A 288,358-nucleotide genomic window follows, 5' to 3' on the forward strand; every position below is an offset into this window, starting at 1 on the left:
AGAATCTCTTTCAAAATGCTGAAAATTTTGATCAGAAATTGTGATAAAAGTGCAATCTTAAAACTGTAGTAACATTGATTGAAGGAGACAAAGTTAGGCTGTCATCATGTGAGAAATTAGAGGAAAAGCATTTTCCAATGAAAGACAGTACCTCGAAGGAGCCTGCAAGCAAAAGTACACTCACCGACCACTTTATTAGGTACACCATGCTAGTAACGGGTTGGACCCCCTTTTGCCTTCAGAACTGCCTCAATTCTTCGTGGCATAGATTCAACAAGGTGCTGGAAGCATTCCTCAGAGATTTTATTTTATTTTAAATTTGATTTTTATTGAGAAAAAAGGATTTTACATTATATAAAACAAACAGAACAAGAAACACCAGAGCGCCATATATTCACATTTCAGCCTATAAGATCAATACGCCATTCAAGTCTCAGGGCATAAGAACAAAATACCAGTAACTACGGTGTAACTAGAAAAACAAATAAGTACAGGAACAGTAGACGAGAGGAAAAAAGGGAACCACAAGAAGAGAACAAACAAAGAGAAGAAAGAACAGGGGAAACACAAGAAAACAAGAGAAACAAAACAAAACACGCTCAAGAACAGTATACCTGGATATAATGCTGATTATACAAAGGAAATACAGCAGAAACGAAAATGAAGCCACCCGTAGTCAGGGAGTAAATAAGAGATCTCAACGGGGCCTACCTAAGACTGTAAGGGAGGAGGTGCATTCCTAGTGTCCATATAAGAGGACCAAAGGGACCACTTAAGACGGAAGCTAGCATATGTATGATTTTTGTTGGCCAGCATACGTTCCATAGTAAATGCTAAGTCGACATGATGGATTAACTCAGCTACGGTTAGGCAAAGAGCAGACTTCCACTGACGAGCGATCATAGCCCGAGCTGCCAGCACTATCTGCCCCAGTACAACCTGTGACCCCAAGGGGAAAAGATCAGTGTCCAAAAAACAAAGAGCCAGACCAGGGGAGGGCTGTATAATGAGGCCAGCTACATTAGACATAAATTGAAATACTGCCGTCCAAAACGCTAGGATTGGAGGGCACTCCCACCATAAATGTATGAAGGAGCCTATGTGACCGCATCCCCGCCAGCAAAGACTCGAGCAAGAGGGATCTATGTGCGCTAATTGGCTTGGAGTCCTATACCAGCGTAACGCTATTTTCAGAGCCATTTCCCAGTGGGCTGCACCCTTAGAAACACGTTTGACAAACCCACTTGCAGCATACCAATCCGACAAAGAAATGGATCTGGCAAGGTCTGATTCCCAACGAAGCAGATGGAGAGGTTTGACCTGCTCAGCAGGGACAGAGAGGAAAGTATAAAATGTGGACAACCCACCCTTAGCAGGCGAGGATCGGCTCCACATTCTCAAAGCTAGTCTGGGAAAGGTCAGCCGCGAGGGGTCATAAGTATGAAAAAAGTGACGTAATTGCAAATATTTAAAAAAGTCGGTTTTGGGAAGATGAAACTCGTCCTGTAGCATAGAAAACGGTTTCAACCCCTCGTCAGAAAACAGATGAGCGATCTTATAGAGGCCTCTAGAGCTCCACCCTCGAAGGCTCAGCTGAGGAAGGAAAGCGGTCACATATAGTAAGGGCAATTTCGACAAAGGAACCAAATCTTCCCTGGAGGTGTGTGACAAGTAATAACGCCAGGCAGTCACGGATGCTCTAAGACTTAATAAAGGGGGGTGTACCTTGATGGGGGCCAGGTCTTTAGGACGCAGAATACTCATAAGTGGGGCATCTAACAGGCATTCCTCGACCTCAGCCCAACGCCACTTAGAAGTTTCGTCCTAACCAACTTTGAGTTGTTCAAGGATGGATGCCATGTAGTATTTCCTAATATCTGGGACACCCGCACCCCCATGAGACCAAGGCCTAGTCATCACTTTGAATCGAACCCTGGACCTCTTACCCTCCCAGATAAATTTAGAAAGAATAGACTGTAATTTGGGAAAATACGAGTCCGGGAGGGGAATGGCAACTGTACGAAACGTATACAGAATGAGGGGTAGCGCCATCATTTTAACAATGGCTATTCTACTAGCCCAGGACAACATCGGTTGAGAAAAGGAAGAAAGGAGGGAGGAGATCTTAGCCAGAAGGGGGACATAATTGGCAGCAAACAAATCAGAGCTAGGCGCTGTCAGGGAGATGCCAAGGTACGTAATACGGGAATCAGCCCATTGATAGGGAAATTTGACACCAAGATCATGTTTCAGTGAGGGTGTAACAACAATAGGTAAGATCTGGGACTTAGAAGAATTAACTTTATAGTAAGAAACCCTACCAAATCTTGCAAGGGCAGCAGTAGCAGCACTCAAAGAAGAGTCGGGGGAGGTCAGGGCCAGAATAACATCATCAGCATATAGACCAATTTTGTGGTGCCGGCGGCCCACAGTAATGCCCTCAATGTCCTCAGCCACCCGAATGGACTCCGCCAGGGGTTCCATCACTAGCGCAAAAATAATGGGAGATAAAGGGCAGCCCTGACGGGTTCCATTCGAGATCCAAAAAGGTTCAGACAAAAAGCCCGAAGACAGCACACGAGCCGACGGCCGAGAGTAAAGAGCCAAAATAGCAGACTTAAAAACAGGGCCCATACCAAACTTATCTAAGAGACTATCAAGCTAATTCCAGTGGACCCTATCGAAGGCCTTTTCGGCATCCAGAGCTAAAAGCAAAGAAGGTGCACCATCTTTTTCAGCTTTCTGGATGAGGTCTATGAACCTCCGTGTGCCATCCGGGGCCTGCCTACCAAACACAAATCCCACCTGGTCAGGTTTAATCAGCTGGGGGATAAGACGGAGTAATCTCTCGGCAAGAATTTTAGCATACAGCTTGACATCAATATTAAGAAGTGAAATGGGTCTAAAATTAGCCGGAACAGTAGGAGATTTGCCAGGTTTCGGGAGGGTCACAATAGTAGCGGACAACATCTCCTCTGGGAAACATTGTTCCTCCGCCGCCTTTCTAAACACTGCCAGGAGATGAGGGGATAGAATATCCACAAATTTCTTGTAATAGATCCCTGAAAAACCGTCAGGACCAGGAGACTTTAGTGGTTTCAGCAAGGCTATAGCTGCCGTAACCTCAAGCAAGGAGATAGGAGAGGCCAAGGAGGCAGATTGCTCCGGGGAAAGGCGTCTAAAAACTCATCTATGTCCTCCTTGGATGGCTGATACGTCTGGGGATCATCTCTAAGATTGTATAGAGACCTATAATACAAGCGAAACTGATCCGCAATGAGGCGGGGGTCAATAACTTTAGTACCTGAGTCATCCACCAGGTAGGCAATACGAGATTTAGGGCGCGACTGTTTAATCTTTTTAGCCAAAAAAGCACTAGCCCTACTATTATGCACTATTAGTCCTGACACTGAAAACGCTTAAAAGCTAAGTCCTGTTGGCAAGCCAGAAGGCCCTGCAGTCGGAGTTGACACTGCCTAATCTCCGCAGAGACCATGGGGGTGGGATTAAGCTTATTAATTGCGGATAGGGAGGATAGGGAGTGAAGTGCAGCATCTATGTCCTTAGACCTTTCTTTTTTAGCTCTCACGCAGGCCTGAATAAGTATCCCTCGCATATATGCCTTATGGGCATTCCAGAGCACATGAGGGTCTGACATGGAAGGGGAATTGAGGGAAAAATATTCTTTCAGGGCTACACAGAGGTGCTCACTATAGGAAGGGTGATCTAAAATATATTCATTTAAACGCCATTGGGTAGGCATAGCAGTGGAGAACTTCTCATGCAGAGAGAGGGACACCGGAGCGTGATCAGTCCAGGTGATCAGCCCAATGTCCGTAGATTCCGCTTGCATCAGCCCAATTTTATCAGTTAGAAAAAAATCAATACGGGAATAGGAGGAGGACGAAGAGGAGAAATAGCTATAATCTCGTTCCCCGCCATGTTGGCAACGACAGACATCATAAAGGCCCTGGTCAATCAAAGAGGAGGATAATATAGGGGAGCGCCTCTTAGGGTTGGAAGAGTCTAGGGAATTATCTACTAAACAATTAAAATCCCCACCAATGATTAACATACCAGTAGCAAAAGTTCGGATCTTGGAAAGCACAGACTTTCAATATTGAGCCTGGGAACGATTCGGGAGATAAACAGTAACCAAAGTATATCTAACATTATTAATAAGGCAATTAATCCCCAAAAATCGGCCTTTAGGATCAGTCAAAGTGGATTCAAGGGAAAAAGCTACCGAGTCCCGCACAGCAATAAGAACACCTTTACGCTTAGCATCACAAGAAGCCTGATATATATGAGGAAAAGAGGGATTAGAAAACTTAGGGCTCTTGCCAGCCTGAAAGTGAGTCTCCTGGAGAAAAAGCACATCGCAGCGGAGGTGACGGGCCTCCCTCCAGACAGAACTCCGTTTACAGGGGCTATTTAGACCCCTAACATTAAGTGAGGATATGCAGAGTACCATAATAACAACCTAGAGAGAAATGGCAGAAGACTCAGGTGGCTATACAAATAAACAAGGGTGCATAAAGTATACATGAACAGGTATAAAAAACAAACGACATTCCAGGTATAAAACAAGAGCAGAGAATGCAAACAAAATAGCATAGTGTCAAAAAACACCGAATAACCAAAAGTAATCAGCTGGGGGGGGGGGGAGAAAAACAAGTCAGTAACACTCATTGAGAGTGAGTATTAGAAAGGCACACAGGTCACCTAAATCAAACAGGAAAGTCAAATCAACGTTAGACAAAGCGAATCAATCCGCCTAAGCGGGCAAAGAAGTCACTTATGGCCGCCCACCACAGTCCATTCCTTAGAGAGCTGGGAAGGTGGCACTGAGGATTCTGGACCAGATGAGAGAGATTCAGCAGGGGCAAGTTTCCATTTACGGAGGAGGGCCAGTCCCGCCTCCACGTCAGGAATGGAATGGAAAACCCCATTACGGGGTATCAGCAATTTGGTAGGAAAACCCCAGCGGTACCGTATACCCCGTTCCCTGAGGATCCTGGTAATGGGAGCCAGATCACGTCTGGCCTGCATAGTGGCCGCGGATAAGTCAGGGAACAGAGATATTGATGCAAACGGGGCCGGTAAAGTACCACATTTTCTGGCTTCCGCGAGGATTGAGTCCTTAATCTGAGAGAAATGGACCCGTGTCAAAACATCCCTCGGGACATCTACTGGAGCAGAGTTCGCTTTTGGAATACGATGGGTCCGATCCAGGGTGAGCTCCAGTTCAGTAAGATGTGGTAGAATCTTCTTAAAGAGACGCTGAACATAAGCCACTAAGTCCTCCGATGCCACATCCTCAGGGACCCCACGGATCTTGATGTTATTGCGTCTAGACCGATCCTCAGCGTCAGCAGCCTTAATTTTGAGCCATCTGACCTCCGCTTTAAGGGTATTATGAGCATCAACCAGTTCATTATGGGCAGATGAAAATTCCTCCATTTTATTTTCAAGATGGTCAGTCCGCTCTCCCAAAGCGTCAATGTCCTGTCGCAGTTTGCCCACTGCAGAGGAGACAGATTTATTAATCCCCGCCTGTAGGAGAATGAGCATCATCACACGTTACAGGGTCTGAGGAGGCTGGAAAATCAGAGATGTCCAAGTGAGCAAAATCAGAGAGAGTACCAGAGGCCGGTAGGACATCAACGACTCGTTTACACAACGGCTCCTTACCCTTTGGAGAACCCTGAGGGGACGCAACAAAACTTCTCTTACCACCATCGACCAGCGGGGGAGGATGCTCAGTTGAGAGGGAGTCTTCTGCAGGTAGAGAGCCTACCAATTCAGACCGCGGAGGCAACTTCGCTGGGGAGCGGGAACCTGACGGTGAGGAAGGCAAAGAGTGCGACATGTTGCTCGAAAAAAGTCAGAAAGCTTCCTGGGAGTTTTGGAGGAGGATGGTTTCTTTCGAGGCATAGTAGCAACAGCAGGAAAGGTCAGGGATGCAACTTAGGCTGATAGGACAGGAGAGCAGATCAATGCGACAGGTACAAAATTTGCGGAGCAGCGCAGCAGGTCAGACAGCAGCAAATTCCGGCAGGACCATGGGGGTCGTACGGCAGGAAGTCCAACAAACAGCTGAGAGCCGCCAGAGGTGACACTGTTGACGATTTAATCAAGCATGGTGTAAGAAGTGGCCTGCAGAGAAGACACACAGGTAATTACAGTCCCATGGGAGCCCAGTGTGAGGAGCCCCCCCTGATGTTGGAGTAGGGGCTCGGCACTCACAAAGGGCTCAACCAAAAAAAAAGGCAGGGTGCACGCCAGGTAATAAGCAAAGTCCAGCCCGGGAGAAAGGTGAGGAGCCCCCCCTGATGGTGGTGTAGGGGCTCAGCACTCACCTAAACTCCCCAGTTATTATCAGTAAAGTCACTGCCAGGAAAGATTGTCAAGGGAACAGAGGAACATAGTAAATGGCGGCCTCCAGGGAAAGACACAGGCTCTAGGTGGGGCAGATGATCACTCACTGGCAATGCAGAGATGGAAGTCAGCAGCTCCAGGCAGCAGGAAAATGTGTAGCAAGCACCAGGGACCGCAGGGGCACAGGCAGCAGAGCTTCTCCAGCAGGACACTGGCAGGCAACACAGCAGGCAGGTCGGGCAGGAGGAGAAGCAGCGTCGCGTGTCTCTTCACAAGATGGCCGCCGCCGTATGCGTAGTAGCAGGCCGCACCTCCACAGCCACCCGACAGGAGACCGGAGCAGCGCACCGGAGGTAGCGCACGGAGATCTCAGGTTCGTCACTCACCCCACCAGGGAGGAGAGCGCCCGTTCCGGGTACCAGCCGCAGCCGACCACAGGGAAGAGGAAGGCCCTTCAGGTAAGATGGCGGAGCGTCCCGATGTGCAGGTAGGCCTCAGAGAACGAGGAGTCCGTCCGGCCGGTAGACAGCAGATATAGCACCCCAAATCAGTCCACCGAGATCTAGGGTGAAGCCCCAGGAGCTTGGGAAAGGATTCGGGCAGGAAAAACCACTGATGCCGAGGAGATTGAACGTGAGAAGCCAGGAGCTCTGGTAGACACGTCTCCTCTCCTTGCCGGCTAGCCACGCCCCATTCCTCAGAGATTTTGGTCCATATTGACATGATGGCATCACACAGTTGCCGCAGATTTGTCGGCTGCACATTCATGATGCGAATCTCCCGTTCCACCACATCCCAAAGATGCTCTATTGGATTGAGATCTGGTGACTGTGGAGGCCATTGGAGTACAGTGAACTCATAGTCATGTTCAAGAAACCAGTCTGAGATGATTCCAGCTTTATGACATGGCGCATTATCCTGCTGAAAGTAGCCATCAGATGTTGGGTACATTGTGGTCATAAAGGGATGGACATGGTCAGCAACAATACACAGGTAGGCTTTGGCGTTGCAACGATGCTCAATTGGTACCAAGGGGCCCAAAGAGTGCCAAGAAAATATTCCCCACACCATGACACCACCACCACCAGCCTGAACCGTTGATACAAGGCAGGATGGATCCATGCTTTCATGTTGTTGACGCCAAATTCTGACCCTACCATCCGAATGTCGCAGCAGAATTCGAGACTCATCAGACCAGGCAACGTTTTTCCAATCTTCAATTGTCCAATTTCGATGAGCTTGTGCAAATTGTAGCCTCAGTTTCCTGTTCTTAGCTGAAAGGAGTGGCACCCGGTGTGGTCTTCTGCTGCTGTAGCCCATCTGCCTCAAAGTTCGACGTACTGTGCGTTCAGAGATGCTCTTCTGGCTACCTTGGTTGTAACGGGTGGCTATTTGAGTCACTGTTGCCTTTCTATCAGCTCGAACCAGTCTGGGCATTCTTCTCTGACCTCTGGCATCAACAACACATTTCCGCCCACAGAACTGCCGCTCACTGGATGTTTTTTCTTTTTCGGACCATTCTCTGTAAACCCTAGAGATGGTTGTGCGTGAAAATCCCAGTAGATCAGCAGTTTCTGAAATACTCAGACCAGCCCTTCTTGCACCAACAACCATGCCACGTTCAAAGGCACTCAAATCACCTTTCTTCCCCATACTGATGCTCAGTTTGAACTGCAGGAGATTGTCTTGACCATGTCTACGTGCCTAAATGCACTGAGTTGCCGCCATGTGATTGGCTGATTAGAAATTAAGTGTTAACGAGCAGTTGGACAGGTGTACCTAATAAAGTGGCCGGTGAGTGTATTTTACGGCAGTTACGTTACAAATCTATCAAAAAATGAAAAGTCCAGAGTGACCTTACTTTTGGGTTAACAAAACCAACTGCTGCCCAAAAAGAAAATATTCTGCAACTACTTCAAAATCCTGACCAAGATATCATGGAGGTTCATGCTGAAAATGATCCTTATTTATATGCAGAAGAGTAATTTTGAAGTTGACTACTTCAAAGTTTTACACTGTTGTTTTATTAAATAAAAATGAGATTTTTTTAACACTCTAGCATATACAAATGTAAAAGCTCCATTACAAGCAATCCTACTTGTTAGGCCTCTTAGGTTGTGATTGATTTTTGATATGTTGAAGCCCCTCACTTCTTGCTGACTGTTTCTTGTACAGGTCGTGTTTACTTACCGTATATACTCGATGGGGGGGGGGGGGGGTCTATGACCAGCCACAATATCAATGTATAGAATCTCCCATAAAATAGTGGGGGGAAAAAGAAGCTTTAAAAAAAAGATGTAAATCACCCCTTTCCCTAGAATACATACAAAAGTAGAAAATTACTATGAAACACATACACATTAGGTATCCCTGTGTCTGAAAGTGCCTGGTCTACTGAATATAGGGTATATATAGAATATAGGCTCCTGTTCCGTCGGGAAGGGGTTAATAGGAGCACTGCATATACCCTATATTCAGCCAGGCTGAATTCCAAGTGGGGGAAAAAAAAACAAAAAAACAACACAGTCCTCTAGCTCAGGGAAGGGGCAGACAGACAACCAAAACACCACCTCCCCTGACCACGGAGAGCATTAATTTCAAACTGCAGAAGTACTTACAGTACTTCTGCTAGTAGTCCAAGGACACAGATACACACAGGGTGCGTGCCTGAGATTACGTGGCCATGTCACCTGTCGTGTGATGGTGGGGCGGGGTCTGGAGAGCAAGAGAGCGAAGGCTGCGTGCCGGGCCTGCTAGCAGAAGTACCGTAAGTACTTGTGCAGTTTGAAATTCAAGCAGCTGCCCAACTTGACTCAAGTATAAGCCGAGGCGGACTTTTTCAGCACAAAAACTGTGCTGAAAAACTCGGCTTATACTCGAGTCTATACGGTATATTAAATTTCTACTTGCCTAGTGGGTCTAATGATTCATAAAAAATAGCACCAAAAACCGAAAAAAGGAAGGGGGTAAGTATGACACTCAACATAATAACCACATACAATTATGAAGAATTTACAAAAAATAATTTTATTAGATCATACAAAATTGATTAACATACATATATACAGTCATGGCCAAAAGTTTTGAGAATGACACAAATATTATATTTTCACATGATCTGCTGGCCTCTGATTTTTATGTGTGTTTGTCAGATGTTTTTATCACATACAGAAATATAATTGCAATCATATTATGAGTAACAAAAGCTTATATTGACAGTTAGAATGAGTTAATGCAGCAAGTCAATATTTGCAGTGTTGACTCTTCTTCTTCAGGACCTCTGCAATTCTCCCTGGCATGCTCTCAATCAACTTCTGGACCAAATCCTGACTGATAGCAGTCCATTCTTGCACAATCAATTCTTGCATTTTGTCAGAGTTTGTAGGTTTTTGTTTGTCCACCCGTCTCTTGATGATTGACCACAAGTTCTCAATGGGATTAAGATCTGTGGAGTTTCCAGGCCATGGACCCAAAATCTCTATGTTTTGTTCCCTGAGCCATTTAGTTATCACCTTTGCTTTGTGGCAAGGTTCTCCATCATGCTGGAAAAGGCATTGTTGATTGCCAAACTGCTCTTGGACGGTTGGGAGAAGTTGATGTTGGAGGACATTCTGGTACCATTCTTTATTCATGGCTGTGTTTTTAGGCAAGACTGTGAGAGAGCCGATTCCCTTAGCTGAGAAGCAACCCCACACATGAATGGTTTCTGGATGCTTTACAGTTGGCATGAGACAAGACTGGTGGTAGCGCTCACCTCGTCTTCTCCGAATAAGCTGTTTTCCAGATGTCCCAAACAATCGAAAAGGGGATTCATCAGAGAAAATGACTTTACCCCAGTCCTCAGCAGTCCACTCCCTGTACCTTTTGTAGAATATTAGTCTGTCCCTGATGTTTTTTCTGGAGAGAAGTGGCTTCTTCGCTGCCCTCCTTGAGACCAGGCCTTGCTCCAAGAGCTTCCGCCTCACAGTGAGTGCAGATGCACTCACACCTGCCTGCTGCCATTCCTGAGCAAGCTCTGCACTGCTGGTAGCCCGATCCCGCAGCTGAAACACTTTTAAGAGACGGTCCTGGCGCTTGCTGGTCTTTCTTGGGCGCCCTGGAGCCTTTTTGCCAACAATGGAACCTCTCTCCTTGAAGTTCTTGATGATGCGATAGATTGTTGACTGAGGTGCAATCTTTCTAGCTGCGATACTCTTCCCTGTTAGGCCATTTTTGTGCAGTGCAATGATGACTGCACGTGTTTCTTTAGAGATAACCATGGTTAACAGAGGAGAAACAATGATGCCAAGCACCAACCTCCTTTTAAAGTGTCCAGTGCTGTCATTCTTACTTAATCATGACAGATTGATCTCCAGCCCTGTCCTCATCAACACCCACACCTGTGTTAATGGAGCAATCACTGAAACGATGTTAGCTGGTCGTTTAAGGCAGGGCTGCAATGATGTTGAAATGTGTTTTGGGGGATAACGTTCATTTTCTAGGCAAATATTGACTTTGCAAGTAATTGCTGTTAAGCTGATCACTCTTTATAACATTCTGGAGTATATGCAAATTGCCATTAGAAAAACTGAAGCAGTAGACTTTGTAAAAATTAATATTTGTATCATTCTCAAAACTTTTGGCCATGACTGTATGCAAGGACATACACAAAACTGTACAGGATTCTGTACTAAATACGGCAGAGTGCACAACCAATTGATCCTATTCACACCAATGCTTCTGTATGATATATGAATCAAATAGTAAAATGTAGATGAACCTAGTTGTTAACCACATCAAAGAATTCCTAAAATATCAGACAGAAGAAATAAATAAAGTATCACGGGGTAATTCCTAACAATGCTGACAAGATGAAGGTAGCAACAAGTGCAAAAGAGAAATTGAAATAGGTAACCAAATCAATCCTATCCAGACTGTGATACTAATGATGACCATAAGCTCATTGCTAGTAGTGGAACAAACCTTTATAAACATCACAGAAAAGAAGTGTATAGAGGACCTTTCATCAGTTTGGGCACAGTCAGTTCTATATACTGCTGGATAGCCGACAGTACGCTATTCCCTGGCCCCCCCTATTTGTGCCTAACATGGTTAAGTGAGTTAAGTACCATTTAGATATGGGCTTATATACTGTATAATTTTCGTCAGTTTGGGCACAGGCAGTTCTATATACTGCTGGAAAGCCGACAGTGCGCTGTCTGCTTTCCCGATCTGTGCCCCGGGTAAAGAGCTATCGGTACCGGTCCTCCCCGCTCACACTGTACAGCGCGATAAGAACGCCCTTCTGACTGTACCGATAGCTCTTTACCCTGGGCACAGATCGGGAAAGCCGACAGCGCACTGTCGGCTTTCCAGCAGTATATAGAACTGCTTGTGCCCAAACTGACGAAAATTATACAGTATATAAGCCCATCACTAAATAGTACTTAACTCACTTAACCAGGGCCAAGGAATAGTAGTGTAAGATGCCGAACACAGAGGATTAGATAAAAGGGAGGCAGTTTTGCAGGTGGATTTTGAGGAGGGTTCTGCGTCAAAATCCGCCTGTCAAAAAAAAAAAAATCTGAATATACCCAAAAGTCCCAATTTTGCAAGAACCTTGGGACTTCATAGTTTTTTTTCCAGTGCTCTCCGAATGAAAATGTCCACTTCTCTTGCAAGCATAATAATAACGTAGGCAGTCTGAGGATCCAGGAACTCTAATGTGCTTTACTCCAGTGGTTTGCAGAAACACAGATTTTAGCTCCTTCTCTTTCTGGCCAAAAAAAAAATCTGTGAAAAAAGAATAAAATGCATGAAATAGGATAACTGAATGTCAAATATCTCCCTGTATAAAAATTAGTTTCTGTCTGTGGTTTATGCGCGACCAAACGACAAGACCGTTCTTTACCAAATTTGGCACACAGATCTGGTAAGGATTCCCAAAACAATGACACCCCCCCCTTCACATTAGCCAATACAAACCTGCAAGTCTTTTACTCATATTCCAACTGCCAGACCACCTGTACAATCCAACACTGATATCCAAACCGAGATACACTTCAATTGTAACTTCTTACAATTGAAGTTAGAGATGAGCGAATACTATCGAATAGCACGCTCCCATTGCAATGTATGGAAGCGTGCCATTGAAATGAATAGAAGCGGCTGGCACGCGGGGGGTTAAGCGGCCGCCGGCAAAGTCTGCGTGCCGCCGCTTTCAATCACATATAAGGCGCACCGGACAGCGCTGCACCTTATAGTCCGGTGCGCCTTATATATGAACCTAGACAGGATTTTAAGGCGCTCATGGGTAATGCGACTTATAGTCCAGTGCGCCTTATAGTCCGCAAAATACGGTATGTGATTTTTTTCCTGTACCAAGCTATGTTTGCAGACAGGAATAGGTGGCATAATGACAGAAACTCCCATTAAATGACCCAATTTGTAATACTAGACCCCTTCAGGTATTCTTTGAGGGGTATAGTGAGCATTTTGATCAAACAAATATTGTTTTGCAAGAATTATTACAAATGATGAAAAAAATTACATTTTCATTTTCTTCAAATATGTGTCATTTTAAAGCCAGTTTTTTTGCACACAACACATCAAAAAGAAGAAACATACCCCAAAATATATCACCCCACTTCTCCCGTGTAAAAGGGGCTCTATCAGCAAAATCATGCTGATAGAGACCCACATATGCGTGAATAGCCTTTAAAAAGGCTATTCAGGCACCGCTAAAGTTATATTAAACTACCCCCCCCCCCCCGTTTAAAAATAAAACCCTTAAAAAAGAATGTGATCTACTTACGCATCGTGCATGCTGGGCGGGCATTCAGGGTGCGCCATCTTCTTCATCCACGCCTCCTCTTCCTCCGATGTCCTCGGGTCCCGTCCTCCTCCGGCGCTCGCGAACTGACATTGATATAAAAAAATGGCCTGGGCGCATGCGCAGTAGCATGCGGTTTCTACAACGGCTACTGCGCATGCGCCCAGGCCAGATTTTTATATCAATATCAGTTCGCGAGCGCCGGAGGAGGACGGGACCCGAGGACATCGGAGGAAGAGGAGGCGTGGATGAAGAAGACGGCGCACCCTGAATGCCCGCCCAGCGTGCACGATGCGTAAGTAGATCACATTGTTTTTTAGGGTTTTATTTTAAAACGGGGGTGTAGTTTAATATAACTTTAGCGGTGCCTGAATAGCCTTTATAAAGGCTATTCACACATATGTGAATTTTGCTGATAGAGCCCCTTTAAAAAATGTACACTGTGTGGCCTTAGTCCTATGTACGCACGTACAGTAGGGTCCAAGAGGTAGGTAGGCCAAATGGATTTCAAAACACAAATTTTAGGCCCATTGCACATTTGAACAAGATTTCAGTTACCAAAGCAATTGAAAAACCCCATAAATGACACCATTTTATAAACTAGACCCCTTAAGGTATTCATTGAGGCTTATAGTGAGTACTTTGACCCCATAAGTTTTTAGAAAATTTGCGTCAAACAAAAAAAATTCATATTTTTTTTACACAAAAGTGTCATTTTAAAGGCAGGGTTTTTTTTGCACATAACACAGGAAAATGAAGAAAAACACCCTTAAATACATGACCCCATTTCTCCTGTGTTCAAAAATGTACACTTTGTGGTCTTAATTCTATGTACGGACGCATGGTAGGGCCCAAAAAGAAAGGAGCACCAACTGGATTTCAAGACACAATTTTTGCTTCTAAATGTTTCAGGCCCTTTGCGCATTCAAACAAAATTTGAGTTACCTAAGCAATTTAAAACCCCAATAAATGACCCCATTTTATAAACTAGACCCCTTGAGGTATTCATTGAGGGGTATAGTGAGTATTTTGACCCCATAGGTTTTAAAAGAATTTGTATCAAACAAAAAATTCTCATATTTTTTCACACAAAAGAGTCATTTTAAAGGCAGGTTTTTTTTGCACACAAGGGATGAAAATAAAGAAAAACACCCCAAAATAGATGACACCATTTCTCCTGTATTCAAAAATGTACACTTTGTGGCCTTAATCCTATGTACGGACGCATGGTAGGGCCCAAAAAGATGGGAGCACCAACTGGATTTCAAGAATTTTGCTTGCAGATATTTTAGGCCCATTGCACATTCAAACAAGATTTGAGTTACCAAAACAATTGAAAACCCCCATAAATGATCCCATTTTATAAACTAGACCCCTTAAGGTATTCATTGAGGGGTATAGTGAGTATTTTGACCCTATAGCCTTTTCACAGATTTTACTAACCTTGGGATGTGTAGGTTAAAAGTTACTAAAATGTCCCTTTATCCCCAAAGTTTTCATTTTCACAAGGGGTTAAAAGAGAAAAAGCCCCCCACAGTTTGTTACACAATTTCTCCTGAACATGGCATATGGGAATATGTGGCCATAATCTGCTGTATGGGTACATGGTGAGGCTCAGAATGGAAACAGCGCTATTTGGCTTTTGGAGGGGAGATGTGGCTGGAATAGTTTTCAGGTGCCATGTCGCATTTGCTGAGCCTCTAAAGTATCAATACAATGGAAACCCCTCAAATGTGACCCCATTTTAAAAACTACACTCATCAAAGAATGTATCAAGGCGTATTATCTTGGTTTTTGGACATCACTTTTGCAAAAACCCTGAATTGCCAATAAAGTGGAATCCGCAGACATGTCACCCCATTTTGGACACTAGCCCACTGATGGGATTTATCAAGTGGCGTAGAGAGCGTTTTTAACCCTTGAGTGTTGCATTTATTTAGTTTTCAGAAATGAAATCGCAACTGGTAATGAGAAGTTAAAAATGAAATTTTTCCAGAGATTCGCCATTTTAGTGCCAGATATGTTGTGCCCAACTTATGTCAGCAGAGATACACACTCCAAAAACTGGTAAGCGGGTAACCTGGGCACAACAGCTTTTAGAGCATTCATCTCTGATATAAGTCGAGCACAACATATTATACACAGAAATGATGTATTCCTGGAAAAATGGTCATTTTCACCTCTCACAATCAGCTTCGTATTCATTTATGGATAATAAGTTATAGCAACACTTGGGGGTTAAAAATGCTCTCTGTACCCCTGGAGAAATCCTTCAGGGGTGTAGTTTCCAAAATAAGGTCACATATCAGGGGATTCCACTTTATTGGCGTTTCAGCTTTGCAAAAGTGTTATGGCATCCAAAAACCAAACCGTCTGTGCTCCAAAAACCCAATAACCCTTCTGTGTCCAGCTGTGCCCTAATATTAGTTAATACTCACATATAACATTATGTCCGTTATCCTGGGTACATCAGTGTCATACATGTGTCATAAACTGCAGTTTGAGCGCACAGCAGAGCGCAGAAGGGAAGGAGTGCTATGCGGCTTTTGGAGTACAGATTTTGATGTTTGGTATCTGGACGACATGTCATGTTTGTAGAGCCTGTAAGGTACCAGAAAAGTGGATTCCCCAAAGGAGTGACCCCATTTTGAAAACTGCACCCCTCAAAGAATTTATCAGGGGGTGTAGTGAGTATTCGTATCCCAGACGTGACTGCACAGTGGATGGCGAAGAGGGAATATACAGTCCTATGAAAAAGTTTGGGCACCCCTATTAATCTTAATAATTTTTAGTTCTAAATATTTTGGTATTTGCAACAGCCATTTCAGTTTGATATATCTAATAACTGATGGACACAGTAATATTTCAGGATTGAAATGAGGTTTATTGTATTAACAGAAAATGTGCAATATGCATTAAACCAAAATTTGACCGGTGCAAAAGTATGGGCACCTCAACAGAAAAGTGACATTAATATTTAGTAGATCCTCCTTTTGCAAAGATAACAGCCTCTAGTCGCTTCCTGTAGCTTTTAATCAGTTCCTGGATCCTGGATAAAGGTATTTTGGACAAACAATTCAAGTTCAGTTAAGTTAGATGGTCGCCGAGCATGGACAGCCCGCTTCAAATCATCCCACAGATGTTCAATGATATTCAGGTCTGGGGACTGGGATGACCATTCCAGAACATTGTAATTGTTCCTCTGCATGAATGCCTGAGTTGATTTGGAGCAGTGTTTTGGATCATTGTCTTGCTGAAATCTCCATCCCCGGCGTAACTTCAACTTCGTCACTGATTCTTGAACATTATTCTCAAGAATCTGCTGATACTGAGTGGAATCCATGCGACCCTCAACTTTAACAAGATTCCCGGTGCCGGCATTGGCCACACAGTCCCAAAGCATGATGGAACCTCCACCAAATTTTACAGTGGGTAGCAAGTGTTTTTCTTGGAATGCTGTTTCTTTTTGGACGCCATGCATAACGCCTTTTTTTATAACCAAACAACTCAATCTTTGTTTCCAAAATGAAGTTGGCTTCTCCAAATGTGCTTTTGCATACCTCAGGCAACTCTATTTGTGGCGTACGTGCAGAAACGGCTTCTTTCTCATCACTCTCCCTGACAGCTTCTCCTTGTGCAAAGTGCGCTGTATAGTTGACCGATGCACAGTGACACCATCTGCAGCAAGATGATGCTGAAGCTCTTTGGAGGTGTCTGTGGATTGTCCTTGACTGTTCTCACCATTCTTCTTCTCTGCCTTTCTGATATTTTTCTTGGCCTGCCACTTCTGGGCTTAACAAGAACTGTCCCTGTGGTCTTCCATTTCCTTACTATGTCCCTCACAGTGGAAACTGACAGGTTAAATCTCTGAGACAACGTTTTGTATCCTTCCCCTAAACAACTATGTTGAACAATCTTTGTTTTCAGATCATTTGAGAGCGGGCTGTCCGTGCTCGGCGACCATCAAACTTAACTGAACTTGAATTGTTTTGTAGAAAGAAATGGTCCAAAATACCTTCATCCAGGATCCAGGAACTGATTAAAAGCTACAGGAAGCAACTAGAGGCTGTTATCTTTGCAAAAGGAGGATCTACTAAATATTAATGTCACTTTTCTGTTGAGGTGCCCATATTTTTGCACCGGTCAAATTTTGGTTTAATGCATATTGCGCATTTTCTGTTAGTACAATAAACCTCATTTCAATCCTGAAATATTACTGTGTCCATCAGTTATTAGATATATCAAACTGAAATGGCTGCTGCAAACACCAAAATATTTAGAACTAAAAATGATTAAGATTAATAGGGGTGCCCAAACTTTTTCATAGGACTGTATAAGCTGTGCGGAGGACATTGCAGACACCAAATTCCCTACTATGTTCCAGTAGCTCCTATGATTGGGGGAGTCACTCTGGGGGTCATTTCTGGTGTCAGTTCCCTCATAAGCTGTAAATCTGGGGTGTCCCCTGATATACGCTCGCACAGCTTATATATTCCCTTCCTGCCATACCCAGTTGTATTCTAATGATTTGGTGATTTTTGCGGGTTTTTGTCTTCACATTGTTAGATGCTATATTTTCTTTATTTTTCTGGTGACGCGGCCATATAAGGGCTTGTTGTTTGCGGTATAAGATGCATTTTGTAATGACCCCATTTTTGGGTGTCTACAATCCAGTGAATACATTTTATTAACTCTTTTTTTGCTGGATTTTAAAAAAAATCAATTCTGGCATTGCATTTTCCCTTTTAAATTTTGCGCCATGCAGCGTACAGTATAAGTAACATGTGGCCTTTATTCTGCGGGTCGGTACGGTTACGGCGATACCTCATTTATAGTATATTTTATGCGATACTAAGTCTGCAGAACAAAAACACATTTGGGGACATAAATCAGTGATTTTTGCATCGCCATCTTCTGAGAGGCGTAACATTTTTATTTTTTGGTTGACAGTGTTGGTTGGGGGTTTATTTTTTGCGGGACAACCTGCGCTTTTTTTTTGGTACTGTTGTCAGGTGCATATGACTTTTTGATCACTTTTTATAGCATATTTTCTAAGGTGAGATGGCGAAAAATCACTACTTTCGGCGTTTTTTTTCTGGGGGGGTTTTCCGACGTTTATCGTATACATTAAATATTGTTTCAGTTTTATTGTACAGATTGTTACGGACGCAGCGATACCAAATATGCATTGTTTTTATAAATTTTTAAGTTTGATAACTCATTTTCTATAGAAAAAGGGATTTTTGGGGCTTTATAACTTTATTCATTTTTTTTTTTTTTCAAAAGCTTTATTTATTTTTCATTTTTTATTTCACTTTTTCATGTGTCCCATTTAGGACATTTGATTCAGCAATGATGTCATTGCTGAATCAATGTTACAGGCTGGAGACAGAATGCACGTGTCTCCAGTCTGTAACAGGAAGCCAAGCGATGTAGACGCATCGCTTGGCTTCCTGAGTATATGGGCAGGATCAACCAGGTAACGGGGGCTCAGGCAGTCTGGGGTCACTGGCCAGACCGCATGTTTTTCATATCGGCACCCCCTGATCTCGCCGCGGGGGGTGCCGATCTGACCGGCACCATCACGGAATCCCCCCCCCCCCCCGAGACCCCTCCATTGGGGGGTTATGGAGCAGGTCTTAGCTGTAAGATACAGCTACGATCTGCTCCAAGTACGTTGGCACTGACAGGGAATCCTTCCCTGACTGCGCGACGTAGTTTTCCTATAGGGTAGTCAGGAAGGACCTGTCAGTGCCGATGTAGATTTCCTATGGGCCGGTCATTAAGGGGTTAACATCATGCCGACCTTCTCAGAGGCCTTTGTCTGCAATCATGTTGGGATACAGACAGATACAGACTCTCAGCCAGCGCTGCTAGTATTACTTACATTAGAACGCCAGTCACATGCCACAAGCTGCCAAACAACAACTTTCCTTGCACAAAAACGAAAATGGAAAGGGTGGGGAGGAAGCCAATCTCACAGCACTGACGCCAGCCAATGAGAGAGCGCATTGAAGCCAGCCAATCAAAGAGCATGTATGACAACCAATCCGAGCGCATTGAGTGCAGTAAGGAGAAGCCAATCCATGACGGCCACGTCATCGTTCATTCCTGACGCTAATGCTTCGTGGAGCTGAGCACAGGTACAGTACGGTTGCGTCTAGAATGGAGTTGCTCCTGGTAGGTCCTCCCTCCAGCAACTCCAATCTAGTCACCTCACTAGTGAACCGTCTAGATTGGAGTTGCTGGAGGGAGGACCTACCAGGAGCAACTCCATTCTAGCCAATTCAGTAGTGAGGTGACTAGAATGGAGTTGCTGGAGGGAGGACCTGCTAGAATAAGCTGCAATGTAGACTGTTCAGTACTGAAGTGACTAGAATGGAGTTGCTTAGAGGAGCTGCCGCCAGAAACTCCAATCTAGTCACCTCACTACAGGAGCAGCTGGAGTGGAGTGTCTATAGGGAGGATCCATAACTGGCCAAGAGAGACATTGTATGTATATATAATATATATATATATATATATATATATATATATATATATATATATATATATATAATTATCGATAAAAATATAGGAAATACACATTCCTGGACATATATACATATAAAACTCATATATATATATATATATATATATATATATATATATATATATATACATATATATATAGGGGATATGTACCATATGGTCTGAACAGGGCACTGATTCCGCAGCCTGATGTATTTACTATAACTTGCGTCACTTTCTTATTGTAAGGGAGCGTTCACACTACCGTCGGTGTCTGACATGTAGTGTCCGCTCCTAGTGTCCGCTCAAAATCTGTCACGGACACTAGGAGCGGACACTAGATGTGTCCGTGACACCTGTCATTCAAATGAATGGGCATCGGGTGCGTTCTTTTGCACTCCGTGCCCGTCCTTCCCTGTCCGCAAGAGAAGATGTCCGACTTCTCAAGCGGACAGAAAAGCCCTGCATGCAGGGTTCCTCTGTCCGCTTGAGAAGTCGGACATCTTCTCTTGCGGACAGGGAAGGACGGGCACGGAGTGCAAAACAACGCACCCGATGCCCATTCATTTGAATGACAGGTGTCACGGACACATCTAGTGTCCGCTCCTAGTGTCCGTGACAGATTTTGAGCGGACACTACATGTCGGACACCGACGGTAGTGTGAACGCCCCCTAAGTGATGATGGAAATATATGGCAATTAATAACTGATATACAGTTAAATTCTGACGTATCGCTGTGCGCCTGATTTATCAGTATATAGTGACTGCAGGTAGGCTCATGATGGTCTGGGTATATTCTGTAGTTGCTGCTGGTAGGTCCTCCTTACAGCAACTCCATTCTAGCTGTCTCACTACAGAACTGACTAGAATGGAGTTGCTGCAGGTAGGTTCATGGTCTCAGGGCATTCTGTAATTGCTATAGGTAGGTCCTCCTTACAGCAACTCCATTCTAGCTGTCTCACTACAGAATTGGCTAGAATGGAGTTGCTGCAGGTAGGTTCATGGTCTCAGGGTATATTCTGTAGTTGCTATAGGCAGGTCCTCCTTGCAGCAACTCCATTCTAGCTGTCTCACTACAGAACTGGCTAGAATGGAGTTGCTGCCGGTAGGTTCATGGTCTCAGTATATTCTGTAGTTGCTATAGGTAGGTTCTCCCTACAGCAACTCCATTCTAGCTGTCTCACTGCAGAACTGACTAGAATGGAGTTGCTGCAGGTAGGCTCATGGTCTGGGTATATTCTGTAGTTGCTATAGGTAGGTCCTCCTTACAGCAACTGCATTCTAGCTATCTCACTACAGAACTGGCTAGAATGGAGTTGCTGCAGGTAGGTTCATGGTCTCAGGGTATTCTGTAGTTGCTATAGGTAGGTCCTCCTTGCAGCAACTCCATTCTAGCAGTCTCACTACAGAACTGGCTAGAATGGAGTTGCTGCCGGTAGGCTCATGGTCTGGGTATATTCTCCATAGGTTAGTCAGTATAGGACCTATATCTTAGGATAAGCTCCACCTACAGTAATAATAAAACAAACATACATTTTAAAAAATATATATTTTATTGAAATAAAACCATCTGCGCAATCCTCATCCATTTTAAAAAACAAAACAATAAACAAACAAAAAAAACACCTCCACTAGTTACCAACGTAGTCTATCAACACCCCCCCACCCCCCCACTTACCTGTCCTGGTCTAGTATTACCTGCTCTCATGGAAAAAAACAGCCACTGTCGTCTCATGTGATGGGGTTACTAGAGGAAAGATAGGATCACATGTGCGCCAGGTTCTACGTTGTTTAAAGAGGACCTTTCACCTCCTGGGGCACATTCGGTGTAATACAACCGCTAGAAAGCCGACAGAACGCTGAATTTAGCGCTCTATCGGCTTTCCCGTTCTGTGTCACTGGTGAAGAGCTATCAGTGCCGGTACCATAGCTCTTCACTGTCAGAAGGGCATTTATGACAGTCAGGAACGCCCTTCCTCCCATCAGCGCCTATAGCGCTGGACTGCGAGCAGGAACGCCCCCACCCCCCACTACTAGTCTATGGACGAGTATTATCCCCAGGAACCTTCTCCACCATCACATAGATGACAACCCATCAGGGATCTGACCCCATGCAGACAGGTGGCAGCCTGCCCAGGGACGCCCACAGCCTCCCCTCACATCAGTGCCTATAGTGCTGTACTGTGAGAGCGGGGAGGAACGCCCCCCAGTACTAGTCTATGGATGAATACTATTAGGAGAGGGAGGAGGCGTTCCTTCCCGCTCTCACAGTTCAGCGCTATAGACGCTGCTGTGAGGAAGGGCGTTCCTGACAGAGTATCAGAAACGCCCTTCTGACTATGAAGAGCTACGGTACCGGCACTGATAGCTCTTCACCGGGGGCACAGATCGGGAAAGCCGATAGAGCGCTGAATTCAGCACACTGTTGGCTTTCTAGCAGTATATAAAACCGCATGTGCCCCAAGTGATGAAAGGTCCTCTTTAAACACAGTGGAGAGTGAGCAGTGCAGAATGTTTATGCATACAGCTCACACCCTGGATATAAAGGGTGGGACAGTAGGATGTGGGGGCCATTCTATGTATAATGCAGGAGGAGTGAGAATATATAACACAGGGGCACTACTGTATGTGATAACTTCAGCGTCCCTGCGCTATGTAACCAGAGATACGTGATTTACTCTGCTTACACCCAAGCAGCCCCCTTCTCCAACAACCTACTTCACACATGCAGAAACACCCCAGGGACTCCACACACACTAGAAAAGCGGCACTCCCCAGGAACCCCCTCCACCAACACACAGATGACAACCCACCAGGGACCTGACCCCATGCACACAGGTGGCAGCCTGCCCAGGGACACCCACAGCCTCCCCTCACACAGAGGGAGCACCCCCCACTTACATGAAGATAGCACCCCACACCAGACAACAACCTCTAAGGGATCCCCCTTCCCAAGGCACAGACGGCAGCCCCTAGGGACTGGAACCCGTATCATACAGGCAGCCCCCCAGGGTCCAGATCACAACAGCTCACAGACAGCAGTCTCCCAAGTACCGGAGATCCTAGTACACAGATGCAGGCCCCCAGCATACAGGTGGCAGCCCCCCAAGGACCGGACCACCACCCTCCCCTAGCATACAGGCAGCAGCCGCCCATGGACCGGACCCTACCCCCAACACACAAGTGGTAGCCTCCCAGTGTCTGGATCACCAAGCACACAGGCAGCAGCCCCCCAGGGTCCAGATCAAAACAGCACACAGGAGGCAACCCCCAGGTCCTGGATCCCCCTAGCATACAGATGGCAGCCCCTGCGCCCCTCTCAGGATACAGATGGTAGCTCCCCAGGGACTGAAGCCCCCATCCCCCTTAGCATACAGCAGAAGCACCCCAACACATAGGTGGCAACACCTCAGGTGCCGGACCCCTCCAACACACAGGTAGCATCCCCACACGTACACCGTTGGTAGCATCTCAGAGCCCATCAACAACCCCCACCTACATACAGGCAGCAGCTGTCCATGGACCGGACCCTCCCCCAACACACAAGTGGTAGCCCCCCAGTGACTGGATCACCCAGCACACAGGAGGCAGCCCCCAGGTCCTGGATCCCCCTAGCATACAGACGGCAGCCCCTGGGCCCCTCTCAGGATACAGATGGTAGCCCCCCAGGGACTGAAGCCCCCATCCCTCTCAGCATACAGCAGAAGCACCCTAACACATAGGTGGCAACACCTCAGGTGCCGGACCCCTCCAACTCACAGGTAGCATCCCCACATGCACACAGGTGGTAGCATCTCAGAGCCCATCAACAACCCCCGCCCACATACAGGCAGCATTGCAGGAATCTCCCATTTACATGAAGGCAGCACCCACATGACCTAAACACTACAAAGCAGTACCTCGGAACCTCCGCCACATGCCCACAGGTGGAAGTACACAAGGGGCCAGCACCCCCTCACACACACAGGTAGCATCCCAGGGACCTCCAAACAAGGACACAGGTCGCAGCACCCTGGGACCACCTCAAGAACTCCCTCTCACACACAAGCAGTGCCCCAGGAACCCAACACACAAATTCAATACCCCTGGGATCCCATACAAACACATGCAGCAGGTCCTCTGCCCACCATTACATGCAAGCAGCACCCCAGGAATGTTTACTCCCCCTTTAGATGCCAGCAGCACCCCAAGGGCCCCGCCCCTCCTTCAGATGCAAGCCTTACCCCAAAGACCCCCTGCCCCCCTTAGATTCCAGCAGTACCTCAAAGACCCACTGCCAGGGGCGTAACTATCGTGACCAGCTAGAGATAGCCGGGGTCCAGTACCACTATGACAGTGGTGGAGGAAAGCCTGGTTCCCCGACCACTATATATATTGTAAATAACAAGGGGCACCGGCATGTTGCCAGGCCCTTTTTCTTTTTTTCTATGTAGATTGTGAGCCCCCCTTATAGCCCCATATAGAGATCACAATGTACATTTTTATTCCCTATCAGTATGGCTTTGGAATATGGGATGGAAATCCATGCACACACGGGGAGAACATACAAACTCCTTGCAGATGTTTTTTTTTGCCTTTGGCAGGATTTGAACACCAGGACTCCAGCGCTGGAAGGCTGCAGTGCTACCGGTAATCGCTGAGCCACCGTGTGGCCCCCCCCCCCCCGTCAGGCCCTTTTTCAATAGATACTAACCCAGGGGAGGTGACTTAAAATAATAAATAGATATACTCACCTCTAATGGGCTCTGCGTCCTCTCCGGCTCTTCCATCATGTGCATGAGAATAGGCCCCAGCAGTCAGATGGAGCGCAGCGGTGTAATGACGTCAGTGTCCCCCCACATGACTGCTGAGGACCAATCACAGGCCTCAACAGAGACGTCGGGAAGATGCTGAAGGCAGCCAGAGACAGGATGCCAGGAAAGGCGAGGATTAGTGATTGTTATTTTTATTCACCTTCCCTGGGCCTCCGATTATTATACTCTGGGGTCTGAGGAGATCACAGTGTAGAATAATATCACCAGAGCGGAGGGGGGCTGTTGGGAGCATATAATATTGGGGGGGGGGGGGGGGAGAGAGAGAGAGAGGCACTGCTGGAGATATAATAGTGTGTGTGTGTGGGGGAACACACTGCTGGGCATGTAATACTGTGTGTGTGTGTGGGGGGGGGACACACTGCTGGGCATGTAATACTGTGGAGGGGGGGAAGGGCTGGGCACTGCTGGGCATGCTATACTGTGGGGGGGGCACTGCTGGGCATGTAATACTGTATGGGGGGGACACTGCTGGGCATATAATACTGTTTGGGGGGCGCACTGCTGGGCATATAATACTGGGGGGGGCACTAATGGGCATGTAATACTGTATGGGGGAGGACACTGCTGGGCATGTAATACTGTGGGGGGGGGCACTGCTGGGCATGTAATACTGTATGGGGGGACACTGTGGGGCATGTAATACTGTATGGGGGAGGACACTGCTGGGCATGTAATACTGTGGGGGGAGGGCACTGCTGGGCATGCAATACTGTATGGGGGGACACTGCTGTGCATGTAATACTGTGGGGGGGCACTGCTAGGTATGTAATACTGTATGGGGGGACACTGCTGTGCATGTAATACTGTGGGGGGGCACTGTTGGACATGTAATACAGTATGGGGGGGGACACTGTGGGGCATGTAATACTGTATGGGGGAGGACACTGCTGGGCATGTAATACTGTGGGGGGAGGGCACTACTGGGCATGCAATACTGTATGGGGGGACACTGCTGTGCATGTAATACTGTGGGGGGGCACTGCTGGGCATGTAATACTGTATGGGGGGACACTGCTGGGCATGTAATACTGTATGGGGGGACACTGCTGTGCATGTAATACTGTATGGGGGGGACACTGTGGGGCATATAATACTGTGTGTGGGGGGGGCACTGCTGGGCATGTAATACTGTGGGGGGAGGGCACTACTGGGCATGCAATACTGTATGGGGGGACACTGCTGTGCATGTAATACTGTGGGGGGGGGGGCACTGTTGGACATGTAATACTGTATGGGGGGGGGACACTGTGGGGCATATAATACTGTGTGTGTGGGGCACTGCTGGGCATATAATACTGCGGGGGGCACTGCTGGGCATATAATACTGTGGGGGGGGGCACTAATGGGCATGTAATACTGTATGGGGGGACACTGTGGGGCATGTAATACTGTATGGGGGAGGACACTGCTGGGCATGTAATACTGTGGGGGGGGGGGGCGCACTGCTGGGCATGTAATACTGTATGGGGGACACTGTGGGGCATGTAATACTGTGGGGGGGGCACTGTTGGACATGTAATACTGTATGGGGGGGGACACTGTGGGGCATATAATACTGTATGGGGGGGGGCACTGCTGGGCATATAATACTGTGGGTGGTGGGAACTTCTGGGCATATAATACTGTGGGGGGGGGGACACTGCTGGGCATATAATAAATACTGTGTGTGTGTTTGTGTGGGGGGGACACTGCTGGGCAAGTAATACTGTGGGGGGGGGGGGCACCGCTGGGCATGTAATACTGTGTGTGGGGAGGGACACTGCTGGGCATATAATACTGTTTGGGGGTGGGGGACACTGCTGGACAGTGTGGGGGGGGGGGGCACTGCTGGAGATATAATACTGTGTGTGTGTGTGTTTGTGTGGGGGAACACACTGCTGGGCATGTAATACTGTGGGGGGGGGACACTGCTAGGCATGTAATACTGTAGGGGGGGGGAACACTGCTGGGCATGTAATACTGTGGGGGGGGGGGGGGACACTGCTGGGCATATAATACTGTGGAGGGGGGGGGGGAAGGGCTGGGCACTGCTAGGCATGTAATACTGTGGGGATGTCTTATGGAGCGGCTGGAGCGGGTTGTAGGTGGTGCAAGAGGTGGTGGCATCTGAAGGAGGGTATAAGTCCCTTGGATGCTGCTACCATCTAAGTGGGCAGGGGTCCTTGGGATGCTGCTGGTATCTGAAGACAGGTCGGGGTCCTCGAGGTGCTGCTGGCATAAATAGCCAGGTCCCTGGGGTGCTATTAGCATCTAAGGTGGATGCTGCTGGCATGGATAGGCGGAAGGTGTACCTGGTGTGCTTCTGGCAACTAAAAGGTGTGGAGACATGGGTCCCTTGGGTGCCATTTACATCTCGCTATGTGGGAATGCATCCCACATAGTGTGCTCGAGCATCTACGGGGGAAGGGGGGGGGGGTCCTTGGGGTGCTGCTGGCATATAAAGGGGAGCAAACGTCCCTGGGGTACTGCTTGCATGTGAGGGGGGCAGGGTCCCTGGGGGGACCTGCTGCATGCGTTTGTGTGGGATCCCAGGGGTATTGAATTTGTGTGTTGGGTTCCTGGGGTACTGCTTGTGTGTGAGAGGGAGTTCTGGAGGTGGTCCCAGGGTGATGCCACCTTGGGTACTTCCACCCGTAGGCATGTGGCTTTGTAGTGTTTAGGTCACTTGAGCTACCTTCATGTAAATGGGGGATTCCTGCAGTGCTGCCTGTATGTGGGCAGAGGTTGTTAATGGGCCCTGAGATGCTACCACCTGTGTGCGTTTGGAGATGCTGCCTGTATGTTAGAGAGGTCTGGCACCTGGGGTGTTGTCACCTATGTGTTAGGGTGCTCCTGAGGGGGATGGGGAGCTTCAGTCCCTTGGGGACTGCCATCTGTAACCTGAGAGGGGCATGGAGGCTGCCGTCTGTATGCTAGGGGAGATCCAGGATCTGGGGGCTGCCTCCTGCAGTGATCACTAGCACCAAACTGATGGTCATTGCTGTATAAAGAGGTTACCCACAATGCAGGGACTCCTTCAGAGCAGGAAGAGTCCCTGCACTAGATGGGGGCGAATCTTAAGACATTACTTTTCTATGTGTCATAACCGTATGTAACCCCTTGACTGTGACTCCTGCACTTAGGTTTAGTTGTAGTCAGGTTATCACTGCAATTAACCCTTTCTAGTGCATGAGTTAGCAATTCTAACAAATGTTAAGGTCACTTTACTCTCCCTGTATAACAGGTTATGGGGATAACGTCTATCCTTAGGAAGAGACCACCTTCTCAGGTGTGTGGAGACTTACAGCCATAGTTGCTCCACTGCAAAGGAACATGGGAAGAATATGCAAATCTGTCTCCCAAAATGTAAACAGGGAGACAGTGCCTCTGTTATGCTGCCCTCTATAGCAAGCACCCTGAACAACATGCCCGACTTCCCAGAAGTCTTCACTGCATGATGCGAGGTTATAACCAAATCAGTTTCTCAGCTACGGACAGCACCGTTTCTGTCTCTTTAGACTTCATCAGCGCAGCCTAGAGAGAATTGATTTGGTTTAAGTGAGAGGCTGAGAGACCAGATTATGGGGATAATGTCTATCCTTAGGGAGAGACCACCTTCTCAGGTGTGTGGAGACTTATACAGCCATAGTTTCTCCACTGCAAAGGAACATGGGAAGAATATGCAAATCTGTCTCCCAAGATGTAAACAGGGAGACAATGTATAGCAGGTGTAACCCTAAGGAAGATTAGGGCTGCTATACTTTATTTCAGGGGTCAGCAACCTTTGGCACTCCAGCTGCTGTGAAACTACAACTCCCAACATGCTCCATTCACTTCCATGGGAGTTCCAAGAACAGCAGAGGAAGTATGCATGCTGGGAGTTGTAGTTTTATAACAGCTAGTGTGCCAAAGTTTGCCTACTCCTGCTTTAATTGTATAGCAGGCTGTCTGTGTTCTCCCCCATATTCATTAACCCTTTCACTGCCAATCACGTAGCTCTACGTCCTCCCAGGGTGTCACTTGCCTAGCTGCTACGTCCTTACTTCTAATGCCCATATCTCAGGACTCGTTTGGCCTATGAAGATGATTTTAGATTCATTTTAAAGATAATAATATCATCTTTAAAATGATATCAAGTTCTTCACGTTAACCCTTACTGTGCCAAAGCGATTCACTGTTGAAAACGCTATTGGGGATTTAGATCTCATTGAAGATCTCAATTCCCGACAGAGTTTTTAACAAATTCCCTAAAAAGCACTATCGGCTTTCACATTCTGTGCCCCCGATGAAGAGCTATTGGTGCCGGTACCATAGGCCTTCACCGTCAGAGGGGCGTTTCTGACAGTCAGTCAGGAACGCCCTTCTTCACAGCAGCGCCTATAGCGCTGTACTGTGAGAGCGGGGAGGAACGCTCCCTACCCTCCTGATAGTGCTTGTCCATAGACGTCATCACTGGGCGGTAAGCAATGCTCCCTGTCGCAGTACAGCGCAATAGACGTTGCTGTGAGGAAGGGTATTCCTGACTGACTGTCGACTGACAGTGAAGAGCTACGGTACCGACACTGATAGCTCTTCACCAGGGGAACAGAACGTGAATGCCGATAGTGCGCTGAATTCACCACACTGTTGGCTTTCTAGAAGTGTATTACACTGCAAGTGCCCCAGGAGGTGAAAGGTCCTCTTTAAGCAACGTAGAACCTGGCACACATGTGATCATCTCTTCACTCTAGTAACCCCATCATATGAAACGACAGTGGCTGGTTTATTCCATGAAAGCAAGTAATACTAGACCAGGACAGGTAAGTTGGGGGGGGGGGGGGGTAATTGATAGACTATGTTGGTAACTAACTAGTGGAGGTGTTTTTTGTTTAAATGGATAATGAGGATTGTGCAGATGGTTTTATTTCATCAATATTTTTTTTTTTTTTTAAGTGTATGTTTGTTTTAGTAATATTACTGTATCATAACCTATAGAGAATATACCCAGACCATGAACCTACCTGCAGCAACTCCAATCTAGTCATTTCAGCAGTGAGACAGCTAGAAGGGAGTTGCTGCAAGGTGGACCTACCTATAGCAACTACAGAATAGACCAAGACCATGAACCTACCTGCAGCAACTCCATTCTAGTCAGTTCTGTAGTGAGACAGCTAGAATGGAGTTGCTGCAAGAGAAACTATACAGTGAATTATTCTGTGTCCGTGATACCAGCGCACACTCTTAATTTGAAAGACACCGATCAGAGGTAGAAGGGCTGAAACAGGTCCTTGACGGGAGGACCTGCCTATAGCAACTACAGAATACACCCAGACCATGAACCTACCAGCATCAACTCCATTCTAGTCAGCTCTGTAGTGAGACAGCTAGAATGGAGTTGCTACAAGGAGGACCTACCTATAGCAACTGCAGAATATACCGAGACCATGAACCTACCTGCAGCAACTCCATTCTAGTCAGTTCTATAGTGAAACAGCTAGAATGGAGTTGCTGCAGGGAGGACCTACCTATAGTAACTACAGAATATACCGAGATCATCATGAGCCTACCTGCAGTAACTATATACTGATAAATCAGGAGCACAGTGATAAATTAGCTCTATATCAGTTATTAATTGCCATATATTTCCATTATCACTTACCGTATTTTACGGACTATAAGGCGCACTGGACTATAAGGCGCATTGCCCATGAGCGCCTTATAGTCCGTCTCGGTTCATATATAAGGCGCACCGGACTATAAGGCGCAGGCGCATTATATGTTATTGAAAGCGGTGGCACGCAGACTTTGCCAGCCGCTTCTATTGGAAGCGCTCGGCAGGCGAGGAGTTAAAGGGGCTCTATCAGCAAAATCATGCTGATAGAGCCCAACTGTAAAAGTTATATTAAACTACCCCCCCGTTTTAAAATAAAACCCTGAAACAGAATGTGAAACTTACCGAACGGTGCAGGGTGGGCGGGCATTCAGGCCTCCTCTTCCTCCGATGTTCCGTCCTCCTCCTCCGGCGCTCGCGAACTGATAATGGCCTGGGCGCATGCGCAGTAGCCGTAGTAGAAGCATTATGATATTGCGCATGCGCCCAGGCCATTATCAGCTCGCGAGCGCCGGAGGAAGTGGTCAGGACATCGGAGGAAGAGGAGGCCTGAATGCCCGCCCGCCCACCCACCCTGCACCGGTCGGTAAGTTTCACATTCTGTTTCAGGGTTTTATTTTAAAACGGGGGGGTAGTTTAATATAACTTTTAAGGGTGCATTCACACTACGGAACGCAGGCGTGTATCACAGCCGTACACGCCGGCGTTACAGCAGGGCTGCCGGACACTTCCCATTCATTTCTATGGGAGCCGGCATGCGAGCGCTCCCCATAGAAATGAATGGACTGCTTTTTTCCACTCATTTCTATAGGGAGCGCTCGCATGCCGGCTCCCATAGAAATGAATGGGAAGTGTCTGGCAGCCCTGCTGTAACGCCGGCGTGTACGGCTGTGATACACGCCGGCGTTCCGTAGTGTGAATGCACCCTTACGGTGCCTTTTATGTATGTATGTAAGCGGCACGCAGACTTTGCCGCCGCTTCCATCCATATATAAGGCGCACCGGACTATAAGGCGCACTTACGATTTCTGAGGAAATCGTAGGTTTTTATGTGTGCCTTATAGTCCGGAAAATACGGTACAACAAGAAAGTGGCCATTTATAATAAACACGTAAGGCTGCGGCTTCACCGCCCTGTTCAGACCATATGGCAAATATATATATTTATAAACTATATATGTAATATATATAGGTATATCTATATATGTAAATATTATATATATATATATATATATATACATACACACAGTGTTGGACAAAAGTATTGGCACCCCTGCAATTCTGTCAGATAATACCCATTTTCTTCCAGAAAATGATTGCAATCACAAATTCTTTGGTATTATTATCTTCATTTAATTTGACTTCAATGGAAAACCACAAAAAGAATTGTCAAAAAGCCAAATTGGATATAATTCCACAGCCAACATAAAAAAGGGGGTGGACAAAAGTATTGGCACTGTTTGAAAAATCATGTTATGCTTCTCTAATTTGTGTAATTAACAGCACCTGTTACTTACCTGAGGCACCTAACAGGTGGTGGCAATAAGTAAATCACACTTGCAGCCAGTTGAAATGGATTAAAGTTGACTCAACCTCTGTCCTGTGTCCTTGTGTGTACCACATTGATCATGGAGAAAAGAAAGAAGACCAAAGAACTGTCTGAGGACTTGAGAAGCAAAATTGTGAGGAAGCATGAGCAATCTCAAGGCTACAAGTCCATCTCCAAAGACCTGAATGTTCCTGTGTCTACTGTGCGCAGTGTCATCAAGAAGTGTAAAGCCTATGGCACTGTGCCTAACCTCCCTAGATGTGGACGCAAAAGAAAAATTGACGAGACATTTCAATGCAAGATTGTGCGGATGGTGGATAAAGAACCTTGACTAACATCCAAACAAGTTCAAGCTGCCCTACTTGTTGGACTAATAAAATGACTAAGAGACAGGAGTTATCCTAGCTGGCTGCTAAATAGGGCCATTAATACAGTGAGTTTGAAGAATAGAATTGATTTATTGAAAGATCACAGAAAAAGAAAAGAAAAAAATAGTTTTTTCTACGGCATACAGTCTAGAGTTCAAAAAGATTACAAACATTATCAAAAAAATGTAGGTAAATGATAGACAGAACAAACAGGTGTAATCTAAATAGTTCATTACATGCAGACTGGCAGTCTGCAGATGTGTGGAAAGAGCTACGGAGGTTAAAAGTTATATTTCAGATTTTACACTCAAACTAAGGGAGTATATAGATTGTAATAGTGATTATGTCATTCATTGCATCAGATATATAGAATGCATAAAAGAATATATAAGATGCACATCTAGATAACGAAAAACACAAAGACAGTAATGAACCTACAACTAAAAATATTGCAGGTGCCGCACAGCATTTTGCCTGAGTTCACAAGGGATAAATAAATACCTTGCGTTTCCTTGGTATAGAAACAGTTAATGAGTGTAAAATCTGAAATATAACTTAACCTCCGTAGCTCTTTCCACACATCTGCAGACTGCCAGTCTGCATGTAATGAACTATTTAGATTACACCTGTTTGTTTTGTCTATCATTTACCTCCTCCTTATTCATGTCCCCCCTTCTCTGCCCCCAGTTCATTTGATGTGCCCCCAGTGTCTTGCCCCCCAGTCTCATGTTCCCCTGCCCCCACCCCCTACATCGTTCCCCCGTGTAATAGCTCTCACCTTTGTATCTCTCCTCTGCTCCTGTGTCTGCCTGCACACACTTCTCGTGCTGCTCCCTGTGGCATTTATGTAGCAGAGCAGGCCCGGCGTCATAGCAACCTGACACCGGAGCTCGCTGTGTTTCATACAGGACACAGACAGCAGCATGAGAAGTGTGTGGAGCAGAGAAGAGAGCCAAAGGTGAGAGCTACTACACGGGGGCCAATGTAGGGGGGGATCTGAAGCTGGGGACACCTCCTCCTCCCCCTGGAACACCCCACAAACATTCACCTTTATAATATTAATAGGATATATTGTATATATCACTATCACCTGCGTGTGATTTATTGTGGTATTGACTGTCCATTTACACTGTGGTTTTGTAGTTCATGTGGAGTCTGAGGAAGGTCTTTTGACTGAAAACGTTCGCTCATACTTTACAAATAAATGGTGACTGATTTATACTAATCAGTGTGAAGTTCATCCATATTATCTACAATACAGGGTGGGACAGTAACTTCACTTGCCTGGAATGACGACTGTATCCCTACAAATATTGTGAGTACCCTTTACAGTGTGTAATCCCTACAGCCATGGAACAACTAGTATTCTCCTACAACCGGGAAGAGACAGCGACATCCTGGCTGGGATAACCTACAACAGGGACTTCCTCAATTCAGTTCCCATGGAAATTAAGACAAGAGACCTAGAGCGTGATTCTAAGAAACTTATAAGCATGGAACTCCATTGCGTAACTCTCGCTGACCATATCAAAACCCTGAGAATCCCTAGAGGAAGAAGTTCTTAAGGGATCAGGAGGACTACCGCTGCAACAGGGTCTGTAAATGGAAAGAGTGCTATCCCAGCAACAGGACCAACTTTCGCCAAAGACACACATCTCCTGAATCATCTGACTCAAGTATGGCTAGTAAGAAATCATACAGAGCCCAGGTCAGCAAACCGTTTCCCTAAGGCAGTGATGGCGAACCTTTTGAGACAGTGTGCCCAAACTGCAACCCAAAACCCAATAAATTATCGCGGAGTGCCAACACGGCAATTTAACCTTAAAACTCTGTGGATCCACAATTGCGGACAATTTATGGACCCACAAATTACAGTCGTGTGAATGGGGCTTTACAGAGCTTGTACTGAAAGGTAAAGGTCTCTGCATTTTTTTACTTTTGAACAATTAATGTTCACTACTTACATCGCATAGGATTTGTTTTGTAGTGACCGTGGAATGTTTTTACAACCTGGATTAATATCACGTCAGCTATAAAACAGATACTGTGTTGATATAAATAGTGAAGGGACCCCACACAGTATAGTCTGCCCCACAGTGCCCCTTCCACACAGTACAATCTGCCCCACAGTGGACCCCACACAGTATAATCTGTCCCACTGTGGTCCCCACCCAGTACAATCTGGCCCGCTGTGGCCTTCACACACAGTACAATGTGGCCCCCACACACATTACAATCTGCAGTGGCCCCCCACACACAGTACAATCTGCCCAGCAGTGCCCCCCCCCCCCCACAGTACAATCTGACCCGGCATGGCCCCCACACAGGATTAGACCTGTATACTCCACAGTAGCCCCCTCCCACACAGCATCAAATGGTCCACAGTAGCCCCCTCCCCAGACAGTACACAAACATAAATATACTTACCTGAAGAGCTGCCGGGCGTCCTCTCTTCTGTTTACTGCGCGCGCTGATGACTTGCGTTATCACATCCACGCCAGTGCAGAGGTCAGAGACTAGTCAGTGTAGGCCACGTGGTACGTGGATTGCTCACTAATGGATTCCCTGTTAGTGAGCGATCAGGGTGACCACACGTGTGCAGGCATAGAGGGCTCTGCATACCCTCTCTGGCACGCGTGCCATAAGTTCGCCATCACTGCCCTAGGGAAACGAATAAACAATGCAGAAGACAGAACGCCACACCGATTACCTCTACCATGGCGACTAGAACCCAGGTAGGAAATGATAACCTAGTGGTTAATACCTCTTCACAGATCCTGAGTCCAGCTCAACTCGAGCTTTTACAACGCGGAATGTCTTTGTCCTACCTATATGCAGAGATTCTACCGTTTACTTAGATTGAAAGTTCATTTCTCTAGTGTATCTACACTCACCGGCCACTTTATTAGGTACACCTGTCCAACTGCTCGTTAACACTTAATTTCTAATCAGCCAATCACATGGCGGCAACTCAGTGCATTTAGGCATGTAGACATGGTCAAGACAATCTCCTGCAGTTCAAACCGAGCATCAGTATGGGGAAGAAAGGTGATTTGAGTGCCTTTGAACGTGGCATGGTTGTTGGTGCCAGAAGGGCTGGTCTGAGTATTTCAGAAACTGCTGATCTACTGGGATTTTCACGCACAACCATCTCTAGGGTTTACAGAGAATGGTCCGAAAAAGAAAAAAACATCCAGTGAGCGGCAGTTCTGTGGGCGGAAATGCGTTGTTGATGCCAGAGGTCAGAGGAGAATGGCCAGACTGGTTCGAGCTGATAGAAAGGCAACAGTGACTCAAATAGCCACCCGTTACAACCAAGGTAGCCAGAAGAGCATCTCTGAACGCACAGTACGTCGAACTTTGAGGCAGATGGGCTACAGCAGCAGAAGACCACACCGGGTGCCACTCCTTTCAGCTAAGAACAGGAAACTGAGGCTACAATTTGAACAAGCTCATCGAAATTGGACAATTGAAGATTGGAAAAACGTTGCCTAGTCTCGATTTCTGCTGCGACATTCGGATGGTAGGGTCAGAATTTGGCGTCAACAACATGAAAGCATGGATCCATCCTGCCTTGTATCAACGGTTCAGGCTGGTGGTGGTGGTGTCATGGTGTGGGGAATATTTTCTTGGCACTCTTTGGGCCCCTTGGTACCAATTGAGCATCGTTGCAACGCCAAAGCCTACCTGAGTATTGTTGCTGACCATGTCCATCCCTTTATGACCACAATGTACCCAACATCTGATGGCTACTTTCAGCAGGATAATGCGCCATGTCATAAAGCTGGAATCATCTCAGACTGGTTTCTTGAACATGACAATGAGTTCACTGTACTCCAATGGCCTCCACAGTCACCAGATCTCAATCCAATAGAGCATCTTTGGGATGTGGTGGAACGGGAGATTCGCATCATGGATGTGCAGCCGACAAATCTGCGGCAACTGTGTGATGCCATCATGTCAATATGGACCAAAATCTCTGAGGAATGCTTCCAGCACCTTGTTGAATCTATGCCACGAAGAATTGAGGCAGTTCTGAAGGCAAAAGGGGGTCCAACCCGTTACTAGCATGGTGTACCTAATAAAGTGGCCAGTGAGTGTACATCTGACCGACCAAGTCTCATGTCCTGTAGGGACTGTTAAAAGCACCTTTAATCCACCTGAAAACTCCCCAGCTGTAGAAACGGTCATATCTTTGACATTGATGCTTTTAGAAGTACAATTGAGAGGAACGAATCCACTTGTACCTCTAACTTATTCAACAGCGATAAAATAGCACTTGAACAGCTGATTAAAAATGATACCCTTATTGTTAAACCAGCAGATAAGGGGGGGGTGCCATAGTTGTTATGGACAAGTCTTATGTTAAGGAAATCCAACGTCAATTGGCTCATACTAATGTCTATACACCATTGACTAAGAATCCTGTTTACAAAATTACTACTAGGATCAAGGGATTTCTGGATAAACGCCTCAAAAATAACACCATTGACACCTACACGGCCAATTATTTAAAGAAACAAGACCCAATCACACTGGTAATTTTCATTTTACCTAAAATCCACAAGCACCTAATAGAACCACCTGGATGACCAATCGTGGCATCCAGTGACTCAGTATTGTCACCTTTATCCATTTTTGGTGAGAGGCTGCTAACCCTTCTCATAAAGAACACACGTTCTTTTTTAGGGAGCGTTCACACTACCGTCTGTGTCCGACAGGTAGTGTCCGCTCAAAATCTGGCACGGACATTAGGAGCGGACACTAGCTGTGTCCGTGACACTTGTCATTTATTTAAATGGACATCGGATGCGTTCTTTTGCACTCCGTGCCCTTCCTTCACTGTCCGTATGTAAAGATGTCCGACTTTTCAAGCAGACAGAAAAACATGTTGGGTTTTTCTGTCCGCTTGAAAAGTCGGACATCTTTACATGCGGACAGTGAAGGAAGGGCACGGAGTGCAAAAGAACGCACCCCATGTCCATTTCAATAAATGACAAGTGTCACGGACACAGCTAGTGTCCGCTCTTAATGTCCGTGCCAGATTTTGAGCGGACACTACCTGTCGGACAAAGACGGTAGTGTGAACGCCCCCTTACTTGACACCTCCGCGTTTCTAAAATTCATATTTGAGACTGATGCCTTTCCATCTGACAGATTACTTGTTACGTTTGACGTAGTAAGTCTACATGTCTCTATTGAACATGCAAAAGGTATATTGGCCACTAGGAGTTTGTTGGAAACCAATAATGTCTCACGAATCATTGATTTATCTATTGATCTCCTCAATATTATACTTGAGGAGAATGAAAGATTATGAATGATGATCTGTTTTCCCTTAGCCCAAACAGCAGCACAACTGGGGTATTCCTGTCCCTATGAGCTGTTAGGACAGGTGGAATTTTTAATTACCTAACAGCTTTGAACCCTATAAGAGGCCGGAAGATCAACTCCCCCTTGTGTTTGTAGCAAATATAAAGTACCACGTATATTTCACAGAAATTATACAAAGTAATACAACCTAGTACAAAATACAGCATAGGGAGGGAGCCTTGTGCTGCTGTTTGGGCTAAGGGAAAACAGATTATCATTCATAATCTTTCGTTCCCCCTATGCCAAAGAGCAGCACAACTGGGGATTTAGCAAGTATAGCTTTTACCCTAGGGTGGGTAATCCTGGCAGGCTGATGCTAACACAGAGTGTTCAAACGCTGTAGACTCTGTCGTCCGCCAATCCAGTCTATAATGCTTGGCGAATGTTCGATGCGAACTCCAGGAAGCCGCGGCACATATCTGCTTCAAGGAAAGAGATCGCCTTTCGGCCCAAGATGTTGCCACTGCATTGACACAGTGCAAAGAAAAAAAGTTGAAAATGGCAAACTAGATCAATCAATGTTATGACGTTTCGGTCGTTAGACCTTCATCGGAATAGATCTAGTGCATAGCATGGCAGAAGACACTTCTCCCTGCCATGCTATGCACTAGATCTATTCCGATGAAGGTCTAACGACCGAAACGTCAAAACATTGATTGATCTAGTTTGCCTTTTTCAATTTTTTCTTTGCACTGTGTTAATGGTGTTTGTTCTATTGTAAAATAAATCATTGCACTTTCCCAATGCAAATATAGTGTGTGCAGCAAAATGTATTTCTACTTGATTACGTAGGTCGAAAGACCCCTTTTTTTTTTTTGCTAGCACCACAACTCTGCTATAAGAGTGTGCAGTACCACCCGTTATTTTGTATGGCAAATTAATGTCAGCCCTTTATAAGAAAGAAACAAATAAGAATATTCTTTTACATTTCACTAGTTGTCATCCTGAGTCCACCACAAAATCACTACCTAAATCTCAGTTTTGCAGGGTAAAAAGAATTGTCCAAGACAGTGAGACTATGGAAATTAGGTATGGAGAGTAGATTCAAAGCTAGGGGCTACCCTGACAGACTTCTTAAAAACGCATTATCTCAAACAAGATAGGACATACATGACAGAACACTGTCAAATCAACAAAGCAACGCGGGTGACAATAGGATCACTTTTGTCCACACATACCATCTTTTTCTCTCTATATTCTAAAAGTGAATTCTTGTCTGTCTATCTATCTGTCTGTTCTCTATGTGCAACCAAACGACTAGACCGATCTTCACCAAATTTGGTACAGAGAAACTTCAGGTATCCGGGAAGGTTTAAGATGAGACTCCAACTCGCTCGGACGTATCGTTGCCGAGATACAGCATTCCCAACACAATGCCTCCCCCCTTAGCCAATACAAACCTGCAAGTCTTTCACTCATATTCCAACTGCAATACACACGGTCACTCCAACTGCACAATCCAACACTGATATCCAAACTGAGATACACGCATCAGAGGATTACATACAAAGATCAGCACACTATCACACGCCAGTGGATTAGATACACGCATTTGCACACAGTCCCACTCACTAAAGGATTAGATACGTGCGTCTGAAGACAGTTCCACATGCCAAAGTATTAGATACGCGCCTCTTCACACAATACCACACAGGGGAGGATTAGATACGTGCGTCTGCACACAGTAGCACACGCCAGAGGATTAGATACGTGCATCTGCACACAGTACCACACGGGGGAGGATTAGATATGCGCAGCTGCACACAGTTCTACACGCCAGAGGATTAGATACACGCGTGTACACACAGTTCCACACGCCGTAGGATTAGATACGTGTCTCTTCATACAATACCACACAGGGGAGGATTAGATATGTGCGTCTGCATGCAGTTCCACATGCTGAAGGATTAGATACATGTGTCCGTACAAAGTACCACATGGAGGAGGAGGATTAGATACGCATGTCTTCACATAGTACCACCATCAGAGGATTAGTTACGGGCATCTACAAACAGTACCACCCGGGGAGAATTAGATACGCGCATCTGCACACAGTACCACACGCCAGAGGATTGTATACGCACATCTGCACACAATTCCACACGCCAGAGGATTGTATACGCACATCTGCACACAATTCCACATGCCAGAGGATTAGATACGCGCGTCTGCACACAGAACCACACGCCAGGGGATTGGATACGTGCATCTGCACACAGTTCCAAACACCTAAAGATTAGATACGCACGTCTGCACACAGTACCACACGCCGTAAGATTAGATATGCATCTCCACACACAATACCACACAGGGGAGGATTAGATACGTGCGTCTGCAAACAGTACCACACGACCGAGGATTAGATACGTGTGTCTGTATAAAGTACCAGACGTGGGAGGAATAGATACGCAACTCTTCACACATTTCAACACACCGGAGGAATAGATATGCATGTCTTCCACATAGTACCACCGCCAGAGGATTAGATACACACAGTACCACACAGGGGAGGATTAGATACATGCGTCTGCAAACAGTACCACACGACCAAGCATTAGATATGCACGTCTGCACACAGTTCCACATGCTGAAGGATTAGATACGCATGTCTTCAACATAGTACCCCGCCAGAGGATTAGATTCGCGTGTCTACACACAGTACCACACGACAGAGGATTGCATACGCACATCTGCACATAGTTCCACACGCCAGAGGATTAGAAACGCGCATTTGCACACAGTACCACATGCCGTAGTATTAGATATGCGCGTCTGCATACAGTTTCACACGGTGGAGGATTAAATACGCGCATGTGCACACAGTACCACATGCCAGAGGATTGCATACGCACATCTGCACACAGTTCCACACGCCAGAGGATTAGAAACGCACATGTGCACACAGTACCACATGCCCTAGTATTAGATACGCGCGTCTGCACACAGTTTCACGCACTGGAGGATTAGATACACGCGTCTGCACACAGTACCACACGCCGTAGGATTGGATACATGCGTCTGCACACAGTAACACATGCCAGAGGATTGGATACGTGCATCTGCACACAGTTCCAAACACCAGAAGATTAGATACGCACGTTTGCACACAGTACCACATGCCGTAGGATTAGATTACACAGTTCTACACGCCAGAGGATTAGATATACGCATCTGCACACAGTACTACATGCCATAGGATTAGATACGCGCGTCTACACACAGTTCCACATGCCGTAAGATTAGATATGCACCTCCACACACAATACCACACAGGGGAGGATTAGATACGTGCATCTGTAAACAGTACCACACGACCGAGGATTAGATACATGTGTCTGCATAAAGTACCAGACGTGGGAGGATTAGATACGCACCTCTTCACACATTTCAACACACCGGAGGAATAGATATGCATGTCTTCCTCATAGTACCACCGCCAGAGGATTAGATACGCGTGTCTACAGACAGTACCACACAGGGGAGGATTAGATACATGCGTCTGCAAACAGTACCACACGACCGAGCATTAGATATGCACGTCTGCACACAGTTCCACACGCTGAAGGATTAGATGTGTGTCTGCACAAAGTACCACACAGGGGAGGTTTAGATACGAACATCTGCACACAGTTCAACACGCCGGAGGGTTAGATACGCATGTCTTCAACATAGTACCACCACCAGAGGATTAGATTTGCGTGTCTACACACAGTACCACACGCCAGAGGATTGCATATGCACATCTGCACATAGTTCCACACGTCAGAGGATTAGAAACACGCATCTACACACAGTACCACATGCCGTAGTATTAGATACGCGCGTCTGCATACAGTTTCACACGGTGGAGGATTAAATACGCGCATGTGCACACAGTACCACGCCAGAGGATTGCATACGCACATCTGCACACAGTTCCACACGGCAGAGGATTGCATAGGCACATCTGCACATAGTTCCACACGCCAGAGGATTAGAAACACGCATCTGCACACAGTACCACATGCCATAGTATTAGATACGCGCGTCTGCACACAGTTTCACACGCTGGAGGATTAGATATGTTCATCTGCACACAGTACCACACGCCGGGGAATTGGATACATGCATCTGCACACAGTACCACACACCAGAGGATTAGATGCACGCATCTGCACACAGTATACATGCCGTAGGACTAGTTACGTGCATCTACTGTACACACAGTTCCACACGCCGTAGGATTAGATACGCGCCTCTTCACACAGTACCACACGGGAGGATTAGATACGTGCGCCTGCACACAGTACCACATGACAGAGAGCTAGATAAGCGCCTCAGCACAGTACCACACGGAGGAGGATTAGATACGCATGTCTGCACACAGTTCTAGTTTGGTGTAGGGATACAGACATAGTCCCAGTAGGCGAAGTTAGGGTCCCAACCCGTTCTTAGATAGGTAAAAGCTGAACTTCACACTTGTATGATGCAGAGCCAATCACCATGTGTTTTATTGGTGGAGTACAAGTTAACGTTTTCGGTCCACTGACCTTCCTTAGACTCTACATAGGACACAGATAAAGCCACAATATGAACACTAAATTAAATCATGTGTACAATTATATATACAGGTAGCAGTGATGCATACTTATTTACATATGTACAGAAAGCCATGCATAAAGTGGTGGGGTATCATCAAACAAGTTCTTTTCTGGAGAAAAGTCTGATTATGAAAAAGTCAAGGAATAAACATGAACAAATATGAATCTGAATGCACTATGCCTATAAATATGAAAATCAGAATGGATCGAGTGTCGAAATAACAAGAGAGGGTAAATGAAAGAGTAAGAAAAATATTAAAGAATATTCACCTGTTGTCTCTAATCAATAGGAGTAAAGCAATGGGAAATAGACCCCCGGATAGGGGCAGTCAAACCAATCTATGGGCAGAATATATGAGATTGAAATATAGTAGATGTAAAAAAAAAAAAAAATTCAATTAAATATTTTTTCAAAATTTTTTTTTTTTTTTATTTTCAAAAAAAAATTTTTTTTGCATGTTTGTTTCTTTTCTGTCTCACAATTTATCTTTCACTTTTTCGTTATTGTTAGTGCCCTCTACTTCCTCTCCCATTCTCTTTTGTTTAGCTTTTTTTATTTTTCATTTTCTCTATTTTGTCACTTTTTAGTTTTTCCTCAACTATGGTGCCTCCTGGTTCTAACTTGATCTATGTATGAAGAAAATGGGTCCGCACTCCTGTGTTTCTTAAAAGCTTCTTCTTTATTTTATCCTTTAAAAGCTATCATTTTACAGGTACAAATGTGCAAGTGAAAAACTCTCCCCAAAAGTGACTAAAACATAACTGACTGATCCGCAGCTGAATCCGTGGCGCGACACCCCCTCCCGACTAGGCCCTTTGAAGGAATCCATTGAATTCATTGGGAAGCAGTTTCTTGAGCCAGATTTTGACGCGGATTCTATGTGACCAAAAAAAAAAACCTTCACAAACCCCAGCCTTAGGGAGTGTGTCTAGTCCCTCCAGGAACAAGCACCCATGGGAAAATGACTCTTAAATGGGCTGCCCAATACCTACACTACATAATGTTATGGAAATTTTACAGTCAACTATTCTGATCATCTGACAGCTCAAAACAGCAGTCAATAAAATGGTAGTGTATCCTTATTTCTACTTTGTGCTTACATTTGCAAATAGCTAAACATAGTAACTTGACATAAGCTTTCATATCTATGTGCAACACTGTTAGAATAAAAAAAAAAATTTAAAAACAAAAACTTCTGTGTGAAGTCAGGTGTTTATTGAAAATAAGAAAATCAGCTCCATATTCGAGTTTCATAATGCCATTTAATTTCTGAGCAACTTTAACACAATTTTAAATTAACATTTGCCTTCATTCCAATTCTTAGTTTAATGATGCATGTCTTAAAGGAGAAGGTCGGGGAAGACAAAATAAATAAATCCATGCTCTCCTGTCCTCAGTGCTCCAATGTCTCCCACTGTGGTCAAGTCCTGCTGCTCCCTAGTCTTGTTTTGGCAGAAGTCCCCACCATAAGTGACCGTTGAGGCCAATCGGCTGCCTCAGGTAAGGATACTACATGTGTCACAGGTGACGTATGCAAGTGATGTCACGGTTAATTGGCCTCATCGGTCACATGAGGCGGGGACTTCCACCACAAGAGTACTCCGGAGGAACAGGACTGGACTGTGGTGGGAGACACTGGGAACAAAGTGAGTATGAGGAATATCTACCTTCCCGACCTTCTTGCAAAAATAAACGTTATCCTTGACAACCGTTTTAAAGGGATTCTACCACTAAAACACAGTTTTTTCTGCTTTAGACGTCGGAATAGCCTTTAGAAAGGCTATTCGTCTCTTATCTTTAGACGTGGTCTCTGCCGCAGCTCTGTTGCCTGCCCAGTCTTGTCTTGCGGCCTCGAAAATATGGCCGCCGGATGGCATGCGCAGTCGGCTCTACCAGTGTCTCGCTGGCAGAGCCGACTGCGCAGGAGTCAGAGCTGACGACCATCGCCGTTTGAGTACTGGGGCACAGCGGAGACCACGTCTAAAGGTAAGAGATGAATAGCCTTTCTAAAGGCTATTCCGACGTCTAAAGCAGAAAAAAACGTGTTTTAGTGGTAGAATCCCTTTAAAGCTAAAGGGTTAGTTCCACAATAAAGACTTATTCTTTGTCCACTGGATAAGGATAAGTGTCTAATCACTGGGGCTCAGCCTTTGGGACCTACAGCAATCACAAGATGGGGGACTTGCAAATTCCAGAGTGCTTCATGTGAATGAAGATGCAGTGATGCTTCACTTTCCCATTCACAAGTTAAGTAAATGGAGATGTGGTCATGTCTGCACACCACTGCCCCAATAACGTACAGTACATAGGGGAAAGTTATTCTGATCATTTGGTGATCAGCAAGAAATTTAGCAAATTGACATAAAAGAATTATAACAAAGTATTTCATGTAAGACGGCAGCAACTATTGGATATCACTTCTGTTCATCTACTATCTGGACATATTTACTGAAGAAAACAAAACTCTACTTTTAACAATATAAACAATTTTTACATAAAATTAGGCAACAGTCAATTTCTTAGCATATAACACTCTCCACAAGGTAGAAGGAAAACAATAAGGACTCTTCAACAAGCTTATGTTCTTGTGGCTGTCCATGTCAATTTATATGCTGTCAAATAAAAAAAAAAAAACACAGTTTAAAACCGTAATATAACTAAACCTTCCATTTTTGTCACATATTGTAAGCGATGACCAAGTCATAAATAAAACAGAACTGAACTACAGTCTTGGCAATAGTTGCAATAAATTCTATTTCCATCTCCAGGGTACTGTGTCTATGGTACAAGTAGTTTCCATAAAGCATAGCAGCACAAGCGAGATGGGCACCTGAATAAACATGTACAAAAACAACAACAATCAGAAAATATACAGGCAATTGAGTCCCCTTAATTTGTGTGCGTAGACAAGGTATTGTCTCTTTCACCAGTACGTTGCGATTGGTGATATACATTTGCTTAAAATGCACTACACAGTGACAGAGTATTTCTGTCATCAGAGTGGTGGGGTCAAATCAACTTTCCTTTTAAAAACATCAAATTTCCTTTTAAAAACATCAATGTGCATTGTAGCAAGTCTTTTCTCTTGTTACACTTACCTCATTTTCCAGAATTTTTTTCAGAATACTCGCTGATAATGGCTGAGGCAGTGAATAAATCCTTTCCTTTAATCCTCTTCAAGAGCTCCTCAGGCATGCCAGCTGTATTTATGCCAAGAAACTCAAGTGACTGATCTGATTTATCTGATCTGGTACTCATGTCCAGTCTGGCTCGCTTAGTATAGCGCATGTTTCCTTCGTGATCATCCCAATCAGATGAACTGTAAGATCTTAAGCTAGGTCGGTTTCTCATGGCTTGCATTCCAGTTTCTTCCCTCATATTATCATTATAATCATCATAATAATTTTGTGGAGAACTTGGTGAAAGACAAATTCTAGTGTATGGGGCTTTTTCTTCTGTATGGTCAATATATCTAGGTTCTTGTGTTGTTGGGTGGTCATAGCAAAAATTATCCCATTTTTTGTCATAGACACTAGGCTCATAATCCTTATCAGTATATGGATTAAGTGTTTGTTCATTTTGCCTTGTGGACAGAGGGTTAATACCACCATCATGATGACTAATGTAGGAGTCTCCTTCTGATAAATATTTTCCCTCCACAGAATTTCCATATCCAAAATTGTCATAGTTTTGTGATGTACTAGGATAATTTTGCATTGCCACCTGTGGGGCTTGATACATTTTCTGATTCATTCGAGTCATTTCATCCCCATACTCTTGACTTCTGAAATTCTGGTTAAAAGACATCAATGAATTCATATTTTCCTGCATAGTTCCTGAACTCTGAATTCCTGGAACTAAACCAGCTCCACTCATTACAGGGTTTCCATGCGGTTGCATATTACCTGGGGCCATTAGATTATTTGCATGGGAGGCTGTTTGCATGACCATAGTGCTATTCTGAGAGTTCACTAACATCATTAGTTGTTGACTTAGCGAGGCATTCTGTGCACTTATAGTATCCTGTACCATAGAGGCAATCTGCGTCATCAGTTTTTGATTCTCTTGTTCATGTTCTGTGTTCTTTTGGTTTACTAACAACGACTTTAACATCAACAATTTGGAGTTCATTTGTGTACTGTCAGAAGGTGAAGCATTTTGTGGAAGAGCTTCAAGCAATACCATTAATTTCTTAAGAAACTGAGTGTCTTCTTGGCTTATGGTTTTTAGAAATGAATCATCAGACTGAGTATTCTTAGCTACTTGGCGGTTTTCTTTCAATGTGGGCATTGAAGGTCCTTGCATTACTGGTGTTTTATTGAAAGGAACAGCTGGATTTTGTCTTGCTTGTGGAAATAGAGGTCCCTTAGGCATATTTTGCTTTGCATTAATGTGAACATTTTGACCAGGATAACCACTCTGCATGCCAACTGTATTTTTCAAAATGGCATTTTCTGGAAGGGCTGTGAACACAAAATTAATCACCATAAAATATAAACTGTTAAGAAAATTTGAGATTTTTTTTTAATCACATCAGAAGTTTTTCCTTTGTGCATAATTTAAGCTGTATGGTCAATTAAGGGCAGACCACACAATGCTCAAAAAAATGCTTGTACAAGACTCTCTTCCCCTGAATCATTGTGTATTCTCAGGAGTGGCTCCCTTCTTTACCAGAACTGCCCTATTTGCATGTCAAAATCAAGGACAAAGCTAACAGCATGCTGCACTCTCTCGTCTAATAAAATGCCTGGCTCATTATACTGAACCCCTCTTTATTTTACATAGGACTGCACCACATAGAATAACACTCCTCTTATTGGCCCCCGACACAGTCTTTATTTGGCTGGTACCTATTGTATTATTCAAACAACAGCTTATACATAAATATTTATCTATCTATCTATCTATCTATCTATCTCATACATACACACAAATTCTTTATTTATAACCAATAAAAACACAAAGAAAAACATTACAAACAAGTAACGGGACAGGGTCTGAAAAGTCCATAAAAGGAACAAACCTCAACAAAGACAATGTAATACAATTCAAATGCAGCTAGTAAGGGAAAGGAAGGAGAAAAAAAAAAAAAAAAAAAAGAAAAGGGAAAAAAAAAAAAGTGTGTGTGTGTGTGTGTGTGTGTGTGTGTGTGTGTGTGTGTGTGTGTGTGTGTGTGTGTGTGTGTGTGTAGGGGGTGGGGGAAGATGGGATAAAGGGGAAGAAAGGTGAGCGTCCCCTGGCACCGGAAACGGGAGCAAGGCCGGCAGTATTGTTTCAGCCCATCAGATGTCCAAGCATCCATGAAGGACCCATGGGAATCCCGAAGGGACTCCATAAGGTCCTCCATGCTCTGGATATCCTTCATCTTACAGATCCAATGGCGAAGGGGGGTAGGGCGACTTCCAAAGTGCCGGGATACAAGCCCTGGCAGCGTTGACAAAGTTCCGCAGAGAAGACTTGCGATAATCGCAGAACAAGAAATACGAAAGGTGAAGGAGGAAAAAGGCCGGCGTAGAAGGGAGGGGGGGGGTCTGAAAAATCCCAAAAATCCCTCAGCAGCGGTAAACTTCAGAAGATATGCAAAAGTGTCCCCTCCTCTGAGCCACATAGTAGTAAAATAGTTATGTGATGCGTAAACAATTTATTTTTAAAAGAGTTTATGTTGAATACATTTAGCCAAACTATATAAACTACCGAATATACTCAAGTATAAGCTGACCCAAATATAAGCCGAGGCCTCTAATTTTACCACAAAAAACTGGGAAAACTTATTGACTCAAGTATAAGCCTAGGGGGGGAAATGCAGCAGCTACTGGAAAATTTCAAAAATTAAAATAGATACCAATAAAATTACATTAACTGATCACTGGTCTTTGCATTTTCAGCCATATCAATTCATTTTTTATGTAGACACATAGGACAGGTATAGAACACACATAGGATCTGCTCTATAAGTTGCAGCTCTTCAATTTGGCCCGGACACACAGCCACAAAAGCAACGGCATCTAAGTGTACGGGCCCATTGAAATGTAATAGTCCATAATTTTATCCACCATTGCAGATAAAAAGTCTGGTCATGTGTATTACAGTTTAGTAACTCCATGTGCCTCAGGTTAACATCATGTCCCTCACATTAACCCCCTGTGTGCGTCACATAAGGGTTACTAATATGTGAGACATGGAGGTAATAATTATTACATTAAACATTATTAAGGCACTTTATTATTACCTTCATATGTCTCAAATATTAGTAACCCTTATATGAGGCACAGGGGTTAATGTGAGGTACATGATGGGGTTAACTGCTATTAATGTGAGGCACATGGAGTTACTAAAACTAAATTAATAACACCAAATGTCTTACATTAAAGGGATTCTACCACTAAAGCAACATTTTTTCTAATTACCACGTCGGAATAGCCTTAAGAAAGGCTAATCGTCTCTTACCTTTAGACGTGGTCTCTGCGGTGCCGTTCCTTAGAAATACCGTTTTTAACCGGTATGCAAATGAGTTCTCCGCAGCAATGAGGGCGGGCCCCAGCACTCAGACAGCGATGGGGGCGACCCACTGCTGGCCGAGAGCTCACTCCAGCGCCGCCTCTATCTTCAGCTGCAACCCCGCCTCTTCTGTCTCGGTTCAACTTCAGACGCCTGCGCAGTATGCTCCTGTATTGAACTACAAGAGCAAGAGCGGCTTCCCAAAAATGGCCACTGGCCGGCCGCTCTTGCTCTTGTAGTTCAATACAGGAGCGTACTGCGCAGGCGTCGGAAGTTGGACCGACAGAAGAAGACAGAAGAGGCGGGGTTGCAGCTGAAGATGGAGGCGAAGCTGGAGTGAGCTCTCGGGCAGCAGTGGGGATTCCCCCATCGCCGTTTGAGCCCTGAGGCTCGCCCTCATTGCTGCGGAGAACTCATTTGCATACCAGTTAAAACCGGTATTTCTAAGGAACAGCGCCGCGGAGACCACATCTAAAGGTAAGTGACGAATAGCCTTTCTTAAGGCTATTCCGACGTGGTAATTAGAAAAAATGTTGCTTTAGAGGTAGAATCCCTTTAAAGGGGTCCTATCATACAAACACTTTTTTTTCTTAGTAACACGTTGGAATAGCCTTAAGAAAGGCTATTCTTCTCCTATCTTTCGTTGTCTTCTCCGCGCCGCCGTTCCATAGGGATCCCGGTTCTTGTCGACGGGCCCCAGCACTCAAACAGCACTGGGGGCGTCCCCAATGCTGCCAGAGAACTCTCTCCAGCGCCGCCTCCATCGTCGTCAGCAACGTCCTCTTCATCCTCTTCTTCAGGAGCAGGTTTCAGACTTCTAGGCCTCAGGCAGAGCAGACTGCGCATGCCCACAGGCCACGAGAAAATCAATGGGAAAATTAAGTACCATATATACTCGAGTATAAGCCGACTTTTTCAGCACATTTTTCATGCTGAAAAAGCCCCCCTCAGCTTATACTTGAGTCAGGGTCCACGGAGCACAGAAAACTGGAAGGACCTGGAAGGGGGAAGTCCTTTAGTGCTACTGCTCTGTGATTGGCTTGTCATTAGGTCACGTGACTGTGATGTCATCAAAGGTCCTGTAGCCCCTGGTATTTAACATCTGCAGATAAGTTAGTGGCCAGGATTCATTGTGTCTTATAGAAAGTGTCTGTCATATGGAGGAGAGGAAGCTACAATAAAGTGAAACACATAGGTACCTTACTTTAGTTACTATTCCTTGTAATGTCAGGCATTTGGGGTTATTAATTTAGTTTCAGTAACTCCATGTGCCTCACATTAATAGCAGTTAACCCCATCATGTCCCTGTGTGCCCCATATAAGGATTACTAAAGGTTAATAAAGGACCTTAATTATGAAGATACCTAATTATTACCTCCATATGTCCCACATATCAGTAACTCTTATGTAAGGCACACAGGGGGTTAATGTGAGGGACATGATGGGGTTAACTGCTATTACTATGAGGCACATGGAGTTATGCTGTAATGCACATACCAGACTTTTTATCTGCAATGATGGATTTCTCCCTCCCCCTCGGCTTTTCCCAGTTTTTTGTGGTAAAATTAGGGGCCTCGGCTTATACTCTGGTCGGCTTATGCTCGAGTATATACAGTAGTTATAGCTTTCAGAATGTGACAATGAAAATTACTAAAAAAAATTCCTGTGTCCTGAAGGTTCAAAGTTGTTAGGGGCTAGAGTATCATGGCAAGCATGATATAGGTAATCTAGAAACAAACAAAAAGTCAAACCAGACAAACCTTAATCAGTCTGCAGGATTTACGGATTCTTAGATGATTTAGAATATTAAGTTTTTGCATTTTCAACTAAATGTTAAGAAAAAAATAACATACTTGGTGTTCTTTTGTCAAATTTTGGAGGTACTTGAGGATTTGGGTTTGGATTCTGCAAAGGTATACTTTGTCTAGCAACATTCTTCATCAGGGACATAGCCACATCCTGTGCTCTGGCAACTCTAGCAGGAAAAAGCTTAAAGATAAGCAGCAACGTTTTAATAAAAAGAAAAAAAAAACAAAAAAAACATGACTGAAAAATGATTGAATTGAAGGAGAACATGTCTCCAGGATTTCCACCACTAAAACCCTTAACACTGCCAGGTCACTTGCACTTTTGCTGCACTCTGTCATTTGGCAATCACCCTGTGAAGAGTTCTTCCAGATTGATGTCTTTGCTAATGACAGTAGCATTTAAGAAGGTAACGCAAGTGCCATTTAAAGGAGTTTCTTAGAAAAAAACAATGTCTCTTACTGCTATTGATGGATTAATAAATGCACCCATATAACTTTAACAGTGTTTTGAGTGAGTTGTGTGCGTCTCTGGGAGCTCCTGGCATCTTCTGCATTTGTTCATTTGGTTCAGCTTCCTGCTATGCAACTTCCACCCCAGCTATCACTCACCTCCCCCTCCATTCTGCTCTCCCTCCCATACACCCTTCTCCCTGTCTCTCTAGCTACTCCACTCACAACTACTAGCCGCACGTGACTGTTGAGGCCAACCAGCAGCCTAAGGAAAGGAACAGGTGACGTCCCTCGCATACATCACCTGTGATGTCCAATGACCAAAACTTAGGCTGCTGAATGGCCTCAGTGGTCACTTGGGGACTTTCACCAAAACAAGATCCCACATCAGCAGGACTGGGTTGCTCTGAATGTGAATTTTTTTTGTTATTTTTTAATTTTCGCCTTCTGCGGCCTAATATATATATATATATATATAAAATTATCCCAGATAACTTTTTTAAGGGTTTAAAATGTCATGTGTGCAGTAAAAAAATAAAAAAATTACCGCTTCTTCCTTTGCCTTGGTATTATAGAATTTCACATTAGCAGTCAGTTTCTCACAGAGTCTTGCTACAGTAGTTGCTTCAATTTCACTTTCAATCTCAAATGTTTCCTGCAGCAGGAATCAGAACAGCTTGTTAGACATCTTGACACACAAGATGACCACTGGCAAGTCATTGTGCACACTTTTAAGAAAAAGCTGTAACCTATCTGGAATGACCACTTATAGACATAGCATAGTGCAAGTTTAGGTGCAACCACTACTGAATGTACACATTTACAGACAGAAAACAGCAACATTACTGCTGCTAACCACTCTGTATAATATTCTTCAAAAAGCTTTTATGCTTGTCACCTAAAGAAGGATGGTAAACAGAACAAAGCCACTTAAAAACTGCAAACCAGATATGTTTATGGAAAAATAAAGCTGTGTTCATATGAGAACTTCTTACCAGAAAGATTAGAGCTTTCTTCATTCTTGTTTCATCCTGTTGAAATATATACTAGTGAACATATATATCTAAGATACTAGAAGTCACTGCCTTCCCATTGGGACTACCCATTGGAGTCCAGGTCTCTGCTTTGCGCCCTAAGAAATATTGTCTATGTCCCTTCCTATTGACATTAATGCAAACAACATGATTCCATTACAAAAGTAAAGAAATATGATGGATAATAGTGTCCCTCATGTTATTATTTATTTATATAGCATTATTAATTCCATGGCGCTTTACATTTGAGGGTTTACATACAGTATACAAAATAAACAAAAAATATAACACTAAGGGCTCGTTCACATCTGCGCCTGGTTTCCGTTTATACAGGTTTCCGTTTCCTGCCCGAAACTGGGCAGGAAACGAAAACCTGCAGGCATTTTTCAAACCCATTCATTTGAATGGGTTTGAAAAAAGTGTTCAGCCGTGAGCGCCGGTGACTGTTTTATGCTCTCTGCGGCGAAACTGTTTTTTTTATAACCGGACACAAAGTCGGACATGCAGTACTCTGTGTCCGGATTTAAAAAAAAACAAAACGGTTTTGCCGCAGAGAGTATAAAACGCTCACTGGTGCTCACGGCCGGGCCCGGTCTAACAGGTTTCTGTCTACAGCCGGCAGAAGACGGAAACCTGAGTACGGACACCGAACGCTGGTGTGAACCCAGAGTAACAATGACAGACTGGCAAAGTGGGATAGAGGGTCCTGCCTGCAAGGGCTACCAGTCTATGAGGGAAGATGGATAGAGACAGAAGATGAGGGTAGAGACTGTTTGGATGGTGATGTGGTGACAGTAGTGTTTTTGGAGGTCGTAGGCCTTCCTGAATAGGTGAATCTTCAGGGCCTTCTTGAAGCTAGGGATGGTGGGGGTCAGTCTTATGTGTCTTCATAAGGAATTCCAGAGTATGGGGGATGCACGGGAGAAATCTTTAAAGATGGTGGTAGTGTGAAGAGCAGATAAGACCAGAGTGGAGTTGGAGGTCTCTGGAGGATCTCAGGTTATGTGTGGGCAAATAGCGGGAGATTAGGTCAGAGATATATGGAGGGTTAGTGTATAGAGGGTTATATGCTGTTTACTTTGGTGTCCGCTCAGGAACTGTATTATACACCTGTAACCCGCACTGCTAACCTGCCAGACTATAGCAGGTTTACCACAGAGGTTGAAAACTGCAATCTTGGGTAGAGAAACTATCACAGCAATCCATATGAGAGTGAAATCCTGGCATAAACAGTCTATAAAGAAAAAGAACTGTATTTACAAAATGTTCACTTTGAATAAACTAGCAGAGGAAGGAAGTAAGTGGAGCTTGGCAGGAGGGAGAAGGAAGTTCTCCCAGGGAGTTGGGTATAAAGACTGAGGAATCCTCTATCTGATCTTGCAGCAGATTCTGTAAGACTGTTTCATCATATCTGAGAGGTATGAGAAAAGACCCCTCCTTTTCACTTGAAGCAGAGAGAAAGAGGAAAAGAGCAAGTAAGGTCCCAACAGATCCATCTGAGGTACAGTGAGAAAGCAGTCAACATTTTACCAAAAGTACCCCCCAGAGATAGAGCCTCCTCCATTTTTTTTTTTTTTTTTTTGGGGGGGGACACTTGCTATTACTGGTAAGCCACATAGATCTCTCCTGTGCTTAATAGCAAAAGGACATGTCCTAAGAGGACATTTTTGCCCTCTCTCTCCTGAATCCTGCAGGATTTCTAAAAAATCACTCCTGGCCAGTGATGGGTGCTTGTGAAAAGTGTTATTTTGTACTGCCATTCTGAGAGTTAGCATAGGTTTTAGTGTGAAAGGGTGCCTGTGTGTAAGTTGAAGCCTCTAAACTTTGCGTTTAGCAAATTGTTTCTTGCATACCTAGTCTCCTATGGTTTAACATTGCCCTTATAGAGTCTAAACAAATGTAAGTGCTAAACCTGTAACAAGGCCATTCCATGATTGCTTACTGTGTGCCAAGTTAAAAGTCATTCCTTATAGGGCCTTGTTGACTAGCATAGTAATATTTGTCAGGCAATTAATACTGTTTCTGCCATAAGTGCTGCATGTTTTTGTACACTGTTCAGTGCAGTATTATATGCATTGCATCCTTAGGTCCATTTATTTATACATAACTTAAGTAAAGGTTATATCTTATAGGTGTGGTTTGTTTTGACTTACTATAGTCATTAATAAAAGTGAAACTACAGGTAGGCTATAGGGATTCTCCTGAATTGACCCCTGGTGGAGGAGTCTAGCCAACACAGTGTTCACAAGCCTGGTGAAGATTCGGGTGAAGGCACCGTGTGATCAAGTGGGTGAAGAGGCTACAACTGTAACCATTTCTGTAAATGCTTAAATCCCCCCTCCCCCCCAGTGAATGCCCTCAGGGAGGACATTTCCCTTTATGGAAAAATAAAAAAGAAGTTATGGGGTTAGAAGTTAGAAGGCAGAAAGTCCAAAACTAAATAGCCTTAGACACACTGGAACAATAACTAAAAATAAACAATATTTTATTTTATTCTATTGTGTCAACAGTGCGGTGCTGCTGCAAAAAAGGCTAATAAAATTCTGGGATGTATTAAGACAAGCATTGAATCTAGATCAAGAGAGGTCATTATTCCGCTGTACTCTTCCCTGGTCAGACCACACCTGGAATACTGTGTACAGTTCTGGGCGCCTCAATTCAAGAAAGACATCGATATATTGGAGCAAGTCCAGAGAAGAGCAACCAAAATGGTGGAAGGTCTGCAAACCATGTCCTATGAGGAGTGGCTAAAAGAACTGGGATTGTTTAGTTTGCAGAAGAGAAGGCTGAGGGGAGATTTAATAGCAGTCTACAAATATCTGAAAGGTAGTCACAGTGCAGAGGGATCTACCCTATTCTCATTAGCACAAGGAAGTACAAGAAGCAATGGGATGAAACTAAAGGGAAAGAGATACAGATTAGACATTAGGAAAAACTTTCTGACAGTGAGGGTAGTGAGAGAGTGGAATAGGCTGCCACGGGAGGTGGTGGGCGCTCCATCAATGGAAATCTTCAAGCGGAATCTGGATAAACATATAGCTGGGATGATTTAGGAAGACCTGCACTCGCAGGGGGTTGGACCCGATGGCCCTTGAGGTCCCTTCCAACTCTACCAAAAAGTAAAAAAAGTAAATCGAAAAATGCCTCAGGTGTGAAGCGGTTAACAATGGTAGTGTGAAACCAGCCTAAATAAACTGAATATTTAGAAACAACTTACATTCTTGTCGTCATTCCATCTGAAAAGAGAAAACAAAACACAGTGAAGCTTCTTGTAGTATCTTTAACCCCTTCCCAACATCCACCGTAAGGGCTAGTTCACACGTAAAAACCTCCTGGCTTATTTTGGTCCTGAAAAAAAAGGCTTCCTAATTAGGAAGCGGTTTTTTGACCTTGAGGCATTTTTTGGAGCTTTTTCTGGAGCAGCTTTTGGTAAAAACTGCTTCAGAAAACGCCAGGCGGTTTTCCCTTCCCCTAAAGTGAATGGACTGCAAATAAACGCTAGGCTTTTTTTTTTTTTGCAAAAAAACAAAACAAAAAACACTAGGCGTTTCCTGCCTCCCATTCAGTTCTATTGCTTTCCTCAGGCGGAATCCGCCCGAAGAAAGGTCATGTCACTTCTTTTCTCTGCTAGCAGAAAAAAAAAAGCTAGCAGTCTCCATAGACCACCATTGTATGGAGCCAGGTGGCTGCCATAGCCGCCAGGTGTCTGCTGTTTCAGAAAGCAGAGACTCAGCGCTAATGCCTGCACCAATCGTGGGCATTAACTCCTCTGGCGGCTTGGTCAAAGCTGACCAAAGCGCAACTTTTCTGTCGGCACCGCCATTTTCTCAGCAAGCTCCGGGATCCCATTGGCATGACAGAGAGGAGTCTTGTGAAGGATCTCCGGTCTGTCAATCATTGGATTCTATTGCAGGCTACTCTATGTAGCCTGCAAAAGAATTGCTGTTTTTTCACAAAGCATTGCAATACATTAGCATTATTGATCAGACCCCCTGGGGTTCAAGAACTCTAGGAGGTCTAATAAATGCATAGAAAAAAAAAAAAAAAAAAAAAAAAAAAAGTAAAAACCAAACAAACATATATAAAACAAATAAAGATAATAAATGTTCAAATAACCCCCCTTTGACTGGAATACATACAAAAGTACTTAAAGAGGACCTTTCAACACTTTTGGGCACAAGCAGTGTTATATACTGCTGGAAAGCTGACAGTGCGCTGAATTCAGCGCACTGTCGGCTTTCCCGATCTGTGCCCGGTGTGAAGAGCTTACGGTCCGGTACCGTAGCTCTTCTATGGTCAGAAGGGCGTTTCTGACCATTAGCCAGAGACGTCCTTCTGCCTCGTGGCGCCAATCACGCTGTGCTGTGGAGCGGGGAGGAACTCCCCCCTCCCGCTCCTGATAATACTCGTCTATGGACGAGCTGTGTGAGCAGAGGGAGGGGGCGTTCCTCCCGGCTCCACAGCACAGCGCGATAGGCGCCGCGAGGCAGAAGGACGTCTCTGGCTAATGGTCAGAAACGCCCTTCTGACCATAGAAGAGCTACGGTACCGGACCGTAAGCTCTTCACACCGGGCACAGATCGGGAAAGCCGACAGTGCGCTGAATTCAGCGCACTGTCAGCTTTCCAGCAGTATATAACACTGCATGTGCCCAAAAGTGGTGAAAGGTCCTCTTTAAATACTGTGAAACACCTACACATTAGTTATCACAGTGTCTGAAAATGCCCGGCCTACAAATCTATAAAAATATTTTTCCTGTACGGTAAACACCATAGCGGGGGAAATAAATAAAATTGTCAACTTTTGTTTTTTCACTGTTTTACTTCTGCTAAAAATTTGAATTAAAAAAATGATCAAAGCAATTGCAATTACCCAAACTGGTATAACTAAAAAATACACCTGGTCCCGCAAATGCATCTCCATACACAGAAGAATAAAAAAAAGTTACGGGTGTCAGAATATGGCGACTTTTAGAAAAAAATAATTTTGGCACAGTTTTGGATTTTTGTTAAGGGGTTAAAATGTAAATAAAATTATATAAAATTGGTATCCCCTGAATCGTACTGAAACATAGAATACAGGTGACATGTCATTTTGGCTGCAAAGTGAACACCGTAAAAACGAAGCCTGTAAAATGTCGCACAAATGCACTTTTTCTACAAATCCACCCCATTCTGATTTTTTTTTTCCGAGCTTCCAAGTACATTGTACAAAATAATTAATGTTAACATCATGAAAAACAATTTGACCAGCAAACATTAATACCTCATATGGCACAAAAATAAACAAGTTATGGGGTTTGGGAGAGTCAAAGACAAAAAATGAATATCGAAAAAAAGCCTGTAATGGGAAGAGGTTAAAAGGGGAATTGCAAGCTGCAGTCATGAAAATACTTCCCATTAAATGATAACTCAGTAATGTGCTATTCCTCTTATTGTTACTGAAAATGTTGAATTATTAAATTATTAGAACGAGTTGTCAATTCAAACATACATATCTAGGAGCATTAAGAGAGGAAATGGCACAACCCAGACTTGTAGAAAAAAAAAAAAAAAGATTCAAGAAGGACCGATTTGAAGTATTGGGAAAATGATCACCCAGACCAATTCTAGAAGATTTCCTTATTCCTTACCAAAGCTCATAAGCTCCTTCATCAAGTGTACCACTATTTTAATAGCATAACTTGTAACTTTTCAAACCTCAACACTTTGGGGGGATTTAGCAAGAGGGGAGGGGCCTCTGCAATGTATCATTGCTTACACTAGAAACAGGCACAAATGATATGAGCAAGTTTAAATTGGCATTATCAAGAGTAAATTTCTATTTTCCACAGAATTTCAGCAAATATTAAAACTCATACACCACTTGCATGCTGTACTTCAGAGCACTTTAGTTTAAGACTGGCATATGAAATTCCAGTCCAAATAAATTTTTGAAAGTTTTGAGGGGGCGTGGCTTGGCATGCATGCGAGCGGACGTCTGCTGTGAGAGCTCCGCTCCATGCTCCGACATATCGCGGTGTATACAGTGCTGCAATGGGCAAGACGAGGTCCCGGCGACACCTGGGGGACCCACTTACCTCCCTGCCGACCGAGGGCTCCATTTCGGCCTTCTTCACCCCGCTTGGGAAGCAGCGCTTGGCATTGGAACTTTGGAGAGAAGCGCAGCAACGGCTCTTCTTCACTGCCGGATACTTCATCTCCGGATCCTCCAGCTGTGGCCCCAGGGCCTCTCCAGGTACCTCAGACTCTCTCTGGCTCCCCTGGCCCAATCAAGGCCCCGGCTACTGCCATTTCCCCAAATGCATCCTCACAGAGATCAGCAGCATCAGAGGCGCGCCTCTCTTCTCTGCTGCCTCTCAGCCAGCCGCCATTAATGGCACTCCTAAGTCTCTTCAAATGACTCCTCCACTGCTGAGGCAAGAAATCCCACAGCCTACTGCCCCTGATAGAGCTGCTGATTAGGGTACTAGCCCGCCATATAAAAAATCCCTTTTCCAGTCCCCCAGCTCTGCTCAGCAGGACCCCCTGCAGGAATTGGATTCCTCTTCTGATGATGATTTATGGCCTCCTGAAAGGCCTAACTCTGCCACTACAGCCCTGCATGCAGAAGCTCCTTCCTTTGCATCTCGACCTGAAGTGAGCATCCATCCATCAGTTTTGCCTCTGACCTGAAGTGAGCATGGCGCCATGATCTGCGTGTCTGACATCTCTGATCCGCATCAACGGGTGCAAGCCCTGGAGGACTTTCAAACTGCGGCGTCTGCATCCCTGGAAACATTGCAACAAAGCTCTATTGTTCACTCCTCACAAGTGTGCAACCTTATCTTCCACATGTACGATATTGAAAACCGCAAACGCCGCAATATACGCATACGCGGCCTCCCTGAGTCTGTTCATACGGTGGATCTGGTTTCTACTGTCACTGGTACTGCGGCTTCTGCATTCCTTGAAACATTGCAACAAAGCTCTACTGTTCACTCCTCACAAGTGTGCAACCTTATCTTCCACATGGACGATATTGAAAACCGCAAACGCCGCAATATACGCATACGCGGCCTCCCTGAGTCTGTTCATACGGTGGATCTGGTTTCTACTGTCACTGAAATAATAACTCTCTCCTGGGACGTCCTGACTCCTGCATTGAAATGGACCGTGCCCAACGGGCACTCCGCCCTCGCAGTGCCATCCAGGCCCAGGGATGTCATCTGCAGGATTCACTTCTATGCTGTTAAGGAAGAGATCATGCAGAAAGTCAGGGATAGCCGTTCTGTGGACTTCGAGGTCTCTGCCCTATCCATCTTTCCACAATCTATGACATGACATGACATCTATCACATGACATGAACCCATGTGAGACATAGAAATCACTGAACTAAGACAGCCACAAAGATAAGAACCTGGGAGCTGTGAATTGTTTACATGTATATATGAATAAGCCTCTTCTCCTCATCCCCCTCCCTCCTGAAATCCTATCCCTATGTGTCCTGTTCTACATAAATATGCAGCCTTCAGAAATTGTTCTTAGTTATACCTGAAGAAGAAGCCATTAAAAAAGGCATCATCTACTGAAGACTCAAGTTTTTTGTTCTTTATATTCCTGATATGTGAAATTTTTGGAGTGGTCTATACTATAGCCAATTTATACACCCCTAATTCCGACAAGGTTCCATTTTTCCTATCAGCTCTGACTGCCCTCCAAGCCTTCGCCAGAGGCCATTTAATTGTGTGCAGGGATTTCAATCTCCCCCTTAATCCTCTACTAGACACTTCTATGGGAAGGTCTCAGGTTTCTTACGGTGCTATTAATAAAGTGAGGAGACTTCTGAACACTCTGCTCCTGCGTGACGCCTGGCGGATCCTTCATCCCTTTGATAGGGACTACTCCTTTTTCTCTCGTCCACACAACTCTTATAGTAGGATCGACTATATTCTTTTCTCACACGACCTCCTCTCTCTTGTAACTGTGATTAAAATTGATCTGGCCTTCTTGTCTGACTATTCCCCTGTTTACTGTGCTTTTCGCCCTTCATCCTCCAGTCCCGGCGCTAATACCTGGAGACTTAATGAATCTCTGCTCCTTGATGTTCAATGCTTGGAAGACTTGCGACTCTCCACCTCTCACTTTCTTCAGGACCACTTTGGTCATTATACCTCTCCTCCTATTCAGTGGGAGGCTCTGAAATGTGTACTCCGTGGTGTCCTGATGAATCACGATGCGCGCCTGAAGAGAGACAGTGCCTCTGTTATGCTGCCCTCTATGGGAAGCACCCTGAACATCATGCCTGACTTTACCAGAAGTCTTTACTGCATAATGCGGGGTTATAACTAGAGATGAGCGAACACTGTTCGGATCAGCCGTTCCGAACAGCACGCTCCCATAGAAATGAATGGAAGCACCTGGCATAGCGACCGGCCGCCGGCACAGTGTACGTGCCAGGTGCTTCTATTCATTTCTATGGGAGCGTGCTATTCGGAACAGCTGATCCGAACAGTGTTCGCTCATCTCTAGTTATAACCAAATCAATTTCTCAGCTACGTACGGCACCGTTTCTGTCCGGTTGGACTTCATCAGCGCAGCCTAGGGAGAACTGATTAGGTAGAAGTGAGAGGCGGAGACCAGATTATGGGGATAATATCACTCCTTAAAGAGAGACCACCTTTTCAGGTGTGTGGAGACTTATACAGCCATAGTTGCTCCACTGCAAGGGAACATGGGAAGAATATGCAAATCTGTCTCCCAAGATGTAAACAGGGAGACAGTGCCTCTGTTATACTGCCCTCTATGGGAAGCACCCTGAACATCATCTTGCATCTTGGGAGACAGATTTGCATATTCTTCCCATGTTCCCTTGCAGTGGAGCAACTATGGCTGTATAAGTCTGCACACACCTGAAAAGGTGGTCTCTCCTTAAGGAGTGACATTATCCCCACAATCTGAAGAGAGAGGCAGGTTTGAGATTTCGCTCCCTCTTGCACGCTGGCATCCTTGGAGGCCCAGTACATGCAAACGCTCCAACAGTCGACGCTGGTAGCTTTGACGGCCACGTGACAGCAGATCAAAACCTTGCTTGAACATAGGCAGCAGCGATTGCGACAACTGGGTCAGCGATCCTTCTACGAGTGGGGGAATAAGGCGGGTCGTCTTCTGGCGCAGACGGTGCGGGACCGTCGAGCGGTCTCACACATTCTAGCTATTAAGAAACCCTGACTCACTGACCATCACTCACATTACTGCTGATATTGCCTCTGCCTTTCAGGAATACTATAGTTCCCTTTACCATCTTCCCCCCGCCAAGTTCGACTCGTCTGTCACCCTCTCCCATCCTTTCCCTTCCCCAATAATTGCAGCTACTGCCCTTCCTTCCCTCCCGCTGGAAGATGTGGCCCTTCTTGAGGCTCCTTTCTCAGAGCGGGAGCTGGAAGCTGGTATCTCCTCCCTCCCAGGAGGCAAGAGCCCCAGCCTAGACAGCTACACAGCTCAGAGCGGGAGCTGGAAGCTGGTATCTCCTCCCTCCCGGGAGGCAAGAGCCCTGGCCCAGACAACTACACAGCTCAGCATTTCAAGGTCTTGAAGACTGAGCTGACCCCGCCACTTCTGAGGGCCTTTAATTCTATCTCCCCTGATGTAGCCTTCCCTCCCTCCAAGCCCGTATTACAGTCCTTCCTAAGGAAGGCAAAGACATATGCTTTGCTCTAGTTACAGACCAATCTCACTACTCAATATGGACGCTAAATTGTATGCCAAACTGATAGCTAACCGGCTTGGCCCACACATGGGGGACCTTGTTCACCCTGATCAGGTGGGTTTCATCCCCTGTAGGGAAGCCCGAGACAACACCCTGAAGGCTTTCTCCACTATCCACCACGCCCAACGTTCGCGTACCCCGATGTTATTGCTCTCACTGGACGCGGAGAAGGCCTTCGATCGGGTGGATTGAAGGTTTTTGGAGGCGACTCGGTCTCAGATCGACCTCGGCCCGGCTATGCTCACCCATAACCAGGCCCTCTACAACTCCCCCATGGCACGGGGTCAGAGTTAACGGTTCGCTCTCCTCTCCCTTCACTATACATAACGGTACCCGTCAAAGCTGCCCCCTGTCCCCTCTGTTATACGCTCTGGTCATGGAGCACCTCCTGGTGGTGATTAGGAACAACCTTGATTTGAAAAGCCTGAAGGTCCGCCACCTGCACCTCAAAGTCTCTGCGTTTGCGGACGACGTCCTCCTTTTTGTTAAACTCACTTCCCTCCCTTCTATTCTCAAAGAAATTGCCACTTACAGCTCCCATAGCAACTACAAAATTAATTTGTCTAAAAGTACCGCGCTTGAAGCCTCCTTATCTGTGACGGTCCTCGGCACCCTGCGCTCCTCTTTTCCATTCAATTGGTCTCACAAATCTATCAAATATTTGGGGGTACAGCTTCACAATAACCTCGCGGATTCTTAAGCCCCTAAATTTCCTCCTGATCTTACGCACTTTACAATCTGATCTTGAGCACTGGGATGCTAGGGGTCTCTTGTGGTTGGGACGCATCAATCTCCTGAAAATGAACGGTCTTCCTCGTTTACTGTATCTTTTTCAGACAGTCCCCTGCATTCTCCTGATGTCCTCTTTCTCCACTGTTAGACAGGCCTTCAACAAATTCATTTGGTCGTCCAAGCCCTCGTGTATTGCGTGCAACACCCTATCCGGACCCAAGTGGAGTAGGGGCCTGGCGGTCCCGGAATGCTCTAGGTAATTTCTCGCTGCGGTCAACTCGCGTATTCTTGATTGGCACCACTCCACCCGCTCTAAGCTTTGGGTTGCTCTGGAGGAGTCATTGAGCCCCATTCCTCTCACTGCCCTTCCTTGGCTCCACAGGAAACTTTGGGCTGATAGAAAACTCTTCCTTTTGTTGCACGTCAGACTTTGGGTGTGTGCCGCATTTTTGGTGAAGTGCGGAGACTCTTCAGAGATGATAGTCCTCTGACCCAAATCTCGGGTAACCCAGATTTTCCAGCGGCATTTGATTCTCCTTTCTTAGGTCACCCTCCTGCCAACCCTATTCTTCGTTTCAGACATGTTACGTCTGCCCTTCTTCCTTGCATTGAACTGCTGGTCTCTGCGCATTGGCACTACTCTCAGCTTTCCCATTTGTACTCCTCTCTGAAACACACTCACGATCATCATAGACCCCTTCTCCCACTGGAATACCTATGTCTCTCATTGATCCCTCCTGCACACACTGTTTCCCACTTGTACAGCTTTTTGATGGAGGATCTGAGAGCACTCTGCCAGCCTTTATTGGGGGGTGGGAAAGGGAACTGGGGGTGTCTTTCCCCCCCAGGTGTCTAGTCATCTGCCTTCGACATGTGCCATAGATTCTCCATTTCCTGTAAAGCTCAGGAGACTAATTACAAAATTCTCTCCAGATAGTACAGAGTCCCGACTCTGCTTCATGAAATTTACCCCTCCACGTCTGATAGGTGTTGGAGTTGTCTTCCACTGAACGTGGCGCGATGGCCCACATCTGGTGGGGATATCCCCTTCTGTGTCCCTTTTGGACTGGGGTGCGAGGGGTTATTACACAGGTTACTGGAGTGGTTCTGGGGGATGATCCTGCTCCTCTGCTTCTTTCCTTATTTTCTTGTAAGTTTAGGAAACCGCAAGCTCCTGGGATTCATGCTAGTGGCAGCGAGGTTGGTCATTCCAAAGCTATGGAAATCTCAATCCCCTCCCACGTTCCTTTCCTGGCTGAAGTAGTTCCTCTATCTTCATACAATGGAGGATATGCTGGCTGCACTTCATCCCGGCGAAGGGCTTCACCAACGGACCTGGCTCCTTTGCAACCTTTTCTACTACTCTTCTGATTTCCGCACCCTCTTCCCCTCTGTACCCTTGTAATGCTGTATGTTCTTCTGGTTTTCCGTGTTCCTCACTACAATATTCCCACATTTAATGTTTTTGACACTTGATGCTCTTATTTCACGTTAACTGTTGTTTTGGCTCTACTGCGTCAGAGTTTGCCCTTCGCCCCCTTTCACTTCCCCTCCCTCCCCCATACCCTTTATTCTGCCGCTCCCTCGCCCCTTTCCCCCCCCCCCTCCCTCCCCTATTGTAAAATATTTTGAAAAAAATCAACAAACTTTAATGTTAAAATTGAAAGTTTTGCCATTAGGAAACAATTAACTTACCTTGTTTTCTTTCTTTCTGTTAAAAAAAAAACAACAAAAAAACGCAATTCTTTAATGTGCTGAAATAGTTGTAACACAAAACATGCTAGTGCTTTTTTTTTTTTTGTTTAACTGCTTCAAGTATTATATCCACATTATTCATATTTATCCTCTTTTGAACTTATCATTTATATAAAAAAAATATAGTACAAATACACACGTTAACAAAATTGTTAATACCCCTCATTTAATGAAAGAAAAACCCACAATGGTCACAGAAATAACTTGAATCTGACAAAAGTAATACCGTGTTTCCCCGAAAATAGGTCATCCCCCCTCCCCCCACAAGTAAGGCATGGGACGGGGGAGGGCTGACACAAAAGGTTTGTGCAACAAAATATTAAGTTAAGGGCACCATCATTTCTGTCCAGGCCTCTTTCATGAGTTTTATTTATTTATTTTTAGAATTCTGTCGAAGCATGGTTGAAAAGCAATGTCTGACTTTCATTTATTCATTTTCATATAATTTTTATGTGTTGTTACTTTGGTCAGATTCAAGTTATTTCTGTGACCATTGTTTTTTTTTAATTTTATTAAATGAGGGGTACTAACAATTTTGTCCTCATCTGTATATGGTGTGGGCAGATGTACCATACAATTTGGACACTCAACAGATTAGCTTTATAAATACTCTTCATAATAAAAATGGTATTATTGTACGAAACATAAAAATCCTTTTCTCGTTGTATTCACTGGAAGACAGCACCATGGGTATACATTTAGCCACTAGGAGGCTAACACTAGGAGAATGAAAAGCTGTCAGCTCTGCCTCTGGGCTATACCTTCTTACAGACACTGTCCTTAGTTAGTTTATACCACAGCAGTAGGAGAAAGACACCAAACAGCAAACAAGAACACGGAATCATCAACCACCAACATGTCCGGAAAAGAAGCAAAACATCTTGGGCAGGAACAATAGGAAAAGGGCGGGATCTATAGCCCTCAGTGAATACAACAAGAAAAGAATTTTACTGCGAGTACAAAAATCCCATTTTCTTTTTTTGTTATTTCTCTGGGGGACACAGCCCCATGAGATATCCAAAAACGGTCCCTGAAGGCAGGCATTACTTGGCCATGTGAGCAGCCTAGCACACAACTGCAGCAGAACCTTATGACCCAACCAGGTATAACCAGAGGCCACAGAATGGATATGGGAAAACTTAGAAAAAGTGTGGACCAAGGCTTAGGTGGCAGCCTTCAGACTTGGACGGCTGAACCCTGATGCCGAACAGTCCAGGAGGCTCAGACAACTCTTGAGAAGAGAGCCATCGCATGGAAGGGCAAAGCCCCACCCATGAGTTGATAGGCCTCCTTGAGTATGCCACTCCCTGTAGCAAAGTCTTCATCTGAGGCCGGAAGGCCAGAGTCCTCAGAAGAAGAATAGAGAAGGCATAGACCTGTCTTTTAAGAGAAGAAAGTAGAGGACCTTGATCCAGACTGTACTGGAGAAAACGAGGATCCTGGGAAGAGAAAAGGAGAGCAGAAGACAAATGGTATTCTCACACAACCAGCCACAAGACTTCCACATGCAATGGTTGATCTTGGCTGATTGGGGTTTCTGGTCATTAAGCATGGTCTAAATAACAAGCTCGGTAAGCCCACAGTGTCTCAGAACCTCGGCTTCAAAAGCAAGACTTTTAAATGCAGCTGAGGTAAGGTGTAGTGGAACAGGATTCCTATATACAGATAGTCGACCTTCAGCAAAAGAGGTCAAGGAGCGTCTGCCAACAGGAACATGAAATCTGGATACCAGGCCCGGTGGGGCTAATCCAAAGTTACAGGATGGCTGGAACCCCTCGGTCTAGAGCTTCTAGAGAATCTGAGGAAGAAGAGGAGGGAAAAGGTACAGAAGGCATAAGTCCGACAAGGGAATCACAAGAGCGGTGACAGCAAAAGACTGAGGGAAACTTGTGGTTCAGGCGGTAGTTCTGAACAAGATTACCGGGCTACTCATGAATCCCAGGAGGAATGACCTCTGCAACAAAAATGAGCCACAAAAGAAGCAGAGAAACAGAAAGTGAAAAGAGGAGGGAGGTTGGTGCTAGGACGCATCAGAGAATTGCAGAGGGAGACAGAGTCCTCTTCTAAAGGAAGCATAGTAGCCTGGAAAAACCCACACTATCATGGGGTCCACCTCGAGGGGCTCTGACAACACAGAGACATGCTTGTCTGGAAAAAAAGGACGTCCGACTTCCAGAGGAAGGAAGGGGAAGGTGTGGGTGAAGCCATTATTCCATCAAGATATGGTCCACGCCCCAAGATTGGGGGAGGCCAGAGAAGAGCGGTGACTGAGGTGGAAAGAGATGTCCTCTTGAGAAGCAGGATTCGGGTCCTCAGATCTGTAGAGTTTCTCTCACCGCATTGTTGAGCATCTGCATAGCAGCAGATATAAATGTACCTAGTTGATACTCTTGGTTGAAGTCAGGGGAGTACCCAGCAGAAACAGACTATACAGTTGGAGACAGGGTTCCGGCTGTCAGATTGGAGCCATGATCTGGGTGCCCAGAGGAAGGGAAGGAGGACCGTTGCTTATGCAAGGACAGCTCCTGGAAATAGAAGGAAGAGGGTGCCAGGGAGAGGCATAGAAGTTGCCAACTGAGTAGTGATCTGGGAAGGCAGCTGTTCCAAAGTTTCCACTTCAGACTTATTAAAAGGGGTGTTCCCATATCAGTCTTTCAGCTGGGCTGCGCGCAGGATCTGCTTCTCACTTCCTGTATTTCTCTGCCCCTTCCTCCCTCTTATTGAAAGTACACAGAATGCTTCTGCAGGTCAGATAATATGTAGATTCTTGTACAGAACAAACAATTACCTGTGTGTTTACATGGAGAGATAACTGACTTGGATTTATCAGATAACTCAATTATCTGAACAGATTGCCCTAACAGTTAGGGTGAAGTCACTTGTTCTATAGGTCCCTGGGTATGGTAATGCAGTGTAAACAATTGGGGGAATAAATTCACATACCAGTCAAACAAAGCAGAATATATTTAGGAAAAGCCTTCAATTCACATAAGCTACCAGTATAGATAGGATCATTGAGATGGTACAACTGCTTTAAGTCTGGCAAGAGTGCATATGGCCCATGTAATGCCAGGGAATTAAAAAGGGGGTTAGTAAGGTGTCCCCCATATAAAAAAAAAAAAAAAAAAAAGAAAAAGAAAGAAAGACCACTACGGCCCTAGGGGGGAAGGGTGGAGTAAGGCTGTGGACATGGGAGCCCTTTAGTAGGCCCAAAAGGAAGCCTGGGTGAAGGTGTTGGCGATCGTCATACAGGGCTACCTTCTAATACTTACCTGTCTGGCGTATTCATGCGCCACAGGGTCACACTAGCGGTGTACCTCGTACATGGGAGTGGGGTCACCGGGGACTGGGTGACCAGCAAGGTGCTCTCTTGCAGAGTGCTGCACCCACAGGGGGTGTGACTAGTGTGGTGAATGTAAGACAGAAAGACATCAGTCAGGTCATGTCTGACTCCTATGGACTAACTAAGCACATTGCTCGTGAGAAAGGTATAGCCCAGACGAGGAGCTGACAGCTTTTCATTCTCCTAGTGTCAACTTTCTAGTGACCAGGTCTATAGCCATGGTGCTGTGTCCCCCAGTGAAATAAATGAGAAATTGGATTTTTGTACTCACATGAAATGTTTTTTCCCCTCTTTTAAATGTAGATTGGGAGCCCCATATAGGGATCACAATGTACATTTTTTTTTTTCTCCTATCAGCATGTCATGGGAGAACATACAAACTCCTTGGAGGTGTTGTTCCTGGCGGGATTTGAACCCAGGACTCCAGCACTGCAAGGTTGCAGTGCTCACTACTGAGCCACCGTGTTGCCCCATGGAAATCCCTTTCTTGTATTTACTGGGGGCACCATGGGTTATAAGCTAGAACAAACGAAGGCGAACACTAGGGTATATGAAAAGACGTCAGCTCTGTCCCTGAACTATACCCTTCTCCTCAAACACTAGCCAGTTTGTAATGCAGAAGTAGGTGCTTGAAGAATCTTACAACCCAAACTGGCATCAGCAGAGGTCACAGAATGGACCTGATACAATTTAGTAAATGTATAGACAGGCACAGGTGTTTGGCAACAGTCTTCCACAACCCAGGTCTGCAGACTGCCCAGGTGGCTCCAACAGATTGCACTCACCTGAAGAGATGTTGCCCTACCCTTAGCCATCTATGCCTCCCTGACTGCAAACCAAACATTTTTTTTTTTTTTTTTTTTTTTTTTAAATATGGAAGCCTTGGAGGCAGCTAGGCCCTTGCAAGGGCGCTCAGTGACAACAAACAAGGTGTCCAAATAACGGGATGGTCTCAGAGTCAAATAGACCTGAATTGCCCAGACCACGTTGAGGCGGCAAAGAGATCATTCACAGGTAAGTTTGAGATCTGGACAAAAAGATAGCAAAGTTATGTCCGCATTGATGTGGCTATGTCCGCATTGCTTAAGAAAGAGGAGGTGGACGGAGAACAATCTTGTCCTTATCGAACACGCAAAAGGAAAGCTTCCGAGACAGGACAAACCAACTAAGAGACAGTGCTGGTGGATATGATGGCCACCAGAAAGGCAATTTCCAAGACAAAAGGAAATGAGATATCTCACAAAGGCTCAAAGGGAGAAGCCTTAAGCAGCTTTAAGTCAAACATGGTTTTCTAGAATAGTAAAGAGAAATACAGTGGGCCACTTCCTACAGAAGGCCAGAGTCTTCTGAAACAGAATAGAAAAAAAAAACCCCAAAACAAAACATACCCCTTAAAAGAAAGACCAGACCAAGACCAAGACTCCACACCAGATTGTAGGAAATACAGGATTCTTGGGAAATGGAAAGCGGATGGAATTCATGACTTTCACACCACTGTATGAGTGCTTTACAGGTGTAATGATAGATTTTAGTGGACTGAGGTTTGTGGGCTTTGAGCATAGTCTGGATGACAAAGCTTCAGAACCTCAGATTCAACTGTCACACCATTATACACAGCCGAGGTAAGGTGGGGGTTGAATAGCGAACCCTAGGAAAGGAGATTGTGCTGGAGAGAAGCAGGAACATGAGGTCTGTGCACCAGGGTCTGTGAGGACAAATTCAAAGGACCAGGAGGCTTCCTGCATTATGGTTAAGTTTCTGGTGCTGCCATGATAGTTCAAGTAGGCAATTGCCGTGGAGTTATTGGTCTGGATTTTAACTGGAAGGCCTTAGAGAGTGGTCCAATGGGAAATAAAACCAAGGGGAGGAGTCAGGCCTAGTCACAGTAGAAGCTGGGGAATGAGTTATAAGGCTATGGCTGGGGTGTCAATACAACTTGAGGTAGAGAACAGGTTCAGGGGACATGGCCATGGAGGAGAAAAGGGGCCGAAGAGCTCACAAAGGCCGTAATTGTGGCGAATGAGAATCAGCTGCTGAAGGGGAAGGCAGGAGCTTGGAAACCAGGAACCAGGGAAAAGAGAAACCCCTGTGGGCCAAGACCTGGAGAGCAACAGGTCAGAATGAGAAAGAGAAGGGCAGGGAGAGCCTGGCCCTGAAGAAGAGGGTGCAGGATAAACTCACCTAAATACAAAGTCTGTGTATGTATGCGGATGAAACTTGCTAACTAGTGAGGTGGTCAACAGAGTGCAGTGCCTGCGAGGGGGTACAACAAATTTGGTGTACATATCAACAACTCCTCTACACCTGTAAGTGAACATAAATTTAAATATGACAAAGCAGAAGATCTGCAAACAGGTCATGTCTGCCTCCTGCAGACACTAGGCTAAAACAGGCTATCATCGTGTCTGAGGAGGTTTAGCTTAGCGGAGGAACACCTTTTGATATTTCCTCGTAATCAGCCTCCTAGTGACCATACCTATGGTGCTGTGTCCCCCATTGATAAAAACAAGAAATTCCCCAGTGAGTACCGCTAGTCCAAGAAATTGTGTTACAGTGTATTTGACCAAAATTTGGTGAAACGTTAACTTTACTAACAGAAGTTATAAAGACGGTAAAGTAAAAGGCACACCCACTTTTGTCTGCTGTCCTTAGAGTGATCATAGTATCCATCCATATAGATGGATCCATCTGAAAAGCATACAAAAAAATACAAAATTCTCAGCACTAAATTTTTTTTTACAGTTGATAGCTGTGTTTAATAACCTGACAAAGCCCTGTTGTCTTGATGTATTTGAATCCTTCTTAAGTTATTGAAAAAGTAAATTCAAATTTGCATCAATATTTGATTTGAGAAGACCTGTGCAGATCAACTACGACCATAGATTTAACTCCACATTACCAAAAGTCATATTTTATATATATATATATATATATATATATATATATATATATATATATATATATATATATATATATATATATATATATATATATATACACACACACACACACACATATACATACACAGAGGCGAATATATATATATATATATATATATATATATATATATATATTTTAATTCAAGTTGTATACGACATATGTTGTGATCATGGTTATGTCGAGCTTTTTTTGCGTTGGTTACGTTTTGGGATGAACCTCGCGAGATTCATTTAATGGGGTATGTCCTTTGGTTTCATTTGAATGGAACATAGCCCAGAGAAGGTGATCAAACATAAAACAAGATGATATTCAACTCTACTGGGCTCCTGTGCAACTCCCTGCTGTCTTCTGCGCTTCCATCTGATGTCAGGGACTGCGATTGGCGTCATGTGGCATCATTATGCCTAGATGCAAATGTTGCACTGACACAATGCCGCATTATCCATGTGATCGCTGAAGCTCAATCACAGGGCTCAGCAGTTCCCGAGGACAGGCTGAAGCGCCGAAGACATCAGGGACTCGCACTGGGGAGGTGAGTAACACTTTGCATTTGTTTTTTTTATTTGCTCACTTTCCCTATGGCTCCGCTTATTATACTCAGGGGTCTGAAGAAACGCCCAGAGTATAATAGCAGTTTGGTTCGGAAGTGAAAATGAATGTTTTCCATCACTACTGTAGGTAAATTAGTTTCAGACATGGGACAAGAAAAAACTATAGCTGACAGAGACTCTGTGTGGGGCATCTTCAAAAACTCTGTGGGTATGGGTAGAATGAATGGCAGATGTTTTGGGAAATGGGAAAGAAGCTGAGAAGAACCAATACAAAGTCAATAAGTAAAATAATGTAACTGAAATTGTAGCCTGAACAGAATACATGATGCAATCTCAAAAAAGAGAAGAGGAACACACTTATCTGTTAAAATGGTTGCCTGTGACACAGCCATAGTCTGCAACTATATGATTGAATACTGTAATAACCAATAAGTGCTCCTTTACACTGACTTAAAGTACTCCTGGTTTATGGAACAGCATCACAGTGACTGCCCAAGCTATCTTGACACAGAAAAACAGATTACTCACCTATTACAACAGGGCCAGTCAGTCACACACCACCACTTTGTATGTAGGGTTCAAATTACATTTTTACCCTTTTCATAAATACCTCTATAGATATTTATTCTCAGAAAACTTCAAAATGTTTTTTAAAACTCAATTAAAGATACCATGTACATCTTTGTTCCCTCCTCTCGTTCTATCTCCAAAGCCATTCTTCTTATGAAAAGAGATTGATCTTCTTTGCTGCTAGACTGAGCTTTTAGAACATAAGGATATTCTTTTGCCTGCATTGTAAATGGAAATTTAGACAAAATCAAAAATATGCAACACTAAGTGAACACTAAGGCTGGGCTCACACAAACGTAAGCTAAATCCGCAAATGGTCTGCAATTGTGGGTTTTCAATTGTGGACACCTTGTATTCAGTGCGGCCTCTTACACCACCAGATATTTTATCCGTGGTGTGTCGTGCCGTGACAGAGGTCCACACTGAATACCACAGGTCCGCAAAGTCACGAACACCATGGCACGGACTGTCCCATAGAACTCTATGGGCGTGTGCTGTGATGAGGATATACACTGAAGATACATCAGTGTATATCCACAACTGCGGATGTCACCATTGCGACGCTGAAGCCGGAAGTTATGGCAACACTAAACACAGCAATAATAGACTTAAGATGGCCACCATCCAACCATTTGACTTTAACCAGGGGTTTGGGAGTATGTGGTGACATCAGTTTTTTTTGTGGTGTGTGTTGTTTTTTGCGGATCTGCAAAAAACAGAGCCTTGCGGATGCACTTTGCGGATGGACACAGTTGTTTGCGGAATGACTTTTTAGAGTGAAATTAGTGTTGCTGATCGGCAACATAGGCTCCGCAGATGTCCGTGTCCTGCCGCACTCGCCCATAGAGTTCAATGGGCGAGTCTGTGCAGTGCCACAATTCACGGCCATTACGGACATGTCCTATAAATTGCGGACCACGGTTGCGGCCCAGCCACACCACGGATAAAATATCCGGTGGTGCAAGAGGCCACATTGAATATAATGTGTCCGCAATTGAAAACCCTCAATTGTGGACCATTTGCGGACTTACGTTACGGTCGTGTAAGACCAGCAGGCTGGTAATTACGGTACACACTAATACAAAATACTATTACAACATGAAAAGACTAATAGAATAGTAACCAAACAATGGTAGGATATAAATAAATGTATATGCCTATGTTGTAAATAGGAAACCAAAAGTCAGCATACCCAGATTAAGTAACACAAACAGTCATATTGCAGCTGCAGAAAAATGGAACAAAACTGGACAAAACCAAGTCCATACAATAAGTCATGAATATGTGACAAGAGGATAGAATACATAACCATGAACCATAATGGCTAAATGTATAAACACGTACCCATAGTGTACTACTGCGTCCGCAACGCCATCAGATGGCGCATCCCAATGCTCGTTTTGGCGACAGTGTCTTTTTCCAGGGGTCTGCAGCCAAAAACATTTAGCACAATCCGGGGCAGCCAAGCCGCCTGTCCGTTTGGACCTGGCGATCCGTGGTGGCCCAGCAGCCCAGATGAACTTGCTGAAAGCCTGCCCCACCACTGAGAAAAACCGAGATGGTAGAATCACAGGGCCAGTATGTCTATACAACAGTCGGGGGAGGACATTCATTTTTAATAAGTTAATGCGGCCCAGCTAGAAAAGTCCCTTGGTGTCCCATTGCGCTAGGTCAGACTGCAACATGTGGAGGATCGGGAGAAAATTTAACGAGTAGGTATCCGTCAGATTATTGCACCCCCAAGTAATTAATAGACTTAGAGGACCACGAGAATGGAAAGGAGGAGCGCAGGGCACCAAGGACCATCTCCGGCAGGGAAACATTAAGGGCAGTACTTTTTGTTAGGCTAATCTTATAGTTACTGTAAAACTTATAGACACCGATTTCCCGCAGGATTGAGGGAAGGGAGGTGAGCGGATGAGTAACAAAAAGGAGGACATCGTCCGCGAATGCTGATACTTTTAAATGGAGACCAGAGACCTGGAGGCCCTTGATGTCAGGGTTGTTCCTGATGGCCACCAAAAGGTGCTCCTTAACTAGTGAATACAGCAGCGGGGAGAGGGCATCCCTGCCGAATGCCATTATGGATAGTGAAAGGGGAAGAAAGTGAGCCGTTCACCCAAACCCAAGCGAGGGAAGAGTTGTAAAGTGAGCAAATGCGAGCGAGAATGGCAGGGCCGAGGCCTATCTGAATCAGAGTCGCCTCCAGGAATTAACTCTATCAAAGGCCTTCTCCATGTCTAACAAGAGAAACATAATAGGAGTCTGCGAATGCAGAGAAGGCCTTCAGAGTATTGTCTGGAGCCTCCCTACAGGGGATAAATCCCACTTGATCGGGGTGCACAAGGTCTCCCATGTACAGGCTCAGGCGGGTCGCAATCAATTTGGCGTACAACTTGGCATCAGTATTAGGCAGGGAAATCGGTATAAAACTAGGGCAGAGCAAGGGATCCTCTCCCTCCTTAGGGATGACTGTGATGTGGGCCTGGAAAAAGGACAGAGGAAAGGGTGTGCCAGGGGAAATGGAATTAAAGGCCTTCAAAAACGGCGGGGCTAACTCGACATTTAAGACCTTAAAAAAAAAACGGGCCGTGAAGCCGTCTGGGCCTGGGCTTTTACCACTCAGGAGAGAAGAGATACCCGATTCTAGTTCCTGAATAGAGAACGGAGCCTCTAGGAGGGTCACGTCTTCACGCTGAAGGGACGGGAGGGCCGTGGCAGCTACATATTGAGATAGAGAGAGGTTAGGGGTAGGGACTGGGTGGACAAATCCCGGCGGGCGCAGGTGGTAGAGCGAACTATAATAGTCCTGGAAGGCAGATGTAATATCATCTGTAACATGAGAGATGGCACTGGAAGGCCTCTTAATGGCCTTAACATTAGAGGCCACTTGGCGTTCCCGGACCGCCCGTGCCAAAAGGCGACCCGCCTTGTTGCCCCACTCATAGAAAGAACGTCGGCCCAATTGCCAGAGGCACTGCTGCCTACGCTCAAGGAGAGATTTGATCTCCTGACGCTTGGTCGTCAGGGAAGTGAGGGTAGACTGTTGGAGGGATTGCTTGTGTTGAGGCTCCAGAGTTGCCACATCACCCAAGAGGGCGGGGTGCTTCTGACCAGCCTCCCTCTTAAGGCGCGCACCATGTTTCATCAGCACCCCGTGAAGCACACATCAGGGCTTCCCATTGTACCGTCGGTGCGGTGAAGGCACAAGTGTGGTCCTGAATAAAGTGAGAGGAGGTGAGCTTCAGATCCTCTAAAGGTATAGAGCATCGAGCAGGAGTGACTCATTCAGCCTCCAAGTATTTGAGCGGGGGCAGGAAGACGGAGGACAAAATACACAGAAGATAAGGGGAGTGATCAGAAACAAATGCTAAGTCAATCCTAGTGACAGTCACGAAAGAAAGGAGAGCATTAGAGAGGAAGATATAGTCAATTCTACTGCAAGAGTTGTATGGGTGGGAGAAGGAGTCGTCCGTGTCTGTCAGATAGAGGATCCGCAAGGCGTCGCACAGGAGCATGGCATTCAGGAGCTTCCTGACCTTATTGAGACCTGCGACCTACCCGCTGAGGTGTCAAGAAGGGGATTTGGAGGGAGATTAAAGTCCCCATACACAATGAGGTGGTCCTTAAAGGATTGGAGATCGGTCAATGTGGACAAAAGGAATGGGACCTGGTCAGAGTTGGGAGCGTATATGTTAGCAATCATGTAGACAGAACCCGAAATTTCACAGGCCAGGAACAGGTATCTAGCATCCCAGGCAGAAATGGAGTCCGTGACTTTAACTGGGCCATTGTTGTGAAAAAAAATGGCAAACCCTCCAGTCTTCTGTGGGCTACTACTATGAAACCATCATGGGAAGTAACGGTTCTTAATCAGGGGAACCCTTTCAGATAAAAAGTGGGTCTCCTGCAGGCACAGTATTTGCACTCTACGTTTGTGGGCGTCATAAAACCTGGGAACGCTTCTGAAGGATGTTCAGGCCTTTGACATTAAAAGAGGAGATAGAAATATCCGCCATGGAGGGTGGAGGGGGGTGTAGAAGCTCCAAATAGAGAAGAGCACAAAGCAGAGAGGGTGAGAGAAAAAAATAAATAAAAAAAGACAGAAGAAAAAGGACACAACACGAAGACAGGGGCCTGAGAGAGGGCAAGTGGACAGACCAGAAAGCCCAGGCGCTACAAACAAACTGGCAAGGCAAGACACCACAGTACAAAACACAGGTAGACAACAGGCAAGAACACATGACACAGTCGAGAAGTATAAGGACAGACCGGTCAGAACAACACAAGATGAAACACAGGCAAACAATACTAAAGAAAGAGGGTAAGGGGCGTACCCTCAAGGGTGCTAAGAAACAGGAGCCAAGATCTCCAGGCGATCCTGCACTGCAGGGTCCAAACTATGTGGGAGCGAAGAAGGCAGGCCGCAAGCCAGAGGAGAGTGGAGAAGAAAAAGAAAAACACATTTCAGAGCTGCTCCAGCTCTGATAAACAGAAAAAATGACAAACCATAATATATGCGGGTGCATCACAACAACTGTAAACTTATGTGTACGGGCAAGTAAAAACACAGCGTTTAGAAACAACATAAAACGAACTCAAAGTCCAACCGGAAACGTCCAACAGATGGAAAGCAAATCACATGGTAGGTTCCCGGAACGGGGCAGGAATAAGCCTACGTTGAAGCGCGGTAGAACGGGATCACGAGTGTCCGCAGAGTCCCACTGAAAATGGAAGGGTCCAGAACGACTCAAGGAGCGGAGAAAATTCAGGAGGTCCTCCGGGTGAGCCAGTGAGAGCATACGATCCCGCAAGTGGACCTGAAGGGAGAACGGGAAGCCCCAGCAATAGGAGATCTTGCGTTCCTGGAGAAGCGACAGAAGAGGCTTCAGGGCTGCTCGCTGGCTGAGAGTGTATCTGGAGAGATCCGGGAAGATGGAGAGCGGGGAGCCCTCAAAGATTTACTATCCCTGACCTTGAACATGATCTCCTCTTTAATGGCATAAAAATGGCCTATAACATCACAAGGCTTAGACGGATCAGCACTGCGGGGTCTGAGGGCACGGTGTGCAAGGTCCATTTCTATGTGAGACTCAGGGGGACGGCCAAGGAGTGATTTAAAAATACTTCTGAGGGTAGAGACTAGGTCAACCATTTGGACGGATTCTGGGAGGCCGCAAAAACATATGGTTTGAGACGGTTACGGTTTTCAATATCGTCCGTATGGGAGATGAGGTTGCGGAATTGAGAGGTGTGGACTTCTGGTCCAAGGTATCAAGAGAAGCAGAAGCGGAGTCCTGGAAACTCTCGAGAGCCGCCACCCGTCTCTGCAGGTCAGAAATGTCAGATTTCACTAGTTGCAGGTCCTGGCGCCACGCACAGTTCAGATCAATTGCAAGACTGTCCATGTCCTTTCTACTCAGGGCGAGGAGGGCCTGTAGTTCTGGATGCTTCTGTAAAGTGAGCGTAGCTTCCTCTGGTGGTGGAAGTAGAGATACAAAAGAAGGTGCCTCAGTACGGAGGCAGTGTTGGGCCTCTGAGTTTTCTTGCAGGTGACAGGAGATACAATCTGAGCCAGGTAGAGGGCGCTGCTGGGCAGGCCTAGAGGAGTTAAACAAGGATCTCTCGGAAGGTGGGCTAATGCCCCAGTCAGGGCCTGAGCCATGGACAGATGGTTGTCAGCCACTCTGTCTAAGTAATGGAGGGGTCATCTGTAGCGACTGTTGAGAGTCTGAGTACACCAGCCTGAGAAGCGCCAATGGAGAGCAGTGGTTCCACTGCCGCCGGTGATCTCTGCTGTGCTATGTCCAGGGGACGAATGGGAGCCAGGGCAGGGTCAGGGGCTGGAGCAGACGGTGGGATAGCAGGTACCTGTGGAATGCCCAAGTCATCAGCAGGAGCTCCAGGAGACATGGTCCCTCTGCCTCAGATCTGGCAGGGAGGTTGAAGTGCTGCCACACTTATTCCCTAATAGCACATGGGAGGGGAAGGAAGATTGAGCCTGTGGATCCCTGCAGGTCTCAGACATAATCTATCCATGCTGTCACAACTGTCGTTTTCCTCTCAGTATAGGGCCTAAATTTAGGAGCCCCAATCTCATGATGGGGGATGCTAGCGAGGTGTAACGTGCGCAGTATTCTGCTACTGTGCATGCAGAGGGGGCGTGCCAAATTTCACCCAAATCGGGCAAGAACTGTAGATTTGTATAGAGAAATCCCATTTTTTTTTTGTTGGTATGCAAATGAGATCTCTTGCAGCACTGGGGGCGTCCATCTTCGTCAGCCTCTTCTTCTGGCGCGTGGTGGGTCAACGAATGCGCATGTCGGTTCTGCCAGCGGGCCTCGGGCAGAGCCAACTTCACATGTGGGCGGACATTTTTTTGTGACCGCTTACACGAGCAGGCGCAGTACGCCCCTGTAGTTCTATGGAGTACAGAGCATACTGCGCCTGCTCGCGCAAGCGGCCACAAAAAAATGGCCACCCGCATGTGAAGTCGGCTCTGCCCGAGGCCCACTGGCAGAGCAGACTTGCACATGCGTTGAATTTTGACCCACAGCGCGCCGGAAGAAGAGGCCGTTGCTCATGAAGATAGAGGCGGTACTGAAGAGAGTTCTCCCGCAGCATTGGGGAAGCTCCCAGTGCAGTTTCAGCGGTGGAGCTAGCCCCCAGTGCTGCGAGAGAATTTATTTGCATACCGTCAAAAACCGAGATTTCAGGTGAACGGTGGCATGGAGAAGACATCTAAAAGGTAGGCCCCAAGATCATCTCAAGGTTATTCTGACATGTTAGTCAGAAAAAAATTGTGTTTGAATGATGGGATCCCTTTAAATTACTGGTTATGCTAAAGTAAAATTTTCAGTGTCAAACTGAAATTGACATTTTCAGAGCGCTGCAGTAAATTTTTTTTCCACTTTAAATTTTTATTATTTTGGCGTTTTACTAAATTTGTCATAACATTAATGTGAACAACAACTTTTTTTTCATTTCAACATTTTTATTGATTTTACATATTCAATACATATTATGTAGTATAAACTATTTCAACTATTTTTTTTTTTTTTTATCAAAAATTAAAATTTACCTTACACAAATATATAAAACAATTACATCAGGGACGTAACTACTGGAGTAGCAGCGGTAGTGGCTGCCACAGGGCCTGGGACATTAGGGGGCCCGGCGACAGCAGCTACCCGGTAGCTGCGTTTTTTTTTTTTTTTTTTTTAATAGGCTGTTACCGCCAGGAATTACTCCAGACGGTAACGGGCCCTATTTACCTACCAATCCTGGCAGCGGTAAGTGACGCCGCAGGCCCTACAAACAGTATTATTATACTTGAGGGTCTGAAAAGAACCCCCCCCCCCCCCCCCCCCCCCGAATATAATGACCGGAGGCCCAGGAGAGGTAAGGGAACATAGGAGCCAGAAATAGGTAAGTAACAGTGTTTTTTATGGTTGTTTTGCTCCTGGATCTCCGATTATTATACTCTGGGGTCTCAAAAGCCCCCAGAGTATAATAATTGTTCATGGGTGTCCACAATGGGGCATAATGCTGGGTGAAGGGGCCACAAAGGGGCATAATGCTGGGTGAAGGGGACTCTATAAAGTATAATGCTGTGTGCAGGAGGGGCCACTATGGGGTATAATACTGTGTGCAGGGGCCACTATGGGGGGGCATGTCAAAAGTTCACCACGGGGCCCCACCATTCCTAGTTATGCCACTGATTTACTTCCCATAGTGCAACCCTTCCCGCTCCCTCCAGTGTAATTTATAAGTAGTACACAGTTGTGTAACTGTAAACCAATTTTACTCTATCTATTGTCATGCTTCAGTGATGAAAGCTCCCTGTATAGTAAGCAATAATGACAATCTTACTATCAGGCAGTTTTCGCCTGACCAATATTGCTGCTCAGTAAGGCTGCTTGCATACTACAGTAACACTACAGTCTCCGGGTCGTGGATTGTATAGCTCCAAAGACTTCTATGGAGCCTGCCAAATTCACAGCTTTGTGAACAAAGAAATCAATGGAACCGCTAAATCCTTGGCCCGGGAGCCTGTGAAAAATACTCCAGTGCGCAAGCAGCCACTAAAGAATCCAGACATGTTTTGTCAGTGCATGCATGTGTGTAAAGGTGTTTGATCCATGCGTATGTATGCGTGTGTGTGTGCATGTGTGTATGGTCCGTGCTTATGAACCAAATAATTTGAATTGAGGCTTGAACAATACTGTCAAGAAATATGCAGTTGTGTTAGAAGTCATGTTAACGAATGCTATATTGGTTCCTTAAGGTTAGTAATACATTTTCTAAAATATGCAGCAAGGCCCTGTTATGTTGGTTCAAGGAAAATGGGTTGCTGGTACTACTGGGGTGTGCGAGTATAGCTGCTGGACAGCCCAATTTATCTAATAGTCTGAGTATCACTAATAGGCTGTAAGCCAGCATTGTGCACCTCTTGATAATTATTATAATTGAATGAGAGAATACTTCAATAAAGATAGCAAAAAATGTCCCTAAAATCTTGGGAAATCCATCTATAGGCATGTCTGCATTTTACATGCTTTTTTCTATACATATTCTGATACTCAAAATGTATTCGTAAAAGGTTGTAAATACTCACTAGATAATGTTTTCGGTGTCCAAATCCAGCCAGATGCTCCACCATTGGGTCTAAATCTGTGTCACATTCACATAGCTCACAAAAATATCTGATTTCAATTTGATTTGCTTTTGTTTTATAACAATATTCTAGCACATATTCCAAACCTGCATAAATGAAAAAAAAAAAAAAAAGCTCTATGAAAAAAACGGTGACATTAAAAGGCATTTGTCTGTACCCTTTTATGGTAGCACAGTTACAGCATATGTAAGGATGGGGCCAAATCACAGACAGACGGCAGGGAGACTAGTAAAAGACAATCAACATGGCTGTATTTCCTGTTCATTTCACCACTGTAAACATGCTCAACCAAAACTAAAACATTTTTTTTCTGTTGCTCCAATTCTTATTTATTAATATATGTCAGGTTTATGATAGGAGTAACCTTTAAGGACACTGCACGTTCCTGCACAATTTTCTTTTTGTGCAGTTTTTATTCAGAAAAGAGATTTTACATAGTAGCATTTATGATATCCAAAACCTACTATAAAAAGGAACAAAAAATCCTAAGGGCTAGTTCACACGTGAGTATAAGGGGAGGTTTTTGACAGCGGATTTCGCGTCCAAAACCTCCCCTTATAATGGTGGTCTATGGAGACCGCCGGGCTTCTGTTCTCCGCTAGCGGCGAGCTGCTGCTAGCGGAGAAAAGAAAGGACATGCCCTTTCTTCAGGCGGAAGCCGCGCAGGCTCAGCCGCGCGGCTTCCGCCCCCGGCAGCTCCCTCCTATGTCGGCTCATTCATTTGAGCCGACAGCAGAGGGTTAAGCCGCGACAGCGATGGTCGCGGCGGGCGGGTTTTCACAAGAGAGAGACGCGGCTCGCCGCGTCTCTCTCTGTGTCAAAACCCGCGCGGGCAGTTCACGTGTGAACTAGCCCTAAACAGTTATGTACCTAAAATACATGCAATTGCTAATACATTTAAGACCTTTTTTTTTTTTTTTTTTTTTTTTTTTTTTTTTTAGAAAACAGGCAAAGAGCATGGAAGTGTCATTCACAGGCTAACTACATGCTAGAGTAAAATGGAAACATTTAACCTTGGTATAAAGGGTAGCAGACCACTTACTAATCACTGCTTGTTCTTGTTATACAACAGGCGCTGCTAAGCCAATTCAACTACTGTATAGCATTATGGGAAATGGCTCAGCATCACTTTGTTATTAAATAACATGTTAGATGGTAGGTTTGGATACCTTGTTGGCATCCATTACAATCTTTACAGCACAGATGCTCATAGAGGGAGAGTCATGATGAAGAATAAGCAATTGCCTAGGGTCCTATGAATCTCAAATTTGGCACAATTTTATGTAAACAACAAAAAAAAATTATTATTTGATGCACATGTAAATTTATTGCATATTATAGTAATACTTCAACAAAACCGCAATATGCAAAAGTGCCTGAAAGCGCAAAATGTGTGCAAGACCAAAATATGCGGTACCTAAATCCAAAAGAAAAAAAAAAAAATAGCTGTGAATGGGCGTTCACACTACTGTTGGAAGTCCGTTACGATAGGTTCTGTTCATATAACAAAACAAAAATCTTAGGGTGGGTTCACACCAGCGCCCGATGTCCGTTATGCAGGTTTCCGTTTCCTGCCCAAGAAACTGGGCAGGAGACAGAAACCGGAAGACAGTTTTCAAACCCATTAATTTGAATGGGTTTGAAAAGTGTCCGCCGGTGAACTTTTTTTTTTTTTTTTTTTTTTTTTTAACTGGGCACAAAGTTGGACATGCAGGACTTTGTGTCAAGTAGAAAAAAAAACAAAAAAAAAACAAACAAAAAACACGTTTTGCCACGGGTTTCCATCTTCTGCCGACAGAAGACAGAAATCTGCATAACGGACATCGGGCGCTGGTGTGAACCCGCCCTAACATAACAGACACTAACTGATTTTAAAAGGATTCTATCATTAAAAAAAACAAATTTTAAACTAATAGCATGTAGGAATAGCCTTTATAAAGGCTATTCATCTCTTACCCTTTTCTTGAAGGTCCATCCGCGCTGGCGTTTTTAAATTTCTCTTCTTTATGCCCTCCTCTTCTTACACGAGACCACGGCAAATTGGCCAAGAGACACGCACAGTCGGCTGTTCCGTCGGCCATTTTGCAGGAGTCTCCCATAAGAGAAGAAGTGAAGAGGAGGAGAATGTCCAACGGAGCAGAAGAAAGGCGGCACTGGAATGCTGTGCTCATAGCATAGAGGGCACGCCACCTGTGCTTTCTGAGTTCAATTAGCATAAAGAAGAAAAGAAAAGAAATTCAAAACCGGCGGTGGCGACCTTCAAGATATAGGTAAGAGCCTTTATAAAGGCTATTCCTATGTGCTAATAGATTAAAACCGATTTTTTAATGATAGAATCCCTTTAACCACTTCCGGACCACCATTAGAGTATTTAAAGTCCGGATAGTGGTTGCCTTGTGTCTGGTCCTGGACCACAAATTGGCCCAGTACTGAAGTGGTTAAAGGGATTCTATCATTCAGAAAACCCTTTTTCAGCTAAACATATGCCTGAATAGGGGGTTGCTCGCGGCATATGGAATACAAGCAATGGAGGGGCGTTTCTGAGGTATGACATGGGGGGTGCTCGGAGGTCTTAGGGAACGCCCAGGGTGCTTGGTGAGCCTCATTTACATATACTATTTTCTTTGTTTTTCCAAGAAACCTGGGGGTCATTCGCAGGGCTAGAGGTAGCACCTTCAGGCATATATTTAGCTGAAAAAGGGTTTTCTGAATGATAGCATCCCTGTAACATGTTAATTTTTTTTAACTGAACCATTAACATTAGTTAGTGTCCGTTAATGTCTGTTATGTCCATTTTTTTGTTCTGCTTTCTGAGCACATGCAGAACCCCCCCCCAAAAAAAAACAGTAATAACGGATGATTACCATTCACCATACATCCTTTGGCCATAGACATTAATCCTATCCTATCCTACAAATATTATCCTTCCTACTTAATAATAAATAATAATAATAATAATAATAATAATAATATATATTATATATAATATAAATAATAATAATAAATAATTTTATAATAATATAATATCACGCAAAAACAGCTGAACGGATTTCAATGAAATTTTCCACACAGATAGTTTATAACCCCGATTAACACGAAGGCATGTCATTTATCCCGGTAAATGTCATGGCTTCTTTGCAGCATCCTGATAAAGCCGTTCTGTTATCGCTCTATATAAACTGTAAACACAGATAAGACAGAAGCTGCTCAGACACTGATGTAAGAAGACCCCTTTCATCCAAACTGTCAGATGCAGCAGTGCTGGATATTCTCTTATATTTAACTGCTCTTGGTGCCAGCAGAATATGCTAATACTAGCTTGCTGATAAAGCCAGGTCTCATATCTCTCTATGTTAAACACACACATAGCTCAGTCCATTGTGTCCAAGCATCTGCATATTATCTGATTATTATGGTAGAGCGATCGTGTTCGGAAAAGATCAGATTCCGATCGGTGATCGAGAAAATTTCACAATCGCGATCGGAATTCTGAACACGATCTTTTTACGTGGGATCGAGATCGATGATTATTTCCCACAATGCTTTGCTACTGGCCAAGCATTGTGGGAAAAGCTAACAAAGTTAGCCTTCACAATGAGTATACGCTCTGCTCATTCTGAACGTAATCTCGTACAGAATGAGCGTTGTTAAAACAGATCCCATTGATTTCTATGGGAGGCTTTTTAACCTATTGCTTTCCATGGGAGACTAGCTAACATCTTTAGTAGGAACTTACCTGCAGAGATGGCTGGTCCGGTGCCCGGTGTTCTCGGTCTTCTTCGCCTTGCTGCCCCCGCCTCCCAGGTTAGTGTTAAAGACCTAGGAAAAAGGCGGGGCTTGTGGCTTAGGAGAGTGTGGGCGGGTACAGGGCGGGGAGACATGACGTCTCCCCTCCCAGTACCCGGCCACACTCTCCTAACCTGGGAGGCGGGGGCAGCGAGGCGAAGAAGAACGAGAACACCAGGCAGCGGACCAGCCATCTCTGCAAGTAAGTGGACACCAGGGGGGACTAAAGTAGCCAGAGGATTTAAAAAAAAAAAAAAAAAAAAAAAATCACTACACAGCGTGGATTCTAACAATTAAAGCGTTCAATTGTTAGATTCCATGCTGTATAGTGAATAGGAACGTTTTAAAAATCCGATCTCCGATTAGTAAAATAAATCCTATTGACTTGCATTGGGATCGGAATTGGGATCGAGATCGGTTCGAATGAAAAATGATTGGAAATCGGATTTCAAAATCGATCCTGAAAAGTCAAGATTGGCTCAACCCCACCGATTATCTAAGTCTTCTGTTGAGCCAGAGGGAGGAGGGGAGGCACAAATACACAAACTCAGAAGTAATTGTGGAGGCAGCGTCTTCAGACACTCACCTGGGAAAACCACACATTCATACAAATTGAGAGTTTCCCGATTTTTTAAACATGCTGAAGAAACGAAAATCGAATTTGTTGCAACATTCAAAAAGAAACAGAGCTATGAAGGTAGCCAGAAGTCAACAAAGTTCTGCTCAAGCTGAGCTGAGGAGGATTCAGCAAGCTAGGCATCAAGCCGCTCATAGAGCAGTTGAAACACCGGAGCAGGCAGATCATCGATGCCAACAACATGCTCATTATATATCGTCGCAGCGAGCTGCTGAGATGCCGGAACAATCACAGGCAAGGCGCAACGAACAAGTTGAGCGGAAGGCCAGGTTCAGAGCTGCCGAAACGCTGGAGCAGGCGGATCATCGACACCAAGAACACGCTCATTATATAATGTCCCAGCAAGCTGCTGAGATGCCCAAACAATTACAAGCACGGCGCAAGGAACAAGTTGAGCGCCAGGCCACCTTGACAGCTGCCGAAACGTCGGAGCAGGCAGATCATCGACGCCAAAAAAGGCGTCCCAAGTGAAAATTCAATCAAAACACTTGGAGTGTTTTTGAACCCACTGGATTGGAATATGATGCCAGTCTTGACTATGCCAGCCACAGGCTAATTAAAAAGGACACAATGAATAAAGCCTGTAGATTTTGTGATGCACAGAAATGAAAAGAAGAGACGGCTGGGATGTGTTGTTCTGGGGGAAAAGTAGTTATCCCCCAGTTAGAAGAGCCAGCGGAACCATTGAAACAATTATTTGCAGGCAGCACTGACGAATCTCGCCATTTTTTAAATAAATATTAGAAAGTACAATGCCTGCTTCCACATGACATCTTTTGGGGCGGACACAGTTATCTCCATGCTGGGCCTCTGTCCAACATTTACTGTACAAGGGCAGGTTTATCATAGAATTGGATCCCTGTTTACCGTCTCAAAAGAATAGGCACAATTTTTAAAAATTTATTTTTCAGGCGATGAGGAACCGCAAGTACAGAGACGTTTTGACATTGTTCAAGGAGTTCAGAGACAAATAGTTAAAAAAATACAAATGTTCTGAACGATAACAATATTTTGGTCAAAGAATTCAAAACCGCTCTGGAGAACATGCCCGATGAAAGCTTCAAAGTGGTGATCCACCCTGACCGTGTGCCACGTGCCAGAAGGGCAGCACCCAATCATTTTTTGGAAAGGCCAGGAAGGATATCATTTTGAAATACCACACATGAATCCACAGACTCGGTGTCCAGTGCCTACCAAAAAAGTTTCTTGCATGGACTTCTATGCTTACCATCTGATGGTGCGTAACAATTTTAATCTGCTGCCGCGCTGCAAGCAACTTCTGCACCAGTTCTTAGTGGATATGTATGTTAAAATAGAAGGTGAGCGGATGAGGTTCATCTCTTTAAATCAAAGACAGTTGCGAGCAGAAAACTATATTCATTTGCAGGACGCCGTAAGGAATGACGCGCAAGTTAACACCACTGATGTAGGACAAATGGTTATACTCCCCTCGTCTGTCGTCAACAGCATAAGATACCTCCATGAGTACTCGCAAGATGCATTCGCATACGTTCACAACTATGGCCGCCCTGATCTATTCATCACGTTTATGTGCAATTCCGCATGGCCAGAGATTACCATTGAACTTATGCCTGGCCAAAAAGCCACTGACAGGCATGACGTCATTGCTAGAGTTTTTAAAATAAAAGTCCAGAAGTTAGTCGCTCTGCTCACCAAAGGGCAAATATTTGGAGAGACACAGTGCTTCATGTACTCCATAGAGTGGCAAAAGCAAGGCTTGCCCCATGTGCATCTTTTATTGTGGCTAAAAGAGAAATTGCGTCCCAGCCAAATCAACGACATCATTAGTGCCGAAATCCCTGATGCCAACATTGACAAAAAAAAAAACTACACGACACCATTGTCAAAAATATGATCCATGGGCCATATGGTGCACTCAATATATGTCATCTCCGTGTACGAAGGATGTACCAAAAAATACCCCCAACCGTTACTGAAGGACACAAAATCAAGCCAAAATGGATACCCACAGTACCGGCGAAGACCAACTCACATTGGAGGACGCACAGCTACTATTAGAATTCGCGGTGATCAGGAAGACGTCATAGTAGATAACAAGTGGGTTGTGCCCTATTCTCCCTTTCTTACCAAAATCTTCGATGCCCATATCAATGTTGAGTTCTGCAGTTCAGTGCAGGCCATTAAATATATATGCAAGTACATTAAAAAAAAAGGGAGCGATCAAGCAGTTTTCCATGTGAGACATGCAAGCGATGTGAATATTGACCCCAGAGATGAAGTGCAAACCTTCATGGCGGCCCGATACGTGAGCAGCAATGAGGCTGCGTGGTGAATCTTTGGCTTACCACTTCATGAAAGACACCCCACTGTCACCAACCAAGCGGTGCACCTCCCCAATGGCGAGCGCGTTTACTTCACTGATCACAATTTCCGCAATAGAGTGGCGATGCCTCCCAAGACAAAATTGACTGAATTTAAACTCTGTCAAAGTGACAACTTTGCAAAAACCCTTTTATACGCTGAAGTGCCAAAGTACTACACGTAGAATGCATCAAAGAAGGAATGGAAGCGCCGTGTACAGGGCACAGCTGTACAGGGCTAGCAAGGTGTGGAGGCTGGAGATGCACTGGGTCGTATGTATACTGTGCACGTTACCAACTTTGAATGCTACTGTTTACGCATGTTGCTGAATCAAGTGCGAGGGACCCACGAACTTCGAGGCACTGAAAAAAAATTGATGGGCTAGAGCGAGCGACATTCAGGGAAGCATGTGAGGCACGTGGGCTATTGGAAGATGACAACCACTGGGACTTAGCCATGGAAGAAGCCGTACTGTATCGCTCAGCCAAAAAACTCAGAACTGTTTGCAATTTTAGGCAAAACAAAAGAGAAAATAGGAGGGGCACTCACCCATTGATGATTTTCTTCTAAAAAAAACAAAAAAAAAATTCTTTAGTAAGGTAAACATAAAATTAAAAACAACCTTCTAGGAGGGAAGAAACAGCATGTATGGCGACAAAAAAAGGCCTTTTTTTGTCGCCATACATGCTGTTTCTTCCCTCCCAGAAGGTGGTTTTTAATTTTATGTTTACCTTAATAAAGGATGTTTTTTTTAGAAGAACTTTCTAATATTTATTTAAAAAATGGCGAGATTCGTCAGTGCTGCCTGCAAATAATTGTTTCAATGGTTCCGCTGGCTCTTCTAACTGGGGGATAACTACTTTTCCCCCAGAACAACACATCCCAGCTGAACGGTGGACGAACTGCACATTCGACTTTTAAATTGCCACTAAATCTTGCAAGTGAAGAAGCCCCTACATGCAACATCAGCAAAAGTAGCAACCGCAGCACTCGTTTGCAACAGCGCAAGTTAATTGTGTGGGATGAGTGCACTATGTCACACAAGCGTGCGGTAGAAGCGTTGAACCGCAGTCTGCAAGATATCCATGCAAACCAGTCTCTGATGAGAGGTGTTGTAGTTCTGCTCGCTGGTGATTTCAGGCAGACACTGCCCATCATTGAGAGAGGTACACCAGCGGATGAGATGAATGCGTGTCTGAAGGCATCACCACTGTGGTCCAAAGTACAAAAGCTCCACCTTACATGCAACACACGTGTGGAACTTTTCAATGATTTTGAATCAGGTGCCTATGCCTCCAAGTTGCTGCAAATCGGAGAGGGACGAATGGAAACAGACTTAGATGGTAAAATTCAATTCACCAATGATTTTTGCCATCCATGATTTTTACCAATGATTTTTGCCAACACGTTTTTCCACATTTACAAGACAATATCAGCAATGAAGAGTGGTTATGTGAGAGGGCAGTGCCATCGCCAAAAAATGACTCCGTCAATAAGATTAACCAGAAATTATTGGAAGGGTTAGTCGGTGAAAGCAAAGTATACACATCAATAGACACGGTGATAAGCAGTGACGACAGCACAACTTACCCTGTAAAATTTCTTAACACCCTGGAATTAACAGGTGTGTCTTCCCATAAACTGGAGCTAAAAGTTGGCGTCCCAGTTCTGCTCATGTGCAATCTTGATGGACTGACATTGTGTAATGGCACCAGGCTACGGTGTCACAGAGCTGGGGAGGAATATCATCAAGGCCACTACTCTTACAGGAGCAGCTAAAGGAGAGAGCGTGTTGATTCCCCGAATCCCAATGATCCCAAATAATTTTCCATTTCAATTTAAGAGGCTGCAATTTCCCCTTAAGTTGGCATTTACAATGATCATTAAAAAGTCCCAGGGCCAAATGCTGAAAGTGGCAGGAATTCATTTGCTCACTCCATGCTTCTCACATGGCCAGCTTTATGTCGCTTGCTCAAGAATATCCAGCGCCCAAAACTTACACGTACGCGGAAAATAACAAATCATACAATGTCGTTTATAGAAGTATATTAACTTAACATCCCTATGTGGAAAAAAAAATAAAAAAAATAATATATATATATATATATATATATATATATATATATATATATATATATATATATATACATATATACACACACACACACACACACACACACTCACCGGCCACTTTATTAGGTACACCTGTCCAACTGCTCGTTAACACTTAATTTCTAATCAGCCAATCACATGGCGGCAACTCAGTGCATTTAGGCATGTAGACATGGTCAAGACAATCTCCTGCAGTTCAAACCGAGCATCAGTATGGGGAAGAAAGGTGATTTGAGTGCCTTTGAACGTGGCATGGTTGTTGGTGCCAGAAGGGCTGGTCTGAGTATTTCAGAAACTGCTGATCTACTGGGATTTTCACGCACAACCATCTCTAGGGTTTACAGAGAATGGTCCGAAAAAGAAAAAACATCCAGTGAGCGGCAGTTCTGTGGGCGGAAATGCGTTGTTGATGCCAGAGGTCAGAGGAGAATGGCCAAACTGGTTCGAGCTGATAGAAAGGCAACAGTGACTCAAATAGCCACCCGTTACAACCAAGGTAGCCAGAAGAGCATCTCTGAACGCACAGTACGTCGAACTTTGAGGCAGATGGGCTACAGCAGCAGAAGACCACACCGGGTGCCACTCCTTTCAGCTAAGAACAGGAAACTGAGGCTACAATTTGCACAAGCTCATCGAAATTGGACAATTGAAGATTGGAAAAACGTTGCCTGGTCTGATGAGTCTCGATTTCTGCTGCGACATTCGGATGGTAGGGTCAGAATTTGGACTCAACAACATGAAAGCATGGATCCATCCTGCCTTGTATCAACGTAGAAACAAAAGAAGCATGGCAAGGGAGAGTAAAAAAACGTATATATCAAGTAAACATATTTAACTCTCACAACTCCACCCGATATCAAAAGGCATATCTCAACCTATATGCAGAAATACAAACGGAAAAAGAAGGGTTCAAGACCCAACAAGAGGCCGAAATATTCAACATAGACAAAGAATGTAAAATATTATACTTTATTCTTGAAACTCAATTAAAAGTAATAAATAGAGTATGAAATATTTTTGACACATAGAACACTACAATACAAACAGAAAGACAACCCACAGAGACAGAAGCCAGCACTGTCAACTTATCATAGCACAGCTGATGTAGGTAAACATTTCAAAATTACTAATTGCTCAAAAGAAATACACATTATATATATATATATATATATATATATATATATATATATATGTATAGCCCAGGTCTGGCCATACAATATATTCCCACCTACAAAGTGTGGGTTTCACTCAAGAGCAAAGACACATATCTCAGTACACAAAGCATATAAGAGAAATGTGCCAAGGTATGTTAAGGCCGTGCTTATATGTGTAAAGAGGAAGTAAAGTGTAGACCAGCCATAGACCTATAACTGATGTCTGATAGTAAGTATATCTATAAAGGAGGGGTATACATCTTACCCATCTCCAGGGTGGTCTACTGCGGTCCGTGACTGTGGGAGTCCCAACCCGATGCGCGTTTCGGCACGTGTAAAACGGCCTTCTTCCGGGGGTGGAGTTGGGTATACATGCATGACGAATTAAATACGTCCCGGAGCTCAAGCAGGAGCCAATCATATATTCCTACACGCCCCCTTCCACTAGACCGTCTTGTCTCCTAATCCCCATATATGGTAATACCAATGAAAATGCCGTGCCGTCCATGATGACGCATGTCAACTGCATAAACATCATCTGGTCCGGTCACGTGATCGGCAGGACGAAACCGAGGCATGGCTAAAAAAAAACCAAGCCTCGATTTGACCCACCGCACGCAACAGGCACCGTTAGCAGAGGCATGCGTACTGGGCAGAACTGCCTACAATTCATTGGTAAGTTTGTCCCCATTAACCAAAACAGTGCATAATGGTAGTGAGATAGAAAAGTGAAAATGGAAGAAGAAAGCTGGAATTATCTCAGACTGGTTTCTTGAACATGACAATGCGTTCACTGTACTCCAATGGCCTCCACAGTCACCAGATCTCAATCCAATAGAGCATCTTTGGGATGTGGTGGAACGGGAGATTCGCATCATGGATGTGCAGCCGACAAATCTGCGGCAACTGTGTGATGCCATCATGTCAATATGGACCAAAATCTCTGAGGAATGCTTCCAGCACCTTGTTGAATCTATGCCACGAAGAATTGAGGCAGTTCTGAAGGGAAAAGGGGGTCCAACCCGTTACTAGCATGGTGTACCTAATAAAGTGGCCGGTGAGTATATATCTCATATATATATATATATATATATATATACACACACACACACACACACACACACACACACACACACACTAGCTTTTACCCGCGACTTCGTCTGCGGTGATTTTGAACGGGGTGAATGCAGACATGAGTAAGTTGTTATTACTGTCCAAGAGGTATCGGATAGGAAATGTAACTTCTGAGGTTGTTTCTGCTGTAATCCAAAGAATAGGGTGCACTGTTGTTGTTTTGTTGTATTGCAGGTTAGATATGGTGATGTGAAACAGAGATGCAATCTTTGCTGCAGAGGTCTTTTAAGATAATAGACTTCGATACACGACATTGTATGATTTGTTATTTTCTGCCAGTACATGTAAGTTTTCGGCACAGGATACTCTGGAGCAAGCCACATAAAGTTGGCCATGTGAAAAGCATGGTGTGATCAAGTGTATTCCTGCAACTTTGAGCATTTGTCCTTGGGATTTATTAATGGTCATTGTGAAAGCCAACTTAAGGGGAAATTGTAGTCGTTTGAATTATGTCGGCCAGGCTAAGTGGCCAAGTCTATTGAAATGTTGTAGTGTGGGGTTAGGGGATAGGCGTGAGAGGGCAATAGGGAGTGTGTGGCTTGTGTGTGTGTGGTAAAAACTGTGTGAGATTGTATAGCTGATGGTATGAGTTGGGGGTTTGTGGGTGTCCTGGCCAAAACGTGTATGCGTGAGTGGGAAGAAAAGTAGCCTATCGTTCGATCCTGCCTATGAACTGTTTTGTGAAAATTTCACGCAAATCGGTTGAGCCATTTTTGCGTGATTGAGGAACAAACATCCAAACACACAATATATATATATATTTTTTTTTTCTAGAAGTACCAAATCAAATACCTATTGACTTTAACACAAAACTGCAGCTATTTGTCTCTACTACAGTGCAAGCAATATAATGGTTGACATTTTTTATCCCATTCATTTTTTTATTACTCACACACTTTTCATTTCTATCTGGACCCCAATCTGAAATACACGCAGACGAAGTCGCAGGCAGAAGCTAACGTTAAATATAACGGACACTTAACATCCATTATAAGTCCATTATTTTCAACGGACCCAAAAGTAAGGCACCTTGCTTTAAGACCACGAAAATCATGGACCTGTGACAGATTTAAGGAAAACAGACTAACAGATAATTGAAATCAATGTGATTTTTAAAGGATGTTTGACAGATCTGTTAGTGGTGTTAGTGGCTGCGGTTAACATTATCTGACGGATGCTAGCAACGGATACTAACATCAGTAATGTGAACGCCGCCTAAGACTTCACAGAGGAGGGTAGCAAGACTTGTAAGACACTAGAGATGGACAAATTAGTTTGTAACCAACCAGATTTGATCAGAATATCCTAAATTGTTAAACTTGTTATGAAACTGAACAAACTGAGATTTTTGTGAGAACTAAAATGGCCACTGCAGTACACTCTGAGGTCTTTTCAGACCCCAGAATATAAAAAAAATGGAGAGCCGAAGGGAGGGGAATTAAAACAAACAAAATACCCCTAAACATTCATATTCACCATCCATTACCTCTTTCGGGCTTCCTTGCTGCGCCTGGGGTCACCACTAAGCAATGTGTTTTGGTCTCCACAGTGACATGGGCACACCAAGCATCATGACGTTCGGAAAGCTCATGTGACTGCTGGTGGCCACGAACCCCAGCCCATGATGTCACAGAAGAGCACCAGATGTGAGTAAGAGCGTAAAAGACGCCAGAAGAGGTAAGGGAAGGAGAGTATGCCTTAGAGAGCTATAAATTAGAGAAATAGGTTTTTAGTAGCCCTGAGAGTGTTATTCACTACATTTTAAGCCAAGTTAAGGTGAACTTCGATCTGAAATAGCTGAACTCGAAATAAAAAAAACAAATCCTGTGGGGTTTGCCCATCTCTTTAAGCCACTAGAAAGGATGTATAGCACAGCCAGAATATCATGGAAAATCTTGGGAATGCTTTATTTTTTTTAAACATTTGCTTATTGAGTTTTATTAAAGGAACTAGTCAAATAAAATGTGTTCTTGGGAGCGACAAAAAGTACAATGAAGGGCTGCACAGAAGTTCAGGGCAGCAGGCTAAGGCCAGAGGCTAATTTCACCTCTTGAATGGTACGGAATGGATTGTGATAATAGATGACCTTAGGTGACCTTTAATTTTAGCATAAATACACACTATGTACCTGCATACAGGTATTTCTGACAATTCTTGGGCTACTGGTCCAGTCACTCATAAGTGAAATTGTGATTAAGGTTGTAGTCACACAGTGCAATTTTGCACAAAACAATGCACAAATTTTTATCTTAAAAAAACAAATGTGGTTTTAATATAGAAAAACGTTTTTTTTCTGAAAAAATGCACCATGTGATTACAGTCTAGTTCCAACTTCTCATGACTGAGAAATCAGTCACAAGAAATATCACGCAATCAGTGTTTAATTTACTTAAAAAGGAAAGCACCTGAGGCCCAAGAGTTGATTGCTGTGATAACTGCATCTAAGTACATAGTGTGTCTTTTAACCAAAAAATGATAAAAATGAAATGTACCTGACAATAAAGAGCGATTTCTCATAGGAAAAGTAATGTGTGGTCACTGGAGACCCCAACCAATCACTAGAAGGGATGTCCTCAGCTACCCTTTTCTCTTCATGGTGTGACTATAGTGAGGATTTAGAATGGAGTTGCAGTTGAGCATGCATGGTATGCTCAGATGTATTGAAGTTAAAGCAAAAATGCAGTCAGTTTAAATTGCACAAGTCACCAGAGTTGTATCTTAGTAATTTGGTACAACATGGCTCCATTGATCCAATAATAACTTTTGGACTATAGTTTTAACTTTTTGATCATTTAAAAATGCTGTACATAAGCAGCTTAATACAAAGATGGACAATAAACTATTTTAATGCCTATGTTTCAAAGAGGACCTTTTGCCACCTCCAATAAGTCCAGCTCAATTACATCAATAAATAGTCGCTGCACCACTGACTCTTGTTTTAAGAGAATGCCCACCAATTCACATTGTTAGAATTTGTTAATAGAGCTTGTTCCACTGATTCCGGCACAGTTGGAACTTCTTCTTTAGCCTCCACTGTTCCCGAGCAATCAGAGCTGTTAGTTTTGTGGTCCGAAATACTATTTGTATTGTCAGGAGGGCGATGACAGGCAGGATCAGACACAGGGTGTGATTCTGAGCTGAGACACTGTCTGCATTTGATTGGAGCTCCGATTCAAACCCCCTTGCTAAAATTAGAAGTGATCAATGTTAGGTGTACCTAATTAACTATATATCCAAAACAACATAAACTAGTACACTAAAATATAACTTTTATTTATAATATCTAAAAAGTCAATAATATGCTGAAAATTTACCCGCTTAATTTGTAGGGCTCAAAGGTCAGTGACTAATTAGTATATTGATGTGTAAAAGAGTATGGGAGGTCAATTGTGTGCTTAACCCCTTCCCGCCGATGGCACTTTTTGACTTCCTGACCAAGCTCGATTTTTCAAAACTGACGTGTCATGTGGCAATAACTTTGGAATGCTTTAACTTACCAAAGTGATTTTGAGATTGTTTTTTCGTAACACATTGTACTTCATGTTAGTGGTAAATTTTGGTTGATATGTTTTGTGTTTAATTATGAAAAAATAGGAAATTTGGTGGAAATTTTGAAAAATATGCATTTTATAAAGTTTGAAATGATGTGCATTGCATACAGATAGTCAGACCGCCAAAATTATATCTTAAATCTCATGTCCCAGATCTCTGCTTTATGTCGGCAAACTTTAGTCACCCTTTTATATTTTATGGACATTATAAGATTTACAAGTGAAAAAACAATATTCAAAATGTTCAAGAAATGTCTTAAAGGAATGTTTTAAAGGTACTAATCCAGTTATGAAATGGTTTTGAAAGACCCTTGTATTAAAACCCCCAATAAATCACCCCATTTTCAAAACTGCACCCCTCAAATAAGCCAAAACAACATATACCAAGTATTTCAACCCTTTAAGTGCTTAACAGGAATTAATACAAAATTGAGGTGAAATTTTCAAATTTGATTTTACTAATATTTTCGTTTAGCCCTAGAATTTGCACATTCACAAGGGGTTAAAGAAGAAAACGCATCCCACAATTTGTTATGCAAGTTCTCCCGACTACCATAGTACCTCACTTGTGGGTGTAAACTAATATATGGACGCACAGCGAGACGCAGAAGGGAAGGCGCGCCAAGGAGCTTTCAGAGGGCAGATCTGGCTATGATCAGTTTCAGGAACCATGTCGTATTTACAAAGCCCTTGTGGTGTCAAAACAGTGGAAACCTCTAGAAAGTGACCCCATTTTGAAAACCGCACCCCTCAAAGAATTTATCAAGTGATGTATTGAGCATTAGTAACCCCAAAGTGAATATGTAAGCTGTGCCGAGTAAATTGGGTACACCAAATTCCATTCTATTTTCCCACTAGCTCCTATGACACGGATGGGGAAGAGGAGCATTCTGGGAGGATCAGCGCTGGTATATTATCTCTCATAAGCTCTAAATATGGGGTGTCCCCAGAAAACGCTCACACAGCTTATACATTTCGTTCTAGTCGCAGCCACTTATGTCCTAATGATTTGGTGACTTTGGGGGTTTTGTCTTCACATTGTACAAGCTAGATTTTTATTTTTATTTTCTGGCAATGTGGCCATATGAGGGCTTGGTGTTTGCAGTATTAGATGTGCTTTTCAATGCCACCATTTTGGGGTGCCTGTAACTTATTGACTACATTTTATTAACTCTTTCTGGGTGGGATGTAAAAGGAAACATCAATTCCAGCATTGCTTTTAGCATTTTTTTCCCCCATGCAGTGTACAGCATAAGTAACAAGTTACCTTTATTCTGTGGGTCGGTACGGTTACGGCTTGGATACCTCATTTATATTATTTTTTTAATGCGTTGCTATTTGTGCAGAATAAAATTCAATTTAGGGGGAAAAAAACAATTATTTTTGCATCGCCATCTTCTGAAAGGCATAACATTTTTAATTTTCGGTAGACAGAGCTGGTTGAGGGCATATTTTTTGTGGGATGACCTCTGTTTTTTTATTGGTACCATTTTGGTTTTCATCTGACCATTTGATTACTTTTTATTGAACATTTTGTAAGGCAAAGGTGGTGAATAATCATTAATTTCTGCGGTTTTGTACTTTTTTTTTTTTTTTATGATGTTCGCCATTCGGGTTAAATAATGTTTTAATTTTATTGTTCAGGTTATTACGGACGCGGTGATACAAAATGTAATGTTTTTTCTATTTTTCTTTATTTTACATAAAGAAACATTTTATATGGGAAAACAGGATTTTTGGGGCTTTATTTATTTCTAATTTATTTGAAACTTTTTTATTTTTACTTTATCACTTTTTTTAGTGTCCCCATGGGGGATTGAAGCAGTGATCTACTGATCACTGCTTCACTAGATGTAGCTGCAATACATGTGTTACACGTGTATTGCAAAGCACAGGAAGCAGTCATCCTGTGCAGACGCACGGGATGACAGCTTCCATTCCTGGCAGGATCAACCAGGTACATGGAGGGGATGGCATGTGGCAAATCCGGGGTCACTGATCAGACCCCGGGCTGCCCACTACAGACACCCCCCGAAACCGTTGCGGGGGGGTGCCGATCGGCACCATTATGTCCCGATCCGCGGAGATGCCAGCGGTCATATTTGACTGCCGGCATCTCAGGGATTGTTACAGGGCATTGTCAGCCATATGTTACGGCTGACACCCGCAGGGCATGGTGCGCACACAGTTTCTGTGTGCGCACCATGCAGCCGCTGTAGTACTACGGCGGTTTGCGGGATGTGACGACCTTAAGAAAAATATCAATGGCCCCATCATCTCCGATGGGGGGAAATTTTTTGGATTGTAATTTACGAGTAGTGAAAGGTCCCTCCCCAGGCCTCTTTGGCATTCCTCCCATAGGTCACCCAGAATCTCAAGAGATCTTAAATCATCCTCATCCACCCCTAACTCCTGACACCTACATGTATCAGTGAGTTTAAAGAAACTTTTTCACTTAAGTTTCCTGCAGAAAAGATTCAAATCTTTTACCCAAACAAAAGGATCAAATTGGAGAGTGGGTACAAATGATAAACTTCTCTGGAAGAGACTGATCTCTTTATCTGTGAGTGTTCTAGATGACAAATTAATAATTTGCATATCATCTGATTTAGTTGTCCGGGCCATATCGATCATTTGCGATTTCTCAAAAGATAGTCCGAGATGGGGGATCCCTGGGATAAAAAAAAAAAAAAAAAAAAAAAAAAAAAAACACCCCTTCCTTGTGACCTTCTGTCCAGTTTATTTTTTGGACCACCACGCTAAGAATTTCCCCGGGGAGATAGGTGATCTACCGCTCACACCCCCCTCAGTTCTATCTTTGAAGTTGTTCCTTTTCCTGATGTCACTGTCAGACCCCTCACACTCAGATGAGGAGATGTCTGTATCCAGATTCTGTCTGCTCCCAGTTGTTTTAGTATTGAAATCAAAGACCCGCCCTTCTTTAAAATCGGCCAAGTCCCTCTTAAATTGAAAGTGTTTAGGCTCCTTTGTGAATCCCACAAATTTTCCCACAGTCTGTTGTAATATTCCTTTCGCTCAAATTCAGTTATTTTCAAAGTTCTTAACGACTTCTACATGTTCTTTCAACAATTGAGAAGAGGAAGATATTTTTCTTTTCCTCCAATAATAGTTTCATAAACCGCAGTGACGATTCTATCGATTCCTGTTCCCACTTTTTTTTTACTAGTTCAGGAGTTCTAACCCTTGCTGAGGGGACTAAATTAATCCTCAGACCCCTAGGAACTATATTATATCTAAGGTAAGTTTCTATTGTTTGGATCTCCCAGAAGGAGTGCAAATTTTCTTTGTAAGTACGAGTCAATTGCCTGAAGGCGGCTGAAATGCTGAGGGATTGTGCCTGTATTGGAAGATCTGCCTCAGAAAAAGACTTTCGCATCAGTGAGCCATTTATCACAATCGATCTCCCCTGACAGAAAACCTGCCATATCAGTGTAAAAAATCTACTTTAGAAATATCACAAAAATTAGAAGTGATCAATGGTAGGTGTACCTAATAGTTAGAGTTAAGTCCTCCATCTTGTATTCTGTCAGCCATTTTGTAACCTTTTTCTTATATAAGCTTTATGAGAATGTCTGTTTAAAGTTCAAGAGGCCCTTTTGGGTGGTTAAGGAATGCTGTGTGGATGAATCCTTATCTTTGTCTATCTCAAGGGTCTCATCTTTTGAAGATGCAGCTGACTATTTGTATATCTCTTATCTCTTTTACTCCATGTATACACTTAGAGAGTGTGTAGAGTGTATATACTTAGAGTTTATGTAGTCTATTCGTTATCTTCAAGGTTGGAATTGATTGGCACCAGCATGTAATCTTCTCTATCTTGCCATGATATATACATTTAGACATAGTGTGAGATGTTTGTCCTTAAACACAAAGTTTCAAAATACTTATGTGTGAACTAAGTCCATCCTAGTCTGGAAAGCTATAATGAGATGCAAATTACATTAGGCCTTTAGCCAATAGTCATGTGCCAGGCTTATGTTAAAACTCTACAATGTTATGTCATTAGAATAGTCCAACCTGCTTTTGTCTGTATTGTATTTAAACTGCCTTTTTGCACTATTAAAATTAGAACTCACTTGATACACTATCAGCTGTGTGTGTGTGGCTTCTCCAGGCTAACGGATGGGTGAGCTCATCCAGGCCTGTTATTTAATTTGGAGCTCTGCAACATACTCTTATTATGGGGACCGCTTGATGTCTCTAACACTAATTAACAATATATCCATTGGACCAGCCATGTTCTCCTCTGGGTCCATTTCATAGACGACATACTGTTGCTGTGGGACGGGCCCAGGGGCGATCTGGTGGCTTTTATACAGGCTCTCAACCGGAATGACCTCGGTTTGTATCTAACATATGAAATTGATAAACATATGACATTTCTGGACCTGTCCATCACTAAAGAGGAGTCGGGCCAACTTAGTACCATCTTACATAGAAAATCTACTGCCACCAATTCTCTTCTATCATGGGAGAATTGGCATCCACCCTCGTTGAGAGCAGGCATACCTAAGGGCCAGTACCGGAGGGTCTGAAGAAATTGTTCAAGACTCTCGGACTTCAGAGTGATGGCCAGGGATCTACAGGGGAGGTTTCAACGTAGGGGATAACCTGAGGCAGTCCTTAAACGGGCTTATCATCATGCCCTTATAACTGCTAGGGCTGAATTATTGAATCCTCGTGTAAAGGATCAACGTGACAATAAAATTAGGATTGTGGCTACCTATGATAGCGCTGCCAAACACATGAGACTCATTATCACAGAGTCCTGGGATATCCTAAAAAGTGACCCCCTGGTGAAGCCTATGGTGGGGGACAGGCCAGGTTTGTCATTCAGAAGAGGTCCAAATTTGAGAGACGAGCTGGTGCATAGCCATCTGAGCCCAGTGAGGTCAGACAGAACCTGGCTGGACCAGGTTTCTAGCAGAACCACTGGCTGTTTTGCCTGTGGTTCCTGTAAGGCATGTTGTTCTATTCAGAAGGGTGGCCACTTTAAGAGCACTAGCACGGGTTGGCAATATAAGATCAATCAGTTTATTAACTACAAAACCAGTGAGGTTATCTATTTGATTACGTGCTCCTGTGGGCTACAATATGTAGGCAAGACCACGAGGGAGCTTCGTAGGAGAGTCAGAGAACACATTAACAACATCTTGAGACATGAGGATACGTCTGTGTCTAATCATGCATGGTATTCACATGGTGGGGATGAAAAAAATCAGAGTTTCAAGGTATCGAAGCGGTCTCCGGATCCCCTGGGGGGGGGGATTTTGACTGTAAGGTGTTGCAGAGGGAATCTAGGTGGATTTATGTTCTGAATACTGTAGCACCTGAGGGTCTAAATGACCATATTTCTTTTGCCCCTTTTTTTTTTTAATAGTGTTTAGAAGGGGTCCTATGTCCCCCTGATTAGCGAGTGGTGTATTTATACTTAAAGAGGACCTTTCATCAAATCAGGCACATGCAGTTTTATATACTGCTGGAAAGCTGACAGTGCGCTGAATTCAGCGTAGCGCTTTAGTGTCAGAAGGGCGTTTCTGACTGTTAGCTAGGAACGTCCTTCTGCCTCGCGGCGCCTATCGCGCTGTACAGTGGTGCGGGGAGGAACGCCCCCTCCCTCTCCTTATAATACTCGTCTATGGAAGAGCTGTGTGAGCAGAGGGAGGGGGCGTTCCTCCCCGCTCACTCTGTACAGCGCGATAGGCGCCGCGAGGCAGAAGGACGTTCCTGGCTAACAGTCAGAAACGCCCTTCTGACACTAAAGAGCTACGGTCCCGGGACCGATAGCGCTTTACACCGGGCACAGATCGGGAAAGCAGACAGTGCGCTGAATTCAGCGCACTGTCAGCTTTCCAGCAGTATATAAAACTGCTTGTGCCCAATTTGATGAAAGGTCCTCTTTAAAGGTGAGACCGTGGTGATGAAGGGGTTTCTTGTTTATTATCCCTCCACCGGTTGTCAACATTTGATTGACCCCCATTAGGTATCATCATGGATAGGGTTTTCTATTTTTGTTAGTATACAGTTTATATGTGATTAACGTAATCAGTAGCTTTACCCCACGGCAATCGCATCACATTCATGCATTAGGATTAATGACTGACAGACTGTTTTACATGGCTGTGCCCATTCTTGTGTTGGATGATCTGCTTTTGATGAAGCCGCAGTTGTAGATCAGAGGTTACTAGGGACGCATCGCCGTATCCACAATACGGCGGTAGACGCCCTAAGGGGGTGTATGATATGGTACGTCATCAGGAGGGCGTTGGCACTTTCATTGGGCGCTCCCCCGATGACGTAGGTTAGTCAGGGCAATAGCTCGCTTTTTTGCAGACTATAGACCATCATTATAGTCTGCATTTAACTACATTTTGGCCTCTAATGAACTGGTTTATCCAGTTGAAACGCGTCAGGCTCTTAGAACTTTTGTGTGTATCTGCTACATATGTGTGTTAGGTCACTGGTGACCGATATTGTGTGGTTGGTGACTAGGGTTAGTTATGGGGGTGCAATCCATCTTCCCTCAAGCTTCCAAACTATGGGTTCCAGTTGACTTTTTGTATGTGTGTATGGGACTATGATGGTTATGATAGTGATATGTGTGCACGGACTCCTAATGCCACAAGTTGGGTTGTCTGTTCATTAAGCACACAATTGACCTCCCATACTCTTTTACACATCAATATACTAATTAGTCACTGACCTTTGAGCCCTGCAAATTAGGCGGGTAAATTTTCAGCCTATTATTGACATTAGCATAGTAATGCATTGCATTAGTGATCAGACCCCTAGGGGGTCTAATAAATGCAAAAAAAAAAAAAAAAAAGTAAAAGAAATATAAATTTTTTTTAAAAAAAAGTATTAAAAATTCAAATCACCCCCCTTTCCCCAGAACACATAACACAGGTTTTAGAGGAGGAAAATAGGGGAAAAAAAATTGGTGAAATATTTAATAACCTAATAATATAATATTTCACCAATGTAAATAGAACCGGGGGCTTTCGGACACAGGGATACCAAATGTGTTTCACAGTAATGTTTTTGTTTTATATGTATTCTAGGGATATGGGGGTGATTTGAACATTATCTATCTAATCTGTCTGTCTGTCTGTCTGTCTATCTAATCTCATCCATGGATGGAAAGAGACACCCTGCAGTGAAGCTATGCAAGAAGAGAAAAAAGGGGCGGGCCAGACGGGTGAAGGAGGTGTGGTTTTCTAAGCAAACTTGAAAACACACCTCTTTCACAGGTCTGGCTCGTCCCTCCTTCACTGCCTCTCAGATCTTACTCCTGCAATGAAGCCACACAGGCAGGGAAGTAGGGGTGGGCCAGACGGGTGAAGGAGGCGTGGTTTCAAGCTTGCCGAGAAAACCACGCCTCCTCCTCCCGTTTGGCCCACCCCTTCCCTGTCTGTGTGGCTTCATTGCAGGAGCGAGATAAGAGAGGCAGTGAAGGAGGGGCGGGCCAGACGGGAGAAGGAGGCGTGGTTTTCTCGGCAAGCTTGAAACCACGCTTCCTTCACCTGTCTGGCCCGCCCCTACTTCCCTGCCTCTCATATCTCGTTCCTGCAAACACGCGACACAGACAGGAAAGGAGGGGCAGAGCAGGCAGGCACCGTGCTGCTCTCCTTTTGATTCTCAGACAGGACACAGACGCTGCACACGCTGCATTCGGACTATAAGACGCACACACATTTTCCTCCCATATTGGGAGGAAAAAAAGTGCGTCTTATAGTCCGAAAAATACGGTAGTTAAATACTGTGCAACACATACAGGTTAGGTATCCCTGTGTCCGCAATCACCAAATCTGCAAATCTATAAAAATATTTTTCCTGTACGGTAAACGCCATAGCGGGAGAAATAGTCAAAACTGCCAAACCGCCACTGTTTTGATTCTGATAAAAATTTGAATAAAAAGTGATCAAAGCAATAGCATTTCCCGAAAATGGTAGAACTAAAAAGTACACCCGGTCCCGCAAAAAAAAGACACCCTATACATCCCCGAACACAGACTTATAAAAAAGTTACGGCTGTCAGAATATGGCAACTTTTTTGGATTTTTTTTTAAGGGGTTAAAATGTAAATAAAACCATATAAATTTGGTATCCCCGGAATCGTACTGAAACACAGAATACACGGGACATGTCATTTTGGCTGCACAGTGAACGCCCTAAAACCGAAGTCCGTAAAAGTCGCAGAAATGCACTTTTTCTTCAAATTCACCCCATTCTGAATTTTTTTTCCAGCTTCCCAGTACATTATACAGAATAATTAATGGCAGCATCATAAAGAAAAAGTTGTCCCGCAAAGATTAAGACCTCATATGGCTCTGGGGGAAGAGAAATAAAAAAAAAAGTTATGGGGTTTAGAAGGGAGTTAAAAACGAAAATCAAAAATTGCCATCGGTGGGAAGGGGTTAACAAAGGCTAATAATGTGAATTGGTGGAGGTCTTCTTCAAGCAAATAATTTCCTAATAGTCGAGTTGAATTATCACAATCTGATCAGTGGTACATGCACAATACAGACATGCTCTAAAGTTGACTTTTACACTTGGTTTTCTGATGACATACCAATGAGAGGTTCCCGGTCTACCCTGGATATGTAATCTTTTAACTTTGCAATGTTTCCTCCACTGCTGCCCAGGATGGTTCCTGTAATATCAGCTGTAACCAGATAGATGAAAATAGTCACTAACAAGTTGTTGCCATAATCAACATTGGTCTATACCATTTTTCAAAAGGCCTTAAAGAATCATTGCTGTTTATGAATATCTAGAGAAAAACAATTTTCATATATTTCTAATATACTTTTACCAATTATTAGCTCAATTTCTTAAAACAAACAGGCTCTGAAGCTATCTACTTTTAGTGTGTACAGCAACGAGCTCTATATAGATTCTCCTTAGTGACACTCAGTTAGCATTGCTAAAGGCGAAACTTTAGAGCTAATTTTTTTTTAAATTAAGTAAATTAGTAAAAAAGTATAAAAGTCATTCTCATACCATTTTTAAAAAAATTTAACTTTATTTTTTTTATATATACAATATTTCCACCCAAAGTCCTTTTACACAGTATGTTGTTCCACAAATTGACAACATTTTTGCAACCAAAATAACAAAAAGCTCAATTATGAGATACCCAAAGTCCTGAAGGCATATTTTCAAGTCAAGTTTCATTTTATTGATACTATGTTCTGCTGGGTGGGGTTGGCAAGCTCAGGACAGTATAAATCATGTTCTCCCCCAGGTAGCTGGCAACATACGTTAGTTTCTTCTTACACTATGCTCACACTAGCTTCATCTTTCCGTCGTTCAGGCCCGCTTGTGGACCCATAAGACTGAGAACCTGTCTGCTAAAAAATGTTTGTTTTTTTCGTATTCGCCATAAAATACTTTTCTCGTTGGGACACCGCACCATGGGGGGGTAGACCTGGCCATTAGGAGGCTGACACTAACATCAAAAGATGTCAGCTCCGCCACCAGGATATACCATCACAACAGAATCTGTGCTAGTAAGTGTGTACTGCAGCACTAGGACAGGGGAAAAAAAAAAAAAGACTGGGGCAAGAATAAAAAGAAAAAACAAAGGTGGTAGATGGGAGGACATGGCAGCAAGTTGGGAGACCCTGCGGAGGGAAACAATGGCCACCAGGAAGGCAACCTTCCAGGACAGAAGGCGAAGGGAGATTTCATGTGACGGCTCAAGAAGGAAGGGGGGAGAGTGAAGCACATCAAGGATGAGATTAAGACCCCATGGGAAAACAAACGGAAGGAGCACAGTGTGCCCTCCTTACAGGAAGGTCTTCACCTGAAGTTGGAAGGCCAGAATCTTTGGAAAAAGAATAGAAAGGGAAGAAACCTGCCCCTTAAATGTAGAAAGACCAAGTCCTTGAAAAAAATCCAGGATCCTAGGAAGAGAAAAGAAGAGGGGGAGAAAGACATTACTCTCACACTCGTTTGTAGGCCTACCATGTGCAATGATTCGTTGGTTATGTAGATAACCTGTTTTCCCTTAGTCCAAACAGCAGCACAACACGTGGGGTAATCCTGCCCCTGTGTGCTGTTCTAGGACAGGTGGAATATTTAATTAACATAATAATTAACCTCCCCTATAAGAGGTAAAAGGAACCTCCTCCCCCTTGTATTAGTTATAAAGTAAAAGAAAAAATAGGGAGGGAAGTCTTGTGCTGCTGTTTGGACTAAGGGAAAACAGGTTATCTATATAAACTATTGCCCCACGCACAACACGTGGGGATGTAGCGAGATATCCCCTAGGGAGGGCCCCCTCGGCATACAGAAGATAAGATGGATTGGCCGAAGGCAGTAGCCTTTGACCTTTGAAGGTCTAAGCGATAGTGTTTGACAAAAGTGGACTGGCACTGTCAGGTAGCAGCAGAACATATATGTTCCAGAGAAACCAAGTGCTTTTCCGCCCAGGAGGTAGACATTGCCCTAGTAGAGTGGGCCTTAACAAAATCTGGGGGAGTAAGCCCCTGATAAATGAATGAAAGCCGTATTGCCTCCTTAATCCACCTGGCTAGTGTGGGTTTTGAGGCTTTAAGCCCCTTGGATCGTTCCAAAAAATAAACTAAAAGGTTCTCCTCTTTCCTAAACCCTCTGGTACGCTCTAAGTAGATGCGTAAGCATCTAACCACATCCAGGGTGTGCCACTTCTCCTCCTCGGGAGAGGGAAAAAACAATGGTAAGGAGATAACCTGATTTAGATTGGCGTAGAAAGGGACCTTAGGCAAAAATCCAGGCAAAAATCTTAATTGCACGCGATCAGAAAAAAAGGCTGTGCAGGGTTCATGGGCTGAGAGAGCCTGTAATTCACCCACACGTTTGGCTGATGTAGTTGCTAAAAGGGAAGCCACTTTCAAAGACACAAACTTCAAGTCTACTTCAAACCACTAAAACAGTAGAAAGGTCCCATTGTGGAACTGGAGATCTTATGGACGGTCTTAACCTACTTGCTCCCTTGAGGAACCGAGATATAAAAATATCCTGAGCTAGGCGCCTGTTTAGACAGGCGGACAAGGCAGCCACATGGACTTTTAAGTGTGGCAGGTGTGAGAACTCTATCCAAGCCATCTTGCAAGAACTCCAACAAAGACTGTATGGAGGGGTTGTCATGGGACACCTGTTTGTCCACACACCAGGACTTGAAGATATTGAAGACCCTGAGATAAGCCTGGTTGGTAGTAGGAGCTTTGGAATGAGCTCTGGACAGCTGAGGAAAATTCTTCTAGTCCAGGTATGGACCGGTCAACTTCCAGGCTGTCAAGTTGAACCTCGAGACCTTGGCATACTCTGGTGCCTTGAGTGACCAGGTTGTGCTGTGGCGGTAGCCTCCAATATATCCCTTGACTCATCTGAATGAGTTGGGTAAACCAAGCCCCCTTTGGCCAAAACAGTATGATTGCCATCACCGACACTTGCTCCTGTCAGACTTTCATCAATACCCTTGGTATCATGGAAAGCGGAGGGAATATGTATGCCAGCATTAACCTCCATGGAATCAACAAGGCGTCCACAGCCAAGGGTTCATCCGCCTGAGGGAACAAAATTTCTCCACCTTGGCATTGTACTTGGTGGCCATCAGGTCCACCTCTGGAACTCCCCACATCTCGGTGATCAGATGAAAAATCTTGTTCAGGGTCCATTCACCTGAGACAGTCAGGCTTCGACTTAACGGGTCCGCCAGCACATTCAAGGACCCCTTGATGTGAACCGCCATGAGATGTGAGAGATTTCTTTCTGCCCAGGAGAAAAGTACAGAGAAAAAAAAATCTATAGATTGAATGTCCAAAATAAACTCTGATATAGATAAAACTCAACTTTTATTGATTATTTTCTAAAAACTACCCTATATTATAAGTGATAAAGAAGAGTTAAAAAATTGGAAAAAGTGCACTCCAGAAATTCCGTCCTCTCTTAACTAAACATTGGTATTGTGCAGAGAGAGATCTTATAAGGGATGCACTAATCCTCAGTACATTGAACTACACCAATTGCCACATATTCTATTCCTTCCTGTGGTCTCCCTGGTATATGATGTATCAAAAATAAATAAATTTTATTCCTGTGCAAAAAATAAACAGGGTTAATTTCTAACAGGGAAGCCTGCACGAAAGTCCAGCAAGCTACTGTGTAACAATGTAACCCAATGATTAACCATCTATTAAGCTGAGACTATTAGTTACTCCACCGTGATATGTTGGGATTGCTATGTCAGGCCTGGGGTATAAATCCCATCCCCATATATTTTATACTCCGACAGGCTAGGATCTACAGACAGTTATAAAGTTATGCAAAAGCATGATGATCCACAATGAGCTGCTCACTGACACATGTGTTACATAAACCCACCCAGTGCTACCGGCACTATGCGGTTGGGATGGGTATAGCATAACCGTCTATATGAGGCAATTGGTGTAAGGCGCTGAAGTAATAACGAATGGCAGGGCTGCAAACTGGAGATGGAAAAGTCGACCTTCTAATAGAACAGCTATTCTCAGATATTTCCTGTGGGAAGGAAATATTGGAATATGGAGGTAAGCGTCCTTGAGATCCAAGGTGGCGAGAACATTGCCACGCATGGAGTCTGTTACAAATTCCTTCACTCATGCTACCATGTCACACATAGAGGGTTCTTCTGGTAGAGAAGCCCGACACTGACTGCATCTGTCATAATCACAACCGTCAGGAAGAGGGATGTCACAATCTTTGCAGGCGAGATGCCTGTGCTTAGAGAAACTCTTCCTTCTGGGAGCTCCATCCCCTTTGGAGGAAGAAGAAGACATTTGAAAAATAAAATAGAATACTGAGCATCAAGAAATAAATACCATAGCCTTGCTAGGGTGCAGATAGTACCGTGGTGGAGATATCGCAAAACGTAGCCTATATTTCAAAGTGAAATGAATGCTACAAGGCAACGGAGCTTTGAAGCAGCAGATCTTGGTCCTAATGCAGAGCAAGCACTGGAGCTCTGATTTTGCAGAGTTTAAATACCCAGGGGAAAAGGAAAGGGAGGGGCAAATTGTCCCCTCCCTAGAAACTGAAACTATGTTTCCATCATTCATTTTTGTTTTTGTGTGTGTGTCCGCAGGGAGGAAAGTAACACCCCCACCCCCCAGAGTTATCGGAAGAGGGGGAAGGGGGACCCGCAATACCCTAGCCGGATGCCGGTGCAGTAACAGCTAGCATTCCAGCCCCACTGCGCACGCGCAAAGTATGGCCCGACGTGCGCGCACCCAGAGGACGTACAGGACACGGCAGGCCGCAGGCTATACTATGAGGCGGCCAGCCATCTGGAGGGGACACGCAGGAGTGGAGCCGGTCTGGCAGCGGAGGAAAAAAAGAAAAAGGTAAGCAAACAAAAAGAGTAAGGAGGTAAGAGCAACCTCCTTCCACCCGTCCTGCACACAGGACAGAAAAAAAAAAAAAAGGGGAGGAGATTCCTCTTACCTCTTATAGGGTGGGGTTAATGAATATGTTAATTAAATATTCCACCTGTCTTAAAACAGCACACAGAGGCAGGATTACCCCACGTGTTGTGCTGCTTTTGGACGTGGCGGAAAGATCTTTGCCGAATGGTGTTCCGGGCCTGGAGAATGGTCAAGATAACAGTCTCCTAAATCTGCGACGCCTCAGAAATTAGGCTTCAACAGCCACACGGTTAAACACAGTTAAGGTAAGGTGGGTTCAAACAGCAGTCCTTGATACAGAAGGTCGACTTGCAGAGGGAAAGGAGCGTCCACCAGCAAGAACATGAGATCCGTGTTTCAGACCCGACAGGGCCAATATGAAGCCACCAGGATGGCTGAAACACTCTTGATCTTCAGTTTGCTGAGAATTTGAAGTAGAAGAAAAAGAGGAAGGCACAAATGCAGAAGGCGGAACTCCGACCAAGGAATCACAGCTCGAAAGACTGGTGTCGGAGATCATCTCCCAGCAGAGGAGAAGAAAGGACTTCCCCTAGAAGATTCCTGGGGAGAAGAGCCACCAAAGAAGCTCTAGGTGAACCCAAAGATGCAGGAGAATCAGGCAGTTGAGGTTGGATGCAGAGGATAGAAGTGGAACCGAGCAAAAGTGCACAGCCCACATGAAGAACTGAAGAGCGCACAGAGCATTTTTCCAAAGGCAGGAAACACCGGATCGGAGGGACAGGATCTTGGACATCTGGTGGAGAATCTTGCCATGGTGTGTGACAAGGACCATGCCCAGGAACTCCATGCTGATGAAGTACAAGACAGGCCATTTCCTTGTCGACGAGCCAGCTGGACTAGGGAAGGAGATCCAAGGTGATCCGTAAGCTTGTCCATCTTGGATTGAGCTTTTACCAGGTGGTTGTCCAATTATGAAACCATGGCAACTCCTCTGGAGAGGAGGATGGTCATGAGGGATGCCATAAGCTTTGAAAGTATTTGGAAGGGCGGGGGGTGGGGTGGGGTGGAGGCCAGCCCGACAAACTAGAAATGACGTACACCCATCACATAACAAAGGAAGCGCTGTCGGTACAGCACAATGAGGATGTGGAGGTAAGCATCAAGGATGTTGATGGACAATAGGAATTCGCAGGTCTCCGGGGATGCCACCACTGAGTGCAAGGAACCCATATTGAGCCCCTTCAGGTCCAGGATGGGGTGAAGAGAGCCCTCTTTCTTGGAAACTGAACAGGTTGGAATGAAAACCCTGGAAACATTCTAAAGTGGGGATTTGAAAAATTACGCCCTGCCACTAAAGTGTAGAGACAGCCCGAAGAAAGGTAGCCACTTGAGCAGAGGAAGAAGGCAAGGTGGCCAGAAGAAACTGTCTGTTTGAAAGAGAGGAGAACCCCATGGAGTAGCTGGTCAACACCACCGCTCAGACACAGGCTTTGACGACGCTGGCAAGCTAGATCTCCTGGAAGACAAGTAGCCGTCACCACACCCGAGGAGCTCAGTGGAGAGAAATGCAGATGTGAACCTAGCCTTACTTCCTTTGCACAAGGAGACTTTTCAGCTACTGTCATGTTACTGCAAAAGCATGGTTCCTCCCTAACAAGCAGGGCAAAAAGGTATTTCTACTGGCTGCTCAGTAGTTACCAGAGCAAAAACCTAGCTACAGGGAGAGTGAAAAAGCATGAACGCTTACACCAGCATTCAACTAAGTAGGTGGACATGCACACTGCAGTATATTTAAAACACCAGTTGGAAACATGTAATGTATTTAACCCCTTCCCGCTGATGGCATTTTTTGATTTTCGTTTTTCGTTTTTGACTCCCCTCCTTCTAAACCCCATAACTTTTTTATTTCTCCGCTCCCAGAGTCATATGAGGTCTTAATTTTTGCGGGACAATTTTTTCTTCATGATGCCACCATTAATTATTCTATATAATGTACTGGGAAGCAGGAAAAAAATTCAGAATGGGGTGGATTTGAAGAAAAAATGCATTTCTGCGACTTTCTTACGGGCTTTGGTTTTACGGCGTTCACTGTGCAGCCAAAATAACATGTCCCCTATATTCTGTGTTTCGGTACGGTTCCAGGGATACCAAATTTATATGGTTTTATTTACATTTTGACCCCTAAAATAAATTCCAAAACGGTGTTAAATTTTTTTTCTAAAAGTCGCCATATTCCGACGGCCGTAACTTTTTTATACATAGGTGTACGGGGATGCATAGGGCGTCTTTTTTTGCGGGGCCGGGTGTACTTTTTAGTTCTACCATTTTCGGGAAATGTTATTGCTTTGATCACTTTTTATTCAAATTTTTATCAGAATTAAAACAGTGAAAAAACGGCGGTTTGGCACTTTTGACTATTTTTCCTGCTACGGCGTTTACCGAACAGGAAAAATATTTTTATAGATTTGTAGAGCGGGCGATTTCGGACGCGGGGATACCTAACATGTATATGTTTCACAGTTTTTAACTACTTTTATATGTGTTCTAGGGAAAGGGGGGTGATTTGAACTTTTAATACTTTTTATATTTTTTTTTACTTTTTTTTTTTATTTTTTTTTTGCATTTATTAGACCCCCTAGGGGTGTTGAACCCCAGGGGGTCTGATCACTAATGCATTGCAATGCATTGCAAAAAATCATCATCTCTTTTGCAGGCTGTATACACCAGCCTGCAAAAGAGAGAATTTGCAGACTGGCTGGGAGCCCTTAACAAGGCTCCCGGCTGTCATGGCAACGGGGGGGGTCGGCCCTGGAGCATGCTCCAGGAGCCGGCGATCCTTGCCAAAATGGCGGCGCCCATGCGCCGCCGGGAAGATGGCGCCTCCGGCGCCTTTGACAGCAGCGCCGGAGGGGTTAATGCCTCCGAACGGTCCCCGGACCGATCGGAGGCATTAGAGCCGGTTGTCTACTGCTTAAAGCAGTAGACACCCAGCGGCTATGACGGCCGCCCGGCTCCCGGGCGGTCGCCATAGTTACAGACCCGACACGCGCCGTACTATTACGGCGCATGTCGGGAAGGGGTTAAGCTTATTAGTTTATTTTAATCTTATCTTTATCTTAATTTTTAGCTTATAAGTTTTTTCAACAGCAACATTGGGCATTTGTTCTATAAATCATAAGAAAAATGAACAGAGTTCCAGATTGTTTAGCAGCTGTAGCCTCCTTCCTCTCCTCCAGCTTTTTCAAACTCAACATGGAGAAAACGGAGTTCATCATCTTCACTCCATCCCGTATGGCCCTTCCACCTGACCCATCTATCAAAGTTAACGGAACCACACTTACCCCTGTCCCACGGGCTGGATGCCTTGGGATAACACTGGACCCCGAACTATCCTTCAAGGCACACGTTGAAACCCTCAACACTTCCTGCCACCTCCAACTCAAGAACATCCATCGAACCTGCTCCTTCCTCACCCCTGAAACTACGAAGATGCTCGGCCAGGCCCTCAATCTCCCGCTTAGATTACTGCAACACCCTTCTCCATGGACTCCCAGCAAACACCCTCGCCCCCCTCCAGTCCACCTTAAACTGCACTGCTCGCTTAATTCACCTCACACTCCGATCTTCATCAGCTGCTCCCCTCTGCCAGTCCCTCCACTGGCTACCCATAGCCCAGCAAATTGAGTTCAAGCTACTAACTATACAAAGCGATCCACAACCTGTCCCCTCCATATATCTCCAAACTAATCTCCTGCTACCTGCCTACACGTAACCTCAGATCCTCCAATGATCTCCTACTCCACTCTGCTCTCATCCGCACCTCAAACAATCGTCTCCAAGATTTCTCCCGTGCCTCCCCCATACTCTGGAACTCCTTACCAAGACACATAACACTGACCCCCACAATCACAGGCTTCAAGAAGGCCCTGAAGACTCACCTATTCAGGAAGGCATACAACCTCCAATAACACTACGGTCACCACACTGCCACAGTCTCTCCCCTCACCTTCTGTCTCTATCCCCCTTCCCTCATAGATTGTAAGCCCTTGCGGGCAGGGCCCTCTACCCCACTGTGCCAGTCGGCCTTTGTTAGTATTATATCTACGTGTATATTTTGTGTACTGTATGTAAACCCCAAATGTAAAGCACCATGGAATTAATGGCGCTATATAAACAATAATAATAAATAATAAATAATAATAACTACTTAACAAATGATAACCGGTCACCATCAAAATATAGTGTAATTTGCAGGCATCATTTTATAAAGCAGGAGGAGCTGAGCAAATTGAGATCTATAAATATAATTTGTGGGAGTCGATTCAGTATAACTTTTCATTTAACCGTTGAAATCTCTGCTCTTTCTTCACTATGAAGTCTAGAAAGTTGTAATGTTACTGTTTCATAATAAATCAAGGCTGACAGAACACTCACTATAATACATTTCAGACATATAACTAGATCAGGACACCCTGCTTTGAAAACAAATATTTTTGTTAAGGGAGAAAATATGAAAAGACATACCTGGTTGAATATTCATGGCTTTTCCTTTTTGCTTATCTTAGACATAAAAGGACGAAAATAAAACAGAAGAAAAATTATCTACATAGGTAGAGATTCTACTAGAGAATTTTGACTACAAGCACTTTTCTTAGGCCCGGTTCACATCTGCGTATGGATTTCAGTTTGGGGAGTCCACCTGGGGATTTGTGCAGCACTTTTCTCTATGCATGTTTCGTGCAGAAACCATACGGACACCATTATAGTATGGGGGGGCGGGGGTCAGCAGGTTTCCTTAGGTAACTTTTTTTTTTTTTATGCGTATAGGTTTCCATTAGGAAGGGGGGGGGTTCCCAAGTGGACTCCCCAAACGCAGATGTGAACTGGGCCCTTACATGTAGTGTACAACACGCTTGGTTACTAAATTAAATGTCAAGTCTCTCTTTACCATTGTTCTGAGTGTTGCTAAGGAAAGTCTGTAGTTGCCAGACTTACTAATACTGTAAGGTTTAGATAGTGTAAGCTTAAGACTAGACAGTCTTAAACTGTGCCAGTTTTATCAAAGTGTCTGATGTTGTTTGATAAATTTGTCAAATCTCTCTTTACACCTAACAGCTTAGCTGAAATTTTGGTGCATGAAGTCCCAACACATCAGAATAGCCTTAAAGAGGACCTTTCATCAGATTGGGCACAGGCAGTTCTATGTACTGCTGGAAAGCTGACAGTGCGCTGAATTCAGCGCACTATCGGCTTTCCCGATCTGTGCCCCGGGTAAAGCGCTATCGGTCCGGGTACCGTAGCGCTTTATAGTCAGAAGGGCGTTTCTGACAATACTCGTCTATGGACGAGCTGTGTGAGCAGAGGGAGGTTCCTCCCCGCTCCACAGTACAGCGCGATAGGCGCTGCTGGGCAGAAGGGCGTCCCTGGCTAAATGTCAGAAACGCCCTTCTGACTGTAAAGCGCTACGGTACCGGGACCCATAGCGCTTTACACAGGGCACAGATCGGGAAAGCCGACAGTGTGCTGAATTCAGTGCACTGTCAGCTTTCCAGCAGTATTTAGAACTGCCTGTGCCCAATCAGATGAAAGGTCCTCTTTAAGAAAGGCTATTTGTCCCCTACTTTTAGACGTCTTATCTTCTTCCTGTGTCTTCTTCCGGCGCTGGCTTTGAAACTTGTAGGTCTTGGGCACAGCCTACTGCGGATGTGTAAGCGGCCATTTTCTTGTGGCCTGTAAAGTACCCTGTGTCTCAAAGTGCCCGGTATCTATAATGCTCCTATGCCATCGGGAAGGGATTAATAGGAGCACTTGAGATATGCTATATTCAGCCAGGCTGAGTACCGAGTAGAACCCAAAAATTCCGGCCATTTTAATTTTTGAAATTTTCCAGTAGCTGCTGCATTTCCCCCCTTGGCTTATACTCGAGTCAATAAGTTTTCCCAGTTTTTTTGTGGTAAAATTAGGGGCCTCAGCTTATATTCAGGTCAGCTTATACGCTAGTACATACGGTAATACATTTGAGACATAACTAGATCGGCAGGTCAGCAGATCCAGCCTTTAAAAGAAAACATTTTTTCACCAAAGGAGAAAATTCATACCTAGCTGAATATTCACTGCTGCTTATCTTGAACATAAAGACCAAAATACGGAAAAGAACAGAGAGAAAATAATCAACACAGAGATATTACTAGAGAATTTTAACTGCACACACTTTTCTTATATGTAGTGTACAGCAATGCATTGTGGAGTATGCTACCAGTCTCCCTTAGGAGACGCAGACATTTTTCATTTTCGTGTTTTTGGTTTTTACTTCTAAGGGTGCGTTCACACGATGTAACGTGCCGCGTTATCTGGCACGTATACGGCGTGTGAGAGTTTGCACGCCGTAAAAGCTCCCATTGATTTCAATGGGCGTTATGATCGTATACGCCGTGTTATTTTGCGATCGCAAAATGCAACCTAAGGCAGAGTAATGTGGTACTGATTCTGCCACGATAACTCGCGGCAGAATCAGCGCTGATAAAAAGACTCGCATTCACTTCAATGGGTTCCATTTTCAATGTGTTATGCGCATTAAATGGAACCCATTGAAGTGAATGCGAGTCTTTTTTATCAGCGCTGATTCTGCCTTGCATTATCCTGGCAAAATCAGCACCACATTGCTCTGTGTGAATGCCCCCTAAATATCGAAGCCAGCCGCACGCAGGTTTCAGTAGAAACAATACTATGGCAGCGCTGAAAACCTTCAGAAGGCTTGAGGCTGCTATAGTAACAGGACGTCTCCCACGAATGCGCTGTGGGGGAAGCCGTCCCATTACCGGGAAGAAAGAGAAAGTGAAAGTGACCACTCAGATGCCATGGTCACATTTGACCACGGCATCTGAGTGGCTAAATGCCCGTGATCAGAGTCCTCTCTGATAAAAGGTGATGCTGTATGAAGCATGGCAGACCTGGCAGTTTGTGCAAGCAGAGGCATTGTTTTCCTAATTACATCCTGGAAAACAGATTTGTATATTTCCCATAATCTCCCAGTGCAGCAAAAATGACTTTGTAAGTCTCCATATGCCTGCAAAGATTCTCTATCCTCAAGGAGTGATGATATTCCCAGAACCTGGTTTATAAGTCTCTCATCTCAGCCAAACTAGTTTTCCCTACGCTGTGCTGATGAGATCCAACCAGATCGAAACAGCGCTGTCCACAGCTGAGATTCTGTTCTTTTTGGAATAGATTTACTTGTTTGGCTAAATCTTGCATCATAGCATTAGGGAGGGTTCACACGGAGTAACGTGCCACGTGATGTGGCACGTAGACGCAGCGTGAGCTTTTGCGGGCCGTATACGCTCCCAATGATTTCAATGGGAGCGTGGATCGTATATGCGGCGCTATTTTGCGGCCGCAAAATAACTCCGCATATACGGCCCACAAAAGCTCACGTGGCATGTTACTCCGTGTGAACCCTCCCTTAGGCTTGTTGAAAAAGTCATGCATGATTTTTAAGGGGGCTGTCCCTAGAGGGCAGCAAGCAGAGGCATTGTTTTCCTAATTACATCCTGGAAAACAGATTTGCATATTTCCCATGTTATACTAAGTCAGCAACCATGACATGATACTCACAAAAGACACACAAGACATAACTAGATCATCAGGTCTGCAAATCCAGCAATCCCTGAGCTAATCCCGTTACTACACTACTCCACTAGCTTCACAGGAGCATGCGCACTTTGCACATAAACAATGTGTTACTAGCACGCCACCATTTTGCGCCTCCACCTTAGGCCGCAGCACACAAAATCCTGCCTCCAGCCCGCAACAGTACCCGACGCCGCTATCACCTCCCTGCTTGTTTCCTCTGCACGATCCATCCACCAGCCCGACACTGGTAAGTTCACGTACCACTCTAACACTGCCAGGACCTTTGCCCTCTCTACTCTGCTGTGCCAACACCTTACGCTCTATCATAACCTTACCCCTCTCCCTCAGTGCCCTATCCTTCCACTTCTCCTCCGCAAACACACCTCACAGTCACTTGCGCCTCACTTCACCCCCCCCTTGCTATGGCCCATACCACTGATGTTCCTACGGCAACCGGCCGCCATAGCCGACGCTTCCTTGCACACTACCGCTCAACACTGCCTCTGCTCTCGGCTGCCATACCCCCTTGTACTACGGCGCATGCCGGCACTTTCCATCTGCCAGGTGGCCGGTAGCCGTACACCCGCCATAGCCCTTCCCTTACACAATCGTGCATACACTGCGCTACCCCCGTCATGTCTTCGGTTCCTGCCAACTTTGTGTCCTCCATCGCCTTCTCTTACCTGTCCCGCGGCTCCCGTCTGTCCCTTGCTGCGCGGAGGCATCCTCCTGCTCATCTTCACCGCCTACACTGGCCGAGGCTGCCGCCGCAAAGGTTCCTATAGCAGCCGCTAGCTCTCCCACGCCTCACACACAGCTCAGTGTGTCCAGGTTGCTGCAGGCTATGCTACGTAGCCTGCAATAGCACTGGCATGATTATGCAATACATACCAATACATTACGATTGCAATGCATTGCATTGTTTAGGGCACCCCCTGCTGGTGTACAACAGTATTGTTTTGTAAGCTGCTGGATGCAGCCTGAAACCTCATTAGCATTAAAATAAAAAAAAATAATAAAAAAACACAATACTGTGAAACACACACATTACCTATCCCCGCCTCCGAAATCCCCCACTCTACTAACTGAACTAAACATTACGCCTGCATACACTCACACTATTAGGCAATGCATTGCAATACATTACTATTGCAATGCATTGCATTATTCAGCGCACCCCCTGCTCTCCTTCACACCCACTAAACGCCCATGTATTTGCTGAAAATACACGTCTACAAAAACACGTGTAAGAGTCCATTCACACAGCGTAACGCGGTGCTCATTTGGTGCTTATTTTTACGCCACGTTAACGCCACGTAAACCCGATCGTAAATTTCACCCACGACTCAATTTACACACTTCTACAATCACCGCAGACGAAGTCGCGGGTATATATTATAGATATACTGCATAATACCAAGAGTGCAAAGCAGTAATCAAAGCAAAAGGTGGCTACTTTGAAGAATCTAGAATATAAGACATATTTTCAGTTGTTTCAAACTTTTTTGTTATGTATTAATTCATAGTTTTGATGCCTTCAGTGTGAATCTACAATTTTCAGTCATGAAAATACAGAAAAATTCTTTGAATGAGGTGTGTCTCAATTTTGGTCTGTACTGTAAATATAAATAATAGAGATGAGCGAACAGTAAAATATTCGATATTCATTATTTGTTACGAATAGCCGCTCAATATTCGACTATTCGATCGAATATCGAACCCCATTATAGTCTATGGGGAAAAATACTTAGTTTCAGGGGAAGCCACCATTCGACTCAGGAGGGTCACCAAGTCCACTATGACACCCCAGGAAATGATGCCAACACCTCTGCAATGCATCTGGGAAAGCATGCCTGGGGGCATCTAACAAGCCCAAGTCACAGTTTTACCCCACCATCACAGCCTATCAACTGCACACTTTCCACTCCAAAAAACCTGGCCGGCGGCCATTTTGGGGTAGCTGCTCTTGCAGTTCAATACAGGAGCCGGCTGGCAGCCATTTTGGGGTGGCCTCTCTATGCTCCTGTTTCGAACTACAAGAGCAAGAGAAGCCAGAAGAGGCGGAGTTACTGCAGAAGAAGGAGGCGGCGCAGGAAAGAGCTCATGGGCAGCAATGGGGATGCGCTCATCGGCCTTTCAGCGCTGGGGCCCGCCCTCATTGCTGCGGAGAGCTCATTTGCATACCGGTTAAAACCGGTATTTCTACGGAACGGCGTGGCGGAGACCACGTCTAAAGACAGGAGACGAATAGTCTTTCTTAAGGCTATTCCGACGTGGTAATTAGAAAAAAAAGTAGTTTAATGGTAGAATCCCTTTAAGCTGAGCTACCAGCAGAGATTGATTGATTGATTGATTGTACAGGTGGTACAGTTGTCTTCTGATGGCGTAGAAGGTTCTGCAGGCTTTTGCTTTCAGGGTTTCTATTGCTGCTTTGAAGCTTCCTGATTGGCTGAGCTCCAGCCCCAGGTAGGTGTAGCTGTTGTTTTTCTCCAGTGTGGAACCGTTCAGTGTGAATTGTGGGGTGGGGGCTTTGTTGTGACCCTTCTTCTGAAATACCATGACTTTGGTCTTCTTCTGGTTGATGGGAAGGGCCCATGTGGTACTGAATTTTTCCAGCACTGACAGGCTTTCTTGGAGGTCTCTCGGTGGAGGTCAGGAGTAGGAGGTTGTCGGCGTATAGCAGGAACTTCACCTCCCAATTGTTCAGGGTGAGGCCTGGGGTTCGTGAGACCTCTAGGGCTGTAGCCAATTCATTGATGTAGATGTTGAAGAGCGTTGGGCTCAGGCTACAGCCTTGTCTAACCCCTCGGGCCTGTTGGAAGTATGCTGTCCTTTTCCCATTCACCTTCACACTGCACTGGTTTCCGGTGTAGGAACTCTTGATGACGTCATACGTTCTTAAAAGAGAAGAAAAGAGACCACACCGAGCGGATCCTCGTGTAATAAGTTTCAATAATGGGCTATTTTCATAGGGACAAATGCCCCCTCACCTGGGGAGGTTGTGTAATAACACAACACTCAAGAAGCTCGTAATACCCAATGCTTTAGGGTCCAAGGCAGCTGCTGTAGGCGTCACTCAGACGTCACTCAGTCATACGTTTACTCCTATTCCACTCTCTAGGAGTTTTAGGAGCAGGCCTGGGTGCCATACTGAATCAAACGCCTTCTCAAAGTCCACGAAGCAGGCAAATATCTTGCCTCTTCTGGTGTTGTGGATGTGCGTCTTGATGAGGCTGTGCAGGGTGTAGATATGGTCTGTGGTGCGGTGGTTTGGCATGAACCCTGCTTGGCTCTTGCTGAGGACCCGGTGTTGTGTGAGGAAGGTGAGGATTCTGTTATTGATGATGCTGTTGAACAGTTTCCCCAGCGTGCTGCTGACGCAGATACCTCTGTAGTTGTTGGGGTCGTATTGGTCCCCATTCTTGTAGATGGGGGTTATGAGGCCTTTGTTCCAGTCTTGGGGGAGAAGTGTCCTACATTGAGCACGAGGGTGAATAGCTTTGCCAGTGCCACGTGTATTGCTGAAGTGCTGAATTTGATCATCTCTGCTAGGATGCCGTCAGGGCCACTGGCCTTTTTGCCTTTCAGCAGCGCAATTCTTTCCTGCATGTCTTTTATGGTGATTGGTGAGTCCAGAGGGTTCTGGAAGTCTTTGATGACTTTCTCCATGTCCCTCAGTTTGGTGATTATCTGATGCTGTTCTGGGGTTAAGTTCTTCTTCTGGGATGTTTTTGTAGAGACCTCTGAAGTAGTTGAGCCAGATATTGCCATTTTGGATGTGGAGGGAGTTTTTCTTGGGATTTGTGCCCATATGGTGCCAGGTCTCCCAGAATGAGCTGTCCTGGAGGGAGTCCTCGAGTTGCTCTATTTTGTAGGAGAGGTACTCTGTTTCTTCTCTCTGAGGGTGCCTTTGTATTGCTTGCATAGATTGTTGTAGGCTTCCCTCGTCTCTCTGTTGTTGGGGTCTCTGTGTTTCTGGTTGGAGACTGCCCTTAGAGAACGGCGTAGAGCCTTGCAGTCGTTGTCAAACCATTTGTGAGACTGTTTGTTAGTCGGTCTCTTGGGCTTTGTCTGTTTCAGGCCTGCTAGTTCTGCTGTGGTGTACAGGATGTTAGTGAAGTCCTTCACTGCTCGGGTGACCCCTTGTTGGTCTGGCTGGTAGGAGCTCATATAGAAGTTTGAGAGCAGTTCCTTGATTTCGGGTCGGTTAGCCGCGTTGGTGTATTCGGTGGCCCGGTGACTGGCCCATTTAAAGGATGGTGGCAGGTTCTAGAGACCAATCTGGCGGGGCTGCTGTGTGAGGGGCTTGTCAGTGGATCTCATGTACAGCAGAATCTGGTTGTGGCCTGACAGATGCTCTCATAGTCACCCCTGAGACACACCTATGTCTGCTGGGTCTGCGTCTGTGATGACATAGTCCACCACGCTGTTGCCCACGTGGGAGATTAGTGTGAAGCGTCCCTGAGAGTCCCCTCTGGTACGCCTGTTCATTATGTACAGTCCCAGACTCCGGCACAGGTTCAGCCAGGCCACTTCCCCGTGGGTCTTTGTCTTATATGTTGAGGGGAGCATGGTGTTTGGGTCTTTCTCCTGGCAGGTGACTTCTCCACAGGTTTTTGTCTTGTGTGGGGTATGAGCCAGAGGTCTCTGTTGAGTACTATGTCTAAGTTCTTTGGCCAGGAGACTGACTCCCTGTTTGTTGAGGTGTTTGTGATCATATAGGTGACACTTGACTATAGAGGGGTGTTGTGCCAGGGTGATGCCTGATGTTGATCTGATTTTGGATGCCAGCTCTGAATTGATATCTCTAATGATGTGTTCAGAGATGTCTTTTCGTGGGAGAAGAGATGATTTTACAGTCTGAGAACTTTTGTTGCGCTTTCTCTGCTAGCTGGGTCAGCTGTCCCGCTATCTGTTGGTGTTGGTCCTGAGCCTCAAGGTTTTTTGTCCCTGTGTGTATGATGACGTGGTTGGGTTTGGTGAAATATGGATTGTTGATGACAGTGTTTGCTTTTTCGATTGTTAAACAGCGGATTTTGGTGACTCTTTTCCCTGGGAACAGTCTATTTGTGCCCAGGTATTTGCCATTGGAGTCTGTGATCAGGACAATATCTACACACATACAAAGACCACACACATGCATGGACACACACATACATACACATGGAACACACACGTGCACACATACACTCACACACGCATACATATACATGGACCATACACACTTGCATGCAGTGGCGTAACTAGGAATGGCAGAGCCCCGTGGCGAACTTTTGACATGTCTCCCCCCCCACACACTCCTTCCTGACTGACACCGAAGACCTCGACCGACCCCCTCCCCCCGCCGCATTTCTGCATGATCTATTATGTCCCACAGTGGCCCCTGCACACAGTATTATGCCGATAGTGGCCCTAGTAAACAGTAATATGCCCCATAGTGCCCCTGTACACAGTAGTATGCCCTATAGTGGCCCCTGTACACAGTAGTATGCCCTATAGTGGCCCCTGCACACAGTAGTATGCCCCATAGTGGCCTCTGCACACAGTATTATGCCCCATAATGAACAATTATTATACTCTGTGGTCTTTTCAGACCCCAGTATAATAAATCGGAAACCGAGGGGGAAATACAGGCATAAAAAAAAAAAAAAAAACACAAAAAAAAAAAAACTGTCACTTACCTGTCTCCCGCTCCGCTCCAGTCCTCTGTGGTGTAGGCCTTCTTTAATGACGTACTCACTCACGTCATGTGACTTCAGGGACGTCACACAACTAGGCCCGAGGCCCCCCCCCCCTCCGGAGCGTGGAAAGGTAAGTAACACAATTATTATGTTCCATTACCTTTCCGGGGCCTCCGATTATACTCGCAAGTCTGAAAAGACCCCTGAATATAATGATATAGTGCTTGGGTGGCCCGCAGTGTCACTTACCGATCCTAGCTCTTGTCAGGATCGGTAAGTAAATAGGGCCCGGTACCGGCTGGCGTAACTCCAGCCGGTAACAGTCTATTAAAAAAAGAAAGAAAACGCAGAGGTAGCAGCTGTCGCCATGCCCCTAATGTCCCAGGCCCTGTGGCAGCCACTACCCCTGTTACTCCAGTAGTTACGCCACTGTGTGCATGCACACACTCATACATATACATGGACCACACATGTGCATGCACACACGCATACATACACGTGGATCATACACATATAAAACATGTCTGATATCCTTAGTGGCTGCTTGCGCAACATAGTATTTTTCACGGGCCTCCAGGCCATGGATTTGGTGGTTCCGTAGACGACTTTGTGCACAAAGCTGTGAATTTTGCAGGCTCCATAGAAATCTATGGAGATATAGAATCCACGGCCCGGAGACTGTAGTGTTACTGTAGTGTGCAAGCAGCCTTACTGAGCAGCAATATTGGTCAGGCGAAAACTGCCTCATAGTAAGACTGTCATTATTGCTTTAAAGGGAGCTTTCATCACTGAAGCCCTACAATAGATAGTTGTTTAACTGTAAACCAATTTAACTCTTGTCCATGAACTATTTATAAATTACACTGGAGGTGGGGGGGGGAGGGTTGGGTGTAAATCAGTGGCATAACCTGGAATGGTGGGGTCCGGTGGCGAACTTTTGACATTTAATAGTTTATACTACATAATATGTATGGAATATGTAAAATCAATAAAAATGTTGAAATGAAAAAAAAAAAAAAAAAAAGTTGTTAACATCAATGTTACAACAAATTAGTTAAATGGCAAAATAAATTTAAAGTGGAAAAAAAGATTTATTGTAGCGCTCTGAAAATGTCAGTTTCAGTGTGACACTGAAAATTTTACTTTAGCTGGCATAACCAACAATTATAATGATAGATAAATAGATAGAGATAGATAGATAGATAGATAGATAGATAGATAGATAGATAGATAGATAGATAGATAGATAGAGATAGATGACATACACACATCTTTTGGCTTTAAATGGGATGCATGTGCAGTCTGCTCTGCCATGCCTGCAGCCATTTTCTTGTGACAGCTTACACGAGTGTACTGTGTAAACCAGGTCATTTCTCTGCATTCTCTTGTCTTTGTTAGATACCTACGTATTTACCTCCAACGTACAAGCTCTTTTACTGGTTTATTGATTAGTTTTGCAGGTAGAAATAAAGGCCTAAAGGCCTCCAACACTTTTTTGGCCAGACAGATAAATGAGGCAAGAACTGCTTCATTCCACTCTCAAGGGTTCTCCCCTCCAGAGTTCATGAAAGCTCATTCCACCAGGGTGGTTTCTGCCTTTTTCGGCAGAAAGACGCTTTATGTCATTAGAACAAATTTGTTCTGCGGCCACTTGGGAGATCGCAGTTTACCTGTACGATCTCCCAAGTGGGAAAACCGATTTATTTACATAATCTCCGCTCCCCCCCCCCCCCCCCCCATGTCCAACAGCAGCACAACAGATGGGAATATAGCGAGGCAAACCCCTAGGGAGGGCCTCGCTATATTAGGAACATGGGAAGAATATGCAAATCTGACTTCCATGATGTATTTGGGATATCAGTGCCTCAAGTATGCACACCAATAGAGGGCGCTGAGGACTGAGACTCTGTCTTCCTAATTACATCATGGAAGATAGACTTGCACATTCTCAGTCAGCGCCCTCTAGACTCCACACACGTTAAAGGTGGTTCTCTCCTTATGGAGTGACGATATCCCCTCAACCCTGTCTAAGCCTCTCACCTCTGCCAGATCAGTCCTCTCTGCGCCAAGCTGATGAGATGCAAATACATCGAAACAGCTGTCCTTGGCTGAGAAGACTGCATCTGGTATAATCCCAACATCACTGCAAACAAAGGCCTCTGAGAAGGTCGGCATGATGTTAAAGGGAGCGCCCTCTATAGGTTTGTTTGACTGAGACTCTGTCTTCCTAATTACATCATGGAAGATAGACTTGCACATTCTCAGTCAGCGCCCTCTATTGGTGTGCATACTTGAGGCACTGACCTCCTAATTACATCATGGATTTGCATATTCTTCCCATGTTCCTTTGCACAGTGGAGCGCTCATGGCTTAATAAGACTCCACACACCTTAATGGTGGTTCTCTCCTTATGGAGTGACGATATCCCCTTAACCATTATAGGTTAAACCTGCAAGGCTCAGAGGCGACTGCCTTTGGGCGATCTGTTTTATCTACCAGTATGTCGAGGGGCCCTCCCTAGGGGTTTGCCTCGCTATATTCCCATCTGTTGTGCTGCTGTTGGACATGTAGGGGGGGGGGGGGAGCGGAGATTATGTAAATAAATCGGTTTTCCCTTAGTCCAAACAGCAGCACAAAACTTCCCTCCCTATTAGTTTTAGGTATTTTTGTACTTTATAATAAACACGAGGGGGGGGGGGGGGAGGTTCCTATTGCCTGTTATAGAGGGAGTGTTCATTGTTTAATTTCATTAAAAATTCCCACCTGTCCTAAAAACACACACACAGGGGCAGAAATACTCCATCTGTTGTGCTGTTGTTTGGACTAGGGGAAAACAGATTATCTACATAATCTCCGCTTTTTGCTCATTCCAGTTCTGGTGATATTCTGAAGACATGTGCATGCAGGGGATATGAATGAACGCTGCACATGGTAAACTTTTTTTTTTAGGAAGTTTGGTGCATATGATTTATTTGGTTTCCACTTTTAGCTACTAATATATATTTACCGTATATACTCGAGTATAAGCCGACCTGAATTCAAGCAGAGGCCCCTAATTTTACCACAAAACACTGGGAAAACTTATTGACTTCAGTATAAGCCTAGGGGCGGAAATGCAGCAGCTACTGGAAAATGTCAAAAATTTAAATGGTCGAAATTTTTGGGTGCAGTAGTTGCTGGGTGCTGGGAAAAGGGGCGGGTGTTTTGGTTGTCTGTCTGCCCCTTCCCTGAGCTTGAGGATTGTTTTTTCTTCCCCCACTTGGAATTCAGCCTGGCTGAATATAGGGTATCTGCAGTGCTCCTATTAACCCCTACATATACCCTACATTCAGTAGACCGGGCACTTTCAGACACAGGGATACCTAATGTGTAAGTGTTTCGCAGTAATTTTCTACTTTTGTATGTACTCTAGGGAAAGAGTGATTTAGAACTTTTATTTTCTTAAAATTTTTTTTTTTTTTTTTTAAAAAATAAAATTATTTTGCACTATTTTATGGGACATTCTATACATTGATATTGTGGCTGGTCATAGACCCCCCCCCCCCTCCTAAAAAAAAATAAAATTATTTTTTTTGCTGACTCGAGTATAAGCCGAGGGGGGGCACAAAAACTGGGCTGAAAAATTCAGCTTATACTCGAGTATATATGGTATTTGCATTTTTTTTATTTATTTTTTTTTTTAAATAAAACATTCACTTTAAATCAAAACTGCATGAAGGTGCCTGATCGAATACATTAACCAAGTGTCATTCTGAAAATGCTGCAGGTGTCTACTTTAAGAAAATATATATAGGTATGGGGGGGACTGAATGGTTAGCATTATTTTTTAATGTTGCAATTTAGTTTTAAATTTTTCCATTTCAAAATTGTGAAAATTGCTCTGGCTACGGGAGGTGCAAAATTTCTGGAGACCCCTGGCAGTGAAAGGATTCAAAGAAACCATTTTTTTTTTTTCATCAAGGGATTAAATTCTTACCTGGCTGAATATTCACTGCCGATTTTCCTTTCGGGTTATCTTGAACACAAAAAATAAATAAAATAAATACATAAAGCAGAACAAAGATATTAACATTACTGGAGAATTATGACAAAGCACTTTTGTTATATTTAGTGTACAATATGTTGTACAGAATACTACTAGTTTAGCTTAACCCCTTAAGGACACAGCCCAAAAGTGCCTTAAGGACCAGGCCTCTTCAAAACTGACATGTGTCACTTTAAATGGCAATAACTGAGACGCTTTAACTTACACAAGTGATTTTGAAATAGTTTTCTCATAACACATTATACTTCATGTTAGTGGTAAACATCCTATTAATATTATAAATGTGAAATGTTTGTGAGTTTGTGGGTTTGTGACTTTGGATGTTCGGATGTTTGGCGGTCAATCACGCAAAAACCGCTCCACCGATTTGGCTGAAATTTTCCACAAACATAGTCACTACACTCGATTGCGCAATAGGCTACTTTTTGTCACAATAGCGCACATACGTTTTTCCCAGGACCCCCACAAAATCCAGACTCACATCACTATCTCTGCAATCTCACACACCTTGGACCATAGCAAGCCACAAAATTCATATTACCCTCTACAGCAGAGGTCAGCAACCCCTGGCACACATGCCAAGAGTGGCACTCCTGCCATATTTCACTGGCAAGCCAGCAGCACAGGACCTGCAAGAGTTAAATGAAGTCTCTGCTAGAGCTGAGGCATAAGGGTCAGTTCACACGTGAAAACCGCCTAGCTTATTTGTGCGAGGTAAAAAACCTCGAGGAGTTTTTTTGACGCTGTTTTTTGCATTCCACGCGGTTTTTGACGAGGTTTTTGACGCGGTTTTCGCTAGCGGTTTTCGCTAGGGTTTTTTTTTCCTATATGTGCTATAGAAACTGCAGGCGAAAACCGCGCGGTTTTTTGCAAAAAAACGCGCGGTTTTGTGTGCAAAAAACCGCGCGGTTTTTTACCGCGCGGTTTTCGCCTCCCATTCACTTCTATGCAATTCTTCAGGCGTTTTCCGCCTGAAGAAAGGTCATGTCGCTTCTTCAGGCGGAAAACGCTAGGAGGAAAAAAAAAGCTAGTGGTCTACATAGACCACCATGTTAAAGGAGAGGTTTTTGAAGCGAATTCCGCTGTCAAAAACCTCCCCTTTGCCCACGTGTGAACTAGCCCTAAGGACACTCCCCTTTGAGAGGGGTGCAGGAAACCCAGGGGGTGGAGCTTAATCGCTCAAGTCTCTGCTTGCCTGCTATAGTGATAGCTCCTGCCGTCTGCACCCTGCAAACATTCCCGGAGGAGGAGAGGAAGCTGCTAGCAAACTAAAGTAAGAAACACACAGGTCCCTTCCTTTAGTTCCTATTCTCATTAATGTCAGGCATTTGGGGTTATTAGTTTAGTGTTAGTAACTCCATGTGCCTCACATTAATAGGAATAACCCCCATCATGTCCCTCATATTAACCCCTGTGTGCCCCATATAAAGGTTACTAATATGTGAGACATATGGAGGTACTAATAAAAGACCTCAGTAATGAAGATACTTAATTATTACCTCCAAGTCTCTCACATATCAGTAACTAGAGATGAGCGAGTACTGTTGGGATCAGCCGATCCGAACAGCACGCTCCATAGAAATGAATGGATGCACCTGGTACTTCCGCTTGGACGTAGCCAGCGCGCTTAACCCCCCGCGTGCCGGCTACGTCTATTCATTTCTATGTGAGCGTGCTGTTCGGATCGGCTGATCCCAACAGTACTCGCTCATCTCTATCAGTAACTCTTACACAGGGGTTAATGTGAGGGACATGATGGGGTTAATTGCTATTAATAAGAGGCGCATGGAGTTACTAAACTGTCATGCACAGGGCCAGACTTTATGTTGCTTGCTCAAGAGTATCCTGTGCCCAAAACTTACATGTACTGGCGCAAAATAACTCATACAATGTCGTATATCGAAGTATATTAACCTGAAATACCTCTGCCCCAAAGACACTATGTACAGTTTATAATAACACTGTATAGCAGCTGAACTACAAATTACGTTCAACACAAAAGTCTCATGTGCTCTCAGAATTACAACAAAAACAAGACACACAGTTACATTTTATATCCCATAACCTTATACACAGTACGAAAACCAGCTAGTTGATCAATATTTTTGTATTTACTTATTAAAAAAAATAGAAAATTGGATGGAAATTTGGAAAAAATTGCAATTATCAAAATGTGAAATTCTCTGCTTTTCAGGCAGATAGTCATACCATCCAAATACATGAATAAATATTATCTGCCATATCTCTGCTTTACAGTGCCTACAAGTAGTATTCAACCCCCTGCAGATTTAGCAGGTTTACACATTCGGAATTAACTTGGCATTGTGACATTTGGACTGTAGATCAGCCTGGAAGTGTGAAATGCACTGCAGCAAAAAAGAATGTTATTTCTTTGTTTAATTTTTTAAAGTTTATTTAGAGGGTCATTTATTATTCAACCCCTCAAACCACCAGAATTCTGTTTGGTTCCCCTAAAGTATTAAGAAGTAGTTCAGGCACAAAGAACAATGAGCTTCACATGTTTGGATTAATTATCTCTTTTTCCAGCCTTTTCTAACTATTTAAGACCCTCCCCAAACTTGTGAACAGCACTCATACATGGTCAACATGGGAAAGACAAAGGAGCATTCCAAGGCCATCAGAAACAAGATCGTGGAGGGTCACAAGGCTGGCAAGGGGTACAAAACCCTTTCCAAGGAGTTGGGCCTACCTGTCTCCACTGTTGGGAGCATCATCCGGAAGTGGAAGGCTTATGGAACTACTGTTAGCCTTCCACGACCTGGACAGCCTTTGAGAGTTTCCTCCCCTGCCGAGGCCAGGCTTGTCCGAAGAGTCAAGGCTAACCCAAGGACAACAAGGAAGGAGCTCCGGGAAGATCTCATGGCAGTGGGGACATTGGTTTCAGTCAATACCATAAGTAACGTACTCCACCGCAATGGTTTCTGTTCCAGACGAGCCCGTAAGGTACCTTTACTTTCAAAGCGTCATGTCAAGGCTCATCTACAGTTTGCTCATGATCACTTGGAGGACTCAGACAGACTGGTTCAAGGTTCTCTGGTCTGATGAGACCAAGATCGAGATCTTTGGTGCCAACCACACACGTGACGTTTGGAGACTGGATGGCACTGAATACGACCCCAAGAATACCATCCCTACAGTCAAGCATGGTGGTGGCAGCATCATGCTGTGGGGCTGCTTCTCAGCCAAGGGGCCTGGCCATCTGGTCCGCATCCATGGGAAGATGGATAGCACGGCCTACCTGGAGATTTTGGCCAAGAACCTCCGCTCCTCCATCAAGGATTTTAAGTTGGGTCGTCATTTCATCTTCCAACAAGACAACAACCCAAAGCACACAGCCAAGAAAACCAAGGCCTGGTTCAAGAAGGTGTTGCAATGGCCTAGTCAGTCTCCTGACCTTAACCCAATTGAAAACTTGTGGAAGGAGCTCAAGATTAAAGTCCACATGAGACACCCAAAGAACCTAGATAACTTGGAGAAGATCTGCATGGAGGAGTGGGCCAAGATAACTCCAGAGACCTGTGCCGGCCTGATCAGGTCTTATAAAAGATGATTATTAGCTGTAATTGCAAACAAGTGTTATTCCACAAAATATTAAACCTAGGGGTTGAATAATAATTGACCCACACTTTTATGTTTAAAATTTATTAAAATTTAACTGAGCAACATAACTTTTTGGTTTGCTCTTGTTTGAAGTCTCTAACTTATTTGCATCTTATCAAACCTGCTAAATCTGCAGGGGGTTGAATACTACTTGTAGGCACTGTATATTGGCATCGTCTTTTGATTGTCTTTTAATGTATTTAGGATGTTACAAGGCTTACAAGTGTAACAGCGATTTTACAGATTTACAAGAAAATTCTCCAAATCAATTTCTTAGGGACGACTTCAGGTCTGAAAGGAATTATAAAGGCCAATATAATAGAAACACCCCCCAAATCACCCCATTTTAAAAACTGCACCCCTCAAATTATTCAAAAACAGCATTTGGGATGTTTGTTAACCCTTTAAGCATTTCATAAGAATAAACATAATATGGAGGTGAAATTTAGACATTTCATTTTTTTTCACCAATACATTCATTTAGACCTAAAATTCACAAAAGGTTAAAGGAGTAAATGCATCTCAAAGTTTGTTATTCAATTTCTCCGGAGCACAGAAATACCCCACATGTGGGTGCAAACTGATTTTTGGGCACACAGCAGCGCATGGAAGGGAAGGAGCGAGACTGGACGTTTGAAAATCAGATTTTGCTGGAATAGTTTTTAGGCACCGTGCCTCATTTGCAGTGCCCTTAGCGTACCAAAACAATGGAAACTCCCAAAAATGACCCCATTTTGGAAACTACACCCCTCACAGAATTCATCAAGGGATATAGTGAGCATTTTGACCCTATAGCCATTTCACAGATTTTACTAACCTTGGGATGTGTAAGCAAAAAATTACTGAAATGTCCCTTTATCCCCAAAGTTTTGTTTCACAAGGGGTTAAAAGGAGAAAAAGCCCCCAACAGTTTGTTATGGCTCATGAACACGGCAATACCCCATATGTGGCCATAATCTGCTGTATGGGAAGATGGCAGGGCTTGGAATTGAAAGAGCACTATTTGGCTTTTGGAGATTTAGATGTTTGGAATCTAGACGCCATGTCATGTTTGTCATAAGCCTGTAAGGTGCAGAAAAGTGGAATTCCCAAAGAGTGACCCATTTTGAAAACTGCACCCCTGTGGGTGTAGTGAGCATTAGTATTGCAGGTGGGAATGAACAGCGGATGGTGAAGAGGGAATATATAAGCTGTGCAGAGGACATTGCAAACACCAAATTCCCTACTATATCCCAGTAGCTCCTATGATTGGGGTGGGGGTCACTTCTGGTGTCTTCCCTTGTAAGCTGCAAATTTAGGGTGTCCCCTGATATACACTCGCACAGCTTATATATTCCCTTCCTGCAGCCAGTTGCATTCTAATGATTTGGGGGGTTTTGTCTTCACATTACTAGATGCTATATTTTTCTTAATTTTCTGGTGACGTGGCCATATAAGGGCTTGTTGTTTGCGGGATGACATGCATTTTGTAATGACACCATTTTTGGTGGATTAAAAAAAACCCAACAATTCAGGCATAGCTTTTTACCTTTTAATTTTTTTTTCGCGGTGCAGCGTAAAGCATAAGTAACACGTTACTTATATTCTGCAGGTCAGTACGGTTACGGCGATATCTCATTTATATTATATTTTTATGTGTTAGTCATTCTGCAGAACAAAAACGCATTTGGGGACATAAATCAATGATTTTTGCATCACCATTTTCTGAGACGTGTAATGTTTTTATTTTTCGGTTCACAGAGTTGGTTGAGGGCTTATTTTTTGACGGACAGCCTGTGCTTTTCATTGGTACTGTTTTGGGGGATGTATGACTTTTTGATCAAAATGTGCAAAAAACTTTATTTCCGGCGTTTTTTTCCCAAATGTTCATGGAGCATGTTAAATATTGTTTCACTTTTATTGTACAGGTTGTTACGGACACGGAAATACCAAATATGTATTATTTTTTATTAATATTTTGGTTTTTTTTATGCAATTCATTTTGCATAGAAAATGGGAGTTTTGGGGGCTTTATAACTAATTTAATAATTTAATTTTATATATAACTAGCTGGTACCCGCGACTTCCTCTGCGGTGATTGTAGAAGTGGGTAAATACAGGCGCGGTTAAGGTTTTCGTACTGTGTACAAGGTATGGGATATAAAATGTAACTTTGTATCTTGTTTTTGCTCTAATTCTGAGAATACGTGAGACTTTTGTGTTGAATGTAATTTGTAGTTCAGCTATACGGTGTTCTGCGAAACTGTACATAGTGTCTTTGGGACAGAGGTATTTCAGTTTAATATACTTCGATATATGACATTGTATGATTTGTTATTTTGCGCCAGTACATGTAAGTTTTGGGCACAGCATACTCTTGAGCAAGCAACATAAAGTCTGGCCCTGTGCATGACAGTTTAGTAACTCCATGTGCCTCTTATTAATAGCAATTAATCTCATAATGTCCCTCACATTAACCCCTGTGTAAGAGTTACTGACAGAGATGAGCGAGTACTGTTTGGATCAGCCGGTTAAGCGCGCCGGCTACGTCCAAGCGGAAGTACCAGGTGCATCCATTCATTTCTATGGAGGGTGCTGTTCGGATCAGCTGATCCGAACAGTACTCGCTCATCTCTAGTTACTGATATGTGAGAGACTTGGAGGTAATAAGTATCGTCATTATTGAGGTCTTTTATTAGTACCTCCATATGTCTCACATATTAGTAACCTTTATATGGGGCACACAGGGGTTAATATGAGGGACATGATGGGGTTTATTCCTATTAATGTGAGGCACATGGAGTTACTAACACTAAACTAATAACCCCAAATGGCTGACATTAATGAGAATAGGAACTAAAGGAAGGTAGCTGTGTGTTTCTTACTTTCAGTTTGCTAGCAGCTTCCTGTCCTCCTCCAGGAACGTTTGCAGGGTGCAGATGGCAGGAGCTATCACTATAGCAGGCAGGCAGAGACTTGAGCGATTAAGCTCCACCCCCTGGGTTTCCTGCACCCCTCTCAAAGGGGAGTGTCCTTATGCCTCAGCTCTAGCAGAGCACTGAAGAGACTCTGACTTAATTTAACTGTTGCAGGTCCTGTGCTGCTGGCATGCCAGTGAAATATGGCAGGAGTGCCTCTCTTGGCACATGTGCCAGGGGTTGCTGACCTCTGCTGTAGAGGGTAATATGAATTTTGTGGCTTGCTATGGTCCAAGGTGTGTGAGATTGCAGAGATAGTGATGGGAGTTTGGGGTTTGTGGGGGTCCTGGGAAAAACGTATGTGCGCTATTGTGACGAAAAGTAGCCTATTGCGCAATCGAGTGTAGTGACCATGTTTGTGGAAAATTTCAGCCAAATCGGTGGAGCGGTTTTTGCGTGATTGACTGCCAAACATCCGAACATCCAAAGTCACAAACATTTCACATTTATAATATTAATAGGATTTAACATACTTTATTTTTTAAAAAACTTTTTTTTTGTCCTATAAAAGGACACTAGAACCAGCGATCAGAGAGGATCACTGGTTCTATACCAACTATAGACTTGCTAGCATCCCCCGATCTCGCCGCGGGGGATGCTAGCAGCAAGAAAATTAAACCCTTTGCATGCCGGTGTCATGTTTGACGCCAACATGCAAGGTGTTAAACCCTCTATCGGAGCTTGCTCCGATGGAGGATTAAGGAGCAGGGTGTTAGCTGCAAGTTACAGCTAACACTGGCTCTTGATGCCGCTGCCGGCATCCACTATAGCCGAAAACACTTAAGGTGCCATGATCAATAGCGATCACAGCACCCTAAGGGTTAAACAGCGGGGATCACTGCAATCACCGTCCCTGCTGTTACAGCGGGAGCCTGGCTGTCAGATACAGCCGGGCTCCCATGGTGATCGCACAGGCTCTGCTTCAGAGCCCGTGCGATTTCCATTACGTACATGAACGTGGTAATGCGGGAACTAACCACATTCCCTATACCAGGCATACCTTTTGTATGTTAAGCCCCTCAGTCGTTTTTGAATCAGCCCACTTTCATTCATATGCTAATTAGCCAGCGATGAGCACTGGAAAAGTTCAGTGAGCACTGTCTGCTGTGTGTACCCAGAGGGGGAGGTGAATGCAGGGAGGCTGAAGAGTCATTGTCATCAGCAGCCTCCCTCTGTGTACTCACACCAGACAGTGCTCACTGAACTGAGGTATTCTGGACATTATATAACTCATATTCTGCATATTTAGAAGTTGTCCCCCTTTGGAGAGCAGTATAAAAGGTTGACAGGTGCAGAGGCATTTTGCGGTAATGAAATATTTAACAATCTCATTTTTTTGTACCATTGATTTATGTGGTTAAAAAGTTCAAATTGGTCAAGCAGATCCTGCTGCTCAAGCACTAGAACAGCTTAGCACCTGTCAGATACTTCTGTACCTGTATTAACCCTACACTATCTGCAACACTGAATATGAGCTGTTTACCAAAATTATAAGTTTACAAGAGAATATTCCAAGTATATTGAACTGTCACCACCATGCACAGAGCAGAAACAACATACATCTTTTATTGTATGTCACTTATGTAGAGTTGAAGAATAGCAACTTTGAAGTAGTCTTCAGCTCCCTGGAGAACTGCCAATACCACTAACCCCAATTATCTTCTACTTTTTTTTTTTTTTTTTTAACATGCTTTTTCGGAGGAAAAATTCACTGTGTAAACCCAATCTAAAGTCTGATACTTCCCGCCCAGCCATGACACTGAGCGGTAAGAAGTACTGTCAGGAAAGCCCTTCTGACGGTGAAGAGCCATTGTTAATTACACCGATATCTCTTCTCCCGGGGCACATAACGGGAAAGCCAACAATGCGCTAAATTCAGCAAACTGTCGGCTTTCTAGCGGTATATAAAACCACATGTGCCCAAAGACATGAAAGGTCTTTAAGAAGTGATGGCATAGCCCCAGAACAAAGACATTGAAGTGCCATTTGCAATGTTTAAGCCCATATGCAGGTCTTGTGAACCGAGAGCAAGGCAGGTGGTTTGGACTCCGCAACCAGAAATGAACGTAGACGTGGTGGTAAAGTTGAAGTTTGTGTTCCATTAAGTTTAAAGGTGCTCACCAATATAATAATGAAACGCTATTTCACAGAATTACAAGTTTATATGTCCCACACTGTTAAGCACCATCAGATATTGCTCCTCATCTTCACTTTCCCTCATGCTGTGCAACAGTATTCCCCTGCCTTCCATTTACTGTTTGACAATAGAAGAGCATCCTGAGGAAAATTCTCAAGATGTACAGACATCCTGCAGAAAAAGGTGAACCACAAGTTGCTTAAAAGTAAAAAAAAAACAAAACAAAAAAAACAAATGCTACTTTCATGCAAAAATCCAGAACTCAAATTTGAAATTTATAGGCATGATGTTATCACCACAGCCTAATCCCATTCACCTTTATATGACAAGGCTATAATTACATTTCTCAGCCTTTATAAAATAAAAGATGTGCAATGAAAACACTGAAGAGATCATACATGAGTGCTGCAACAGCTGATCAACAGGGACCCCAGGTGTTGAACCCTCACTGATCTCTTATTGAGGAGTTTAATCAGTAGTAAACTTGCTCAAGACCTAATTACAGTGTCTTTTAGAAGTCTTTGAAGGTTCCAAATATCCATGTTATTCAGCTTTGGAGCCCTATTTACATGTCAATCACTGTTTTATTTATATGCAAATGAACGTAAGTGGAAATCCGCCAAGGTACTTTCCCTTATTTGCATATGAATTAACCTATGAATTACAAGGAAATGGGACCCCAAAGATTAGTAACTTTTTTTTTTTTCTAAATAAACCTAATAATACACCACTACAAGGTACTTTGTGTATAACAAATTTACTGACTCCTTTAAATGAGCTATAAAGGGCAAATCTATAACTAAATAAGTTACAGGTTAAAATGGATGTGTTTCTATCAAAACCTTATCTTTAGCTTAAAAACCTTTATTTTTTTAAGTTTTTAACATATTACAAGCATTCCCAGGCGGTAATATATTGTCTTTTAAGAGGACCTTTCATCATCACCACCAAACCCACTGATTCCTGTGCAGCTGGAACACGTTTCCCACCATTCCTGCACAATCTGTGCTTTTAACGTACAGGCTTTAAACTTGTGTGTAAAATTTGTGCTCTGTATTTTCAAGGAGGCAGTGTCAGGCAGGAGCAAGAAAGGAGGCCTAATTCAGAGCTTCAATCAGAGGTGGAAAGTGTCAGAGCTCAAAATAATGTCTACTCCTGCCGGCCCACCTGACAGCACACAGCCTAAATTAGGATAATCGGGCACCAAACCTTACAGTACAGACTGCTCAGGAATTGCAAAGGCTAGAAAAAAAAAAAAAAAAAAAATTAAACTGTGCTGGAATAGGTGACTACTAAATGATGCAAAGAGCTGAACTTGGTGGAGGCGGAGAAAGGTCCCTAAGGAATATTTCCAGTGAAGTATACAAGTGTAAAGAAAACTACTGTATGTGCATGTGTATGTGTAAATTAAAATACACTTACCTGTTTTTTTTATTGCGCTCATTTTCTTTACATTGAAGAAGCAAATCAGTCCCAAAACAAAAGAAAAAAAAAAAACAATTAACCTTATGAAGAAAACAAGTTTACATTTACTTGGGGAAACTGAGAAGTGGGTACTCTGTTATGCCCATGTAGTGAAAAAGAAAATTCCTCCGATTGTGGACAAGTGAAAAGAAACTGAAAGCCCAAAGTCGTAAGTCTCTGTATATTTTTCAGAAAGAGGAAGTCATCTAATGGCTAACAACTACCATGAAAGACACCGTAAAACATCTTCATTCAGTATTGATTTTTTTTTTTTTTTTTTTTTTTTTTTTATATATAAAGTAAAACAGTATCCACAATCATTTACCCAGCAGGCACTATTGAGGTCTTGAAGAGTAAATGTTGGTAGACACATCGTGCAAGCCCACAGATTAAAAAAAAAAGGAACTCCAAATATCTCTCACAATGGGAGAACTACTGGATGCTAATTGTAAACTTCCAGTCAACACCCACACACAATCATATATAACTGGCTGTCTCAGTATATATGAAGTCTTCTTTACATTGTATACTGATTAACCCTTTTAATATCAATATACTGCATATTCCAGATCATAAATCCACCGTAGGTGTATTTTCTTATCTCACTATTCTCAATGACAGCATGCAGCCCTCTTTCACATTTGTGCACTGAGTAGTCTACCAGTATCGCCAAAGTGACTGCCATTGTTTAGAATTCTGTTTAGTAATGATCATAGGCAGTTGGAGCACTTGGCTATGTACATTGCAAGTCTGTGCCCCCATTCTAGTAATCTGGTCCCAATTCTAGTTCCACTGGTCTTAAATAAAAAAATTCCTTCTATGGCTACTGGCCATCGGTACTTCCTATGATCCTCAACAAATAATAGGTATGTGAGCCAGTAATGGAAAGCACAGTGCCTTGCGCTTGGTCCACGTTAACAAACAACAGCTGACTGTGGAACAGAAAAAAAAAAAAAATATCTATCTTTGGTCGAGGCCACAAGCTGTGGAAAAATAGGATTTCTTGTACTCACTGTAAAATTATTTTCATTCTTTTCACTGGGGCACAGAGCACCATGGGGATAGACCCAACCACTAGGAGGCTGACACTAGGAGAATGAAAGGCTGTCAGCTCGACTTCAAAGTCTATAACCTCTAACCTATAACAGTGTGCTAAACCAGTTTGTACCACAGCAGGAGAGAGACACAAAAACAAAAAAAGAACATGGAACCAACAACCACCGTGTCCTGAACCCAAAAAGACAACAACTGTGTCCTCCCAGTGAATACAATGAGAAAACAGGCTTCGGCAGATGCCAGAGAATGGATCTGGAAAAACTTAGTGAAAGTGTGCATAGAAGCCTCCGACAGTCCTACCCTTAAGTTGATAGGCCTCCTTAATCACAGGAAAAAGATACACAAATGCTAACAGGCTACAAATTTATATATATATGTTACAAAAACAAGTGAATTTAGCCGCTAAAAAAATTTGGGGGGGGCGCTAGAAAATAATTAATTCTCGAAGTGGGCGGTAGACAAAATAAGTTTGAGAACCTCTGGTCTATATGCTAACAAGTATGGCAAAAAAAAACAAAAAAAACCCCCAGTGACAATGTATACAAAAAGAGAGTGAACTCACAATAATATAATAAAGTGGATACATAAAGCCATACAAAATGCAACATCATAATAAAAACACTACCACTCTGTCCTCAAAAGATATAACACCCCCCAAAGCGCATTTCACATACTGGCGCACATTGAAAAAATAAGGTTTTACAGGACAAAAACAAATACCAGCAAAGAAAACACCAGGGGAAAATACAGGTTTCGTAAATCACTACCGCTATCAAAGGCAATGCACATGTCCAAGATGTGACTACTCACGCGATACTGGTCATAGAAAGCAAAGACAAGCGCAGAACTTATATGAATGCTGAGAATAATAGTAAAGAATGGTCGTTAAGAGATGCAAGCTGCGCGAAACCAATGGTGGCAAATAGAACGCACATGAGCATACCATATACAAACGCGGAACACAAGAGTAAAAGAATGCCGCTCATGAAAGACGACCACGCGCTGTTACAAAAGAGATGCGTGTGAACTCAATATCAAAGTGTGGCACCATATATACAGTGGGCCAAAAAAGTATTTAGTCAGTCACCAATAGTGCAAGTTCCACCACTTAAAAAGAGGAGAGGCGTCTGTAATTTACATCATAGGTAGACCTCAACTATGAGAGACAAATGAGAAAACAAATCCAGAAAAATCACATTGTCTGATTTTGTAAGAATTTATTTGCAAATTATGGTGGAAAATAAGTATTTGGTCACCTACAAACAATCAAGATTTCTGGCTCTCACAGACCTGTAACTTCTTCTTTAAGAGTCTACTCTTTCCTCCACTCATTACCTGTAGTAATGGCACCTGTTTAAACTTGTCATCAGTATAAAAAGACACCTGTGCACACCCTCAGTCAGACTCCAAACTCCACTATGGTGAAGACCAAAGAGCTGTCAAAGGACACCAGAAACAAAATTGTAGCCCTGCACCAGGCTGGGAAGACTGAATCTGCAATAGGCTACCAGCTTGGATTGAAGAAATCAACTGTGGGAGCAATAATTTGATGGAAGACATACAAGACCACTGATAATCTCCCTTGATCTGGGGCTCCATGCAAAATCTCACCCCGTGGGGTCAAAATGATCACAAGAACAGTGAGCAAAAATCCCAGAACCACGCGGGCGGACCTAGTGAATGAACTGCAGAGAGCTGGGACCAATGTAACAAAGCCTGCCATCAGTAACACACTACACCGCCAGGGACTCAGATCCTGCAGTGCCAGACGTGTCCCACTGCTTAAGCCAGTACATGTCCGGGCCCATCTGAAGTTTGCTAGAGAGCATTTGGATGATCCAGAAGAGTATTGGGAGAATGTCCTATGGTCTGATGAAACCAAACTGGAACTGTTTGGTAGAAACACAACTTTTCGTGTTTGGAGGAAAAAGAATACTGAGTTGCATCCATCAAACACCATACCTACTGTAAAGCATGGGGGTGGAAACATCATGCTTTGGGGCTGTTTCTCTGCAAAGGGGCCAGGACGACTGATCCGGGTACATGAAAGAATGAATGGGGCCATGTATCGTGAGATTTTGAGTGCAAACCTCCTTCCATCAGCAAGGGCATTGAAGATGAAACATGGCTGGGTCTTTCAACATGACAATGATCCAAAGCACACCGCCAGGGCAACGAAGGAGTGGCTTTGTAAGAAGCATTTCAAGGTCCTGGAGTGGCCTAGCCAGTCTCCAGATCTCAACCCTATAGAAAACCTTTGGAGGGAGTTGAAAGTCCGTGTTGCCAAGCGACAGCCCCAAAACATCACTGCTCTAGAGGAGATCTGTATGGAGGAATGGGCCAACATACCAACAACAGTGTGTGCCAAACTTGTGAAGACTACAGAAAACGTTTGACCTCTGTCATTGCCAACAAAGGATATATAACAAAGTATTGAGATGAAATTTTGTTACTGACCAAATACTTATTTTCCACCATAATTTGCAAATAAATTCTTACAAAATAAGACAATGTGATTTTCTGGATTTGTTTTCTCTTTTTGTCGGCGGGGGTTTCACATGCAACCTGCCGTTTAGCTCTGCCCCCAAATTCGCGTGTAGCTCCGCCCACCCATATTGGACTATGAAGTACAGGCAGCAGCAACTCCATTCTGTGTTACATACAGAGACTGCCTGTCTCTGCCATAATGAACACAATTAAATTAGCTAGCCTGATAACTGGGAGAACAGAAGAAATGAAAGCCGCTCCTCTCCCCTATCTGCTAACAGGAAGCTAGGTCACATGGTGTAGACACAGGAATAGCTAGAAACACAGGCTCGCTCCTGTGCACTTAGCCCCTCCTCCCTGAGAGCAGGCAGATACATCACTTAACTTTTCAGCAGATAAGTCAAGGGCTGTGTCAACAATGAATTGAATAAAGTAAGACAGTGGACAAACAAAGCAGTTTTGCTGAAGCAGTGTATTTAGGAAAAGTCTTACATCCACATTAACAAGCAGTATAGAAAGGATCCTTGTGATGGGACAACCCCTTTAATGCTCGCCCCAGCTATCAATTAGCCAGAATAAGAACAATATTGGAGTTTTGTTCTTTCAATGCCAAAAAAAAAACAAACGATGATGCGGGATTCTTCAATGTAGTATATATATCAAACTGCTACAATTGTTCGGTCACATTTTTCTATTTAATGTAAGGACACGATCCTAAACTTCATTATATGCCAAGAAAGGTGCAAAAAAGATCTAGATATAAGGAGCCTTCACATGGAGTATACGCTCCGCGTAAAAATCAGCTCCCATTGACTTGAATGGGTGCCGGCATATGAGCGCTCCCCATTGAAATCAATGAGAGGCTTTTTTCCCCTATTGCTTTCAATGTGATACTCCGTGTGAAGGCTCCCTAACTTTAAAGATGGTATAGAAAAGAGAGTCTATAATGTGCTGTCAGCCTAGTCACAAACAATTACACTTCATCACAACAGTTGCACTCACTGCAGTGTTCAAACTTAAATAAGCACATTTATATTTTCTTTCTGACTACTTTCTGTGTGAGAAAGACTTGTGATTTAATTTTCTAATGTCTAGTGTTTAGAAAACTATAGACTAGATACTTTACAAGCTCCGACCCCCAAATTCAGTAATCTTTTTTAAAAACTACCGCAGCCAGGATAGTTGGATATGAGTGGAATTTTCTGCACCAAGGCAGGTGCTCCAGTATTCTCTACAAAAATATCAATTATTCAAAAGTGATACAATACCCCATATTTTCAAAAACAAAGATGGCCCTCTGATTTCAAAAGGAGCCATATGATACTTCATTCACCCTGAAGCAGCAACTTCAGCCTTTCTGGTCACTTCCCTTACCAATAACAGCTACTGGAACATGCTGTGATCAACACACTGTGTAGGCCACTATATGAAAAAATTGTTATCCAAATACATCAAAACTCGTTATGCAATAGTTACCTTATTTTTATAGTACCAGATAACGCTGCGAGGATACTAGAGCAACGGGAAACTGGTGATTTTTTATTTTTTTTAACCTCCACAGGCCTATATAAAAATAACATTTTTGACTGGAGAACCTTGTCTGTCAATGTGAACCCCCTCCCCCACCCCACCACCACACAACATGGAAGAGAAAGCATTTCATGGATGAAGACACAATGTAAATATTCCACAGAAACATCAGTACCTGAAAGTTTTCATTTTCCTTGTGATGTACATTTTGTAAATGTATTCTATAATTTTGTAAAGAATTACAGGTAAAGCTGCAGTCCTGCATAGACAAAAAAAGGAAGCAAAATGCTAAAATAAGTTCATGCAAACAGTAATAAAAGTTTTGCACAAATAAAATATGTTAAAAAAATTAAGCTGTAATTATTACTACAAGAGTAAGGGCCTTGGAACTTGGTTTTAAGGGAGACTGACACAAAAATCAGTGCCAAATGCAGCCCTGACTGCTCCTCCAGATTTTCTCAATGTGAGGCAGAGATTAAAGCAGGAGAAAAAAAAACAAAAAAAACATCCTGCTTGATTTGGCCGCAGATTTCATGGTTGATTCAGTCGCAGAACTTATGATGCAAGCCGATCCATTGCTTGGGTCCATTCACCTGAGCCTAATCAGTGGGTGAAAGCCACAACAGAATCCCAGAGGGGTGGAAATGTAAGAATTTGAGACATAAGTCCACCTTAAATTCTTTTTCCATTTCTGCCATGTGAACATAATTTTAATCATGCACACAGAAAATAAAGGCATTTGTGCCTTTGTCTACATTAATATCAAAACTGTGAATACATACAAACATAACTTCTTTTTAAAACTTCTGCATTAGAAATAAAATCGATAAAATTATTATAATGAAATTAATCTGTTTCATAGCCCGTTATCTCCTTCATACAACATGACTACCAGGCTGTCTGATGTATATACTGAAATACAAGCAATGATTTTGGGCAGTGCCAAAACGACAAGAGGCTTATACATTGCCTGGAAATACAACTGTTCAGCATACCAGCAATCAATTGACATGGGGCTTTAACCCCTTAGCGACCTTTGACGTACTATTACGTCATGGACGCGAGGTACTTCGCGCACCATGAAGTAATAATACGTCATGGTTATAAACAGCCTCCGTGTCTCAAGACACGGAAACTGTAAGAAGGTTGCTGCTGTCCATGACAGCAGACAACTTTCTTTACATGAATCGGAAGATTTAACCCCCTCCCTGCCACGTGGATCACTGCAATTGGACGATTGCTTCGCAATGTCCAATTGCAGCTTGCCGGCACAGATCCAATGATCTGTGCCGACAGATCGGTACAAAAGTGACAGTGATTGGAGCTACACCTTGCACCAATCCCTGTCGAGTGTTTGGGGGGCGTACAGTGGTGCGACCCCCTCCAGATGTTTTAATTGGTCAATCTGCCAGCATCATGGCAGATTGACCAATCAATGGCGTGCAGGGCAGTGTAAACTTCGGGCACTGCTCTGCTTACATCACTCCCTCTGGGAATTGCGAGCAGAGCAGAACCCGTGCTGCCCTGTGAACCCTGTGCGTGAGATTGCTGCGTTACCGCTGCGTCATACCTCGATCAGATTCTGCCAGACGTCCTAGGTCCTCTCCCAGCCAGCCCTCTACTGCCCATCTCTCCCCTCTGCCGTCTCCCGTCCCCCCTCCCATCTCCTCTCCACCCTTTCCTGACCGAGGCATCTGAGACTGTCTGGCTCCTCCAGCTTCTGGGTCCTAAACTCTGCATTCTGTGCAGAAAAGAGACTCACCTCCCTCCCTCCCCTTTTTGAGAAAGCCCTTTTTGGCATTTCTCCAAATTTTTTTTTTTTTTTGTTAGGTTTTTTTGCATTTTTTTTTCCTTTTCTTTTTTTTTTGTTTGTGCACAAGCTTTTTTTTTTTGTAAAACTCGCCACCGCAAATTGACCAGTAATAAAATATACGTTACTGGTCACATTTGTGATTTTGGGGGCAGTTTTTTTTTCTAGTAGGTAGAAAAGAGAATTTTGTTTGTGCACAAGCTTTTTTTTTTGTAAAACTCGCCACCGCAAATTGACCAGTAATAAAATATACGTTATTGGTCACATTTGTGATTTTTGGCTCAGTTTTTTTTCAATCTATATATAGCTCCATTTTTGATAGAAGGGAAGGTTTTTTTTTGTTTTTTTTTACATAAAATACACGTGTTAAAGCACAACACACACCCCACACTGAAAAAGTTTCAAAGAAATAAAGTTTCAAAGAAATAAAGTTTCAAGAAATAAAGTTTTATATACTCAAGTAAAACACCACATACACACAAAAATGTCCCAATCATCCCAAAGAAGGTTTTCAGTAGAAGAGGCGTACGCCATACTGGCCTCTGACACTGATACCGCCAGCGAGGGAGAAGAGGAAAATGCCCCATTCCTTTATTTTTCCTCTTCTTCCTCCTCCTCCTCCTCCAGTGATGAGCAACCCCAAAGGAGGCGCCCCAGAACAATTGCTGAGTTAGTTGCCCCACCTGTAGAGCCCATGTGGACCCCACCCCCAGAAAATTATGAGCCTCAGCTTCCTGACTTTGTTGCCCGGTCAGGAATACAAATTGAGACTGAGGGCTTCAGAGAAAATAACTTTTTCAAAATCTTTTTCTCTGATGAGTTTGTAGATCTTATGGTGGCCCAAACGAATTTGTACGCTGAACAATTTTTGGAACAAAATGCCACCTCTTCCTATGCCAGGCCACAGAACTGGACCCCAGTAAATGCAGCAGAAGTGAAGATTTTCTGGGGTCTTATTCTGCATATGGGCATCGTGAAAAAACCTAAAATTCGTCAGTATTGGAGTACAGACGTCTTGCACAACACTCCAATCTATCGAATGGCTATGTCCAGGAAGCGGTTTGAAAGTATCCTAAAGTTCATTCATTATAATGATAATTCCCAGTGCCCGCCCCAAGATGCCCCAAATTTTGACCGCTTATACAAAGTTAGGCCAGTCATTGACCACTTTAGTTCCAAATTTGCAGAGTCCTACATCCCTGATCAGAACATTGCAATTGATGAGTCTCTGATCAGTTTCAAAGGGGGGCTAAAATGCCGCCAATACTTGCCCAGTAAGCGGGCACGGTATGGCATTAAAATGTATAAGCTATGTGAGAGCAGTTCAGGATACACTTATAAATTTAGGGTGTATGAAGGAAGGGACACAAGGATTGAGCCCCCAGACTGCCCCCCAATCCTAGGAGTTAGTGGGAAAATTGTGTGGGATTTGATGCACCCACTGCTGGACAAGGGTTATCACTAGAGATGAGCGAACAGTGTTCTATCGAACACATGTTCGATCGGATATCAGGGTGTTCGCCATGTTCGAATCGAATCGAACACCGCGTGGTAAAGTGCGCCAAAATTCGATTCCCCTCCCACCTTCCCTGGCGCCTTTTTTTGCACCAATAACAGCGCAGGGGAGGTGGGACAGGAACTACGACACCGGGGGCATTGAAAAAAATTGGAAAAAGTCATTGGCTGCCGAAATCAGGTGACCTCCATTTTAGACGAATAGTGGATTTCAAATCCGGGTCATATGAGAATGTGAACTTTGTGACTATGAGACAGGGATAGCTGTACAGGCAGGGATAGCTAGGGATAACCTTTATTTAGGGGGGAATGTTATTAAAAATAACTTTTTGGGGCTCTATCGGGTGTGTAATTGTGATTTTTGTGAGATAAACTTTTTCCCATAGGGATGCATTGGCCAGCGCTGATTGGCCGAATTCCGTACTCTGGCCAATCAGTGCTGGCCAATGCATTCTATTAGCTTGATGAAGCAGAGTGTGCACAAGGGTTCAAGCGCACCCTCGGCTCTGATGTAGCAGAGCCGAGGCTGCACAAGGGTTCAAGCGCACCCTCGGCTCTGATGTAGGAGAGCCGAGGGTGCACTTGAACCCTTGTGCACCCTCAGCTCTGCTACATCAGAGCCGAGGGTGCGCTTGAACCCTTGTGCACACTCTGCTTCATCAAGCTAATAGAATGCATTGGCCAGCGCTGATTGGCCAATGTATTCTATTAGCCTGATGAAGTAGAGCTGAATGTGTGTGCTAAGCACACACATTCAGCACTGCTTCATCACGCCAATACAATGCATTAGCCAGTGCTGATTGGCCAGAGTACGGAATTCGGCCAATCAGCGCTGGCTCTGCTGGAGGAGGCGGAGTCTAAGGTCGGACCTGAATGGAGACTGGTATGGAGCGATCTTAGACTCCGCCTCCTCCAGCAGAGCCAGCGCTGATTGGCCGAATTCCGTACTCTGGCCAATCAGCACTGGCTAATGCATTGTATTGGCGTGATGAAGCAGTGCTGAATGTGTGTGCTTAGCACACACATTCAGCTCTACTTCATCGGGCTAATAGAATGCATTGGCCAGCGCTGATTGGTCGAATTCCGTACTCTGGCCAATCAGCACTGGCTAATGCATTGTATTGGCGTGATGAAGCAGTGCTGAATGTGTGTGCTTAGCACACACATTCAGCTCTACTTCATCGGGCTAATAGAATGCATTGGCCAGCGCTGATTGGCCGAATTCCGTACTCTGGCCAATCAACACTGGCTAATGCATTGTATTGGCGTGATGAAGCAGTGCTGAATGTGTGTGCTTAGCAGAGTACGGAATTCGGCCAATCAGCGCTGGCCAATGCATTCTATTAGCCCGATGAAGCAGTGCTGAATGTGTGTGCTTAGCACACACATTCAGCTCTACTTCATCGGGCTAAAAGAATGCATTGGCCAGCGCTGATTGGCCAGAGTACGGAATTCGGCCAATCAGCGCTGGCTCTGCTGGAGGAGGCGGAGTCTAAGATCGCTCCACACCAGTCTCCATTCAGGTCCGACCTTAGACTCCGCCTCCTCCAGCAGAGCCAGCGCTGATTGGCCGAATTCCGTACTCTGGCCAATCAGCACTGGCTAATGCATTGTATTGGCGTGATGAAGCAGTGCTGAATGTGTGTGCTTAGCACACACATTCAGCTCTACTTCATCGGGCTAATAGAATGCATTGGCCAGCGCTGATTGGCCGAATTCCGTACTCTGGCCAATCAGCACTGGCTAATGCATTGTATTGGCGTGATGAAGCAGTGCTGAATGAGTGTGCTTAGCACACACATTCAGCTCTACTTCATCGGGCTAATAGAATGCATTGGCCAATCAGCGCTGGCCAATGCATTCTATTAGCGTGAACTGAGTTTGCACAGGGGTTCTAGTGCACCCTCGGCTCTGCTACATCAGATTGCTACATCTGATGTAGCAGTGCCGAGTGTGCATCAGATGTGTAGTTGAGCAAAACTGACTCAGCACTGCTAAGTCTCTGCATTCGCATAGGAATGCATTGGCCAGCCTTCGGCCAATCAGCGCTGGCTCTGCCGGAGGAGGCGGAGTCTAAGGTCGGACCTGAATGGAGACTGGTGTGGAGCGATCTTAGACTCCGCCTCCTCCAGCAGAGCCAGCGCTGATTGGTCGAGTTCCGTACTCTGGCCAATCAGCACTGGCCAATGCATTTCTATGGGGAAAAGTTAGCTTGCGAAAATCGCAAACTGACAGGGATTTCCATGAAATAAAGTGACTTTTATGCCCCCAGACATGCTTCCCCTGCTGTCCCAGTATCATTCCAGGGTGTTGGTATCATTTCCTGGGGTGTCATAGTGGACTTGGTGACCCTCCAGACACGAATTTGGGTTTCCCCCTTAACGAGTTTATGTTCCCCATAGACTATAATGGGGTTCGAAACCCATTCGAACACTCGAACAGTGAGCGGCTGTTCGAATCGAATTTCGAACCTCGAACATTTTAGTGTTCGCTCATCTCTAGTTATCACCTCTATGTGGATAACTTTTACACCAGCATCCCACTCTTTAGGTCCCTGAGTTCTAGAGGAACTGCAGCTTGTGGGACTGTGCGCAGAAATCAAAGAGGCCTCCCTAGGGCACATATTGAGCAGCGCCTCAGAAAGGGTGAGAGTAGTGCCGTCTGCAATGAGAATATGCTGCTGGTCAAGTATAGGGACAAGAGGGATGTCCTTGTACTGACCACAGCTAATGGCAGCGGCAGCACCTCTGTCCCTCTGCGTGGCACCAGTACCACTGTCTCCAAGCCAGACTGCATCCTGGCATACAATAAGTACATGGGAGGGGTTGATCTATCTGATCAAGTCCTAAAGCCCTACAGTGCCATGCGAAAAACAAGAGTGTGGTACAAAAAGCTGGTCGTGCACATGGTTCAGATGGCATTGTATAACTCTTACATGCTATCACGATGTGCAGGCCACACAGGAACTTTCCTTGAGTTTCAGGAGGCAATTATCAAGTCCAGGATATTTGGGGACCTAGAAGTGCCAGGCCCCAGTACTTCTGAAACTCATGGTTCCCGTATTGTACCAGGGCAACATTTTCCCGGTGAAGTCCCCCAAACTGCTAAAAAAGGGAAAACTCAGAAAAGATGCAGAGTGTGTTACAAAAGAGGAATAAGGAGAGACACCATTTATCAGTGTGACACCTGCCCTGATAAACCTGGCCTGTGCATGAAGGAGTGCTTTAGATTGTACCACACTTCCATGGAATATTAATTTTAGAATTTATTTTCCATGGAATATCGCCTCCTTATACCATCACGTACTCTGCACACAATTACTTTCATCCGGTTATGCAGTAATTTCTGGATAATAAATTATTGCCATACAAGCTGCATCCAAATGTTTGCTATACTTCTTGGTAAATTTTTTAAGAGGTGTAATTTAACACTAACGTCACTGAAGTCAAGGGGTCTAGTTTCCAAAATGGGGTCACATTTTGGGGGTTTCCACTGTTTTGGCACTTCAAGGCCTCTACAAATGTGACATGGTAACTAATACCAATTTCAGCCAAATCTACCCTCCGACTATTGTTCTATCCCACTGTGTGACCATACATCACTTTACGTCCACATGTGGGGCATTTCTGTAGTTGGGAGAAAATGCTTGACAATTTGTGGGGTGCATTTTCTCTTTTAACCCCTTGTGGAAATGCATAATTTGGGGTTAAAGCTACATTTTATAGCAAAAAAATGTCACTTTTCCTTTTGTTGGGCCAATTCTGTTACACTCCTGTAGGGTCAAAGTGCTCACTATACCCCTTGATAAATTCCTTGAGGGGTCTAGTTTCCAAAATGGGGTCACATTTTGGGGGTTTCCACTGTTTTGGCACCTTGGGGGCTCTGCAAAAGGAACATGGTGCCTGCAATCTATTTTAGCAAAATCTGGCCTACAAAATCCAATTAGCGCTCCATCCGTTCTGAGAGCGACCGTGTGCCCGTACATTAGGGTACCAGCACATATGGGGTATTGCCGTGTTCGGGAGAAATTGCGTAACAAAATATGGGGTGCAATTTCTAATTTAACCCTTAGTAAATGTGTAAATTCTAGGGCTAAATGAATATATTAGTGATAGAAATTGAAAAATGTAAATTTGACCTCCATTTTGTTTTAATTGCTGTGAAATGCTGAAAGGGTTAAGAAACTTTCTAACTGCTGTTTTGGATTCTTTCAGGAGTGCAGTTTTGAGAATGGGGTGACTTATGGGGGTTTTTACAAGAGAGGCCTCTCAAGTTCCCTTCAAAACTGAACTGGTCCCTTGAAAAATGTGTTTTGGAAATTTTCTTGAAAATTTGGAAAATCACTGCTTGACTTGTAAGCCTTATAATATCTGAAAAAAATGAAAGGGTGATTAAAATTTGACTTCTACATAAATCAGAGACATGGTTAATTATATTTATCAAAAAATTTGGGTAGTATGGCTTTCCATTTGAAAGGCTTGCAATTTCAAAGTTTGAAAACTGCACTTTTTTCCAAATTTTCATCAAATTTCCTATTTTTTCATAATCAAAGGCAAAAAATATCGACAAAAATTTTCTACTGACATGAAGTACAATATGTCACAAAAAAACAATCTCAGAATCACTTGTGTAAGTTAAAGCGTCTCAAAGCTATTGCCATTTAAAGTGACACATGTCAGTTTTGAAAAAAGAGGCCTGGTCCTTAAGTCACTTTTGGGCTGTGTCTCTAAGGGGTTAAGGGTAACTACACTCACCAGCCACTTTATTAGGTACACCATGCTAGTAACGGGTTGGACCCCCTTTTGCCTTCAGAACTGCCTCAATTCTTCGTGGCATAGATTCAACAAGGTGCTGGAAGCATTCCTCAGAGATTTTGGTCCATATTGACATGATGGCATCACACAGTTGCCGCAGATTTGTCGGCTGCACATCCATGATGCGAATCTCCCGTTCCACCACATCCCAAAGATGCTCTATTGGATTGAGATCTGGTGACTGTGGAGGCCATTGGAGTACAGTGAACTCATTGTCATGTTCAAGAAACCAGTCTGAGATGATTCCAGCTTTATGACATGGCGCATTATCCTGCTGAAAGTAGCCATCAGATGTTGGGTACATTGTGGTCATAAAGGGATGGACATGGTCAGCAACAATACTCAGGTAGGCTTTGGCGTTGCAACGATGCTCAATTGGTACCAAGGGGCCCAAAGAGTGCCAAGAAAATATTCCCCACACCATGACACCACCACCACCAGCCTGAACCGTTGATACAAGGCAGGATGGATCCATGCTTTCATGTTGTTGACGCCAAATTCTGACCCTACCATCCGAATGTCGCAGCAGAAATCGAGACTCATCAGACCAGGCAACGTTTTTCCAATCTTCAATTGTCCAATTTCGATGAGCTTGTGCAAATTGTAGCCTCAGTTTCCTGTTCTTAGCTGAAAGGAGTGGCACCCGGTGTGGTCTTCTGCTGCTGTAGCCCATCTGCCTCAAAGTTCGACGTACTGTGCGTTCAGAGATGCTCTTCTGGCTACCTTGTTGTAACGGGTGGCTATTTGAGTCACTGTTGCCTTTCTATCAGCTCGAACCAGTCTGGCCATTCTCCTCTGATCTCTGGCATCAACAACGCATTTCCGCCCACAGAACTGCCGCTCACTGGATGTTTTTTCTTTTTCGGACCATTCTCTGTAAACCCTAGAGATGGTTGTGCATGAAAATCCCAGTAGATCAGCAGTTTCTGAAATACTCAGACCAGCCCTTCTGGCACCAACAACCATGCCACGTTCAAAGGCACTCAAATCACCTTTCTTCCCCATACTGATGCTCGGTTTGAACTGCAGGAGATTGTCTTGACCATGTCTACATGCCTAAATGCACTGAGTTGCCGCCATGTGATTAGCTGATTAGAAATTAAGTGTTAACGAGCAGTTGGACAGGTGTACCTAATAAAGTGGCCGGTGAGTGTATATTTACTTGGCTTAAAGTTTGTAAGCAATCGCAAAGATAGTATTATCTTGACAGCCCCACAGTAAACTATAAAAGGTAGATTCTTAAATTTTCTGTGTTATAGCGCAAACATGTTCCACAGCAAATCAAACAGTAAATTTTCTATCACAAGCATGCGATGAGTCTCTAACATTGTGCAGCTGAATCCAGCTTTATGTTGTGCCAGAATTACTATTAAAGTTTAAATTTATGCAGTGCAAACAGACTAGACAGAGTTAAAATGTGCCTGACGTTTCAAAATAATGCTGGATGATAAAACTGTTGCATCTCTCAACCACTGCCATACAATGAATTGGTTTTTGTTTTTAAAGCATAGATAAATTTACAAATTTTTTTGTCAATTAAAGAGGCCCTTTCACGTCCTCAGGGCAAATGCGGTGTAATACACTGCTAGAAAGCAGACAGTGCGATGAATTCAGCGCACTTTCGGCTTTCCCGTGCTCTGCCCCCGCTGAAGAGCTATCGGTGCAGTTTCTTCAGTGGCAGAAGGGCGTTTCTAACAGTCTGTCAGGAACGTCCTTCTTCACAGTAGTGTCTATAGCGCTGAGCGGTGAGGAACGCCTCCCCAGTACTCATCTATGGTAAGGAACGCCCCCTCTCACAGTACAGCGCAATAGACGCTACTGTGAAGAAGGGCGTTCCTGACAGACTGTCAGAAATGCCCTTCTGACACTGAAGAGCTATGGTAATGGCACCGATAGCTCTTCAGCGGGGGCGCAGAACAAGCCAGCTTTCTAGCGGTGTATTACACCACATGTGCCCTAAGAATGTGAACGGTCCTCTTTAACCAAAATGCACCAGAAATCTAGTAATTTTAACAAAAAAAACCTGCCAAACATGCCCTACACCACATTTACAAAAAGACTGGTATAAGAAGGGGCATGGTTTCATAAGAAAGTGGAAGTGGGAATAGCCCAATTTGAAACCCACCCACCCCATCCACCCAAAAAGAAAAAATGGTGATTTTTTTATTTTTAGAATTCAGTGAAGCATTTTTAATTTAACACAGTAGTTCGCAAAATACAGGAACCCTTGATGTGGGTTGTAAGCTCAAATATTTTAGCCAAAATATCAAATAATACCTCGTGGTCATTAACTTCTTTGGATGTATCCATGTCCTGTTATATTCGTTAAGTGAAAATAGCCATTGAGGTACTGGTATTTGTGAGGTGTACATATTCAGGTGCTGGGCAAAAAACCTCATCCTAAGTAAGGACAGTACTAACAGAATGTAAGTTAACATGTGACTGGCACCTTATCTGTGTGCATCTGGAATACTAGGCATCCATCCATTCATTTCAGTGGATATTATTTTCAGTATTTTACACCTATGTAATCTCTACCATACACCATTTGGGTCTGTCTGTATCCTGACGTGAATCACTACTTCATATTACATTGGATATATGTAGCCACTTTTTTCAATGACTTGTAAAAAGTCCATGGCTATGGTGGGAAGGGGTTAAGCAGCAAAACCCAATGTAATGCCATCTGGCTAAGATTGGGTAGAGAATTGTACTACAAAAACTTTTAAAGCATTGTCATCTAGGTACTCATACACAAACAATAAACACAGAGCAATATTAAAAGAAGTTACCGTGCATGAGAACTTTGATTTCGCATGTTGGTTCTGAATAGTCGATGACACGTTCTGGTTGCCCTTATTATTGGTCTTTAAAATTAAAAAAAATAAAAAAGTTGAAATATTATTCTATTAATAAAAACAGAGAAGCACATAACATGAGTCAGTGGAGTCAGACCCATTGGAACCTCCAATGATCCCCATAAACAGAACTCATTCCAAACTTTACAGAGAATTGAGGGCACTAACATGAGATGAGACTGATCTATATATTGCATGGCAAGTATTGACAGTTCATTGTAAAATTGTATGTTAAATTTGTGTACAATAATATAAGGTAGTCATATAAGCTGCTTTGTTAAATTTGTGAACACCAGCTTATAGATTTGTTTTATAGTAGCCTCATGGAGTCCTTCAGGTCTATGGGAGAGTGGATCTAGATATGATCCATGACCAATGCATAAGGTCACTGTGCAGAAAGAAGGAGGTTTCCCTATCATGTACTATCATAGATATGATTTGAGTAACCCATCTTTGGACAGCACGGTGGCTCAGTGGGTAGAATTGCAGCACTGGAGTATTAGGCTGGAATCCAAGCAAAGACAACATCTGTTCTCCCCATGTGAGTTTTCAACGGGTATTGCGGTTTCCTCCTACATACCAAAGACATACTAATAAATATAGATTATGAGTCCTATATGGGGCAGTGATTGACAATGTCTAAAGTGCTGCAGAATATGATGTTAAATGGAAGGAAAATAATAGTAATCCTGCCTGTGTTGATAAAGAGAAGTGATCTGATGAGAAATGTTGGCCTATATGAAAGGACAGTGTGAAAACTACAGTATTTAAAAAAAAAAAAAAAAAATACATATCAGTATATTCTAAAATTGACAAAGCCCCTTAAAAACTTGAAGAAATGCTGGGAGAATACAGGATAAAATATGTCAAAAGAGGTCTTAATAGAGAGAACATTTTTACATAATGTATATACTCGAGTATAAGCAGACACGAATATAAGACGTGACACCGAATTTTACCACAAAAAAACTGGGAAAACTTATGGATTCGAGTATAAGCCTAGGGGGGAAATGCAGCAGCTACTGGAAAATTTAAAAAATTAAAATGGCCGGAGTTTTTGGCTGCAGTAGACGCTGGGGAAGGGGTGTTTTTGTTGTCTGTCTGCCCTTTCCCTGAGCTTGAGGGCTGGGTTTTATTCCCCCCACTTGGAATTCAGCCTGGCTGAATATAGCTTATCTGCAGTGCTCCTATTAACCCCTTCCCGACGGAATAGGAGCAGTGCAGATACCCTATATTTAGCCTGGCTGTAGTCAGGCTGAATTCCAAGTGGTGGGGGGCCTCAGTGTCGGGTAAGGGGCAGTTAGACAACTTTTTTTTCCCCAGCTACGGCATTTACCGTACAGGAAAAATATATTTATAGATTTGTAGAGCGGGCATTTTCGGAAACAGGGATACCTAACATGTATGTGTTTCACAGTATTAACAGTATTAGTTTTATATGTTCTAGGAAAAGGGGGAGGATTTGAATTTTTTTTTTTTTTTTTTTACTGATACTTTATTTTTTACTTTTTTAAAAAAAAATTATTTTTTTTTTGCATTTATTAGACCCCCTAAGCTGCATAGACCAGCCTGCAAAAGAGAAGCACTGCCAGCCGGGGAGCCTTTACAGGAGCTCTGAGGGGAATCCCCAGAAGGCCGGACCTGAAGGGGCAGTTCCTATGCAGCCTGCAAAAGAAATGACAATTTTTGCAATGTATTGCAACGCATTAGCCGGCAGGAGCACTGAGGGGAATCCCCGGCAGAAGCGCTTCTGCCGGCGGCCGGCCGCAGTTCCTATCTAAAGAATCGTCCTTGAGAGAGCGGTCGCGCCCGCTCCCTCCAGCAGCATGGCGGCACCTGCTCGGACCGGGACATCATCTCCGCTGTAACACTTCTACACCGGGACGGGTTCCGGGACGCAGCATCGCCACGCTCATAGCAGGAGCGTGGCGATTCTGTTCATTTCAAACAGCAGAAGTACTTACGGTACTTCAGCTGGCAGGCCCGGAACGCAGTTACACGACGGGTGCGGGCCTGAGGTTATGTGGCCACGTCACCCCGCATGTTATAGAGTGTGTGTGTGTGTGTGGGGGGGGGGTCTGTATTCCGGGCCTACTAGCAGAAGTACCGTAAGTACTTCTACAGTTTGAAATGAGCAGCATCGCCCTTCCTATGAGCGTGGCGAAGCTGTGGCCCGGCACCCGTCCCGGTGTCTGTATGCCAGGTCCGGATGCCGGGTCTGTAACTATCATATTGCTAAATTACCATAATGACTCGAGTATAAGCCAAACCTGACTTTTTCAGCACAAAAACTGTGCTGAAAAACTCGGCTTATACTCGAGTATATACGGTAGATTACTTTTGATCCAGTGTTGTTTTGATCCAGATATGTACACATTTGCAATAGTTTTTTTTATTCACCATGGCAACATAGTGAAAATGTTGTATTAACACTGTAAACAGTCTTTATTAAAAAGTATACTTCCAATTATAAATCAAATATCATATTCTGCTGTACTTCAAGGGAACCTGTCAGGTCAGTTTGGGACACTAATGGCCGGTTTCACCAACGCATGTTAACTAACTGGTTGTTAAATCAAAAGTTAACTAAGCGAGCTGTTTCACCATCGTCAGTTAGTGTCTAACTTCCGATTAGTGGCGCTAATAGGCTGTTACCGGTAACTGGAGAAATTTCTCCAGTTAACTGTTGAAAACATTGGTTGCCGATCGAACACACGCAGGCAAACCATCATTTTAGGCCACTTCTCCCATTAATCTTCACAGACAAACAACTGAATTGCAGTTACATGCAAAAAACAACATATCCATATTTTTACATTTCACTGGTCATCCCACTGATGAAATGCTAAAATATGGAGGTTTTGATCTTTTGCATCATCCAAACACATTGAATAATGGCATCTGATTGCTTCAATAGCTTGTACAAATATTCCTGTTATTGTATGAAACCAGAAGTTATATAAAAAAAAAAAAAAAAAAAAAACCACAAAATGTAAATTTCGAAAACCAATGTCTTTAATTTTTCAGCCAAAATATATATATGCACATTCATAAAAAAAAACCTATATAAACACACATTATTTGCAGCAGCCTGCAAATTATGTTGGTTTCTTATTTAAATAATGCGCGTCTTTAGCAGCTAGGGTTAGTTGTCGGCCTGCTGCCTGCAGGTGTCCTATATTATGCAGAGCAAGGCCCGGCTGTCATAGCAACCTGAGGTCACTACTAACTAAGAGGTCATGTGCCACTGCTTCTGCCAATTATGATGCTTGTTACAAAAACGACATTCAGTTAACTAACTGGCTGTTAGGTACCTGTACACGACTTTGGTGAAACGGATAGCTGCTAACAGAAGTTAGTTAGTTTTAACTTCGGTTAGCTAACTGGATATTTAACATGCGTTGGTGAAACAGGCCATAAGTCACCCACAGGTCCCAAACCACCATTTTAAATCCACCCGTGCCTGCATCTAAAAAAAAACAAAAAAAACAAAAAAAACAAAAAAAACAAAAAAAACAAAAAAAACAAAAAAAAAACATTTATACTTGCTTAGAGAAGAGTCTGAGGAGTCGCATCGGATTAATCTCGGTGCTTTTGACGCCTGAGCAGTTCTTCAGTGAAGCCAAGGACGTACACCCAGCATCACTGCGCAACATTCTCTGGATGTACTCTGGCTTCAGGGAAGAGCTGCACACGCATGAGGAGTAGAGCAGCATGGTGAGTATAAAGCTACTGTATTTATTTTTATTGCAGGCATGGATGGCTTTATAACAGGGCGATTTGGGACACTAACTTCCAGGTCCATAAGGACCTGTGGGTGGTTTAGTTTCCCAAATTGCCCAGACATATTCCCTTAAAGGTCCCTTAAAGGTCGTTTCCAGGATAGTTAAACTAACTTAACCCTTTCAGGACCAAGCATCAGTGATGCCCCAATGCTCAGGTCTAATTTAGCACTTTTGTTTGCATTGCTTTACAGTTTTTTTTTTTTTTTTATGGCTTTGCATATCCCAACTATTTTACCATGTTTTTTGTTGTTTTTTTTCAGGACACGTAAGGCTTAAAATAAATAGCCTTATTTGTTAACTCCTTCCCACAGGAGGTATTTTTCGATTAGCGTTTTTGACTCTCCCCTCCCCCCCCCCCTTCCAAACCACATAACTTTTTTATTTTTCCTCTCTCAGAGCCATATGAGGTCTTAATGTTTGCAGGACAAATTTTTCTTCATGGTGCTACCATTAATTACTCTGTGAAATGTACTGGGAAGCTGGAAAAAAAATTCAGAATGGGATGGATTTGAAGAAAAAGTGCAATTATTCGACTTTCTTACGGCCTTCGCTTTTACAGCATTCACTATAAAGCGCTGCAGGAAAAACAGCGGCAGGAACGCACTGCAGTTCTTCCTGCAGCACTTTAAACAGAAAGTTCACAGTTTTCCTCTGTGGACTTTCTGTTACAACTACACTCACCGGCCACTTTATTAGGTACACCATGCTAGTAACGGGGTGGACCCCCTTTTGCCTTCAGAACTGCCTCAATTCTTCGTGGCATAGATTCAACAAGGTGCTGGAAGCATTCCTCAGAGATTTTGGTCCATATTGACATGATGGCATCACACAGTTGCCACAGATTTGTCGGCTGCACATCCATGATGCGAATCTCCCGTTCCACCACATCCCAAAGATGCTCTATTGGATTGAGATCTGGTGACTGTGGAGGCCATTGGAGTACAGTGAACTCATTGTCATGTTCAAGAAACCAGTCTGAGATGATTCCAGCTTTATGACATGGCGCATTATCCAGCTGAAAGTAGCCATCAGATGTTGGGTACATTGTGGTCATAAAGGGATGGACATGGTCAGCAACAATACTCAGGTAGGCTTTGGCGTTGCAACGATGCTCAATTGGTACCAAGGGGCCAAAGAGTGCCAAGAAAATATTCCCCACACCATGACACCTCCACCACCAGCCTGAACCGTTGATACAAGGCAGGATGGATCTATGCTTTCATGTTGTTGATGCCAAATTCAGACCCTACCATCCGAATGTCGCAGCAGAAATCGAGACTCATCAGACCAGGCAACGTTTTTCCAATCTTCAATTGTCCAATTTCGATGAGCTTGTGCAAATTGTAGCCTCAGTTTCCTGTTCTTAGCTGAAAGGAGTGGCACCCGGTGTGGTCTTCTGCTGCTGTAGCCCATCTGCCTCAAAGTTCGACGTACTGTGCGTTCAGAGATGCTCTTCTGGCTACCTTGGTTGTAACGGGTGGCTATTTGAGTCACTGTTGCCTTTCTATCAGCTCGAACCAGTCTGGCCATTCTCCTCTGACCTCTGGCATCAACAACGCATTTCCGCCCACAGAACTGCCGCTCACTGGATGTTTTTTCTTTTTCGGACCATTCTCTGTAAACCCTAGAGATGGTTGTGCGTGAAAATCCCAGTAGATCAGCAGTTTCTGAAATACTCAGACCAGCCCTTCTGGCACCAACAACCATGCCACGTTCAAAGGCACTCAAATCACCTTTCTTCCCCATACTGATGCTCGGTTTGAACTGCAGGAGATTGTCTTGACCATGTCTACATGCCTAAATGCACTGAGTTGCCGCCATGTGATTGGCTGATTAGAAATTAAGTGTTAACGAGCAGTTGGACAGGTGTACCTAATAAAGTGGCCGGTGAGTGTATATCTACGGGGAAGCCAGTACCATTTCCGTAGATATAAGCGACATGCTGAGATTTCCAAAACCGCGGCAGTTTTGAAACTCGCAGCGTGTCTGTGCTGTGGTTTTTACCGCAAAGTGGGCATGGGATTCACAAGAATTCCATCCACTTTGCAGTTACCGTAAAACGTCGTGATTTTTCCCACTGTGTTTCCGCCGCAGGCAAATCACAGCGTTTCCGGTCCATAGGGCCCTGGCCTTATATAGTTTTTTTGAATAGTAGCTGAACAGAGTCACTTCACAGTAGTTCCCATTCAAATGAAAGCAAACTAATCTGCAGAAACCTGGTCTGTCAACTACACAGAGAACAGAGCAGTCTGCATTTTCTGTGTATCAACTGCTGAGAACAGCTGATCGATAGCGTACTACATGTTAGACCCCCACAGATCAAAAATGTTTAACAAATATTTGCAAACTGCATTAAATAACAATTTTGGATCAAGTTTAGTTATTACAGTAGGTTGTGCAATTTAATTACTCATAGTAATAAAGATCCTACTAATATTATAAATGTGAAAGTTTGGATGTTTGTGTGTTTGGATGTTTGTCCCTTAATCACGCAAAAACGGCTGACCCGATTTGGCTGCAATTTTGCACATACTGTATATACTCGAGTATAAGACGACTTTTTCATGCTGAAAAAGCTCTCCTCGGCTTATGCACTAGTCAGGGTCCACGGAGCACAGATAACTGGAAGGACCTGGAAGGGGGAGGTCCTTTAGTGCTACTTCTCTGTGATTGGCTTGCCATGAGGTCACGTGACTGTGATGTCATCAAAGGTCCTGTAGCCACTGGTATGTAACATCTGCAGATAAGGTTGAGTCTAAATCCTAGTAGCTCCGTCCACACCAGTTCGATCACATGGTCATGACATCATCAGAGGTCCTTTAGCACACAAGGATTTAGCATCTACCCTGAATCCCTTTAAATATATATGCAAGTAGATAAACAAAGGAAGCGATCAATTAGTCTTCAATGTGAGGCACACTATGTGAATATTGACCCCAGAGATGAAGTGCAAATGTTCAGGGCGGGTAGATACGTCAGTAGCAATGAGGCTGCGTGGCAAATCTTTGGCTTACCACTTCACAAAAGACACCCCACTGTCACCCACCTAGCGGTGCACCTACCTAATGGCGAGCGCGTTTATTTCATCGAGCATAATTTAGGCGATAAAGTGGCCATGCTTCCCAATACTACATTAACAGCATTTTCTGAACTCTGCAAAAGTGACAACTTTGCACAAACACTATTATATGCTAAAGTGCCATGGTTCTACACATGGAATGCATTGAGAAAACAATGGGAACGCCGTGTACAGGGCACACCTGCAGAAGGCTGGCCAGGTGTGGAAGCTGGAGATGCACTGGGTCGGATGCATACCGTCCCCGTTAACTTTGAATGCTACCGTTTGCGCATGTTAATCAAGTGATCAAGTGCGAGGTCCCACAAACTTCGACACTCAAAACAATTGATGGGCCACATTCAGAGAAGCATGTGAGGCAGATGGGAGAGAGCTGTTTGCAATTTTAGAGAGCACTTGCGGACTCTCCAACCCTCTCCAGATTTAGGATAAATACAAAGATGCACTGTCAGAAGATATCACACATAGGCTGCAATGCACAAATGATCCATTGATAATGAACGAAGCTCTCAAATTAATAGAAGACAAAATCATTCACTTATCTGGCAAAAAAAAAAAAAAATGGTGGATTTTGGTTTGCCCACACCACAACGAAGTGCAGAATTGTCAAGCGAAGTTGGAGAACTAAATTACGATACCGTAGCCTTAAAAACTTTCGTAAATGAAATTGCCCCACGTTTGCTTCCTGAGCAACGGCAGGTTTATGATACAATTGTACAGCGTGAACATACTGGTAAAGGGGGACTGTTCTTTCTTGATGCACCAGAGGGGACTGGCAAGACATTTCTGCTAAACCTCCTGCTGGCCCAACTTCAAAAGTACCAAAACATAGCCCTGGCTGTGGCTTCATCGGGACTTTCTGCAACCTTGCTGAACGGTGGTCTAACTGCACATTCCACGTTTAAATTGCCACTAAATCTTGCCAGTGAGGAAGCCCCTACATGCAACATCAGCAAAAGTAGCAACTGCGCCGCTCTCTTACATCAGTGCAAGTTAAAGAGGACCTTTCATCAGATTGGGCACAGGCAGTTTTATATACTGCTGGAAAGCTGACAGTGCGCTGAATTCAGCGCACTATCTGCTTTCCCGATCTGTGCCCGGTGTAAAGCGCTATCTGTCCCGGTACCGTAGGGCTTAACAGTCAGAAGGGCATTTCTGACACTTAGCCAGGGACGCCCTTCTGCCCAGCAGCGCCTATCGCGCTGTGCTCTAAGACTGGCGTTCCTCCCCGCTCACACTGTACAGCGCGATAGGCGCTGCTGGGCAGAAGGGCGTCCCTGGCTAAGTGTCAGAAACGCCCTTCTGACTGTAAAGCCCTACGGTACCGATAGCGCTTTACACCGGGCACAGATCAGGAAAGCAGATTTCAGCGCACTGTCAGCTTTCCAGCAGTATATAAAACTGCCTGTACCCGATCTGATGAAAGGTCCTCTTTAATCGTGTGGGATGAGTGCACCGTCTCACAAACGTGCGGTAGAAACATTGAACTGAAGTCTCCAAGATATCCGTAGCAACCAAGATGTAATGGGAGGTTTTGTAGTTTTACTCGCTGGTGATTTCAGGTAGACACCGCCCGTCATTGAGCGAGGTACACCAGCAGATGAGATAAATGTGTGCCTAAAGCCATCTACATTGTGGGCCAAAGTAAAAAAGCTGAACCTAACATGCAACATGCGTGTCCAACTTTACAATGAAGTAGCTCTTGTAAGTAATGTCCCGTCACTCAGATGATGTGTGTGGCGCCAGGCAAAGGCTTCTCATGGACATAATCAATAGTAGAAAGAATTTCCGGCACTCAGTTTACTCTTCCAGTGTACAAAATTTATTATATCCAGGGGCCACACGGTGGCTCAGTGGTTAGCACTGCAGCCTTGCAGCGCTGGAGTCCTGGTGTTCAAATCCCGCCAAGGGCATAAAACCATCTGCAAGGAGTTTGTATGTTCTCCCCGCGTTTGCAAGGATTTCCATCCCATATTCCAAAAAAGACATAACGATAGAGCTTACAATGTACATTTTTCCCTATGTGGGGCTCACAATCTACATTGAAAAAAAAAATAAAAAATTATTATATCCAACAATAGTACAGACATTTTGATCAATTACAGACCTTCTTCAGTGTGTCGGTTAAGGAAGGAAGTTGGAAGCCAAAAGGTAGGGAGTATGAACTACAGATAAGGTAGTACCACTACAATAGTACAGACCGAAATGTCTGTACTATTGTCGAATATAATAACTGGACACTGGAAGCGTAAACTCTGTGCCTGAAATTCCTGAAATACTACAACTTTACAATGATTTCGAATCAGGTGCATATATGCCTCCAAGTTGCTGGAAATTTGAGACGGCCGACTACAAACAGACTAAGGGCTCGGTCATATCTGCGCCTGGGGTCTCCGCTTTCAGGTTTCTGTTTCCTGACGAAACTGGGCACGAGACTGAAACCCGAAGGCATTTTTCAAACCCATTCAAATGAATGGGTTTGACAAATGTCTGGCCTTAAGCGCCAGTGAGCGTTTTGTGCTCTCCGCGGCGAAACCGGCTTTTTTTTAACCGGACACAGAGTCGGACATGAAGGACTTTGTGTCCAGTTTAAAGCATGCATCAGGTCAGACTACTGCTCAGTTTGTATTACACTTGAGAAAGTGCAGTGCCCGAAACGTGTTGTGCGAATAAAACTGTTAAAAGATTTTTTCAGAAGTATTTGATTGTGCGTGCCCACTCCCTACCCCTCCTTTCCAGCTTGGGTCACCTTGAAGGAAACTCTACTTTGTGATCCATGCTATCAATAGCGAACGGGGAAAGGCTGCTGCCGTATACCGAGAATCACGAATATACACGCTACTGTGGTGTTGTGACATATTCACAACCACAGAAGGTTAGAAGCTAATCGTCAACCATTAATTTATCTAAACATCCACCATCTGCTACACCAGGGGTGGGCAATTAATTTTCCCATGGGGCCACATGAGAAATTGTAACGGTTCTAGAGGGCCATGTGCGCCGCAGCAAATTTAGCTCCACCCACTTCTATGCTGACTCTGCCCATTCTCAATCATCTTTCCATGTGCCCCCACTTAGTATAATCCTCCTACAGTCACCCATACATTATATGTCCCCACATTTTAATGTTCCCCTCTAAATGTCCCACAGTATTAAGTCTCTCTCCTGGTGCCCCAGTATAAACTAGCAGAAACTAGAGGGGACATTAAACTGGAGCAGCTGGAGGGGGGCATTAAACAATGAGGATAGTTGGAGGGGGACATTAAACTGGGGCAACTAGAGGCAGACATGTTCCCCTCCAGCTACCCTCCCATGGTTTAATATCCTCCTCCATCTGCCCCCTAGTTTAATGTCCCCCTTCATGTGAATTCAGTTTAATTGCCCCCCCCCCCCCGCTGTCTCTTCTCTCTATCGTACAGCAGCCCCCATTGCCAGCAGCAAGCACACAGTCCCGTGTGGCTCCGCCCACTAACGAGTCATAGCCTATCCTGGTGATAGGTTGTGATGACATCATCTCAGGTCCTTGAATGAACTTCTACAAGCTATACGGGCTGGACAGAAGCTATCAGAGGGCCGGATGTGGCCCGGGGGCCGCACATTGCCCAGGTCTGTGCCACACTATATTGGCGCTCAGTGTCCCTTTTTATCTTATATGCGACACGGAAACTAGGTGGGGCTGTGGCCCAGGCCCCGCCCACACAGCAGACCGCACCTGCAATGAACGCTTCTGGCTGCGTCAAGCGATCCACCCATACTTCCTTCGCGATCGACCAGTAGATCACGATTAACGTATTGGGCACCCCTGGTCTAGACGCTACAGCGATGCCTCCAGTCTGGGCCAGTCGCTACATTGGCTGCCTATTCATTATAGAATAAAATATAAAGTCATCACCCTCATCCACAAGGCTCTCTATAATGCTGCACTACATTATCTCCCTCATCTGTCTACCGCTCAACCCGTGCTCTCCGTTCACTCAATGACCTAACACTTACATCCTCTATTATCAGAACTTCCCACGCTTGTAAGACTTCTTCCGAGTTGCACCACTTCTCTGGAATGCTCTATCCCAGACAATCAGATTAACTCTACAGCTTCAAGCGCAAACTAAAGACATATCTTTTCAGACAGGCCTATCACAATTCCTAATGTAAACCCTTCCGTACTGTAATTAGAATCCCTAAAATTAACCCTTCTCTGTTCCAGCTCCCACATTACCCCACATGTTATGATGCCATTTCAGGCTAACTTTATATGTCCAAGCACCATCCACATGTTAAAAGACACGATTGGTGACGGCTCAAAGTTTTATGTTTGTGTAATAACAGTAACTTCTATTACAAAATTGTCTGACCACTGTATAAGCAATGCTGCCTCTGATGCCATCCCTGCTACCTCGAGTCACCCCCTCTACCTCATAGATTGTAAGTCCTTGCGAGCAGGGCCCTCAGTCCCATTGTGTGAAATGACTATTTCTTTGTAATGTATCTTTTTGTCTGTATTTGAGCCCTACAAATTGGGCTGCGGAATATGTTGGTGCTATATAAATGAAATTTAATAATAATTAATTATTAATTATTATTATTATAATACATTGACATGACATGCATACAGATTATACAATGGTTCCACTCTATGTGAAGTGGTTATAGTTAGAAGAAAAGCAGTTTTAGAAGATGAGAAACTAAGTAAATCTCAGATTAAAAACTAATATGTGGTCAAAAACGAATTGTCAGAGAGAAAATGGCTAATATAGTAGGGATACATGTTAAAACTCAAACTTTATTCAGGATAATAAAACCCAAAGCATATATCTGTCACAAATACACCCTACAACAGCAAACCACTCCTCCTATTGCCCTAGTCAGTAAATATAGCATAGGATAAAGTACCAATACCATACAATCCTGTCTACTAAGGTGAGGAAGTAGAGGTTAGAAAATGTCCTCCAAATGGATAAAGCAGTGGCACCAAACAAACATCGACAGATAGCTTAAATGAATACGTGATTTGAGTGGCCTAAGGGAAGTTGGTGTTTTGCCCCACCCCTAGCACGTACTATAGTCACAGATGAAGAATTAACCAGATGATGTCGTAAATCTCATACAGCTGTATCACAGGTCATCTGATCCACTCACAAATAGTAAATGATAGATACAAAGGGTTAACATACTATCAAGGGTAGGGGATTAAACTCAAAAAAAGACCCTCAAAAGCGCTAGCAGTAACGAGCCAGGGATATAGCAGTCTAAATACTAAATCAGCTGATGAATGTGCCGACAAGCCACACAGCCCCTTCACTACTGCATTTGTAAGAAATGCTCTCTACACGTTTCCACCAGTGAGAGGTCCTAACCTTGGGTTCATCAGGAGAGTCTAAGAAGTAAAATAATATACATAAACCCCAAAGTAAAAAAGGATGTGGTGAAAACCACAATTCCCGATGCTCTGATGGTGGGCACCGGTACTTATGATGTTAAGCTCAACATCATAACATCATTAGTGCTGCTGTGAAGTTGTGGGAGAAAACACTTATGGAGCTGAATGCAGAATACGCTTGTGAAAGTGTAGAAGCAGGTCTGCAAGGTACAGTTATTAGTTTGATACCAATTATCCTGCTAACAGACTTTAAACACTAAAATGAAATTAAACAGTTTTTCTACAGCTTCATTATAGTAAATTTTCTAAATTGCATTTCTGCTGTGGTTTGAGGAATAGAACTTTGAGTGCCAGTTGTAGCATTCTATGGGGCTTTCTCCAACAGAATAATTTAGTGCTAGTCAGTTTATTAATTAGAATTTTAATATGTCATATTTCCTTTAAAAGTTGAAGATGCAGATAACCAGATCTCCAATTATACCTAAGGGCTCGTACACATCTGCGCCCGGGGTCTCTGCTTTCTGGTTTCCACTTCCTGCCCGGAACTGGGCAGGAGACGGAAACCTGCAGGCATTTTTCAAACGCATTCAAATGAATGGGTTTGAAAAGCGTCCGGCCATGAGCGCCGGTGAGCGTTTTGTGCTCTCCGTGGCGAAAGTTTCTTTTTTTACCCGGACACAAAGTCGGACATGCAGGACTTTGTGCCCAGTTTAAAAAAAAACTGTTTCGCCACGGAGAGCACAAAACGCTCACCGTCGCTGACGGCCGGACACGGTCCGACAGGTTTCCGTCTTCTGCATGCAAAAGACGGAAGCTTCTGAACGGAGACCGGACGCTGTTGTACACCCAGTGTAACTGGTATATTTGGTTGGACAGAAACAAAGTATTTTGTCTAGTATTTGTATACCAAGACACTAAGAAACAGCTACTGCTAGCAGACTCAAATCTATATCAACAACATGGAAGACCTGATTTTAACTCAAGCCCATTTCCCCTGCCGCAGTAGGTAATGCCTTGCTGGCCAACTGCCATAGTGCTAAAAGCTGCTAGGACATGCTCCTAGGAGTCTGTGGTATCTTCTGCATTTGTTTACATGTGTAGCTTTCTACTACGTAACATCCTGTGTACCTTCCATGCTACCTCCCTGTCAAAGCCCACCCCTTCTCTCTCACTGTGTTATACACCCCTCCCTGTTTCCCTAGCTAAACTACCGTACACTAAGCTATCCTGCCCACCACTAGGCCATCTCTCCCTCGCTAAACTAGGCTATCCAGCCCACTGATAGCACTTCTCAAGTAAATAAGCCCACCCGCCTTCCCATTGTGAATAAATGTGGATAAAAATGCAATACATTTTCAGTTGTGCATCAAGTGTGGCCTTAGCTTTAGAGGGGTGTAATGGAACTTATTATGAGCAGAACATATAGCAAGTCGGCAAAGACAAGCTACCGTAAAAGTTGTGATATCACTATAAACACTATTCTAGAAGGATAGCTGCATATTTGATCACATGAATGGATGTCTGCAAGTGCCCCATGTTAAAAGATAATTTGTGAGAAAGCATGATCACTGCTGCATTCCCTTAGGAACAGCAACCTCCAGTAGACCTGTAGAAATTAATGGAGAGGCACTGATGAATGGATTTCAATGTTCCATTCACGTGGGGTACTCTTATGATCGCAGAGTTGTCAGACCCACTGTAAGCAAACACTCTACCCTACATAAGAATACAGAATTTTTTTATTTCTTTCTTACATAGTGGGTAAACTTCCTTTAAGAGCATGTCTAAATAGTGAGATATATATCTACACACACACACTAGATTTGACGTATTACATATGGGATAGTGTCAGCACTTAAAGGGATTATGCCATTCAAAACTTTTTGTTTTGTCGTTGACACATCGCAATAGCCTTAAGAAAGGCTATTCTTCTACCTTTAGATGTCTTCTTCGCCCCGCCGTTCGGTTAAAATTCCGTTTTCTGTCGGTATGCAAATGAGTTCTCTCGCAGCACTGTATGCGGGCCCCAACGCTCAAACAGCACTAGGGGCGTCCCCAATGCTGCAAGAGAACTCTCCAGCGCCGCCTCCATCTTCTTCTGAAACTTCCTCTTCATGCGTATTCTTCCGGCGCAGGCGGTGAAACTTATAGGCCTCAGGCAGAGCCGACTGTGCATGACCGCGGCCACAATAGAAATGGCCGCTTACACAGTAAGTAAATGGCCACTTTCTTGTGGCCTGTGGCCATGCGCAGTCAGCTCTGCCCGAGTCCTACAAGTTTCACCGCCTGCGCCGGAAGAATACACATGAAGAGGACGTTCCAGAAGAAGATGAGGCGGCGCTTTGCATACCGATGGAAAACTGAATTTTAACCGAACGGCGGGGCGAAGAAAACATCTAAACGGTAGGAGAAGAATAGCCTTTCTTAACCACTTCCGGACCGCCCATAGACTATTTACGTCCGGGAAGTGGTTGTCTTGTTCTGACAGGACATGTCGGTACGTCCTGTCAGAACACAGCTATTGCACGAGATCGTGCAATTGCTGAAACTGGGAGCCGGCTGTAACTTCAGCTGGAGCTCCCAGAGAGAAGACAGAGAAGGTTTATTCCCTTCCCTGCCTTCTCAATCGCTGTGTATACAGCGTTCAACGAGTGCTGTATACACAGCTATGGGCTCCGCCGCCGCTGCCCTCTGACCCAGCAGTCACGTGATCCGCCAGGCTCAGTGTCTTGCAAGAGCTGTTAGGTCCTACAAGACCCAGATCAGCTCTTTATACCGTGTATACAGCGTGCAGGAGGCTGTATTCCTCCTGCAACTGGCACTAAATGTACCAGCCCCTAGTTGCAGGGAAAATCAGCCACCAATACAAAAAAAAAAAAAAAAAAAAGTGATCAGATGTCCCCAAAGGTCTCTTATGACCTTATGGGGACACCATCTGGAAAAACAAAAAAAAAAAACAAAAAAAAAAAAAAAATAATATATATATATATATATATATATATATATATATATATATATATATAAAAAAATAATAATTTTAACCACTTCAGTACCGGGCCAATTTGTGGTTCAGGACCAGACACATTTTAGGTTTATTATGTATGTGCGGTTTTGAGGTCTGTAAAATTTTTCTCGTATGTCTTAGTCAACTAATTTTTGCGTCTTCTTTCGGGGACACATAGGGCTTTATTTTTATGTTATTTTTATTTTCAAATGTGTTTTAATTTTTTTTTATATCCAGGAAAATATAAACAAAATAGGAGGGAAATTGTGTCTGGTTTTCAATTTATAATTTTTTTTTTTATTTAATAACACAAAGTGTCACTGAAAAACTATATAATATAGTTTTTCCTCTCATTTACGGTAATTTTTATTTTGTATGGTGTCGTCGGGGGTGGGGCTATAACCTTTAATAACAGCGTTTTATTAGCGTATTATTTATTTATTTTTTTATTATTATTTTATTTACATTTTTTTTTAAACTTTTTTATTATATTTTTAATTTTATTTTTTTCCCAGATTGTGTCCCTATAAGGTGATAAGAGACCTTTGGGGACATCTTATCCCTTTTTTTTTTTTACTTGAGGCTGATTTCTCCTATAACTGGGGCTGCTACATTTACACAGTATACAGAGCTGATCTGGGGTCCTGTAGGACCCAGCAGCTCTGGCAGGATACTGCTCCCGGCAGATCACGTGTCTGCCGGGTCAGAGGGCAGCTGATTTATGGCTGCGTCCATAGCCGTGTATACAGCGCTCATTGAGCATACAGCGATCGAGATAGCAGAGGAGGTAATAAATCTTCCCTGCTATCTCTCTGGGAGCTCCGGCTGAAGTTACAGATGGCTCCTAGTGAAAGCAGCTACACGATCTCCATGCAGCTGCTGTATTCTTACTTGGACGTACAGGTACGTCCTGTCAGAACAAGGCAAACACTTCCCGGACGTATATAGTCTATGGGCGGTCCGGAAGTGGTTAAAATGAAATAATTTAAAAAATAAGTAAAATAATACGCCAATAAAATGTTGTTATTAAAGGTGATAGCCCCACCTCTGACAACACCATACAAAATAAAAATTACCGTAACGGAAAGGAAAAACTATTTTATAAAGTTTTTCAGTAGCACTTTGTGTTATTAACCCCTTCCCGCCGATGGCATTTTTTGATTTTCGTTTTTGACTCCCCTCTTTCTAAACCCCATAACTTTTTTATTTCTCCGCTCCCAGAGCCATATGAGGTCTTAATTTTTGCGGGACAAATTTTTCTTCATTCTTAATTATTCTAATATTGTACTGGGAAGCAGGAAAAAAAATTCAGAATGAAGAAAAAATGCATTTCTGCGACTTTCTTACGGGCTTTGGTTTTACGGCGTTCACTGTGCAGCCAAAATGACATGTCCTCTATATTCTGTGTTTCGGTACGGTTCCAGGGATACCAAATTTATATGGTTTTATTTACATTTTGACCCCTTAAAAAAAATCCAAAACTGTGTTAAATTTTTTTTCTAAAAGTCGCCATATTCCGACGGCCGTAACTTTCAGTGTACGGGGATGCATAGGGCGTCTTTTTTTGAGGGGCCGGGTGTACTTTTTAGTTCTACCATTTTCGGGAAATGTTATTGCTTTGATCATTTTTTATTCAAATTTTTATCAGAATCAAAACAGTGAAAAAACGGCAGTTTGGCACTTTTCACTATTTTTCCCGCTACGGCGTTTACCGAACAGGAAAAATATTTTTATAGATTTGTAGAGCGGGTGATTTCGGACGCGGGGATACCTAACATGTATATGTTTCACAGTTTTTAACTACTTTTATATGTGTTCTAGGGAAAGGGGGGTGATTTGAACTTTTAATACTTTTTATATTTTTTTATATATATATTATTTTTTTTTTCAATTTTTTGGACCCCCTAGGGGTGTTGAACCCCAGGGGGTCTGATCACTAATGCAATGCATTACAATGCTAATGCATTGCAAAAAATCATCCTTTCTTTTGCAGGCTGCATAGACCAGCCTGCAAAAGAGAGGATTTGCAGACAAGCCTGGAAGCCTTGTACAGGCTCCCGGCTGTCATGGCAATGGGACGTCGGCCCTGAAGCATGCTCTAGGAGCCGGCGATCCCGGGCAAAATGGCGGCGCCCATGCGCCGCCGGGAAAATGGCGCCTCCGGCGCCTTTGATCGTGGCGCCGGAGGGGTTAATGCCTCCGATCGGTCCGGGGGCTTAAAGCAGTAGACACCCGGCGGCTATGGCGGCCGCCCGGCTCCTAGGCGGTCGCCATAGTTACAGACCCGACATGCGCCGTACTATTACGGCGCATGTCGGGAAGGGGTTAAATTAAAAAAGAAAAGTGAAAATTTTCCCGGATATAAAAAAAAAAAAAAATTAACACATTCGAAAACAAAAACAACATAAAAATAAAGCAAAAATTAGTTGAATGAGACGTATGAAAAAAAAAAAGTTACAGCCCTCAAAACTGCACATACAAAATAAACCTAAAATGTGTCTGGTCCTGGACCACAAATTGGCCCGGTACTGAAGTGGTTAAGGCTATTCCGACGTGTCAACGACAAAAAAAAAAGTTTTAATGGAGCTTATATTGATAGCAGTATGTCAACATATCTAGAAAGGGAGGATGGTTACAAACAAAAAACATTGCTTCACATAGCTTAAACTACAGCCAATGAAGCTAAAATCTGACCAAATCAAGCAGTAATACTGTTATGCTGCATTACATCCATATCTTGCTATAGGTTCATAAAACATCACACATTTTTCAAACCTGCATGGTCTCAGTTGCGAGCTGAGGAATAAAACATCAATTAACCACTGTAGGCGTCTGTGGAGAGAAAAACTAAATTAAAACATGCTCAGAAAGTTTGTGCCAATATGCAGTAAATTATTTACTACAAGGAGAAACCTAGTTTTCAAGTTAAACACTGACAGCACATAGCCACAAAAACAATGCAGCATATGCCAGTGTCTCAACCCATCAGAGGTCGTGACCAGTCATTTAACACAATAAGAACTTAAAGAAGACCTTTCATGAGTTGGGACACATGCGGTTTTATATACTGCTGGAAAACCAACAGTGCGCTGAATTCAGTCTGCATTCACGATCTGTGTCCCGGGTGAAGAGCTATCGGTGCCAGTTCCGTAGCTCTTCACAGTCAGAAGGGCGTTCCTGACAGACAGAATTCCTGTGTAAAACAAAACGGTTTCAAAATCCCTTAACCCTAGTAACGCATATGTACAGGAGTTATCTTTATGACACAATCCCAATAAATAGGGCAGAATGATTTGGTGATAGATTTAGCATTGCCATCACAAGTTACCCCCTATTCTCAAGATAGGGGGTTACTTGCTGATCAGCAGGGGTCCTACTGATCACAAGAGTTAAAGGGATCCTATTTTTCAAATGCATTTTTTTCTGAGTTCTTAAGAAAGGCTATTCTCCTACCTTTCGTTGTCTTCTCTGCGCCGCCGTTCCATAGGAATCCCAGTTTTTGTCTGTATGCAAATTAGTTCTCTCACAGCACTGGGGGCGGGCCCCAGCACTCAAACAGCACTGGGGACGTACCCAATGCTGCGAGAGAACTCTCTCCAGCGCTGCCTCCATCTTCGTCAGCAACAGCCTCTTCATCCTCTTCTTTCGGCACAGGTTTCAGACTTCTAGGCCTTGGGCAGAGCAGACTGCCACTCTGTAAGCGGCCATTTTCTTGTGGCCTGTGGACATGCGCAGTCTGCTCTGCCCAAGGCCTAGAAGTCTGAAACCTGCGCCGGAAGAAAAGGCTGTTGCTGACGAAGATGGAGGCCGCGCTGGAGAGAGTTCTCTCGCAGCACTGGGGACGCCCCCAGTGCTGTGAGAGAACTCATTTGCATACCAACAAAACCAGGATTCCTAAGGAACAGCGGTGCGGAGAAGACAACCAAAGGTAGGAGAAGAATAGCCTTTCTTAAAGAGGACCTTTCACCACTCCAAGCCTGTGCAGCTTTCTGCCCCATGTTATAGGTGCAGCTGCACAGACTCTGGTGCACTTTGAATTATCTCCCTAGCCCCGCTCGTTTTGGAGCTCTGAGCCCCGTTAATTCTGGCGCCCTGTATGTTAATTAAGCCTTTACGGTCAGAAGGGCGTTTCTGACTATAAAGACAAGAGCTACGTCAGTCTGACACTGTCCAATTAGCAGTGGACAGTGTCAGAGCTGCTTCCAGCTGCGTGTTCTTGGGAGTTTTCCGGAGATCAGGCAGTCGTCTCTTCACAGGGCTGCACAGAAGACCCGGAGAAGCGATCCAGCGAACTTCACTGACATTGCTAAAGGTAAGTAAAGAAACCTCTAAGCAATGAGCATAAGTGCCCTGTACACCCTGTGGACCTAGGTCTATCCCCTATACAACGATCATTAACCCCTATAGCCACTAGGCAATGCCCATTGCCTAGGGTCTATAGGGGTTAATGCTCGTTGCCTAGGGGCTATAGGGGTTAATGCTCGTTGTATAAGGGCTAGACCTAGGTCCACAGGGTGTACAGGGCACTTATGCTCATTGCTTAGGGGTTTCTTTACTTTTAGCAATGTCAGTAAAGTTCTCTTTCATCCACTTCAATACACGGCCTGGATCGCTTCTCCAGTCTTCTGTGCAGCCCTGTGAAGAGACGACTGCCTGATCTCTGGAGAACTCCCGAGAACACGCAGCTGGAAGCAGCTCCTACACTGTCCAATGCTAATTGGACAGTGTCAGACTGACGTAGCTCTTGCCTTTATAGTCAGAAACGCCCTTCTGGGCATGCGCCCAGGTCTTTTTTTGTTTTTTTTATCAAAGTCCGATCGCGAGCGCCGGAGAACGGGACCGGAGGAAGAAGAGGCGTGGATGAAGATGAAGACACACCCTGAATGCCTGCCCAGCGTGCACGGTCGGTAAGTAGAGCACATTCTTTTTTAGGTTATTTTAAAACGGGGGGGGGGGGTAGTTTCATATAACTTTTACGGTGCCTGAATAGCCTTTTTAAAGGCTATTCACGCATATGTGGGGCTCTAGCAGCATGATTTTGCTGATAGAGCCCCTTTAAAGAATTTTGCACCCTAGTTGCAATGGAGCAGTAAGTTGGAAACGTATACTCATTTCACTGAAAACCACCTGTACCTTGGCTCTGTAGTGGTTCTCATTGAAATGAATGGAGCGGCATCCTGAATTTCCAACACTTAGTGATTGATGAGGTCCTGGTGGAGAGGGAGTAACTTGTTGGGACCAGAATTCAAGTTTATATGTATATTTTCCAAAGAATATGATCTGTTCTGATCATTTTGTGTAGCCATCCATCATCAGCATTAGTATAGCAATAGTGTATGTAGTGTATCAATATGTCCTAAATGTTATTTATGGGGTCAATAGGTGCAATCTTACAAACAGGTATCCTAAGTTCCCATATATAAACACCCTCTTAAAATTTGCTTCTAATACAGAACGACCGCACGTTTACCTTTGTCTCATGCCGTATGGACGTGATAGTTTTATCCCGATAGTTCCCTTCACACTTTTATGTGAGAAAAACATGAGACGCTACTACTCTGAACTACGAACAAAAACATTAGATTTACAAAGCAAAGGCTTTAGTTGTAGTATTAGTAAGGAATCATATAAAATAAGAACAATAATAGAAGCAGCTTAGGCAGTATTAGAATACAAGCCTGTTCTGTGAACGGACACTGATAATAAACATTACGCACATCTAAACACATACATACCGATCACAGTCAGCTCTGATTACATCATATATTCTCCTTACAACTATTAATCCGGAACTGATAAGAACGTCACTTCCGGATAAAGCCACGGACCGCTCTTGTAATGGTTATGACACGAGCGGCGTTGCTACTATTAGGCGTGATATCACCGGAAGGGGCGGAGACTCTCCCGGATGCGACCACAATGGAGTTGCTCTTGGTAGGGTTGCGTCTAGAATGGAGTTGCTCCTGGTAGGTCCTCCCTCCAGCAACTCCAATCTAGTCACCTCACTAGTGAACGGGCTAGAATGGAGTTGCTGTAGGTAGGACCTACCAGGAGCAACTCCAATCTAGACAATTCACTAGTGAGGTGACTAGATTGGAGTTGCTGGAGGCAGGGACCTGCTAGAATCAACTCCACTGTAGACTGTTCAGTACTGAAGTGACTAGAATGGAGTTGCTTAGAGGAGCTGCCGCCAGAAACTCCAATCTAGTCCCCTCACTACAGAATTGGCTAGAATGGAGTGTCTATAGGAAGGAGCCATAACTGGCTAAGACAGACATTGTATATGTATATGGTATCAATAAGAATATAGGAAATACACATTCCTGGAGATATATACATATGGCACTCATATATATATTTTCATATATATATATATGTATATATTTATACATATATATATTTATATATATATATTTATACATATAAATATTTATATATGTATATACTTATATAGATATACCTATATATATATTACATATATAGTTTATAAATATATATTTGCCATATGGTCTGAACAGGGCGTTGACGCCGCAGCCATACGTGTTTTATTATAACTTGCGTCACTTTCTTGTTGTAAGTGATGATGGAAATATATGGCAATTAATAACTGATATAGAGCTAAATTCTGACGTATCGCTGTGCGCCTGATTTATCAGTATATAGTGACTGCAGGTAGGCTCATGATGGTCTCAGTATATTCTGTAGTTGCTATAGGTAGGTCCTCCTTACAGCAACTCCATTCTAGCTGTCTCACATCAGAACTGACTAGAATGGAGTTGCTGCAGGTAGGTTCATGGTCTGGGTATATTCTGTAGTTGCTATAGGTAGGTCCTCCTTACAGCAACTCCATTCTAGCTGTCTCACTACAGAACTGACTAGAATGGAGTTGCTGCTGGTAGGTTGATGGTCTGGGTATATTCTGTAGTTGCTATAGGTAGGTCCTCCTTACAGCAACTCCATTTTAGCTGTCTCACTACAGAACTGACTAGAATGGAGTTGCTGCAGGTAGGTTCATGGTCTGGGAATAGTCTGTAGTTGCTATAGGTAGGTCCTCCCTGCAGCAACTCCATTCTAGCTGTCTCACTACAGAACTGACTAGAATGGAGTTGCTGCAGGTAGGTTCATGGTCTCAGTATATTCTGTAGTTGCTATAGGTAGGTCCTCCTTACAGCAACTTCATTCTAGCTGTCTCCCTACAGAACTGGCTAGAATGGAGTTGCTGCAGGTAGGTTCATGGTCTGGGTATATTCTGTAGTTGCTATAGGTAGGTCCTCCCTACAGCAACTCCATTCTAGCTGTCTCACATCAGAACTGACTAGAATGGAGTTGCTACAAGTAGGTTCATGGTCTGGGTATATTCTGTAGTTGCTATAGGTAGGTCCTCCTTACAGCAACTCCATTCTAGCTGTCTCACTACAGAAATGACTAGAATGGAGTTGCTGCAGGTAGGTTCATGATCTGGGTATATTCTCTATACGTTAGTCAGTATAGGACCTATATCTTAGGATAAGCTCCACCTACAGTAATAATAAAACAAACATACATTTTAAAAAATATATATTTTATTGAAATAAAACCATCCGCACAATCCTCATCCATTTAAAAAAAAACAAAAACAATAAACAAACAAAAAACCACCTCCACTAGTTACCAACGTAGTCTATCAACCCCCCCCCCACACACACACACACACACACACACACACTTACCTTTCCTGGTCTAGTATTTCCTGCTCTCATGGAATAAACCAGCCACTGTCGTCTCAGGTGATGGGGTTACTAGAGTACAGACAGGATCACATGTGCGCCAGGCTGTATGTTGTTTAAAGATGACCTTTCACCTCCTGGGGCACATGCGGTGTAATACACCACTAGAAAGCCGACAGTGTCCTGAATTTAGCGCTCTATCGGCTTTCCCGTTCTGTGTCACCGGTGAAGAGCTATCAGTGCCGGTATCGTAGCTCTTCACTGTCAGAAGGGAGTTTATGACAGTCAGGAACGCCCTTCCTCCCATCAGCGCCTATAGCGCTGGACTGCGAAAGTGGGAAGGAACGCTCTATCGGCTTTCCCGTTCTGTGTCACCGGTGAAGAGCTATCAGTGCCGGTATCGTAGCTCTTCACTGTCAGAAGGGAGTTTATGACAGTCAGGAACGCCCTTCCTCCCATCAGCGCCTATAGCGCTGGACTGCGAAAGTGGGAAGGAACGCCCCCCCCCCCCCCCCCCCACTACTAGTCTATGGACGAGTATTATCCCCAGGAACCTTCTCCACCATCACATAGATGACAACCCATCAGGGATCTGACCCCATGCAGACAGGTGGCAGCCTGCCCAGGGACGCCCACAGCCTCCCCTCACATCAGTGCCTATAGTGCTGTACTGTGAGAGCGGGGAGGAACGCCCCCCAGTACTAGTCTATGCACGAGTACGATTAGGAGAGGGAGGGGGCGTTCCTTCCCGCTCTCACAGTACAGCGCTATAGACGCTGCTGTGAGGAAGGGCGTTCCTGACAGAGTATCAGAAACGCCCTTCTGACTATGAAGAGCTACGGTACCGGCACTGATAGCTCTTCACCGGGGGCACAGATCGGGAAAGCCGATAGAGCGCTGAATTCAGCACACTGTCAGCTTTCTAGCAGTATATAAAACCGCATGTGCCCCAAGTGATGAAAGGTCCTCTTTATACACCGTGGAGAGTGAGCAGTGCAGAATGTTTATGCATACCGCTCACACCCTGGATATAAAGGGTGGGACAGTAGGATGTGGGGGCCATTCTATGTATAATGCAGGAGGAGTGAGAATATATAACACAGGGGCACTACTGTATGTGATAACTTCAGCGTCCCTGCGCTATGTAACCAGAGATACGTGATTTACTCTGCTTACACCCAAGCAGCCCCTTCCCCAACCACCTACTTCACACATGCAGAAACACCCCAGGGACTCCACACACACTAGAAAAGCGGCACTCCCCAGGAACCCCCTCCACCAACACACAGAGGACAACCCACCAGTGCACACAGGTGGCAGCCTGCCCAGGGACACCCACAGCCTCCCCTCACACACAGGCAGCACCCCCCACTTACATGAAGATAGCACCCCACACCAGACAGCAACCTCTAAGGGATCCCCCTTCCCAAGGCACAGACGGCAGCCCCTAGGGACTGGAATCCGTATCATACAGGCAGCCCCCCAGGGTCCAGATCACAACAGCTCACAGACAGAAGTCTCCCAAGTACCGGAGATCCTAGCACACAGATGCAGGCCCCCAGCATACAGGTGGCAGCCCCCCCAAGGACCGGACCACCACCCTCCCCTAGCATACAGGCAGCAGCCGCCCATGGACCGGACCCTCCCCCCAACATACAAGTGGTAGCCTCCCAGTGTCTGGATCACCTCAGCACACAGGCAGCAGCTCCCCAGGGTCCAGATCACAACAGCACACAGAAGGCAGCCCCCAGGTCCTGGATCCCCCTAGCATACAGATGGCAGCCCCTGCGCCCCTCTCAGGATACACATGGTAGCCCCCCAGGGACTGAAGCCCCCATCCCCCTCAGCATACAGCAGAAGCACCCTAACACATAGGTGGCAACACCTCAGGTGCCGGACCCCCCAACTCACAGGTAGCATCCCCACACGCACACCGGTGGTAGCATCTCAGACCCCATCAACAACCCCTGCCCACATACAGGCAGCATTGCAGGAATCCCCCATTTACATGTAGGCAGCAGCCAAATGACCTAAACACTACAAAGCAGTACCCCGGAACCTCCGCCACATGCCCACAGGTGGAAGTACACAAGGGGCCACCACCAGCACCCCCTCACACACATAGGTAGCATCCCAGGGACCTCCAAACAAGGACACAGGTGGCAGCACCCTGGGACCACCTCAAGAACTCCCTCTCACACACAAGCAGTGCCCCAGGAACACAACACACAAATTCAATACCCCTGGGATCCCATACAAACACATGCAGCAGGTCCCCTGCCCACCATTACATGCAAGCAGCACCCCAGGGATGTTTACTCCCCCTTTAGATGCCAGCAGCACCCTAAAGGCCCTGCCCCTCCTTCAGATGCAAGCCGTACCCCAAAGACCCCCTGCCCCCCTTAGATGCCAGCAGTACCTCAAAGACCCACTGCCAGGGGCGTAACTATCGTGACCAGCTAGAGATAGCCAGGGTCCAGTACCACTATGACAGCGGCCGAGGAAAGCCTGGTTCCCCGACCACTATATATATTGTAAATGAAAAGGGGCACCGGCATGTTGCCAGGCCATTTTTCTTTTTTTCTATGTAGATTGTGAGCCCCTCCCCCCACATAGGGAAAAAAATGTACATTGTGCGCTCTATCAGTATGGCTTTGGAATATGGGATGGAAATCCATGCAAACACGGGGAGAACATACAAACTCCTTGCAGATGTTTTTTTTGCCCTTGGCAGGATTTGAACACCAGGACTCCAGCGCTGCAAGGCTGCAGTGCTAACCACTGAGCCACCGTGTGCAGGGGAGGTGACTTAAAATAATAAATAGATATACTCACCTCTCATGGGCTCTGCATCCTCTCCGGCGTCTTCCATCATATGCATGAGTATAGGCCCCAGCAGTCAGATGGAGCGCAGCGGTGTAATGACGTCAGTGTACCCTCACATGACTGCTGAGGACCAATCACAGGCCTCAACAGAGACGTCGGGAAGATGCTGAAGGCAGCCAGAGACAGGATACCAGGAAAGGCGAGGATTAGTGATTGTTATTTTTATTCACCTTCCCTGGGCCTCCGATTATTATACTCTGGGGTCTGAGGAGATCACAGTGTAGAATAATATCACCGGAGCGGAGGGGGGCTGTGGGGAGCATATAATACTGGGGGGGAGAGGCACTGCTGGAGATATAATACTGTGTGCGTGTGTTTGTGTGGGGGAACACTCTGCTGGGCATGTAATACTGGGGGGGGGGGGGGCACTGCTGGGCATGTAATACTGTGGGTGGTGGGAACTTCTGGGCATATAATACTGTGGGGTGGGGGGGACACTGCTGGGCATGTAATACTGTTTGGGGGTGGAGGACACTGCTGGAGTGGGGGACACTGCAGTGGCGTAACTAGGAATGGCGGGGCCCCATGGCGAACTTTTAACATGCCCCTTTCCTGACCGACATCGAAGACCTCGACCGACGACCCCCGCCGCATTCCTGCACGCACTATTATACCCCATAGTGGTCCCTGCACACAGAATTATGTCCCTTAGTGGCCCCTGCACACAGTATTATACTCCATAGTGGCCCCTGCACACAGTATTATGTCCCTTAGTGGCCCCTGCACACAGTATTATACTCCATAGTGGCCCCTGCACACAGTATTATGTCCCTTAGTGGCCCCTGCACACAGTATTATGTCCCTTAGTGGCCCCTGCACACAGTATTATGTCCCTTAGTGGCCCCTGCACACAGTATTATACTCCATAGTGGCCCCTGCACACAGTATTATGTCCCTTAGTGGCCCCTGCACACAGTATTATGTCCCTTAGTGGCCCCTGCACACAGTATTATGTCCCTTAGTGGCCCCTGCACACAGTATTATGTCCCTTAGTGGCCCCTGCACACAGTATTATGTCCCTTAGTGGCCCCTGCACACAGTATTATGTCCCTTAGTGGCCCCTGCACACAGTATTATGTCCCTTAGTGGCCCCTGCACACAGTATTATGTCCCTTAGTGGCCCCTGCACACAGTATTATGTCCCTTAGTGGCCCCTGCACACAGTATTATGTCCCTTAGTGGCCCCTGCACACAGTATTATGTCCCTTAGTGGCCCCTGCACACAGTATTATGTCCCTTAGTGGCCCCTGCACACAGTATTATGTCCCTTAGTGGCCCCTCCACACAGTATTATACTCCATAGTGGCCCCTGCACACAGTATTATGTCCCATAGTGACCCCTGCACACAGTATTATACTTCATAGTGGCCCCTGCACAAAGTATTATACTCCATAGTGGCCCCTGCACACAGTATTATACTTCATAGTGGCTCCTGCACACAGTATTATACTCCATAGTGGCCCCTGCACACAGTATTATACCCATAGTGGCCCCTGCACACAGTATTATACTCCATAGTGGCCCCTGCACACAGTATTATGTCTCATAGTGGCCCCAGTACACAGTATTATGTCCCATAGTGGCCCCTGCACACAGTATTATGCCCCATAGTGACCCCTGCACACAGTATTATGTCCCATAGTGGCCCCTGCACACAGTATTATGTCCCATAGTGGCCCCTGCACACAGTATTATGCCCCATAGTGACCCCTGCACACAGTATTATGTCCCATAGTGGTCCCTGCACACAGTATTATGCCCCATAATGACCACCCATGAACAATTATTATACTCTGGTGTCTTTTCAGACCCCAGAGTATAATAAACGGAGACCAAGGGTGATACAAACATAAAAAACACTGTAACTTACCTATCTCCTGCTCCGCTGCAGTCTTCGGTGGCGTCGGCCACCTTTAATGACGTACGGACGTCACATGACCCGGGCCTAGTTGTGTGATGTTTATTATGTTCTCTTACCTTTCCGGGGCCTCCGATCATTATACTTGGGGTTCTGAAAATAGTATAATAATAGTGCTTGGGGGCCCCGTGGTGTCACTTACCGATCCCAGCCCCTGCCGGTAACAGCCTATTAAAAAAAGAAAAAAAAGGCAGGGGTAGCGGCTGTCGCCAGGCCCCTAATGTCCCAGGCCCGGTAGTGACGCCACTGCTGATGGGCATATAATCCTGTTTGGGGGGGGGGACACTGCTGGGCATGTAATACTATAATACTGTGGCGGGGGGCACTGCTGAGCATAGATGCCAGCAGTACCCCCAAAGATCTCCTGCGCCCCCTTAAATGCCAGGAACACCCAAAGAACCCTGTCTCCCTCCATGCCAACAGACTCCTATACCACCCTAAACATCAATCCAATCCCCCAGACCCTCCAGGATACAGTCCCATGTAAAACATCACTCTCTTTTCAGCCTCATCCAACGTGCAGTCCCATGTAACTACATCACTCTCCCCCCTCAGCCTCACCCAACATGCAGTCCCATGTAACTACATCACTCTCTCCCCTCAGCCTCACCCAAGATACAGTCCCATGTAACTACATCACTCCTTCCCTCAGCTTCACCCAACATGCAGTCCCATGTAACTACATCACTCTCTCCCCTCAGCCTCATCCAACATGCAGTCCCATGTAACTACATCACTCTCTCCCCTCAGCCTCATCCATTGTGCAGTCCCATGTAACTACATCACTCTCTCCCCTCAGCCTCACCCAACATACAGTCCCATGTAACTACATCACTCCTTCCCTCAGCTTCACCCAACATGCAGTCCCATGTAACTACGTCACTCCTTCCCTCAGCTTCACCGAACATGCAGTCCCATGTAACTACATCACTCCTTCCCTCAGCTTCACCGAACATGCAGTCCCATGTAACTACATCACTCCTTCCCTCAGCTTCACCGAACATGCAGTCCCATGTAACTACATCACTCCTTCCCTCAGCTTCACCCAACATGCAGTCCCATGTAACTACATCACTCCTTCTCTCAGCTTCACCCAACATGCAGTCCCATGTAACTACATCACTCCTTCCCTCAGCTTCACCCAACATGCAGTCCCATGTAACTACATCACTCCTTCCCTCAGCTTCACCCAACATGCAGTCCCATGTAACTACATCACTCTCTCCCCTCAGCCTCATCCAACGTGCAGTCCCATGTAACTACATCACTCCCCCTCAGCCTCACCCAACATGCAGTCCCATGTAACTACATCACTCTCTCCCCTCAGCCTCACCCAAGATACAGTCCCATGTAACTACATAACTCCTTCCCTCAGCTTCACCCAACATGCAGTCCCATGTAACTACATCACTCTCTCCCCTCAGCCTCATCCAATATGCAGTCCCATGTAACTACATCACTCTCTCCCCTCAGCCTCATCCAACATGCAGTCCCATGTAACTACCTCAGCCTCATCCAACATGCAGCCCCATGTAACTACATCACTCTCTTCCCTCAGCCTCATCCAACATGCAGTCCCATGTAACTACATCACTCTCTCCCCTCAGCCTCATCCAACATGCAGTCCCATGTAACTACATCATCCCCTCCCCTCAGCCTCACCCAACATGCAGTCCCATGTAACTACATCATTCCCTCCCCTCAGCCTCACCCAACATGCAGTCCCATGTAACTACATCACTCTCTCCCCTCAGCCTCATCCAACATGCAGTCCCATGTAACTACATCACTCTCTCCCCTCAGCCTCATCCAACATGCAGTCCCATGTAACTACATCACTCTCTCCCCTCAGCCTCATCCAACATGCAGTCCCATGTAACTACATCACTCTCTCCCCTCAGCCTCATCCAACATGCAGTCCCATGTAACTACATCATTCCCTCCCCTCAGCCTCACCCAACATGCAGTCCCATGTAACTACATCATTCCCTCCCCTCAGCCTCACCCAACATGCAGTCCCATGTAACTACATCACTCTCTCCCCTCAGCCTCATCCAACATGCAGTCCCATGTAACTACATCACTCCTTCCCTCAGCTTCACCCAAAATGCAGTCCCATGTAACTACATCACTCTCTCCCCTCATCCAACATGCCGTCTCACGTAGAACAAACCTCTCTCTCCCCTTCCATCCTCCATTACCACGCTACAATCTTCTCTGCTTTCTCTTCTCCAGCTCCATGTGCTCGGCTCCGGCTTCCTCTATACAGCACCGAGCAGTGAGGGCCGAAACCCCGCCCTCATTTGAGAGGCCACGCCCCTTCCTGTGACATCACACCTACCAGGAGCAACTCCATTCTAGTCACGACCCTCTTGGTAGGTCCTCCCTCCAGCAACTCCAATCTAGTCACCTCACTAGTGAACGGTCTATAATGGAGTTGCTGGAGGGAGGATCTACCAGGAGCAACTCCATTCTAGCCAATTCATTACGTTGGTGACTAGATTGGAGTTGCTGGAGGGAGGACCTGCTAGAATCAGCTGCAATGTAGACTGTTCAGTACTGAAGTGACTAGAATGGAGTTTACAGGAGCCACCGCCAGAAACTCCAATCTAGTCACCTCACTACAGGAGCAGCTGGAGTGGAGTGTCTATAGAGAGGATCCATAACTGGCAAGAATGACGTGTGTGTGTGTATATAGAGCAAAAACACATTCCTCGACATATATACATGTAGCACTCATAAACTATAGCTATATATGTGTGTAAGGTAAGATATCTATATATTTATTATTATAGTATATTATATAATATGCGTATAGTTTATAAGTGCCATATTGTCTGAACAGGGCAGTGACACCACAGCCTAATGTGTATATTATAACACGTGCCACTTTCTTGTTGGAAGTGATAATGGAAATGTATGGCAATTAATAACTGACATAGATCTAAATTCTGACATATTGCTGTGCGCCTTATTTATCATTGTCGACAGGAAGGTCCATGGTCCGGGGTGTTCTGTAGTTACTATAGGTAGGTTCATAGTCTAGGTGTATTCTGTAGTTACTATAGGTAGGTCCTCCTTACAGCAACTCCATTCTAGCTGTCTCACTACAGAACTGACTAGAACGGAGTTGCTGCAGGTAGGTTCATGGTCTCAGGGTATATTCTGTAGTTACTATAGGTAGGTCCTCCTTACAGCAACTCCATTCTAGCTGTCTCACTGCAGAACTGACTAGAATGGAGTTGCTGCTGGTAGGTTCATGGTCTGGGTATATTCTGTAGTTGCTATAGGTAGGTCCTCCTTATAGCAACTCCATTCTAGCTGTCTCATTACAGAACTGACTAGAATGGAGTTGCTGCTGGTAGGTTCATGGTCTGGGTATATTCTGTAGTTGCTATAGGTAGGTTCTCCCTACAGCAACTCCATTCTAGCTGTCTCACTGCAGAACTGACTAGAATGGAGTTGCTGCAGGTAGGTTCATGGTCTTAGGGTATTCTTTAGTTGCTATAGGTAGGTCCTCCCTACAGCAACTCCATTCTAGCTGTCTCACTACAGAATTGACTACAACAGAGTTGCTGCAGGTAGGCTCATGGTCTCGATGTATTCTCCACAGGTTAGTCAATATAGGGCCTATATGTTATAAGTTCTACCTACAGTCATATTACTAAAACAAACATACATTTTTAAAATATATATTTTATTGAAATAAAACCATCCACACAATCCTCATCCATTTTTGTTTTAAAACAAAACACCACCTCCACTGGTTATCAACGTAGTCTATCAACCTCTCCTTTCCACTCACCTGTCCTGGTCTAGTATTACCTGCTTTCATGGAATAAACCAGCCACTGTCGTCTTATGTGATGGGGTTACTAGATTAAAGATAGCATCACGTGCCCCAGGCTGTATGTTGTTTAAAGAGAACCTTTCACCATCTGCGGCACATGTGGTTTAATACACCGCTAGAAAGCGGACATTGCGGCTTTCACATTCTGTGCCCCCAGTGCAGAGCTATCGGTGCCGGTACGGTAACTCTTCACCGTCAGAAGAGTGTTCCTGACAGTCAGTCAGGAACGCCCTTCCTCACAGTAGCATCTATAGCACTGTACTGTGAGAGGGGGCGTGCCTTACCGCCCAGCGATGATGGTGAGGAAGGGCGTTCCTGACTGACAATCAGAAACGCCCGTCTGAGGGTGAATTCACACTGAGTAAACGCTAGCTTATTCTGAACGTAAAACACGTTCAGAATAAGCGGCGTCTAAAGCAGCTCCATTCATTTCTATGGGAGCGGGGATACGAGCGCTCCCCATAGAAATGAATGGACTGCTTCTTTCACTCCGTGCAGTCCCATTGAAGTGAATGGGGAGTGCCGGCGTATACGGCAAGCTCTGCTCATGCCGGAGCGTACACGCCGGCACTCCCCATTCACTTCAATGGGACTGCACGGAGTGAAAGAAGCAGCCCATTCATTTCTATGGGGAGCGCTCGTATCCCCGCTCCCATAGAAATGAATGGAGCTGCTTTAGACGCCGCTTATTCTGAACGTGTTTTACGTTCAGAATAAGCTAGCGTTTACTCAGTGTGAATGCACCCTGAAGGTGAAGAGCTACAGTACCGGCACGTGTTGGTGCTCCCCTGCAAGTCTAATATTGATGGCCTATCCTGAGAAAGTGGATAACTCCATGAGGCTGGCTCCCCACATCACTTAAACACCATGGAAGAAATGTGGCAGAAAAAAAACTCAATCCCATCCCAATTTTACAGTAAAATACATGCAGCGGATACGCTGCAATTTCAAAAACTATCATGGTTTTGGAAATCTCTGCATGTCAATTATACGCTAGGACACCGGCAGCTTCCCTATTGGTATAATTAAAGCAGAAAGTCCACAGAGGAAACCTGTGCAAAGCGCTACATGACGAACCCCGATGTGTTGCTGTTTTTCCAACAGCGTTTTTTTGCTGCAGGTGCTACGTGTCATATTAAGTCATATCAAGCTTGTGATTAATCCCTTCTTGGGTAATCAGCAATTCAATCACTTACATGGAATCACTGACTGCAGGAGGTTGGGGAGAATATAGCTCACCAGGCACACTGGGTGGTCTTTGGGGGGCATGTTGTATTAATGAATATGGAGGGGGGAGGAGAGAACACAGACCGCCTGCTATACAAGTAGAACAGGGGTAGTCAACCTTTGGCACTCCAGTTGTTGTAAAACTACAACTGCCAGCATGCATACTTGCTTTGCTGTACTTGGAACTTCCATGAAAGTGAATGGAGCATGTTGTGAGTTGTAGTTTCACAGCAGCTGGACTGCCAAAGGCTGCTGATCCCTGAAATAAAGTTTAGCAGCCCTAATGTACTTCAGGGTTTCACCTGGTATACAGGGAGAGTAAAGTGACCCTGACATTTGTTAGAATTGCTAAAGAAAGGGTTAATTGCAGTCATAACTTGACCAGAACTAAACCCAAGTGCAGGAATCATAGTCAAGGGTTTACACTCGGTTATGACATACAGACAACTAATGTCTTAATATTTGCCCCCTTCTAGTGCAGGGACTCTTCTTGCTCTGAAGGAGTCCCTGCATTGTGGGTAACCTCTTTATACAGCAATGAGCATCAGTTTGGTGCTAGTGATCACTGCAGGGTTGGAGAGTGAGCAGTGCAGAATGTTTATGCATACAGCTCACACTCTGGATATAAAGGGTGGAACAATAGGATGTGGGGCCATTCTATTTATAATGCAGGAAGAGTGAGAATATATTTAACACAGGGGCACTACTGTATGTTATTGTCAGGATACGGAGTCGCCGCGGTCTCCTTGCTGCGCGGCGTCTCCCTGGGAGACGTGTTAAGAGTTCTATTGGGTGTGCTTAGGTCATTAAGGGTTAATCTTTTCCTTGCCTTCAGTCTCCATGCCGTTAGCCATCAGGTGTGTTTTTCTGCTGCTATTTAATCCCCACCCAGGCATGGATCCTTGCCAGCCATTCACTTTGTGTTTCCTGGTCCCCTTGCTCAGTCTGATTCCCTGTCTGTTTGTATTCCATATGTTTCTTGGTTTTTAGACCCGGCTTGTATTTTTGACTATCCCTTGTCTTTTGATTTGGTACCTTTATTATATCTCCTGGCTCGACCTCTTGCTCGTCTGACTTCGCCTTCTCTTCTGTGTCTTGCTGGGACTTGTGGTCCTCCCTGGTTCCATGCTGTTTAGTCTTTTGTTTTGCATTGCATTTACACTGTGCTTTCTGTTTAGGTGTGACCCCGTGACTCCAGTCCCTAGGACTTTCAGGGCCTCCTCTCCCCTTATCCTAGCCGCCGGATAGAAGGTTAGGAGCCGTGGTAGGCGCACTTCAATTAGGAAGTGCATTGGTCTGCCTCATCTCAGATATTACAGCATAGTCATAGCCGCAGGGCCTGCGACCCCTTTTGTCATTAGTTGCACAGTGTTGCTTTCCCAGCTGTGTCACTTTGCACTGCCTGACTTACAGTTATAACTTCAGCGTCCCTGCGCTATATTATTTACACAGCTGCACAACTCTGCTTACACCCAAGCAGCCCTCTTCCCCAACCACCTACTCCACACATGTAGCAACACCCCAGGGACTACACACACACACACACACACACTAGAAAAGTGGCAATCCCCAGGAACCCCCTCCACCAACACACAGATAACAACTCACCAGGGACCTGACCCCCTTCCCCCACAACATACAGATGGCAGCCCCTCATGGATCCCCCCACATACACACAGTTAGGACACCCCACACACATGAACACAGCACCCCACACCAGACAGCAACCTCTGAGGGACCCCCCTTCCCAAGGCACAGACAGCAGCCCCTAGGGACAGGTGGCCCCCCAGGGTCTGGATCACAAAAGCACACAGATGGCAGTCTCCCAAGTACCAGAGATCTTAGCACACAGATGCAAGCCCCCAGCATAAAGGTGGCAGCCCCCCCAAGGACCGGACCACCACCCTCCCCTAGCTTACAGGCAGCATCTATCCATGGACTGGACCCTCCCCCCCAACACACAAGTGGCAGCCCCTTAGTGCCTGGATCACCTCAGCACACAGGCAGCAGCCCCCAAGGGTCCAGATCACAGCAGCACACAGGAGGCAGCCTCCAGGTCCTGGATAGCAGGTCCTGGATAGCATCCCCACACAAACACAGGTGGTAGCATCTCAGGGCCCCATCAACAACCCCCGCCCACATACAGGCAGCACCGCAGGAATCCCCCATTTACATGAAGGCAGCACCCAAGTGACCCAAATACCTAAATAATTCTGAATCCCTGCCATATGCCCACAGGTGGAAGTACCCAAGGACCACCACCAGCACCCCCTCACACACAGGTAGCATCCCAGGGACCTCTAAACAAGGACACAGGTGGCAGCACCCTGGGATCTCCCTTTCACACAAGCAGTGCCCAGGAACCCAACATACAAATTCAATACCCCTGGGATCCCACACAGACGCATGCAGCAGGACCCCCCAGGGACCCTGCCTCCCATTACATGCAAGCAGCACCCCAGAGATGTTTGCTCCCCCTTTAGATGCCAGCAGCACCCCAAGGACCCTGCCCCCCTGTTGGTTACATTAGTGTTAATGGGAATAGACACTGACTCTGTCGATTTCTCTGCTGCAGTTAATGTTCATTGCTGTCATCCATAAACGGACATTGACAAGAGTAGCCTGAACCCGCCCTGGGGTTGCTATTACACGAGTGTGTTTTTGTTTTGAGTAGAAACAACAGCACATGCACTCATGTGAATAAAGACTACATGTGTAATGGCACCCTAAGGCCAGCTTCGCATGGACACGTTTGGTTGTCAACTGGGGTTCCCAAACCAGGACCCATACTCCCAGCAGCATAGTTGTTTATGATGCTAGGAGTTCCTGCTTCCTCGCAGCTTCAGTGTCCCATACTGTAATGTCCGTGTGAAGCTGGCCCAAGGGTTACTAATATGTGAGGTGCCTGGAGGCAGTAATTAACCCCTTAAGGATGCAGGGTACTTTGGGCCTTAAGGCTCAGACCCTGTTTTTCAAATATGACGTCTTTTACTTTATGTGAGGATAGCTTCATAATGAATTTACCTATCCAGGTGATTCCAAGATTGTTTTTTCGTGACACATTGTACTTTATGTTGGTGGTAAATTTTGGTTATTATACCTTGCGTTTGTTTGTTAAAAAAAGGACAATATACTGAAAATTACATAAAATTATCAATTTTGAAAGTTTCTGTTATTCTTGTGAAAACACAGACAGTCCTATCACACAAAATTATTCCTAATTAACATTTTCCATATGTCTACTTTATATTGGCATTGTTTCTTCAATGTCCTTTTACTTTCCTAGGAAGTTAGAAGGCTTATAACTTTAGTAGCAAATTGTCAGATTTTCAAGAAAATTTAAAGATTTTGTATTCTAGGGACCTATTTAAATGTCACTGTGGGATCGCTACTCAAATTCGTAAATTATTCACTGAGGGAGTAACTCTAAAACATAACTTTTAATAAATATAATTAAAAGGATTCTAAAATATTAGTCCAACATTAGTTGGTATATGGGGACAGGTTAATTATAGATGAGCCTTTGAATAAACCGGCTATAAGATTTGCTAATATCCCTGTACCACCAATATACCACTCACCCCTATGATAGTCAGTAAGAGGTTAAATATTTTGTCACAGCCATCTGATTATGTTTCAGCTCTGACCTATTCGGCAGGTATAACCAGGGTCTTGGGCATAACAGTTCCCTAGTCAGCTCACCCACAATAAGGCTAAAATCAGTGCCGATAACCTGCCTGCACATCTATCATTCCTCTCACGCGTTTCTATGTCCTTATAGCAGAACAATTCATCAGGAGGAGTTTAAAGTAACAATTTAGTAGATGAAGTGCGGTAAAAACCGCAATTCCCCTGTCCCGTATGGTAGGACAGGGCACTGATGTATGCCGCCGAGTGCGGCGTTTCTCGCGACTATAAATCCAAAGACACGCCCCTTCTCCCGCCTCTCATGACGTGGCACGATTCCATTGGTTGCACCCTTTTTGCTCTATTGAGGGCCTAAGCTGCTGTGTCATGTGATCGTATGTGTTGACCCCATGTAATGCGATCGTGTCAGATACCAACGTATCGCAAAAACAAACAAATGACAGGTAAGTAAGGTGGTCTTCCACGGCGGTTCCAGGACGGAGTTACCGAATACGCTAACCGCATCAAAAAGGAGTCCATGTCAAGCCTCTTTATCCACATACTGATTATCTTTGTGTATGCTAATTGAAAAAAACGCATCTAAATTAATGGGTTACAGGGTGTATACCGCACTATGTATATATATCGTGTATCTCGTACATAATTTAAAAGATGTGTGATCCACACATGTAGATTACCTCCTAATACCATTCTAGGCTCATATGATATATTTAAACCCCATAGTGTAGTTGCGGGATATAACGTTTGAATCCTGAGACGTATCATGTAAATCGCATCCTATTGATGTATATATAGGAATATATGGGGGTATATTCATATGATGGTGTGTTGAATAAAGCACGTATACCCGATATTTTCATTGAGTCATTTAAGGATGTATCGCTTGAGTTCTGAAATACGTAATGTGGATCACATCCTATCAATATCCATATAAGGGTGTATAAAGGTATATTTATATAGTGATGTATTAAATAAAGCACGTATACCCGATATTTTCATTGAGTCCTTTAGGGCTCAAAGACTGTAACCTATATATCCAAGCAGCCTCTTTCTGAAGGATTTTCTTATGTAAATCACCCCCCCTTGGACTGGGTCTCACGAGTTCAATACCTTGGAAGTGTATCGCTTTTATGTCACCTTCATGATGCTCCTAAATGTGTCTACTTAGAGGTCTGTCTTTTTTGCGTCTCACATTGCCCACATGCTCAAGAATACATTGACGCAACTGGCGTGATGTCATACCCACATAATTTTTTGGGCAACTACACGTTGCTAGGTAGACAACTCCTTCACTGACGCAATTAATAAAACTACGGATGTCATGTTTTTCCAGTGTGAGCTCTCCTAAACGTGGAACCAGATTTTACATGTTCACACGCCTTACAGTTCCCACACCGGAACATTCCATTAGGGATGCATTTATTTAGCCAAGTATTTGTTGTTACTGGTGCAAGATGACTGTGTACTAATCTATCATGGAGGTTCCTACCCCTCCGAAATGTAATTGAGGGTGTATTGGATATCATTTGTTCGATGTCTATAACCAACTTGAGAATACTCCAATGTGAGTTTAAAATAGACCTCACTTCCTTATGTAGGTGATCATATGTACCAATTACTCTCAATTGACCAGTCAGATCTTCTCTGGGGCGAGGGTTCAGAAGGCTTGTATGATTTTGACTGCGTGCGTTCAAGTATGATGTGGACAAAACATTTTCAGGATACCCACGTGCTTTTAAGCGATTGGATAGATCTCCTGAGGCACCTTGGAATGTAGTGAATGAGGAGCAGTTTCGCCTCATCCTTAAGAATTGGCCTTTGGGAATACCTTTCCTCAAGGGAAGGGGATGGTAACTGTCCCAAGCCAAAATGTTATTAGTGGCAGTGTCTTTTCTGAAACCCTCTGTTGACACACTTCCCGCCTCATCCACCTTTATCCTCAAATCCAGGAATGTGAGTTGATGTTTATCAATACTCGCAGTGAATTTAAGATTGAGGTCGTTGTTATTGAGTGTGTCAACAAAATCAAAGAACTGTGGCTCAGTTCCTGACCAAAAAATCAGAATGTCATCTATGAATCTGAGCCAAACGTGGATCATTGAAGTCCACGCTTCCATGAGTTCTGTAAATACATACTGTTCCTCCCACCACCCTAAATACAAATTAGCGAAGGTAGGTGCTGCGGAACTGCCCATTGCGGTCCTGACTGTCTGGAGGTAGAAATGGCCATCGTATGTAAAGAAGTTCTTTTTCAGAATAAGCTGCATAAGATCCAACACAAATTGGCTGTGTCGGGCAAATTGACTGCCACGAGTTTGTAAGAAGCGCCCTACAGCCCCACTGTTAGGAGTATTTTGGTTCATTGCTTTCTATTTTTCTTACCTGGGGAGTTTTTGGCTGCGCGGTGTCTGGGGTGGCATCCTGGCGCTGCGGGGTTGTCCTGTCGTGGATATTGGTGCACACCTTCTGACTTGCACGCGCGCACTGTTGGTAGGCAGCTTTATTTCCTGGTTGATTAGTCTTTCCTCCCATTTGCACCTGGGAGGAGTGGTCTCTACTCTGTATTTAAACCCATGCCTCCCATGGTTCTGTGCTGAGTGTCTCTTTTACTCTGCTAGGCCTTAGCAGGAGGAGTAGGTGGTGATCTGGGATAGAGGAAGTTCCGTGGTTGGTTTTTGGGAGGTTTGGGTGAACTAGTTGGTGTGTGAGTATTCCTTCTGTGTTCACCAATCCTACCTCTGTGTGTATTGACTGTGTGAGTGAATTGCCTTATCCTTTGATTTCTACTCAGTTTCCCTGTGTTTGTTTCCTAGTGTAAGGTACCTTCCCATATTGGTTTGGGGGAATCCTTTCCCACATTTTTCCTGTGTGCTGCTTGTGTTGTTAGTCAGCGCACACCCTTGTCAGTCCCTGTCAGTAGCAGCTTCACTTGTTCGTTGGGGTGACCCCCTTTAGTCTCCAGTCCCTAGAGATCTTATAGGGCATTCCTTCTCCCACTTCCCTCTAGGCCTACGGTATCAGTGAGAGAGGAGCCGTCGGGGTCAGGCTTAGCCTGAGTACAGCCGACCCACACCTGTGAGGCAGGGACCGGGATAGCTAGTGGGAGTAGTGCAGGGCAAGATTTCCTACTGCTATTCCTTAGCCCCGTTGCAGCTACCTGGACTGACATAACAGTACACTCAGCCGTAAAAAAAAAAAAAAAAAAAGGTTCATTTGCATCATGGCGGAACTGAAACAGTTGTACCAGGCGGTGCAGCAGATTTCCACTGAGATGGAGGGGATCAAGCTATGAGTGGATGCCATCCAAGCTTCTGACGTATCTCAGTTACAGCAGTTGGCTCAACACACAGCCTCTCAGGTGGAGGGCATACAGAGGCAGGTGAGTAGCGCCCCTGTGGGTCGGCCTCTGGAGCCAAAAGTCAGCTTACCTGAACCCTTCCGAGGTAAGAGGTCAGATTTTTTCCGATTTCAAAAGGACTGTCTTTTGTATTTCCGGCTACGGCCGTTTTCCTCCGGTTCTGAGGTACAGAGAGTTGGGATTATTATTACTTTATTGAGAGATCCCCTCATCTGGGCACATTCGTTACCAGCCGACTCAGCTTGCTTACTAACTGTAGAGGCGTTTTTCTCCACAATGGGGTTACTGTATGACGACCCAGACAGGGTACGCACGGCTGAGTATAACCTACGACGTTTGGTGCAAGGGGATCACGCTATAGAGAAATATTGCACAGAGTTTCGTAGGTGGGCAGCAGAAGTACACTGGAATGACCCCGCTCTACTTAGTCAGTTTGAGACAGGGCTCTCGGACCAGGTTAAAGACCATCTAGTTTCTCACCCTGTTCCGAGAGATCTAGATGAGGCCATGCAGCTGGCAATTAGAGTTGGACGGCACCTCCGGGAGCGTGGAATCAAGAGTCCTAGGGGGGTTAGCCCTCCTCAATTCTCTGTTTTTAGAGAGGACCCGGGGGACCAACCCATGCAGATTGGGGCCACTGTGCGAAGTGCTAGACCCAAGAGTGAAGGGTCCCGCATAGTACGCTGTTTTGTGTGTGGAGGGATGGGACATGTAGCAAGGGTATGCCCCTCCAGAGAATGGTTCGCCAAGGAGAGTAATAACCCCAGGTCTATTGAGGGTAAAGGGAGAAAACCTACTAAGGAGGGAGGTGTGTATGTTTCCTGTACTCAGACTGCCGGGTTGACCCTTGATGGATGGGTAAATGGGCAGAAGTGCCGGATTTTGGTTGATTGTGGTTCGGCAGTCAACCTTATTGACTCAGAGTTTTGTGAGCAATTGGTCTTTGGTCTTGAAGTCTCAGATACCGGTGTGGGCTATCGATAAGACCCCTCTACAGCAAGCTGTCATCTCCAAACAGGTGGAGGCTCTGGAGTTTATTGTGGGTGGCCACAGGGAAGAGATTGACTTGTTCTTGTTGTCTAAGTTACCAGCACAAGTAGTGTTGGGGTGGCCCTGGCTGAAGCAGCATAACCCTATTATCAACTGGGAGACAGAGTCAGTAGTTTCTTGGGGGCAGGGGTGTAATGGTCGATGTCTGCCCATATCCGTTATGTCTTTGTCTATAGACAATTTGCCTCAAGAAATATGTGAGTTCAGGGAGGTCTTTGAGGAAAGGGCAGCCAAGACATTACCACCACATCGCTCCTATGATTGCTCGATTAAATTTACACCAAATGCAGTGCTACCCAAGACACGGTTGTACAATCTCACTATTCTGGAGAGGGAGGCGCTCAAAGAGTATATTGAGGGGAGTCTAGAGGTGGAGCATATTCGCCCATCTAAGTCCCCAGTAGCAGTGGGGTTTTTCTTTGTAAAGAAGAAAGATGGAGGGTTGCGCCCTTGTTTGGATTTTAGGGAGATTAACAAGATCACGGTGCGGAATCCCTATCCCATCCCGTTGATCTCGGATCTATTCAGCCAGATTACGGGAGCTCGCTGGTTTAGTAAAATAGATTTACGTGGGGCGTATAACTTGCTGAGAATCAAGATGGCTGATGAGTGGAAAACAGCGTTTAACACACCCCTAGGACACTTTGAGAGTCTTGTGATGCCTTTCGGTCTAACCAATGCGCCCGCGCTTTTTCAGAATTTTATTAATGATGTACTAAGTGCCGTTAATGATGTACTAAGTGTTGTGGTCTATCTGGACGATATACTCATTTACACCCCGGATTTGGAGACTCATTGGGAGAGAGTGAGAGAGGTTTTAGATCTCCTGAGGGTTAACCAATTAAGTGCTAAGCTGGAGAAATGTGTGTTCGCGGTCAATAAATTATGTTTCCTTGGCTATATCCTATCGGAAAAGGGATTCGAGATGGACCCTGAGAAGGTCAGGGCAGTCTTGGAGTGGCCGCGACCCGAGAACCTAAAGGCGGTCCAACGGTTCTTGGGATTCTCCAACTATTATCGCCAGTTTATTAAGGGATTTTCTGAGGTTGTGAAACCTATCTCGGACTTGACTAAGAAGGGGGCTGACTGTGCTAAGTGGTCGCCAGAGGCGCTAGCCGCGTTTGAAGAATTGAAGAAGCGATTCTCGTCCGCTCCCATTTTGAGACAGCCGGATGAGAGGTTGGCCTTCCGAGTGGAGGTGGATGCCTCCTCGGTGGGGGTGGGAGCAGTACTTTCTCAGGAGTTCGAGGAGGGTACGCATCCCTGTGCCTTCTTTTCTAAGAAATTCTCTGCCTCTGAACGGAATTATGACATCGGAGATAGGGAACTACTGGCAATAAAACTAGCGTTCGAACATTGGCGTCATTTCCTGGAGGGGGCCAGAAGGCCAGTCCAGGTATTTACTGATCACAAGAATTTGGTTTATCTTGGGTCGGCGAAGAGATTAAATGCACGGCAGGCCAGATGGGCTCTATTTTTTGCGCGGTTCCACTTTACCGTGACTTATGTGCTGGGTTCGAAGAATGTTAAGGCTGATGCTTTATCCCGGTATATGTCGACTGAGGAGGAACGAGAGGCGCCTGCCACTATTCTTGGGGATGGAGTGGTGGTAGCAGTATTGGGCGCGAAATTGGAGAAGGCCTTGATCGAAGCGCAACACGCTGCACCTTCCAAGATACCTAGAAACAAGCTGTTTGTCCCAACTACTCTCCGACAAAGTCTCCTGAGGGAGTGTCACGAGTTGGTTCTTGCTGGTCACCCGGGGGTTTCAGAGACCATGAGATTGGTGTCTAGGAATTTTTGGTGGCCAGGGTGGAGTAAGGATGTCTTGCAGTTTGTTCAAAATTGTTCGGTGTGTGCAAGAGCCAAGGCGTCGCATACCCGTCCCCACGGTCTTCTACATCCATTGGAACCTCCTAAGGCACCTTGGACTCATCTGTCTATGGATTTCATCATGGGCCTTCCGGTGTCTAAGGGTTTCACGGTCATTTGGGTAGTTGTTGACCGCTTCACGAAAATGTGCCATTTGATCCCGTTTTCCAGGCTGCCATGTGCCAAGACACTATCAGAGGCGTTTATTAAAGAAATTGTAAGGTTGCATGGTCTTCCTGAGGAGATCGTTTCGGACAGGGGTCCGCAATTTGTGGCTAAATTCTGGCGGGCTTTTTGCAGCAGGTTGGGAGTTACACTGTCGTTTTCCTCCGGGTTTCACCCGGAGTCTAACGGACAAACAGAGAGGAAGAATCAGGATGTGGAACAGTTTTTGAGGTGTTTTGTTCGAGAGAACCAGAATAATTGGGCTGACTTTCTCCCCCTGGCAGAATTTTCCCTAAACAACCATGATTCCAACGCCACAGGTACCACACCTTTTTTTTGCTCCGGTGGTAGACATCCTGTTTTCGGAGTATTTTCTTCCATTTCTTCCCCAGTTCCGGAGGAGGAGCTATTTTCTAAAAAGCTGCAAGGGGTATGGTCTCGTATCCGAGAGAATCTGGTGCGGGCGTCGCACCAGGCTAAGGTCCAGGCGGATAGGAAGAGAGGAGAGTTGCAGTTCTTCCCTGGTGAGATGGTTTGGTTGTCCACCAAGAATATCAGGTTGAAGGTTCCTAGCAAGAAGCTGGGTCCCAGGTTTGTGGGTCCTTTTAAGATCATCAAGATGGTAAATGAAGTGGCGGCGCAGCTGCAACTACCTAAAAGGTGGAAGATAAACCGGGTGTTCCATGTCTCCTTGTTAAAGAAGGCCAAGAAAGGAACGTCTCCAGTTAAGGTTCCACCAGTTTCTGAGTCCGGGGAGTATGAGATATCCCGAGTTCTGGATAGCAAATACGTTCAGGGGAAGCTACGGTATCTGGTGGCATGGAAGGGATACGGTCCTGAGGATAATTCTTGGGTTCTGGAGTTGGATATGTCAGCCCCCAGACTCGTGGAGAAATTCCACAAGGAGTTCCCGAAGAAGGATGCTCCTAGAGAATCCGGAGTCTTCTCCTTGAGGGGAGGATCCTGTTAGGAGTATTTTGGTTCATTGCTTTCTATTTTTCTTACCTGGGGAGTTTTTGGCTGCGTGGTGTCTGGGGTGGCATCCTGGCGCTGCGGGGTTGTCCTGTCGTGGGTATTGGTGCACACATTCTGACTTGCACGCGCGCACTGTTGGTAGGCAGCTTTATTTCCTGGTTGATTAGTCTGTCCTCCCATTTGCACCTGGGAGGAGTGGTCTCTACTCTGTATTTAAACCCATGCCTCCCATGGTTCTGTGCTGAGTGTTTCTTTTACACTGCTAGGCCTTAGCAGGAGGAGTAGGTGGTGATCTGGGATAGAGGAAGTTCCGTGGTTGGTTTTTGGGAGGTTTGGGTGAACTAGTTGGTGTGTGAGTTTTCCCTTCTGTGTTCACCAATCCTACCTCTGTGTGTATTGACTGTGTGAGTGAATTGCCTTATCCATTGATTTCTACTCAGTTTCCCTGTGTTTGTTTCCTAGTGTAAGGTACCTTCCCATATTGGTTTGGGGGAATCCTTTCCCACATTTTTCCTGTGTGCTGCTTGTGTTGTTAGTCAGCACACACCCTTGTCAGTCCCTGTCAGTAGCAGCTTCACTTGTTCGTTAGGGGTGACCCCCTTTAGTCTCCAGTCCCTAGAAATCTTATAGGGCATTCCTTCTCCCACTTCCCTCTAGGCCTACGGTATCAGTGAGAGAGGAGCCGTCGGGGTCAGACTTAGCCTGAGTAAAGCCGACCCACACCCGTGAGGCAGGGACCGGGATAGCTAGTGGGAGTAGTGCAGGGCGAGATTTCCTACTGCTATTCCTTAGCCCCGTTGCAGCTACCTGGACTGACATAACACCCACACCCCTTATCATTGGGGATGGAGCTGTAGAGCGCCTCAACATCCAAACTGGCGATGAATATGCCAGTAGGAAAGGTTACCTCATCCAATCGCCTTAGCACATCCATTGTGTCTCTCATGAACGATGGTAGAGAAAATACAAATGACCTCAGAATTTTGTCCACATATATACTGATGTTAGTGGAGATGCTGTCAATTCCAGACACTATGGGTCTCCCTTTTAAAGGGGGGATCCCTTTGTGTAATTTTGGGAGACAGTAAAAGGTAGGTGTTACAGGTTTATGAGGTACCAGAAACTCCCATTCTGTATGAGATACAATCCCGTCATTCAAGGCCTGATCCAACAGGGAGACCAACTCCTTGATGAAAATATCGGTTGGATCTTCCCTTAATATACGGTAAGTATTTGGATACCTTAATATATCATAACACATGGTTTTGTAGTGTTCACGATCCATGATAATAACGTTCCCCCCCTTATCTGAGGGTTTTATTACAATTGAGGTATCGGTCTCCAAGTTTCTAAGGGCCTTGATTTGATTTTTTGTGAGATTGTTGTGAATGGGGTGGGTTTGTAGGTCAAGTGATGTCAGATCCTTCATTACCAGTTGTTCAAATATGTCTATCAATTTAGTGTCAAAGAGAGGTGGATTCTTTCGACTCTTTGGTTTGAGATCCGTGTGTTTAATAACTCCCCCTTGACCTTCATCTTCATTTCTAGTACAGCTAGATCTGGTAAATCTTCCTGGTTTATACCAAGCTCTCTACATTTGTTAGCATCAGTTATTTTCATGAACTTGGCCCAGCGTAGTTTGCGGGTGAAGAGGTTGATATCCTTCACCCAGCCAAATTCATTAAACCTTGGTGTAGGTACAAAAGATAGTCCTTTGGCTAAGACCTCCGTCTCAGCCAATGTAATATTCCTTTTAGAGAGATTGACAACTTGGAGATTTTTATCTACATTTGTTGGACCAGATAAATTCTCATCCCCATCAGAAATCCCCATTGGTGTGACTCCTTCCATGCCTACTTCTCTGTTGGGGTTGATTTCGGTTTGCCCCTTAGGAAGTAGGTGGAAATCTGGGGGCCCTTGGATAAAAAACCAGTTCGATCCCTTCTACTACTCGATTTTTCCCTGGAATTCGTTGGTGCCTGCCTGTTGTTATTCTGAAAACCTCCTCCTCTTCCCCTCCCCTTCCCCCTTGTTTGACGATGTTGTGAACGACTGCGTCTTTCTGTGTCTGATGCATCTGTGTCAGACATTGAAACTTCAGATTCAATATTTGTATATTTAGGTAAGTATGCTCTATTTTCTTTGAAATCATTCAGATCCCGTTGGTATTGATGGTGTTTTCTACTTTTGATGGTGGAAATATATCTTTCAATATTGGTCTGAAGATTTGTCTCCAATTTGTCATAGTCCGAATCACTGCTAAATGTTTTTGCTTTTGAAATAAGTTCCTTCAAATTAGCAGTGTGCCTGACTAGAGTGACTTCCTCCTCCTCTATAAGGAGTTTCATTAAATTTATTGAACCAGTAGTAACCTCCTCCTCCCATTTTTTCATGAAGGAGGGGGATCTGAGTCGCTCTGGGGGGAGGGTCGTGTTTCGCAGGCCTCTAGGAACAATCCTGTTTTCTACATACTTTCCTAACCCTTGTATCTCCCACCAACATCTGATATATTCTCTGTATGATTTTGTCAGAGTTTTGAACGTGGTTTTAATTGACATAGACTGTTCAGATGTCGGTAGTTCATTCTCCGAGAAGACATTAGTTGCTTCCTCCAGCCACTTGCTGGGGTCTATATCGTTGTTTAGAAACCTTGCCATCAATGCTCTAATTAGTGGGCAAGGACTTCCCCTAAATTAAATAAATGTCACTGTGGGATCGCTACTCAAATTCGTAAATTATTCACTGAGGGAGTAACTCTAAAACATAACTTTTAATAAATATAATTAAAAGGATTCTAAAATATTAGTCCAACATTAGTTGGTATATGGGGACAGGTTAATTATAGATGAGCCTTTGAATAAACCGGCTATAAGATTTGCTAATATCCCTGTACCACCAACATACCACTCACGCCTATGATAGTCAGTAAGAGGTTAAATATTTTGTCACAGCCATCTGATTATGTTTCAGCTCTGACCTATTCGGCAGGTATAACCAGGGTCTTGGGCATAACAGTTCCCTAGTCAGCTCACCCACAATAAGGCTAAAAGCAGTGCCGATAACCTGCCTGCACTTCTATCATTCCCCTTAAAAGTTATGTTTTAGAGTTACTCCCTCAGTGAATAATTTAGGGACCTATTTAGTTGTGAAGTGACTTTGAGGGGCCTATATAATAGAAAACACCCAAAAATGACCCCATTTTTTAAACGGTAGTCTTCAAACTATTCAAAATTGTATATAGGAACTTTATTAACCCTTTAGGTGTTCCACAGGAATTAATGCAAAATGAAGGTGAAATTTCCAAATGTCACTTTTTTATGCACATTTTCCATTTCAAACCACATTTTTCCGTAACAAAGAAGGGGTTAACAGCAAAACATACCATAATATTCATTTCTCTGATTCTGCAGTTTGTAGAAATATCCCATATGTGGCCCTTCTGTGCAACGTGACTCAATATGTGTCCTCAAAATCAAAGAGCACCTTTAGGGATTTCGGGCAGCAATTTCATTAGGATGGTTTTTAGACACCATGTTGCATTTACAGAGCCCTAGAAGTACCACAATAGTGGGAAACCTCCAAAAGTGACCCCATTTTGGAAACTGCACCCCTCAAAGAATTTATCAGGGGGTGTAGTGAGTATTAGTATCCCAGACGTGAATGCACAGCGGATGGTGAAGAGGTAATACGTAAGCTGTGCGGAGGACATTGGGAGCACCAAATTCCCTACTATGTCAAAATAGCTCCTATGATTGGGGGGGGGGGTCGCTTTGGGGGTCTCTTCTATTGTTTTTTTTCTTGTAAGCTGCAAAACTGGTCTGTACCCTGACATACGCTCGCACCGCTTATATATTCCCCTCCTGACGCATTTGGCGATTTTGGGGTTTTTTTGTCTTCACATTATTCAAGCTATATTTTTTTTTATTTTTGTGTTGGTGTGGCCATATGAGTGCTTGTATTTTTCCGGGATATGATGCATTTTGTAATGACACCATTTTTGGGTGCCTATAGCTTATTGACTATTTTTTATTACCGTATTTTTCGGACTATAAGACGCAATTTTTGGGGAAAAGAAGGGTGCGTCTTATAGTCCGAATGTGGCGCCCGGCACCCGCTGTAATAGAAAAGCGGATGCCGGCGTGGGATAGACACCGGCACAGGTGCCGGGGCCTGAGACATCCATCGCTACGCTCCTCTGCCCTGCATGAAGCCAGTGAAGGCTCCCAGGCCTGTCACTGCTATATTAGTATTGCGGCTGGGTCTATGACCAGCCGTAATACTAATATACAGAATGTCCCATAGACGGCAATACAGTTGTATTGCCGTCTATGGGACTTGCAAACAAGTGACCGCAGGTTCAAGTCCCTGGGGGGAATAAAATAGTAAAAAAATAAATAAATAAATAAAGCTTTAAAAATATATAATAAAAAAAATGAAATAAATAAAAGTTCTAAATCACCTCCTTTCCCTAGAATATATATAAAAGTAGAAAATCATATATCATAAACCACCGGGGGTTTTTTCAATACAAGATGATCTAAGCAATAGATATTCCCCAAAATTACCATCTGGCCCTGCAAAAAAAAAAAAAAAACACTCTATGCGTCCCCGTACAGCCGCAGGGTTACCTGTCAACTGGCCTTGCAGCTGTTGCAAAACTACAACTCCCATATATTAAATATTTTACCATTTTTTGCTTCAAAATTTTTTTCCCCTATTTTCCTCCTCTAAAACCTAGGTGCGTCTTATAGTCCGAAAAATACGGTAACTCTTTTTTGCTGGATAAAAAAAAAAATCAATTCTGGCATTGCATTTTACTTTTTAAATGTTTTTCCACACGCCATACAGCATAAGTAACATGTGAACTTTATTCTGCGGGTCAGTACGGTTACGGCGATACCTCATTTATAGGTTTTTTTTTATGCATTAGTAATTTTGCCGAACAAAAACCAATTTTTTATATAATGATTAGAGATGAGCGAACACTAAAATGTTCGAGGTTCGAAATTCGATTCGAACAGCCGCTCAATGTTCGTGTGTTCGAACGGGTTTCGAACCCCATTATAGTCTATGGGGAACAGATACTCGTTAAGGGGGAAACCCAAATCCGTGTCTGGAGGGTCACCAAGTCCACTATGACACCCCAGGAAATGATGCCAACACCTCTGGAATGACACTGGGACAGCAGGGGAAGCATGTCTGGGGGCATCTAACACACCAAAGACCCTCTATTACCCCAACATCACAGCCTAACAACTACACACTTTACACACTCAATACCACCTCTCTGACAGTAGGAAAACACCTTGAAACATGTGTATTTGGCACTTGCAGTGAGGAGAGCTTGTCACCAGCAGTGAATTTGGCCCTTGTAGTAAGTTGAGGTTGGCACCAACATTTGTTTTGAAAATCAGGGTGGATTGAGCCTCTAACCAGCAGAGTTTGGGCAAATTCATGGTGGAGGGAGCCTCTAAAAACCCCAGTTTGGACCAATTCATGGTGGAGGGAGACTCTAAAAACCCCAGTTTGGACCAATTCATGGTGGAGGGAGCCTCTAAAAACCCCAGTTTGGACCAATTCATGGTGGAGGGAGCCTCTAACCAGCCCAGTTTGGGCAAATTCATGGTGGAGGGAGCCTCTAACCAGCCCAGTTTGGACCAATTAATGGTGGAGGGAGCCTCTAACCAGCCCAGTTTGGACCAATTAATGGTGGAGGGAGCCTCTAACCACCCCAGTTTGGACCAATTCATGGTGGAGGGAGCCTCTAACCAGCCCAGTTTGGACCAATTCATGGTGGAGGGAGCCTCTAAAAAACCCAGTTTGGACCAATTCATGGTGGAGGGAGCCTCTAAACAGCCCAGTTTGGGCAAATTCATGGTGGAGGGAGCCTCTAACCACCCCAGTTTGGACCAATTCATGGTGGAGGGAGCCTCTAAACAGCCAAGTTTGGACCAATTCATGGTGAAGGGAGCCTCTAAAAACCCGTTTGGACCAATTCATGGTGGAGGGAGCCTCTAACCAGCCCAGTTTGGGCAAATTCATGGTGGAGGGAGCCTCTAAACAGCCCAGTTTGGGCAAATTCATGGTGGAGGGAGCCTCTAACCAGCCCAGTTTGGACCAATTCATGGTGGAGGGAGCCTCTAACCAGCCCAGTTTGGGCAAATTCATGGTGGAGGGAGCCTCTAAACAGCCCAGTTTGGGCAAATTCATGGTGGAGGGAGCCTCTAAACAGCCAAGTTTGGACCAATTCATGGTGAAGGGAGCCTCTAAAAACCCGTTTGGACCAATTCATGGTGGAGGGAGCCTCTAACCAGCCCAGTTTGGGCAAATTCATGGTGGAGGGAGCCTCTAAACAGCCCAGTTTGGGCAAATTCATGGTGGAGGGAGCCTCTAACCAGCCCAGTTTGGACCAATTCATGGTGGAGGGAGCCTCTAACCAGCCCAGTTTGGGCAAATTCATGGTGGAGGGAGCCTCTAAACAGCCCAGTTTGGGCAAATTCATGGTGGAGGGAGCCTCTAACCAGCCCAGTTTGGACCAATTAATGGTGGAGGGAGCCTCTAAACAGCCAAGTTTTGGGAAATTCATGGTGGAGGGAGCCTCTAACCAGCCCAGTTTGGACCAATTCATGGTGGAGGGAGCCTCTAACCAGCCCAGTTTGGACCAATTCATGGTGGAGGGAGCCTCTAAACAGCCCAGTTTGGGCAAATTCATGGTGGAGGGAGCCTCTAAAAAACCCAGTTTGGACCAATTCATGGTGGAGGGAGCCTCTAATTAGCCCAGTTTGGACCAATTAATTGTGGAGGGAGCCTCTAACCAGCCCAGTTTGGACCAATTAATGGTGGAGGGAGCCTCTAACCACCCCAGTTTGGGCAAATTCATGGTGGAGGGAGCCTCTAACCAGCCCAGTTTGGACCAATTAATGGTGGAGGGAGCCTCTAAACAGCCAAGTTTTGGGAAATTCATGGTGGAGGGAGCCTCTAACCAGCCCAGTTTGGACCAATTCATGGTGGAGGGAGCCTCTAAACAGCCCAGTTTGGGCAAATTCATGGTGGAGGGAGCCTCTAACCAGCCAAGTTTGGACCAATTCATGGTGAAGGGAGCCTCTAAAAACCCGTTTGGACCAATTCATGGTGGAGGGAGCCTCTAACCAGCCCAGTTTGGGCAAATTCATGGTGGAGGGAGCCTCTAAACAGCCCAGTTTGGGCAAATTCATGGTGGAGGGAGCCTCTAACCAGCCCAGTTTGGACCAATTCATGGTGGAGGGAGCCTCTAACCAGCCCAGTTTGGGCAAATTCATGGTGGAGGGAGCCTCTAAACAGCCCAGTTTGGGCAAATTCATGGTGGAGGGAGCCTCTAACCAGCCCAGTTTGGACCAATTAATGGTGGAGGGAGCCTCTAACCAGCCCAGTTTGGGCAAATTCATGGTGGAGGGAGCCTCTAAACAGCCCAGTTTGGGCAAATTCATGGTGGAGGGAGCCTCTAACCAGCCCAGTTTGGACCAATTCATGGTGGAGGGAGCCTCTAACCAGCCCAGTTTGGGCAAATTCATGGTGGAGGGAGCCTCTAAACAGCCCAGTTTGGGCAAATTCATGGTGGAGGGAGCCTCTAACCAGCCCAGTTTGGACCAATTCATGGTGGAGGGAGCCTCTAACCAGCCCAGTTTGGGCAAATTCATGGTGGAGGGAGCCTCTAAACAGCCCAGTTTGGGCAAATTCATGGTGGAGGGAGCCTCTAACCAGCCCAGTTTGGACCAATTAATGGTGGAGGGAGCCTCTAAACAGCCAAGTTTTGGGAAATTCATGGTGGAGGGAGCCTCTAACCAGCCCAGTTTGGACCAATTCATGGTGGAGGGAGCCTCTAAACAGCCCAGTTTGGGCAAATTCATGGTGGAGGGAGCCTCTAAACAGCCAAGTTTGGACCAATTCATGGTGAAGGGAGCCTCTAAAAACCCGTTTGGACCAATTCATGGTGGAGGGAGCCTCTAACCAGCCCAGTTTGGGCAAATTCATGGTGGAGGGAGCCTCTAAACAGCCCAGTTTGGGCAAATTCATGGTGGAGGGAGCCTCTAACCAGCCCAGTTTGGACCAATTCATGGTGGAGGGAGCCTCTAACCAGCCCAGTTTGGGCAAATTCATGGTGGAGGGAGCCTCTAAACAGCCCAGTTTGGGCAAATTCATGGTGGAGGGAGCCTCTAACCAGCCCAGTTTGGACCAATTAATGGTGGAGGGAGCCTCTAAACAGCCAAGTTTTGGGAAATTCATGGTGGAGGGAGCCTCTAACCAGCCCAGTTTGGACCAATTCATGGTGGAGGGAGCCTCTAACCAGCCCAGTTTGGACCAATTCATGGTGGAGGGAGCCTCTAAACAGCCCAGTTTGGGCAAATTCATGGTGGAGGGAGCCTCTAAAAAACCCAGTTTGGACCAATTCATGGTGGAGGGAGCCTCTAATTAGCCCAGTTTGGACCAATTAATTGTGGAGGGAGCCTCTAACCAGCCCAGTTTGGACCAATTAATGGTGGAGGGAGCCTCTAACCACCCCAGTTTGGGCAAATTCATGGTGGAGGGAGCCTCTAACCAGCCCAGTTTGGACCAATTAATGGTGGAGGGAGCCTCTAAACAGCCAAGTTTTGGGAAATTCATGGTGGAGGGAGCCTCTAACCAGCCCAGTTTGGACCAATTCATGGTGGAGGGAGCCTCTAAACAGCCCAGTTTGGGCAAATTCATGGTGGAGGGAGCCTCTAAAAAACCCAGTTTGGACCAATTCATGGTGGAGGGAGCCTCTAATTAGCCCAGTTTGGACCAATTAATTGTGGAGGGAGCCTCTAACCAGCCCAGTTTGGACCAATTCATGGTGGAGGGAGCCTCTAACCAGCCCAGTTTGGGCAAATTCATGGTGGAGGGAGCCTCTAAACAGCCCAGTTTGGGCAAATTCATGGTGGAGGGAGCCTCTAACCAGCCCAGTTTGGGCAAATTCATGGTGGAGGGAGCCTCTAACCAGCCCAGTTTGGACCAATTAATGGTGGAGGGAGCCTCTAAACAGCCAAGTTTTGGGAAATTCATGGTGGAGGGAGCCTCTAACCAGCCCAGTTTGGACCAATTCATGGTGGAGGGAGCCTCTAAACAGCCCAGTTTGGGCAAATTCATGGTGGAGGGAGCCTCTAAACAGCCAAGTTTGGACCAATTCATGGTGAAGGGAGCCTCTAAAAACCCGTTTGGACCAATTCATGGTGGAGGGAGCCTCTAACCAGCCCAGTTTGGGCAAATTCATGGTGGAGGGAGCCTCTAAACAGCCCAGTTTGGGCAAATTCATGGTGGAGGGAGCCTCTAACCAGCCCAGTTTGGACCAATTCATGGTGGAGGGAGCCTCTAACCAGCCCAGTTTGGGCAAATTCATGGTGGAGGGAGCCTCTAAACAGCCCAGTTTGGGCAAATTCATGGTGGAGGGAGCCTCTAACCAGCCCAGTTTGGACCAATTAATGGTGGAGGGAGCCTCTAAACAGCCAAGTTTTGGGAAATTCATGGTGGAGGGAGCCTCTAACCAGCCCAGTTTGGACCAATTCATGGTGGAGGGAGCCTCTAACCAGCCCAGTTTGGACCAATTCATGGTGGAGGGAGCCTCTAAACAGCCCAGTTTGGGCAAATTCATGGTGGAGGGAGCCTCTAAAAAACCCAGTTTGGACCAATTCATGGTGGAGGGAGCCTCTAATTAGCCCAGTTTGGACCAATTAATTGTGGAGGGAGCCTCTAACCAGCCCAGTTTGGACCAATTAATGGTGGAGGGAGCCTCTAACCACCCCAGTTTGGGCAAATTCATGGTGGAGGGAGCCTCTAACCAGCCCAGTTTGGACCAATTAATGGTGGAGGGAGCCTCTAAACAGCCAAGTTTTGGGAAATTCATGGTGGAGGGAGCCTCTAACCAGCCCAGTTTGGACCAATTCATGGTGGAGGGAGCCTCTAAACAGCCCAGTTTGGGCAAATTCATGGTGGAGGGAGCCTCTAAAAAACCCAGTTTGGACCAATTCATGGTGGAGGGAGCCTCTAATTAGCCCAGTTTGGACCAATTAATTGTGGAGGGAGCCTCTAACCAGCCCAGTTTGGACCAATTCATGGTGGAGGGAGCCTCTAACCAGCCCAGTTTGGGCAAATTCATGGTGGAGGGAGCCTCTAAACAGCCCAGTTTGGGCAAATTCATGGTGGAGGGAGCCTCTAACCAGCCCAGTTTGGACCAATTAATGGTGGAGGGAGCCTCTAAACAGCCAAGTTTTGGGAAATTCATGGTGGAGGGAGCCTCTAACCAGCCCAGTTTGGACCAATTCATGGTGGAGGGAGCCTCTAAACAGCCCAGTTTGGGCAAATTCATGGTGGAGGGAGCCTCTAACCAGCCCAGTTTGGACCAATTAATGGTGGAGGGAGCCTCTAAACAGCCAAGTTTTGGGAAATTCATGGTGGAGGGAGCCTCTAACCAGCCCAGTTTGGACCAATTCATGGTGGAGGGAGCCTCTAACCAGCCCAGTTTGGACCAATTCATGGTGGAGGGAGCCTCTAAACAGCCCAGTTTGGGCAAATTCATGGTGGAGGGAGCCTCTAAAAAACCCAGTTTGGACCAATTCATGGTGGAGGGAGCCTCTAATTAGCCCAGTTTGGACCAATTAATTGTGGAGGGAGCCTCTAACCAGCCCAGTTTGGACCAATTAATGGTGGAGGGAGCCTCTAACCACCCCAGTTTGGGCAAATTCATGGTGGAGGGAGCCTCTAACCAGCCCAGTTTGGACCAATTAATGGTGGAGGGAGCCTCTAAACAGCCAAGTTTTGGGAAATTCATGGTGGAGGGAGCCTCTAACCAGCCCAGTTTGGACCAATTCATGGTGGAGGGAGCCTCTAAACAGCCCAGTTTGGGCAAATTCATGGTGGAGGGAGCCTCTAAAAAACCCAGTTTGGACCAATTCATGGTGGAGGGAGCCTCTAATTAGCCCAGTTTGGACCAATTAATTGTGGAGGGAGCCTCTAACCAGCCCAGTTTGGACCAATTCATGGTGGAGGGAGCCTCTAACCAGCCCAGTTTGGACCAATTCATGGTGGAGGGAGCCTCTAACCAGCCCAGTTTGGACCAATTCATGGTGGAGGGAGCCTCTAAAAAACCCAGTTTGGACCAATTCATGGTGGAGGGAGCCTCTAAACAGCCCAGTTTGGGCAAATTCATGGTGGAAGGAGCCTCTAACCAGCAGAGTTGTGGGAAAGCAGGGTGGAGGGAGCCTCTAACCAGCAGAGTTGGTGGAAATCAGGGTGGAGGGAGCCTCTAACCAGCAGAGTTGGGGGAAATCATGTTGGAGGGAGCCTAGTATTAGCAGAATTGTGCAACGCTTATGGTGGATGAGTATGAGGATGCGGAGGAATTGGAGAGGTTGAGTACAGACATGGAGTTTCATGTTGGGGTGCTTTACACAGGTGGGCACAAAAATGAAGGCTCTATCCAGTGGTGGTTCATTTTTATCAAAGTGAGCCGGTCGGCACTCTCAGCTGACAGACGGGTGCGCTTGTCAGTGATGATGCCACCGGCTGCACTGAACACCCTCTCAGATAGGACGCTGGCGGCAGGACAGGACAGCACCTCCAAGGCATATAGGGCAAGTTCAAGCCACAGGTCCAACTTCGACACCCAATACGTGTAGGGCGCAGAGGGGTCGGAGAGGACAGGGCTGTGGTCGGAAAGGTATTCCCGCAACATGCGCCTATACTTCTCACGCCTGGTGACACTAGGACCCTCCGTGGCGGCACTTTGGCGAGGGGGTGCCATCAAGGTGTCCCAGACCTTAGACAGTGTGCCCCTCGTTTGTGTGGACCGGTGAGAACTTGGTTGCCTACTGGAGGAACTGCCCTCCCTGCCGCCAACGTCACATGCTGGAAACATCTCCATCATATTCTGCACCAATTGCCTGTGGCAAGCATTGATGCGATTGGCCCTCCCCTCTACCGGAATAAAAGACGAGATGTTGTTTTTATACCGGGGGTCAAGGATAGCAAAGATCCAGTACTGGTTGTCCTCCATGATTTTGACAATACGCTTGTCGGTTGTAAAGCACCCCAACATGAACTCAGCCATGTCTGCCACAGTGTTAGTTGGCATGACTCCTCTGGCCCCACCGGAAAGTTCAATCTCCATTTCCTCCTCATCCTCCATGTCTACCCATCCGCGCTGCAACAATGGGACGATTCGAAGTTGCCCGGAAGCCTCCTGTATCACCATCACATCATCGGACAACTCTTCTTCCTCCTCCTCCTCCTCCTCCTCCTCCATTAAACGCAGTGAAGCGGACAGATGTGTGGACCTACTCTCCAGCTGTGACGGATCGGATGCTATCCCTAACTCCTCTGTGTGATCTGAGTTATCCCTGATGTCAATCAGGGATTCTCTCAGAACACACAAGAGCGGGATTGTAAGGCTCACCATCGCATCCTCAGAGCTCACCCTCCTTGTGGACTCCTCAAAGACCCGTAGGATGTCACAAAGGTCTCTCATCCATGGCCACTCATGGATGTGAAACTGAGGCAGCTGACTTTGTGGCACCCTAGGGTTTTGTAGCTGGTATTCCATCAAAGGTCTCTGCTGCTCAACCACTCTATTCAACATCTGAAACGTTGAGTTCCAGCGTGTGGGGACGTCGCACAAAAGCCGGTGTTGTGGCACATGCAGGCGTTGCTGGAGAGATTTTAAGCTAGCAGCGGCTACTGTCGACTTGCGAAAGTGGGCGCACATGCGCCGCACTTTCACCAGTAGCTCTGGAACATTGGGGTAGCTCTTTAGGAAACGTTGCACCACTAGGTTGAAGACGTGGGCCAGGCATGGAACATGTTGGAGTCCGGCAAGCTCCAGAGCTGCTACCAGGTTCCGGCCGTTATCACAAACGACCATGCCTGGGCCCAGGTGCAGCGGCTCAAACCATATTGCCGTCTCATCGAGGAGGGCATCCCTCACCTCGGAGGCAGTGTGCTGTCTGTCCCCCAAGCTGATCAGCTTCAGCACAGCCTGCTGACGTCTACCAACGCCAGTGCTGCAACGTTTCCAACTCGTAGCTGGGGTCAATCTAACAGCGGAGGAGGAGGCGGTGGCGGAGGAGGAGGCGGTGGCGGAGGAGGAGGCGGTAGAGGAGGAGGAGGAGGGGGGTGTTCTTCTCGTGTCCCTGCCAGGAATGTTAGGCGGGGAGACGAGGTACACCGGGCCAGTTTGGGAAGCAGTCCCAGCCTCAACTACATTCACCCAGTGTGCCGTCAGTGAAATGTAGCGTCCCTGTCCGCATGCACTTGTCCACGCGTCGGTGGTCAAGTGGACCTTTGTGCAAAGCGCGGAACTAAGGGCCCGCCTGATGTTGAGTGACACGTGCTGGTGCAAGGCGGGGACGGCACACCGGGAGAAGTAGTGACGGCTAGGGACGGCATAGCGAGGTGCCGCAGTTGCCATCAGGTCCAGGAAGGCGGGAGTTTCAACAAGCCGGAACGCCAACATCTCCTGGGCCAGCAGTTTAGCGATGTTGGCGTTCAAGGCTTGCGCGTGTGGGTGGTTAGCAGTGTATTTCTGCCGCCGCTCCAATGTCTGAGAGATGGTGGGTTGTTGTAAAGAAACGCCTGATGGTGCCTTTGATGGTGCAGGAGAAGGAGATAAGACAGGACCAGGGGAGGATGAGGTAGAAGTCAACAAAGTGGCGGAGGCAGATGAAGTGGTGTCCTGGCTCGTCCTCTGGAGTGCATCGCCAGCACAGTCAGCAGTGGCAGTGGCAGAGGCAGAGGCAGAGGCAGTGGCAGTGGCGTGAACGGCAGGCGGCCTTTGTCCTGCCGTTGCTGCCTGCCACTGATTCCAGTGCTTGGATTCCAAATGACGGCGCATTGAAGTGGTGGACAGGTTGCTCTTCTCAGAGCCCCTAATCAATTTCGAGAGGCAAATTGTGCAGACAACACTATATCTGTCCTCGGCGCATTCCTTGAAAAAACTCCACACCTTCGAGAAACGTGCCCTCGAGGTGGGAGTTTTTCGGGGCTGGGTACGAACTGGAACATCTTGGGAGATTCCGGGTGTGGCCTGGCTTCGCCTAAGCTGCTGACCTCTGCCTCTGCCTCTAGCTACCCTTTTTGGTGCTGCACCTGCCTCAACATCCACACTACTTTCCCCGCTTGACATCCCCCCTGTCCAGGTCGGGTCAGTGTCCTCATCATCCACCACTTCCTCTTCCAACTCCTGTCTCATCTCCTCCTCCCGCACAATGCGCCGGTCAACTGGATGCCCTGACGGCAACTGCGTCACATCATCGTCGATGAGGGTGGGTTGCTGGTCATCCACCACCAAATCGAACGGAGATGGAGGAGACTCTAGTGTTTGAGCATCTGGACACAGATGCTCCTCTGTTAGGTTCGTGGAATCGTGACGTGGAGAGGCAGGTTGAGGGACAATGAAAGGAGCGGAGAACAGCTCTGGGGAGCAGGGACAGTTTGGGTTATTGTTCTGTAAAGCTTCGGAATTTTGGGAGGAAGGAAGACAAGACTGTTGGGTAATAGGAGGAGAGGAGGCAGAGTCTGACTGGCTGCTGGACAATGTGCTGTAAGCGTTCTCTGACAGCCATTGCAAGACCTGTTCCTGGTTCTCGGGCCTACTAAGGTTTGTACCCTGCAGTTTAGTTAATGTGGCAAGCAACCCTGGCACTGTGGAGTGGCGCAATGCTTGCTGCCCCACAGGAGTAGGCACGGGACGCCCTGTGGCTTCACTGCTACCTTGCTCCCCAGAACCATTCCCCCGACCTCGCCCACGGCCTCGTCCACGTCCCTTTCCGGGAGCCTTGCGCATTTTGAATTCCTAGTTAGAAATTGGCACTGTATACCAGTAGTAAAAATTGTGGGTGCACGTAACCCCAATATATTCTTTGAATTCCCAGTCAGACAATGGCACTGTATACCAGTAGTAAAAATTGTGGGTGCACGTAACCCCAATATATTCTTTGAATTCCCAGTCAGAAACTGGCACTATATGGCAGTAGCAAGAAATGAGGGTATTTGTATTCCCAATATACTCTTTGAATTCCCAGTCAGACAATGGCACTGTATACCAGTAGTAAAAATTGTGGGTGCACGTAACCCCAATATATTCTTTGAATTCCCAGTCAGAAACTGGCACTATATGGCAGTAGCAAGAAATGAGGGTATTTGTATTCCCAATATACTCTTTGAATTCCCAGTCAGACAATGGCACTGTATACCAGTAGTAAAAATTGTGGGTGCACGTAACCCCAATATATTCTTTGAATTCCCAGTCAGAAACTGGCACTATATGGCAGTAGCAAGAAATGAGGGTATTTGTATTCCCAATATACTCTTTGAATTCCCAGTCAGACAATGGCACTGTATACCAGTAGTAAAAATTGTGGGTGCACGTAACCCCAATATATTCTTTGAATTACCAGTCAGAAACTGGCACTATATGGCAGTAGCAAGAAATGAGGGTATTTATAACCCCAATATATTCTTTGAATTCCCAGTCAGACAATGGCACTGTATACCAGTAGTAAAAATTGTGGGTGCACGTAACCCCAATATATTCTTTGAATTCCCAGTCAGAAACTGGCACTATATGGCAGTAGCAAGAAATGAGGGTATTTGTATTCCCAATATACTCTTTGAATTCCCAGTCAGACAATGGCACTGTATACCAGTAGTAAAAATTGTGGGTGCACGTAACCCCAATATATTCTTTGAATTCCCAGTCAGAAACTGGCACTATATGGCAGTAGCAAGAAATGAGGGTATTTGTATTCCCAATATACTCTTTGAATTCCCAGTCAGACAATGGCACTGTATACCAGTAGTAAAAATTGTGGGTGCACGTAACCCCAATATATTCTTTGAATTACCAGTCAGAAACTGGCACTATATGGCAGTAGCAAGAAATGAGGGTATTTATAACCCCAATATATTCTTTGAATTCCCAGTCAGACAATGGCACTGTATACCAGTAGTAAAAATTGTGGGTGCACGTAACCCCAATATATTCTTTGAATTCCCAGTCAGAAACTGGCACTATATGGCAGTAGCAAGAAATGAGGGTATTTGTATTCCCAATATACTCTTTGAATTCCCAGTCAGACAATGGCACTGTATACCAGTAGTAAAAATTGTGGGTGCACGTAACCCCAATATATTCTTTGAATTCCCAGTCAGAAACTGGCACTATATGGCAGTAGCAAGAAATGAGGGTATTTGTATTCCCAATATACTCTTTGAATTCCCAGTCAGACAATGGCACTGTATACCAGTAGTAAAAATTGTGGGTGCACGTAACCCCAATATATTCTTTGAATTACCAGTCAGAAACTGGCACTATATGGCAGTAGCAAGAAATGAGGGTATTTATAACCCCAATATATTCTTTGAATTCCCAGTCAGACAATGGCACTGTATACCAGTAGTAAAAATTGTGGGTGCACGTAACCCCAATATATTCTTTGAATTCCCAGTCAGAAACTGGCACTATATGGCAGTAGCAAGAAATGAGGGTATTTGTATTCCCAATATACTCTTTGAATTCCCAGTCAGACAATGGCACTGTATACCAGTAGTAAAAATTGTGGGTGCACGTAACCCCAATATATTCTTTGAATTCCCAGTCAGAAACTGGCACTATATGGCAGTAGCAAGAAATGAGGGTATTTGTATTCCCAATATACTCTTTGAATTCCCAGTCAGACAATGGCACTGTATACCAGTAGTAAAAATTGTGGGTGCACGTAACCCCAATATATTCTTTGAATTCCCAGTCAGAAACTGGCACTATATGGCAGTAGCAAGAAATGAGGGTATTTGTATTCCCAATATACTCTTTGAATTCCCAGTCAGACAATGGCACTGTATACCAGTAGTAAAAATTGTGGGTGCACGTAACCCCAATATATTCTTTGAATTCCCAGTCAGAAACTGGCACTATATGGCAGTAGCAAGAAATGAGGGTATTTGTATTCCCAATATACTCTTTGAATTCCCAGTCAGACAATGGCACTGTATACCAGTAGTAAAAATTGTGGGTGCACGTAACCCCAATATATTCTTTGAATTACCAGTCAGAAACTGGCACTATATGGCAGTAGCAAGAAATGAGGGTATTTATAACCCCAATATATTCTTTGAATTCCCAGTCAGACAATGGCACTGTATACCAGTAGTAAAAATTGTGGGTGCACGTAACCCCAATATATTCTTTGAATTCCCAGTCAGAAACTGGCACTATATGGCAGTAGCAAGAAATGAGGGTATTTGTATTCCCAATATACTCTTTGAATTCCCAGTCAGACAATGGCACTGTATACCAGTAGTAAAAATTGTGGGTGCACGTAACCCCAATATATTCTTTGAATTCCCAGTCAGAAACTGGCACTATATGGCAGTAGCAAGAAATGAGGGTATTTGTATTCCCAATATACTCTTTGAATTCCCAGTCAGACAATGGCACTGTATACCAGTAGTAAAAATTGTGGGTGCACGTAACCCCAATATATTCTTTGAATTCCCAGTCAGAAACTGGCACTATATGGCAGTAGCAAGAAATGAGGGTATTTGTATTCCCAATATACTCTTTGAATTCCCAGTCAGACAATGGCACTGTATACCAGTAGTAAAAATTGTGGGTGCACGTAACCCCAATATATTCTTTGAATTACCAGTCAGAAACTGGCACTATATGGCAGTAGCAAGAAATGAGGGTATTTATAACCCCAATATATTCTTTGAATTCCCAGTCAGACAATGGCACTGTATACCAGTAGTAAAAATTGTGGGTGCACGTAACCCCAATATATTCTTTGAATTCCCAGTCAGAAACTGGCACTATATGGCAGTAGCAAGAAATGAGGGTATTTGTATTCCCAATATACTCTTTGAATTCCCAGTCAGACAATGGCACTGTATACCAGTAGTAAAAATTGTGGGTGCACGTAACCCCAATATATTCTTTGAATTACCAGTCAGAAACTGGCACTATATGGCAGTAGCAAGAAATGAGGGTATTTATAACCCCAATATATTCTTTGAATTCCCAGTCAGACAATGGCACTGTATACCAGTAGTAAAAATTGTGGGTGCACGTAACCCCAATATATTCTTTGAATTCCCAGTCAGAAACTGGCACTATATGGCAGTAGCAAGAAATGAGGGTATTTGTATTCCCAATATACTCTTTGAATTCCCAGTCAGACAATGGCACTGTATACCAGTAGTAAAAATTGTGGGTGCACGTAACCCCAATATATTCTTTGAATTCCCAGTCAGACACTGGCACTATATGGCAGTAGCAAGAAATGAGGGTATTTGTATTCCCAATATATTCTTTGAATTCCCAGTCAGACAATGGCACTGTATACCAGTAGTAAAAATTGTGGGTGCACGTAACCCCAATATATTCTTTGAATTACCAGTCAGAAACTGGCACTATATGGCAGTAGCAAGAAATGAGGGTATTTGTATTCCCAATATATTCTTTGAATTCCCAGTCAGACAATGGCACTGTATACCAGTAGTAAAAATTGTGGGTGTATATAGCCCCAATTCTATTGCTAGGGGACTTGCAGGGTATTTCTGGGGTGAAGGTGGGGGGGCACACCGTTGGAACGGGTATCGGGGTATATATCGGGTATACGGGAATACACTGACAGTGTATTCCATTCAGGATCCTGGGAAAGCTGGGTTGCGGCGATTGAGCCCGTCAGTGCCACGTTACACTGACAAGCTTCTCCCTGGAATTTAGCTCTTACAAGAGCTGTTGGTTGTCTTCTCCTTCCTATCCTAGCCTGTCCCTGCCTACCCAGAATCTAAGCCCTAGCTAGCTGGACGGAAACCTCCGTCCTCGGTGAATTGCAAGCTCAGAATGACGCGAAGCTGGGCGTCGCTGTTCTTTTAAATTAGAGGTCACATGTTTTCGGCAGCCAATGGGTTTTGCCTACTTTTTTCAACGTCACCGGTGTCGTAGTTCCTGTCCCACCTACCCTGCGCTGTTATTGGAGCAAAAAAGGCGCCAGGGAAGGTGGGAGGGGAATCGAGTAATGGCGCACTTTACCACGCGGTGTTCGATTCGATTCGAACATGCCGAACAGCCTAATATCCGATCGAACATGAGTTCGATAGAACACTGTTCGCTCATCTCTAATAATGATCCGTCACTCGGTGAATGCTAGGTGCTCAGAAAGGCATCTCACCGCCATAATCCAGAGAACAAGATATTTCTGGCACTCAAGATGGATGTTTTTTATGCGTTTATTGCAGGCATCCAAAGTTATACATATATAAAACGTTTCGGTCCAATGACCTTCATCAGTTATAACTAAAGAAAAAAATAGGACATTCAAAAATAAATAAATGATAAAGAAAAAAGTCCAAAGAAAATAGTTACAAAGGAACACTGTATATATACAGTATATATATATATATATATATATATATATATATATACAGTCCTATGAAGAAGTTTGGGCACCCCTATTAATCTTAATCATTTTTAGTTCTAAATATTTTGGTGTTTGCAGCAGCCATTTCAGTTTGATATATCTAATAACTGATGGACACAGTAATATTTCAGGATTGAAATGAGGTTTATTGTACTAACAGAAAATGTGCAATATGCATTAAACCAAAATTTGACCGGTGCAAAAGTATGGGCACCTCCTCAGAAAAGTGACATTAGTATTTAGTAGATCCTCCTTTTGCAAAGATAACAGCCTCTAGTCGCTTCCTGTAGCTTTTAATCAGTTCCTGGATCCTGGATGAAGGTATTTTGGACCATTCCTCTTTACAAAACAATTCAAGTTCAGTTAAGTTTGATGGTCGCCGAGCATGGACAGCCCGCTTCAAATCATCCCACAGATGTTCAATGATATTCAAGTCTGGGGACTGGGATGGCCATTCCAGAACATTGTAATTGTTCCTCTGCATGAATGCCTGAGTCGATTGGAGCGGTGTTTTGGATCATTGTCTTGCTGAAATATCCATCCCCGGCGTAACTTCAACTTCGTCACTGATTCTTGAACATTATTCTCAAGAATCTGCTGATACTGAGTGGAATCCCTGCGACCCTCAACTTTAACAAGATTCCCGGTGCCGGCATTGGCCACACAGCCCCAAAGCATGATGGAACCTCCACCAAATTTTACAGTGGGTAGCAAGTGTTTTTCTTGGAATGCTGGTTTTTTTGGACGCCACGCATAACGCCTTTTTGTATGACCAAACAACTCAATCTTTGTTTCATCAGTCCACAGGACCTTCTTCCAAAATGAAGCTGGCTTGTCCAAATGTGCTTTTCCATACCTCATACGACTCTGTTTGTGGCGTGCTTGCAGAAACGGCTTCTTTCTCATCACTCTCCCATACAGCTTCTCCTTATGCAAAGTGCGCTGCATTGTTGACCGATGCACAGTGACACCATCTGCAGCAAGATGGTGCTGCAGCTCTTTGGAGGTGGTCTGTGGATTGTCCTTAACTGTTCTCACCATTCTTCTTCTCTGCCTTTCTGATATTTTTCTTGGCCTGCCACTTCTGGGCTTAACAAGAACTGTCCCTGTGGTCTTCCATTTCCTTACTATGTTCCTCACAGTGGAAACTGACAGGTTAAATCTCTGAGACAACTTTTTGTATCCTTCCCCTGAACAACTATGTTGAACAATCTTTGTTTTCAGATCATTTGAGAGCGGGCTGTTCATGTTCGGCGACCATCAAACTTAACTGAACTTGAATTGTTTTGTAAAGAGGAATGGTCCAAAATACCTTCATCCAGGATCCAGGAACTGATTAAAAGCTACAGGAAGCGACTAGAGGCTGTTATCTTTGCAAAAGGAGGATCTACTAAATATTAATGTCACTTTTCTGTTGAGGTGCCCATACTTTTGCACCGGTCAAATTTTGGGTTAATGCATATTGCACATTTTCTGTTAGTACAATAAACCTCATTTCAATCCTGAAATATTACTGTGTCCATCAGTTATTAGATATATCAAAATGAAATGGCTGTTGCAAACACCAAGATATTTAGAACTAAATATGATTAAGATTAATAGGGGTGCCCAAACTTTTTCATAGGACTGTATATATATACAAACACATACATACATAGACATACAGTATAATATCATCAAAGATACAATGTGCAATCCAATAGCGAATTATGCATAGAGGGATAACTATTATAAAAGTATTTGCCAATGCAAGACTAATTATAGCAAACATTCGCCAGTGGATGTACTAGTAAATAGGATCCACATGAGTACAGTGCAAAACACTAAAGATCGCAGAATATGGTAGCACAATACATGGAATGTATCAACAACATATCAGAGACATATTCCAAAGGAGGACTAGAGGGTGGTGCCCAGCTTTCTAGTACAACAGTAATCTGTAGAGAAAAAATGAAAGGTCCTATACAATCTTACCGGATGCAGCAGAGGTAGATATGTGGAAAAAGGTCCAGTATGGAGGGTGAAGTTCCAGGAGGGAGATGGAGGGGATTTAAAGGGGAAATTGGCGCCAGGAAACCGTCGGACCGGAAGTGACGTCACAGTGGGCGGCGCCACAACCGGTCAAAGGGCACCCGACTAAAAATACAATAGTGCCATAAATAAAAAATAGCAGGAGATAGAAGTACATTGGTGGACAGTGGTGTGTGCTAAGTGTAATATATATTTGGTGTGGAGTGTATTCTCTAACCTGTTGTATACATCAATGTGTAGTTGGCTGATTAGGGTCTAGTGTGTTAGCACATTGTATGCAAATGCCTCTAACTAGTGAGGACAATGGGTGGAGATAATCTGCTCGGTGTCCCCAAGAAGATGTTGGACGGTGCATTGTCCACAGGAGACAGGGAGTCTGCTCTGTTTGGCATAGGTGAGGGGGGAAGGATCTGTGACTCAGCCCTTCCCACCCACAGATATAGGATGTAACAGTCTTAGTATATAGTATGTAGCTGGCAGTTAGTATGGGTTAGCCGGCCTGTGCACAGCTCTGCAGAGAGCCAGGATTTAGTTACAGGACCAAGGAACCAAAGCTATCATTGGATTGTGACTTCTGTGGATTTATTGTTATTACGGTTGATGTGACCGCCGCCGGCTACTAACTTTGTGGATTACAATAAATTGCTGTTGTCTCCCGACCTCTTGCGTCCCTGTTGATTCAAGATATCCTCCGGAGGAAGGACGTATACCTTTGCTCCGTGACAAGCACCTTATACAGTGTATGTAATGTTACTAGCACTAATAAATGTAGGACAAGTCAGATCTAATATTCATCCCATTTGGGATACGGCAATCATATTTTAGGATCTAAAATGCTTCCCTTTTAAGTAATGTCTTGCACCATCTTGGGGGTCTTTTCACCATTTCAACACCAAAAAATAGAAGGGAGGAAATATCCCCCCCAATGAATTGCGGAGAAATGCCCGACATACTGTCAGAGGAAAATTTGTGGCAATCGGCTATATGCTCACTTATTCGATTTTTAATTTTTTTTTATTTTTAAAGAGGTCGGATAGTACATCCAATATAGTAGAGACAGCAGGTGGTACATTTGCTATTATAGACAACATGGTGAGTGTTGCAATTTATGAATTCCTTCATGGTATAACAAACATTAGATTTATAACTGGTGCATATGGTGGATCGTGTTGTATAGGCGCAGACATTACAGCGAGGTGAGCCACATTTGCAGAGCCCTGTATCCTTGGTGGTTGATGACCCTGGCTAGATAGATACAAACTAGGAGATAAAATATCTCCAAGGGATTGACCCCTTTTGGCAACAAATTGAATGCCGTTATGTAATAAATTACCATGCACCAATGCCTGCATTGATTGCAGGCATTAACCCCTCTGATGCCTCGGTCAAAGCTGACCGAGGCACCATTTTACCAGCGATCGCAGGCACCCTGAGCAAGCTCCGGGTCCTGCATCCCATTTCTATGACAGCCAGGAGCCTTGTCATCCTATACTTTCTATTACAGGCTACTTTATGTAGCCTGCAATAGAAATGGCAGATTTTTGCAATGCATTAGCATTTGGGGATCTAATAAATGTAAAAAAAAAAGTATAAAAAATTCAAATCAACCCCCTTTCCCTAGAACACATATAAAAGTACCTACCGGTAAATACTGTGAAACACGTACACATTAGGTATCCCTGTGTCTGAAAACGCTCACTCTACAAATCTATAAAAATATTTTTCCTATACGGTAAACGCCATAGCGGGGGAAAAAAAGTCAAAACTGCAAAACCCACATCCACCATCTTCTATCAACAAACTTTAATTAGTGTTTCACAAGGTAAACTTAAAAAAACTGATACGATTTTTTTTTTTTTTAAGCAAAAAAACGGATGCAAACGGATGCACATCTGTTAACAGATCAGTTTTTTTGATGCATGACTTGACATCAGTTTTTGATTAAAATAATGGATCCGTTTAACTGATCAATTAAACTGAAGTGAAAAACATGATGTGAAAGCACCCTAATATGTAATATAAAATCTCAAGCTAAAGGTTTGGTGCCCAGCTTGCTAGTACAAAATATTGATAAGGCTATAAAGAGAAATATCCTGCACAATCTTACCGGATGCATAGCTGTGATACAGATAGGGTGAGGATCACAGAAAATAAGGAAGTAACCAGGGAGGAGGTGAAGAAGGATTTAAGTAGGGAATACGGCGCCAAGGACCGTCAGGCCAGAAGTGATGTCACCGCTGGCCCAAGGGAACCCAGGGCCAGGATACAAGTGAAAACTAAGTGCATAGGGGCTGGGAGATAAACATGAATGGTCCAGAGGCATAAAAAGGAGAAGAGCCACAGTAGAAGCATGTGTATATGGTCGTGACTAGAATGGAGTTGCTCCTGGTAGTTATGATGTCACAGGAAGGGGCGTGGCCTCACAAAGGAGGGCAGAGTTTCGGCCAGGACTACTCTGTGTTGGATAGAGGAAGCCGGAGCCGAGCACATGTAGCTGGAGAACAGAACGCAGAGAGGATTGTCTTGTGGTAATGGAGGATGGAAGTGGAGAGACAGGTTTGTTTTACATGAGACTGCATGTTGGATGAGGCTGAGGGAAGGAGTGATGTAGTTACATGGGACCACATGTTGGATGAGATTGAGGAAAGGTATGATGTAGTTACATGGGACAGCCCCTGTATGAGGCTGAGGGAAGAGAGTTATGTAGTTACATGGGACTCCATGTTGGATGAGGCTGTGGGAAGGAGTGATGTAGTTACATGGGACTGCATGTTGGATGAGGCTGTGGGAAGGAGTGATGTAGTTACATGGGACTGCATGTTGGATGAGGCTGAGTGGAGCGAGTGATGTGGTTACATGGGAATGCATGTTGGATGAGGCTGAGTGGAGCGAGTGATGTAGTTACATGGGACTGCATGTTGGATGAGGCTGAGTGGAGCGAGTGATGTAGTTACATGGGACTGCATGTTGGATGAGGCTGTGGTAAGGAGTGATGTAGTTACATGGGACTGCATGTTGGATGAGGCTGTGGTAAGGAGTGATGTCGTTACATGGGACTGCATGTTGGATGAGGCTGTGGGAAGGAGTGATGTCGTTACATGGGACTGCATGTTGGATGAGGCTGTGGGAAGGAGTGATGTGATATTGCTGCTCAAGGAGAGTACTTTGAAAGAGATTGAAGGAATTTTGTACAAAAAAATACATGCTTCAAAAACAAATTTTCTGGAATCTTTTGGGTACCCCCTCGTATCTCCAGTAGTGCCTCTCCCCCCCAACAGTATTTTATGCTCCCAACAGCCCCCCTCCACTCCAGTGATATTATTTTACACTGTGGTCTCCTCAGACCCCAGAGTATAATAATCAGCGGCCCAGGGAAGGTGAATAACAAACACTAATACTCACCTTGCCTCGCTTTTCCTGGGCATCCTGTTTCCGGCTGTTGTTCAGTATCTTCGTCCATCTTCCAGATGTCTCTATTGAGGCCTGTGATTGGTCCATCTGACCGCTGGAGCCTAATCTCAGGCCTCAGTCACATGATGGAAGATGCCGGAGAGGACGCAGAGCCCATGAGAGGTGAGTATATCTATTTATTATTTTAAGTCACCTCCCCTGGTCTAGTATCTATTGAAAAAGGGCCTGACAACATGCCGGGGTTGGGGAACCAGGCTTTCCCACCAACCGCTGTCATAGTGGTACTTGACCCCAGCTATCTCCAGCTGGCTGCTGTCCCCGTGTCTCACCGGGCCAGGTCATGATCGTTACACCCCTGGCAGTGGGTCTTTGAGGTACTGCTGGCATCTAATGGGGGGCAGGGAGTCTTTTGGGTACTGGTGTGTACCCTCAAAAACCTAAGTGGTATACAGAAAATGTACAGTATATAGAGGATAAATGATCAGTGGGGGGGTCTGAACACTGAGACCCCCACTTATTCCAAGAACGCGAGATTCTTTTCCCCTCCTGTGCATTGAGGCATGACTAGTGGATGACGACGGCCTCATTCTCTTTAGTGGGTGCATCGGAGATAGCCAAAGTAACACATTCAGTTATCTCTGGCACTTACATTGAAGTGAATGGGGGCGCCGTTTACCACCAGATACGACTAAATTCAGTCTGGCTTTGGTCAGGCTCAATGCAAAGCAGGAGAAAAGAACCCCATCAATTCTTGTAACGGGGGGGGGGGGGGGGGGGCACACCTGTCAGACCCCCACCGAGCAGATGTTTGTCCCCTATCCTAGGGATAAATACTTTTCATGGCATAATTCCCTTTACAGGGTTTTATTTTAATCTTATTACCTATTACAGTGGTCATTCCCCACAGCTCTGACTAATCTATCCTGACCACTAGGACCCCCACGATAATCAGAACAGAGGTCCTGCTCCATTCATCTCTATATAACCACTGAAAAGACGTAGAGTTCAGAATTATTGCTGGCATTTTTAAAGAGATAAAATGAATTAGCAGCCCACATTGTGGGCAGAAGGGCAGAGACAGGACCTGTGATTAGTGGGGGTCCCAATGGACAGATCCCCAGTGATCTACTTTTTATTCCTAGAGGGAATAGCTTGTTGCCTCTGGTGCTGGAAGCCGACATCTGTGTCCCTGGTTTAGCAGCAATGCCGGAACACTACAGCTCTGCCCCCAATGACTAGGAAGACAGCAGCAGTACTTTACCACTGCCTATATACAGTGAACAATGCTGCAGTATTCACCACCGCCTATATACAGTGAACAGAACTTCAGTATTAACCACCACCAAAATACAGTGAACAGAACCTTCTGGTTCCAGATCCATCCCCTGTAAAGGTTCTAGCACTGTAGACTGGCTGGAGGCGCTGAGTGCTGGACCTCCACTGATCTGATACTGGTGACTCTGTCCTACTGGAGGGCCAGCAGTATCAAAAATACTCTCAAGCCCATACCTGTTCAATAAAAGTTTTATATAGACCACAGAGAAAACAAAAATTAAAACAGGACGAGGGAACAGAGCCTGACCGTGGAACGACATGGCAGCTTGAAATGTAGTTCTGCCACTCGAGTGTCCACATTCATCCCTATTCAGTAGCAAACTTGGTGTAAAATGCTCAAAATTAGAAGGGACAGACCTACTGAAGCATCAGACATCTTGAGGATCCAACAGTCTCATGCAGCCATGCAGAATATTACCAAAGAAGAAATCTGCCAGATCGCCCGCACCTGTAACCACAATGGTGCCTGATGACAGTAGCCCATCCCCCTTCATCACTGCAATCTTTTCCTTGTATGCCCATCCTTCTGCCAAACTCAAGATCAATGGTACCGTCTCTGACAGCTTTACCATCTCTAATGGGACTCATCAGGGTTGTCCTCTGTCCCCGACCCTGTTCATTTAAAGAGGACCTTTCACCATATCCGGGCACATGCAGTTTTATATACTGCCGGAAAGCTGACAGTGTGCTGAGTTCAGCGCACTGTCGGCTTTCCCGATCTGTGCCCGGTGTGAAGAGCTTACGGTCCGGTACCGTAGCTCTTCTATGGTCAGAAGGGCGTTTCTGACAGTTAGCCAGAGATGTCCTTCTGCCTCGCAGCGCCTATCGCGCTGTACTGTGGAGTGGGGAGGAACGCCCCCTCCCTCTCCTGATAATACTCGTCTATGGACGAGCGCTGTGAGCAGAGGGAGGGGGCGTTCCTCCCGGCTCCACAGTACAGCGCGATTGGCGCCGCGAGGCAGAAGGACGTTCCTGGCTAATGGTCAGAAACGCCCTTCTGACCATAGAAGAGCTACGGTACCGGACCGTAAGCTCTTCACACCGGGCACAGATCGGGAAAGCCGACAGTGCGCTGAATTCAGCGCACTGTCAGCTTTCCGGCAGTATATAACACTGCATGTGCCCAGATATGGTGAAAGGTCCTCTTTAAGTACTGGAGACACTTTCGCAAACAGTGTTTGAGGATCCCAGAGTACAGGGAATGTCATTGGGAGATACTAACCTGGCAGAGGGCCTACCAGCCCTAATAGAATTGCTTACTGATTTTGGCCATATGTCCTGTTTTATAAAGCCAATCTTACTAAATCAGAAGTACTCAACATCACCCTCTCAAGATCCTCGGTTGATTCGCTCAAGACCTCTACTCCTTTTGTGTGGACTGACATATCCCTGAAGTACCTCGGAATTCACCTCACACCGACCATCCAAGATCTCTATAGGTGCAACTTTCAACAGTTACTTGAATGTACTACCGTGTTTCCCCGAAAGTAAGGCATGTGGGGGGGGGGGGTTCTCTTGAATTGCCTAATATAATGCACCCCCCTGAAAATAAGGCATGCCCGGCAGTGGTGGACGGGGCTTTGAGGTGCTTTGGGGTGGGGATTAGCGGAGCTTTCATGGGCGGGGCTTAACAATCCCCACTTCACTGACACAGCAGCCCTGCTCTGTGCTCCAAGTGCACAGCAAAGCCGGCTGCTGCCTCTGCTGTCCCTGCTGCTGTAGGATGAGCTCTCCCAGCTCATCCCAGAGGCAGCAACCAGCATACAGAAGAGGCAGCAGCCGGCTTTGCTGTGCACTTGGAGCACCACTGCCAGGACGAACAGCAGCACCAGCGCTGCTAGGAAGATGGGAAAGGTAAGTATGATACCTTCCCCCCCTCCCCTACACCACCTATAACTGGCAGTCATGCTGACGCTCCAGGTCCTATAGGTCCTATATTTAGGGCGACAATTTAATATAAGACACTGTCTTATTTTCGGGGAAACATGGTAGGAGCATAGCTGCTTATACCACACTCCTGCTCTCAAGGTTTGGCAGAAAAATTCTGATTCATACTTACCTGGTTCCAAAAATATTAGACAAAATCTCAATGCTTCGCATCAACCTACCTACCAGCCTCTTTTTTTCAAGTCTCTCCTAAGCTTATTCATGAGATTCATAGGGAGTAGAGATGAGCGAACAGTGTTCTATCGAACACATGTTCGATCGGATATCAGGGTGTTCGCCATGTTCGAATCGAATCGAACACCGCGTGGTAAAGTGCGCCAAAATTCGATTCCCCTCCCACCTTCCCTGGCGCCTTTTTTGCACCAATAACAGCGCAGGGGAGGTGGGACAGGAACTACGACACCGGGGGCATTGAAAAAAATTGGAAAAAGTCATTGGCTGCCGAAATCAGGTGACCTCCATTTTAGACGAATAGTGGATTTCAAATCCGGGTCATATGAGAATGTGAACTTTGTGACTATGAGACAGGGATAGCTGTACAGGCAGGGATAGCTAGGGATAACCTTTATTTAGGGGGGAATGTTATTAAAAATAACTTTTTGGGGCTCTATCGGGTGTGTAATTGTGATTTTTGTGAGATAAACTTTTTCCCATAGGGATGCATTGGCCAGCGCTGATTGGCCGAATTCCGTACTCTGGCCAATCAGTGCTGGCCAATGCATTCTATTAGCTTTATGAAGCAGAGTGTGCACAAGGGTTCAAGCGCACCCTCGGCTCTGATGTAGCAGAGCCGAGGGTGCACTTGAACCCTTGTGCACCCTCGGCTCTGCTACATCAGAGCCGAGGGTGCGCTTGAACCCTTGTGCACACTCTGCTTCATCAAGCTAATAGAATGCATTGGCCAGCGCTGATTGGCCAATGCATTCTATTAGCCCGATGAAGTAGAGCTGAATGTGTGTGCTAAGCACACACATTCAGCTCTACTTCATCGGGCTAATAGAATGCATTGGCCAGCGCTGATTGGCCAGAGTACGGAATTCGGCCAATCAGCGCTGGCTCTGCTGGAGGAGGCGGAGTCTAAGATCGCTCCACACCAGTCTCCATTCAGGTCCGACCTTAGACTCCGCCTCCTCCAGCAGAGCCAGCGCTGATTGGCCGAATTCCGTACTCTGGCCAATCAGCACTGGCTAATGCATTGTATTGGCGTGATGAAGCAGTGCTGAATGTGTGTGCTTAGCACACACATTCAGCTCTACTTCATCGGGCTAATAGAATGCATTGGCCAGCGCTGATTGGCCAGAGTACGGAATTCGGCCAATCAGCGCTGGCTCTGCTGGAGGAGGCGGAGTCTAAGATCGCTCCACACCAGTCTCCATTCAGGTCCGACCTTAGACTCCGCCTCCTCCAGCAGAGCCAGCGCTGATTGGCCAAATGCCGTACTCTGGCCAATCAGCACTGGCTAATGCATTGTATTGGCGTGATGAAGCAGTGCTGAATGTGTGTGCTTAGCACACACATTCAGCTCTACTTCATCGGGCTAATAGAATGCATTGGCCAATCAGCGCTGGCCAATGCATTCTATTAGCGTGAACTGAGTTTGCACAGGGGTTCTAGTGCACCCTCGGCTCTGCTACATCAGATTGCTACATCTGATGTAGCAGTGCCGAGTGTGCATCAGATGTGTAGTTGAGCAAAACTGACTCAGCACTGCTAAGTCTCTGCATTCGCATAGGAATGCATTGGCCAGCCTTCGGCCAATCAGCGCTGGCTCTGCCGGAGGAGGCGGAGTCTAAGGTCGGACCTGAATGGAGACTGGTGTGGAGCGATCTTAGACTCCGCCTCCTCCAGCAGAGCCAGCGCTGATTGGTCGAGTTCCGTATTCTGGCCAATCAGCACTGGCCAATGCATTTCTATGGGGAAAAGTTAGCTTGCGAAAATCGCAAACTGACAGGGATTTCCATGAAATAAAGTGACTTTTATGCCCCCAGACATGCTTCCCCTGCTGTCCCAGTGTCATTCCAGGGTGTTGGTATCATTTCCTGGGGTGTCATAGTGGACTTGGTGACCCTCCAGACACGAATTTGGGTTTCCCCCTTAACGAGTTTATGTTCCCCATAGACTATAATGGGGTTCGAAACCCATTCGAACACTCGAACAGTGAGCGGCTGTTCGAATCGAATTTCGAACCTCGAACATTTTAGTGTTCGCTCATCTCTAATAGGGAGGAATAAAACACCCAGAATTTTGTGGGCTAAACTGAAGAAACTGCAAGTGGGTATTGATCTTCCAGACATACAGAATTATTATAAAGCAGATCAATTGAACAGGTGGGCTGAACTAGTTGCTCCTATCAAATCCTATATACCAAAACATCTCTTTCAGAGATCATGGCCTGGAACTTTCTTAGTAGACCTATGGCTACCTAAATCTCCTTGTGAAAAGAGATCTGTGACCTATCCATTGCTTCAGGATTCCACAGCTGTATGGTCTGAGATTGACCCAGTCACTTCTCCCAGTACGTCTGATTCCAACTCTTTGAGAGGTGAAGGACAATTTCTATGACTCCATGTGGTATTGCATTGCAGAGTCCAGCTCTGATGTTGTTTGATATTGTTATGCTGTTAACTATGTTCTATTGTTTGTTTGCAATTTTATAAATACATTTGATTTGAAACTAAATACAATAAGTACTTATTCATTCTGCAATTATAATTTAGTTCTAATTAATTTAGTAATAATTAAACATAACTATGATATTATAATATATCAATTATCTGTCTTGTGCGGTAAAATATTTGGGTTCCTTCCTTCAAAATCTAGATAATCAGACTTCATATAATGTGGAAATGTATGAAACCAAATACAACTGACAAATCTACATTCACTACTGGAAGAAATGTCTGGAATAAACTGGTGATCAGATCGAGTGGCACATCCATCTCACCAGTAAAAATATACTGTATACAGTGTTGGCCAAAAATATTGGCACCCCTGCAATTCTGTCAGATAATACTTGTTTTCTTCCAGAAAATGATTGCAATCACAAATTCTTTGGTATTATTATCTTCATTTAATTTGTCTTCAATGGAAAACCACAAAAAGAATTGTCAAAAAGCCAAATTGGATATAATTCCACACCAAACATAAAAAAGGGGGTGGACAAAAGTATTGGCACTGTTTGAAAAATCATGTGATGCTTCGCTAATTTGTGTAATTAACAGCACCTATTACTTACCTGAGGCACCTAACAGGTGGCGGCAATAACTAAATCACACTTGCAGCCAGTTGAAATGGATTAAAGTTGACTCAACCTCTGTCCTGTGTCCTTGACCAAAGAACTGTCTGAGGACTTGAGAAGCAAAATTGTGAGGAAGCATGAGCAATCTCAAGGCTACAAGTCCATCTCCAAAGACCTAAATGTTTCTGTGTCTACCGTGCACAGTGTCATCAAGAAGTTTAAAGCCCATGGCACTGTGGCTAACCTCCCTAGATGTGGATGGAAAAGAAAAATTGGCGAGAGATTTCAACGCAAGATTGTGCGGATGGTGGATAAAGAACTTCGACTAACATCCAAACAAATTCAAGCTTCCCTGCAGTCCAAGGATACAACAGTGTCAACCCGTACTATCCGTCGGCGTCTGAATGAAAATGGACTGTATGGTAGGATACCCAGGAAGACCCCACTTCTTACCCAGAGACATAAAAAAGCCAGGCTGGAGTTTGCCAAAACTTACCTGAGAAAGCCAAAAACGTTTTGGAAGAATGTTCTCTGGTCAGATGAGACAAAAGTAGAGCTTTTGGGAAAAGTCATCAACATAGAGTTTACAGGAAAAAAAAGAGGCCTTCAAAGAAAAGAACACGGTCCCTACAGTCAAACATGGCGGAGGTTCCCTGATGTTTTGGGGTTGCTTTGCTGCCTCTGGCACTGGACTGCTTGACCGTGTGCATGGTATTATGAAGTCTGAAGACAACCAACAAATTTTGCAGCATAATGTAGGGCCCAGTATGAGAAAGCTGCGTCTCCCTCAGAGGTCGTGGGTCTTCTAGCAGGACAATGACCCAAAACACACTTCAAAAAGCACTAGAAAATGGTTTGAGAGAAAGCACTGGAGACTTCTAAATTGGCCAGCAATGAGTCCAGACCTGAATCCCATAGAACACCTGTGGAGAGATCTCAAAATGGCAGTTTGGAGAAGGCACCCTTCAAATCTCAGGGGGGACCTGGAGCAGTTTGCCAAAGAAGAATGGTCTAAAATTCCAGCAGAGCATTGTAAGAAACTCATTGATGGTTACCAGAAGCGGTTGTTCACAGTTGTTTTGTCTAAAGGTTGTGCTACCAAGTATTAGGCTGAAGGTGCCAATACTTTTGTCCGGCCCATTTTTGGAGTTTTGTGTAAAATGATCAATGATGATTTTTTTATTTTTTTTTTCATTCTCTTTTGTGTTTTTTCATTGCAAGCAAAATAAATGAAGATATTAATACCAAAGAGTTTGTGCTTGTAATCATTCTGGAAGAAAGTGAGTATTATCTGACAGAATTGCAGGGATGCCAATACTTTTGGCCAACACTGTATATATAGAACTATTCATAGATGATGCTTAGGGGCTGTTTCTGCTTTCAGTTTTTGTTACTGTTTTTTACAAGCTCACGTTTTCTGCCCTTCTAAATTCTAGACAGAACCAGTTTAGTTATTTCACAACTGATTATGACTTTTTTTCCCTACTCTAATATATGTCCTAAATAAGAGTATTGAAAATAGTCATTGTTAAAATGGACAATAAAAGAAAACACGTCCAGTTTCACTGACAGTACAGTTAGGGTGCATTCACACTGAGTAAACGCTAGCTTATTCTGAACGTAAAACACGTTCAGAATAAGCGGCGTCTAAAGCAGCTCCATTCATTTCTATGGGAGCGGGGATACGAGCGCTCCCCATAGAAATGAATGGGCTGCTTCTTTCACTCCGTGCAGTCCCATTGAAGTGAATGGGGAGTGCCGGCGTGTACGCTCCGGCATGAGCAGAGCTTGCCGTATACGCCGGCACTCCCCATTCACTTCAATGGGACTGCACGGAGTGAAAGAAGCAGCCCATTCATTTCTATGGGGAGCGCTCGTATCCCCGCTCCCATAGAAATGAATGGAGCTGCTTTAGACGCTGCTTATTCTGAACGTGTTTTACGTTCAGAATAAGCTAGTGTTTACTCAGTGTGAATTCACCCTTAAAAGTAAAAATAAAAAGTTTTGAGGTGATATTTATGAACAGTTGAGGGTTTTTTGTGGCATGCTGGGCAATTGTAAAACCTTTGTAAGGCTAAAGCCCCACGGGCCATAATCACAGTACTAAAGCGCTATGGAAAGAACCGTGGCGTGAACGCATTGCAGTTCTTTCCGCAGCGCTTTTAAGACATAGTTCACAGAGTTTTCCTCTGGGGACTTTCTCTTAACATTATATCTACGGGAAAGCCGCCGGTGTTTCCGTACGTATAATTGACATGCTGCGATTTGCAAAGCCGCAACGATTTCTTCCGCAAAGTGGGCATGGGATTCACATGAATCCCATCCCCTTTGCTTGCACTGTAAAATGCCGCGATTTTTCCCGCAGCGTCTCCTCTGTGGGCAAATCGCAGCGTTTACATCCCGTGGGGCCTCAGCCTTAGGGTGCATTCACACGATGTAACGCGGTGTTGATTCTGACATGTAAACTCGTGTCAGAATCAGCGCTGCAAAACAGAATCCCATTGATTTCAATGGGTTCCGTTTAGCGCGCATAACACATTGAAATCATTGGGAGGCTTTTTAACCATTGGAATCACTAGAGACAGTACCTTGGATATCTGGAGTGTGATCACCATTCTTGTTCAACTGTATGTTACTTCATAAAAAGAAATCTAACATATTTTTTAAAAAGGATTTGGGATAATCTCAAACCTAAATACATGTGCTTGTCAAGTACAGGTTTGAATTTGTGTGAGCAATGGAGGAAATTTATCAAACCCAGTACTCCAGAGTTTTGCAGCTTTCTGATTTCTATACCACTCACTCCATTTTCGAAATGGAATGGAAAGTGGATTGGTTAGCCTTTTTTTAGTGGTCTGCACTCCATATTTATCCACTGTGTTAATGAAGGATTAAACTATAGTAGTATGTCAAAGACCAAATGTTTATATTTGTCTGTCAAATAAGCTAGTTTGAGTGCTCAGCTAAGAGGCTCTGGTTTGTCCAATGTAGACTTTGCACAACCTTGAAATTTGGTCAATATATTGTGTTCATTGTGTTGTCTTATCTGTAAATTATTATGTAAGGTGAAATGAATTACAATAAAATGGGACACTTAGTCTAGGTCCATACCTGTGCTCAGTTTCTGTTTTTTGGGTCCACAGGATTTGGGGACAGAATCCCTGAATGTAGAGAGAGTGCTGGAGTGAATCCAGACTTGTTAATACCATTAGGCTGTATGATGTTAAAATCCAAGAAACAACTATACAAAAAATGATTGTCGAATAAAATTACAAATCCAATATAATAATCATGTAATCCACATTAATACTTAAAATATATATATATATATATATATATATATATATATAGTATATATCCAACCTGTATTGTACCATTAATATAAATGCATAAAAAATGGTGATAAGTCACAAGCCACAATTAAAGCAAGGCAGTCTGGCAATAAAGTAACAAAGACTTACCATGATTTATTTTTCTTGGGATTTTTTTTATATATATGTATTATTAAAGGTTAAGTATTGATGCAGATTATATGATTATCATATTGGATTTGTGTATGATTGTGTCCCAGAACCCATGATCCATGATTGTTTTATTAATTAGATTTTCACAGAAGGTATTCAAGAGAATTTGGTCTGCATACGAAAGTGCTTTTTTAAAAAGTTATAAAAATTGTTACTTCAGTCAGTGGGTGAGGAAAATTGATTAGAATTTCAGGACAGATGTGTCAGACATACACTAAGTTTATATTCAGAGGACCAGTATTAGGGAATTTCTAGGACGACAACTCCTCAGTAGCTGCTGAACCCTGGAGGAAGGAAGACTTCCTGCTTGCCGGTCATATCCTAGGTAATAGGCGACAACTGGACGACAAAACCCTTCCTAAATATGTGAAACACAAAACGTGGACAAGACAAACAACAGCAAGGGAGGTCAGCTAGCCAGGGGTCAGTAACAGTCGAGCAATGCAGTGTCAAAATCGATATCCAAAAGAGTAGACCATAGGGAAAGCCAGAGGTCAAGCATCAGAATACAAGAACAAACAGCAAGAGAAAAGCCAGCAGGCACTTAGGGAGGAAGGACCCGCCCTGGAGTTGATAGGCAGATAGGCTGTCAATCACAGGCCAAGGCTAACCTTAACTATTAGTGGAGCAGAGAGAAATGAAGGTGAAGGCAGACGGGTGTGGTGGAAAATCAGTTACAGAAATTGCACAGTGTGAACACTGATCAACGAAAAATAGTAAGCAATGAATCAAACTGGATACACCTCCTGCGCCGCAGCGTGAGAGCGGAGGGTGGCACAAAGACCAGAACAGCCAAAGACGTTACAACCAGAACAACAAACAGGTGGACCGCTAAAATAGTTGTTACATTAGCAGCCTGATGGAGCCCATTGCCTATAATTGGGTCTAATGGGATTCCATTATTTAACCACTTTATTACCAGGACAATTTGTGATTCAGCACCAGACTCTTTTTCGGTTTTTTTGTATCTGCGGTTTTGAGGGATTTAACATTTTTATCATTTACCGTATTTTTCGGACTATAAGACGCACTTTTTCCCCCCCAAATTTCGGAGGAAAATGAGGGTGCGTCTTATAGTCTGAATGTGGGGGGAGGAGCGGATTTACAGCATGGCCGCGCTACTGCCACCGCTGGTTTTCTGCAGCGGCAGTAGCGTGACAATACTGCAGGCCCCGGCAGCTAAAACACTCCCCGGCATCCGCCGGTCTATTACAGCAGATGCCGGGGACTGTCTTAGCTGCCGGGGCCTGCAGATTGTCACGCTCCTGCCGCTGAAGAAAACCAGCGGTGGCAGTAGCGCGGCCATGCTGCAAATCCGCTCCTCCTCCGCAGGTCCCGGCAGTTTAAAGTTAGCCCCGGGGCCGGTCCCCACCCGCCCCATACCTTTAGTGATGCAGGCCGGCTCCTGCGGCCTCGACCTGTTCCGATGACAGCCGGGAGCCTAATGAAGGCTCCCAGGCCTGTCATAGATATACATTACTATTGTGGCTGGTCTATGACACTCCGCGATAGTAATGTATAGAATCTCCCATAGACAGCAATACACTTGTATTGCCGTCTATGGGACTTGCAATCAAATGATTGCAGGTTCAAGCCCCCAAGCGGGGGATAATAAAATAGTAAAAAAAAAAAAAGGGAGCCGCATCATGGCGGTGCCCTTAGCTGTGTAAACAGTGCTCATTGAGCACTGTGTACACAGTGATTGGGAAGGCAGGGACAGTAATAAACCACATATGCCTTCTGTAGGGGAGCTCCAGCTATAGTTACAGCTGGCACCCTGTTTCAACAGCTGCATGATCTTGTGCAGCTGCTGAGAACTGCAAGGACATATCAGTACATCCTGGCAGAACAAGAGAGGGAGCGCCCCGCCAAATGTGGCCTTACAGATTCATCAAACATCGTGCATTTATTTAATTTAGCACAAAATTTACACTAATGCAGACTCCAACAAAACTGACTTTAAGGCCGGGGTCCCATGGACCGGAAACGCCACGATTTGCCCGCGGTGAAAACGCATTTACAGAAATGTCGGCGGATTCCCTGTAGATATAATTGTAACAGAAAGTCCGCGAAAAAAAACTCAGTGAACTTCTGTTCAAAGCGCTGCGGGAAGAACCGCGATGTGTTTACACATATTCAGAACAATGAAAAAAAAAAAACTTTTATATTATGTGACTGAATTTTTGTTTTTAAACTTCCTTTCATTATTACAATATAACATATACAGTAATATCTTGTTGAGTATCAAGTAGTCTTCATTTGCCCCTTTGGGATACAGCCCAAAAGTACCTTGAGGGCCAGGTGTCATTATTGAAATCTTACGTGTCACTTTATGTATTAATCACATTGAGACGCTTCAAGTTATAAAACGGATGTGATTCTGAGATTGTTTTTTCGTGACACATTGTACTTCATGTCAGTGATAAATTTTGGGTTGATCTCCGATTATGAAAATATAGGAAATTTCGTGAAAATTTTGAAAAAATGCATTTTCTTAAGCCTTTCAGCATTTCACAGCAAATAAAAAAAATAAAAGTCAAATTTACACTTTTCTGTTACTACTATATTAATTTAGCCCTAGAATTTACATATTCACAAGGGGTTAAAGGAGAAAATGCATTCCACAATCTGTTATACAATTTCTCCTAAGCTTTAAATTATCCCACATGAGGATATAAAGTGATGTATGGGCACTGTGGGGAAGAAAGCTTGGTAGAAGCAGTGGTGCGAACCCAAACAGTTGAGACAGGGACACAAAGTAAGCAGTAAACAGGTTTATTTAGAAAAACAGGAAAAAAAAACCAAAAAACCTTCACTTCAGGCTCAAATGAGCAAAACAAAATCCTGCTAGCCCGAGCGACTAAATAAATAGAAATGATAACCTAACTATACGTGTGCCTTACTACCAGCCACACGTACAAAACCATACCTCCCAACCGTCCCGATTTCCGCGGGACATTCACGATTCCGGTGACATGTCCCACGGTCCCAGTTGGAGGGAGGTATGTCCCGATTTCAACTCAGATCTGCGGCCAGAGGACGCAGATCTGAGTTGAACACATACGCGGCTAAAGCAAGGAGATGTCACAGTTCAGCTCCTTGCTTTGCCGCTGCACGCCGCCTACTGGCTGTGTAGACGCGATGTGATGACGTCACATCGCATCTACAACTGTGTGCGAGAGAGAGAGGCGCGGAGAGAGCAGCGGGGGAGCGAGGAGAAGGTAAGTGTAATGTGTACACTGAGGTGGAAAGTGAAACTGGGGGCAGATGAAGGAGAGGACGGCATGACACTGGGGGCAGAGATGGGGGGACATGAATCGGGGGGCAGAGATGGAGGGGACATGAATCTGGGGCAGAGATGGAGAGGACATGAATCTGGGGGCAGAGATGGAGAGGACATGAATCTGGTGGGCAGAGATGGAGGGACATGAATCTGGGGCAGAGATGGAGGGGGGACATGAATCTGGGGGCAGAGATGGGGACATGAATCTGGGGGCAGAGATGGGGGACATGAATCTGGGGACAGAGATGGAGGGACATGAAACTGGGGGCAGAGATGGAGGGGACGTGAAACTGGGGGCAGAGATGGAGAGGGGAAATGAAACTGGGGGCAGATGAAGGGTGTATATGAAACTGGGGGAGAGATAGAGGGGGGACATATAATTTACGGCTGACTGTAGGAGGATTATACTGTGTGCGGGCACATGAAAAATTAATGAGAATGGGCAGAGTCAACACAAAAGTGGGTGGGGCTAAATTTGCGCTACGTGCGCTGCACATTTTGTCCCTCTTTCGGTTCTTCAAAAGTTGGGAGGTATGACAAAACTAACACAATATTGTCTCACCAGACTCAGGGTTATAGGACAGACTCAGACACCTCCTCTCACTCCATGGATCTGTACTGGAGTGCAGGATCTGCAGCTTTTTTCTGGTTTAGTAATGAGCCAAGGATTCACTCTTGGAACTGAGGCCTACTTAAGACCTGCACTGGACCACACATAAGTTAAAAACCTGGGGGAGATATAGTGAGATTCCAGCACTTTGCCTGTCTCCTTCTCAGGGTCGGACTGGGATGTCTAGGGCCCACCAGTGGAATTGTTTCTAGGGGCCCACCGCCAGGACCCTGCAGATCAGCGGTATCGAGACAGGGCGGTTAAAGGTAATAACATGTTGGGAGCCATGCTACTCACGCACTATACCATGTGCACTACATATACCTACTGCTACAGCCTGTATGGCAAGTGAACAGCATGGCTCCTAGAAATGTTACCATTACCTATAGCTGAAGTGTCCTGGAAAAGCTGATCTGCAGATGTCCTGGCTGTTGTATCATCGCAGATGTAATATTGATGGCCTATCCTGAGGACAGACCATCAATATTAGAAAGATGGATAAATCTTTTAAAGTGGTTGTCCAGGAATTGGAGCAACTCATGTGCTGGGCGGGAGGTGTAAAATAAAAAACAAATAAATAAAAAAAGAATCCTCACCTGTCCCCGGCGCTCCGTTGTCTGCCGCCAGTGTCCATTCAGTCTTGTACTGGCACTACTTGCTGGGAGTCCTGAACCTCATGTGATCGCTGAGACCAATTAGGTACAGGAACTCCAGAAATGAAGCCATGAGACCAAACACAGGCGGGGACAACGGGGGCTGGGGACAGGTGAGAAGGCTCTTTTTAAAAAAAATATATATATATATATATATATATATATATATATATATATATATATATATATATATATATTTTTACACCTCCCTGGCGGCCACCACAGTGATCACTCCAGTTTATAGACAACCTGTTTTAAGGGGTTGTCTGGGCCAAATATTTTATGGCCACTTCACTGGTCCCCCATAATGTATGGGATACAGTGATGGGGCCATTATACTGTGTGGGAGCAGTGATGGGGTAACATATTGTGCAGAATGGGGATGTTAAAATGTGTGGGGCATATTAAAGGGGTTTCCAGGGTTAAACTTTTTTTATGGCCTATACTCTGGATAGGCCATAAATACCTCAAACCCCACATTGCAGAAACACAACGTCTTTGGCTACTACAGAAAAAAAACAGCAAAGTGAATGAAATATAATCAAATTTACCTCATCCGTACACTGCAGGAAAAAAGATGTGGAACAGCCACAAACTCTAAAATGTGAGCGCTTCTAAAAACATGGCCGGTTACTTTCAGCTGCGCAATTGGGAGAAAGTGCGGGGAAAAAAACACTGTGGAAAAAATACATTGAGATTCGCCGCTATTTTTTTCCACAGCTCTTTTTTTTAGCTGCGTCTCACTGTTGGGCCTCATCCTTATTATCTCAATAGACTGAGCATTATACTATAAGGCTGAGTTCACACAGAGTTTTCTGGTCAGGAATTTGGTTCTATTGGGTTAGAGTTCTATTGGGAGGCTTTTTTGGAGGATGATTTTGAGGTGGATTCCTGACCAAACAACTCCGTGTGAACTCAGCCTTAGGGCTCGTTCACATCTGCGCCTGGTCTCCGTTCTGCAGGTTTCCATTTCCTGCACAAAACAGAGGCAGGAGATGGAAACCTGCAGGACTCTTTCATACCCATTCATCTGAATGGGTGAGAAAGATGTCCGGCTGTGAGCGGCGGTGAGCGTTTTATGCTCTCCGCCATTAAACCGATTTTTTAAAATCGGACACAGAGTCGAACACGCAGTACTCTGTGTCCGATTTAAAAAAAAAAACGGTTTTGCGGCGGAGAGCATAAAACGCACACCGCCGCACCCGGTCTGACAGCTTTCTGTCTTCTACATGCAGAAGACGGAAAGCTGAGAACGGACTGCCGAACGCTAGTGTGAACCTAGCGTCAGGCTAAAGCCCCATGTAGCAAGACAAAGCAAAAAGCGCTGCGGGAAAAACCCCAGCGGCAACACATCAGTTTTTCCTGCAGTGCTTATTGCAGAAACTCCACAGAGGTTTCCTCTGAGGACTTTGTTTCCTTTAGGGTAAGTTCACGTGGGGATTTTTGGTCAGGAGGCCGTATCTGCCTCAAAATCCTGACCAAAAAGATGGCTCCCATTGAAATCAATGGGAGCTGGTCAGTTCTTTTTTTTCTGGGAGCCGGTTTGTTCCAGCTCCCAGAAAAAGAAGCGAGGTGCTCATTCTTCAGGTCGTTTCGCCTCGCGATTCAGCCTGAAGACACTCCCTCCTCCCAACTAGGCCCATTCATTGGGCCTAATCTGGAGCAGAGTGCGTAACTGGATGCCGGTGCAGTGCACCGGCATTCAGTCGCGGCTACCCGATTTTTGGTCCGGAACCTGAAGCGGCCTCCGCCTCAGGTTCCAGACCAAAAAACCCCATGTGAACTTATCCTTATACCTATAGGGAAACTGCAGGTGTTTCTGTAGATATAAGTGACATGCTGCAATTTCCAAAACCGCAACAGTTTTGGAAATTGCAGTGAGTCCGCCGTGTGTGTTTTTCTGCAATGTGTGGATGGGATTGCACTCACTGCGTTCAGTAATCCATTCGGGGAGTCCGCATGGGGACCCTCCCAAACAGACTACCGAACGCATTAGCAAGCGGTGTGCAGTGAAAGCACACATAGACTATAATGGGGTCCATGTGCTTTCCGTGCAGTGTCCGCATAGAACATGCGGACAGAAAAGTACTTTACAATCTACTTTCCTGTCCACATGACTCATGCGGACACCGCGTGGAAAGCACACGGACCCCATTATAGTCTATGGGGTCCGCGTACTTTCACTGCACACCGCTTGCTAATGCGTTTGGTAATCCGTTCGGGGGGAAGGGGGAGGGGGTTCCCATGCAGACTCCCCAAACAGATCACCGAATGCAGATGTGAACCAGGCCTTATACATATACCATATATATTCACACATAATACAATATAATATACACATACAATACTATAGCACATATACATTTATATACATTCATATACCATATAAGTCATATATATACTTGTATGAATACTATATATACACACACACACACATATATACCTACACATTATTATAGCATACAGTATATACTCACACATACCTGTATACAAACATACAGTACTCACACAGTATACAAGTCACATACTTTACACAAATGTACATACATACATATTAAACATACAGATTTTACAAAAAGAGTTTACTCACCTATTCCAGCAGTAGTGAACTCAGCAGACGGCTCCCTGTCCTCCCCACACGCTGCGATGTAACAGGCCTCAGTGTGAGGGGGAGGGGGGAGAGAGGAAGTGCGTGCCGGCAGAAGGGGAGACCTCACAGGAGAGCAGCAAAGCAGCTGCAGGTAAGGGAAGGGAGAGGCCGTTAGCTGATGCTGAAGAAAGACACGTTGTCCTCCGATGTGTACTTCTTCAGCATCAGCTAATGGGGGCCCCTGTGTGTGGAGGCAGATGCATTGGCCAGGTGCCCGGTTGGGGCCCCTGACCATCCCGATCGGGCCCCGACCAATGCATCTGCATTGGTAAAAATCAAAACTTTAAGTCAGGGCTCAGGGGTCCACCGGGGGATTCCCCGGTACACCGGTGGGCCAGTCCGAGCCTGCTCCTTCTCACAGCACAAAGAAAGGTAAAGAACAGAAGGAGTGCTACTGGGATTTTGGATGACAGATTTAGCTGGAATCTGTTTCAGGCACCATGTTGTATTTGCAGAGCCCCAGAAGTGCCAGAACAGAGGAACCTCCCCCCCCCCTAAATGACTCAATTTTAGAATCTATACCCCTCTGTAAGGGAATTGCTAAGACAGCAATTCCCAGAACTGTTAAACCCTGGGAGGGGCACAAGAGACAGTGAGCCCTAAGCTGAAGCCCCCCGCTTTCCCTTCCTATTGTCAGGCCCTATCCTAGGTAATAGGCGACAACCACGAGGACAATCCCTCCCTGAATATGTGAAACACAAAACGCAGACAAGACGAACAACAACAAAGGGAGGTCAGCTAGCCAGGGTTCGGTAACAGGAGAGTGATGCAGTGCCAAATCGGAGTCAAGAGAATAGTCAATGAGAAAAGCCAAAGGTCAGGTATAATAGTATAAGCAAACAGGGACAGTAAGAGCAGGTATGCGCACGGCAATAACAAGCACTGGTGTGAATGGGAGCCAAGGCTATATAGGGAGGAAGAACCCGCCCATGGAGTTCACAGAAAGGCAGCTGTCAATCACAGGGCAAGGCCAGATTAACCACTTAATGGACAGAGGCAACCTTGGCAGAAGACGGGTGTGGTGCAAATCCAATTAAGGACTAGAGCCGTGTTCACACAGTGCAACTAAAAACTTTAAGCAGATTCTCAAACTGCACACGCCTCCTGCGCCGCAGCATGCGAGCAGAGGGTGGTGCAGTGACCCGAACAGGCAGAGATGTTACACCCTCAAGGAATTTAGCAAGGAGTATAGTGAGTACTTTAACCTTCATGTGTTATGCAGAATTGGGCCAGGAAAATGGAAAGCAACATTTTTTTTTTCAATAAAAATGTTGCTTTAACTCCAATTTTTGTATTTCCTAAAGGGGTTAACAGAGAAATGCACCCAGGGGCAACACAGGCTCACAATCTACATTTTTTAAAAAAAAGAGAAATGCACCCCACAATTTGAAAAACTCCCAACATATCGTTTACATAGTTTTTTAAACTATAAACCTCAAGAAAATTATCAAGGGGTATAGTAATCATATGGACCCCATAGATTTGTTCACAGAATTGAGAATTAAATTTGGAACATGACATATTTTCAAATAAAATGTTGCTTTAACATTTTTTTTTATTTCATTATAATGCAGAAATTTGATGATCACTTCAAAGTGTGTCCTGGTTATGGCCATTCTAAATAGTGTTGTATAAAGTGACTGTACTACAATGCAAATTTTTTTTACTACATCCATATACTGAAGAAGACCCCAGAAAATCTTCATCCTGCTGCGTTTACTGGGGTCCATCTCTGGGACCTAGCCAGTGGCATAACTAAAGTCTTATGGGCTCGGGTGCAAATTTTGTCTGGGGGGCCCCCTAGCCCCTTTGTAGAGCGAATTATTGTTAGTGGTGATTACGGGCGTTGAAGCGATATCTCAAATACTTGAAAGAGATACAGCTTTAGTATCCACAACTGCAGTTATCAAGAATACAGTGAGTGAGCAGCACAGCACCTGGCATGTAAAGAATACTGGGACAGAATTACATGCTCCACAAAGGCCCACAAACAGTATTACGTGCTGCGCAGTGGAACCCACGTAGTATTATGTGCTCCAAAGTGGACCCCACACAGTTTTACGTGCTCCATAGTGGTCCCCAAACAGTATTACCTCTGGCCTCAGCCTCCTGAGCAGGTAGAGTCTGCTGTGACCTTTTCGGTGCAGCGCCTCCAGGTGATCAGCCCAGTCTAGTTTATTATTGAGGAGCACATCCAGATACTTATAGGTCCTGACTATCTCATTGCATGCAAAAACCCTACAGCTAAAAATTGAGCTGGTACTGGTCAGATATACAGAATATGTCACTGACTACCGCTTAGCGCTGCAGGGTGTTTTGATTGACCAATAGACAACAGAAATCCTCTAACCAGCCTGGCATGTGTCTGGGGACACATTGACATACAACCATTGCGCCATACTATTATGGCAAGTTGACATAAGACCCAAGCAGCTTTGCTATAATAGTACTGCACTTGTCACCTAGGGGTTAAATTGCATTACCGTATTTTTCGGACTATAAGACGCACTTTTTTTCCCCAAAATTTTGGGGGAAAAGAAGGGTGCGTCTTATAGTCTGAAGGTGGCGCCTGGCATCCGCTGTAATAGAGAGGCGGAAGCCGGCAAGTGATAGACGCCATTACAGGTGCCGGGGCCTGAGACATCGCTGCGCTCCTCTGCCCTGCTGGCTTCATGCAGGGCAGAGGATCGTAGCGATGTCTCAGGCCCCGGCGTCTATCCCTCCCCGGCATCCGCCTCTCTAGTACAGCGGATGCCGGGTCAGTATCGGTGGCCTCTTCTCCCCCGGGGCCGGTCCCCACCGGCCCCGTACCTGTGACGTTGCAGGCCGGCTCCTGCGCGGCGATATCGCAGGAACCGACCTGTTCGGGTGACAGCCGGGAGCCTAATGAGGCTCCCAGGCCTGTCACTGCTGTATTAGTATTGCGGCTGGTCTTTGTGACCAGCCGTAATACTAATAGACAGAATGTCCCATAGACGGCAATACAGTTGTATTGCCGTCTATGGGACTTGCGATCAAGTGACCGCAGGTTCAAGCCCCCGGGGGGGAATAAAATAGTAAAAAAAAAAAAAAAAAAAAGCTTTAAAAATATAAAATAAATAAAAGTTCTAAATCACCTCCTGTTTTTTTTTCAATACAAGGTGATCTAAGCAATAGATATCCCCCAAAATGGTATAACTAAAAAGTGCAGCTGGCCCCGCAAAAAAAACGCCCTATACATCCCCGTACAGCTGCAGGGTCACCTGTCAATGTGGCCTTGCAGCTGTTGCAAAACTACAACTCCCATATATTAAATATTTTACCAGTTTTTGCTTCAAAATTTTTTTTCCCTATTTTCCTCCTCTAAAACCTAGGTGCGTCTTATAGTCCGAAAAATATATTCTCAGACTGAGCAGCTTGTTAAATGTAATAAATCTGTGGGAAGATAGTAATCCTGTTTTAATCCACAGATTTACCCTAATGAAGATAAGGAGATTTGAAGGATTTTATGATGTAGGAAATTAGGAGGAGATGATATTGTAAAGAAAAGCTTTAATTAGTGCTAGAACCAGCAAATTCACAGTCATGATAATGACTAATTCTAAATCATGGTAGATTCAATTTTTTTAATATAAAAATCCACACAGAACATACAGTATTTCATATCTTCATATTAGACCTAGCCCTATGTCCAGATCAAATATGCATCATTTTGCTAAATTATAACATGAAATGTAAGCTCAGACAACTAACTGGTTGAAGTTATGGTTTGCGTTATATGACTTTCATGTAGCACAGTGTTTCCCAACCCTTTCAGACTCAAGGCACCCCTGGAAAAAGAAAAATTCCTCAGGTCACCCCTACCAAATAATTTATGTTGTAGCGGATGTAATGTAGGAGGTTGAGTATAACAAGAAATATTTCATGAGAGTTTCCCTATAAATTAATATTTTTTAGAAAAAAACAAGGGATAAACTTAGTATCCAAAAAATATAGGGTAGCAAATTAAAACTCAAAAGCTTTTATTAATACCCGCTAAAACATTTAATATAAAATTGCTCCCCCACAAGTGAACCACCATCACCTATCACAATGTAGGATAGCTAGACTACAGATAGTCACATAGGTCTGATTGGGGGTATAGTAGCCAACACAGGTATTCCAGCTACTAGGATGTCAAGGGGAAAAAAATAAACATGGATCCTCCCCCTCCTTTCCTCAGATCCCTTCAACACCCCATATCAGATACAATGTGTAAGTTGCTTTTGGGAGATACACAGGACGCTCTTATATACTACTATGAGGAGGTAAGTTCAAGACTGGATATGGGTAATGCAGTAGACGTGGTGTACCTGGACTTTTCAAAGGCTTTTGATACTGTTCCGCATAAACGGTTGGTATGCAAAATGAGATTGTTGGGACTGGGGGAAAACATATGCATTTGAGTTAGCAACTGGCTCACTGATAGGAAACAGAGGGTGCTTGTTAATGGTAAATATTCAGACTGGGCCACAGTCACCAGTGGGGTGCCGCAAGGGTCAGTATTAGGTCCTCTCTTGTTTAATATCTTTATTAATGACCTGGTAGAGGGTTTACAAAGCAGGGTGTCTATATTTAAGATTTATGATATTGATATTTATGATACTAAACTTTGTAGGGTAATCAATAATGAGGAAGATAGTAGAATATTACAAGGGGATCTAAGGAAACTGGAAGCATGGGCGGAGACTTGGCAAATGAAGTTTAATGTTGACAAATGTAAAGTAATGCACTTTGGGCGACGTAATAAAATGTATGATTATGTACTTAATAGTAAATTACTGGGTAAGACTGTCAATGAAAAAGACTTAGGGATTTTGGTGGACAGCAAGCTTACCTTTAATGACCAGTGTCAGGCAGCTGCTGCCAAGGCAAATAAAATTATGGGATGCATCAAAAGAGGTCTAGATTCTCATGACAAGGACATAGTTATGCCTCTATACAAATCACTGGTACGGCCACACTTAGAATATTGTGCACAATTTTGGGCCCCGATATACAAGAAAGACATAAGTGAACTTGAAAAAGTGCAAAGACGGGCAGCCAAAATGATTAGGGGAATGGGTGGACTGGAGTACAACGATAGATTAACAAATTTGGGGTTATTCAGTTTAGAGAAAAGACGTCTACGCGGAGATCTAATAACAATGTACAAATACATAAAGGGACAATACAAAGAACTTTCTAAGGATATTTTTACTCCTAGGCCAGTGACAGTGACAAGAGGACATCCTCTACGTCTGGAGGAGAGAAGGTTTCACCAGAAACATAGAAGGGGATTCTTCACAGTAAGAACAATGAGGCTCTGGAACTCTCTGCCCCAGGAAGTGGTGATGGCGGATTCACTGAACAAGTTCAAAGTGGGCCTGGATGCCTTTCTTGAAGAGAAAAATATAATGGGTTATGGTCTCTAGATTTTAAGGACACGTTGATCCAGGGTTTTATACTGACTGCCAGATTTGGAGTCGGGAAGGAATTTTTTCCCCTGAAATAGGGCAATTGGCATGAGCCTCATGGGGTTTTTTGCCTTCCCCTGGATGAACACTGTAGGGGATTGTAGGGTTAAAGGTTGGATGGACTTGATGGAGGACTTGATGGACTCATGTCTTTTTCCAACCTCATCTACTATGTAACTATGTAACTAGCTGGTACCCGCGACTTCGTCTGCGGTGATTGTAGAAGTGGGTACATACAGGCATGGGTAAGGTTTTAGTAGTGTGTATAAGGTAAGGGATATGAAATGTAACTTTGTATCTTGTTTTTCTGTAATTCTGAGAATACGTGAGACTTTTGTGTTGAAGTTAATTTGTATTTGAGCTGCTATACGGTGTTGTTATAAACTGTACATAGTGACTTTGGGACAGAAGTATTTGAAGTTAAAGGGGTTGTCCCATCACAAGGATCCTATCTATACTGCTTGTTAATGTGAATGTAAGACTTTTCCTAAATACACTGCTTCAGCAAAACTGCTTTGTTTGTCCACTATCTTACTTTATTCAATTCTTTGTTGCCACAGCCCTGACCTAGCTGCTCATGAGTCAAGTGATGTATCTGCTGCTCTCAAGGGGGGAGGGAGGAGGGGCTAAGTGCACGGGAGCCAGCCTGTGTATCTAGCTATTCCTGTGTCTACACCACGTGAACTAGCTTCCTGTTAGCAGATAGGGGAGAGGAGCTGCTTTCATTTCTTTTGTTCTCCCAGTTATCAGGCTAGCTAATTCAATTGTGTTCATTATGGCAGAGACAGGCAGTGTCTGTATGTAACACAGAATGGAGTTGCTGCTGCCTGTACTTCATAGTCCAATATGGGTGGGCGGAGCTACACACAACTTTGGGGACGGAGCTAAACGGCAGGTTTCATGTGAAACCCCACCTACCAAATGATGCAAGAAACCAGTAAGAAAGAAGATTTTACAGCAGTAAAGACTGATGAGTATGTGAGGTGGGAATACCCCTTTAACCCTTTCCTGCCGATGGCATTTTTTGATTTTCGTTTTTGACTCCCCTCCTTCTAAACCCCATAACTTTTTTATTTGTATGCTCCCAGAGCCATATGAGGTCTTAATTTTTCCGGGACAAATTTTTCTTCATGATGCCACCATTATTTATTCTATATAATGTACTGGGAAGCAGGGAAAAAATTCAGAATGGGGTGGATTTGAAGAAAAAATGCATTTCTGCGACTTTCTTACAGGCTGTGGTTTTACGGTGTTCACTTTGCAACCCAAATGACATATCCCCTGTATTCTGTGTTTCGTTACGATTCCGGGGATACCAAATTTATATGGTTTTATTTACATTTTTACCCCTTAAAAAAAATCCAAAACTGTGTTAAAAAATTTTTTTTTGAAAAGTCGCCATATTCCAACAGCCGTAACTTTTTTATACGTGTGTGTACGGGGTTGTATAGGGCGTCTTTTTTTGCGGGACCGGGTGTACTTTTTAGTTCTACCATTTTCGGGAAATGTTATTGCTTTGATCACTTTTTATTCAAATTTTTATCAGAATCAAAAGAGTGAAAAAACGGCGATTTGGCACTTTTGACCATTTTTCCCGCTACGGTGTTTACCGAACAGGAAAAATATTTGTATAGCTTTGTAGAGCGGGCGATTTCAGATGCGGGGATACCTAACATGTATGTGTTTCACTGTTTTTAACTACTTTTATATGTGTTCTAGGGAAAGGGGGGTGATTTGAATTTTTAATCCTTTTTATTTTTTTTATATATTTTTTTACTATTTTTAAACTTTTTTTTTTTGCATTTATTACACCGCCTAGGGGTATTGACATGGGTGGGCGGTGTCGCAGATTGTCAGAGCGGTGGGGGTCAGCAAACATGGCTTCTCCGGAGCGTTAAAGACAGCCTCTTGGAGTATCGTTAAGGTGAGGGGCAAAGTGGTAAAGTATATGTATATATGATTGTGTGGGGTTAGGGGCTAGGCTGTAGAGGGTCATATGAATTTTGTGGCTTGCTATGGTCCAAAGTGTGTGAGATTGCAGAGATGGTGGTGTGAGTTGGCTTTTTGGGTGGGTCCTGCGAAAAACGTATGTGCTTTATTGTGACGAAAAGTAGCCTATTGTTTAATCGGGTGTATTAACTATGTTTGTGGAAAATTTGAGCCAAATCGGTGGAGCGGTTTTTCCGTGATTGAGGAACAAACATCCGAACATGCAAACATCCAAACACACAAACCCACAAACTCATAATATTAATAGGATTGTTATCTCACTCCTGTGTCAGTATAAATAGCAACTAAACTAGCTGTTTACAATGTTTCTAACTATTTAAAACAGCAATGTAAAGATAGCAGAGTGCTTCCTCATATTCCACTCGCTACACTAAGTTTGCCTTTAGCTGCCTGGACTCTCACACTAATGGCTCCAGGCACTGATAACTGCCTAAATTCACAGCACTATTAGCCTTGAGTTCCTGGCCCTCATAGCTCTTGGCAATGCTAACTGCTTAACTTTTCAGCAATCTTAGCTTCACTGGTAACAGCCTGACATGTTTCCTTACTGCTCACTGCAAGTAATTCATCAGAGGCTTCTCTAAGATAGCTTGCCACTTCCTAAAATAAGTGATTGTTTCAAAGCAAGGAGAGCCTAATCACTGCCCTGCTCCCCCCTTGGCATTTTTTTGCAAAAAATTAGATGGTTTAGTGAGTGTATCTAATATATTTACATAATCATTCTAATCCATTTCCCTGTTTCTGCAGGTTTGTGTCGTATCCTAGATTAAAGATCTTTTTATGATTATTATGGGGGGGGGGGGTGTGGTACATGAGGTCATGTTCTTTTAGTGCCTTGGGTGGTGGTATTTATAGAACTTATGTTATGACACAGGAGATCGTATCACGCAGCATGCATCTTTATATGCAGTACCTTGATAAGGATGTTCGGATTGGTAGAACACTGATATGTTAATAGCTTATCCATTCTACTTACCTAACTGCATAGTCCCATGATATCCAGCTGGAAGTTCGGTCTGGAGTGCGGTTCTCTTTCTGTGATGTGGATCATATGAGCTATTGTCACGAGATGTCGTCATGTGACGTTTGGTCATGTGATTATTCTCAGCGTCCTAGGAGATGGTATCTATGTGAGGTTGCTCGATGTTACGTGAGGACTATATCACGTGACTAAAGTTACTTATGCTCAATGTCTGGATAAGGACTTTTTTGGATTATAATATGTTTTATTGGATGAAAAATACGTGTGAATATAAATGTGGGATATTAGATATTCTGTCTGAGTTATCCTGTGATAACATAGATATGGTTAATATGCAATATATAAAAACAGTATGAGGTTCTACGCAGGAGACACCTTGGCAATTTTCCCTAAGGTGTTAATGGTTTTATGGGAGGGGTTATTTTATTAGGTGTGCTTTATATAAGCTTTTTGTGTTACAATACAAGTATGCCATGAGGAAGGGACACGTCCAGTCCCGAAACGCGTAGCAGCAGTTACAACTATGCACCTACGTTAACTATTGTAACCTGTAACCAAGCAAACTAGCACTATGAATTAGCAACTATAAATCAAATGGAAGACCCTGTGGAGTATTTTGTTTCTATTGTAAAGCATGGACAATGACTCAAGACCTGGTTCAGCTGGTTTCCTGTGTGTACACATGTGCCTGTTATCATCCCTCCAGCTAAGGACAGCATGGACACCATGTGGCATGGAGGAGAACCTACATGGAAATGCGGACTTCTTCTTTCAAGGGGATGATTTTTGGCGTCTATTGCTGATGTGTGAAGATGCCTACAGCTGACTGGTATTTCTTTTTATTACTGTGGACACGTGGGACTCTGTTACAACCTGGGAACCTACCATCACCCACCCACCCCAGGAGTTATGGAAGCTTGGCAAGAGAGCAGCACCCTGTCTACCTGGATGGCTTCAGACCTCTCTGGGCGGTAGAACACAGTGGTAAGAAGAAAGGAGGAGGAGGTGGAGGAGGGCTTGTGATGAAGGACATTTTGGGCATTTTTTGTGGTTAATGGACAATAGTGCTGATACAAGATACCAAACTATCAGCTGTGAGCAGGAGATTTCACTACCTACCAAAAGAACTACCACATGTTATCATGATAACTGCATATGTCCCCCACCTCTGCAAAATGTTTTTCTGCTTGTTATATCTACATGCTGTGACCCCCCTCCTCGTGTCCTCCAACCACATTCGGCTGTATTATTAACATCAATCCGCACAGAGAACTAAATGATCCTGCAGTGTGTCTGTGTTTCTTTCCTTTTTAGTTGCTATGATTCCTAGAATTTCTCTATCTGCCATGAGCTTGTATGTGTTTCTCTCTTGTTATATACTACTGTACCATCTATGAAACTGTATCACTGAAATTTCCCCATTGTGGGACTATTAAAGGATTATCTTATCTTATTGATGGTTGCTGTATGGAGAACTTTTTAATGGATTTCGAATAAAGGTTATGTTTTACACATCGACCGATTCGTGCTGGATATTTTCTCTTTGTTAACTAATTTCATTGGCGGTCTTTTTTCCGGCCCCCTCCTCTCCTGAGGAGGAGAGGCTCCATACTTTGGATGTGGTCCATTGCCTACAGATCTATTTGGAACGAACAGAGTCATTTAGAAGGTCAGAGAACCTTCTGGTGAACTTCGCTGGGAGGTTCAGAGGTCTTAAAGCCTCTAAACCCTCTATCTCCCGGTGGGTAAGGGAGGCCATTAAAATGGCGTTTTCTTCTCAAGCCCTTCCTTCTCCAGCATGCCTTAGGACGCACTCCACGAGAGCAGTTGCGACATCATGGGCAGAGCAAAGGGCAGTGCCCTTGGAACATATCTGTGCGGCGGCTTCCTGGTCTTCCCATTCCACGTTTGTAAAGCACTACAGACTTAGCTCACGTGCTTCGGACGCTGTTGTCTTTGGGCGGTCGGTCTTGGGCACTGTAAGTCGAGGAAACCCTCCCTAAGGGGATTACTTGACATCTCCCCATTTTGTGCTGCTGGTATGACGATAGGAAAGCGTTGAATATGTAGATAATCTGTTTTCCCTTAGTCATAACAGCACTACAAGGCTTCCCTCCCTATTATTGTTGTTATTGTACTTTTGTATTAACACACGCGGGGGAGGTCTCTTGCCCTCTTATAGCACCTAGTCAAGCATTGTATAATTAATTGCTAATTAAAAATTTCGCCTGTCCTACCAGCACACAGGGGTAGAAATACCCCACTTTGTGCTGCTGTTATGACTAAGGGAAAACAGATTATCTACATAATCAACGATTTTTTGATCTGCAAATAGGGGAAGCCCTAATTAGGGGCACCTTTCTGCTGTTTTCCTCAAGCAGCAGAGAAGCTAGGTTCACCCATGTGCTGTTCTACTCTGGACTAGAGTGTATGTTAGCCTTCTGCTGTATGTCCGCATGTTGCGGATCAAAAGTTAGTGCTATTCATGGACAGTAACCTATCCTGCTATATGCAGGTGGTGTGCTGACCATCATTGATCTGGTTTTTACCATCTGTGAAAAACAGATTAGCTTTTTTAATCCCTTAAACCACATACATTTTGATATTTATGTTTCATTTTTTTCCTCCTTCACGTTCCAAAATGCCTCATTTTAATTTTTCTGTTGACATTTATATGAGTCATAGGAGGGGTTATTTTTTGCTGGACCAATTGTACCTCATAGTGGTACCTTTTAAATTTCTATGTGCTGTACTGAAAAAAAATCAGAATGGAGCAGAATTTGAAAAGAAACACAATTGCACAATTTTCTTACAGCAAAATTATGCTGATAGAGCCCCACATATGCGTGAAGGCTATTCAGGCACAGGTGCATGCTACTGTGCATGCACCCGCGCCATTTTTTATCAATGGCAGTTTGTGAGCGCCAGAGGAAGATGGGACCCGAGGACATCGCTGGAAGAGGAGGCGTGGCTGAAGATGACGTCGGACCCTGAATGCCCGCCCACCGAGCATGATAGATAAGATTAACATATTATTTTTTGGGCAGATCTGGCTGTGAACAGTTTCAGGCACCATGTCGCATTTACAAAGCCCTTGAGGTGTCAAACAGTGGAAACCTCTAGAAAGTGACCCCATCTTGAAAACCGCACCCCTCAAAGAATTTATCAAGTGATGTAGTGACCATTAGTAACCCCGAAGTGAATATGTAAGCTGTGCAGAGCAAATTGGGTACACCAAATCCCATTCTATTTTCCCACTAGCTCTTATGACACGGACAGGGAAGAGGAGCATTCTGGGGGATCAGCGCTGGTGTATTATCTCTCATAAGCTCTAAATATTGGGGGTCCCCTGAAAACGCTCGCACAGCTTACATATTTCCTTCTAGTCGCAGCCACTTATCCTAATGATTTGGCGACTTTTGGGGTTTTTGTCTTCACATTGTACAAGCAAGATTTTTATTTTTATCTTCTGGCAATGTGGCCATATGAGGGCCTGGTGTTTGCGGTATTAGATGTGCTTTTCAATGCCACCATTTTGGGGCCTGTAACTTACTGACTACATTTTATTAACTCTTTCTGGGTGGGATGTAAAAGGAAACATCAATTCTAGCATTGCTTTTTAGCATTTTTTTTTTCCTGTGCAGCGTACAGCATAAGTAACATGTTACCTTTATTCTGCGGGTCGGTACGGTTACGGCGATACCTCATTTATATGATGTTTTTAATGCATTGCTATTTGTGCAGAATAAAATTCAATTTAGGGAAGAAAATCTATTATTTTTGCATCGCCATCTTCTGAAAGGCATAACATTTTTATTTTTTGGTAGACAGAGCTGGTTGAGGGCTTATTTTTTGCAGGATGACCTCTGCTTTTTATTGGTACCATTTTGGTTTTCATCTGACCATTTGATTATTTTTTATTGAACATTTTGTAAGGGAAAGGTGGTGAATAATCATTATTTTGTGCAGTTTTCTACGGGTTTTTTTTTACACTGTTCGCCGTTAGGGTTAAATAATGTTTTTTTCTATTTTTCTTTATTTTACATAGTAAAACATTTTATATGGGGAAAAAGGGATTTTTGAGGCTTTATTTATTTCTAATTTATTTTAAACTTATTTAAACTTTTTTATTTTTACTTTTTTTTTTCACTTTTTTTTTCGTCCCCATGGGGGATTGAAGCAGTGATCGGCTGATCACCGCTTCACTATATATACGCTGCAATACACGTGTTACACGTGTATTGCAGTGTAGAGGAAGCTGTCAGCCTGTGTGGACGCACAGGCTGACAGCTTCCTTTACGGCAGGATCAACCAGGTACGAGGAGGGGGTAAGTGATGGGGCAGTCCCCGGGCTGCCCCCTACGAACACCGGCACCCCCCGAAATCGGCGCGGGGGGTGCCGATCGGCAATATAATACACTGAAACCCCGGAGGTGCCGGCAGTCATGTTTACCACCGGCATCTCAGGGGTTAACACCCGCGATTGGACCCGGTTCCGACCGCGGGTGTTACGGGGCATTGTCAGCCGTGTATTACGGCTGACACCCGCTGTGCATGGTGCACACACAGGTTCAGTAATAGTACGGCGGTTTGTGGGAAGTCCTTCCCAGCAGCGCCGTACTATTACGGCGCATGTCGGGAAGGGGTTAAATACTTCATTTTTACAGTGTTCACCATGTGGTAAAAATGACATTTTACCTATATTCTGTGGGTCGGTATAATCGCCACAATACTAAATTTCTTTAGTTTTTATTATGTATTAACACCATATTATGACACCTGTAACATTATATATTAGATTCCATGTGTAAAGGTTTTTTTTTAGATAGGCAAAATGTAGTTTTTATTAATCACATTTTGAGAATTGTATGACACTTTAATCACTATTTGTTCATTTTTTGTGGGAGAGGAAATGTCGAAAAATGGCAGTTTGTGTATACTGATTTTTTTCACCTGCTACACTGTTCAAAATATGAGATTAATATTATATTTTTATAGCTCAGACATTTTCAGACATGGAAATACCTAATTTATGTTAATTGTTGTTATTTTATTTTTCTGTGTAATCTAGGGAAATTATTTATTTATTTTTCTGTTTCGTTTGTAGACCAACTAAGGTACTTGAATCCTATGGGGTTTGATATCCCATAAAATATATTGCAATACAACTGTATATTGTGAAATTCATTCTTTTCACAATTGGCAGCATGCAATAGAATCTTGGCAATAACAAGCCTGAGAGCCTTCAATAGGCCTGTCATAACAACCAATTTCCGTCTACCAATCACATTCTGGTGCATGGCTATCAGGTCCAATATGACGGTGCCCATGCATCAATGCTATTTAGGGGCCTCGGTCACAATCTAAAGGGTTAATTGATCGGGGACTTTAAAAGAGGAGAGTCCTTCCTTTACAATGGAGCTTAGATCTATCATCTATGTGTAACAACCTATGTCCACTCTTGTTACTTCCCATGTTTCATGTAGTGAATCTTTGAATAAGAAGCAACATGTGGATGGTTGAGGCCGGGTTCACACGGGGTTTTTTGGTCCGGAACCTGAGGCGGAGAACCAAAATACGGGTAGCTGCGACTGGATGCCGGTGCAGTGCACCAGCATCCAGTCACGCACTCTGCTCTGGATTAGGTCCAAATGATTAGGCCCAAATGGGTCTAGTCTGGAGGGAGTGTCTTCAGGTGGATGTTGCGAAGCGAATCCGCCTGAAATAATGAGCATGTCGCTTTTTTTTCCGGGAGCCGGAAAAAACGGGTCCCGGAAAAAAGAACTGACCATCTTTTTGCTCAGGATTTTGAGGCAGACACGACCTCAAAATCCTGACCAAAATACCCCGTGTGAACCCAGCCTTGCTGCACCCTCTCTCACATTCTATGGACTAGGATTCAGATCATGATTGCTTCCACCTCTGGTATAGGGAAAAATAAGATGATGCATCAGGTTCTAAATCTCCTTATTCATAGGGAGAAACTTAGAATATCCAGGATTGAATAGATGCCTCATTCAATACATATTGAATGAAAATTATAAAACAAAACAAAAAAACTGATTATGTCAAAGTGGGAAGAGGCGGAAAAGTCTCTTTATTTCTAAATTTTTAATTTAATTTAAAAATAGACTTTTGCTCAACCCTGATGATACAAATTTATGGGACAAACTTCTCCCTGAAAAAGCTCTTGAATGAGCCGATGGATTTTGGTCTATAGATTACAATGTGAGTGTCAGCAGCATAGACACACTTTTATGGTACTTTATTAAAACTATTATTTTAGGCCTTTTTTGCTTTTTGTCCATTGTCTTTGGGCCTCCTGTTTGGATTGCTTGTCCACCCGCAGTGTGAGTTCTCATACTCCATGCTGTTATATTTTGCTGAATCATGGTTGACCCAATTGCCCAGACAATTATATATTATTTATTTTTCTATCATCTAATTATTATTGTATATGTTTTGCGTATGGCTGGTTACCGTGAAACTCCATTCCCATATGAATTTTAATTGTTTTCAACATTGGTAGTCTGTGTCTAATTGATGTAATAAACTCATATTTCTTAAGTTTTATTTGGTGATTTATTTTGTTGGGCTGATATTTGTAGTTTCCTATGGATAGAAAAGCTGAGGGTCTTCTCAAAAATGTCTGGAAATGTCTGGCCGAATCAATCAGATTTGATGCATGTACTCCTAATGGCACTAGAAGAGGACATAGTCAGGTGACATACTCAAGTTATGCAGTTAAGTTTACCATGCCAACCTGAGAAGCTTCTGCAGTGTCAGAGGTTATCTGGGCAGTTAACAGCTGGGGAGACATATATAAACATCCTTCCTCCTGAATCAAGTGCCTGCTAACTTAATTTTTACTCTTGTTAGGCTCTGATGCCTGATCATGTGTACCAGACTGCTTTTTACAGACCTTTGGCTTTATATCGGTAATCTGTTTGTCTCCTGATTTTTGTCTCTGATGTGACCTCCTGGTGCTGACTATTTGGTACTGATTCTGTTCTGGTGGGTCTTGGATCTATTGCTGATTATGGGGCATTTATTTCTTTAAAAAATTCTAGGTGATAACTTGGACCTCAAGTTCAGTAAGGTGCTGGCAAAGCTTTTTGGGTGTTTGGACCTAACTCTCAGCACTGTATAGGATATATAACAGCAAGTTCTACTGCTCTCTGCTATTTGACAAATCCTGCTATTTTCTGAAATTGCTCCAGAGACTCTACAGTAACAGATTAGCAGGCCCATAATAGCCATTTTTCATTATGGAACAAATTGAGGCACTTGTGGACCAGATGCAAGGAATTACCCAGCTGGTTCAGGATTTGGCCGTGAGGATTGAACAGTAGGAAATATCTGTCAAAAGTTCCATTAGCTTCTACAGTTCTCGTGCAATAAATCTACCTGACAGGTTTTGTGGAAAAAGAAAATTTCCACAAAATTTCCCACTGTATCCAACACCGATCCAACATCCTGTGAAGGAGGTCAGGACACCTATAACGAGTGGTCAGGATCTTGAAACTCCTCTCCTGCGCACTACAGGGCAAAGCCAGTTTATATGACAGTAAAAAGGATTTATCCCAATCAGCAGGCGATAGACTTGAGGAGAGGTTGGAGTTCCATGCGTATACGTATGAGGGGAGCTCTGGCATGGCGGCATTGAGGAGAAAATCATACAGAACAGAGAGCTCGCGCTGGGGAGGGTATGTGCATGCAAGGGTGGACTCCAGGGCTGACAAGGGTGAAGAGAGCAGGGGTAGGAGGAAGAATTTCCTCAGGAAGGATGAGACCTGACTATGCTCCAACCAGTATAGGTGTAGGTCTGGATGGGAGAGGCATAATTGGGCAAACGGAAGGAGAGGAGAGTCTCCGGCGACCTGTTGGAGGCGGACATCATTGCCCCCCCAGAGGGCCTGGGATGCGAGCTAGTCTCCCATTAGAACACACCAGGTCCCAGACTTTGAGGAAATGCAACGAGAGAAGAGAATGGCCGGAGGACTTTGGGCGGAAATGCGACGGGATCCACGGCAAGGAGGGAAGCGAGGGCGAGATCAGGTCGGCCTCTATGGAGACCCATTGTTTATTGCCACGTTGGTAGCGCCAGTCGAAGAGATGAAACAGCACCGAGGAGCGGTAATATAATCTAATATCTGGCAAGCCCATGCCTACGTCGGGTGAAAGTCCGATAACTGAGTCTACTCTGCTATGCGCCCGACACAAACTTCCCAAACAAAGACTGAACCCGAGCCAGGAAGTCACACGAGAGCAGAATGGGAAGCGTCTGAAACAGGTACAAGAACCGTGGAAGTATGTCCATTTCAAGGGTCCCAACCTATCTAAGATGGGATAGCTTTCATCCCAAACACATTAGGAACTCCATTGTCTACAGCCAGGCTATTAGATACCATCGCATATGTTCAGACCCTGTAGATAGAGACCTTGGGAACCTTGGGGGCCTCAAAAACACATTCTTGAGGCAGGGTTACCATCCAAGAACAGTTGAAAACCAAATTACCAGGGCCACCAGAATACCAAAATTGGAGTTATTAAAATACAATACCAAACAGGAAAACAATTGGGTACCTCAGGTCATCACATACAACCCACTCCTGGAGATGCTGAGAGGAATCACACGCAAATTACATCCACTACTGCAAAAAGATGACCATTTAAAATCCATATTTCCAGATCTCCCTCTCCTGTGCTATAGACAGCCACAAAATCTCAGAAATATGGTTATTAACAGCTTATTGTCACCTTAGCAGGCCACAAAAGGAACGTTTCCATGCAGACAGAAAAGGTGCCAAATATGCCCTCACATACTGACCACTGACAAGATAAAGATCCCCAATTCTAACAAGGCCTACAAGATCCCAGGTACCTACACTTGCACCACACCCAATGTGGTGTATTTAATATTATGCACCAAATGTCCCACTGGAGGCCTGTATGTAGGTGAAACTGGTCAACTTAGAATGTGGATGAATTCACACCGCCACACAATTACAGAGCAAAGAATGGACCTCCCCGTGCCAAAACACTTTTGCAATCAAGATCATAATATCATCAATGGCATGAAAATTACCATCCACCCTCCCACCTAACATTCTATTCCTATATGTCTCTTTTTGCATAAATATACATCCTTCAGAAATTGATTTTAAACTATACCTGAGGAAGAGGCCTAGAGCCTCGAAAGTTTGTAATCTGTCATTATTAGTTAGCCATTAAAAAAAGAATCAACTACTGAAGACTCTCAAGTTTTTGTTTTATATTTCATATCCACTGGCTAACACAGTACAAAAATATTTTTCCTTATGAAAAGTTAGTGACCATTTAAAAGCTCAGTGGTGCCCCTTCCTTTTTGTGTACTGCCGTGTGTCACATTGACATGTGGGATATATCCATGTTTATGCCCTTGTGAATATGTAAATCTTATGTCTAAATTAATGTATTATTGTAAAAAAAATGAAATTGGCTATGAGTAAGGGGCTTAGCCCTGAACCACGTCAGTCGGTGTTTTTTTTTTTTTTTTCATGTCTAGTCGGTCTCATCTATTTGGTATGTCTCTGTGACTTTTTTTGCTTCTTTTTTCTTCCAATATGCTTGTTGTCTCATGTTTGCAAAGTTTTTATCAATGATTTTTATAATTAAAAGTTAAGTTTTATATTAACTTCAAAGTGCTGGATACATCTTTTTCCTTGTATACGCTAAAAAAATTAAATGTCTAAATTTCACCTCCATATTGTTTTAATTCCCATGAAATTCTGAAAGGATTAACAAGCTTCCCAAATCCAGTTTTTAATTATATGAGGGATGCAGCTTTAAAAATGGGGTGTTTAGTATCTTTATTCATTTTTTAGAAGCCATTCTCTTTTCAATTTCCAGCTTGTTTACAAATGTTGTTAGGTTTGCTTCAAGAATTTGCTGATATTTCATTAAGTCTATTCTTCCCTCTACCCTTGAAATGTTCCTCATGCCATTGGCTGCACCACAACCCAAAAGTATGATTGATCCACCCCAATGCTTAATGGTTGAAGTGCTGATTGTTTCCTAAAATTCTGTGCCCTTTTTTCTCCAAACATACCTTTGATCACTGAGGCCAGAGTTTTATTTTATCCTCATCAGTCCACAGGAATTGTTTCAAAAATGGTTCAGGCCTGTTTAGATCTTTTACAAAACCTCTGATGCAGAATTTTATGGTGAAAACACAGGAGAGGTTTTCTTCTGATGACTCTTCCATGATGATCCTATTTGTACAGGTGTCTCTGAACAGTAGAGCAAGGTACCACAACTCCAGAGTCTGCTAAATCTTCTTGAAGGTCTTTTGCAGTCAAGTGGGGGTTCTGATTTGCCACTCTGGCAGTCTTACAAGCAGCTGTCTCTGAAATTTTTCTTGGTCCTTCAGACCTCATGTTGACCTGTACTGTTCCTGGTAACTGTCATTTCTTAATTACATTTTGATTTGAGGAAAGAGGTACTTGAAACCGCTTTGCTATCTCCTTATAGCCTTCTTCTACTTTAGGGGCCTCCACCATTTTCATTTTCAAGGTGTCGGGCAGCTGCTTAGTATTGCTATATATTATGGCACAAGGTTAGGGGTATTTATAAAGCTGTAAAATTTGCATCACTTGGCCTTTCCTAACAATGCTAGTGAACGAGCCATAACCCTAACACAAATCTACAAGGGTTCCCAAACTTTTGAAAGATATCCCTTTCTCTTTTTCACTCTAAAATTGTACTCAAAAAAGTAATACACTGATATTGCTTAAAATTACAGACAGGTGTGATTAATCTTTAATATTATGCCTTTTAAAGACCATATTATCTTCAGCTTGCTTAACTGTTCACAATAACAGTCATTCTGACCAGGGGTGTCCAAACTTTTGCATGCCACTGTATATATATTTACAGGTGCGGGTGTAACAGATATCAGTCGATGTATTTTACTCTATAAAGATCAGGCATGGGAGAAATGGCGGGAAGCACAGCCCCATATCAGTTCTTCTACTTGTAAAGCAGGAAGCCACAGGCTTCAACTAGTAAACAACAGGTCACATTAATTCTGTGTCCTACAAGCTGCACAACATAAGTAATAAGTATTGGTACTTACCTGACTACCCTAGGCACATTTTCAGATTTTCTAGTGATTTTCCCAGTTTCTGTAAATGGAATGTCATCAATACTAAGCCCTCCCCCCCACCCTATCATACTTCCTGTCCAAATCTTCTGGGCACGGAACATCATTTTGCTCTGAGGCATGCTAGCACTCTGGCTCTATTGTCCAGGCACCGGCAAGTGTCAAGAGGAGGAGTCAGCCCCGCAGAAGGAAGTGCTCTCCCGTTCCCTGAAGATCCAGACAGAAATACAGGTAAGTATGATGAGGTGGGAGCGATGGGTTGCGTTAGTTAGTTGGTAAGGGCTAATAGTCAGTGGTCTACCGAGGAAGGGGATGTAAGGGAGTGAGGGGGGAGTAAGAGGCGGAGCTAATGTAAGTCAGTTCTTAGTGAAGTGCAATGCATCATGGTAGTTGGAAAAAAAAGAACAGGAATCTACAAATGTAGAAGTTTCCAGGAGCTCCCAGAGAAACTCAGAAGTCATGCAAAACACTGCTAAAAGTATTCAGGTGCACTTATTAACCTATTAAAACAGGGGTAGGGAACGTACGGCTCTCCAGCTGTTGCAAAACTACAACTCCCAGCATGCATATTGGCTCTGCTGTTCTGGGAACTCCCATGGAAGTGAATGGAGCATGCTGGGAGTTGTAGTTTCACAGCAGCAGACCTTTTTTTTTTTTTTTTTTAAAGTTTTTTTTAGTTTTTTTTTCCGGCAATCACTTTGAGATGCTTTATCCCTTTCAGGACCAATTACCCAGGCCAAATTTAGCACTTTGGTATGCATTGCTTTGTATAGCAGTATCTTTTCAATGGCTTTGCATATCTCAACTAATTTTACCATATTTTTTTTCAGGACACATATGGCTTGAAATAACTTGCCTTTTTTGTTAAAAAAAATTTTTTCGCTAGAAGTAGAAGAATGGTATAAGATGTAAAAATAAATTAATTTTACTTCTTTTACCTAAAACAGAATTGTTTTATATATACTATTGCATCTAAACATATTAAAATTTGGTTTCTTCTGATCACAGGGGCTATTTATATGGTTTTTCAACTAAAATTAGGTTTTATATGGTTTTATATTCAGTATGGCTTTCTGGTCCTCTAGTCCACGTGTAAATTAACAATAATTATAGTAGATGGCTGTAAACTGCATGTGTTATCTCTATCTAGGCTCACTGCTAAGACTGACATCCAGAAAGTAGGTGATGGGAGGGTGTGGCAGAGGAGCAAGTCCTGCTAGTACAAATGTGAATGGAAAGTCTCTCTCACTTTAAAGGGGCTCTATCAGCAAAATCATGCTGATAGAGCCCCACATATGCGTGAATAGCCTTTTAAAAAGGCTATTCAGGCACCGTAAATGTTATATTAAACTACCCCCCCGTTTTAAAATAATACCCTAAAAAAGAATCTGATCTACTTACCGAACGTGCACGATGGGCAGGCATTCAGGGTGTGTCTTCATCTTCATCCACGCCTCTTCTTCCTCCGATGTCCTTGGGTCCCGTCCTCCTCCGGCGCTCGCGAACGGACATTGATAAAAAAAAAATGACCTGGGCACATGCGCAGTAGCATGCGGCTTCTACTACGGCTACTGGGCATGCGCCCAGGCCATTTTTTTTTAATCAATGTCCGTTCGCGAGCGTCGGAGGAGGACGGGACCGGAGGACATCGGAGGAAGAAAAGGCGTGGAAGAAGAAGACGGCGCACCTTGAATGCCCGCCCAGCGTGCACGTTCGGTAAGTAGATCAGATTCTTTTTTAGGGTATTATTTTAAAATGGGGGGGGGGGGTAGTTTAATATAACATTTACGGTGCCTGAATAGCCTTTTTAAAGGCTATTCATGCATATGTGGGTCTCTATCAGCATGATTTTGCTTATAGAGCCCCTTTAAAGATCACCATAAACAGTTAAATTTTGTAGATAACAGTGATGATAAAAGTCTTAAAAGCTCTAAAAGCTTCCCTTATCACAGTGTAACTCCCAAATAGTAACTTCAGCATGAAGATACCCAAACTTATCACTTGTAGAGAAGCAGCTTTAAAAGCTTTAAATCATAGGTGTTTGACTTTAACATGACTGCAGCACTAGGCATCAGATGAAGCAATGTAAAAAGGCAGATTGGCCATGTCTAGGGGTTAACTTACATAAGTGATTTTGAGATTGTTTTGGTGTCAAATTATACTTCATGTTAGTGGTAAACATTGATTAATAGTTTTGTATTTAATTATAAAAAAAATTTCAAAATATGAAATGCTCTGCTTTTCAGACCACCCAAATCCCACAAAATAAATATTAAATAATATATATATATATATATATATATATATATATATATATATATATATATATATATATATAAAAGAAGATTTGCCAAATTCATTTTTTACGGACCACTTTAGTTCCGAAGGGGATTATGAAGGTAGAAACCCCCCATAAATCATCCCATTTTCAAAACTGCACCCCTAAAATAAGTCAAAACAGCATTTGGGAAGTTTGTTTAGGGGTGGTATACGATTCACCCTTTGAGGATATTATTGCATTGTGACCAATGTAGATGTGTAGAACAAGTAGGACCTGTGGCTGCCCAAATGTAACAATTACTAGTCTCCTGATTCTATACGGTGCTCATAGGTAGCCAAACCTCTCCACTACAAGATTATTTATGCGCTGGCATGAGGACATTCCTTCGTTAAGTGAGGGCTACAGGGAGGAATTGTCTGGGACATGGAAATCTACCATAATAAGTGTTAGAGATCAACTTATACAAGTTAAATTGCTGTGGAGAATCTACTAGACACCTGTCAGATTTGTTAAGATGCAAAGGTTGGTAAATGCAATATGCACATGTTTTGGTGAGCATAGAGGAACATATATATATTGTAGGCAGGCAGTGGGAATGGTTGTAGAGGGGAGATATATCCCATTGAGATAGCTCCTCTCCACTTGGTGAGGGACGAATCCATGTCCAGGTTTTGGGGTTTGTTTGTAGACCCGAGCTCGATGCTCTATCCCGGGGTTTGGTAATAGCAGCAGTGGGAGCCTTAAACCCTGTCCAACAGTTGGGTGTGTCTCATTTACCTGGTTGCTGCTGCTGTTGAGAAGCTGAGGACCCAAAGACTCTGTGTGTGTGGAGAACTACAAGAGTCAGCTTGCTGAGTTGTGGACTGTACTGCCTTGTGGCTGAAGTAAGCCTTTTTGTTTTGTTTCCTTTTTGCTGAAGAAAGCCATTTGTGTTGAACTTTGTGAATTGCACCCAATAAAACAAGCACCAGTGTGAACCTAAGGACCGATCTCCACGTGTTTTACTTGCCTGACAACCAGCCCCCAAGCTCCCGCATTTACATATGGTGAAGGACGCGGGCAGGCAAGTGTGGTTATTTGGCGCAACAAGCCATTGAAGATAGCCATTTCAGCTGTGTATGTCTTGGGTGGAGACCGCTACATTGCCCAAAGGACCATACCAGAGATATGGATGAGTTGGTCCAGCAGTTGGTGTGCTCTACTGTACAACAACAGGAGACCAATCGCTTGCTGATGGAGCAAATGGCAAGTCTCCTAAAAATGGTGGCAGCGCAGACAAATGTACCTGTAGCCGCTCCTGTCAGTGATGTCCAAGAAAAGGTACATGCCTCATTACAGAAAATGTCTGCTGAGGACAATGTGGAGGCATACCTGACTATATTTGAACGCACTGCAGACAGAGAAAAGCTTTTCACATAGAAGCACCCCAAATAACACAAAAAATGGCCATGAAAAACATCATCCATAACATCACGGAAAAAGCTCAAGCCAACACACAATCCGATTTGTTAAAAAAGTTTTTAAATATTTATTAAATATTTTGGCATGTAATTGCCACTTAAAATTCAATAATATACAGCAGGGCAGATGGATTAAGCCAAAGACACAAACAGAATAGACACGTAGAACAGATAGCATAAGGTGTTTTTTGCTGAATCCTATAATAAAAGATCAGGTAATTTCAATATAAATATATGGAATAGCAGATTTCTGTTATATTCACTATAGAATATTATTAATATATAACAATATTCAAGATATGTGACCCATAAATGTAGATATACAATATTATGTCAGTGCATCATTAATGGCAATGGGAAACACATCAAGATTTTGTTACACAAAATTAAGCATGAAAGTGTGGGGCAGCTATAAGAATACTAGTCTCATTGACAAAAGCATAGCACCCATAAGATCATACATAAGTATGCCCAACCACCTTCAAATTTAAGTGCAACATCCTGCTACAGAACCTGACAAAAGTTCCAATATAATGATGACTGTATTAATTACCTGATGTCATGTTGAAAGATTTTAAAGGTCAGCAAAACACCCAAAGACAATGTACTGATAGGTAGAAGGACCACCCCTACGCGTTTCGCCACAAGACTGGCTTCCTCAGGAGGTGACAAATGTTACAGGGCAGATGGCGTCCTTTTATAGAGAGATGATGAGAATGAATGGCGCGCCGCAGCTGTGATGACGTCCCGAGGAGTCGGACATGTCCGCGCGCATGCGCCGGCACTGTCAATGACGTGCCGGTCACATGACGCACGGGGCGGGGCCAAGTCACATGATCGGGAGGCCAGAGCGCAGCCGGAGCGCGCACCTCATCAAAAGGTAAGTATGGTGAGACACAAACATAAGGGGATAGAGACGGATCCTATCGTGGCATCATAGCATTTGGATTATGGAGAAGAAATCCCATTTATAAATATGACTGATAAGAAACTGCCCCATAACATAGTCATATGAAAATTATATCATAGCATTATAGAATGGCATCTACAAGACAGAATCCTATTCAGAGATGTAAATTAGAGAAAAAGTCTGCCTATCAATACATAAAACTACAACCTAGTAGCAGATACACATATTTTTTTAAACCTTAAATGCAACACTATACCTCATTAAACCAGATATATAGCGAAAAAAGTACCAATACTATGTCATGTATACAAAAGTTATCATTTAAAAAAAGTGAAAAAATGTGGCACAATTATAGTGCACACATATACACACCACAAGCATATCAGCATATGATGCATACATGCATGCACCAGTGCAAAAAAAAATATAAGAAATATATATAAGAAAATAAATAAAAAATAAAAAATTAAATTAAAAATAAATAAAAAAAATAAAAAATAAAAATAAAAAATATGTGAATAAATAAGAGGGACTAATCCCATACAGGACAGTGGAAACCACTGAAAATATTGAAAATATACAAACAAACATCAAGTGAAACAATGTGTGAATAATAATCCACAAAAAATAATGTGCAAACAAAATATCTAGTGCAAATAATTACACATCTAAACATCACAATCCTTAAATAAATAGCAACAAAGCATGTGTTATATAAATAAATTGGTATATTCTTCAAATCCCAAATACACATATGGAATAAATTGGTATATTCATCAGATCCTAACTACATATATGGAATATCGCAGATGGGCTTCTTAGAAAACACTCCAAAAACCGCAATGTAGAGCCATTTGCTGGAAGAAAGATGGAAGTCAAAAAAACGATCCCCGCGTCTCACCATAACTCTGAAAAAATAATTGAATAATGTAAATAGACATAAAAACAGACACAAAACACAACAACTGCCGCATCAAACAACTACCTATCAGTTACAAATACTATAGAAAAGAACCAAAATTCAGTTCCTCGTTCAATCCGTGAGGAGACATCGTGTTCAAATTAACGATCCAGCGGGTTTCCCGTTGTAATAGGGCTTTCTTAAGATTGCCACCTCTTGATCCCAATGACACACGGTCAATGCCACTGACCCTGAATCCACGAGGATTACAGTTATGATGCTCTTTAAAGTGTCTCGGGACACTTTGTAATCTTTCCAAATCAGAGGCTGCAGCCACACCTCGAATTTTACTTACGTGTTCAGATATACGAACCTTGAGGGCCCTAGAGGTCATACCAATATAAGCCAAACCGCATGGGCATGTAGCCCTATAGATCACTGAGGTAGTATTACAGGTAATGTGATGTCGAATTGTGTAATTTTTTACCTGTTTAGAATCTGAAAAATTAGTGGCTCTTACCATGTGTATGCACATTGTGCAATTGCCACATGGAAAAAATCCACTGCGGGGTCCAAGAGATCCAAAAGGATTAGCCAAGGGTGCAATATAATGACTACTTGTAAGGATATCCCTTAGGCTTCTTGACCGTCTCCACGTAATGCTTGGATATTTGGTCAAATGTAATGCTATATCATCATGTGCCAATAAAATTGGCCAATATTTTTGCATTACCTCTTGAACCTCCCGCCATCTGGAATTATATGAGGTAATAAATCACAACTGTTGAGCACCCTGATCACCCCTATCCTTCTTGCTCCTTTTACTTACCAGCAGTGAGCTGCGTGATGTATTTCTGGCTCGTAAATAACCCTTCTTGATAGTTTTGTTGTTATAACCCCTATCTTTAAAACGACTCCTCAGGTCAGCGGCCTGTTCTTCAAATTGGACATCATTGGAGCAAATACGTTTGAGTCGCAAAAATTTACCAATTGGAATTGCCTGTTTAATTTTGTAGTAGTGAGAGGAAGTGGCGTGGAGGAGGGCATTCGTTGATGTTTTCTTCCTAAAGACATTGGTAGAAATGATACCTTCAGAGTTGCAAGAGATGGTTAAATCTAAAAAGTTGACTTTAATTTTACTATATTCCCATGTTAGTTTGATGTTCAAATTGTTTAAATTTAAAGCTTGCAAAAATTCATCCAACTGCGACGCTGAGCCCTGCCAGATGAAAAAAATGTCGTCGATATACCTCGACCACTGGAGCACGGCATCAAAACCTGGGGTAAAAGGAAGGACCTCCCGTTCCCACAGCCCCAGGAACAAGTTGGCATATGAGGGGGCACATGTAGCCCCCATGGCAGTTCCTTGGAGCTGTAGGAAGGGGCGGTCCTTAAATAAAAAATAATTATGGGTAAGGGCAAATGATAATAATTCCAAAATAAAATTAACCAAAGAATGATCCAAATTAGACATGGAAAGAAAAAATCTAGATGCCCGCACTCCGTGGTCATGGCATATCGACGTGTACAGGGACTCGACGTCGCAGGTGACCAGTATAGTATCGGAATTAAGATGTAACCCATCTAAATGGCGTAACATATCTGATGTGTCTCGGATAAAAGATGGCAAAGTCTCGACACATTTTTGTAGAAAATGATCCACAAATCTGCATACATTCTCACACAGACTCCCAATTCCGGACACAATTGGACGTCCGGGTGGAGTTTCACAATTTTTGTGTATCTTGGGTAAAAGATACAACGTAGCTATCCTAGGATAGTCAACCATCAAACCTTGCATAATATCTATGCTGATAATGCCTTGGGCACATGCATCTTGGAGTATTTGATCCAACTCTGCTTTAAAGCGTGATGTCGGGTCAGCTGGAAGACGTCTGTAACACACTTTATTGTTTAATTGTTTAAATGCCTCCTGCTCATACATATGCGTCGGCCAGATCACAACGTTCCCCCCCTTGTCTGCAGGTTTTATAACAATATCCTTCATCTCACGCAGCTCCCGTAGCGCTAAGCGCTGCCGATAATTAAGATTAGGCTCCGAAATATCTTCCGGTATCTTAGTGAGATCATTTTTAACTAGTTTCACAAAAATGTGAACCGCAGGACAAAAGGACAAAGGGAGGGGACGTTGTGAGCGCCGACGCAAATGTAGAGGAGCTTCAATTGCATCAAGTGCTAAAGTGTCAGGAGTTTCCTTATACTAAATTACAGATTTCAGTCAATACATAGAATATGTAGAAACTAATTTTGAAACTCCATAGCTCGAGATATTACAATCACCATAATGTAATGAATGTAATTGTGTGGGAGATATGTCTGGTGACAGTAAATGGAGCTTCACAAATGCAAGGAAATGTATGGTGGAATATAATTAGGAGGCTTTTCTCTGTAATGTGAGCATTATTTTATAGCTCACTCATCCATGTACATTGCAGTCAGTAAATACTACTTTTTAAATTCTAATAAATTTGAAATATTGCATATGAAAAAATGATATGATGCATATCAGAGTATTGTAAGGATACACATTTGCACACAAAAAATTCAAGGCATTCTCTAGTGAGTTTTATTGGATCTGGATGGATGAAAAATGGAAGTGTATAAAGTATATTCTTTTTACCAGCGAAGACAACAATTCATTACAAAATAGTCCTGTTTATTATTCCCCAGAATGTACAACTACTGGAAATCTGAGAAAAACTAGGACTAAGGTTCGGTTCACATCTGCATATGTATTCTGTCCCGGGGAGTCCGCATGGGGACCCCCCCTCCCCCCCTGAACAGAATACCAAGCGCAATTGCAAGCGCTGTGCAGTGAAAGCACATGGACCCCATATACTATAATGGGGTCCGTGTTCTTGCTGTCAGATCTCCGTAGAGAACATGTGAACAGGGAAGTAGTTCACAATCTACTTTCCTGTCAGCATGATTCGTGCGGGCAGCGCGCGGCAAGCACATGGACCCCATTATAGTCTATGGGGTCTGTGTGTTTTTCTGCGCAGCGCTTGCAATTGCGTTTTGTATTCCGTTCGGTGGGTCCCCCATGTGGACTACCCCAGACGGAATACCAACGCAGATGTGAATGAGGGGTAAGGTGGAATTGGAAGAAAAACACAGTTGCACCATTTTTACTGTGAAAGCAAGTTATCTTTATTCTTTTTTTTTTTATGTAGATTGTGAGCCCCACATAGAGCTCACAATGTACATTTTTCCCTATCAGTATGTCTTTGGAATATGGGATGGAAATCCATGCAAACATGGGGAGAACATACAAACTCCTTGCAGATGGTTTTATGCCCTTGGTGGGATTTGAACACCAGGACTCCAGCGCTGCAAGGCTGCAGTGCTAACCACTGAGCCACCGTGTGGCCCCTGCAAGTTATCTTTATTCTGTGTTTATATAGTGTTATATGTTTTTTAACTTTAAAATAAAAATGTAGTTGCTTTTCTGTATTCTGTCACCCATAACATTTTATAGGTTTTATGGATTATATTTTGACCACTGATTTTTTTTTTCTGGATACAACAGTCACTATACAGGGAAAATAAGTTTATATTTTTATAGTTTAGGCATTTTGGACATGGCAATACATACAATACTATGTTTATTTAAATTATATTTTATATGGAAAACAAGAAGAGGGTCTTATTTGACTTTTCTTTTCAGACCCTCATCCCCGGGTGCTTGGACATGAAATCAATAGATTGCTTATACTATAGACTGCAATGCTATATTATGGGAAAATCGTTATTTAGCTAATAAGCCTTCCTGCAGCTATGACTCATGAGTAATATACATGGTGGCTCAGTGCTTAGTGCTGTTGCTTTGCAGTGCAGGAGCTGTAAAGTGCTGTGGAATACACTATGTGCAGAATTCATTTGCAAGTTGTATTTGAGAGGATTCTTTTTATTATTGTTCAAAAACTATGTTCTCAATCAACACAAAAGACTCATAAATATCAAAGCTTAATATTTTTGGAAGTTGGAGTGTTTTTTGTTTTTTTTTTAGATTTGGCTATCTTAGGAGGATATCTGTTTGTGCAGGTAAGCGCTCGTCCATATCTGCGCCCGGTCTCCGTTCTGCAGGTTTCTGTTTCCTGCACAAAACAGAGGCAGGATACGGAAACCTGCAGGACTCTTTCTCACCCACTCATTTGAATGGGTTTGAACGATGTCCGGCCGTGAGCACCAGTGAGCGTTTTATGCTCTCCGCCGCGAAACCGTTTTTTAAAAAATCATCAGACATGCAGTACTCTGTGTCCAGTTTTAAAAAAACGGTTTCACGAGGGAGAGCATAAAACACTCACCACCGCTCACGGCCTGACCCACTCTGACAGCTTTCCTCTTTCCTTTTTCTCTGAAAGCTGAGAACGGAGACCCGAACGCTAGTGTGAACCTAGCGTCACTATTACTGTGCAGAATTATTAGGCAACTTAATAAAAACCAAATATATCCCCATCTCACTTGTTTATTTTCACCAGGTAAACCAATATAACAACACAAAATTTAGAATGATGGGTTATGTAGATAACCTGTTTTCCCTAAGTCCCAACAGCGGCACAATATGGGGTATTTTCTGCCCCTGTGTGCTGGTAGGACAGGCGGAATTTTTAATTAGCCAGACTTAACACCTGGCTGGACCCTATATGAGGGCACCACACCCCTCCCCCTGCGTGTTAATATTAAGTAACCTTTCCGAGACATAATTATCCCCGGAAGCACCGACCCTAAGATCAAAATCAATCAATGATCCATGTGCCTGATTCGAATCATTAGTATGAGCCTGATCACAGTTAGCCTGACTAAAAAATTTTTTCCATAGGACTTTACGTGCAAACAATTCTGTATCCTTAATTGCAGTAAAGCAATCAAATTTACCAGTGGGGGCAAATGTCAGCCCCTTTTGTAATGTGAAGGTAGACCATGTCTATTCTTATTTTTATACATGCTTTATACTGCTTATTTATAAGAAAAATTATATTTTTCTTTGTGCAACGTTTATACATTAAGATGGCGCCTGTATCCAGTACCGCACCCAGATGCTGACGCACACAATCGTCATGTGGTTTACAAGAAAGACAGTATCATTTCCCAGGAAATCGAAAGCTAAGAAGATGTTGAAATTTAAAGAGCCAATGACTGATCGCCAGTGTATTCGGATACAAGACGTATATGCTTACAGCCTGCCTTTTTCTTATCTTTCTTGCATTCCTGTATAAAAACTGTAACTTCCTCAATAAACCTCAGTTCTGTGTGAATAGGCATCACGCTCATTGCATGGACTGAGATTGAAACTGCATCAATGTCAGTGTTTATCTTTGTCAGCGCGCACATGCATGATTGATTTGGAGCACTGTAAGTGACCCGTACTCTGGCGGGAGTTCTCCCTCAACAAGTGGTGCCGAAACCCGGGACTACGGTATAGGACCACCGCGGATGACCGACCCGCGCCGGACCCTGGACGCCGGACGACGTCTCACCGACCCGAGGCCTGATCACCCTCATTAGAGTCACGGTAAGTGTATGCATATTCATATGAATATGTGTCATTTGCCTGTGACTGTCGGTGTGTCGTTGTCTGGCTGACAGGTGATCCAGTTGGATCGATTGTCCAGTCTGAGTGATACAGATAGGTGGGTCCTAGAGCCGTAGTCTGAACTTGTTTTTCCTCACCGGTATATATATATATATATATATATATATATATACATATCACCGAGTGTTCAGTCACCTGTGGTGCTGCAGATTCCAGGAAGTGAATTTCTTGACCTCTTTGACGTAGAGTAGTGCATGTGATCTTTTGGACAATTGCAGCATTTGGTCTGGGCACGGGCCGTCAGTAAAGAGGACGGGTGCTGTAATTTATTTATTTATTGATCCCTAGCATAAGGCCGTCAGGGAGTAGATGGGTGCTGGTGGATTGCTTTATTCTCCTTATTCTTTCCTATCTGATATTGCCCAGTGACCGCAACCTTTGGTCAGCGGAGGACCTGTCAGCAAGAGTCTGAGACCGGTAAAGGTGACTTTGTTGGTGGTTGTGGGGTCACATATCTGTCGTGCGCACGCAGATAAGCAATATTGGGACCGTAAGAATGTTGCGGTTGTTCAAGAGGGAACATGTTCTGCCTGACGGGGCACAGACTGCCGTTGATTTAGTTCGAGTCAGGGAGGGCAAGAAATATGTGAAAGAAGCTTTGAGAATGTATAAACTGGCTGAGGTGCCTCCTACGGGCCGATTGCAACCTAGTATGTGGAGAAAAATGTTAGAAGAGTCACGGGGAGTGTTAGAAGATAAAGGTTTGCTGGAAGCCGCCCAAGCTCATTACAGGGTCGCAAGGACTCTAGAACGTGAGGGATATGAAAATGCTGAACCTTTGTTTCTTTGTTTGGTTATCTGAAACTTGATGATAAAAAGAATATGCCGAGTATAATTGCTTGTGCGCCACTGCCCTAAAATGGCGCCGAGAGTAGTGGAGATGGGTGGATCTGTGACGTCTGTAGGCAGCTGAATCCTGATTTGCAAGATGTCTGTGTAGCCTGTGGATCTCCCCGCCCATGCCCCTGTGGTCTCATCTTCCGGACCAACGCCCAGGGATGGCGGAAGTGAGATTATGGCTGTTCCCACTGGCAGCCATGTTAGTACACCCAGACCAACATCTCCGGCCCCCACCGTCCCTCAGATCATGCCCCCTTTATCCGGTGATTCCAGTGATAGCCACATCCAGTTCCTATCACAAACCCTCAAGCCCGGAAGGTCAAACCCCTGGTAGCCCCCTTTCCGAGTGTCCGAGTGTCTATGCCCAGTTCAGCTATAAAAGACCTCACTGTATACCACTATTATGATGTTTAGAGGATTATCCGTTCAAAACTTTGGTTGGGATCTAGTAAAGAAAAGAAAAATTGGGAAGGAAGGAAATTTCCCTTAACGTCAAGTATAGTTTAAGAGATTCTGAACACTTGTGGTAATTACTAGAGTGAGGTTTGCTATGAAAATAAAAAAATTGCGCAAAAATATTAATGTGTAATTTTGGTGTCAGTATATTAACTGCTGTTTGAGTTTTATTCCTATTTTTATTTCTGTAGAGGGCAATCAAAGCATTTTAATTGACTGCCAAGAGCTTCAAGGTCGTTTTATCTCATAGACTGCCAGATGCTGGAGGACGCGCAGAGAAGATGAAACTTGGCTTTGTGCCAGCACCACAGTCCACAGTCTATGTATTATATCCAAAGGAGTGATTTAGTAGAAAAAAAGAGGGAAAAAAAAAAAGAAAAAAAAAAAGGGGTTAACCTGAGTAACGTATAATGACAATGTGTATACAGGGATATTCAAGCATATGATGTAATGGTTATGTTTTGAATTATTGTTTGTCTGGTATTGTCTTTCAAACTGTTGTATCCACAAAAAGAGCAAAAAGATGACAGTGAGAAGTTTTGAGTCTTCACAGCGTGGGTATGGGGGGTCACAGAGGGGGAGACGGCCACTCACCCTCTGTCGCCTCGGCAACCTACAAGTTGGGGTTTTACCCCAAGTTAAAATCTTTGTGCAGAAGTTCAAGGTACACACAGCTTGGATTAATGGTATCATCTATGTATTACAGAGAATATTCTGATTTTTACTTGTTTGTTTATATATCTATGTGTTTGTTTTATTTATGGAAGTGGGGAATAATTCTTATCCCATAGTTATGTGTTGAAACCTATGTTGGAATTTTATATCCCGTTATGTTATGCTAATTATTCTAACGTGTCTTCTTCTTGTCTAAAAATTTACCATAAGAGACCAGAATCCTTTTCCTGAGCTGACTCAGATCACGGTTATGAGGGAAGGTAACTCATCTGGTCTGTGCTGTATTTTAATCTTTGTATATTATTCTTTATAATTTGTATCATACAGAAGTGTGCACAATATCACACTAGCTTCCGTTCTCTTCTTATGTAGTCACTGATCCGACATAGAATTGTCTTAGTAAAGCATTTGGTGTTGCCTTCTTTAAAGCCGTACCTGACTCCTTAGTTAGTTAAGATAGTTGGAAAAACATATAGTGCAATAAGAGGGGTACGGTAGAAGGTTTTTCTTGTTAGGACTGTGTTGTTAGCAACATTTTGATTTTAAAAGTAAAATTTTAGGAAAATTCTGATAATCTGGAATTTTGAGACGTCCATCCGATAATCCGGAATATAGTGTGAAATTGTGTTAAACATGTATTTTAGTCAATGAGTGGTCACAATGTGTTAGATTATGTGAATCGTGAAATGAATGGTTGAAAAATGTTGATGTAATGAAGAGGTGCCAGAAAGTGGAAAGAAACAGGAGGTTTAGGTATGTTGGGAACGTTGCCTAAGTTTAGGATGTCAAAAAGATGGAACTCTGAATGTTGAAACATAAAGTGATGTGACAATATGCACATAATAGGATGAGTATCAGATTTTAGGGTGAAGCAAGTGATAGTTTACCCCAGCAAGTGAAAGGACTGTACAAGAAAGTGAACATAGGTTGGTAAACTGATTGAAACCAGGATTGTCCCCATTATAGGGAAAACTGTTATTAAAACTTAGAAACTCAGTAAGGTGTCCGAATTTGAAAATGTGTGTGTGTATGTTGATTGATAAAAAACGTAGAACAGATTATCTTTGTCATGATGTTTGGTTTTAGGAAAAAGAAAAAGAGTGAGAAAAATTCCTGTGTCTATACTAAGAGAATTAGAAGTCACTCCCATACCTGTTGTGTAGTGTTCTGTGTGTATGATTTTGTTGTGTGACCAGGAGATTGATTTGATCCCTCCGTTAATGTTTCTGCTTTCTTTGCTGATATACAGTCCTATGAAAAAGTTTGGGCACCCCTATTAATCTTAATCATTTTTAGTTCTAAATATTTTGGTGTTTGCAACAGCCATTTCAGTTTGATATATCTAATAACTGATGGACACAGTAATATTTCAGGATTGAAATGAGGTTTATTGTACTAACAGAAAATGCGCAATATGCATTAAACCAAAATTTGACCAGTGCAAAAGTATGGGCACCCTTATCATTTTATTGATTTGAATACTCCTAACTACTTTTTACTGACTTACTGAAGCACAAAATTGGTTTTGTAACCTCAGTGAGCTTTGAACTTCATAGCCAGGTGTATCCAATCATGAGAAAAGGTATTTAAGGTGGCCAATTGCAAGTTGTTCTACTATTTGAATCTCCTCTGAAGAGTGGCATCATGGGCTACTCAAAACAACTCTCAAATGATCTGAAAACAAAGATTGTTCAACATAGTTGTTCAACGGAAGAATACAAAAAGCTGTCTCAGAGATTTAACCTGTCAGTTTCCACTGTGAGGAACATAGTAAGGAAATGGAAGACCACAGGGACAGTTCTTGTTAAGCCCAGAAGTGGCAGGCCAAGAAAAATATCAGAAAGGCAGAGAAGAAGAATGGTGAGAACAGTCAAGGACAATCCGCAGACCACCTCCAAAGAGCTGCAGCATCATCTTGCTGCAGATGGTGTCACTGTGCATCGGTCAACTATACAGCGCACTTTGCACAAATAGAAGCTGTATGGGAGAGTGATGAGAAAGAAGCCGTTTCTGCACGTACGCCACAAATAGAGTTGCCTGAGGTATGAAAAAGCACATTTGGACAAGGCAGCTTCATTTTGGAAACAAAAATTGAGTTGTTTGGTTATAAAAAAAGGCGTTATGCATGGCGTCCAAAAAGAAACAGCATTCCAAGAAAAACACATGCTACCCACTGTAAAATTTGGTGGAGGTTCCATCATGCTTTGGGGCTGTGTGGCCAATGCCGGCATCGGGAATCTTGTTAAAGTTGAGGGTCGCAGGGATTCCACTCAGTATCAGCAGATTCTTGAGAATAATGTTCAAGAATCAGTGACGAAGTTGAAGTTACGCCGGGGATGGATATTTCAGCAAGACAATGATCCAAAACACCGCTCCAAATCCTCAGGCATTCATGCAGAGGAACAATTACAATGTTCTGGAATGGCCATCCCAGTCCCCAGACCTGAATATCATTGAACATCTGTGGGATGATTTGAAGCGGGCTGTCCATGCTCGGCGACCATCTAACTTAACTGAACTTGAATTGTTTGTCCAAAATACCTTTATCCAGGATCCAGGAACTGATTAAAAGCTACAGGAAGCGACTAGAGGCTGTTATCTTTGCAAAAGGAGGATGTACTAAATATTAATGTCACTTTTCTGTTGAGGTGCCCATACTTTTGCACCGGTCAAATTTTGGTTTAATGAATATTGCGCATTTTCTGTTAGTACAATAAACCTCATTTCAATCCTGAAATATTACTGTGTCCATCAGTTATTAGATATATCAAACTGAAATGGCTGTTGCAAATACCAAAATATTTAGAACTAAAAATGATTAAGATTAATAGGGGTGCCCAAACTTTTTCATAGGACTGTATATGTGTTCTGAATATGTGCCTAACCTTATTGTATTGATATTATGAGATTGTACAAATGTGTTTCTGTTTCTTTAAGAGAGATTGCTGAAGTCTGTAGTCCTACACAAGACACAGCTATGAGATACGGGGGGGGGGGGGGGGGGATACCCAGCCGCAGCTATGAGTGGGATAGGCAGCTATGTGAGCTGCAGCATGATAAGATAATATTGGCTCTTCTTGTATTGTCTAGCTTTGACCTTGCGCACACATATACTGTATCTCTCTCACAGAACATGAAGTACTTTTGGAAAAAAAAAAAAAAAAGGTCCAGTCCACGTAACATTAAGATTGTGTTAAAGTTCATTTCTCTGACAAGTCATATTTGCTTGCTGCATTAGAAGGTTTTTATTTTTGTTTTGTTTTTTTGTTTTTTTTCCAGGGGGGAAAGACAGCACAGTCAGCCATTGTTGTTTGTTCTCCAGCACGCCCCATCCTATTTGTTACCGTTGGCAGCTGCACCTACTCTTTCATTAGGGGTGACCATCTTTAGTATCCCAGTCCCTAGCCTCTTTCAGCTCTCACCCCACCTGTCTGTTAGGTCTTCGTGTTTAGAGAGCCAGAAGTTGTCGGGGCCAAGTTTAGCTTGGGAACAGCTGACCAACACCCGCAGGCAGGGCCTAGTCAGCCAGTAGCGCCAGGGAGAGTTTTCCTACCCCATTCCCATAGAGGTGCATGCAGCATTCAGTATATGGTTGTTTGGGCATTGACACAACCGAACCGTGATGTTATCAATATCTTCAAAGGGGGGGGGGGGGGGGGTGAAGAAGCCTAGGAAGAAGCCTAAGATAACTTAAGAAAATTTTGCTGATATGAATCTATTGATAGCTTTTTTGATTGAGCTCTATTATAGATGGTCTTATATTTGGGAAAGATGGTGGATCCTGCATCAGATATGCCACAGTCACCGTATATGAGGTAAACCAAGTGTAAGGAGACCTATTATGGGACTCCACGGGTCTCAGCTGAACTTGAAGCCATCGCTTGAACATGGTACAATGTCTGAGGGTAGGTGGTTGAGATAGTAGAATTATGGTCCGATCTGGAGGGCAAGAACTTTTGTGTGATGGAGACCCTGCGGCTGCTCATAGGTTGGTACAGTCAGAAGTCATGGCACACACCAAGGCTGATACGAAAGAAAGTAGAGGTAGCATGTGGGCAGACACTGCCATTAGCCCAGCTGTGGAAGCCTAGGGGACATGTTTTACTGATAAGACCCAAACCTTTTAGCTCTCTTTTCAGGTTTTATGACACTGATGCACCGAAGATGGTCCAGGAGGAAAGGAGACTTGGAAAGAGAATGTACAAGTCCTGGTGTCCGGTGGTAAGAGAGTATGTACTGAGAACATTGTTCCCACTTATGGCATAAGCAGCTTCTTACTAAGGGTACTGTTTAGAAGTAGCCATGTGTGACCTGGTGAGCGGAGGATGGGCAGCTGCAGGATTTAGCATCACTATAGTCAGATATATATGTGAGCCCGCAGGTACAAGGGCTTCAGGCCCACATGGCCTGAAGCCCTTGTACCTGTTCCAGAGATTGCAGGTTGCGTATATACAGTGAGACGGTATGAGTACGTGCTTGTGTGTAGTTGTCTCCCTTCAGGATAGCTTGGGGCATATCTGGTGAGGAAAACCCATCACAAACAGTCCGTGTACAAAGTCCACTAGTTCTGGGGCAGACGTGTCTACGCGTGTCATTATTGGTTACCTGAATCTATTGTCCATAAGTATGCAGTGTGTTTCACACTAGGTTGAAAAGAGGAAAATTGATATTTAGCCCTGTTTTTGGATTGTATTTTTATAAACGTTCCAGATGTAATATGTTGTGCTGACTGACTATGTGACGAATCATCAAAGACATATGATTAATGTATATTCTCAAGTTTTTCCCTTCTTCCTCCAGATTCTAAGTCAGTGGAAGGAACTTATAAACTAAAACCCAAAGATTGGATGGTGATAAGGAGATATATGAGATTCGATGGTCACTTCCGGTTCCTCTTGATAACCACTACAGCTGTGAGATTATAAGGAAAACCTTAAACCTTTGCCCACTTGATGATGTTCTTAAAAATAAATGGGACAATAAACTGTTAGAGTATATGGGCCTTGAGAAGAGAAAATTTGAAGACTGTTGGATCTATCTGAACTTATATTCCTGTTATGTTTCTATAGTTATTATATTCATATTGTTTATAGGTCTGACAATAGTCAATGTATATGCTTTTTATGAGATCTGAAGGGTATTTCCTTACCGTCCGGTAGTGAGAGATAGGGACGGACATCCCACCCTGCATTCCCTTTGTCTGGAGCTGTTTCAAGGGGGGACTATTAAGGTCATGTGTATATACATGCTGGTAACTATACCTGTTTTACTGCCAATGAAACATCTGGAGTCAAACTAGGCATATTTGGCTCTGACTTCTGCATGGAAAACTCTACCACACCCTCCTTCTCTCTCCAAAACCGACTAGCTATAGATATGATCACAGCAGAAAGAGGTGGAGTCTGCTCCATGATTGGTGAAGAATGTTGTACTCACATTCCAGATAGCACTGTGTAGAAGTTTCAGGGAAAGAAAAATATAATTTAGGGGGGAATGTGAAGGTAGACCATGTCTATTCTTATTTTTATACATGCTTTATACTGCTTAAGAAATTATATTTTTCTTTGTGCAACGTTTATACATTAAGATGGCGCCTGTATCCAGTACCGCACCCAGATGCTGACGCACACGATCGTCATGTGGTTTACAAGAAAGACAGTATCATTTCCCGGGAAATCGAAAGCTAAGAAGATGTTGAAATTTAAAGAGCCAATGACTGATCGCCAGTGTATTCGGATACAAGACGTATATGCTTACAACCTGCCTTTTTCTTATCTTTCTTGCATTCCTGTATAAAAACTGTAACTTCCTCAATAAACCTCAGTTCTGTGTGAATAGGCATCACGCTCATTGCATGGACTGAGATTGAAACTGCATCAATGTCAGTGTTTATCTTTGTCAGCGCGCACATGCATGATTGATTTGGAGCAGGTGACTGACCACTGTAAGTGACCCGTGCTCTGGCGGGGGTTCTCCCTCAACAGTAACACTTCAATTTGAAATTTATTAAGTGTGTGTGAAGAAAGATTAATTACCTTTAAAACTTCCTTCGTTTCTCCCTCATGTTGTTTGCCAAAACCTTGCGTTTGAATACAGGGGCTCTGGGGCTGTCGGATGTTCCATTTAGAGTATGTATATCTCCTTGCCCCGCCCGAACGCCTAAAAAAGAAGAGCCACTGCATTCTGCGTCAGATAGTAGCGAGGAGACAGAGTTGGATCTTGAAATCGATCTAGAATTCGATCTCCGAGATCTATTGTGAGTATTCTTATGCCACCGATAGATTTTGTTATTCTTAAAATCTTCCAAATCTCGAGAAATTTTTTTTGCTTTCGTGGCCTGGATTTCCTTCTCCAATTTCTCTATCTCCGCTTCGAGTTCTTTCTCGAATGCCAGCACCTCCACTTCACCCAATACTTGTTGAATTTTTTCTTTATGAATCTCAATATCTTGCTCCAATGATTCCAAAGTCTTTCGATCTGCCCCAATCAATAATTCAATAAGTGTCTGTGAGCATTTGGAAAGCGTTTCTTCCCACCTGCCCACAAACACAGTGTCCTCACTATCTAGGGTGGGAAACAACTGTATGCGCAAACCCCTAGGAATGATGTTTTTTTGTAAATAATTTTCTAGAGCAACTTTGTTCCACCAAACTCTGGTTCTTTTCTTAATTAAATTACGTATTTTCAGCTTTAATTCTTTAGTGTCTTGTGTCTCACTCAAAACTGCTGTTTGTTCTCCAAAAATAGACCCCAATTGGGAAAGCCAACGCTTGTCTCTTTTCTTATAATCCATGAAAGAGGAGGAATTTTCTGAAAAACCAGAAATAGTTACAACATTTCACATAGAAGCACCCCAAATAACACAAAAAATGGCCATGAAAAACATCATCCATAACATCACGGAAAAAGCTCAAGCCAACACACAATCCGATTTGTTAAAAAAGTTTTTAAATATTTATTAAATATTTTGGCATGTAATTGCCACTTAAAATTCAATAATATACAGCAGGGCAGATGGATTAAGCCAAAGACACAAACAGAATAGACACGTAGAACAGATAGCATAAGGTGTTTTTTGCTGAATCCTATAATAAAAGATCAGGTAATTTCAATATAAATATATGGAATAGCAGATTTCTGTTATATTCACTATAGAATATTATTAATATATAACAATATTCAAGATATGTGACCCATAAATGTAGATATACAATATTATGTCAGTGCATCATTAATGGCAATGGGAAACACATCAAGATTTTGTTACACAAAATTAAGCATGAAAGTGTGGGGCAGCTATAAGAATACTAGTCTCATTGACAAAAGCATAGCACCCATAAGATCATACATAAGTATGCCCAACCACCTTCAAATTTAAGTGCAACATCCTGCTACAGAACCTGACAAAAGTTCCAATATAATGATGACTGTATTAATTACCTGATGTCATGTTGAAAGATTTTAAAGGTCAGCAAAACACCCAAAGACAATGTACTGATAGGTAGAAGGACCACCCCTACGCGTTTCGCCACAAGACTGGCTTCCTCAGGAGGTGACAAATGTTACAGGGCAGATGGCATCCTTTTATAGAGAGATGATGAGAATGAATGGCGCGCCGCAGCTGTGATGACGTCCCGAGGAGTCGGACACGTCCGCGCGCATGCGCCGGCACTGTCAATGACGTGCCGGTCACATGACGCACGGGGCAGGGCCAAGTCACATGATCGGGAGGCCAGAGCGCAGCCGGAGCGCGCACCTCATCAAAAGGTAAGTATGGTGAGACACAAACATAAGGGGATAGAGACGGATCCTATCGTGGCATCATAGCATTTGGATTATGGAGAAGAAATCCCATTTTAAAATATGACTGATAAGAAACTGCCCCATAACATAGTCATATGAAAATTATATCATAGCATTATAGAATGGCATCTACAAGACAGAATCCTATTCAGAGATGTAAATTAGAGAAAAAGTCTGCCTATCAATACATAAAACTACAACCTAGTAGCAGATACACATATTTTTTTAAACCTTAAATGCAACACTATACCTCATTAAACCAGATATATAGCGAAAAAAGTACCAATACTATGTCATGTATACAAAAGTTATCATTTAAAAAAAGTGAAAAAATGTGACACAATTATAGTGCACACATATACACACCACAAGCATATCAGCATATGATGCATACATGCATGCACCAGTGCAAAAAAATATATAAGAAATATATATAAGAAAATAAATAAAAAATAAAAAATAAAATTAAAAATAAATAAAAAAAATAAAAAATAAAAATAAAAAAATATGTGAATAAATAAGAGGGACTAATCCCATATAGGACAGTGGAAACCACTGAAAATATTGAAAATATACAAACAAACATCAAGTGAAACAATGTGTGAATAATAATCCACAAAAAATAATGTGCAAACAAAATATCTAGTGCAAATAATTACACATCTAAACATCACAATCCTTAAATAAATAGCAACAAAGCACGTGTTATATAAATAAATTGGTATATTCTTCAAATCCCAAATACACATATGGAATAAATTGGTATATTCATCAGATCCTAACTACATATATGGAATATCGCAGATGGGCTTCTTAGAAAACACTCCAAAAACTGCAATGTAGAGCCATTTGCTGGAAGAAAGATGGAAGTCAAAAAAACGATCCCCGCGTCTCACCATAACTCTGAAAAAATAATTGAATAATGTAAATAGACATAAAAACAGACACAAAACACAACAACTGCCGCATCAAACAACTACCTATCAGTTACAAATACTATAGAAAAGAACCAAAATTCAGTTCCTCGTTCAATCCGTGAGGAGACATCGTGTTCAAATTAACGATCCAGCGGGTTTCCCGTTGTAATAGGGCTTTCTTAAGATTGCCACCTCTTGATCCCAATGACACACGGTCAATGCCACTGACCCTGAATCCACGAGGATTACAGTTATGATGCTCTTTAAAGTGTCTCGGGACACTTTGTAATCTTTCCAAATCAGAGGCTGCAGCCGCAGCTCGAATTTTACTTACGTGTTCAGATATACGAACCTTGAGGGCCCTAGAGGTCATACCAATATAAGCCAAACCGCATGGGCATGTAGCCCTATAGATCACTGAGGTAGTATTACAGGTAATGTGATGTCGAATTGTGTAATTTTTTACCTGTTTAGAATCTGAAAAATTAGTGGCTCTTACCATGTGTATGCACATTGTGCAATTGCCACATGGAAAAAATCCACTGCGGGGTCCAAGAGATCCAAAAGGATTAGCCAAGGGTGCAATATAATGACTACTTGTAAGGATATCCCTTAGGCTTCTTGACCGTCTCCACGTAATGCTTGGATATTTGGTCAAATGTAATGCTATATCATCATCTGCCAATAAAATTGGCCAATATTTTTGCATTACCTCTTGAACCTCCCGCCATCTGGAATTATATGAGGTAATAAATCGCAACTGTTGAGCACCCTGATCACCCCTATCCTTCTTGCTCCTTTTACTTACCAGCAGTGAGCTGCGTGATGTATTTCTGGCTCGTAAATAACCCTTCTTGATAGTTTTGTTGTTATAACCCCTATCTTTAAAACGACTCCTCAGGTCAGCGGCCTGTTCTTCAAATTGGACATCATTGGAGCAAATACGTTTGAGTCGCAAAAATTGACCAATCGGAATTACCTGTTTAATTTTGTAGTAGTGAGAGGAAGTGGCGTGGAGGAGGGCATTCGTGGATGTTTTCTTCCTAAAGACATTGGTAGAAATGATACCTTCAGAGTTGCAAGAGATGGTTAAATCTAAAAAGTTGACTTTAATTTTACTATATTCCCATGTTAGTTTGATGTTCAAATTGTTTAAATTTAAAGCTTGCAAAAATTCATCCAACTGCGACGCCGAGCCCTGCCAGATGAAAAAAATGTCGTCGATATACCTCGACCACTGGAGCACGGCATCAAAACCTGGGGTAAAAGGAAGGACCTCCCGTTCCCACAGCCCCAGGAACAAGTTGGCATATGAGGGGGCACATGTAGCCCCCATGGCAGTTCCTTGGAGCTGTAGGAAGGGGCGGTCCTTAAATAAAAAATAATTATGGGTAAGGGCAAATGATAATAATTCCAAAATAAAATTAACCAAAGAATGATCCAAATTAGACATGGAAAGAAAAAATCTAGATGCCCGCACTCCGTGGTCGTGGCATATCGACGTGTACAGGGACTCGACGTCGCAGGTGACCAGTATAGTATCGGAATCAAGATGTAACCCATCTAAATGGCGTAACATATCTGATGTGTCTCGGATAAAAGATGGCAAAGTCTCGACACATTTTTGTAGATAATGATCCACAAATCTGCATACATTCTCACACAGACTCCCAATTCCGGACACAATTGGACGTCCGGGTGGAGTTTCACAATTTTTGTGTATCTTGGGTAAAAGATACAACGTAGCTATCCTAGGATAGTCAACCATCAAACCTTGCATAATATCTATGCTGATAATGCCTTGGGCACATGCATCTTGGAGTATTTGATCCAACTCTGCTTTAAAGCGTGATGTCGGGTCAGCTGGAAGACGTCTGTAACACACTTTATTGTTTAATTGTTTAAATGCCTCCTGCTCATACATATGCGTCGGCCAGATCACAACGTTCCCCCCCTTGTCTGCAGGTTTTATAACAATATCCTTCATCTCACGCAGCTCCCGTAGCGCTAAGCGCTGCCGATAATTAAGATTAGGCTCCGAAATATCTTCCGGTATCTTAGTGAGATCATTTTTAACTAGTTTCACAAAAATGTGAACCGCAGGACAAAAGGACAAAGGGAGGGAACGTTGTGAGCGCCGACGCAAATGTAGAGGAGCTTCAATTGCATCAAGTGCTAAAGTGTCAGATGCACCACCAGAAATGTTGTGAACAGCCGAGTCAGGCTCCATAGTAGCATTTTGCTTCTCAAGAAGTACCTCAAGATCAGCAACTGCCTGTCTTTCACGAATGTTAATATCTGCATCATCATCTTGTTCTCTCAGTAACTCCTCAAGATCAATAGCAGCCTGTCTCTCAATACCATTACTTTCCGAGACATAATTATCCCCGGAAGCCCCGACCCTAAGATCAAGATCAATCAATGATCCATGTGCCTGATTCGAATCATTAGTATGAGCCTGATCACGGTTAGCCTGACTATGCTTTTGTCAATGAGACTAGTATTCTTATAGCTGCCCCACACTTTCATGCTTAATTTTGTGTAACAAAATCTTGATGTGTTTCCCATTGCCATTAAAGATGCACTGACATAATATTGTATATCTACATTTATGGGTCACATATCTTGAATATTGTTATATATTAATAATATTCTATAGTGAATATAACAGAAATCTGCTATTCCATATATTTATATTGAAATTACCTGATCTTTTATTATAGGATTCAGCAAAAAACACCTTATGCTATCTGTTCTACGTGTCTATTCTGTTTGTGTCTTTGGCTTAATCCATCTGCCCTGCTGTATATTATTGAATTTTAAGTGGCAATTACATGCCAAAATATTTAATAAATATTTAAAAACTTTTTTAACAAATCGGATTGTGTGTTGGTTTGAGCTTTTTCCGTGATGTGACAGAGAAAAGCTGCCTAAGGAGCAGTGGGCGGAGGTACTGGCTCCCTACCTGACTGGCGAGTCTCAAAAGGCATAATTTGATTTGTCTGTACAAGACTCTAAGGACTACAGAAAGTTGAAAGCCGAGATACTTGCCCATTTAGTAGTCAGTGTGGCAGTCCAGGCACAGCGGGTGCAGCAGTGGTCCTTCTCTCTGGAAAAACCACCACGGTCCCAGATGTATGACCTGTTCCACCTGATCCGAAAGTGGCTACTTCCTGAGACGCTTACCTCAGAACAGATGGTGGAGAGAGTTGCAATGGATCGCTATGTAAGTGCTCTCCCTGCTCCATTACAGCGCTGGGTTATCCGGGGAAGTCCAGACAACGCAGACAGCCTAGTTGAGTTGGTTGAGAGGTATACTACTGCTGAAAACTTTGTTGTACGCCCCACTAGGGCAAAAAACTTCCCTGAGGAACCCCAGGGCCAGTAAAAGATGGAATCAGTTGGCTGAGGAACAGAGGCCATTCCCTGCATACCAGAAGCTGGAAGGGGTAGGAGCAAGTTCCAAAGGACAGCCTCGCCCAATAGTATGCTGAAGGTGTCATGCTCCTGGACATATTGCCGCACATTGTCCTGAGAAATCAGAACCTATGGATTGTAATATGGCGCGACGCTGCTCCATGTTTGCCCACCTAGTATGCAGCACCATAACCACTGACCTGGACAGACCCCAAAGGTGTCAGCTTACAATTAATGGCACCAAAGTCATCGCACTACTTGACTCAGGGAGTCTGGTAACTCTGGTCAGAGATGAACTGTTCCCTGTGTTGTGTGACCCAGGGCAAGTCATGGGAGTTGTGTGCATACATGGGGACACCAAGAACGATCCGGTAGCCCAAGTACATATTGAGACTGTGTGTGGGAGTGTCACCCATAAAGTGGGTGTGGTTAAAAACTTGCTCTATGAAACAATATTAGGGCAGGATTTTCCTTTATTTTGGGAATTATGGGATAAATTGTCACCTTCTGATGTAAAAGTGTCTGTTTCAGATAACAGGGTGTCTTCAGGGCATGAAGCACCCGCCCAAGGGACAGATAATTTTCCTCTGGCGGTGTTATTAGGGGATGAGCCCACAGATACGGAGTCAGTACTCCCAGACCTTGAAGTATCAAGGGTTAACTTTGGTACTGCACAACTACAAGATCCCACCCTAAAAACCACCTTTGAAAATGTGACAGTCCTAAATGGTGTACCACAGGAGCCAGGGGCTAAACTGCGATATCCTTATTTTGAGGTGCACAACAACTTGTTATACCGTGTGACAAGGGTTAATGGTGAAACTCTAGAACAGCTACTGGTTCCTAAACCATACAGGAAAATGGTGTTGGATATGGCCCACTCATGTATTAGGAGGTCACTTAGCGTCTGACAAGACCAGGGAACGTATTTTGCAAAGGTTTTACTGGCCAGGGTGCTATAGAGAACTAGAAAACTATTGTAAGTCTTGTCCAACCTGCCAGGTAAATGCTCCTGTTGCCCATTTCAGGAGTCCCTTGATACCTTTGCCTGTCATTGAGGTTCTGTTTGAACGGATTGCTTTGGATGTTGTAGGGCCCTTGGTGAAGTCAGGCAGAGGGCATCAATATATTTTGGTTATACTGGACTATGCTACCAGGTATCCCGAGGCTGTCCCTTTAAGGAAACCCACAGCCAAGTGCATAGCCAAGGAGCTGTTTCATATGTGCACTAGGGTGGGAATTCCCAAGGAAATTTTGACCGACCAAGGTACACCTTTTATGTCTAAGGTCATGAAGGAACTGTGTAAGGTCTTTAAAATCAGACAGTTGAGAACGTCTGTGTACCATCCCCAAACTGACGGTCTGGTAGAAAGATTCAACAAAACCCTAAAGGCAATGTTAAAAAAGACTGTCGAAAAAGATGGAAAAGATTGGAATTGCCTGTTACCGTACTTGCTATTTTCTATTAGGGAAGTTCCTCAGGCCTCTACAGGGTTCTCCCCGTTTGAGCTGTTATACGGTAGACATCCCCGTGGTCTCTCAGACCTTGCTAAAGAGACATGGGAATCTGAGGCCACGCCATACCGCAGTGTTATAGAACATGTGGCAAACATGCATTAGAGAATCTCCAAGATAATGCCCATAGTAAAAGAGCATTTACAGAAAGCACAGGAAATGCAAAAGTGTGTATATAATCGCTCTGCAAGAGTTAGAGAGTTTAGTCCTGGGGACCGGGTCTTAATACTTGTGCCCACTGTAGAAAGCAAATTTCTGGTGGCAGGGCCCTTTTGAAATCATGGAAAGGGTTGGAGAGGTAAATTATAAGGTGCACCAACCAGGGAAAAGAAAACCCATCCAGATTCACCATGTAAGGGTGCATTCACACTACGGAATGCCAGCGTGTATCACAGCCGTACACGCCGGCGCTACAGCAGGGCTGCCGAACACTTCCTATTCATTTCTATGGGAGCCGGCATGCGAGCGCTCCCCATAGAAATGAATGGACTGCTTCTTTCACTGCGAGAAGTCCCATTGAAGTGAATGGGAAGTGCCGGCGTATACGGCTTGGCATGAGCAGAGCTTGCCGTATACGCCGGCACTTCCCATTCACTTCAATGGGACTGCTCGCAGTGAAAGAAGCAGTCCATTCATTTCTATGGGGAGCGCTCGCATGCTGGCTCCCATAGAAATGAATGGGAAGTGTTCGGCAGCCCTGCTGTAGCGCCGGCGTGTACGGCTGTGATACACGCTGGCGTTCCGTAGTGTGAATGCACCCTTAATCTGATTAAACCCTGGAAAGAAAGGGAGTCTTTGGCTACTGTAACCTGCCCATCCCCAAATGTTGAATCAGGACACCATAAAGTAGGCATAGCAGAGACTCTGTCAACCTCACAAAAACAAGAAATAAAAGAAATCCTGCAACACAACCAGGAGATGTTTTCTGGTTTACCAGGGTGTACCACTGTCATTGAGCATGAGATCATTACAGAACCCCACGTAAAAGTAAAACCCTATAGGATACCTGAGGCCCGTAGGAAGATTTTGTCAGAAGAGGTGCAGAGGATGTTATCTCTGGGAGTAATTGAAGTGTCCAAGAGTGACTGGTCTAGTCCGATTGTACTGGTTCCTAAACCTAATGGGACTTGGCGTTTTTGTAATGATTTCAGAAAGCTTAATGACATTTCAAAAATGGATGCTTACCCTATGCCGTGGGTAGATGAGCTCATTGAAAGATTGGGCCCAGCCAGGTACATAACTACCTTAGATCTGACAAAGGGGTATTGGCAGATATCACTGGCTAAAGATGCCAGGGAAAAAACTGCGTTTTCCACCCCTGACGGTAATTTCCAGTATGTCAGGATGCCATTTGGTCTGAAGGGAGCCCCTGCCACCTTCCAAAGGGCAATGGATACCATCCTTGCCCCACACACAGAATATGCGGTAGCCTATCTAGACGACATAGTTATTTTCAGTCTAGACTGGAGCAGCCATTTGAACAAGGTTCAGGCTGTTTTGGATTCTTTTAAGAAAGCAGGGTTTACAGCCAACCCAGAAAAATGTGCCATAGGCATGGAGCAGGCGAGGTATTTGGGCTATGTTGTAGGGAGGGGCTTGATTAAACCCCAAAACAATAAAGTGGACGCCATACAAAGCTGGCCTTGCTCACTCACAAAAAAACAGGTGAGAGCTTTTTTAGGAATTGTGGGGTATTACCGGCGGTTTGTACCCAATTTCGCTAGCATGGCAGCACCCTTATCCGACCTCACTAAGGGAAGAAAATCGGTGATGGTGCAGTGGACACCCGAAGCAGAGAAGGCTTTTCAGAGTCTTAAAACAGCCATGTGTAGACAGCCAGTATTAATAGCACCAGACTTTGCTAAAGAGTTTATAGTGCAAACTGATGCCTCAGAGGTCGGCTTAGGAGCTGTATTGTCAAAAGAGGTCAATGGAGAAGAACACATGGTAATGTATTTAAGCCGGAAATTAAATTCTGAGGAGAGGAACTATTCCATTGTGGAAAAAGAGTGCCTAGTGGTTAAGTGGGCCCTGGACTCACTGAGATATTACCTCTTAGGCAGAAAATTCAGGCTAATCTCCGATCATGCTCCACTGAAGTGGATGAGTAAAAATAAGGGGAATAATGCGAGAGTGACACGTTGGTTTTTGTTGTTACAGGACTTCGACTTTATAGTTGAACATAGACCTGGGAGGGCTCATACAAATGCGGATGCCTTGTCTAGGACCCATTGTTTGTTTTCCAAAGGTGCCCAACCCTACGGATTTGGGCAGAGGGGGAGGATATGTAGGCAGGCAGTGGGAATGGTTGTGGAGGGGAGATATATCCCATTGAGATGGCTCCTCTCCACTTGGTGAGGGACGAATCCATGTCCAGGTTTTGGGGTTTGTTTGTAGACCCGGGTCCGATGCTCTATCCCGGGGTTTGGTAATAGCAGCAGTGGGAGCCTTAAACCCTGTCCAACAGTTGGGTGTGTCTCATTTACCTGGTTGCTGCTGCTGTTGAGAAGCTGAGGACCCAAAGACTCTGTTTGTGTGGAGAACTACAAGAGTCAGCTTGCTGAGTTGTGGACTGTACTGCTTTGTGGCTGAAGTAAGCCTTTTTGTTTTGTTTCCTTTTTGCTGAAGAAAGCCGTTTGTGTTGAACTTTGTGAATTGCACCCAATAAAACAAGCACCAGTGTGAACCTAAGGACCGATCTCCACGTGTTTTACTTGCCTGACAACCAGCCCCCAAGCTCCCGCATTTACAATATATATATATATATATATATATATATATATATATATATATATATATATATATCTTCTTATGGTAGAGTTGGAAGGGACCTCAAGGGCCATCGGGTCCAACCCCCTGCGAGTGCAGGTTTTCCTAAATCATCCCAGCTATATGTTTATCCAGATTCCGCTTGAAGATTTCCATTGATGGAGCGCCCACCACCTCCCGTGGCAGCCTATTCCACTCTATCACTACCCTCACTGTCAGAAAGTTTTTCCTAATGTCTAATCTGTATCTCTTTCCCTTTAGTTTCATCCCATTGCTTCTTGTACTTCCTTGTGCTAATGAGAATAGGGTAGATCCCTCTGCACTGTGACTACCTTTCAGATATTTGTAGACTGCTATTAAATCTCCCCTCAGCCTTCTCTTCTGCAAACTAAACAATCCCAGTTCTTTTAGCCGCTCCTCATAGGACATGGTTTGCAGACCTTCCACCATTTTGGTTGCTCTTCTCTGGACTTGCTCCAATATATCGATGTCTTTCTTGAATTGAGGCGCCCAGAACGGTACACAGTATTCCAGGTGTGGTCTGACCAGGGAAGAGTACAGCGAAATAATGACCTCTCTTGATCTAGATTCAATGCTTGTCTTAATACATCCCAGAATTTTATTAGCCTTTTTTGCAGCAGCACCGCACTGTTGGCTCATGTTGAATTTGTGATCTACTATTATGCCCAAGTCCTTTTCCCCTATGCTATCACTTAGTTCTATTCCTCCCATACTATATATGTTTTTTACATTTCTGTTACCCAGATGTAGAACTTTGCATTTGTCCCTGTTAAATACCATTTTGTTCGCCTCAGCCCATTGTTCCAGTGTGTCTAAGTCCTTTTGAATACACTCTCTCTCCTCTCTAGTGTTGGCTATTCCTCCTATCTTCGTATCATCTGCAAATTTTATGAGTTCCCCAATAATTCCATCAACCAGATCATTTATAAAGATATTAAAAAGTACTGGGCCCAGAACAGAGCCCTGCGGCACCCCGCTTTTGACTTTCTTCCAGTTCGATGTGTAGCCATTTAGTATTACTCGTTGTGCCCGATCATTAAGCCAGTTGTGAATCCACCTAACTGATTTTTTGTCAAAGCCATACTTAATCATTTTTTCAATAAGAAGGTTATGTGATACTTTATCAAATGCCTTACTGAAGTCAATATATACTATACTATATCTATATATGACATGGAAATGTGTTATATGATCATTCTGGTTTTTCTACGCTTATATAGGCAACACTTTGATTTTCTTTTGGGTGTGCACTCCGGGGATTAATGTACTGGGGCTGGTGAAGGACAATATTCCAACCAAATATGGGAAATTATATAGGCAGGGG

At 44.1% G+C, this 288,358-nt stretch overlaps 1 protein-coding gene across 7 annotated transcripts; it reads right to left on the reverse strand.

Annotated features, from left to right (window-relative positions):
• Positions 1–42,870: 42,870 nt before the first annotated feature.
• Positions 42,871–172,841, reverse strand: LOC142200564 (uncharacterized). 7 transcript variants are annotated; one of them, XM_075271002.1, is made up of 18 exons: positions 172,773–172,841; positions 169,813–169,869; positions 151,730–151,804; positions 140,974–141,057; positions 135,684–135,708; positions 125,478–125,516; positions 112,713–112,748; positions 103,373–103,465; positions 80,003–80,148; positions 71,487–71,603; positions 69,958–70,012; positions 63,922–63,937; positions 54,964–54,982; positions 51,708–51,743; positions 51,260–51,367; positions 50,308–50,443; positions 45,055–46,419; positions 42,871–44,568 (listed from the first exon to the last, which is right to left on the reverse strand). In XM_075271002.1, exons 2-17 carry the CDS (start codon positions 169,816–169,818, stop codon positions 45,056–45,058), a joined length of 2,355 nt encoding a protein of 784 aa, XP_075127103.1. In that variant the 5' UTR covers positions 169,819–169,869; positions 172,773–172,841; the 3' UTR covers positions 42,871–44,568; position 45,055. The 7 variants fall into 7 exon arrangements, with proteins under 7 accessions (XP_075127103.1, XP_075127104.1, XP_075127106.1 ...); XM_075271003.1 differs by having other exon boundaries at positions 172,814–172,830; XM_075271005.1 differs by lacking the exon at positions 151,730–151,804.
• Between the last annotated feature and the right edge of the window lie 115,517 nt (positions 172,842–288,358).

Source organism: Leptodactylus fuscus, chromosome 4, assembly GCF_031893055.1.
Source record: "Leptodactylus fuscus isolate aLepFus1 chromosome 4, aLepFus1.hap2, whole genome shotgun sequence".
Taxonomy (NCBI): Eukaryota; Metazoa; Chordata; class Amphibia; order Anura; family Leptodactylidae; genus Leptodactylus; species Leptodactylus fuscus.

Excerpts from the sequence above, each read along its gene's own strand:
- LOC142200564 (XM_075271002.1), bottom strand. Across the intron at positions 125,517-135,683 it reads GAGCGCAATAAAAAAAACAG|ATAACCCGAAAGGAAAATCG; the intron begins GTAAGTGTATTT and ends TTTGTGTTCAAG. Across the intron at positions 46,420-50,307 it reads ATTTGACAAAAGAACACCAA|CCCTTCCAGAAAATGCCATT; the intron begins GTATGTTATTTT and ends TTGTGTTCACAG.